Source organism: Embiotoca jacksoni, unplaced genomic scaffold (assembly GCF_022577435.1).
Source record: "Embiotoca jacksoni isolate LCO1_2020_lvr unplaced genomic scaffold, fEmbJac1.0.p SCAF_32, whole genome shotgun sequence".
Classification (NCBI taxonomy): Eukaryota; Metazoa; Chordata; class Actinopteri; family Embiotocidae; genus Embiotoca; species Embiotoca jacksoni.
The window spans coordinates 373,001-629,654 of NW_027185384.1; the positions used below are offsets into that span (position 1 = coordinate 373,001).

Consider the following 256,654-nt stretch of genomic DNA (forward strand, 5'->3'; position numbering starts at 1 on the left):
TTCTCTTTTTGTGTGAAGCATGTTCCACTTTCTTTTCTCTGGTTTATCGTTCGCAGCAGTGATTTGTGAATTCGACAGTCAAATGACCGATGTCTTTATTTATGCATAGCATCATTGTGTGTCATATAATCCCATGAGGAATAAACCACTTCAGAAACATGATTCATACACTGACACAGAGGGAAGCTGCAGCAGGCTTACACATGCCAGCATGTAAAAGTTTTTTTTTTCACATCCTGGCAACGCGAAAGTTGTTCTTTCAAAAGACTGACTACACCGAGCTTCAAAAGCTGTGATAAATGTTTAACTGGTTACAACTCCTATTGGAGTAGAAACCCAATGAACTCCATTTCCTTTAACATGTTTTTTCACTTTTTCAATGGGAAATATCAATTTTCAGCCATTATCTCCACATTTATACAATCAATGTACTTGTTATTAAACTTAGGGTGACATTTCAAAACCTTCAGAAGGCCTTAAAGTGTATTTATTCCCTACACGAAGTCAGTATTTTCTGAGGACCCATTGAAAAAAAACGACGCTTGTTGCAGTGTGACAGCCAAAGTGTTGGATAGAGTTTCACATTCTATATATAAGCCTGTTGACTTGTGTCCCTGCTTCTCTATTTAAATGCCACAGTCCCACTGTGAAAACAGGGAGAGGGGCGCAACAATATGATGGACCTTTTTGAGACCAACACTTATCTTTTCAATGATTTGCGCTATTTGGAGGAAGGGGATCATGGAGCACTGCAGCACTTGGACATGGCGGGGGTGTCTCCTCTCTACAACGGCAACGACAGCCCGCTGTCCCCGTGCCAGGATCATGTTCCGTCCGAGACCGGCGGGGAGAGCAGCGGGGAGGAGCACGTGCTCGCGCCCCCGGGTCTCCGGGCGCACTGCGAGGGTCAGTGCCTCATGTGGGCCTGCAAGATCTGCAAGAGGAAGTCGGCGCCCACGGACCGACGCAAGGCCGCGACGCTCAGGGAGAGGAGGAGGCTCAAGAAGATCAACGAGGCCTTCGAAGCGCTGAAGAGGAAGACCGTGGCCAATCCCAACCAGAGGCTACCCAAGGTGGAGATTTTACGCAGCGCCATTAGCTACATAGAGAGACTACAGGACCTGCTGCAGACGCTGGACGAGCAGGAGAAAACAACGCAAAACGGGTCCTCCTTAAACGCCAAAGAACACAATGTAAGCTACAGAAGAAATTCCCCACCATAGTCTGAATGTCTGTTGGACTCATGACTTTCAAATGACATCACAAGGACTCTGTGATGTTTTACTATTCCCCTCCTGCATCAATAACATCCCTGCATGGACTTTGAATGTGTTTGTGGCGCTTGTAATGATATCATGATGTGTTTACTGAAAGTGTCACGCTGATATTTTTATTACAGCTGGCACTAAGTGTTCATTAAGGAGGGCATCACTTTTCAAGGGCCCTGTGGTCTCCAATTGGTTTCCATCCTTTTCTTATGGGCTTTTAGTGTGCGTGTCATAGATATATCAGATATCAGGCCTGTTTCTGGATTAACATACAAATGGATAAAGATACAGAAAGTACATTTTAACAGCCGGAAAACGTATAATATAACGTGTGTTTCTGCAGGTGGCCAGTGATGAGTACCACTGGAAGAAGTCGTCTGAGACCTGGCCGACCTCTGCTGACCATTCCACTGCAGCAATGAACCAGAGCGAAGGTACACCTGTCCATCCTCCCTTTATAATCCATAATAAAAACTAACAGTCAGGCAGTATTGTGAGTCTGTTTCCTTTTTCCCTTCAGGCACCAGTGAGTCTTCGGCGTCCTCCAGCCTCCTGCGTCTGTCCTCCATCGTGAACAGCATCACCAGCGACGAGAAAATCAAATTCTCCGAGGACATCTCGGGAAACTGAAACCTCAGCGAACACCTTAACCTAGATAACAACTTTAAAAGTTCAAATTTCCATTGTTTATCTCTAAATTATTTCCACTCTATTCAACCATTCTGGCTTCTGCTTGTGAGGAAGTCTTCATTTGTACAGAAAGAGCGAGAAATTTGTACATATTTTATATCAACGCGGTGTTTAGATGTATTTATTTTGTGTTCAAAAAAAGCTAAAAACTTCTTTAAGAAAACTGAGATTTTATTTAAATATTTGTACATAGCCGACCAACAAAATAAATTACACTATTATACTTTTGCAGTTGTTTGGATCGTTGTATTTTTCAGGATTCAAGGGCATGCTGGAGGGATCGTTTTCATCCATCCCACTGGGGTTGTATTGTATATGACAAACAGAGATAATGCAAGCATTGAACCGTATCCAGATTTCACTGAAATGTAAAAAAAAAAAAAATCTTTAAGAAAAACAGACTTTTTAGGTCACAGTGTCCTTCACTGCATCCCATGAAGAAAAAAAACAAAAAAAAAACAACACTGTCAGCTCCAGATCGAGCAGTTCCCCCAACATTCACGGCTATTAGAGGTCCATAAAAAGTGTCTGCGCTGCCCCGGAGTAGTTCGCTTCTCTTTGTTCCAACTGGCATCCAGCAGGCCTGATCCCACTACAGTAACTCGAGTCCCCTCCACACACACACACACACACACACACACACACACACACACACACACACACACACACACACACAGCGTGCCTCAGCTCTGCTATCGTATGTTGGGGACATGGAAACTTGGGCTGCGGGCATGAGTTGCAAAGCCCAGCGGGATGATGAAGTTATTCGAGCCATTAGGGCTTAATTCATCATCACAAGGCCGAGCGTTTACATACGAGCTTTTAAAAATGGGTGACACGACGCCGATGGCACGGGGGAATCCACCGAGTCCTGTGTGCTGTGTGGTGACATGAGGAAGAGGGTGTTTTGTTTGATGATGTCGGGGTGTCCTTCAGATCGCAAAGCCGGTTGACCTTTGGTGGTCTGAGTGTACATGTGTGTGTCCGCAGGCCTGAGAGATGAGGCAAAGTGGGACACATGCTCGCCAGGTTTATCAGGACCTCGAGGAAGCATCTAGAAAAAAGGTAAACAAAGATAAAGATGACAAAGAAAGTGCCTGGATTTAACTTTAGCACAAGTACATTTACTCCGTTGTGTACAACTGAGGTATTTTATGACTTTAGATATAATTTTTTTTAAACTACTTTTTACTACATTTATTAGCTTCACTTTCTTTCAAAACCTTCTATATTTCATCCCAAACGACCAGGAAGACAGTTGAACCCAAACCGAGGTTTGAAGGTCATCTCCTGTTTGGGGTTTTAAGTCGTCTAAAAAGTGTGTTGAGTGACTGGTTAAGGATGCCAAGATGCTCCACGAAGCCAATTAGAAAAGACTTTTGTTCCTACAACTGTGAAACCTTTCAGGTTTTTATGCCTGTTTTCGCTTCTTATTCATGTGCAACACTTGAGAATGTGTTTATATTTTTTGACTGGTCTAATCAACAGCTCATTTCATTGATTTTTTTTTTCCCTGCAGAGATGGAATATCGTCTCAGTTTGTGTTTTTGTCAAACCTGCGGATCTTTTAAACCTCTAAAAGTGACACAAATTAAATGACAACAGAACACAATATATTCTACATCATGTATATTGTTACTTTAGTTACATATTTAAATGAAAATACTTTTATCAGGACTTTAATTTGTCATGAGGCATTTTTACATTGTTGTGTGCTTTTATTTTATTTCAGATATGAAAACTACTTCCGTAACAAAGCAAATTTATAAGCTGAGAAAAGGGTGATGTTATGTCTGTTTTCACCCGAACTCCACTAAATATCCTGTTTTGTGCAGAAAGCAGACAGAAACCCGATCTCTCCGAACAGTAATGTGGTTTTAATGGGCTGCTGCTCACTCACTCACTCTAAAAGCAGTCTTACTTCATTTGCAGCTCTTTTGTGTAATGTCTGTTACAGTGGAGACTCCAAAAAAAAAACCCAATACACACACTTTGTCCTTTAGGTTTTGTCGGCACATAAACCTGTACTGTTGGAGTTGTATTTGCTTAACATCCAGCTGTGTTTTCAACCTCTTTGTCTTGTTTTGTTTCTTTTGCTTCATCAGCTCAGCTCCACCCTGTGAGCCCCGACTTACTCTTGTCTGACTATACAGGGATTTCGGTGTTACTGATGACACCATATAATTCTCATTTGGCTGTGAAGGCAGTGTTTTAAAAGTCAGAGCCGATGAAAGGCGAGCTGTTACAGGAGAGTGTGTGTGTGTGTGTGTGTGTGTGTGTGGGGGGGGGGGGGGTTAAGCCTGGAGGGCTGAATGCTCTGATTTATCCAGACTTTCCCTGAATATCACTGCAAGGAAAAGGATTCAGCACCGGTGGGCAGTGTTGCTGCACCTCTGTCTGCTCACTGCCAAACAAATGCTGTTGCCACTCAAAATGTGTGTGTTTTTTTTTTTTCAATAATTCTTGAGGGGATTGTAAACTGGATTTGGGATTTTATGTCAAGTAAAGCAGCCTCAAACCAAAAATAAAGTTTTTGGTTATTTTAGGATTTTTTTTTTTTTTTTTTTTTTTTTTTTTTTACTGTATTTTCCTCTAACAAAAATCTAAATTTATATGTATTTTTTTTTTTTTTTACATGTAATTAAAGTTACAGACACATTACAACTACAGTTTCACCAAAGGTATTTCTGGCTGTTAAATTGTACAAAAGCATGACAGTAAATTTGAATTTGGGTTTTGCTTCGGACCAAGAGAGAGGATAATGTTCTCTTTATGTGTCAGAGATAAAGTGCCTCTCTGTCTGAGGGATGGTGTGGCACCAAACAAGCAGCGTATTAAGTCAAAGCACGGGGCTCTTCAGAAGAAATAAGGTTTTCAGACGTGAGGGAGGTGGCCATTAAAAGATCACCTCCTGCCCTTCACTTAACTCTGCCTTTGACCCTTGAGAACAACAGAAAAGCAAACTCGGAGAGTTCCCAAGGGACCAGCCACAGCTCACGGACCCTCATCCCCGCGGCTTGTGCGCACTGACTGCGCCACTAAAAAAAAAAAAACTCCCCGTATTCGCAACTCCACCATGTGCTGCGCCAATCTAAAAAAAAAAAAAAAAAAAAACCGTCTCAATTAGCTCTGCCAGGTTTTCTCATTGTCGACGTTGTTTCAGCCTAAACAGCCTTTGATCTTCTCAGCAGCTACAAGCCGATGTCTTCTTCAGCTGTGCCTAATCCAAACTCCGACGGCAATTCAGAGGCAGCAGGTACTGGTGTTTTCTTAGGTGCGCGCGGTTCCCAGAGAAGGGGGCTCGCCAAACGTTTTGACACATTGTGAGAAATATCCGCATTGTATCCTTGTAAGCTGTCACCAACATAATTACCCCGATCGGAGGCTCCTCTGCAGGCTCGAGCTGCAGAAGTTCAGACTTTTGTTAGAACAAGTCTGCAAAAAGAGAGACAATTCAACGTCACTCCTGCAGAGTTTAAAAGTATTTAAAAAAAAATTTAAAAAAAAAATCTTTATTTTCTAGAAACAGACCTCAGCAGCTTGTAATATAACAGAATATGTCAGAATCTGTGTTTTAAAATGAAGAAAATTACATTTGGTAAAAGTCTAAATGTGTAAAAAAAAAAAAAAAAAAAAAAGACTGGTTAGTTTGGACTAAAAAAATATTTTTAGTATTTTATTTTGACTTGTTTTTCATTCTCTTTAAAATAAAGTCACAAATAAAAGCTGTGATTTCTGCAGGGTAAACAACCTCACTTGAATACAACCACACCGCACCTTCATGGCCATCTGCTGCGAGCTGAACCGAAGCGATCGACTTATGTCAATAACCTTTTAACGGTTAAAATTTGGTCCTCGGAGGCAGGACGGTGCAGAGCACCGCGCGCCGGCGTCAGTAGTGTCATTGCTGTTTTTAATGAGCTTTGGCAAACGGGGATCGCCTCATTCGCAGCACCTTAAATGATGAGCTCGGGTGTTTAGAGGCGGCTTACCGCTGCGATGTGAATTCGCAGGGCTTGAAATGTTACACCTTCCTTTGCAGCTGGGCTGCATCTGCAACGCTGTCGTCCGCACCGTAACAATTGGCCTGCATGCTCCTACAAGTGGTCGCCCTCTTTTTCTGCACAGTTTGACCAAAGAAAACAAGGCTCCCGCTGATATTTATGTCTTCATAGCAGAGTGTCACTTTTACCGTGAAGTTATGACGAGGCCCGGAGGCCGGTCACGGATAAATCAAAACCAACGCTTTTTTAAAAACAACTCGTGTTGTGGTTGAAGCTGCAAAATGTTCACCCGCTCTCCTGAAACATTCCCAAACTTTGTGTTCATCGCGGCCTTGCAGGAGCAGAACGTGGTGATGAGTGGGAAAACACCAGTAAGTGCAGATGTGGGAAACTCTGCAGGGTACTGGGGGGTGAGAGGCAGCGCGTTGGGATGGGGCAGGGAGGGAACTCGGTTGACTCCAGCCTGCCTTCTGGCTGGGCCAATGGGCCATGGTAATTAGATCTGGCCAATGTGGGCCCTGGGCTTTGGCCTGGGGGCATATAAGGGGGGCCGGGGCAACAGACCCCTCATATCACTCAGAGGTCTCCTCTCTCTCTCTCTCACCCGACTCCTCCACCCTCCTTCCTTCCGTTGCACTCATCTCTCCATCCATTCCTCTCGTCGACCAGCCATGGACGTCTTCCCACCCTCCCAGGTCTACTACGACCGAGCGTGCGCCTCCTCTCCAGACAGCCTGGACTTCGGCCTCGGCATGGAGCTCGCCGGCTCCGACGAGGACGAGCACGTCCGGGTGCCCGGAGCCCCTCACCAGCCGGGACACTGCCTGCAGTGGGCCTGCAAGGCCTGCAAGCGCAAGTCCAGCTTCGTGGACCGCCGGCGGGCCGCCACCATGAGGGAGCGCCGGCGGCTGAAGAAGGTCAACCACGCTTTCGAGGCTTTGCGGCGCTGCACCTCCGCCAACCCCAGCCAGCGTCTGCCCAAGGTGGAGATCCTGCGCAACGCCATCCAGTACATCGAGAGCCTGCAGGAGCTGCTCCGGGAGCAGGTGGAGAACTTTTACGGCCTACCTGGAGGGAGCAGCTCGGAGCCCGGGAGCCCGCTGTCCAGCTGCTCTGACGGCATGGTAAGACCTCTGTTCCACATGTGCAGACGCTTCATGCAAACATCTGGCTGTTCAGGGTCTTGCAGGTCCTGTCAGTCAGGGAAATTAGGACTACTGCATGGTAGACACCTGAAAAGGCCTTTTATTGTCGACCAATGCATCATCGGTCTTATCCCGAGCGCTACTGCTACTTCTCATTACTTTGTGAAGGATTTCATTTCAAAATAGGATTTCCTATCCAGAAACCTATTCATCAAATAAGCTCGTTTTGCTCCAAGACCTCAATTACATTGCTTCTCCATGCATGTCCCACAGATCCCCGACGCAAACATCTACTCTGTAGTCTTACAAGAATCTCTGTCCTCTGTTTGTGATTCTCATTATTAGAGGTTAAGTCGAATTAGTTTTGCCGTCTGAAGGTGACAGCGTATCAGATAATACAAAAGAACTTCATAACGCTGGATGGACTAATGGCTTTCCCACCGACCGGACACTTTATAGCCCCTAATAAACCAAAGTAAATCCACCTCACTGAAGTCTGGCAGGAAAAACTCGGGCGCTTTTCTGCATTCCATCCTGCCTGCATGTTCTGCACCGCTGCCAGGATTTTCTGCAGATTTACTAGGAGAAAGTGTCATCTTGCACAAACTGGTGTTGCTTCCACTGATACAATCGATTCGCCACACTCGGAGCTGGGGAAGAGGCGGGTGGAGGGAGGGAGGGATGGCGGGAGGAGGGGAGCACACACAGCCACTTTGGCTTTAAGGTGGATGTGAAACAAAGAAGCCAATAACTCAGGAATTCAGGATTTATTAGTCTGTCCACAATATGATGAAGGGCATCGGTTGTTTTTGTACTTTTTTTTTTGTTTTTTCTTCAACCCATCGTAACTGCCTGTTTTTTTTTAAATTTATTTTTATTATTTCCATTTCAATTTTTGCAGTAATTCAAGGGTAAATTTAATTTCTCGTTTCTTTCCAGGTCGACAGCAACAGTCCAGTGTGGCAGCAGCTGAATGCAAACTACAGCAACAGCTATTCATATGCAAAGAATGGTAAGACCTTTTGGACAGCAACATGCTTTGTTGCCTGCAGAGTGCTTTAAAAACTAATAACTGGATGGTAATTATTCAGACTGCATGTTTTATTTTACCCCCTGGGAGTCCTATAGTCACAGGATTTAAGCATAAAAGCATCTTTTTGTGTTTTAATAAACACGGATACGCTGAATATCCAGCGTATCCGTGTTTTGTAATGGAATTTTACACATTTTTACAGTTCCCTCTTCTTTTTTTTTTTTTCAACCTTTCAAGTCATATTTAATAATTCATCATGAAATGATCATCGTGGCACATTTGATCTGACGGTTTCTTCCCATTTAAAAAAACCAAAAACAAATCATTTTTATTCAGGGAGTTTGGAGGACAAAGCCGTCGGAGCCTCCAGTCTGGAGTGCCTGTCCAGCATCGTGGACCGTCTGTCCTCGGTGGAGTCCAGCTGCGGACCGGCCGCTCTGAGGGACGCGGCCACCTTCTCCCCCGGCAGCTCCGACTCGCAGCCCTGCACGCCGGAGAGCCCCGGATCCAGGCCCATCTACCACGTCCTGTGAAGGAGGCCTCGCTTTGATGTGGATATACCGCCGCGGGCTCTCACCGAAACACCAGCTGCATCCTCAACAGGACGAGCGATAAGAACTAGTGGAGGACAGAGACTCAGCACAATCTGAGGACCCGCGGCAACAGGCTTTTATACTGTACATGAGATTGTAAATATGTAATGTAAATGCCCATTTATTCTATACATGCTATTATACCCGATGAGACATATTTAATTATGACATTTGCATTATTCAAATGGTATTTAAGCAGCGTTGTAACTTGATCTTGTTGTGACCATTAAATCTTTGGTTGTTTTGTACAAAAGTTTGAGCTTTTTTTTTTTTTTTTTTTTTTTTTTTTTAAACCCGTGCGTGCAGATGTCTCAACCTTAAATTTGAAGCAGGAGCTACAATGATCTGAAATAGTGACAAAAAAAACCCAACCAAAACAGGACATTCACCAGTAAAGTTAAAAGTCAAAAGTTGCCACCAATGTCACACTGATTAGTCATGATTTAGTCGAGTTGCAACTTTTATTGAAAATACAGCTAGATTATTCCCTTTTTTTTTTTCTAATGAGATTGCAGACTCATTTGATTAATAATGAAGAGGAGTTTAAAAAGGCAGTTTTATCAACATAAAAAGGGCAACTTATTTATTACGAGCCTCACACAGGGACAGTCTAGACGCTCTCCGGCTAACAAGGTGTAGGGATCACATTAGAAGCTGATGGAGGTCAGCTGATACCATTTATCATTTCACACCGCTGTAATCAGTCACGCTGCCGCCTGCATATTGAGTCATGACGGCAACGTAGAAGTAAAAAAAAAAAAAAAGTGTTTTCCTTACTGCGCCACAGACAGGCTTGTTAACATCAGTGTAAATATTAATACATTGTTTTTGTTCATCTTTGATCACATTTCAGTGTCTCTCTGCACGTTTGTTGTCACCAGAAGCGTGTTTCTGGGGGAGGCGGTTAGTGCGTGTACCTGTTTGTTCTTTTCCTACCAAATGTGGGTCATCAGTAACACCCCTGATTAGACCGTCAACACCAGAGTTGAGAACAAATGGCCTCTAATTGTACTTATGTGTGACTGGGGAGGAGGAGGAGGAGGAGGAGAACACATGTGTGCTCATGATGCGTCATGTCTTCGATCATGCTGTGAGCGAGCTGGATTTTTCTTTTTTTTTGTAAACTTTCTCTTTTCTCCACTGGATTTATCCGACAGCTGTGGTTACAGTTTTAGTTTGTAGGTTTGGATTTAAAAAACATATGAGCACAAAAAAAAAAAAAAAAAAAAATGCATTCCTATACTGCACATTAAAAGCAGCTCCAGATGGACCAACTAAAACATTCAAAATGTTGTTTATGTAAATGTATGAGTTATGTTGCCATTTTGTCTGAATAGTCTGTAACTCTCTGTCATACCGATATCAAATCTTCCCTCCATGAATGTTATATAATTCACTTTTTATCCATACTGATTTAATGAGGTGTTAATTCCACTTTAAATAAACTGACAACTGAGAGTATCTTTGTATAAAATCTGCAAAGTAGAAAAGCTTTCATAAATGTGGGGGAGTAAGAAGCCAAATGGTCGCTCCTGAAGTCGCATAACATGGAAACACAAGTACAAGAAGTGGAGGTGGAAGAAATCAAATCTTCCACTGAAGTAAAAGCCAGAATATGGAAAAATAAAAATGGACAATTACCACGAAGAGCCTAAAAGCTACTGCAAAACAGTCCTTTGAAAATATTATCTGATTGTTATTCTGATGTATATTTATGTATATTTATGCTATTTCATAAAAGCCAATTATTTCCAATGCATTAGTGTCATTTTACTGTTGAAGTTGGTTGAGATGGAGCTCATTTTATCCATTTCTTTACTGTTGTGTGATTTCATTTTAACATTTATAAAATGTATGTTTTTTAATGTATAATGTCTTAGTCTGGGAAAAAAAAACCTTACGCTTTAGGCTAAGGAGGAGGAATAAAGTATAAAGTGGCACCAAAGAGAAATACATCCAAATAAAAGTGCAACATCTGAGTAAATGAAGCTTATTTTCCATCAACTAAAATGCCCAAACTGTTCATGAAACTTGACGAGTTGGCAGGTGAGAGCCCAACTTTGGATGATTTCTATTCAAACGTGTAGGTTTTATTTGTCCACATATGCACTCATCTGTCCAGGAATAGTCTTATTCTGCGCCCGCAGAGACACTCGGAGCACAACGTTGAATACAATCAGTTAATCAGCGCTGCTTCGTGGCTCAGAAACATTCCTGCAGCCGTTTTGTGTTTCATTAACCTCCACGTCTGCGCCCGCCACCCCGAATGTCACACATGTAATTTTCCATGGTCGCATTTTACACAGTGATTCATGAATCGCACGCTCATCGAGCCCGGAGTGTCGACACTGAACACACGATGAGGTCACGTGAAGGTTGTTGGGGTCGAGTATGAAAAGTGGGAGTTTGAAAAGTAATATCTTAGTCTTATTTTTTTTTTTTTTAATTTGTTTATCTATTTTAATTTCTTATCTCGACATTGTGAACACAATAAATGGACTCCTCTTTATGAACAGCGTGATGACAGGACTCACTGTCATCGCTGCAGTTCTCAGTGAGTCCACAAGAGGGAGGTGTTTCTTTTGTCTCCTACATTAACACTTGACTAGTCATAATTTATTCAGCTCATGTGTTTGGATTTTTTTTTGATGAATATTAAAGAACTCATTTACACCCCGGGGTTATATTTATAAAGCCTAAATAATCATGTTTTTGTGTCCCACATGTTTGAGGGGAATATTGAGCTCATTATGAATGTTAAACTGGAGAGCAAGAAACTGCACAGACAGACAAGAAGATCAGGAACATCTGGACCGTTAGTAATGCAAAAACATACATTATGTTTCAAGCCTTTTTTTTATTTTTATTTTTTATTTGTTTAGTCACAAACAGCTGCTGTTTTGATGATATCACAGCTTGACAGTGTTGATGCTGTCGCTTTAAGAGATCTGAGAATTTATCCACCATAATATCGTCTGACATACGAATCAATACTGCAGTGAATAGAGGTCAAATGTTTGCCGAATGTCAACTGAATATTATGGAAATTTAACATTTGACATCAAATGTTAATGCTGAAATGTTCCCGGGGTTCAGGGTAAATTATGTATGTGCAAATGTGCTCCATTTTGTATTTAACGAAAACATAAAATGTTATCTAATCATGTGACCAAACATTTATTTCCTTACTGTGGAAAAAGGCAATAAAATATCTTCATTTCCTCCACTGACACCTCGACCTATAAAAAAAAAAAAAAAAGTCACCAAACACGATGTGAGGGGTTTATTATCAACCTGATACTGTTGAAACTAAAATGCAGGACTCATCATAGTAAACAGTCTCGGCCATTTGTTTGACATAATTGACGATAATGGACAACACAGTGCTGAGTCATCAATTAATCCACACACACACACGCACACACACACACACACACACACACACACACACACACATTTAGACAAGTAGTCCAAAAACCTGGACACATCCTCCTCAACAACACAAGTGCACTGCGTAAATACTACGATGTGTGCTGCATCACGCAGAAGCATCGGGACATCTGTAATCTGCACATTTTTTCTTTGATTCCTCGTTTTTCTTTTTTTCTTTTTCTTGTGCATATTTTATCTATTTCCTCCCTTTCATGGCAGCTTTTCCATTTCCATGTCCTTATTTTCTCCTTTTCTTTCTCAGGAAACTGTATTAATATTGAGGTACTGAAGTGAGTGTGATTCATCTGCTTTTATCCAGGGACACATTTTCTCCTGCTGGAAATTGATTCTCTGCGCGCTCGCTCGGCAAAAGGCTTTGATTTGTTGCCGTGTCTATTAAAAAAATACCACGTAAAGGAAAAATAAATAGTGAAATGAAAAAAAAAAAAAAAAGAAAGAATATGCATCCATCTTCCACCTATCAACCTGCGGCCACGGCTGCAGGGTTAAATCGGACTCAGCAGCATCTCGGTTAACAGTGTGACGAATAAGGAGCGTCAACACAGTTTGATCAGTGTGGATGGGAAGTTACAAAAGAAATGATTCGAGTTTTTATGTTTTATCGTGTTTACTTCAACCCCAGTGAATCAGACGGGGAGCCTTTTGTTGTTGCGGTCCCTGCGCACTCCTGAGAAGGCGTCAAAGCTCCTGATTAACAGCCATAAAGATACGGGTGAGCGATCTGCCACCTGCGTTAATGTCACCCTGCACGCTTGACTTTCATCACTTCAGGCTTTCGGTCACCTGTCGGGGAGTTATTTTTGGTCAACGGAGTTAACAGGGGGATTTCTTTCTTTTTTTTTTTGTTGTTGCACAAAACACCGTGTACAACACCACGCGGTGTGCGTGCTGCTACTGTCACCGTTTGAGTCGAGCACCCTCCATTTACAGCGGCCTCTTTATTAGTTTCAGTGTCGGCCCTTCGTACCCAGCTCACAAAAAGGCCAAATGACTTTCTGTTCCAGGGCTGAAAACCCTGGACGAGGCTTCAGAGGGACGGTTCGGCTTTAATTACTTCACCTTCAATGGCTGCACTTAGATCGCTGAGAGGCAATCGGCGACAGGATGCTGTCAAACGGTGGATCAGTGGGGGACCTGACCGGAGTTCAAACCCAGAGATGGAGGTGCCACTGCGGACGGTCCAGTCATGTCCTCAGCCATCGTTGCTCCAGTTTACATTCTGCAATTATAAACTCTTGCACACGAAAGGACTCTTTTCTTGCGCAGTGCGGGGATTTTGGACAGACTAGTGCTGTTTTCAATCTGCACAACTTGAGTGCTGCCCAGCAGTATCCACGCTGCGGTACTATTTAGTAGGCTAGAAAAAGATGGATGTTCCCAGTACATGCGGTCGTATTTTGCAGTTTGCAGGCCAGGGTGCTACTTCTGGCTGTCCTTCATTTGAAAATTCTTTACGTCGTTGGCCCCGCCCCCTTTCCTCTACGCAGCCAAGATGGCGACCGTTTAGTGTGAAACGTGTCCAGCGCTTCACGCTTCTTCTTTTTTTTTTTGGACTGTTTTGAGCGCATCATGCTGGTACTTGTAGCTCACTGCACGTTTCTGTACTCGAACACACTTATGAACTCAGAATAGCGAGCGTCAGTGCACAAGCACAACATCTGGACCTGTCGTAATTATGACGCAATCACCTGCAGTTATTTATAAAATGAACAGAAAAAGACAACAAACGGTAACCGCATCTGTAAATCGACGCTATCGCTGATGTTCGGTGGACGCGTGCAGCATTTGAATTAAATCAGTTTTCTCCTGTTGAAATCAGAAGTTAAGTTGGTGCCTCTTTGTGCCCTGTTTTCTGTCCGAGTAGGTACGTTCACGTGGTTCAGCTTCAGTTCCTTTTGTTCGTTGTTTATCTGTCAACCCGCCCCGAAGCTACGAGATTAAAAGAAACCTTTTAAAAAGAGCTGCTGTTCTTCTGTCGCTGCAGTTTTTTTTAGTTCTTATTTTCATGTTTCCCCTACAGGCTAACACCGACATATAATGGAAGAGGCGACACGGATATAATGGAAGAGGCGACACGGCGATCACTGTACACAAGCACATAGATTTATTTATACAAATATAGTATGTATAACAATTGCATATCAACAGTTTGCAGTCTTTTTCTTCTTTTTTTTAATCTTTACGGTAAGTACAGGACCATCAGCTTCAAAAATGCAAGTCAATTAAGAAAGAGTACCTGTGATTTAAAGATACAAAAAGAGATCTGTCGTGTTGAGAGAGAAGAGATCAGATAAAACCTGAACATCGAGGTCACCTAATGCAAACATTCGGACATTAAGTCGACCTCAGTGCTGACAGGTTATTCAGGAAAAGATCGTATGAATGAATAATACTTCTGCTTTTCTGGACTGTTAATTGTGCAGTTACACGTCAGTAAACTATGAGGTTAAAGATGAAAATCATCACATCATAATGAAGAAATTATCTGCAAAACTTTCTAACATCACCAGGTTTTACATCAGCTGTTCTTCCACTTGGCATCTCATGGAGGGGGAAAAAAAAAAAAAAAAATGAAAAAAATAAATCCCCCGGCATTCAGGAAGTGATGTGTTTTACAGACATGTTGCGGATTTGTTTGGGATCAATAAAAGAAGAAGTGGTAAAGCCTGCGCGCGTGAACAAACAAGAGAAAAGAGCGCCACCTACAGAGAATGAGGGAAAAAAAATAACAGTAAAACACAAGAGATAGGAAGATTTTGTCATCCGTGGGGAGGGCAAAGCAGAAAAACCACAACGAGGAGCGCTTAGCACCAAAAAGATGGAGACGGAAGTAAACGGAGACGCGGCGGATCACCACTTTAAATTCAGGGGAAAAAAACTAAATAAAATAAAATAAAATGTTCCACTCGTCTCAATGATGGTCGAAACTAAAAAGCAGGGCACAGATCTAGTATGCGCTCGCATTCAGCTCTTATACAAATGAATGGATTTGAAATAATTCATATTTGAAAAGGAACAATAAATCTTCGTTAAATCTCTGATCTCATAAACTATAAAATAGGTCAGAAAAATAAACTAGCATATTCTTTTTTTTAATTTCCACTCGGATGACATTCGGTTAATCTGTCGGGAACAGGACGCAGGTTTGAACTGAGCCTCTTCGTAACGTATATTTTCTAGATTAATTTCAGTTGGGAGAAGCTTATAAAGTCTTTTTTTTTTTAAATTTTTTTTATTGATCGCAGTTATTGCACATTAACTGGAACATCAATAATCTCTTTAAGTGGTCACAGAGGACCGATTTGGACTCAGAAGCTGCCTTACAGTGCACCAAGACCCGGTTTGCTTTACAGTGATTTACATCAACTCCGTGTGTGTGTGTGTGTGTGTGTGTGTGTGTGTGTGTGTGTGTGTGTGTGCACCGAGTGTCATGACGTTAGTGTTGAAATGTAAAAACTGAAGAACGTGTGTTATTGCTAAACCTACAAGATACAAAAAATCTTTTTCTTGCTACGGTATAGAAGGTAAAAAAGAGTTCACGTTTATCCAAAACGGGACGAGGTCGACAGAAACGCGCACACCAAAAATAAAAAGAGAGAAATCAAAACGCTCATTCGCACGGAGACACGAGCACCAGCCGAAGGATCGATAGAAACACCACTGTACACATGATATCTATGGCCGAATGGAAATAATGGACGTGAGCGATCGAAGTGGAAAACCGTCGACGAAACAACAAACGCAGGAAAAATGTCAGTAAAAGTCACAACTGGGGAGGAGAACTTAGAAAAAGGGAGTACAAAGTTAAACTGGGTGACTTTCAACGTTTAGCATCCTTCATTAGTTTTTTTTTTTTTTTTTTTTTTTCCTTTTTCTTTTCAAAAGCACCAATTTGAGGACAAACGCTCTCTTCGTTTTGTTTGTTTTTTTGCTCAGTAATCGGTGGTTCGCTGGAAGGGAGAGACAGAGAGAGAGAGAGAGAGCGAGCGGTGTGTGTGAGTAAAAGAGTCTTCTACTTTGTTGGTTTTTTTCCTGCGTGACGAAGAGATTCCTTCCTTTGGGATCCTCGACACGAACGGGTGATCCGGTGAGTATCTTGTCGCTCTCCTTCACGGCTTCTTCTTTTGGAACAACCTGCAGATCATGAAAGAAAAAAAACCAGCTGAGAGCGACGCCTTCGGGATCGCTCGCAGTTTGGACCCACGGGAGCTGCATTTGCTTATAGCGTGGTGCTCCTGTGTAATCGTAATCTGTGTCGTGACAGTGGCGTCACCCGTTGGTTTGTGAACGCTATGAAGCCTTCAGTTCAGGATTTTTGGCCGTCGCCATCTTCGCAAGTTCGGAGCGGGAAGTGACCATATTTGGGCGAGCTGGGGGGAGGAGAGAGCGGTGGATCTGACCGATCTGATTGGACACCCGGCGACACTACGTCCACCGCGCCGCGGGCCTGTCAATCAAACAGACACGCCCCCCCCAAAACAAGTTTTTTTTTCTAAGCTTTTTTTGTAATTAATGACGGGATTATTTTCAGACGGACTTCCAGAAAAACTAATAAGGAGGAGCGACTTTAGCCAACAACACTGAGGATTTTATGAGACCAGTTGAATGGGAGTCAATGGAGTTAGAGGCTTTTTGGGAGCCAACCTCCGGTGGCCCTCGGCGGTACTGCAGCTGAAGGCACTTCATCAGCCTCATTTCTCAGAGCCGGAAGCTACGTCCACTTTTATATACAGTTCATGGTAGGAACCGGGACTAAAACACCCCAAATCAAATCAGGAAGTTAATACACTAGAAACAGAATTAACCTCAACAATAAAGATATACGACAACAAGCAGTAATATTCAAACAGGTGGGACTTGTTAGAAATAAAAAAAAAATGCTGAGCTCATAAAAGAAGCCTTTTATTTAAAGGCTGTGATGAAGCTGCGTTCAGACTCACAGGAGAGCAGCAGCTCAGCTTTGTAGCCGGGAGCTGAACCATGAAGCACTTTAAAGGATCTGAAACATCATTTGAAAGACGACTGGTAACCAGTGAAGTGACGCTACAACAGGAGTGAAGTGATCTTCTGGTATTTGCTAAAAGATGAGCAGAAGGTTTGAGGTCGTTTCTTGGCTTGTAAAACCTCAAACACACTGAGCCAACAGAGAGGAAATGAAAACATGAATGACCTTCTCGAGCCCCCCCCTTAATTCGGAGATAGATTAATAAAAACATGACGAGGCAACATTTGAAATTTGCTTTTCAAATGAAAATATTACACTCGGGTTTTCTGGCTGCACGTTTGATACCGGAAGACTAGATGTTTCTGTTCAGAGGGAAGCAAACAAGGGAAACAAAAAGGATTTTTTTTTTTCTCATTTGTTTTTGGGACATTCAGGGCCGTAGTTAAACAAATGAAAACCCAAGACGCTGGCCAAAAAAACAACAACAACAAAAAAAAAAACCCACAAGAAAATGATCCGACAGGAGAAACAGAACAAACAAAGCTCCACCGGGGAAGAACAAACATGAACTAAAAAAAAAACTTGAGGAGGCAGACTGGGAGTATATTTCTACTGAGTGGGCTGATTGGCTTGAGTGGCTGCAGGTGAGCTGGTGATCGGGGAACTGGGAGCAGGTGAGGTGGGCGGGGCTAAACAGGAGAAACAACAAAAAACAGAAAAACAAAAAAAGGCAAACAAAAGCCAAACTAAGATAAAGACGAAAGAGCAGAAAAAAGAAGTCGAACATAAAGACTGAGAAACAAGAGCTGCACTGATTTTACAAAGACGTTTGATTCTCGCACCGTCTTTAAATTATTGAGACTAAATAACCCCAGATTTATAAACGAGACACCGGACGACAAAACACCTCCATTTCAATCAGAATATGAAATATATTTTTGATATTTCAAACATTTACTCCGAGAAAAAAAAAAAAAGGACTAACTGCAGTATTTGCGGACGCTTCCTACGTATATCGCAAACAAATTATCAGGAGATCGACCGCCGTGATCAAAAATCCCTCCCGCCTTTTTCGCGTTGCGGTCGACCGCACAAATATTGTCCGAAGCGGCAGAGCCTCGATCCTGGACCGACTTCGCCTGCAGAGCGCGAGCCACAGATGAAATCACTTTAAGCTTGAGTGATTCGCAGCCTTTACGACGGAATCGCCGGGCGGGACGCGGAGGGAGCGGTGATATTTGCGCGGCGGATACGCTGGCTGCTCCGTTTGCAAAATACACCACCGAGGTTTTGTGCCGCCGCGCGTACGTCTGCTGTACCTGCACGCGAGCCAGGAAAAGTGCTTGCGCGGCAAAACAGAGCGCAGCTGATTTAAAAACTCCAAAAGAGGAGCTGGACCTGCTTCCGGAATCTTAAAATTCATCCTTTTTTAATGTTTTGTCTCCTTCTTCAGCGACGTACAAGAAAAGTTGTAATCGCACGTTTGATGGCGAAAGGCTTCATAATCAAATCGCAAATTCTGCATTGAAAGCAGGTGAGAAGATTGATGCCACCCTGCTTACCTGTTCGTTAAATATGAAAACGCAGCGTCGGCGTTCTCCTTCTGATCAGTGTTGTGGTGCTCCTTCTGAAAATATCTTCATCATTAATGAGATATAAAGCCTCAAAGAGCGGTGTGTTCGGTGGCTGGTTATCGGTATGGGTGGGCGGGGCATAGTGTCATCGGGTTCTCGGTCGGCTCCACCCGCAGCTCGACCAAATATGGTCATTTCTGGCTCCAAAAAAAAAAAAAAAAAAAAAAAAATCAAAGACGGAGACGGCAAGAATGCAAAAAGTTCGCAAACCCGCGCGTGACGTCATGACGCGCTGCCCCCCCCCCCCCGGTAGGATCACATTCACCGAACGGACGAGAGAGTCGTATCGGGTTTAGCATTTATCCCCCCCCCTCCCCCCCCCCCCCCCGTAAAGCAATGAAGCGCCTCACCTACGACATGTGGTTCTGCTGAGTGGCCAGGTTCTGCTGCTGCTGCTGCTGCATGAGGATCTGCTGCTGCTGACGCCGCCGGGCCGTGCGCAGCTTCTCGAAGCGGGCCTCCATCTCCTCCAGCACTTTGGGCGTGTAGCGGACCACCAGCTTCACGCTGTCCTTGGCCGCCTTCAGCAGCTCCACGGCTTTCTCGTGGTGCTCTCCTTCTACGCTCTGCAGGGTGGGGGAGACGAATGAGTGGACGAATTTGAAAAAAAGGAGCCGATTTTAATACATATTTAAAAATAGTAACCCCCTCCGGAGGAGAAAGAGGAATATCTCCTGCATTTTTAATAGCCTGTGATTACGTGGGACAGGCCCTCTGTGATATTCAGGCCTCACCCGTGGGTGCTTCTGCTCCGTACGTGACACACGTGCGACACTTTGACTCGATAGCTCTCCCGATTGTTGACTCGCAAATTAAAACTCGAAATCAAACGCTTCGCGAGAAGCTGCTGAAACCCCCCCCCTCTCCCCCCTCCACACACACACACACTTCAGTCGAGGCTTAAATAATAAATAGGGGGAAGAGAATCTCATCTCCGCTCTCCCTCCGATGCATTTATCCTCTGGCTGTATCCGAATCGCAAGTTTCGGTTTGACCTACCACGCCGTTGACAGACAGGAGCTGGTCCCCTCGCTTCAGGCCGCCGTGCCTCTCGGCCACGCCTCCGGGGATGATGCGGGAGATGTAGATGGGCGAGTTCTGCTCTTTGCCTCCCATCACGTTGAAGCCCAGACCTTCCTCCGTCTTGGGGAGCTCCACCACCCGCGGGTGGGAGTGACCTTCGCTGGCTGCGAAGGCTGCGACTGTCGCCTGTAGGGAAAGAGAACCCAAAAATAAATCAATCAATCAATCAATCAATGACCTCGCCGGTAAACAAGACCGGCACAAGTACGTTCGTTTACACATTCTGTCGAGGTTGAATGAGGTCTAACATGAAGTGCGGTCTTGTGTGTGTCTGATGATGTTGATGTAACAGCACACACCATCAGAGAGGAAAGCAAACTGCAAATATCCACGGGCAAATCTTGTTGCCTCCAAGCATCGGAAACTCGTTTTATCTTCGCCGCGCATCTGTTTGGAGTACCTCGGAGAGGAGTCGGAAACATGAGATGCGAAAAGCAAGCAAAGCGGGGGAGAAAGGAGCCGACGCACACAAATACAATGACTTCTTATCTGTTTTGTTTTTTTTGTTTTTTGTTTTTTTTATGAAACCAGCCCGTTATGTTATGTACGTTATAAATGATGAGCATCCTGTTTGTTTTCAGCTCGGTGTGAGAGTCTCTGCTGTGTTGCTGTCCTCTGATCTCTGTGCGTCTCACAGGCGAAGGACGGCGAGGGGAGACCATCCGTCCGTCCGTCCGTCCGTCCGCTCGATGAGCGATTGGCGTCGACAGCCTCGTTCTCCCGGACGCTCTCGTTCTACTGGCGGTCGGCGACCTCTGCTTTCAGAAAGTCTCGCCCGTCTGTACCGCTTTTTAAAAATCTTCTTCACGACATTCAAAGTGAATGAAAACGAAGAACGCAATTTAGATTACAGAGCGATCGCGCGAGCCGCCGCCGCCGCCGCCGCACCTTCTCATTTCGGCGAGGACGGCCGTAACAAAGCGCCGGGGTTTAGTCCGGGCCGGGGATTTAAGACTCCACGTGAGAAGTTCTCCGGCTCTCTAAGCACATGGATTAACACATCCAAGTTCACGCTGAAGGAGCAGCCTCGCGACCCCTCTGTATTCCTACCAGCTGGTTGAAGTCGCTCACTGGCTGCGGGTTTCCTTTGAACCCGAAGCCGAGCTCCCTGCTCCTCGTACATTCGGAACAAAGCGCCCGGGATCTTGTTAGCCGAGCTCGGGGAAAGCTAATGGCGGACGAACGGAGGAAGAGACGCCCGGCGCCCACTGATCCACAGATGCACCGCCACAGGTGCTTCGCTGTCGAGTCGGCGTCACTTATAACACGAGAGGTTCGATGGAGAAAAGGGGAGGATCAAATAAAAAGAAGTAAAGCAGAGGCGGGGCGGGGTGGGGTGGGGAGGGAGGAGGGGTGGGGGGGGGGGGAGCTCCGTCTGAAGCTTTTGCAGATGCGTATCAAAATTCCCGACGGCAGACGAGTTGCCTCGCACTTTTGAGGTCTTTGACGCTCGCTCCAGGCAGCGTCTCCATCCCTCCTCTCTCCTCCATATTCATACGCGTCCTCAGATCCACGTTCGTTTCCGCTCAAACGGTTCCGCTCATTTCTCATTTCATTTCCGCTCATTATGACAACTTCGCCGTCTCCTTCCCGTTTTCTCTTTCTGTCCTTCGCCCCCTTTTTTTTTTTTTTTTTTTTTTTTTTCTTCCTCTGCTACTCCCCCCCCCCTTCCCCCCCCCCGCCCCCACCCCCTCCCGCGCCCAAGCTAAAAAGGCAGCTTCTCAGCATGCACGCCGTCGCCTCGCGGCCCCATCGACCTTCACAACTTTATCTGGGTTTCTGCAAACAAAAAAAAAAACAAAAAAACAAAAAAACCAATCTGGCAGATGGCCGGCGCCTCTCGCACACGGGAGGCATTTTAAATGAAAAGCTTGCGAGCAGATACTCGGTAGAAACACTGCACCGGAGAAGTAGAACTTAATGTATACAAAGTCACTTCATCATGAGCTCCTGATCCCCCCCCCCCCTCCCCCTTACCTCTCTGATGGTCCCTGCCTCCATTAAGATCAGTAATAAACGGCCTCGGGACAGGAATTAGAGGCCGAACTGATTAAATTAACGAAGCAATGAAGGAGACTCGATTTGTTCAGGCGAAACACAAATCGAAACTGTCGGGAGATTTAGCGTTTTACAAACTAAAATACTTGAAAGGCACATGAGCTGAAGCGTTGTCAGATATTTCACGTATTTCATCACTGTTGCACGTGCGATTCATTTTCGAAACCCTTTCTAAAGTATGCATTTCTTTTTGTTTCCCTACTGTATGTCTGTGACACTGATTGAATGCAATTGGCACCGCGGCCTCAGTGAAGATCTCCGCAGGGAGTAAAGTACTTTTTTTTAGTTTTAAATATCCAGTGTTCCCGGCTTCACACATCGGCCGTATGCTTAATTGCCCGGTGGATATGCAATTTTAATCCAGATGTAGGAGCCGAAAACTTTTCAAAGTCTGGGGCAAAGAGAGAAGAGCGTGGCAGAGTTTTAAAGCTTTAATCATTTCTTCGCGGTTGAGTCGAAAAAAATAAAAAAAACCTTTTTCCAGCTTAACTGTCACATTTTCTTTGTAAAGTGAAATCTCTCAGTCCTAGACATTATCGAAGAGGTTATTTTTCAGATCAGACAATGGGTCCACTTCAGAAATGACAGGAAGCTCCAAACAGCAGTAGAAGATCATTATTAAGATTATCTTTGTTGACAGTAAAGTCTTCCGCTTTAAAGAAAAACGAACTCTTTTTAAATATGTCATATTTAGAAAAATATATTTTGACAACACTCTTATTCACTCCTGGCAGGAGTCAGATGAGGAGATTATGGAGCCAGACGTCTGCTGGAAGCACAGCTTCAAAAACACAAACTTCCATCAGGTTAGATGTTGTTTGAGGGATCTTGTCTCTTTTTGTTTTTAGACGATAAAATCGCATCACATCTGTGCACGGAGTGTGGGAGTGATGATCCTGGCTTGAATAGCTGATGGAAACCAGCGGGAACCGCCAGGCGAACGCGTCTCTCTCCAAAAGAAAAAAACAACAAACCAAAAAAACAGAAGCGTTAAGAGCTCGAATTTGCGGTTTCATCCGGTTTGACTGTTATTAAAATATCAACCGTCAAATGTTTTCCATCAGTGCGGAATTTAGCTAATAACAACAACAACAACAACAACAAAAGTATAAACTAGCTGTATGTGTAGGCTAAACAAATAAAATATAAACTGTAAAACAGTGAGGGTGCTGGATGGTTTACTTTTGAACTCCTCCTGACTCGAGCGTTATAAATAATACAGACAGAGGACGTGAACTTTTTGGGGGCATTTCTGTTTGTGTATGAAACAAACATCACACACCGTGTTAATGGATGAATTGCAGTGGTGCCGGTAGGTGTGTTTTCGAACGCTGGACAGAGCCCAGCTTCCCGTTTTCCCTCTGTTTTCAGTCATTATGCTAATTTGGGCTCATTACCTCCCGGCTTTGGCTCTGTATTTAACGGTATCTACGAGTGCGGTATCAATCTTCTCCTCCATCTCCCAGCGAGAGAGTGAAAACATGTAATTTCCCCCCAAATTCTTTTTCAGCCAGGTGTTGGATTGCGCGGTGACGGGACTCTGCGGCGTCGCGCTCGAGGTGCAGTTTTAGCCAAACAAAAGAAGAAAACAGGACGCTCGGCGGCCCTCGTGAGCTGAAGCCTCATCCGATCTGTGCTCGAACACAAAGACGCACTTCCCTTTGTTTTTGTCATCCTTTCCAACTCACATCCTCCACCCACTGCGGTGAAGAGGAGTGGACACAGCTGGACACTGAACCAGCGAAGGGCACGTAAGCGCCGTCATCCTCCTCATCCTCCTGTTCACATGAAATCAGACAAGCCCTCTCTCTTTGTTTGCTCTCATGTGGCAGGCGAGGTGGTGACGAAGAGCTCCGCTTAAGTCGGGCGGGTCAAGCTCATCTCTTTGGGAAATTTCAATTTGCCCATTCCACTCACACCGCACCTCGAAATGTTTTGTATTTTGTCCTTCACCTGTGACCTGCGCGTGATGCTTTCAAAACAGCAGCGACGAAATCTGCTCACAATCGTAAACAGACAATGGGAAGAAACAAAAGGTAGAAAAGGGAAGAGTTCTTTTCAACAAATGGCGTCCATGAACAGATACGACCCGTCGTCGAAAGAGATTTGTTACGAGCGCTAATTAAACGACAAAACCCGCGATTAAAAATCATTTTTCTTTGATTTGGCTTCGTAACCAAAGATACAATGAACAACACAGTGAGATGTTAAAGAAACAAATGTGTTTTTATGTTTCCAAAGGAAATTTTTCAACAGGCTGTCTTTGTGAAATAAAAAAAAAAAAGCATGAACATAGTGGCTGCTAATTGGATGGTTCTGGGAGAACATTATGTGGAATTAAAGACAGATTTACAACCCCATTTAATGACATTAAGTGACTGATGATTGTTGAAATAAGGATGAACAGCTGGAGATTGTAATGCAGCCATTAAACATCCAGGCTCATTCAGTGATGTGATGAAAGTCTTTCTTCTGGAGAAAAATGCACTTTGATGCCGGGATTGATTCCAACTTTGTTTGACCTTGTGAGTTTTTTTTTTTCTTCTTCCCCAAAGCACACTGACCAAACAGCAGACTAAAACTTTATGTCGACCTCACTTATTACAACTTTCTTCAAAACACACTCCCGTGTAGCCGACGTCAGTAGCGCTTGCTCGGGGGGGTGGGGGGTGTTTCCGTTCTTTAAAGAAATGTAGATAATGTTTGCATGTTTCTGTTTTGTTCGTTTTTGATTAAGAAGCACAAGAGTTCGGACAGCTGATGGGATTTCTACGCTAGCGTGCCCTTTTTGAGGTAAAACTGAAGTTCATTTGGAGTTATCAGGGTATGAATACGTATTTAGGCAACAACATCCTGTCTGAATACAAACTACAACAAAAAGTCAAATCCTATTCAGTCACTTGTATGTTTTTGGTGCCATAGCTGTTTTAACAATTATAATAAATAATTTAATGAATGTGATATATCAGCAATTTAGTATATAATACTAGGATAATAATAGGATTGCAAATCGGACACCGATATATCTGTCATAGGCCAATATTGTCTGATGCAATTGGCCAACTGATAAATTGTTGGGCTGCAGTACCTTACCATGTGATATTGGTCTTATTCCTAAAAAACTGGCGCCCATGTTATTGCTTAATTTGCACACTTAATGAGGGCCATTAACAAACAATACACTCTGCTAATTTCATTCAGCTTTGGCCAGAAGAAAGAAAAGATGAGAACGATATCACCGGGTAATGTGATTAACAGAGAGCACCCTGCTCATTCGTTACGGTTTTCAGTGATGATAATTAATTTTTTTTTTTTTTAATTGCAAATGAGAAATGTCAAAACTGAATGTCCAACACAGTCCTTACCTTAGCGGTAGCCCTCGCCTGGTACTCCGGACAGCCATTCACTGTAATTGTTTCATGCATGTACTGGTACACCTGAAAGACACCAGGAGAAACAGGTGTTATCTATTTTATCTGAAGTCAAGCAGCTGTATGATGGGAGACGTGTGGCACAAAGTCATCGTACGCGAAGAGAGATATCATTGCAACTAGTAATATGTATATGCAACACTCAAAATTAGATGTGACTCATGCAATTGATATCTAAACAATACATATATGCAAACATGATGGCATTATCACCAGCAAATCACATAAGACACAGTTTTGTTTCTCAGAAAATAATTATTGAAGATGTTTTCGAGGTGCTTCGGAGATGTTGAAGACTGTGATGTTGGTATGAACACAATTCAGCGGCTATATTTGCTTTATTTGTTCACTTAATGAGCGCCATTAACAAAAGTCTGAGTTCGCAAAATGGAGGCGCAATCTGGTCCTAACTTTATCAACGGCACGAATAGTGTCCAGAACATGTGGTAATAAAATGCTGCTGGGACTGAATGGTGTTAAGATGTGGGGAGCTGTGGGTCCAGGTGGACGGAAAACAAGATTGTCTATCGACAGTGGTGCTTAGAAATGTGATTGTTCTACGTCCATACATAAACATGACTTAAAATACGAAGGGATTTTCAAACAAGTCCTAAAAGTAGATAAAAAAGAACCCCCATTCAACAAATGAGACAGACATGTTATACTTATATTCATTGAGGAAAATGATCCGATATGACTTATCCGAGTGGAAAAAGTATGTGAACCTCTCGGATTAGCAGATATTTTGTAGGTTCAATTAGAGTCAGGAGTTTTCATTCATTGGGATGATAGTCAGGTGCGAGTGGGAGCTCTGTTTTATTTTTTTTAAAAGACAGGGATGTCTGAGCTTCACAACACTGAAAATGTACAATGGCACAAACAAGAGTTGTTGTTGTTGTTTTTTTTAAAGAGAACTCAGAAAAAGAGTTGTTGAAGGTCATCAGACCGTAAAAGGCTAGAAAAACATCTTTAAAGTGTTCGGAAAACACAAAATCCACAGGCGGACAGATTGTGTGCAGAAATTCAAGACCACTGTTATCTTCACCAGGGAGTAATTGACCAAAGAAAAATCACTCCACGAGCAAGGTGTGGAATAGTTCACAAGACCACAAAAGAACTCTGGGTAACTTCTGAGCAACCAAAGGTCTCTTGGAAAATGTTAAATGCTCACATGTCCACCACTGAGCGACAACGTGTGCATGGCAGGGATGCAAAGAGGAAGCCGCTGCTCTCCAAAAAAGAACATTGCTGCCTGTCTGCATAAAGAATAAAGTTATAGCTTTAGCATGTGCAAGTTAAAGTCCTGACCTTCATCCAATAGAAATGCTGTGGAAAGACCTTAAGTAAGCAGTTAATGTGATGAAACCCACCCGCTGTGTGAAGTAATGGGTTGAATTTCCTCAGAGCCGATGTGCAGGACTTATTCACGGTTATTTTCTGCCCAAGGGGGATCTCACTAGATACTGAAAGCAGAGGTTCACATACTTTTACCACTCATGAATATGAACCAGTCTGCTGCTACTACCTGCTCTGGAGAGAAACAGGCTGACATGGGAGGTTTGTCAGCTGATGCAACACACCTGCAGGCCTTCAAGGCTTTAAAAGCTGGCCCATGTGCTCAGTCTCTTTTTCTGTCCCCATCTCTTCGGCAGCAGCTTCATTTTGTGTTTACACTTTCAACAACTCGACAGCGCACTCGTTCTTCGTTAGCGTTAAGTTTATTTTTAGTAAATTTGAATTTGTTTGAAGTGAATCTCTTGTGTTGACTTCCCTACTTGTCACGTCCTCTGAGCCACTTTGTGACATTATTTAGGACTTGAGTCAAAGTCTAATGATGCTTTAGATCCCGCTGTACTCGTGCAGAAATATAGGAGAAACCCTATAGGGTTAACAAAATTTGAAGCACTGCTGTAGTTGCTGAAGCAGACGGAACTCGTGTAGACAGCTGACCTTTCCAGTTAAGATGGGGCTTTAAAGGACACCTTTTAAAAGTGCACTTGTTCAAAGAATCAAGGACAGCCGGAGATTGTGTGGAATGATGATGTATGGTTAACACAAAACTACCTTTTTTTTTTTTCCCTTTTCCTGCAAGACTTTTGCAGCAGTCATTCAAATGTATCTGCAGCAGACTAATGTACCGCAGCGTTCAGACTTTAAACACAGTCAGATATGACTTGCATTAGGGAGATTAGTCAGAACGTCATAGCAGGAGGAGGGAGAACGAGGTGTGTCATGACTGAGATGAATGGGATGATGACAAAAAAGTGACTTTTTGACTGAGGACTTTTTACCGAGCAGGTACAACTGACCTGATCAAGCACATAAATTACTGATCAGATGATTTTCAACGAGCAAATTCTCCAAATTTCCAAGTACAACCACGTCTGATTGTTTCAATCTTACACTTATGGCAGCTGCAATTAATTGAGCAAATGAACTGTGACATTTTTATGAGACTAATAACACTACATTTCACAGCAAAAAAAAAAAAAAAAAAAATTATAAAAAAAAACCCCCCTCTCAGTGCAAAACAAACAGAATTTTAATCATCTGTTTCCACTCCCTCGATGATGTCTCTCATCAAAGCAAAGCAGCTCGTTGGAAGCGAACACGGCGGGTAGCTTTGACGTAGCGCGGCACAACGTTACAAAGGGGCCTCGCTTCCTCTGAATCATCAAACAGGGTCTATACTTTAAGGATACAAACTTTGAGATATTTGTATGTCGAGATCTCAGAGATGGGGAGGAAAATATCCCCGAGCCTCTGTCAGCTTGTTTGCTCATGAATCTCAAAGACCAAATGAACGGCTTTAGGAGAGTGCAGCACTACTTTTCAGACTGCAACATGTTATTTATTTTGTTGATTCATGGTGCCGATGCATTTTCAGAGGCTGCAGTCCACACACACACACACACACACACACACACACACACACTCACACACACACACACACACACACACACACACACACACACACACACACACACACACACACACACACACACACACACACACAACTCCCAAATGGTACCATTTCCCGAGGACCTCTTCCACCTTTGCACTTTTTGAGGCTCAGCACAGCTTTATAATATAAGGTTTTTTTCCCTTACTTCCGTCTTCCTGGCTTCCTTTTCCTTTAAATTGTCCTTTTTTCCTCCCCCACTTTTGCAGCTACTAATTACAGCCACTTATTCTGTCTGCAGACGTGGAAGCCGAAACCACCCGGGCCTCATCTATCTGATAAAGAAATGCCTTCAAACACGGGCCTCTGTTATGTAAATGTTTAGTAATGGCTCTTTTCAAACATGACAAGTGTGACAGAGAGCGCTGCAATGCTTATGCAATATTTGGCATCTGCTACGTTTGAATAATAATAAAAAAAAAAAAAGATGCGATAATTATGACCACTGTGAGCACAAGGGAAGCCGTCATTTTCATTCTTTCATCGATTAGATAAAAAAAATACGCAACTCCTCTCCCAATTTTATACCCATATAGCTCATTAAGATAACAAGGTTGACAAATAACTGTCTGACAAACTGTTTGTGTTAAAAAATAGCACAGAGACGAGTCAAAGGGAATAATCAGGCAACCACCAGCTGATGTTTTAGCTTCTTTCAGCATTGTTTTGGGTTTTTCTGGGCTGCATTTTTATTGTGCCGAACACAGCAGATCGTAGATGCACCAGAAAAGTAAGCTAGACCCTCTTTCACACATATTTGATCCATTTTCCATAACTAAATAAAATTGAAAAATGTTTTGTGCCTTTTTTTTATTTTACCATTAACGGTGTTTCCTTGCTTATTAAACATAACATTTCTTTGTGCGTGAGAACTATAAGAAATAGGTATTAAATTAGAATTTGAGTGCATTGCTGTTTCTGAAACCAGACAGTTTGATATCTGTCTTCATATGTAACCTGGATGTCCTAAGGAGAGACATAAACTGGAACAAACAGTTGCGTGTAACTGAATGTCGGTCTCCTCTCGCAGCGGCTGCACTTTGCTCTAAAAAGGCCACGTGTCCCGGGGGCATCTTTTCAATTCCTCTTTTCTTTTGCCACGTCTTCACTGTCCCTTCCTAAAACATAAACACAGTCGCGGTCCGAGGACGTGTTTCCTTGCCGATTAGTTCACTCCGGAGATCCCCCGGTTCTAATGGGGAAACAGACTCTCGCTCGCGCGTAAAGTCTTCCTAAAAATAAAACCAGCGGTGGCACCTACGAGAAAGAACGCCACGAAGCCCGAGACGAGCCGAGAAATGCCTTCGGGGCGAACTGATGCGATGCTGCTTGTGACCATGGCTTCCTGTTTCCTCTACAGAGAGACGGAGACGGGGGAGGGGAGGCCGGGTAAAAGAGAGGCCTTAGCCTGGTTAATGTAGCTGGAAAAGGATGAAAACCGGTGCGGGACTTTGCAGAAAACTCTCAAAAAGGTGCCAACCATGACCACACAGGGGAAATATAGAATGTGCACGGACGAATTTAATGTAGCTTTCATCCTTTAACCTAATGTGATGTGGGAGGCAGCGGCATTGTGATGGAGTCAACACAAATCCGCCCTCGCTTGATTCTGCTTTTATGAAAAAAAGAAAAAGAAACAACACAGTCAATTATTCTGATTGAAAATCTCAGCTGAAGTAGAAAATCAGCCTCAATTTTAAAGCTGATGAAAGGCGAGCCCGCTCCGGCGCTGCTTATCGCACTTCCTGTGCTCCTCAAGTGGGACTCTAACCCAATATACTACAATTTTCACTGCCCCCCCCGTCCCTCCCCCACTCTATAATTTCCAGCTGGTTAGCTCGTCCAGTCATCTCGTCTTGTGTCCTTCCTTTCCCATTTGCAAGGCTGATTGACCCTGACAACTCATTCAGAGTGATGCAGTGAGACTAACGCAGAGCCACACGACCCCCCTCCCGCCCCAACCCTCCTCCTCCCCCCCCACCATTGATGAACACGGCACGGAGAGACAACCAACTCGTCAAATTCTCTGCCTCGTTGTCATTTAGCGCTGCAACACTGCTGAACTGGCTCCCCTCCCTGGCATCCATTCCTCATATTGACAGCTGGCTTGTCGTCCTTAACAAGGCTGATTTATCTTTTGTAGATTCCACCGACGTACAGTAGGGGGATCCGGTTTGGGAAGGTGGACTCTGGTGTTCGTACTCTACAGACAAGATTAGTATGTCCGGCACCCTGCCGGGCTCTGAGCCCGACCCACCAGACTGTGAAATGAGCTATATCACACACATACACACTCGTGTGCGCGTACGGGGGAGGAACCATATCACAGATTAAACAAAACGAAAGGTCACCTGTGATAATGAAATGCCACCGAGGGGAGTGGGGTCAAAATGAACAACAGGAGGTTTGGACTGACGGTTTAACCTGCGTTTTATGGCTCTTTTAACTTAAACACTGATAGATGACGTACGAGAAAAGAGAAGGGACTGCAGTCAAAATTAATTTATCAAATATCAAGGAATATAAAAAAAAACTTTTAAAGTGGAGGAAAGCTGTTTGTGTTAAAGTTTTTTTTCATTTAGCTACAAAGCATGTAATGCCTTTTTTTACACTGATGGATACATTTTTCTTCTTCCAGGCATGTAGTATATTATAATTACTGTCACCAACTTTCAGAGACTTCATAATTGCTTGAGATTGGTGTACAGTCCCAGTGAGCTTTTGTTGTCCAGGTTATGTTATTATTTTGTGGGGATCTTTGTATTGGAAACTGCTGATATATTTCGTCTGGTGTGGTGCATTCATGCGCGAGTGGGAAAATCAGACATCTGAGTTTTTAGAGCCAGAGAAATCAAACAAAAAAAACCAAACAAGCAATACACACAAAGATGGAAAACAAAAACAAAAATCGATTTTGCAGCTTTCTCTGCGCTAATATTGTTGCTGCTGAATGGTGAGCTACCTGAAAGAAAAAAAACATTCACAAATAATAGGAGACGATTTCATAAATGACTGAAGAATATTGTTTGAATATAAAGTGCCGTAAAGAGGCTAAAATGTACAAAACCCCCGCTGTAATTTTCCAAAGTGATGTTGAAGTAGAAAGTATTTCTTTTTGTGCCCATTTCGAGGCTGAAATCAAGGTTTGCTGTGTGTGAGGAAAAACATCATCTTGGTAGCAAAGTGAACCCCCGTGGGTGTAAATTCTTTCTCTCGCCACAAACAAACACATTCAGAAAGACGTGTGAATATCAGACCATTAAATCCAGCCCAACTGCTGCTTCCCCACCGAGATTCCTCTCCACTCGAAGATTGCCTCTCCTAATTGTTTTCGATACGAACGGAGCATCGCAGGACGCAGCTGTCGAGGACTGTGATATTCCACTGCAAGTCCTCCGCTAATGCGCTGCGTAATAACAGTAATAATCTACAGTATGCAACAGCCAGCACTTACAAATGGTCCTCCAGCTGGCTCAGCACCACGCAGTGATGCTGTTGCAGCATCACTTCTCACAAACCTGTAATCGACTATAAACCCTCGTCATCCTTGCCCAGAGCGTCTCGGATTGTTTCCCCCGGGGGGGGGGGGGATGTGTTTAGCCGGCTCTTTCTGGGTGAAGTGGTTTGCATCTTTGCGTCTTGGCAAAGGGCAACCGCTGCTGCTGCCGAGGCCCCTTTTCTTTTTTCTTCCTAAGGTTTGTCAGTCATTGTCATTGCACTCCAGTGACTGGCACGGAGATCAGTCAGCCGGCTGCCAGACGAGTGGTCGGTGCCAGGCCTGGCCGAGCTGGCCGAGCTGGCCGGGGCAGAACAGAGCCGGACCCTGTGAGAGGAGAAGACTGGTCCTTTCTTCCTCTCTGTCTGTGTGCATGATGTCAGGAGCTTTTACGTAACATTATGTCAGGATTGATTTCTCCTAATTTGGGTTATTGGCAGTGTGGGTGAACTTTCCATTATTATGACTAGACACCGGCTGGAAAATGAATGAACTCCCACTATCATGAATTCAAGCTGTAATTACAAATGGGGTTCAAATCAAGCATCACTATTTGTTCCCCCCCCCCCCCCCCCCCCCCCCCCCCCACACACACACACACACACACACTCCCACCCACATAGTCCACACGGCTGTCCTTGTTGATCAGTTTGAAATTCCGGGCACAGTCCACAAACAGGCTGTCATCAATAGGAATAAAAGATAAATCTGCAAAATGTTCACTGTCAATGTTTTTAATTTGTTTTCTCCGCAGCAAATTTTCAAACCATGTCCCAAACCAAATTTCCCAAATTTCCACAGCAGATGCTGACAACACGTAACAAGGTTTAAACATCACAAAATTGTAGTATCCCAATGGCAACAAAAGCATAATTAACATTTACAGTGCGTGCTGCGAGCTGAAGGCACCAGGTCTGAAGGTTGAGGGGCGGATGTGGTCTTGGGTGAATATTAAAAACGTCCGTAATGGTTTAAAGTGCGTCGACTTTATAATTTCTTTATAAAAAAAAAAAAAAAATCAACTTTTTTCTGACTATAACCTTTAGTTTTAACACCTCTCCTCGCCTCTCCTAATCAGTTCTTGTACAACAAAGTTTAAGCCCTCCTTCTGCTCAACCTAATATAAAAGTTTTTTTTTAACGGTGAGAAAGTTAAATCCAATTTTGAGCCTTTTCTCATTATTTTGTTTTCAAGTAAAAAAAAAAAAACTAGGCTTCGAAAGTAAGCCACAGATCCCAGCCGCTGGCCTGGAAATCCTTATTGATAGAGATTGATACTCCAAACATATCGAGTTTATTTTTTCCTCTGCAGCAATAAAATCTTTCCATGTCCCTTTAATTTACAACCACAATTCCCTTCAGCAAATAAAGTGAAGCTCTCCCAAACATACTAATCAAGTCCGCTAATTGTCTTCCATTCCAGGACAAATTACATGTTCCCTTTGTTTACAACTGGCTTGCAGCACAAAGGCCACCGTGGCATCTGGTTTTTCGGCTCCCAAACTGCTGTCTGCTTCACAAATTCATGTCACTGTGTAATGCGACAGTATATCACAACAGACAGGATGCTAAATAAACAAGATCTGTGGTTATCAGGCTGTGTAGCCGCCGTGCCATGTGGAGTGAATGCTCCTCTTTGCTTTCAAACCCCGTTCCTCCTGATGAATGGTCTTGAGATGACGGATCAGTGGGTGGCTGTTTTGTGCGCATGTGAATGAAAGCATTTTAACAAGAGGAGGAAAGAAAATAGAAATTAAACGATTCACACTTTACTTCGTCCCTGTCAAGCGTTATTAAAAAACACTCTCCAGCAGTCATTTGCTTAATTAAAATTCAGCGTAACGAGATTATGTTTTATGTCCCCCCGATCATTCACATGCTCAATGTGAATTTTTCATGCAGTCAGAAACTCCTTTACAGCTTTAATAAGGCAGAGAAATAAGCTCTGACATTTTCATTATGCTGCAGTCATTTGTTGATTGATGTAGTACAACAATGACTTGAAGAAAGACGCTCTGATTCTGTTATTTTAGCTCCGAGCCTACTGTTGAGTTTAGAAGCAACAACAGTGAGCTGTTGACATATTAGCGAGACTGGATAATACAACGCTATCGGGGAGTAACTACAATAACAGCTTTTCTTTGCGGTTTAAAACACCTGCAGTCTGTTAGACCAGCTGACCAAAAGGTTGATTGGAAGTTTGAGTGCATATAATAACAGACTGAAAAGTTAAGCCAATGTGGAAGGGCCTAAAGGTGCAATAGCACTGAGAGCTACTAGGAAATCCAATTCTGGCTCCCATTCAAAAAGCTTTGAATTCATTGACTTTAAAATACAAAGTCAATAATTGTTTTTGCACAAGTTATTAAGGTGTCATGAGTTGAGTTCACTCCTTCTGATCAATGTTCTGGTGCTCTTTCTGAAAATGATTCCAAAATGAATTAGATATTAGACCTCAAAGAGAGGTATGTTTTTCGCTGTGCCCGGTTTGATTGACATGCCTCGGGTGCAGTTAGGTTGCCAAAATATGGTCAATTCTGGTTCCCAAAAAATGGTGACAACCAAAATGCCAGACTGGATGCTTCAAAATGGCATTTCATAATCCATGAGGTGGTTACCACTTGGTGTCAAGTTAGTGGTCAACTTCTTTCGAATAAGACAAGTTGTAATTCAGCTCATTTTAAAGGACTTCAAGTATGAAGGTGTTGAGATGGACAACACAGAAACCCGACTGGACACGTGAAAGAAGAGCATCTTCAACAGCTACTCCACAGAAAACTCATCACAGTAGTGAGCGCTGTGATTGATTGGAGGAGTGGTGCACAAAAAAAAAAAAATAAAAATAAAAAATAATATATATATATATATATATATATATATATATATATATATATATATATATATGAGAAGGTCATGAAAAGAAAGAGTTTCACAGAAAAAAAAAAAAAAAAGAATCAAAAGTCATGTTCACGGACCAGCGCTTCCCTGCCCGACAATGACTCACCTCTCTGATGGCTGTGCAGAACTCACTCTGAAGGACCTTCTTCAGAGACTGGAGCTTGTGACCGGGAACATCGCCTGACTCCTGCAGCTTCTCCAGCAGCTCGATAGCCCTGGCAACATCTGGCAGGGAGAGAGAGAGAGAGAGAGAGAGAGAGAGAGAGAGAGAGAGAGAGAGAGAGACACGGGGTGTGAGTGTGTGTGTTTGTGTGTGTGTTGGGTACTCATGCCAAGGGGAGAGAGTGGAAAAAAAAAAAAAAAATGCACCCATTCAATTACATTAACAGCACAGCCATGACAAAGGCGCTAGAGCGAATCAATGGGTGGGATAATGGAAATAGACTCGGTGAAGGCCAGCAGTTCTAAGGAAGATAGAATAGCAATCCTAGCCATGGATCGTTTGTATTGGCTTAGCTGTATTCATGAGAATAAAGGAGGAATAAGTCAGGGCCTAATTTGTTCAAAGGTAACACTTCCTGAAAAGAGAAGTCACCTTCGGGCATCCTAAAGCATTTACACTAAACCGTAAGCCTTAAGTTAGAGGCTGCGACTCTGCGGTCTTCTGAGCTCTCCACCCCTAATTAGCTTGCGCCGAACGAGTCCGCCAGCCCTGCTGATGAATTTCTTGCCCTCTGAAACAGGCAGGCCGAAATGATGATGCAAAATGGAAGGAGAGGGAGGTGATTTTGTGCTCAGTCACTGGACTTGGATTGTTGGGTCGATAACATGTTTAATTCAGCCTGCGAGACTAGTGACCACGCACAGACGGATGACTGGTGCAATTTTACGCTGCAGTCGATAGGCGGAGTTTCCCAGCAGTTCAAATACATAACCGTGGCTTGTTATTACATGATAATGCCTGCAGCTAAAGATTATTTTTACTACCTTTCAGTCCGTCTATTATTTACTGATTACTCAATTAATTGTTGTGTGTGCGAATGCAAAGATCAGTTAAAAAAAACACTTGGCGTTGAACAGGAAGAATAGAAGGAAAGTCCAAACTCCCTGAAATATTCAGTTTTTCAACGGTATAAAACAGAGACAGCACGACATCCATTTCTGCCCAGACTCAGATATGCAATGGAGATTTTGAAAGAAATTATAACGTTCGTGGTGTTTTTGCTGAACATAACGTCATTTGTGTGAAATTCTGCTAAAAGCAGCATACGAATTCTTGAATTATAGCCACAAATGGTTTCAATGAGATCCCAGTGACGTTTGACCACCAAATTCGAATCGGGGCATCCTTGAGTGCAGGTGGATGTTTGTACCAAATTTTATGAAATTTAGTTCATTTACAGTACGGAGGATATTGATAACAAAATTATAAACAGCTTGCAAACATATACCAAGAGCAAATCTTGTCCCTTTACAACAATGTGCCAACAGTAACACAACCGCTGCACCACATTTGACTAACAGCTGAGCTGCTGGTTTAGATTCAGCATCTTTTTTTTTTCCAGCCTTGCACAGCTCCCAGCATGCTTCCAACCATCCTCAGCAGCGATCGATCAATACACAACAGGTACAAATACCCATGAAGTCATTCTCTAGATTACAGTCCATGTTTTCACTCATACTTGTACCTCGAAATGCAAAAGAAAATGGCATACACAACTAAACACGACTCGTTTACCTCTGGTAACAAACAGCGCTGATTTTAGTTGATTAATCAATTAATATAAGGAATTATTTAACAAATCTGACAAAACAAAAAAAAAAATCCAATATCAGTTCCAGCTTTTAAATATGAGGATTTGTTTTGTGATTGATGGTCAGACATAAAAAAAAAAAAACTGATTTTGTGACACTTTAGACAAACTATCATCGGGTTGATCAGTAATAAATACAAAATAATAAAAAATGAATCACAAGTCAAAGCCCTGAAAACAACTGAAGTTGATCTCAGGGCTCCTACATCTTCACAGTAAAGGAAAATGGACACCTTCAGAAACTCTGGTGACACCGTAACAAGCAGTACATACAGCCTGACTAAGGTCTTTCCACTCTGTTAACTTACTACAAGGGTGAAGCAGTGCCTCTATTCTCTAGAAATGTGATAAGCACAAACTGTGCTCAGAGATATCATACACACAAACACGATTACACACCGTCATGTTTCATGATTCCCATTCATTTCCTGGAGTTTTATCCCAACCGTAACCATGACTTGTCTAATCCTAACCTTCACCGAACCGAACCGCAAACCAAATCTTCGCTTTAAAAGTTCATGATTTATATTATAGTGACTTCACAATTTGGTCCCCACGATGTAACTCTGCAAACAGATTTATGTCCCCGCAACATGAGTGATACGAGCACACACACACACACAAACGTGCTGATATTGAATTCTGGGAATATTGAATAACTCAATAAAACAGACGGCGAACAGAAGAGCTTTTACTGCTTGGAGGCCTGAGGGAGACGAGAGAAAAATCTGCGTCGAGCGCTGACTACTGTAAAGACCGTATAAGGCCATAAAAAAGGAAACACAAACATCCTACAGTACGCTTCACAGAATTTCACCTTTATACTGGAGATGGGCACAATTAGCAGGACCCACAGAAATCCAATACCCGCTTCTATTTCAAGCGGCCCGTAATAAAGCACAGAGGATTATATTGATCTGCTTGGATTTGCAGGTTCAGCTCCCATCGAGACCATACGGCTGGCTGGCTGGAGAAACAGTCCAGTGAGAGTTATACTAGTCGACTCTTCGGGATAATTAATCAAATAACTCAAGTCTCATGTTAAGATGCTCACAGATAAGTGAATAGACACGCTGTAACTAGAACTCTACTTATTTTTGTGCAACTTTTTTCAGGTCTATTTTGCCTGTCAGTCATTATAAATCTCCTCAGTAATATTCTAACCAGCAGCTAGCCTCAGTGAGGCTCCTGCCAATTCCTGTCACCTGATCCCCACCCTCACCTGTGCACCTGCTTCTTATCCCCAGTGGGACTGTTCACGAAGCCCCGCCCACTCGTAGTAACAGTTCCTATGCATGCGAATTGTTTTTTTTTGTTTTTTTTTAAATCACTTGGGACATAATGCAGTTTAAAATGATACCAGTGGCAGGTTTTTATCCTCCAAATGGGTCACTGTTATTACTTTGGTTGCTTTCCTTACGTACTCTATATTCTTAAACACATTTCTTTCCACAAAATAAAAGACTTTTAGGATGGGGAACATCAGATGTGTTTGGAAAATGATTGGCTACGGTTCCCAGAGAGTAAAATTCAATAAAGAGCACGTCAGAGCATTAACCTAAATTATGGCATCATCAAGGAATGGCTTCATCTTCGTGGTGAAATACCACACATAAACTAGATGCGAACAGTGATGTTGTTTTTTTCCCCCCAAAAAATTATATATCCTCACAAATAAATGTAATTAGGTTTGCTCTTTGGCCTACTGCCGCGGGTGGTATAAGCTACTCTGTGGAGCGATTACAGCTTACATGGGAGCAGATAACAGAGAGAAAACTGCTTAATCCATTCTTAACACTTTTTCATTTCTGGTTTTAGAAAAGATTAGAAAAAAAAAGAAAAGAAAACCAACTTTGGCTCTTGATCAGACAATTACGATCGGACAACCAACTACTCTTTGGATTAGAGGTTCAGCGATTCTTCAATTACCTGCCAAGGATACATCTATAGTTGCTGCTCTAGTCTTTGTTCTCAATGCCCTGTTCATCTTTTTGACCCTTGCCTGCCTTTTTGAACAGTATTGAAGCTGGTTTATGACCCTTTACACTTGGTTGACTATTGTGAATGCGAACCTGCACCTGCCTCAGCGTTGGTGTGAGTGTGAGTAATTGAGAAAATGTTCTCTTTTGTGCTCTGGTCTGAGCAAAAGAACCTTACATATGGTTCAATACATGCGGTTATATGTTTTCTGTGATGGCAGCTCGTCGTGTTTTCAGTCAGTCCAACCTCTCTTGGTATTTAGCCATGCAGATAGTTCAGATGAGGTAAATAAGGTTTTGTTTGCGGTGAGAAATGACTTTTTTCCTTTTTTTTAACTAATAGCAACATCAACAGCGTCTTTCTTCTGCAGGAGGGAGTTCAAAAACCGCTCGCATTCAATGTACGTAGCGTCATTTATGTTTCGTACATCGCACAACTTTCATCAACACCCAAATCACGATCTTTCCCTAAACCTTGCCAAGCTGCGATAATATTGTTACCATGACGACGAAAGTCTGGTACGCCTGCAGCTGGTACTCTCCAACTATCAAATTACTGTACCTATTCCGTTTTTTTTAGGTGAGGACATGATGATCTTATTTAAGGTGCTCATAACACACACACACACACACACACACACACACACACACACACACACACACACACACACACACGTCATTTAGAGAGTCAGAAGAAGTCGGTCTCGCGGCCTTTTCGGTATCATGTGTTGAAAGAAACAGAGCTTTGTTCGTGTCCTTAGCGTCCTACTTATCCATTCAGTCTTTTACATACATATTCTAATCTGAAAAAGAAGTCCACCATATGGGATTTTTAAAGCGCCGACCCCTCCTAACGTATGCAGTAATAATATTTTTTTTTTTATCAAGGTGAATGGGTCTTTCTTTTATTTTTACTCAATTGACTGAATATAAAAAAAAACCCCACTGATTCAGAATAGCTCATAATGAGTTGGTACACTTCCAAGCAGCAAGGGCATCTGTCTTGGAGGTTTGTGAGCATTTCTTTCTCATTAAACGAAGGTCAGGGGCCATGCAGATTTCCCCCTCTCTCTTATTTGCGTTCACATCCTCATTAGCACCATATTTTTACACACATCAAGGCTTCTTGGAACTTCAAAAGATTGATATTGCAGACATTTTCGCACGCGCTTTCATCTCGCTGATCACAACTGATGCCTAGCCATTTCCTGATGTGATCTTTCCAACTTGAATTAGGGTCATTTTCAATTTCAGAAGCTTTACATCAAACAGAGGAGCTGCACAGAGTTTAAATTCAATTAAATCTTTCAGTGTTACCTACAGTGACAGGTACCGCAAAAACTGAGACACCTTAAGACTTCTCCAGTCAACACATATCATGTCCTTTTGTAGTTTAATCCCCATTTAAAAGCACGGAGACGCCGAAACAGTCACCACAAGACAATGTAATTGCAAGAGGCCACATGAAACTGAATGATAATAAGTGGTAGTCATATCCCTCGCTGGTTTTCACAGACCGCCTCACAGGTAATGAAATGTCTGCTGGCACTGTACTGACACATTTTCCCTTTCAATGCTCCCAGTGATATCTGATCTCGCACATGGAAAACAGGGCTGTGAAGACACTTTGCTTCGCTGTTGATCACGCAGGAGATACAGCCGTGAGAATATGTGTAAACAAATCAAGGTATGGTCTCAGTGTTGCACGACTACGGGTCTGATAAACTGGCACACTTTGCTGCATTATTTCCTGCCAATCATGAGGTGGGAGAAAGTCCTTTCCCCTTTTGTTCATGTCTTCAGTTCAACCCTCAAATGAGCCGACACAGGTTTAAGCAAAACATGTTCCACAAGAGAACTTCAGCATAAATGTGAAAGTGGGCCATCAGTTGAGCTAATCAGAGGAGTGTAAATGCCCCACAGGGAGGAGGCATTGAAAGGGGAGTTTTTTCCCATGACAAAGCTGCTGAGATGACTGCAGGGGCTCACAGTTAGGTCACATGAACAGGAAATGATTCCCGAGTCAGATGTGCAGCGAAATGACATGAAAGCAGAGAAAGCGTGTGCGCTGTCGTAAACCCGGCAGAAGACCATCTCATGTTGTACCTTCAACTGAGAAAAAGAGGCCGACGGAACAAATGAATCAAAGTTCAAGAAGACACAAAGTGTGCGTCCGACACCCGCACTACACTACGCCTGCTACATGCTCGGTCTATGAATAACTTCAGCTGGAGGGAAATACGGGAAACGGGATCCCGCTCTTGACAAAACACCCCGAATGTGCTACAACAACATGCACCAGAAAGGCCTCCTTAACAGTACTTTAAGACGTGGATACCAAGGATTTCTGTCTTGGAATAAACGCTGCACTTAATTGGAATTCAAGTACTTGCAAATACGACGCTTTGTAATATACAATGCATCAGTAACGGTAAAGTATCACCAGCATATTTGTTGTTTAGTTTTGAGAGCAGGACTTCTTTTTAATTTTAAGGCCATTGTTATTTAATTTATTCTGAATCAAATTCAACTGCAGTCACGTACAAATTCCTGTTGTCCAAATTAGATTTCACTTTATTTTTTTGCTTAACTGCAACTTTGTTAATATTTTTTTTTATAGTGTGATTTACTGTATATAGATTTAAAAACACAAAATATTCCCTCACTTCTTTTCGCTCTATTTGAGCCTCCCCCAACTCCTGAAGAGAATATCTGTCTCTTTAGCCTAAATCAAAAGATTGCGGATCCTAAATAAAAACAGAACATTTTAGATGATGCTTCGGGCAGATGGGAACTTAAAAGTCAGGAGATGAATGTCACAATGAGAGTCACATAGAGTTAGTCAGCTGATTCATCAGTGGCAGAAAATATTGTTCATAGCTTTAACCTCTGTTGTTCGACTATCAGCTACTAGTTTTCACGTCATTCCAGAACCTGCGGTTCCATCGCTGCCCTCTGATTACCACCCCCGACCTTATATACCTGACCCTCTCCTTTCAGTTTCTCACCACGTTGCCTGTTCTGCAGCGCGGCCTTTTTGTTCCTGACAGTTTGTCTTGTTATGTTTCTTTGCTGTCAACAGCCTGCTATTTACCTTCAGCACAGTTAACCCTCGTTTCACCCTCTGAGTTGTGCATCTGAGTCATCAGTAAACATTTGGCCACTTCTGCCACCACTCGACTCCACAGGAATCCTGACCTAATCAGAGTTTAACTGATAATGCAGCGGAAGGGAACTCGACGTTTGATTTTTACTCTCAACCCAGAGAATAGCAGTGTTGTGCTCTGGGGGGAGTCAGCGGCTCCAGATGTGTGCAACATCTGCAAAGGTTTTTACATTCGCCTCAATGAGGATTCCGTGCTCAATCATGTCATTGACAACTGCCAAATTTAGCACATCTCTGGGGCAAACAGACTGTGAGCAATTGAGTCATTCTCACAGTGCAATTTGACAGAAACTTCTCCAACGACAGAGGGAAGGAAGTTGATGCCGTCGTATATAAATTCGTTTTTTAACAGAACAATGACCTGAGAAAAAGTACCTTCCTCTCTCATTATCTGCCAGAAAAGAGAATTTCGAAAAAAAAGAAAAAAAGACAACGGTATCACAAAGTGCCAAGAAGATTCACGAGCTGTAATTAAAGAGTATCACTCGACGTCCATGAGGAGTTATGATACCAGTCAATGTAAATGAGCGCACGCTACATCAAGATACAGTTACAGTGTAATGCACTGCTGCCATATTAAGCAGAGTGATGACACCAGCAGTGATCCTGGCAGTAGTTAATTTCCCTCTGCTATACTTTGGGACGAGGGCATTCTCATTAGTGATACTTTCTGATTAAAAGTTCAGAGCAAGTTTTTAATTATTGGACCGTCAAGACTTCACTAATACTTTCTCAGAACAAATTTCGGTCGTGCGTTGATGACGGTCTTACAATATTTATGGCGGTTCGTCACTGAGCCTTCCAAAAACCAACATTAATTGTGGCGTTATCGTCCATGAAACCTGCAGGACACTTCTCTGTGCCCGACAGATTTTACTGCTGGCTCTTAGCTCTGCTTTTATGCTCTTATACGTCAGTTCAAAGGATGTGAGGGCTTCAGCGTTTAGTGCAATATTTTGTTTTTGCAATCACAAAGTGCTGAATTAATATGCAATCATATACTGATTACAGGGCTTATTGCTTCTTCAAGTGGGATTTACCATGCTTGCAAGAAGACAGATAATTGAAACTTTGATCTGTGAATTGAGAGATTTTGATGGTTAATGAGCGATGATGAATATGTTCTGTTATTCAATTTTTCTCAAAACATGACATTTAAATATTCAAAAAATACCATTAGTCACTTTTAAAAAGGAACAAAGACACGCCAATTTTTTTTTTACGAGCAACACTGATCATAAGAGTTATGTCTGAATGCTGAACGTGATTTCCCATGTCACAAAACAAGATCTCATGACATCAATATGAAGGCAGCAGAAGGGAGCCTGGAGAAGCAGACAAGCTGGCAAAATATTTAACATCTTTGATTTCTTGCTGCGGATTACGAATCATTTTTCACAGCCGGTTGTGGTGTGAATCTCTCAAACAGCAAAAGCAAAAGCCCCATGTCCAAGGCCTTTCTTTTACTTATTAGTAGAGTAGTAGGAGCAAGTTCAAACAAATCAATTCCTGGAAGGAACTAAAAAAATAATGGATGGATGATGATGACGAGATTACGGGGGGAGGATGTTTATAAATACTTGTTGTCACGAGCAATGAATAATACAGACTCAGCGGTGCACTAAATTGGCAGTTTATCGACAATACCCATAATGCACAATACATTATGTAATTCAATCCCACAGAGAGCTACCCTTCACCTCACCACACACTAATTCACTTTACACACACGCAAAAGGTTTTCTGGTTTTGGTTTTTAGTTTGTTTTTTTTGACGTGCACAGGGGTGGGGGGATATCTATTTAATAACAATATTGAGATACAATGTGAAATGTGGAATAAAACGCTTGTACCTGACACTGTCTGTGCAGCATAATACCCTGGAAACGTATTTGCCTGAGCTCCTCTAAACTGGGACTAAAAAAGGTCATCCTCATCATTTAGTGATTAAAGGGAAGCCATAAAGCTGAACAAAGCCACACTGACACGTAACGAAGGCTTCAATGCTTCACGAGGCTCCACAGCATTGTTGCGGGGATGTGTCCACGCCGGGGAGCGCTCCAGTTTTTCCGGTATAATTAGTCCATTTATAACAGTGAGCAGAACTTCGTGTAATTCATTTTCAGTACTTGGAAGCGTCATTTTGACAAACCTGCAGCAATGTAAATAAACACGTCCACAAATCAGGGGCTGAGCCCATTAAACCAGGAAGCTGTGATCAAATCTGTAAAACCTGAGGATCCTTTTCTTTAAAACTCAGATTATTGCAGATCAGGACAGACAGAAAAGGCTTAAATGACCCGTCTCCGACTCCCATCGACCCTGAGAGATGCTATCTGGATGTCATGCATGCGAGAATAAATTGTCCTGAAAAGGCCTTGCCATCTGCCACCTCTCCTCTGACCTGGGTGTCCTTGGTGCCCTTGGCAACTCTGCTGCTAAATCCATCCATAAAAACAGAAGAAGAAGAAAAAAAAAAAATCACCCTCTGAATAAGTAAAATGGGACAACAAGGTATTACCAAGCAAGTCCTGTCCCCGTGCCAAGAGAATGAGGTCTAATTTGCCCCACTGCGATGATCTCCCTCATAGCGACAAATAAATCACTCCTGGAGGGCTAATGGCTCCTGCAGGAGCCTGTGGTGAAAGCAGAGACAGGAAACATCACACTCTTATTGTCTTCTTCTTCCTGGGTAATTACTGGCAGTGTCCCTCCAAGACATTACTCAGAGAACCTTTACTTCTGCATTAACAGGAGGCGTCTTTAAATATCAACAAATGCGTGTGACGTCAGCATGTCAACGCCCCTCTCATCATTCAAATCGCCGGTGTGACTGAGAGCAAGGTGACGCAAATATGGCCTAGATTCAAATCAGTGAACTCGCCGTGATCTCTCGGAGACAAAACAAGGCCAGCAGCAGGCTGCGGTTACTCCTTTCTCTCTGCTGAGAGAAGGAGATGTGGATTTGTCACACAACGAGGAAAAACCACAGTGAGTCATACTCCAAGAGGCAAAAGGCTTCTTTCTAGAGTTGCCATTTTGAACTTGTGTTCAACAAGCCTCACGGGGAGAAATAAAGTGTAGAGAAACCACTTTCTCGATAAACTCAGCGAGATGTTGCATTCTGCGCGAGGAACAAAAACCCTCTTTGAACCGATTGAAAATCGAACGCTCTCATGCCCTTCGTCGGGTATATGTCCTTGATAACGGGCGGTTAAATGCAACAAATTTACAGCTTTTCTCCGAAGGTTCTCCGAGGTCACTGGGAAAAGAAGAGGTGCAGCAGAGAAGCTACGTCTTTCAAAGCCCAACATTTCTGGTAAGCGCTTGAGAGTGCAGCTTTGATTCACTCGCGACACTAAAGTTCTGCAATCATGGAACGTAGACTTGCAGGTTGTGAGCGTTAATGTACCTCAGCTGCAAACACAACATTTTTTATTTTTTTTGATCATGTATTGAATCCACAGGAGGTACAGATCAACTTTAGGTTGGCAGGTTCCAGTTAAATATATTGTTCTAGCCTTGTTATCTGCTTTCAGGCCAGACTGAAATATCCCCAACGGTAATCGCTGCTGGATGTGAAATCTTAGTCCCCTCCCCCCCAAAAAAATTAAGCTTCCTGCGATTGGAGATCCTCTAGCGTTGACATGACGTTGACACTTGTAGCTTTCTGCTTAGTGCTAACATAGTAAAGTGTTTTCGTGGAAACACGCGAACCTCAGAGGGTGAACGTGGTCAATGTTATCCCACTAAACACCAGCATGAGAGCATTTCATGAACAGCATGCAGGATGCTGCTGTTTAACTTTTATCTCAAAGCACAGCTGTGCTGCTGATGTGGACCCCCCGTAGTTTTGTTGTATTCATGTTTACAATGTTCTCTTTGAAGAGATTCACAGTAGAAACTCGTGCTACTCAATCTCGAGAAGTTTCTGTCGCAATGCCGTCTGCGCTCTCTATTTGGCATGGAGAGGTCGTCGTATTCGTGGTTAAATGCCAGCTCTGCAGAGGATGACAGGTTCAAATCCATTGTTCTCGATCGGAGCCTGCTTATCACGATCATTTCCTCTGACAATAACAGGAAGGCCAGTGATGCAAGATCTTTTCATCCTGCTGTGACCCAGCGGGCCGGGTGAGAGCTCTGGAAATGAACATGTTCGTTTGTTTGACAAACTCAGCAACTCAAAGCCTCCACCCAGCCCAGAGACGAGAGCACCTCCTCATTAGCAATTATAGTGTTTTCTCCAAAGTGGCAGCAGCAGCAAGAAGAAAGCCCATAATGTTGTCCCTCACTTGACGGCTCCTGTGTGAAACTATCATTACTGCTGCTCGTGCCATTACAGCTGCCAGCGGGTGACTGGTCGAATTCATGTGAATATGGATCCCCCAACCCCCTCATCCCGCCCCCCTCCTTCCCCCGTGTGCACGCTGAGGTCACATCTGAGTCACTGCCCCAGCAAATGACTACAAACAGATCCAAAGATATTACTCTTAGCCTCTCTGCCTGCTTTTTTTTTTAATACAGCAAAGCCTCTTTCTATAAATCTACAGGAGGAGTGGTGGGTGGGAAAAGCTTAGGTTGCATTGTTTATCTCTTCGCCTGGTGCAATCTTAGGCCCGTTTCATCAACTCTTCATGGTATAGCACCTCTGCACGCAGCAGATTGTGCATCAGTAAAGCCTGACTGCCCACAGGCATTAAACTTCAGACAAGAACAAATTGCAATGGAGCATATGGGCAATCTGATTCTCGAACAGAAAATGCTAATGTCGGTAATTACCTGAATTAGCAATAACATGTGACATCAATCAGATTAATTCCTGCAATATAATTTATGCTCCCAGCAGATAACGTGTATTTATAGTCCCCTCCCGTGGCTTAGAAGTGACTGGGGAGCTGACGCTAGCTTTACTTGGCACAGAGGAGCTAAGGTGTCTCCGTTGTCTATATCTGACAGCATCCGTTTGCCATGTAAGGCCGATGCAATATTACACTCCAGCAGCTCGTATGCATTTTGGTCTGAAATGACTGGGAATTTGTCAGTTGTGACCTAAAAATAGACTCAAACAAGAAAGTAAAGGGATTTAGCACGACTCTCTCTACTTCTTAAGTGTGTATGTTGAACATGTTGTACTTAAAAACCTCCGAGTGTATTTACTATGATATGACTGAAGAGACCTTAAGTTTGTTTTTTTTTATTAATTTTTTACATTTCTACCTGAAATTATTAAATGATTGCAGCTGTTTTCTTTTAGAGGGGAAATAGAACAAATAACAATGGTGCGAAATGTCCCCCTTGGGGGGTGGGGGGGGGGCTTTACTACCACATGAATGACGTCGGGGTTGGTGGGCGACAAATATGTGTTTAAGTCACGTGGTCTACAATTACTACCCAAGCAGCTCTTGGTAAACACTACCTGAGATTCAATAGCGAAACGGTGTCGCCACCAACACATGACATCATTAGTCCTGAATTACAGTTCGCCTGCACACTGTATTCATCCGACAAGTGTAAAAAAAAAAAAAAAGACAAGAAAATACACCTTTGTTCATATTCGCTATCAGGACACCCACCTGCCGGTGTTGCACCTGCCCAGTTCAAACACAAAGTTGCCTCCCGTCTGACAAAGTAGACCTGCGTGCCGAAGCGCTCCGGGAGCTTTTCGTTTGCAGATGAAGATCAAAAAGCGATCTGTAACGGGACATTACTCCCGAGGAGGTTACATAATACGGATGGAATAAACCAAACGCGTCGTAAGCGTGTTCATTTTTTTTTCAGGTGTCTAAAAGACCCCACAGTAGTTTGACGGAGGAAACGAGCGCTTCGTTCTGCAAAAAAAAAAAAAAAAAAAAAAATGTAAATGTAAATGTAAATGCACGCATGCACGCGCACAGAACCGACAAGCTGGACGCTTTTCTTGTATTTAGAATAGCGCGAGCTCAGAGGCTGTTGTCATTGGGATAAGGACCCGTGCAGATAATATGTAGGAAATCCGAGCAGGGCGGAAAAAAAAAACAACAACAACACCTGGATCTAATCCGGGTTGCAAGATCCTGGTTGAAGTTTTTAAAGGGTGAACAAGAAAAATGTCTCGGACGACGAGCATAAAATGAAAAGCTCCGAGCGCCTTACCTCGATCCAGCGTGAGCGGTTGGACCACTGTCGCCATGACTGCTGTTTACTGGAGACTGAAGAGACTACAGGAGCTGCAGCATCACAGAGAGGGAGAGGGAGGGAGGGAGGGAGAGAGAGAGAGAGAGAGAGAGAGAGAGAGAGAGAGAGAGAGAGAGAGAGAGGAGGGGAGATGTTGGGAGAGGATTAATCTACGTCCTCGTTTCATCTCATCACCTGGCACACTCTCATTTTCTTAACAGGAAATACATTTGCAATTAAACTCATTATACAGTAATTACAATATTTGCAAGCTCTTTGCAGGTTCAATTTATTGCTGAAAGTGTTTAGTTAGGTAGTTGAATGGATGTCAGCTACGATCAAGATATAAATAAAAGGCTCCTGTAAAATCTACTCGGGAGACACGGTTTCTGGCTGGAATGTGACCAAAAGTATGTGGACACCTGAGCATTGTACCCACATGATCCACGGTTATCAATCTGGAATGTCTCTCTGTCCTCTATGTAGGAAAGTAACAGCATGGATAAGGCTCCAAATCAGCCACAAAAAAAACATTCTCCACATTTTCCACACCAAATTGGGAAAGCCTTCTCTGTAAAGGATCTCTCTTTTTTTGTGTCTAAAATATTGAATGCTGTTAAAGCATCAGCTTTACCTTTAATTACAACTAAATAGCCAATTCAAAACCATAATAAGCCAGCGTGTGTCCATATAGTGCACATCATAAGGGCAGCATCCAGCATTTTCAATTTAGCTTACAATACGTTGATGCGCGATGATATATATCTGATATACAACGTCAGCCATCCTGTCCCTATTACATATTTGAGCTTCACCATATTCCACAGTCAACCTGTGGCTCTGTGTGTGCACATGGACTTTCACTTATTTTGTCTGCATGTGTGGCTGCTTAGCTATGTATAATCCTTTCATCCATCGCGCTTCGAGAGATCAGTTGATTGCAACCATGCTTGCCATTAAGGTTTATTGTGAACCGCTGAGCCATGCCTCCTCTTATCTCCTCCCTTGGCTTCATGCACCGCATGCAGCCTGATAAGGACTGAATGATGGTAGTGAACCTAAATTGAAGGGCTTAAGAATTAATCCTCGTGTTTATGTGCCACCGCAGAACCGAGCCAAACCACTGACTCTCTTCATTTGCTGTAGATCTGCTGCCTAATGGAGCCTGCTGCCGCGGCATATCTCATACGTGGTCAGTCATTACAGCTGACGGAGGCAGTGTTCAACAAAAACAAGTGGCGAGGATGCAGAGGCCGCGTGACGCGTCGCGTGGCTCACAAACCGGGACTTCACCATGACAAATCCGAGCTGTAAACACGAATACACACCTGAGGCCAAGATGCATGCTCCCGTGTGCGCAGCTATTCGGGGCAACGTCAAATCTATTTAATATAAAAAAAACTAAAAAAAAAAAAAAAAAACCGTATCTAATCTATAACCATTTAGGAAGCAATTACCTCACTTCTAACCTCACTTCATTTTCAAATTGGCAGTTTTGGAGTAAAAAAAAAAAGTAAAAATCAATGCACCTCTGATGATTTCAGTTAGATTCATTTTTCATGTTTAAGTGCGTCGGTGAATGTCGCCTTCATCAGAGCTCGTTCTGTTTCTTGATTTGAAAGCGTTCCTAAAACCCGCACACTTGTAATCACGCGGCCCGCGTGTGCTGGTGAATAGCAGCCACCCCACGGTCCCACCCAGCTGCACGCAGATACAAACTAAGTGGTGGGCTGGAGAGAGAGAGAGAGAGAGAGACCGAGAGGGCTTAGAGAGCACGCAGAAGGAGGGCACGGAGAGATTACGGGCTCACATCCATACGGCCTGGAATACAGTTCTGCTTTTTTTTTTAAAGAGGTGGGATTATACTGCGATGCTCTTAAAACCAAGTGAATTGATTTCCGAAAGGCTTCCGCTCCCACGAGAGAAAGATACGCAAGAGGGCGTGAAGACGGGACAAATACAGACGACCGGACTGCATGTTTGCAGTGGGATTAGAGCTCATAGCACCAGTCAGTGTCAGAGCTCTGCTTGTGGCCTGAATTCCCATCAGTGCTTCATAAAAATGAATTCAACAGGAATAGTTTGAGACTTTAGGGGGCGGGGAAGGGGGTGGGAGGGGGGGGGGGGGGCACACGTATTCCCTTTCCCACCCAAAAAGTTAGACGTGAAGACGGAAGATGTTGATAAATTTAAGGCTACAGGCAGTTTGCTAAGTTTAGCAACATGAGAAACAAGTGAAACAACTCGCCAAGCGACCGTCTGAAGCTCGCTAAACTGGCTGCGCTGGGTTTGCTCAATCAGAACCAAAACAATTCAAAGAAATGGTGGTTTTATGGACTTACATGTCAGATTTGTTCTTTGCGGGACAAAGTCTTTGAGTTTCTTTTGATTGACCTTAAAAGTTATGACATGCCGGATTCCTGCGATCGGTACTGTGAGATTGAAGGAGTACTACTTTACTAACGGATTACAGAGGTGTCATGTCCAGCTAGTGACCGTTCATCTTGTACTTATTACAAAAGTAACATGAATACATTTCACCAACCTGTGCAACACAGACTGTGGAATATGTCACATCAAACTTGGGAGGAAAAACACAACATCTAAAAAAAAAAATAATGCATTCATGTAATAGTTTGTGATTTCCTACTTTTTCCTGCCGCAGCACTGTTGTTTAAAACCGAGCTCCATCAGGCGGCGGCTGACGGATAATGAAAGTACATCATCATGAGAGATGTGGGCGGTAAAAACAGGCAGACATCTTTAAAAACTGGATTTATGTTTTAACAAGACAAGCTGACGCAGCAAAACGTGCAGTTTCCTTTACAGGAACGACTGAGTGAAGTAGCACCGTGGAGATATTGTGGACATATTATTATATTATAAGATATTCACCAACTTCTCAAGGTTGTCCTCGACAGTTGTAAACTTTTCCGAGTGCAACTTAAATAAATGCCTTTCTCGAGGAAGCCTGACGTATTGCTTGTCACCCGTTTTGCCTTTGCCATGGGGCTTTGACCTTTAACACAACTTTCCGTTCGACCGTTTGGCTACTGACGCCCCCTTCAGGGAAACAGCACTTACTTTGTCACTTTCAATCTGGAAAAAACCCCAAATAGGATTATGTGTCTGATTTGTAACATTGTTACGCAACATGAAAACGCCATGCTGCTACTCATTTGACATTTTAATAGCTCCGAGACTGATAGTAAAAATATTAAAACATCTGTGTGTTTACTGAATCCCTCTCACTCATCTCACTGTGTCAAAGCTCATCCTCATCCCTTCCTCTGACTGAGATTCATTAGGAGGATAATTAACAAGGGGTAATGGCTTTCACCTGTATTTACTTGATGAAATAATCGTGCCCCTTGCAGTACCTTTCCAATTCCTAAAAGCAAATGCACTCAGCTGTAATAGGCTGTTATGATGTATCACGTCTTTAAAACTGTGAATAATATTGACTGAAGCCATTATGACAAGCTGCTCTGACAAATGCCGCATCTAAAACCCATTCAAAACGCTATATAGTAGTCATTAGCTTCAAACTAATATGATTATAATTATATATTAAGACCCTTTGTGGAGATTTAAAAAAAAAATCCAGCCTGGAAATGAATCATTTGTAGATAAATGACCTCAAACTGTTTCTAAAGGGCAGTCGGCTGATTTCTGCTTCAAAAAGATTCACACTCATGACATGAAATCAGAGAAGCGGGTAAGATGGAGGGGTCATAATAAGCCACCTTGGACTCCGACTCAGGGCTGATTGGACTGTGCAAGCGGCTAGTGCTCTGTGCGTGTCCGATGCCAGAGACTTACAAGATTTATAAATATTCTGCCAATAGCATCTGCACTGTTCTCAAAAACCGAGCAAATTACAGCACGAGTAAGTAGACGGGAGGCATCGCTTCGCTGTTCATTTTTTGAGGAACATGAATATAAATCGCAACGTATGTGCGCTGTTGAAATGTGATGAAATTTGAATCAATATTAGATCAATAAAAGCACAACAAGCACAGTTTCATCACGTCTAAAAATCCACAGGGTGAGGCTGACAGGTGATGGGTTTAAGAAGGGGTTGGTCAACAATTCAAAATAGGTGGCAAAGTATATATATATAAAAAAAAGATCTGTGGTGTTTATTACTTTGAGGTTTTGCCAATCATTTGAAATCTTTTTTTTTTTAAATGTATTGTTTATCTTTCCAGCAAACCTCTGGAGAAATGCAAGTACGGTGAGAGGTGTAATAAACAACCGCTTCTCTGGAAAGAGTGTGACGCCTCCAGAAGCAACTCATGGGAAACACCCCTCTGCATGTATAAATAGAAACAGATGACCTGAAATATCAGATGGATGAGTTGTTCAACCAGGGGCACCCAGCACAGGGGTCACATCCAGGGGGTCAGATGGATTATGGGTATTTACCAGGGGCTTGAAAGATGGCAGTGACGCGTGGGAGGACGCGGAGCCGCCGTGATGGAGACGACAAACGACGGAACCGTGTTTTTAATTGACTGTACACAGCAATTATTTTCATAAACATCCTCGAGCAAGCCGATGAACGCATTCCCTGATCAGTTTAAACAGATGCGTTTTTTTTTTTTTTTTTCACTAGAGAGGGGAGTGTAAATGCGATGCCAGGCACACTGAAAAATGAATGGTGTTGCTACTGAAAAATACAGATGTGATGGGCAGGAGCACCATGTCAATAAAATGGATTTCTGCTTGTTTTGCACTATAAAAGGCACGTTATGGGCAGAATGGCTATTCTGGACAAGCCTATTGGGGGTTGTGTGATTATGATTTCAAGTTGCATGCAAGACCGCATGACTTTTAAAAAAAATTATTATTCTTTGAAATGCATATTTCACAGGATACATTTTTATTTAACTTTTTTTTTCTAAACAGCAAGTTTTGTGGCAGTCTGCAGTGCTGTTCCAGTGTTGTGTAATATAAGTGGTGAATGGGGCTTAAAGCTCCTCCTGCTTCAACTACATCCAATTCAGAGTCCGCCTTCCTTTAGGGCATTGCAAAGATCTTTGCCCTTCGGACCCCGGAAGAGGGAGAAACTCGCGGAAGAAGAAGTTTACCTTTTTTTTTAAATTTTATTTTTTTAAAACCCAACTACAGCAGCAATGCACTTCCAAGTTAAACTCGCAGTGCGCCTGAATCGCTGCGCTCCTGTCCAGCGCAAGAAGACTCTCGGGAGGCGGCTGTGGTCTCCGTGTGCAGCTGCACAACAACGACACGTGAACGGAGCAGCGAGGTCGCACGTTTTCGCAAGTAACGAGCCGTGTTTCTCCCCGCGGAGCCGCAGAAACTACGCATCGGACTGCGCCCACAGCCGAGCCGTCGCCACGGCGCGGGACAACCCCGATCGATTCTGGGGTGAAGTGGGACGAGACATAAGCTGGTTTGAACCCTGGAGGAAAACTTTGCACGTTGAAGATCCTGTTTTCCCTGACTGGTAGGTATATCAGCGTTACAGGTAAACAATGTTGAAACTGAAATCCCATTTCTTTCAAGTAATTGCATCCCATTTCAGCAATACGTTTTGGACACCTAAGTTAACTATAAGTGCAAAAAAAGAAAAAAACAAAACAACAAAAAAGCCGATGTAAAGTCTTATCTTCACTTCCCTCAGCTTAAAATTTACATTTTAACGAGGTCTTGTGTTTTCAAACGAGTCGAACAATATTATGCCTACTGCTCAGCTTTGCAGTGATATTTGTTTTGTTATGTTGGGAGAAAGATAACAGGCACATTTAAATGTAAATAATCATGCAGTGGTTAAGAGAATTCTCTTTATAGGTTAACATTGATAATAACTGGGCCGACATACATGGAGACCAGCAAAGTCTCCGTTTTCCTAATTCTGTTACACTCATTGTGAAATACTTTAAGTTAATATAGTTAATATATGCAATTGTTGCTGTAGCAGTATAATACTACAGTTAGTACAGCTACTTTCGTTGTGTACTAACGTCGGCAGTGTTTTCTCAAATAGTACCGTGCCGTTGTTTACTCACCGGAAATGACGACTGAGGACTTTAAATGGACCGCGCTACAAAATATCCGACCGTGTTTTCGCGCCCCCCCTTTGTTTCACGCGCACAATAAACTGGTGGCTTCTGTAGAACAACAGTACAGCTGTATGTTGTAAAACAACAACAACAACAACAACAAAAAACACTCTTGTGTGCGACTAAGTCCGAACCGCAACAGCTTTGGCTTCGGCTCGCGAGTTTAATGAGGTTGGAAGAGGCCCCGCCCCTTCCGTTACGGAGCCACGATGGCGCCCGTTGAGGTCGAGAAGTGGCTAATGTTTATGAAAAAGTTTGCAAGAATATTAAAGATCATCAATAAACGCAATGAGAAATGAATAATAATAGCCATTGCCTAAGGGAATATCGGGGTGTTTACAAAATGGATTAAAAGTCAGATAGATAGATAAGAATTTATTTATCCCACAGTGGGGAAATTTAGTCGTCACAGCAGCAATAGAAACACAGTTAGGGGAAAAAAAAAATAATACAAATACATATACAAACATCATTAAAATGCACAACAGCCCGCACACTGAAAAATGAAATGAAAAGGTTTTTGTTTGTTTGTTTGTGTCATTGTCTATTACACCATCGAGCGGGGTAGGCAGAGCTGCAGCTCTATGAATCTGGTGCAGTTACAAAGAAGGACGAGGCCACCGGGTCCCTCAGGCTTCCCAAACAGCAGATCCCAGACACCAATCTGCTCATCCTGTTTGCTTCTCTTTGTCCATATGTACAGCACCAGAATGACTCGAAACTGTTTGCATTATCGAGAACATTGATTTGCTGTGTACTACTTGGTTATGCATATGTTTCAGTCGGAGTCGGTCTCAAGTTGTGTGCAGCTTTTTAAGTCAAAGAAATGGGCCCCGTCAACCAAAATTACACACTTAAAACACAATTTGTTCTTAGAGTTGGTAGAGATGTTGGGATGTGATAATAAGAATAATAAGAATAATAAACTTTATTTGTACAGCACCTTTCATACAAGAAATGCAGCTCAAAGTGCTTTACAGCAAGAGAATTACATGAAGTGTTTAACATAAAAACAGATATAAAAGGAACATTTACATTTATAGAAAAGAAATAAGATGCATAAGAAACAGATAAAATGCATAAAATCAAACAAATAGAGTTCAAATATAAAATAAGAAATATGCATTTTAAAGGCGCGGTAGTTCAAGTGCAAAAGAGCTTCAAGAGTAAGTAGTTAGAGGCTGATGTAAAGAGATATGTTTTCAGCTTTCTTTTAAGTAATTAACTGGGCAGCTTCCCTGATATCTAACAGGTAGTTTGGAGCAGAACTGACAAAAGCTGAATCCATAATTTTCTTTCGGCTATTTGCTGGGAACCTCCAATAATGGTAGTGATACATTTTGCTTACCTAAAATGTACTCGATCGTATATATATATATATATATATTTAGAAACTTTCGGTATGCATGTTTACATTTATTTATGTTGCTTGTTGGTTGAAGATGTGCTTCTCTGTCAGGTTTGTTGGAGGAAAGTTAAACATGTGCTACAACGCTGTGGATCGTCACGTGGAAAGCGGCCGCGGACAGCAACCCGCTATCATTTATGACAGCCCAGTGACTGGAACTAAACAGATCGTCACTTTCAGGCAACTCCAGGACCAGGTAAATAGTATTATTTAAATGAGATGTCACAGAACTGAACAGCATGAAGAGCTGTGTGGACACGGGAGTCACATTGTTAAAGTCTGGACTGCCAGGATGTGTGTGTGTGTGTGTGTGTGTGGGGGGGGGGGGGGGTGTGATTTTGAGGCATGTAAACAAACTTTGTTTGGATTTTGAGTCCGTAATGTAGAGTTTGTCAGTATTGCTATGACAGTAAATACATTTTCCATCTTTCAGCTGAGTGTTTCCCAGCATGGCTACTGGATCGAGCCAACATTAGCATGGAGGGCAGAGAAACACAACAACAGAAAGAATTGGAAAATTAGGAACTTGATTAATATTTTTGGACAGACGCTTCAGCTGAAACAATAATATTTTAATGGACAAAAATATAGCTTTTTTTTGCTGGCTTTCACCCCGAGGCTAAAAAACACTGGATTAATTTTCAATGTACTGAGTTCTGTCATTTGTTAAGTTATGTCCAACTGAAGTCAATGCACAGCATTGACTACACTGACTACATTGCACAGCATTCTTACATTGACAAATACATGTCCAACTGAAGGTAATAAAAACACCTGGAAAAATTCACAATTTTTTTTTTTTATCATTAATAACCCAAAAACCATCCACAGAAAAATCCCAGACTTCCATTATTTTTAACTTTGTTAGTTAATGATGGTATGTTGCTTACAGTAGTGAAATGACCTCAACCAAAATGCATGTTGACACTCACTCTGCGCCGCCTCCTCTGTATCGTGGTCCAGGTGTCCAGGTTAGCAGGAGTCTTGGTGAAGAACGGGGTGCAGAAAGGAGATCTTGTCGTCATCTACATGCCCATGGTGCCCCAAGCCATGTTCACCATGTTGGCCTGTGCCCGGATCGGCGCCCCACACAGCCTCATCTTTGGCGGCTTCGCCTCTAAGGAGCTCTCTGTCCGCGTCAATCATGCCAAGGTTAGGAGCCGCTGCCATTCACCTTGTGGCTGATGTTTATCTTTGTTTTTAAGCCGTGACATCAGGACTACATGATTTGTTATTAAGTAAGTACGTCGTTAAAAACTAAAGGACAGGCTCATGTGTTGAGGCTTTGTGCTTTTTACGTACTGACATGAAGCCGGCTGACAATATGGCTGCGACAAATAATTGTACAATTCTCATTTTCACTTGACGTAAGTAATCTGCGCCACACATCTCGTAAAATATCTGAAATACTTAAAGCCAAAGGTGCCCGAGGCGTCGTTGTTTCATTAAGCTCCAGATGAATCTCTCACAATGGAAAGCACTTTGCTTGCTTTTCCTTTTTGCAACAGCTTGCATACACCAGCAGATGTCAAGGCCATTTGCTCTTAGATAGTTTAACAGAGCAATGGAAGACTTAACATTTTGACGGGAAATGTTCCCGAAGATAATAATTATATTATAGATTTATATAATTATCAATGGAGGAGGAAATACAGCATTTTTAAGTATTGCCAAAATACTTGACCAAGAATTTAAAACTGTAATTGTTGAGATGTTCATGTTTAAGTACTGTCATCTGACTTATATTCAGATGAATAGGTAATCTATTTAGACTCTGAACAAACACACTTCTGTCATAGAAATGTATCCCTTTTTGTAATCTAATGTAAAGCAGTGATTGTTGTTTAGCGTGCTATTAACATTGCAATGCCCTCTAATGGCCACCAGGGGAAATGAGCTAACTGTTAAAGTTTTACTCACTACACTGGCACACCGACTGTGCAGGTGTTTTTTGTACGTACTGCACAGCAAGGATCTTATTGTTTATCTGAATCTCCAATGAAGCTGCTTGTTGATAAACACGCTGTATTTCCTGTAACCCTGGAAATGTTTTAATATGAAACAGCAACAGTAGGAAAGGTTCATGTTGTGTTGCTGGTAATTTAACACCCAGGAACAGGAGTGACACAAAACTGAAAGTAAACTAACCACACAGATACTTTTAAAAGTGACATTTCTCTCTTGTCTCCAACACTGACATGGAGAGACCAGCTTCCAAAGACACAGCTAAGGGATCCACACCGTTACTGTGAAAATCCTCCATGAATGGGTGTGTTCCAGTTAGGGTTCATCTTCCTTGTAGCTTTGGTCTGAAGCTACTTCGTCTGAGAGTTAGAGGAACTGTTTCTGACTCTATAGGAACACCTCAGATTTGTTGCAAGCCTGTAATTTATTCTGGACTCACATGCATGCTAATAAGGCGTATGTGAACTGCATTTAACTTGACAACGGCTCGCTGCTATAGACGCCAGACTCAAACCATTATTACCCTGCTAAATATGCGAGTCGAGTCCAGTTTCTTATCTAGCTGGAGAAAAATGTAATGATGCTGCAAGCTCGTCGACATTTGAACACAGTCAAAACTCTCAAGTTATCGGTCTTTTTCAGCCCAAGATGATGGTGACGGCCTCGTTTGGCATCGAGCCCGGCAGAAGAGTCGAGTACATCCCTCTGGTGAAGAAGGCCTTGGATCTGTGCTCTCACAGGCCCTCCAAAGTCCTCATCTACAACAGGCCGAACATGGTAAGAAGCCCGGAGCACCATGAACCTGAATGTGACACGGTGCTGTTGTTTCTAAGCGTGGTGGTTATGTGGGAGAATGTATGAAAGTTTGGAAGACGTTTATAAAACTGATTAGTTGAGTCACGGTTAGCTGCTTTTGGGAGAAAAGGTTTTCCGTAGGCAAGCAGTTGCATCATTTAACTAAATCAAAAGCATACGGTTTCAAAGGATTTTTGTCTTGGTTTGGCTGAATGTTTGTCAGTGGGAAGATAGTATGACAATTATTTAAAAATTGTAAAGGTAAAATAAGACATTGAAAGATGTGTGTGGTGTGTTTGTAGCTGAAGGATGGAGGTTAGTGCCAGTCTTTGGCAGATCCAGCATACATCCAACAGACAGCTTTTTTTAGAATAATTCTACATATACAGCACACAAATATGCATTAATATGAAGACAGCCATAAATTGTATATAAAGATGGATGAGGTGGGTTTTCATTGGAGAAAGTTTGAACCCCAGAGGTGCAGCTTTGGAGCTTTACTCAGGAAACTCGCCCCGCTACCTCTAGTGCAAATCAATGCCAGCTTACTGGAAACGCCAACTGCTCCACATGTGGGAGAAAATTAGCTACCTTAGCGATATTGTGCTAACAGGGCAGGTGTCGCTGTTACAAACATGAAACTTTGTCAAATATTGTGACAGCATCTGACTCCTTAACCACAAATACACTAGAACTGCGTGTCTGCAGAGAAATCTCAGATTATTCGTTAAACACAAGCTCTAAAAGTCCGATTTTTAAACCGTGGCTCTCAATAGGCATCAGAGCTCCAACAAGCTTTTTTTAATGTTACTCAACAAGCAATACATTTCTAAAATAACCACCGGCACACTTAATTCATTGTTTAAAACGTTTTGAATAGGACTCAATGGGAGCGGGCATCTCCAGGCTGTAGCAGGGCTCAGCTTTGAGCCGTGGTCGTTGCCGCTTGTGGACAGCAAGCTGACATTTGTTGTATGCAGGCATAAATTAAACAAGGCTGAATTTTATGTCGGGAAGAATTATTCTTAAAATTGATTGCAGAGTCTTGTAGTTGTTCTCCGGAAATTAAATCACTGTCTCCCTCAGATCTACCAGCTCTGTGCTGTAACTGAATGAACCTTACATGATTTATCAGATCTGGTTTGGTCCCTCTAGTTTTATCTACCAGTGAAGGATCTGTGAGGAGAAAATTCACAGAAAACGAAACCCAATAAATTAATGTGAAGCAGGACTTTGAATGTGGCTGCAGCTGCTTTATCAAACGCTGCATTCAGTAAGCAGGAGTTTATGGTTCAGTAAGCCTTGCCAAATCAGCCAAGTTTTATTCTGACTCGGCTTTCAGAAAAAAAGTAATGCATTTGAGAAAGCCGGCGGTTCTGTGAGACGTCTGTCTTTGCATCAAGAGTCTGAGTCTGATATTGAAGACGTCTTTACCTTGACACTCTTTAATGGAAACCAAAGAAAAGGGCATTTCTCTTGCCTCCTGGGGTGATTAAATGTTAATGAAATCTAAGTATCAAAGAGGGGTTTATGTTTGAAATGTCAGCCGGAGATGTAAGGGGCATTAATCTATGACCTGCAATGATCTCCGCTCCTCAGAGTTTTATGAAAAATGTATATTTATTGGATGACTTCTGTGAATTTATTTCCCTCCAGTCACATCTAAGGCAGGCAAGCAGAGGGAGTTTGTTTGTCTCTTTTTCCCCAAAGTCAAAGAGAAGTTTTGAAGCTAACTATTTAGGTCAAAAGAATTGATTATTTAAGCATGGATGAAGTCCCAGAGATATTTTATAACCATTTGGAGGTATCAGCAGCAATACTATGTACCGGTTTTAACAGTTTTCTATTTCAAAATGCAAATAAGTTTCCCCTCACTATCATCGCTCTGCGCCCGTGACCGCCTTTTTGTGATGTCCGTCCGTCCATCCGTCCGTCTTGTTCTCGTGAAGGTGCTATCTCAAAAAGGGGGAGGGACTTGGCAAAAACATTCACTTGATACCAAGGATGAACTGATTAGATTTTGGGGGTCAAAGGTCCAAGGTCAAGGTCACTGTGATCCTAATTTGAGACATGAACATAATGTCTCGGGAACGCCTGGATGGAATTTCTTCAAATGTGACACAATCGTTCAGGTGACCTCAAGGATGAACTGATTAGAGATTGGTGGTTGAATGTCAAAGTTCAAGGTCACCGTGACCTCATGTCCCTCTCATTCTCACAAGAATTTATTTTCACTGTCCCATCTGTGCTCGTGAATGCGACATTTCAGAAACATCTAGAGGAAATGTCTTCAAGTTTGTCAAAAATTTTCAATTTAACCCAAAAATGCTCTGACAAAATTTTGGTGGTCAAACGTCAAGGTCACTGTGAGTTCACATCCGTTTCCCTCTATGAACACGATATCTCAGGAACGTCTTGAGAAAATCTATAAAAATGTGGCACCAGCATGTATGTTCATGAACTGCACACTGCAACAGGCGGTAGTTCTAGTTTTAATAGTGGATTTATTAAATTGCAAATAAGTGTACCTTCTTTATTTTTCCATGCGTTCCAGGAGAAAGTATCTCTCGGTCCTGAGCTGAGTCTGGACTGGGACGAAGAGATGGCCACTGCTCGGCCCCATGACTGCGTGTCTCTGCCCTCCAACCATCCTCTCTACGTGCTCTACACATCTGGGACCACCGGAACACCAAAGGTAAATCAGCATGTGATTCACATTGATTTCATGTCGTCATGCGTTCTCCTGCGGATGAGTTCCAGGACTCACCGTTCTCTGCGACTCATCTGATCGTCGACTCTGCAGGAAAAAGAAAGAAATCCAGGCCCAATCTAAACACCATCACCACGACATAAATAAGACAGAACGTTTCCACAGCAGGAGCTGAAGTCTTTGCTGCAGGAAAAATCTTCAGGCACTTTCAAATGAAAAAAAATCTTGACTCCTCTCAAATAATATAATTTTGTCCTTGACCAACAGATATATAAAACATCCTCCTGCTGGCTACTTCCTGAGCTTAATAGCGCTGTTATTGCCACTTTTATTTTTTCTGTGTGATCCGCTGTGAATTCCTGTTATTTGCTGTAGGGACACCATAACTTTGAAAGGAAAAACTCTATACTTGTGGACACCAGGACTTGAGGACACACAATTGTTTTGCTCCAAAATGCTTCGGCAGCACCGCGCTAACCAATAAATGTCAGATAGGGCTATTGGTTTGAGAAGCAGTCAAATGGAAACAAAATGCCGTCCCTCTCCCACTGTGTTTAAATTGATATTGAACCCCTGCTTCTTTACTTAGTGCAATACATGTTACTCGTCTGAAGTTTCTCTTATCTCGTCCCCCAGGGTCTAGTGCGAGACACTGCGGGCTATGCTGTGATGCTGAAATGGACCATGTCAAATATTTATGGACTCAATCCTGGAGACGTAAGGCAATAAAGCACGCTCTTCTCAGTGAATTCTTAAGAACAAAGAGCAGCAAAGGCATTGTTCTTCATGTCAGTACAGATCTGATTTGCATTCAAAGTCTTAAGTAATATGTTTAACATGTTTTGTTTTTTTTATCTTCAGTTACAATTATCATTCTGTACTATGGGTCTTTTTTGTTGTTGTATTTTTAGCATGCAGAGGTAATTGAAGGACATTGTTAACACTGCTCTCTTGTTAGTATGATATGGTTCTGAATGGATATGTTCATTTGTTGCAGGTTTGGTGGGCAGCGTCAGATCTGGGCTGGGTAGTCGGCCATTCATACATCTGCTACGCTCCTTTGCTCCACGGTAACAGCACGATTCTCTATGAGGTACATCCCTGTGGACAAAGCTAAAACATGTCTTTAAAACAAATGGCAGAAATAGTGCAAATAACAAGAAATACCAGAAAATGTGCAAACAGATTAATTATGAATTCAAAATTAATTATAATTATAATATATGTATATAATTATAAATTAAATCTCAGCTTGCGGAATACATTTGCTTAATTCTATCATGTTTCCAAAGCAACTGTATCTTTTGGAGTGGTGCATAAGCAATTTTTCACTGTTATTATTATAGCAACATTAATTGCAGAACCCAATATTATCCTAATAGTGCACCATAATGTCACCACTAGAAATGTTGGAAACAGCCACCATCTTATGGCAAATACAATAAATTCAACCTTCTGGTCATGTTGATCTTTTTTTAAGTTCCTTTAAAATTTTGTAAAACATTGTTTTATTTTTACAGCCCGTATATCTTGGTATAGGCGTGGTGGTGCCAATCTTGTTCCCTATTCTCTCTGATCAGTACACAGACACACATATTTATCCAGGACAAAAACGACAGCCAGAACTCACTGCTGCTGTTTGCCATTCTTCTTCATCTGCAGTTGTCTTCTATCCGCTGGGACCGGTTGGTCGAAGAAACAGAAACAAAGTTAAAATTGTTTTTGGAGGTCTTTGCCTGCGGGGCTTCTTTATTCTATCTTTTCTTCCAGACACACGGTGCTCCTATAGTGCAACTGTGATTTCCAATCCATGGATTTCTGGCCCATCTGTCTGGAAGGCAGCCTTCCAGTGTGCTACTCCATTTTAAACAGCTGCTCAATGAATATTCATGTTGGCTAGTTTGTAATGTGGAGCATTATAGAAATATTGCTGTCAAAGTTTTGGGGCTTTAAGGATAAGATATTTGCTTTTGATGCATAGTATTAACATCTGTATGATTTACATTTAGGACATTACCTTTTGTAGACTAAGCAGAGGCGCTGTGTGATTGCAGGGTAAACCTGTGGGGACTCCAGACCCCGGGGCCTTCTTCCGCGTCCTGTCCGAATATGGAGCCTCCTCCATGTTCACGGCTCCCACTGCTATCCGGGCCATTCGCCAGCAGGACGCCAACGCTGCGATTGGGAAGAAATATCCACTGTCCAGGTACACGGCAATACTAGATGAAGGAATGACTGTTGTATCACTGTGGAGTCCTGAAACGACAAGAATGACAGAAAATTATATAGAAAAAATTCAGATAAGTGAAAAGTGAAACATTTGTTGGTTCCTGCACTTAAAATGTGAAAATGTACTGCATTTATACACCAAATCAAAGGGTTCCCAAACTTGCACCACAATGGAGTTGACCAAATTTCTAAAGGACCACTTAACACTGCAGATACCAACAATTTTCCGACTGTGTCAAGCTCTCATTAGCGTCACTGTGGGGCAAAGCAGAGGCACATATTCATTACTAAAATAATTACATGATTATCAAATAATTTTCAGATCATTGTAATATGCTGTGTATATATATATATATATATATATATATATATATATATATATATATATATATATATATATATATATAATAACTGATGTCTGTAATAATTTGAGCCAGCTGGATTGTTAGTCCTTTCAGCATGACTCACACCACAGTTTGGGAATCACTGCACGAAATGATTGATTCATAGTAAAAAACAATATTTGGAGATTTAAAATCTCAAAAAGTCTTTCACTATCTTCATTTCTTGAAAGATACAGTAATGTTTTAATACCAAGACAAATGACAGCTATATGAGCACCCACTCTGAGGTAATCTCTTTATATCTGGTGAACTTGTCGTGAGATCTGTGAAGACAGAAGATTCACTGCACGAACGGTGAACTGCAGGTTTTCTTTGTGGAGCTTTCAAACACCAGGAATGACGTGTTAAAGCATCTCCTGGCTGCCGGTGGTCTGCACAGCCTGTCCAGCCGCTCGTTAGTCTCCGGCCATCTGTTGATGCTCAGCCCTTTCCCACCTCCGTTGCTCACAACTCAACCCTCTTGGGTGTCAATCAGGATGGATGGGAAACCACGGCAGCTCGCCGTAGCCTCCCCATGCTAAATCACGCTGCGTGAGCCTCGCTGCTCCGGTAAAGGTCGTCTGGAGCTCGGAGCTGAAAACAAACATATTTGGTCGTATTAGTTTGGCCCCGAGACGCAAATGCTCGCCGAGATTACGTTTCTTAATTGTTTCAGTGTGAAGCAAACAAACTCGGACCTGAGGCGTTGTGGTGTGCTCAGCAGTCTGAGAGCTCCTCTTAGCTCACGATCATAAAGCAATCCTGAGTGTGGATGACCTTTGGCCCCGGTGAATCATTTAATAACTCTGCCTTTGTAGCACCTTTTTTTAAATACTGTTATTGCAGAAAGAGATCATTTTTCTTCACGCATTGGTGCCGTTCGTCGTCTTAGTTGTGACCTTGGCACAGTCAGTCATTTGGGCGACGGTTCCTGTGTGCACTCTCTTGTCCTTGATGTGTCTTGTGCCCCTCGGTGGTGGCAGATTTGCGGAAGATTACTGCGTTTCCCTTTCTCTCTGAAACAACGCAGGCCGTCGTGACACAGGCTGCAATACAAAAGGGAACAATGAAAAATGATTTTAGTGCCGGGCACTTCAATGGTCGAGCCTTTCGCTCATTAACTTGATATGTTCTTTCAATTCTACGATTTCAAAAGAAGGTTTTATTCCAGCAAAACGTGGCACTGTGATACTCCAAGTGGCCATGGGCATTATAATGGAATTTAAAAGCTATAATTTATCAGAAGTAGAAAGCAGTCAATTACAATTAATGTGTCAATTTCTTACATCTGTCTTGAATGCTTCATTTGCTCAATGAATAAGAGGAAAGCACAAAGTGACAATCTACATATTAAGAGATTGTTAACTTGGTTTCTTGCTCGTGGTAGCTCTGTATTTGTAATTCGTCCATGCGTATTGTTTGGGATAGTACTGCCTCATGAATGCAGATCCAGTCTGCGCCATCCTATAAAACACGGGAGGATATGTCCATACTACCAGTTCTGGTTTTAATTCAAAGCGTGTTGATGGAGCTTTCAAAAAACCCCGTTAGCTTTATTATCAAACACATAATTTCATGCTAGAGGGACCTCGAACGTTAATTTGACACAGCTCGCACACCCCGTCTGTGGATTATTGACACCGACACATTTACTCCATCTGGAGCCCGTTTACTTATAATAGCCCTTATCACTGTGCTTCAGACAGACCACTTGTTACCGTGGATGTGAAAAATACATCGAGAGTGAGGCTGCAGAGCTGTCTGAAGCCGTGATGGCAGCAGGGCTCTCCGTAAATGTAGCATGAGAAAAGGGGGCAGACACTCTGTCAGCAGTGTTTAAAAGGAGGTACTTCAACTCAATGCGGAGAGCTTCGGCTGCAAACAAGTGACTGCTTTTTTCTGCACAGTAAATGGTCGTGTTTGACAGGAGTGTTTTTCATTTCACCGGTCACCTCATGCAGACATATTTCCATATTGTCTGGCTGCAGTCCTGCACATTAACATTAACACACACGTGACCTTCAGCTGTATGATCCTTTTGCTGCACTCAGCGTTTCTCAAGTATTTCCACATCAGCCTTGCAACACCGACCTCACACACTGAACTTAAGCACATTAGCAATTTGTGGGCTTTAAACTTGACCTTTGACAACAAGAACGGGTTGTTTTTTTTTGTTCTGCTTGATTAGCTTCCTTCAAGGCCATACTGTAGAAACTATTGGAGCTATATCTTTACAAATCAGCTGAGATAGTTCTTGGTAAAGCTGCTATCATTGCACCTTCCCTTCACCAATCACCTGCAGTAGATGTCAGGATGAAGTCAGCATTGTTTGGTTTTTATTTGGGAAAAATACGTTATTTTTGTCCCTAAACTGTAACGTGGAAAAATTTTCTTTAGAAAAAGAAGTTGTTTTATTACGTTTTCTGTTCTGTCCTCGATTCTTGTGGAGTTAATTTTATACCGGAACGATCACATTTCTGAAGATCTTCCTGAAAACAGACGTTTACATGAAGTATAACTGAACAGCTCCTGGTAGAGATATGACGGGAATCGATACTTCGGGACCAAGTGGATGCCAAAATTTTGACAATACTTTGTTTTTCATGGTAATGAAAGTACAGTAGATGTAGTTAGTATTGGAGACATGAGACAGTAACAACATGTGGAGTGGCGGCAGCAGGTGCAGCTGCAGCAACAGGTCCGCTGAGACTTTTGTAAAAAAAACAACAACATACAGACAGTCGTGTATGGAAACATTTTGCATTTGAGTGAGATGATCAAGGATGAGTTAAGACAGTCAAACGCTAGCATCCTGAATGGAAGGAGGAAACACCTCAAACTTATTTAAGCAGATCTGTACACAGAACTAATGGTGAGAACATGTCATCGACATGTTTCTAACCTGTTATTGTGTGTGAATTGGGACAGCTGCATCTGTTGCAGCAATGCTCCACATATGCTCACGTTAACATCTGGAGAAATCTAAAATGAAGAGCTTTTAAAAAAGTTTGTGCGCGTAAACGCCCACACTGGGTCACAAACAATACATTTGGAGATGTTGACTCTCCCTGACCGCTCCCGTGAAGCAGTTAGAAATGTCGTGTTACTTTACGGTGATTGACGGATGTGCTCTGTGACCTTGCAGGTTGCGGTCGTTATTCTTGGCAGGAGAGCGATGTGATGTGGAGACACTGGAGTGGACAAAGAGGAACTTCGGGGTTCCTGTTCTGGATCACTGGTGGCAGACCGGTAGGAAGGCTTTCACTTTCTAAACACATCTGAACTGGAGAATCCTTATTTTTACTCGTCGATTCGGTGTATTTAAAGCCGGGCAGGGAAAGATTTTGACCTAAATTTATAGCACACCCGTCTTTTCCGATTCCCTTTTTGCCCAAAGTTGCATGTTGGACACGCATTAACAAATTGCGACAAAATTCAAGCTGATTCGTCGGTGACTGAGCTGTGTAGTAATTCTTGTTTCTTCAGTATAAATCATCACAGAACGGCCCGCCTGGCATACAGAACTAAACTGTGTGCAGTTCATGATCTTTCCTTCTGTATGCTTTGAGTGAAATGCAGTTTTAATGATGTCAGCCAAATCGGTTAAGAAGCACTTCACCCTTAAACTGAAGGGATTAAGCGCTTGTGGTATAGAAAGCCTTTCAAGCACCTTGAGCACTTTATTAGCATGAACTGTATGTGATGTTTTAATTTAACCTGATCTTTAAGACTCCGTCATGTCTAAACTTTATCAGCGTGGGATGAATGTGGCCTCTAATATATTTTATTAGCCCGTTAACATTAACTTGACCTCGAAAGGAGGCATAAGGCCGGAAAATCACTATTCTCCCAAAAAAGCCTGCCATTATTATGGAGCCCATTTTATCATACTTTCCTCTTTGATTAATCCCCTCTATGTTTAGTATCACAGACTGGAGGACAGGACCCTTTCGGCTGGATTATTATAAGACTTTTAAGTTTGAATTTCTATGCTCGTCTGGATCAAAATCGCATGAGTGAGCAGACATGGTAGACAAAACAATAGATTGGATTGACTTCCCTGTTTATACACGTGTACACATATGACAACACTGACTGACTGGCTGGATGGTTGAGATTTGAGGCCTACATTTTGTGCAGTGCTGAGATAAAAGACAGGAAAAAAAATCATGTCCATAGACTCTGAGATTACTTCCCTACTGACGCATGCTTTGAGTCACACGACTTTACAGATTTTTTTTTTTTTTTTTGGCTCAATTTGCCAAAGGGGAATCTCTTTGCAAAGTAAAAATAAATAAATCAAATGCTCAAAAACAGACAAAACTGATTAATTGGACTTCTCACTTGAACATGATTACATTAATTAGTGGTTAATCTGGCTTGATGGTTCATAGCTTTCATCTGGGACTGTCTGCTCTTTGAAAACTTGAATTATTACAGTCGATATCTCAGTGCTACATTACATCGTTACACTTCAGATTTAGATTGCCGGGTCATGCCCCATGCCAATTTCAGAAGTTCGCAGTTTTTCCAAAATTGGAGCAGCCTCTCCCAATCTCTCTTACAGTTGACTTATTATACGTCATGGCTGCTGCGGCTCCCCTTCACTTCTATTGATTCTTGAATGAATGAGTTTGTACTAGTACGATGATAAATGTGTCAGCCGCAGCCAAAGAGCACAATTGGATGTCTCTTTGTTGAGTCATATCCTGGCTGGACAGATGCAGGATCAATGCCGGACAAGACGACATCTCTGTGTTAAATTGGGAATCAATACTGTTGTTGGGCCGTCGGAAAGCAATCGACCTTGAACGCCTGTTCGGGCAATGCACTCCGATATGAGCGCAGATTAGCTCACTTGGCTGATTGCTCTGCAGCTTCAGTTGGAGTGTGAAGAGTTCAATATTGCAATTTTACAGAAACGTGATTCATCAAACCGGTCTCTTGACTTTGTCGTTGACCGTACAGTATACCTATCACAACAAACCAGTTTCAAAGTCTTCGAATCTAATTCTAATCTTCTGACTGTCTTCTAATGCAGCACATTTGATGCTTCTAGTTCAAGGGCTGAATCCTTGGGAAGTCCACATTTCAGGACCAAATAGTTGGCATAGACCATAAACTGTATATAAAAGTGGACGTAGCTACCGGATATGAAAAATTAGTCCAATGGAGAAGTTCCTTAAGTTTCAATACCACGGACTGCCACTAGGGGTTGGCTCCAAAAAGCCTCCGGCTCCATAAACTCCCATTCAACTTCTCTAATGAAATACAAAGTCAATAATTTTTTCCACAAGTTCTTATGGTGTTATCTAAAGTCATTCCTTCTTATCAGTTTTCTGGTGGTCCATCTGAAAATAATCACAACATTAGTTAGAAGTCCAAAAGCAATGTTTGACATGTGACATGCCTGTGGTCCAGTCAGGTTTCAGCTATAGGTGGGCGGGGCATAGTGTTCTCAGTCAGATCCCCCGTTCGTCCAAATATGGTCACTTCCGGCCCAAAACCGATGCGAACTAGCAAGATGGCGACAGCGAAAATTCTAGCTCGAAGCTTCATAACAACCTTTAAAAAAACAAACAATTGGTGACGGTGCAGGTCTACTGATGGATACCTTCTTGTGTGGTGACCGCCCAACCCTGGAATTGGGACACAGCAATATATATTGACCTCCAGTCTTAGGTTTATAGAAAGGCAAAATCAGTCGGTTTGCAGAAGTGCAATAACAGCAGTGAAGTTCTCTCTCTGGCGTTTCTATTCTCCGTTGAAACACCCGTGCACTGATCTTTTGTTACATAAGGCTATTGGATGAGCATTTGCTGTTCATATCATCGGTGTGGGAGTTGAAGGGGCGAGAATAGGTAGCGGCGCACACAGCCAAACACAGGATTATGACATGTGTAAGCCTTTTACTGCTGTGTGATTGAGCTGTTTACTCCGTTTAGTATAAAGCATCCTATTGCTCGCCACGTGCACCTCCATCTTGGCCTAAAACAAACTTTGAGCAGCCTGTATGTGTTGGAGCAGAGCTGTTGATTCCCATCTTTCTCTCTGCAGCTTCAGTGTTTGTGAGATATCGTTTCATTCAACTTGAACACGGGGTGTTTGTATCACAGTCGAGTTTAAATCTTACTTTCTTTTCTCCCCCTCCAACGCTCACGCACCAAAACAAAATCCTGTCACACTTTGTGGCTCTCTGAGCCAGGTGATTTATTGAGTTTGGATAAAAAAAACTAAAAAAAAAAAACTCTGGCGCCCTCTTGATTTCTGTCTAGATGTGTAAATCCCATTGGATTCTTCACCCCCTGCTAAACTCAATAACTGGCAGCTGGCGGCCGGCGCTGCAATCCAAATGTGCTCTCCACTTTTTCACGGTAGACTGCGTCTCTTCCCGTGTCACTTGTTTTTTTGCTTTGTGCGTCAGATGCTTTCTGACTTCAAGCGTGTGGGTAAGAGACACGTCATACTGTACACATTCACTAAAACAACGCTGGTTTGTTACAGAATATTTTTAGTTCATTTGTCTTCGGCTGTCTGAGCTCAACTTTGTTTTCTGGCAACACCTTTTTTTTCCTCCTCCGTATTGTTGTAGCTGCCACAGTTGGTTAAGCTTTTCACAACAATTTCCCAGAGGAGGTTAAAAGCAATTAATTTTCCATACTCAGAGCTGCGTACTAAACTTCCAAAGTTTTACGGCCCCTTCTGATTGCTTCGATACAGTCTTGTTTCTAGAAATAGCTCGTTATTCGGTACCTAATTTCGATAACATCCATACTAAAACGTTTTCATTTTAAAACGCACGCATTTTGTTATGTTAACACGGGGAGTAAATGTCATTGGCGTCAGCGAGCCGCAGCATTATGTCGCCTCTACTCGATTGGCTCACCGGCGTGTGTAAAATCACTCTGTTTCAACTGAGGAAAACACATTACATTACATTACATTAGAACAGCTGATTTAACTCATCAGACAGATTTTTGGCCACATATCTTTCCGAGTTTGCATTTGCTACAGTGGCATGGAGGCTTTTCTGTGTACAGAAACCAGCTAGCATCCACTGACAGCCTGTGAGAGTAAATTAATTTTTTAGGAAACGTTTAGGGAACACCTGTAAATTGCTGCTTGTAGCAATGGCTTGTTGGGCACTTAGGGAACATCTGTAGATTGTAGTTTGAAAAAAATAATCGTGGTTTCACTGCCACGTCCTCTAGATTCAATTAAAACAAAAACAACTTGTAGTGTAATTTTTAATGTAGTTTTCTCTTTGTTAAAATGGTTTATAGTAAGTGATTTTAAGGAAATGGATTTATAGAATTGACATGGTTCGTAAGTGAAGGTATGAACAATTTTTGAACAACACTCGGCTCCAGTTATACTTCAGTATTGCTGCAGCCTGATATAACTGACGCAGACGTTCCCAGAACTGGAACTAGTCGTGCAAAGATGCATGACACATTCTTTCCTTGGGAACTGTCCTCTGTAAAGAACAAAGTTAATGCCAGTCATACGATGACGTGTCTTGCTCAAGGGCACTTTGACTACTTTGCAGACGTGTGATTCTGTAATACTGTTAACATAAACAGATCGCATCTACCAGTATGTTTACACACGCACACACACACACACACACACACACACACACACACACACACACACACACATGCACACACAAGCACACGTGAGTAAAAGCTAAAAGCTGCACAGACCTGCCAGGAGTAAGTGTTGTCTGCACGGTTTCCTCCTGCCTGCACCGAGTTCATGAGTCTACCTGCTCGCAGTGTCACGGTGCGCCGTTCGACCGTCTCCGCGGCGACAGCACATCCATCAGGCAACTTTTAGCACTGTTTCTGCGTTGACAACTCCCCTTCATCTTCCCCTCCAGCAGAAGAGGAGAAACTTCGTCAATGGAGAGCAGTTTAGCATTCAAGGCTCATTTACTCCAAAATATGCATCGCCGAAGGGAGAGAGAGGGAGACGCCTTGAGAAAGTCATTACAGTCAACAAAGTTTGTTTACATCTTCTGGCTTCCAACTTCAAGTCACTTTTCCAATGTGCGACAGATTTTTCCACTGGCATACTTGCTTTTAATCTATAAATATTGATACTCCTGTCCTTCTGCTTCGTACGACTATTCCGCTTTTTGTAGTCACCTTAAAAAAAAAAAAAAAAGGCAGAAATTGAATAAAATCAATCACCACAGCAGTTGCTCATAAATCTTTCTAGCTGCAAGGCTCTAATCCTGAAATGCAATATTGAGCAGCTGAAAGCTGTAATCGATGGGGAGAAAACAGGTACCATGAGCAGTGATGGGAAGAAGAGCGCACACAACATTTCTAAGCAGAATAATACGTCTCAACTCATAGTCCTGGTCCCAGGTTCACAACATACCTGAATTTTTATTTAATTATATTAAATCCCTGATGATATCCAGGTCTATACTGAACATACTGTAATTTTTTTTTTAACATTAGTGGTGTTTTCTTGTTTTTTTTTAAAAAAGTTTTTAGTTTGTGTTATTATGAACACTTTTGGTTTTGCAGAGACTGAAGCCAGGAACACCTGCAGGGATTGGGAAAGTGTAAATGAAGTTACAAGTTTTGATGAAAATCTGATTCAAAGTTCTTGAGAGCTCTCTGGAGATGTAGTGCGGTACGTCGGGGTTGCTAGTTTCGCTTTCAGAGTTGTGAGCAAACAACCCGCCGTACATCTTTCCGTCAGCCTGAAAATGTGCAGTTTCTGTTCAGCGCACTGTTAGTGGAAAAGCTAAATTAATAATAAAGTGAAATAAAATCTTTGTCACTGGATTTGATTGTTAATAAAATGCTTTTGAGCTGGGACACCAGCCGCCTCCTCTGTGACAGATTTCTGAACTGTATTCTGCAGCTCCTGAGTGTGAACAATTCTCTATTTATCAAACAGAATGTGTTTTCTAACATCTTCCAATTCATTATCTTCGACATCATCTCCCATCGCACTGGAATCAGTTCATCAACCATGCCGGGCACATACAGCTGAAAAGATTAAAAACGGCTCAGACTTGGGTTAATTTTTTCCCATCCATCCCCCGGACCTCCCCCCCCCCAATCCTCCTTAGTTCTCCTTAAATCTGTACCAGTCCCAGTTTTGAAAGAAAAAAAAAATGAATGAAAGGACGGCAGCCTGACACAGAAACAGGCAGTTTGTCAGGACGTAGCAGAGAGGAAGGTCACGGGTTGAAGCTTGTCTCCAGTCCTCAGATCTAAAAACTGCCATCAGGGATCCAAAAGCTTTTTTTCCCCTGTAAACTACATTGCCACAGACTAATGCTTTTCCATCACACAATCTTTTAGGTATCTTACTTTTTAAAATTTTTTTTATTTTACTTGCATGCAACACAAAATTTATTCTCTTTGATGGAAATATTTCACTGCGTGCTCACTGACAAGAATTTGACTAATTCAACCGATTTAGCTTGTGATTACGTTTGACTCTGGAGTCCCTGCCGGTCGCGGGCAGGATTAGTGAGTACCGAGTGGAAGTGATTGGTGTGCTCGTTATTCCCATGTGCAGTGGACTCAATCATTTCTCAGCCTCCCTCTTGTCAGCTGATTCATCCTGTTTCATCAACCCCGGCATGACACCACCCTATTTCCATTAACCTGCATTTTCGCCTCTATATTTACTCTCACTTTGTTTGTGTTGATATGCTGCTGCTTTCACATGCACACAGATCGAGACTAAAATTAACACCCCTTCGCTAACCCTTTACCCACAGGACACATGCACGCACGCACGCACGCACGCACACACACACACACACACACACACACGCACACGCACACGCACACACACACACACACACACACACACGCACGCACGCACGAACAGTGCATCTCTGATCCACCTGACACCGCTGGCAACCCGCCTCGCTTCCCTTTATGTGCATATGAAAAAAGAAATGTCTGCCATTTTGAAGGCTGATAATAATCTCTGCGCTATTTTAAGACCCGAGTGCCATTGGTGGTGGGGGCGGGGGGTTGGTGATGAAGGTTGCTGATGTCACTACTGTTGCCTGGCAACAAATGTGTGTTTCCAGTTGGCAGAATTTGACTGCCTCGCCGGCGAGTGGTGACGAGTGGAGCCTCAGTAGTGTTTTAGGTGTTCCTCGCTCCCTCTCTCTCTCTCTCTGTGTGTGTGTGTGTGTGTGTGTGTGTGTGTGTGTTTCTCAGACAGGACACACACACACACACACACACACACACACACACACACACACACACACACACACACACACAACCTCCAAAAAAAAATAAAAAAGTGAACCGGATCTTCTCAAAGGATATGTCTTGTTAAAAATGGACAAATTTCTCCACTTGGCCTTTGCCAAATGCAGTGCTGGTGCAGGAGTGGTTTCTACTCTGCCTGTTCTTCTCAGCAGGTGACGGACAGTTGAAAACATCGTTCCTCTGCACTGAAGAAAAACAGGCTCAGTGTGTCTGAACTCTAAAGACAGACTGCAGAGGTTAACAAGCAATTTTAACCTGCAACCAAAGAGCTCGACGGGAATACGACACCAATATCAATTAATATTGTGCTATTAACTTTTCAAGATTACGTTTGTCATTTGATTAAATCTCAAATTTATTTCAGATTTAGGTTAAAGGTAAAATGACCTGCGTTACATTTGACGTTAACATGAGTGTAATATTTGGGTGTCCGCATACTTTTAGTGCACAATTCATGTTCTCAATTCATCAATTTTCTGCATTTCCAAGGACATACTGCAAGCCACATTAATTTCTGGAAACATATAATAGCTTTGTGTTCAGTGTTCAACTTTCATTTTTTGGGTTGCCTGGTCCAAAGTTGGGGCATCTCTGCATTTCCATTAAATAGTTAAGCTACATTAGTTTTGGAAATTGTGTATCGTGTGTGTAAAAAAACAACATTAATGAAGGACTGTAGTAATCATATAGCAGTAAAAGGAGATGGGCTTCATGGGTCATTTGCATTATTAAAAAATGCAGTTCTATGTAATGCAGAGTTTTAGCAACTATTTTCCTGTTGGTGAAAATGTTTGGCACCCAATTATTTCCACTTTAGCCCCCATAGTGCATATTTGATGGCTTTAATATATAACTTAGAGCTGCAGCCCGCACCCATTGCTCCCCCTTACATTGTTGATATCCCTTCCCACACCAGCAGCATTTGGACCGATCCCTCAGCTCAGAATACATTTGTGTTCAGTAAATTGTTCCTTCATGCTCTGCTCCACCTTTGGGAAATGCCTTGGCTTTGTACCTGATGCCATTCAACAACAGGCATAACAAAAAAAAAAAAAAAAACCCTGCTGCCGTGCGCTCGGTCTCATTACGGCGCAGCAGAGACAGCAGTGCAGATGTCACGGCTTCTTTAATTACATCTCCGAGAGCCGAGGCGCCACGTTCGTGTTACCTTGTTGTTTGCTGGGGGTGGGGGGCTCTCCAACCTGGGGGATCCGCTTGGCATTCAGTCTGAGCCGTCACTGCATTTGTCTACCGAGGTTTTCAAGGCACAAGACGGGGGTCTTTCATTAGCAAGTAAAGTGGTGAATTTGTATACATAAACTTGGCTCAGAGCGAACGAGCCGCGTGGTCTGGGGAGCAATGAGGGAGGCTGTGTTTTTAAGTTGATGGAATGAAATTGCTCCTTGAAGAGCTGCTGTTGTAAACGAGACGTGTGCATCTTATGTTGGATTTCTTATTCGGGTTACATGCCTGTCTTTGACAGGCAGCATCCCCAAACCTCCTGCAACATACTCTTCTTCTCTACTTGTTATTTTCCATCAGTTCAAAGTCCGTTTCATTCAGAAAGGCTCGGCTAACCAACCCTCTGGTTTCTACCTTTGTTTGACTCCTCAGCAGAATGCCAATGCGAGTCTGATCAGGATAAGCTGTCCAACACACTCCTGACTTAACTTGTCGTCAGATTAGTTTCACACTCTTTCTTGAGTTCAAATTCTGATCGCAGTTTGTGTAGTCTGCGGCAAAAGTATTATTCATGATTCCCTATTTTAAATGTTCATGTTTCTCTTTCTGAACTAGTTTGTACGAGGTAGATGGATCCTAAACTTTATATGAAGCAAGCAAAACCGGCACACGTATTATCAAGAAAGACGTTGGGGGAGGAAAAAAAAAGAAACTTTTTTTCATTGTCTGGCCAAGAAACTTACAATCTGTTCTCTGTTCTCGTCCTCGTCCTCCCACATCATACCGTCCTTTCAAATGACCTTGGGTCGACCATCTTTTTTAGATCCTGACCAAGTTACCGCAGCAACCACACATCACCTGGGCAACCTCGGGCCCTGCTGTGCATAGTGTGGATGATATACAGGGAGCACGCTCGGAGCAATTTTTGACAGGGTTGTTATTTACAGCACACAACACAATAGGTGTTTCTGTGTGATGTAGCAGCTACTGTAGAAGAGAGTTGTCTTCTCTGTTGACAACAGAAATGTCAAAACAACAAAACTAAAGAACTCAATATCTGCTCTAAGTTTGTTTGTGCTTTTCATTTGTGATGTTATCCAGGGTGAACATTATTAAAGCAGAAAGTTAACAGGAGAAGGACGTACATGAAAAGCCTCAAAGGGGAGCTGATGCAGAACTGCATTAAAGTGTGATACCACTGAGGGCCACTAGCAGGCTCCAAAAAACGTCTAGCTTCAATAGACTCGCATTCAATAAGCTTTTTTTTCCCCACGCAAACACAAATTGGAGTGGGAATGTGTTGGGGGAGCGTGTCGGGGAAAATCCACCCCTCGGTCCTCCAAATATGGTCACTTCTGGCTCCAAAAAAACAAGATAGCTACTGCAGAAATACCAGACTGGAGGCTTTAAAACATGCAGCTCACAAAAAAAATCTGTGACGTGCCATTGGCTCGCCACTTGGTACAAACACATCATCAGGAAATGGGTGCAATGAACAACGTACACCTGACACCCAGTTCAAATGTCACCGAGTAGCAGCGACATTCACAAGTCAGACGACCAGTTAAGTGTCTGACGTCCAACTAGACGTTACCACAACAGTAGATCTCAAACATGACATCTTTTACAATTTAATAACGGATGTTTTGGCCACTTTATGACATAAGAAATAAGCTATAAAAACAGCACCAGCATATTATCTCCTAAATTTGGGACAAACATTGTGACCATGTGACGTCGTGTTTTTGACCATTGCTCTGATTTACATTCAACTCTGATTTTCAGATTTCTTTTCATCTTGAATTTGTTAAATCAACATTTCAGCAATTCTTCTTCAGCCCCGTTATTTCCCATCAGTAAATACCGCCTGTCGTTCATCGAAGGCCTGCAGACAGAGTAGAGGGAGCAGGGCGACATTATTTGAAGAGCAGAGTGGCTTTTCTCTTCCAGAAAGCGTCGCAGGTCTCGAGGAGTTGCAGAGCGAAAAGAGAGAGTGCGGGATCAGAGAGCCATCCTTGTTTTTCCTCAACAGCAGTTCCCCTCCAAGCTACGCGGTAACGAGTGCGCCCGTTCAATAGCGCCTCCTCAGCTGAAAAGGTGCCACCGTATCGCCTACACCGCTCTTCCAACGCATCCTCCGACAACTCTCCCCCTCCCCCGGCCCATTCATCACACTCAAAACACCTCTCGCCGGCCGAGCTCATCTCCAACAGGTCGAAGGAAGATTGATTTGTTTGTGTACAGAGGGAAAGAGAGTGCGAGGGAGAAAAAGACAAAGGAAGAGACAGAGGTGGGAGCCCAGAAAGACTGATGCCGAGGTGTGTTTTGTGTGTGTGTGTGTGTGTGTGTGTGTGTGCGTGTGCGTGTGTGTGTGTGTGCGCACGTGCCGAAGACTCAGACGAGCACAGTCACACAGCAACGACCGTTTTCCCTCCTTTTCACTTCCCCGTGACGTCCTCTCACCTGTCGCAGCCCGAGCTGTCTACCTTCCTCATCCGGCATATTTCATCTCCTGCGCACGATGTGACCAGAATAGCAGCAGCAGTGGAAGCTTTCGTCTTGACCCATAAATGGGCACGTTTTCTTTTGGACAGATAATTTTATTTGGATGAGATTTTATTCGTCCCTTCTGGGGAGATTTTTTTTTATTTTTTTTTTATTTTACTGTAGATACTGTTGAGGTATTTGAGTGTTGCAGGAGGGCTGACAGCGTCAACAGTCATATTTCTACATCAATATAGATGATATCTGTTTATTTGCTGCAAAATGTCAGACCGACAGAAACTTTTCCAGGAAAGCAGAACGTTTTAATGTGTCTGTTTAGTGCGAGCCGCGGGGCGCAGGATTGTAAATGGATAATATCTGTTATGCTCTATTAGGGAATCATATTGTGGGAAGGAAACCTCAGAGTTCTTGGTAAACATTCAGTTCTTGTCAAGGTTAAAATTTTTCATGTAAATGTTGAGACAAAATGGTTTCACGAATTATCATTGCAAAATCCTCGCTTTTTGTAAACCTTACATTTCCTGCTTTGTGAGCTGTGCATCCAGTTCTCTTCTTCCTGTATTGGCTTGTATAACCGTCCGAGGTCCAATTATATTGTCTTTTCTCATTTGAGTTTTGAATTTACAGGGTCGGGCCTGAACGGCTGCCAGCGAGCGCCGTCTCCTGATGTAAACAGCCGGGTTTAAACTCTCCATTCAGGCCGACACGGTTCGGCGGTTGCGTGGAGGTCTAATCGACGCGCAGTTCAGGAGAGCTCTTAAAGGACCCTTCAGGGTCGGAGCCAAACACTGCTCTGCCAATACCGGTTTATTTAGCTGTATCTCACGTGGCTTTATTATTATATTTATTTCCTGTAAAATCCTCTTCCTGTTTTCTTTGAGGTTACAGTATTTCCCCTCTCGGCTGTGGTTCCATTCAGACTATATGACGTGTGCAGACGTTGCTGGGCGAAGATCAGAGTGTTAGAAGTGAAGGTGAAAGCAAAGCGAATGATTGGTCCGCGGGAGCGTCTGTCAACACTCTGTCACGACCCTTCTCTCTGATAAGGTGGGCGGGACTAAATGCTCCCCCTTAAGGCATGAAACCATATATATATATTATTTTTTCATATCGTCGGCTGCGGGTGCTGTCGCTGCTGTCAGTGATGAGCTTTGAACCCCGCAGAGAGAAGCTGACGGACGAGGTAGCCGGTTCAGAGGCTGCGGCGGTCGGGTAATCTATTTAATTCAAAATCTGTCTCTTCAGTTGATAACATAATCCACCAACAGCTACCTCCTTGTGTCTTTGAAACCTGCTGTGCTGAAGTTGGAAGCAGATCTGTAACCGTGAGCACTTGTTCGACTAGCAGGAGATGGAAGATTATCATCCATATCCACTGACAGAGATAGACCAGGAGGTTTTCCTCTAAGAGCTACTTGGACAAAAATGAAAGTGTCTGAGAGCTACTCATGTTCAGTAATATTTATTCACATAGCTGAGCTCCATCCAAACCAGCTGAAGAAGCTTCTTTTATGTGAACAATAACAAATTGATACTCAACACAAATTTGTTCAGTTTGGGGGTGGGGGGTTCTGAATGAGGTGTTCCCTAAATGCCAACTGCAGTGCTCACAACTCGTGTGTGGCTAAACTTGTTTAAAAAGTGTCAAATAAATGTAATTCTAATATAAGATTTAATTAGCCAAATATATTGTATTTCTGTTATTTACCTAATTTATGGGCACCTGTTTCTTTTCAGCTCAGTGAGAGTCTCTGCTGCGTTTCTTGTCCTCTGATCTCTGTGTGTTTAATGAGGGGGCGGAGCCTAACCTCTGCTGCACTAACACAGTTGACAATGTTCTAGCTGTTCTATTATTTGTCTTTACCTTCTTAGTCTATATACCACATTAATTATGATTATTATCAAAAATGTCATCATGTAAAGGACCACTGTGTCATCCCCGACAAAATTATTGCATACTTGACATCGTGGTATTTGGTGATGTTTGATTCTGCCCATTTCTACCCCCCAAAATCTCTCATCTAAAGGCTAGAAATGTTCCTCCCTTTTTCAGAGTGAATGAGATGAAATGAGACACTGCACTCATTGCGTTGCAGCTTTGAGGTACTATTTGGACATTTTGACCACTGGTACCAATGTGTTGTTTGTTTTCTGCACAGGATGTGCTCAGCTGCACAGGGGTGATTATTGTTGGTAATCCTGCCGTTGGCTTCACATGGTTCTGTTAATAATCAGGTGGTGGTCATGCTAGAGATGCAGCCAAACCCCAGTAAAGACTGGGAAGGGGACTGTTAGTGAGTAAACACGAATACATATATGTACACTACAGGTTTTTGCATGTTTTATGAGGAAGGAAGTGCCTTTGATGCGTTTTGGTGAAAGACACTGAACAGAAGCTTACTTGTTTGCAAGAAAACTCCACATTGCACCTTTAACTCTGAATAAATCACCGTCTCTCTCTGCTTTCGAGTCATTTTGATGGCGAGGGTTTCCACTGCTGCTCCGTCTGTCCGGTTAGATGACAGATGTGTAACCCCAGCGACGTCCTCTGTTGCTGCAGCTTTGCCTTCAAGCTTTAATGAGCATGTGTGTGTGTGTGTGCTTCCTTTTTTTCCTTTTTTGCACATCACCGCTGCATTAACTGAGCTGTCATTTGCATAGCTGGCCTGCGAGCTTCAATGTTTCCTGTCAGAGGAATACCCGATTGAAGTTCTGTCTTCCTCCTCCTCCTCCTCCTCCTCCCACCTCTGTCCAATAATTGTTTTGGGATTCGGCTGCATACATTTTGCTTGTTAACGGGAGGGGAGAAAATGCCACGGCACCATGGATGCACAACAGAAGCATCGTATTTACACCACCAGGCTCTTCCTATAGTGCAGACTGACTCTGTGGACCAGCGTGTGCATACATTTGCATATTAGTGAAGTATGATGGCAGCATGTGAGGCCTTTCAGCTGCCTCCTATGTAAACACTGTGTGTCGATATTATTAATTCAATGTCACATGTCTAATTTAATGTTAAGGCAAACAGTAAATAGAAATATGTGGGAACAATCGTGCCCCCCCCACCCCCCCGTGCAAATAGCATGAATGAACGAGATAAAGTAAAAAAAAAAAAGAAGGCAAGTTGTGGTAGAAAAAGTCTTCGAAAGGTGTCCGTCCTGTTGTGTAAATGTGAGCTGAAACACGAGATGATTCCTAGCCCGTGAAAACGAAAACACAAAGCCGAGAAACTGATGAACGCCCACCGACTGCAGGAGGAGGAGGAGGACTTCACAGACACTCTGCTTCAAATTCAGGTTCAGCGCAGAAGACAGATGGTGACGTTGGGCCGCTGTGCTGCTGAGTGATTTCTGATATAATCTTCCCCTCTGATCGATTCTGTTATTTCTTATTTCCTCGCCGGCCCACCCGGCGAGCCTCTGCTGCAAATGGAGCGCGGTTGCGTCGGGGAGAGCCCAGAGGAGCTGTCACAGTTTTGTCTAATGTAGGTTAATGTTGCTTTGCCACACAAGCTCCTTTGATCAGCTCATTGTTAAAGGGCTTCATATTTGCTTGTCGGGGAGTGAAAGTATAAAGAAGTGTGGCGTCACACCGCAGATCCACAACTGTTGTGGTTGGAATAAAACTTTAACTCTCCCCCCTCTCGTTTCAAAGAGATATTAATATAATAAATCCATCTCTCTCTCTCTCTCTCTCTCTCTGTGTCTCATCAGAAACTGGCTCAGCTATCACCTCCACTTGTATCGGTCTGGGAAACTCACTGACGCCACCTGCAGGCCAGGCTGGTAAACCAGTGCCAGGTTACAACGGTAAGAGACAAACTTGTTGATTGATATTTCAGCCACAGCACAGGGAACAGAAACAAAGCTCTCCTGTCTGGAAAGTATTTATACATCTTTTTTTTTTTTTTAGTACTTTTCAATTATATTTATTGTGCAAACTGTTGCCCCTCAATCACAGATGGAGATGACTAAACCAAGAATGGATAAAACAATTTTAGAAACTGCTTGTAATTCCCAGCAGAGCGTTTAATCTTTTTACACTTCCACTCTGCCGGTGGCTGATACACCACCTCTGAATATGAATCGCGGGCTCTTCTTCCCCCTTTGCACTAGTCTCGGTGATCGATGATGACATGCAGGAGGTGAAGCCGGGAACCCTGGGGAATATCGTGGTGAGGTAAGTCCAGTAGTGTGTGCATCTCAGTTAATGCTTTAAATTTCTGCTGGGACTCACATTTAAAATGGTACATTAAAACGCAAATTAAATTGAAACACCAATTTATAGTCATTAAATCTAATAATTCGCTGCTGGGCAGCATGTGTTAGACTCTTTATGTGTATCTGTTAATGTGAGAGAGTTGTCAGAGCTAAGTGGACTTAAAAAGCTCCGTCGGTCATCTTTGTGCCGCCTTATCTTCCATCTTATCACTCTCCGACTCTACTTCTCTCGCTTTTGTAACTGCTGGTAATGACTCAGTGTCGAGGGAGGATTTCCAAGGGATCCACATGTACAGCGTATCAATGAGTAATGACGGGCAGAGCTGGAAGCAGACGCTATGTGAGCAGCTGGGCTTTCCTCGTAGCAGCCAGAAAGTCTGTGATTAAAAAAAACAAAAACATCTGCATCCACAGCTTCATAGAGTTGTTATAATATTACATGCGTGAGTGAGCACGCAGTCAGCAGAGAACGTGTGGACTTGGATTGTTTCACAGCTGTTAAACCCACATGTTTCTTAATGCAAAGTCACAAAAATATCAACAAAAAAACATGCTGCCTTTATCACACATCTGTTTGTGTCGTGTAGCTTTTGTGCATCGGACGGTGTAGATCTTTGCAGAAAATCAGCTTTTTTTTTTATTCATCCTCTTATGAACAGAAAATCAGCCTCAGGGGGGAGATTTTCTTTTTTCGGTTTGAATAATTCTCCCTGTCGTGAAATTAATATATGCCGAGTCATGTTTGAGGTTCAAAACGGAACCAATCTCGGTCGAGACGCTGACCAAGAAGTGGGATTACGTGTAGTCTCATGTTAAACAAAGACTGAGTGACTGAGCTCTCCTACCTGCCCGGCGTGTTTGTTTTGGTGCCTCAGTGCCGGTCGACGGGGCGAGGTGACGTCCAGCGGAGCTCCGCTGCGTGTCCACAATAACTGCAGTGAAGTGAAATGAAAACACACCCAAACCTGAAGAGAGACAAGCGGACATGTTATGTGTAGAAATCGTCACCAAACTGATCTCATGACCTTTGATGTACTAAATAAATTGTGTGCTTTCCCCTCCAGACTTCCTTTAGCACCTGGTGCTGCCTTGTCACTGTGGCAGAACCGGGATCTGTTCAAGAAGCTCTACTTCACCAAGTTCACAGTGAGTTGTGTCTTAATTTCCTCATAAAATAATATTTAATGGACATGAAACATCTCTCACAGGACATTATTTAACAGAAAATGATCTTTACGTTGTAATATTACCAACAATTGTAAGTCTTCTTTTATAACACTGGATCAATAATGTAATAGTGTCAGACATGTGGTAAGAGGTCGCCCTCTGGTGTTGAACATCTTACATTGCAGAACTATTTTGCTGAATTTGTGAGACGTTTGAACAAAGAAACTGAATAAATCAGAAAAAATACAGATAATCTATTATATATTATACTGAAGAAATTATTCATTTAAACTTGGAGAGTTTTCTGACCTGCCTCAGATGCCACATCGCGCTTTAATGCAATGCTGCCCTCCTTCCTTCCTTTTTTTATTTTTTTACAATCAGGGTTACTATGACACCATGGATGCCGGCTTTGTGGACGAGGAGGGCTTCCTGTACATCATGTCCCGGTCTGATGATGTCATCAACGTGGCCGGTCACAGGCTGTCAGCTGGAGCGCTGGAGGAGGTACGAGGAGAAGAACAGAGGATGTGATACAAAGATTTTCCCAGCCTTCCCCCCTCCCCTTTTTTTTTTTTTTTTTTTTTTTTTAATTTTGTGATATCGTCATGTACGTGTTTGTGTTTTGCAGTCGGTGCTGCAGCACGCTGCCGTGGGCGACTGCGCTGTGGTGGGTCTGGAGGACACGCTAAAGGGTCACGTCCCCTTGGCCCTGTGTGTACTGAAGACCGGTGAGGAACGGCGGACGGCGTGGTGACGCATTAACCGCGCAGTTTTCTCCATCTTTGTTGTTCGCTGTCACGTTAACCTCCACGGCTGCGATTCAATTTCACTTCCTTGTTTGCTTTGCGTCACAGGTGTGCAGAAAACCGAAGAGGAGGTCACCGGCGAGATGGTGAAGCTCGTGAGAGACACCATCGGCCCCGTGGCCGCCTTCAAGAAAGTGCTTTTTGTCCGGGGGCTGCCGAAGACGCGCTCCGGGAAGATCCCTCGCTCCTCTTTGGCCAACCTGGTCAACAGGAAGCCCTACAAGGTACGACATATTGTCTGCGTTATTCCCACCACTGATGAGCTTTGAAAGTTAAGTGTTGCAGGATAGATTCTGTGAGGTGAAATAATGTGTGTGTGTGTGTGTGTGTGTGTGTGTGTGTGTCCCCAACCTCCTGTATGAAAGATTTACAGCAGCTCAGGACACACATTACGCTCATTTTACGACTCAGAGTTTAAGTGATGATGGTGCATCAGCAGGGCCTGCACTCATTCCCCTCGGAGATTAATAAAGTGTATAAAAATAAAAAAAAAATAATAAAAAAAAATTAAACAGAACCGGGCCGTTGACTCCGTGTTCTGCTGAGCTGAAGCTAAAGTCCTCCTGAGAGAACAGCATTACAAAGGGAGAGAATAGCTCTTAATATAGGTCTCCATGGATACAGCTTTGTGAATATCGGTGCATTATACAAGAGGTTTTTACGGCACAGTTTCAGATCCTGTAAACCCACCTTCTGTTTTTCCTCGCAGATCAGTCCAACCATCGAGGATCCGGAGGTGTTCAAAGACATCGAGAGGCAGATCGAGAAAGCTCTGAGGCGTGGCGCAGCCTGAAGTCGTCGGCGGGACGCCGGAGAAATGTCAGACAACCTTTGGGCAACACAAAGTCGCTCCGTTAACAAGAGTGGTGCTTGAACGCCGCAGTGTGCTGCAAATGGGAACACAAAAAAATCAGAAATAAGATTAGTGTTTATTCTGATTTTTTTTTTTTTTTTAGATGATTGTAGTGTTGGGTGTTGGGGAGTTTGAAACTTCTGGAAAGATTTATCACGTTTTATGTGGACGTTCGCTCGGTGTTGAAGGTAAACGTAGTTCTCGGTGTGCTGCTATACTGACCGAGAAAGCTGAGTTTCCCTGCCGGCGATGTCTTCATGTACCCAAGATGCATTGTGCACCTCGCCGTGTCCTTCCTTTGCAGCATCCACTTAATAACAAAACGGAAAGCAGACGGAGGATGTTGACAGGAAAGAAGGTGGTTATTAATCAGGAAGCCTCCAGTGTTGATCCTGTAATGTTGGAACCCGCTTGATTTCATGTATCACCACCGTCGCTCACTTTGTTGGCCAAAAGAGTTGGAGTTAAATGACAAAAAAAAAATACTCACACAGTGGTCGTCTGTCTTGTCTTTTCCAGTTTCTTCTTCGGTTTCCTGAAAAACATCTCACTTCTGACCAAGTGAAAACTCTCATGCATAATTATGCACAGACGTCTCTCTCGGTCGGCGTCGGTATTTATAAATAGACTATATAAAAATGGACGTAGCCTCGGGGTCTGAAAAATTAGGCCTTAAGATGCAATACCACCGAGTACCACGAGAGGGTGGCTCCAAAAAGCCTCCTGCTCCACCTGTTTTTGGGGGAGCGTGTCTGTTTGATTGACAGGCCTGTGGGTGCAGTCAGGTTTCTGGTATCAGTGGGCGGGACGTAGTATCGTCGGGTTTCACCTCAGATTGAGTCAGATCTACCGTTTTTCGCTGTTGGAAACGTAGCTAGCCGCGGTACAAGCGGATAGGTTTTGTTTTTGAGTGGCGTCTACAGCGCCCCCTGGCTGTGCAGACGGCTCAGTTGACCCGTAGTTCTTCCGGCCACCAGCGTCGTCATTTAACGTGTACAGCGGGAGAAGGGCAACAGCTTTCGCAGGTGCTTCAGAAAAAAATATATTTTTTCAATTGGCTACCTTTAGGATTAACTCTGATTGGACATCCATATAAAGTTAAAAAAAAATTGTATGTAATCTGAATAATGTGTAATCTGAATAATGTGAAACCATAACGCACTGCAGGTTTAGCAGATAATATAATCAACGAGGTTCAGCTACCGTCTCTACACAATGAAGTCACTTTGAATGTAAAATAATGAAGACAACTCCTTCACTGACAGTAGTTTTTTTTTTTTTTTTTTTATTGACAATGAAAATTTGTTTGCTCACCACTTAGTTTTGACCAAAGTACAAGAAGTAATAAATAAAAAAAAATGGACACAAAATAAAATGATTCATTGTTCGTGCAAATTGAAGATGTAAAAACAAAACGAAAAAAAAAGCGTCAGACTTGTTCCGAGTCGTCCATCAGAAATAACTAAAAGACAGAAAACAGGGCTGTACAACGGGTTACCCTGGCAACTCCGACGGAAACAAAGAGTCAACAGTTACATCAAATGTAAGTCACAGCAAGCAACAGGTTTTTTTTTTTTTTTTTTTTTAAGTCATTAGGTCACCTCACTTCAACATGGTCATATACACTCTACACACACGACGAGCTAAAGCGGTCTGTCTTTCAGTTATTTCATCTGTTCTGGTGTCTGAAGGGAGGGAGGGGGGGGAGGGAGGGTGAGAAGGCCAGCGCGGCTGAATGTGTAGTTGTCCTTTGTGTTAATGCATCGCCTGACAAAACATACAGTACAACAAGTGACAGGTTCTACGGACGACGTACTGCCTTATTTTTTGTTGTTGTTGTTGTTGTTGTTCTCTGAGAGGACGTTTTGTGCAACTTCGGAGAGCAAACGGCGTCTCTTGTTTAGTTCCTTGGCTCCTTTTAAATAGTCCGTTGAGTTGATGCGGTTGTGTGAAAGTGCTTGTCACGTCGTTCCGCCCGTTTCTTAAAACGCTCCGTTTGTGACATCGAGTCCATAAGAGAGGAGGATGGAAGTTTCTTGGCGCCAGAATGGGGCTCGGAGTGGGGTTTTTTTTTCTTATTTTTGTTTATTTTTTTTCGTTCACCACTAGAGGGAAGGTTTTTGTCACACAACATCCAGAGTCTCTTCCTCTCTAGGCGGTGCAGCACAGGTTCATCATCATCATCATCATCACAATGAAAAAATAAAACCATATGTACAAAATGATCTAGAGGGGAGGGGGGGGGAGGGGGGTAACGTGGAGAGAGGTTTAAGAGCAGCATATATTAATCTATGGTCCACTAAATGAGGTGGCAGGGAGGTTTTTTTTGCACAAACTCTGAATATCTTTTTTAAATTTTTTTTTACATAGATGTATGTATATATTAAAAATGGCATATTTATATTAATTTACAGATAACCTACACATCTCCTGTAGAAGAAATACACAGTACATTATGCTTTGACAAGTAACTGTACATGTAAAAGGTAGAAATGGTGACAACCTGTGGGACAGTTTAGCACCGGCGTCTGGTGCCCACATTATAGGAGGAGGGCGGAGGAGGTCAGAGAGGAGAGCCGGGCTTCTTGGCAGTGCGTGTCGTCAGAAAGTCTTTTTTTTTTTTTTTTCCTCAGCAGGTCGGCCCCGTCCAGCAGCTCCACCAATTAGCCTCCATTCAGAACTGCACCTGAGGGGGAAACAGAACTAGCAGGTTTTAACGAGCGGCTTCAAATCCTCAAAGTTTACGGGAAAAAAATAAATAAAAAAAAAAAAAAAGGGGGGAGGAAAAAGCTGACTTATAAATGTGCCCAGAATGCAATTTGAAGTCTATTTGGTGCTTTGCTGGCTGCCGCTTTTTAAGATTTATAACAGAGAAAAGGTGACTTTGTAAATAATATTATTAGCAGCCGGCTGCATTGATCAGACATTTTAAGATTTTTTTTTTTTTTTTTTTGTGTGCTTGAGAGCAGTAAACATTTTTGTTCCTCTTTGTGTGCTTGAAACTAGATGGATCAAATATGTTCAGACATATTTAGTTCATATCATATTTTGCTGTGTATTCTTACATCCTATTTTTAACAGAGCTTCGTGGGCTGTCCACACCGGACGCGTTTCAAACACATTTCCCCGTCTGCTTCACATGCGTCTGACACATTCGCTTCAGTGTTAATCAGTGTAGCTGTTGGAAAGCCTTTAGCTTCAAGTCTGTTGTCTTCCAACTTACGTGCTTAACTATAGTAAATTGCATGTTGGGCTTTGAACACTGCTAAAGTTGTTGACAAGTTGTCGTACGGTGCCGATAAGAAGTCCTCTCCCTCCTCTGAGGTTTTCATGCTTTACTTTTTTTTTTTTGCATTGAGAATTAAACGGATTTAATGTGGCTTATTGGAAACAGATCAACAGCAAAACATGAAGAAATAAGAAGTGACAGAACAAAAACCAAAATCAGAGTATGTGATATGCATCTACAACAATTTTACAGACACAAGTCTGTGAAATATTCAAGTTAAAAACTTTGACTGTTTTGAAAGTTTCACTTTCAGCTTCAAATGATGGTTGTGAAATGGAGGAAGGTGAAGACGCTGTAGTTGTGTTTTTTTTGTGCCTCCATGCAAATCTTGCACTGTATGTTTTCTGTTTTGATTGCAACAGCTTGCACCAGTGAAAAAAATATAAATACGAGTCAACAACTGAGGATACCGCACCAGAATTCAACCCATTGCACCGACTGAACTTTGCACTGTATTGTTTTTTTTTTTTTTTGCTGTGTAGGAGTGCTGCTACAATAAGCCAGTGAACGCTTTAGAAACAGCCTGCAGGGAGGAGACAACACTTTGGAAACAGCTAAATTATGGTTATGAAGATGGATCTCGCACATTTTTATCCGGAGCTCTGTTCCCGACTTCCCTTCGCTTCTTACTTACTTTTCGAAACATTCCTCTTTTGTATTATCACCTCATCACAGCATCATTATCTGTCTTCTGTGCCTCCAACATGAGCTCTTATTACATTCACGTAGGCCGGTGGTGATGCTTGAACAGGACTAGTTGTACTCACTGCACCGAGATGCCTGAACACAGATGTACTGATGTCAACGGCATTAACAGTCCTGATTTGTGAGATATTCTGATTTAAGAATTCCAAGACTTCCCCTGTTGCGTGTGAACTGTGCGCAGCACCGTGACGTGCATGAAGCACAGAGAAGTTAAACCCTTTGTGAGTAAGTACTCAAGAGTTTTGTCACTGTTGGCGATTTGCGGGTCTTCGTCGTGACAAATTGCAGATGGTGCTTGACGGGCTCCCCGAATGCGACGTCTCTGAAGAGGTGTATTGGCCAGGTTTAAATCTGCTAAGGCTTTTGTTGTTATAGATACAGTCTCTGAACTTTTTGATCGCACTTCAAAAAGACAGCTTGGGACCAAATTACAGTTAAGTTTTGGTGTTTTCATTGTTTTGGACAAAAGTTCAAATCTAAAGAGAGAGAGAGAGAGAGAGAATTCTCTTCAACTTTGGCATCTGATTGCATTTTAAATCGTGCGTCTCTACAGTGCAGATGCAGAGAGACAGTGTAGTCAGATGGCACATCAAATCAAAGAAAATACTTGAGAGAAGTGACTCTCGTTGCACCTGTCAGTACAAAGAAAACAGTTGGAAAGCAAACTAGGACGAGCTCCCTTTGTAATCTGTGCAGTCTGGATAACGCTCACAAGGCCTATTTTAGGAGCCCTTAACTGTCATAATCATGTAAATGAACCTTGTTAACTAATCTGCGTGTTAGAAACTGAACTCATTCATTTGAAGTGGATTTCTGAAGCTTTGACCAGAACTGACTCATCTTTTTTTTTTTCTTCTTTTGGACGGAGATTAAAGGGGACGAGAGTCCTGCCGCGTCCGCTCACCTCATCGCGGCTACCTGGCAAAAACACAGCCGAGGCTCGCCAAGCCTCGGGCACGAACAATCGGCCCTCTTCTCTTTAATAGCTACTTTAAGTGCCTCTGAGGTAAAACTGTATTTGACAGAACGAGAGACTGTGTTGTGTTACATACAGCGTACAGTTTAAGGTCCCTCTCTTCCTCCTCTCAGCAGGAGTAGGTTCTCACCGTGGAGCTGTCCAGCCGCTGCACCGCAGACGGTCCAACTGTAGGGGGAGACAGCGAGAGGACGATCAGGTCCGAGCATTAAGGCTCCGACCGTGTCAGATGGACCCAGAGGGAGAAAGAAACATTCTTCCACTTGGTTACCACCTCCAGACAAGTGCCACAAGATTAGACATCCTCAACAGTGACAAGCAACACTTTTCCCCCACACAACAGCGAGTGCTTGTGGTGTCGCCCCTCGGAGGAGAAAGCCATGGATCACTCAAAGGATGTTTTAGGTTATTTTTTTTGTTATTTTTTTTGAGTGGACACCACCAACGGATAAGACTTCAGTGTAGTGAGGACGTCACAGACCGGGGAGCACAGAGAGCAGAGACAGAGGAACACAGGAAGGCTGTTTCAGTGTCGTCGGGGGAGCACCGTGTTAGAGGAGAACACTGGCCAAAACAAAATCACGTGGATGATTTCCAGTCGTGTATAACAACCTGCGGGGCACAATTTCTAAAGACACAGTTGTTCCTACACTCTGCATCCTTTTAAAGGAGAATTCTGGATTTATTACTCAACCCTCTACCCTGGAGGTTTATTACAGTATTCAGCAGCAGATTGAGTTGGACTGTAAATGTTCGGACTTTCCTGGATTCTGAGCTCCTCGAGGACTTCTTGTCCATTCTTGTTAGTATAAAAAAAAAAGAAGAAGAAAAAAAAAAAAAGTGAGCTTCACAGTGGAAACAACGTCCAGAGGTGCTCACAATCACAAAAGTTTGAACATCGACTGCTGCGGGACAATTGAGAAACTCAATTTGTCAGTGAAGATTGTGTGCTGTGGTGAAAAACTCCAGAACAAGTGAATAAGAGGAACTTGAGTTGTCTTTTTTTTTTTTAAGTAGTTTGGGCCGTTGCTTCTGTTGATTTTAGTATATTTGAGCTTGAAACAAGGTAATTGCTGAGATCTGGGAATGAACTCTCAACGGTCATGCAGGTTATAACCATAAAAATTAATGGGGGGTAAACAACAATCAGTTAATAGATGACTCCCTTTTTAATTTTTGACTTACGATTCTGATCACGATTTAGCATTTTTCATATTCAGTCAAGAATTACCGGCAATTTGAGTTTGCTGTCTTTGAGTTTTTAGCACGACAGAAGTGGGTTCGATTATCTGTCTGAACTGTTATTTGCTTTTCTTCTTGTCAAACTTTTCAGTCGGTTTTTCTTGATCTATTTTACCCCAATGGACACATGATGACGTGTGTTTCCTAGCTGGGTCCAGCAGGACCGACCACGGCCAGCCGGGAGCCAACCGATCTCTCTTCCTGTCCTCGCTGTGCTGGAGACTCAGGAGGGCGTCTCTGTGTTCAGCTCAGGGCTTTTCACTTTCTCTGCGGTCTGAAGTTTAGTTTCACTCCTGTGCCTCTGTTTGGCCTGCAGACATCGCCCAGGGAAATGCAATGTGTTTCATCAAATTAGCAGACTTCCATTACGTTAACTACTTTAGCATGGCGTGACTGTACAGCTCAGTGCGACTCTTCACTCCATTACATATTTCACATGCACAGGTTTGGAGAGATAATCTCTTCACTCGGAGAACCGAGGTTACAATGTAACCACACGTTCCCAAATCCCAGCAATTTCTCTGGTTAATGTTTTCATAACCTAAAAAAAATAATGGCCCAAGTAGTAAAAAAACAACAACAACAGCATTGTCCTTTAATATAAGCCTGTTTCAGCCAGTGTCCTCTTTTAACAGCAGGGGGATGAGGAATGACACAAACTGTCAGTTTTTAGTTCCTGAAACATCCAAGACGTACTGTTCACCTATGTAAACCTCCTGATTCAGGCCAACTTACATAGCACCGCTCAGCCACCTTTTTTTTGGTTTTGCTGCTTCATGACTGTAACTTCAAGGGTTACATCAGCAAGCATGGGTCCTAATCCATAACTTGACCCCCCCCCCCCCCCCCCCCCCCACAGTTTTTACCACCAGGGTGACAAGACAACTATTTTGCAACTCTGCAAAACAACACCCTTGGAGTTGGATATTAGGGAGACTGAAGAGTAGTAGAGAAAGAGAGAAGAAAGGTGAAGGGTGAGAGACCACAAAGAAAAGGAGAGCTACAGTAGGACAGTGGTTGGAGTGTATGTAGAAGAAGAAGAAGAAGAAGAAGAAGAAGAAGAATACACGCAGGGCCAACAAGCCCAGAACCTGCAGAGGGACATAGCTGACCTTGAAACCAATCCAAATACATGTCGTCAGGACTGTCGTCCAGCGCCTCATAGAGGACTGCAGAACAGCCGTCACAGAGTCGGAGAGAACAAGAGACACAGTCAAAACTCTCCTCACAAACAGCAGGAGCACAAAGTCCTGCTCTTTGATCTGCCTGTGCAACAGGTGGACAAAACCTTTGTGTTGTTGCGTTTGAGAGCCGGCATCCAGCTTCATCATATTTCATTTACAATTTTTTTTTTTTTTTTTTTTTTTTTTTTTTTTTGCGAGTAAATAAAAGTGCAGAGGCGGGCGCTCACCCTCAGGAGGAAGTCTTCGGGAGTGACCAGACGTCGCAGTGAGACGGAATCCAGCGGGGAGCGTTTCTGCTGATCCGGGCATCATACTGATACCGTGGACGTCCCGGGGAGGGAACTGCCTCCGCCACGACGGACCCCGGAAGTCTTTGTCATCACACTGATGGACAGAACAATAGGATGCTTGTTTTTTTTTTTAGACGGGGAAAAAAGTCAAACTAAAATATGTTTGATCAATGTTAATAGAGAATAAAATCAACTTACTCATCAGGTAATGATTACATACTTTAGAAAACAAAATGTGTTGATTGTTGTGTCATTACTTTAAGGGTAAGATGACAATTGGCGATTCAATTTCGTACAATAGGTAAAAAAAAAATGTTACATTAAAATACATTGAGTATGATTTAAATGCATTAATGACATCTTTAAGATGACAATAGGAGCTAAGAAATTATGTTTAACCACCCCATAACATTGGTAAAATGTGTAACTGATATAAATCCTTTAAAATAACTAAAAACCTTCGTCCTGACATTTCCTCTCACGGCGGGTTGATGTCCTCTGTGTGATAGTTGCAGCTCACCTCATCCAGTCTCCTGTCAGTGCCCAGCGCCAGTAGATTATTGTACTCTCGCTCCAGAATCTGACGTGCCTACGGGGTGGAAAAACAGAAAAAAAAAAACAGAAAAAAAAAATGACAACACATTCACATTTTTTACATGCCCGGCTATTTTTAGCTGCCTGGTAACAGAGGCAGCTGGCAACGTTACGTTAGTCGTGCTGCATATCCATTTTACCCGAATATAGATGAGATAAGCAGTGAAAATTCACGTGGGGCATCCTGCCAGGGTGACAGTTGGCAAATCTGCATGTTCTGATTTAGATTCCTCCAGCTTTTGAAGGCTGATACCAGCATTCCTCTATTTTTGGCCTGAAGCTGGTGACAGATGATATTTCTGCACATATCCTGCACCTTTAAATTTGGCAGTGCCAATGCCAATTTTTTTTTAAATTTTGTTATAAAACTTCAGTAGACGTCCCCTTCACAATAAGGTTTTCCTACATTCAGGCTGTCAAAACCCGGTGAGGTGGACCCAGACTATGTAACAGAGCAGGATAATGCCGCAGTTTTTAGACAGTGAAACCTTTATAATGGTCTAAACCTTAGTTCAAACTCTTTCTATTAAAAGTGTAGATTCACCTCATAGGTACCGCTCGCTGCACAAATACTAACCTGAGTGTTTTGGTTGGGGATCTGGAGGAGCAGCGCCAGGCTGCTGTAGTCAAAGTTGTCGTCCAGGGCGACCAGAGCTCCGTGCACGCCGCTCTCCAGCAGGATGTTGGCGTAGTCCCTCAGGCCTATGCTCTGCACCCAGCGGATGACCCGCTCGTTGCTCCACACCAGTACGTCTGCGGAGGCAAGTAGAAACTTACCACGCATCTTTTTACATATCGTTTTAAAGGAGGTGCATCCGTTTCTCTTCGGGGCGTACTTGCCTCTCATTTCATGCAGGCTGTGCTCCCTGCGTCTCTCCAGTTCCTTCCGGTCGTAGTTGAGCTTCTTCAGACACATGATGCCGTACTGTAAACTTGTTCTGATGTCAGACAAGCACACAGTGAAAGAGAAAAACTTTATCCGTTTCGCCGAACATGTGCAGTACCTCCAAAATAAACACCCACGACAGGGAGAACTACCGGCTAATTCCGAAATACTGTAAGTTGTATTTCAAAAGTTATTTTACAGGATTTCTACTGGTGTCAACGAAATCCATGTCAGGTTTTTTTTTTTCTTCTGCTGGCAGTCAGCATGAGGCAGGTGAGGTGAGGTGAGTCCAGTACCTGTGGAAGCTGTCCACCATTTTGAGGTGCACCCTCAGGTCCTTCTTGGTGAGGTGATCCAGCATGCGGGCATCCACGAGGCACTCCATGAAGTAGCTGCGGTACTGAGGTAGTCCGAGACTGGGCAGCCACTCGTTCCCTATCCACTCATGGTTCATGTCGCCATAAGCAAGAGTCTGACAGAAAACACAGGAGTCAGCACACTGTTCATTCATTCAGAAAATCCTCTTAACTGATGCCTGGATATATATTCTCACTGGCTGTATGCGAGAGCAGGTTTTCCTCCTACCTGTGCCCAGCTGCCCTCTTCAGAGTCTGATTTCTGATTCAAACACAAGGAAAAGGAAAATGAGGACCCATTATCACCGTTATAGTTCGAACGATAACAAATCCTTAAAATGCAACCGGTGAGTAATACTAAACCAAACAGACGCACAGTGCATGAACACATCCTGACTGAACAAATTAAATATTAATTCAAGCTGCAGCTTGTTTTTTTATTTTTTACATTTTCGATCGAGTGAAAAAAATAAACAATAAAAAAATAAAAATCACAATATTTTGCACCCGACATTCATGTTGCAACAATACTGTAGAAATTATTATTTTATTGGTCCTTTCACAAAATATTTACAAAGTGAGATTTATTTCCAAATATAAGACAATGTCTTGTCTCATATCACAATACTGATATAACATTGATGTATTACCCAGACTTATCTGTGGTTCACCTTTATCGAAGGGAGATGAAGGAAGAAAGTTTCTGTCTGACTTCTGCTACATTTTTAATAAACCTCGAACTGATTGTTAACATCTTTCACGTACGTTAAAAGTAAAGAAAGCGCAACTTTAAAATTGAATTGTTTTCAAGGTGGACTTTTTTTTTTTTTTTTAACCTCGTGGCCTGACAGTTCGCATTTGGGTTTGAAGTAAATTACTATTAGTAATTTAGTAATTTAGTGCTGAAAAATGTTGTCAAATAGTCTTTTAGCTTTGTAGTTCTGGAGGCCAGATAGAACATAAAGTATATCCTCTTTATACCTAATATATATATGTTGATTTCTTTTTATAAGATGCGATGAAAGTAATGTCATTAAAATAAAGCTTTAGAATTTTTGCATCGAGTATTTCCAACACCTCCCCAGTAGAGTTGAACTGCTTTTGTACTAAAGGTAATGTCAGGAATCCAGTTGTGTATTCTACTAATTAAGACCCAGCATGATAATTATACATAATAATTATCCTCCTAATTACATAAAGAAAAAGATGCCTGCTACAAAACTGCAGATACTCACCCCAGCCTGAAGCTGATGAACAATTCAAATCTCACTGCACATTAGATCTCTACATCTTTGTCTTTTTTTCTGCTTGTGCAGAGTTTTTTTTTTTTTTTTTTTGGGATAAAAAAAAACTGCAGCATTTCAGCTGCATCTCCATCAGTTCGACCCCCTGAAGAACCTGGACGCTAACTGTGTTTTAAATTACTTGGAGATATGTTGTGTGGTGAGAAACAAACAGCCCGGCCGTGATGATTTATGAGCTTCATTATGGAGATGGACTGAACCAAACTACGGCGAAAACCGACTTCGCTGAGCCGTCATCGGCGAGAAAAAAGGCTTCCAGCTGACCATTAGTATCGACAGGAGGTTCACAGACCAGGGAAAGGTTGAACTGCTGCATGCCTCCTCCATCAGTCAGCATCCACGTCTCTCCTCATTCATCCACTCAGACAAAATGACTGACAGAAAGAAAAGGGTGACAGTGAAAGACACAAAGGGACTGACCGTTTTGGAAGGGGCTGCCATGGTCTCCATCTCCTCATGGGTCACCCATACATTGCCTGACGGCTACAAGGGGGCGTAGCCCAAGAGACAGAGCGGCAGCGGGGTTGGTAGTAGAGGTCCGGTAGGAGGGGCAAGCAGTGTTAAAGAAGAAGAGCAGCACCACTGTAAGCCAATAGTGTTATAGCATCACAGTCAGATGATGAACTGGCCCCGAGCCCGCCAGGGGTCAAAGGGCAAAGGACAAAAAAACACAGTACAGCACAGAACATGTACGAGTAACACGAAGAACAAAGACAGTCGCATGCACAACAAAGAAGGCCGAATAAATTAGTACCGTAAACACCAACCGACACATGAAGCCCACATTACTCATCTCCCTCCACCCAGCTTCTACCAGTTAAGGATCAGCTCACTCAAATTACAGAAAAACAAAACACCGGTGTTATGTTATGTCATACCATATCCATCAGCAGCCGCAGTTTAAAATTATTTCTCATTAATATGTTGTTGATTTTCTTTAACAAATTAGAGCCTGGGGTGACGTGTTAAAATTGTTGTTATCTAATTTAACATGAAATGGACCAAGAAAAATTACTTTATATTCAAGGAACTCACTAATTAATTGTCAATTAATCATTTTAGGTCTGCGTCCATCTCCATCTGCAATTTCTGCCTCCATACGAATACATAAACAATATATTAAAAAGTGTGTCCTTCATAAACAATGTTCAAGTTTGATATGAGCCCCACGTCTGTCCAGAACTAGCTGCATGACGACAACACATGAAAATATGTTTTTTTTTTTTGGTCATTTAGGCAAAATAACCCTTTAAATGCTTAATCCTCTGTAACTGTTGTGCATTTGGACGCGTGTACAGTGTCACACCAGCAGCAGCGGTTGTTCTGCAGCCGCAGCATCGGGTCAAAACCCCAGATGGTCTTAGTTGGAGGCACAAACACGGCAGCAGCGGTGGACCTGACGTGCCTGAACGACTCAGGACACTTCCTTCCCTGCATGTTTGTGGGGATCCGGTCGTAACAGCTGTACTGAAATGTCTAAAGTTTCTGCTTGACATAACTGCTTTTACAGGGTCTATTAAGCCCCTCTGTTGAGTGCGGCAGGGTTGGGGGGGTGGGGGGGAGTTTAAGTGCGACATTAAGCCCAACACAGTTGGGGGAGTCTCATGCTTTGTAATGAAAATTTCATGAGGTGTGGAAGTGGAGCTAAAAACTGGGAGGGAGGGGGAAGTAAATGGGAGGGGGGGGGGGGTGTCACTGCAGAGACTACTGGCCCAGTTTCTAACAACAGGACAGGATAGAAGAAGCGCTGCTGAGTTAAGAGAGCAAGCACGAGCGTTGTTGTCTAAAAACACAAACTTTAAATGAATGTCCTCGGCTGCGTTTGTGTAACGCCGCGCTGCTTCTCACGTCCGTGTGATGTACGGGGCCGCATTGTTGCCGTACGTGTACCTTTTGTACACGGCGTATTAGTCTTTGCTCCGCAGCGTGAACAAGTCGCTATCATTAAGAAACAGCAAGAGTCCTCAGAGGCCGGATGCAATTACCATGACAACAGGGAGCTATGAAAAGCAAGCTGCGGTGTGGAATAACTGGAGAGCTTACAGTACACGCTGTGAACAATGTTTCACGGAGCGGGACTCCTCCAGACTCCCAACTGTAATGTTCACTCACTCGTCACAAAAGACTGAAGCTTTAAAAAAACAAAAAAACTTCTCGCGTATGAAACAATATTGCTGACAAATGTGGCGGGTTTGATCCGCTGCGCTTCTTTGTCACCCGCCCACGCGTGTCACCGACGTGCGAAGGCGTGGTTGCATCTAAGAAGAAGTCACGCAAACACTGTCAGAGCTGCTGTGGAGGCAGAAATTGCTAATTTGTCTTTTTGTGAAACGACCATTATTTTCTGGATAAAGTGTGAGAATGATGTTGAGTAAAACAGGTCAGGAGTAAAATGTGCGTCAGTGCTCTTGGTACATACATTTTTTTTTTTTTTATCCAACCATACAAGTTATCTCCTGTTAGCATGAAAGGCTTGTCAGTGTTTCACTTTAGTTTCAAGGCAGGGCGAATCGTTTTTTTTTTTGTGTCGCACTTTTCAACAACAAAATTAATCGAAGTGCTTTTGCAAATGAAGAATTAAATAAGAAATGCCAGGCAATACAAAAATGACTATAAAAAGACACAGATAATTTCTTTGGGTGAAAAATGGTTGATAATACTTCCATATCTTCCTGTTGAAAGTGATGATGAAAGCAGCTGCCTGTTAGCTTAGCATTAAGACTGAAACCAGAGGGGAGATAGCTGGCCTGACTCTACCTAAAGGAAACAAAATATGCCAAAACAGCACCTGTCAAATTCAAGAATTAACATATTAAAAGTAAAACCACAAACCTCCCATGTTTTTCAGTCTGAATTAGCGACTTTTTGAGGTGCTGGCAGATGGACATTGTTACTTTCCGACATCGCGAGGCCAGAAGTTCCCCATGTCCTTATGCTAAGCTAACAGGCTGCTGGTTATTCCAGCTTCATACTGAATGCAGAGATATAACAGTGTTAATGAGCTTATCTTAAAATTTTTGGTAGAAAAGTGAATTTTACAAAATATTCAAATTACTATTTTAGTTCGTCATTTTTGAGTTTTTCCTCCAGATCAACGTTTCCTACAACAAATGCTTGAAGGAGTAAAATTTCCAGCCCGTGTCCACGCGCCCACAATGTTTCCTGTGTAACTCACGGTTCTGGAGGTGGGCGGGGCCGAGGGGCTGGTGAGGGAAACCATTTCCTGGATGGCCAAGCGAAGCTTGAGTCGGTGCAGCGGGTTGCTGATTCCAATCTCTCTCTGGATCTCGGTGTCGGACAGCGCCGACATGATGGCGCCGCTCTTCACGTTGGCACGGCACGCCGCCACGTACCACGCCGGCATCCCCAACCACAGCTTCATCACACGGAGGGAGACGAGAGGAGACAAAGAAAGAATAGAAATATGAGAGTGTGGCAAGACTGAAATTAAAGCCAGTTTTTTTTTTTTTTTTTTTTAAATCATCATCCTGAATTTGGAGAATTGAGAACACACACCGTTTCACAGGATTTTCCATGATGCCGAGAATACTGCTGACAGAAAAGATTGAATACTTGCTATTTGGCATTAAAAATGGTCGGTTCGAAAAAAATTTAATGTTCGCTCAAAATACTTCTTGTCAGCATCTCAAAAATATAACTGTCAAGCCTCAGTAATCCCATTTGACTCTATCTTTAACTGGAACATTGTGGTGGAGGATTGCCGAGGTCATGAACCGGCTGGTGGCTGCGCTTCCTCCACAAACCATTAGGGGGCAGAAGTGTTTCTATATTTTGTCTCCTTCAGCTGTGTCAATTCCAGTGCGTTCAGTTTCTCACCGATTTACTGCCGTGATGCATCACACATGGTGAAACCATGATTTTTAAATCATGAATCAACACTTTTGTTTCTAAATATGAATGCAGATCATCAGAAATTAGGTCACGTTTTAATTAAAGTACACAAAGTCAACAGGAACATGCGCCTTAACAGCCTCTGTGTTGAGTACTATTTACCTCCAGCCAGGCTACAACTGTGGGACCGTCCCATTGGGCGAAAGGTAAACCCTTTCTCCTGGCCTCCTCCAGCAGCTCGTGTCTGAGGGCGGGGACAGAGGAGACCTCCAGTGAACACGTGAACTTGAACATCTCAAACACACATCTGTTCAGTTTGATACGACACCACTCCCTCTTCAACTCTCTCACACCTGCTCGCACGCTTTTCACAAATCCCTGTAGGCACATTATAGTGCTGTTGCGGGTTTGTGTGTGTGTGTGTGTGTGTGTGTGTGTGTGTAGTGCATGACAAGAGAGTACTCATACACTTTTTTATCTCTCAGTCCAGCCTGCACACCAAGAGTGCTGAAAAGGGCACCGTTTTATCATTCATCTCTTTTATGATTCACACAACGACACACACACACACACACACACACACACACACACACACACACACACACACACACACACACACAAACACAGGCTTTGCATCACTCACCCTATAAGCGAACTCGCTGACTAAATTTACACTCTCAGATCTTGGCATTAACCTTTTCCCTGTCGTAGCCGGTTGTTTCCCGTCATATTTACATGAACAGCATAACCTGTTGCTGTAAGCCTGGTTGTTCTTCATGAAATGTGGCACAATTAATCCTTGAACAAGGTCAAAACATCCATCACAGTACATTTATGTTCAGACTGAAGGCAAATCGGATTCTTTTTTTTTTTTTTTTATCTGATTGGAATCACATTTTAGAACTACCTCCAAATGTGGTTTGGATCCAGATTACGAAAATCACATGTTTTTTTTTTTTTTTTTTTTTTTTTCCTGTTCAGTCTTTAAAAAAAAGAAAGAAATCAACCTAGATACAATCTGGATATGACAAAAATTGGATTTTGGCTGGCCGTCTGAACATGAAGGATAAACTTAAGAGGCCTGTGCATCCTTACCAGAGGTACTTAAATACAGCAGTACACACACACACACACACACACACACACACACACACACACACACACACACACACACCTGGAAGGCAGCGTGCTGCAGCACCTCCTCAGGGAAGCTAGACACCAAACTGCTAGTATAAGCACAATTACCTAATTCATCCCAGTTCAGCGTCTCTGACTTTATTCTGCTGAGAGAGATTTTCTTTTTTTGTGAAGTGGTGTTTGAATCATGCAGTCAGGTATTTTTAAGCGTAACTTTTTCTTCCCATTTTCTGGGCTGCGCTCCACGGTTTTGTTTAGCAGGCGCCGACATGCAAACCGAAGAGCGGTGTTTTGTTTCGCTTCGCTTTTGAGAGGAGCGCCGGTGCCGACCTACTCTGAGCGATGTAAATTGCACCTCATCGACGAGTAGCGGCGGACAGACGCTCTTGGTCCGTCGTGCACGCAGCTATTTGTATTGTGCCGAATCCTCCCACACTCAAGCGAGGAGACGGAGAACTGATAAACAGCCCAAAAAACACACTCCCACCCCCACATACACACACACACAGGTCTTATTTTGTGAACACATTTCATAACGAAACAAAAGTCTGAATCAACAACCCAGTCCCTGAGTGTGTTGTCCAAGAGCTTGACAAATGGAAGGAGTGGACCTGGTAATAAACATGATACATGTAGCACTCTCGGCGTTGAAGGCCTCAGTACAGTGAAAGGGCACTTAAACACAGCATACATGGCATACAGATGCCTACATGTGACGGAGGAAATGTGTTCATCCAAAAAAACACAACCAGGTACATTCACTGTCTTATCTATCCAGCACATGGGGGAGAAATAGCTCATGTGTTGTTGTTTTTTTTAATGTATTTTTTTTTTATGTTCAGGTCAGGTCTAATGCATGGAGAAATACATCCACTGAACATAGCTGGGGGAAAAGGGAAGCAAGGAAACAGTTATGACAAAATCATACAAACAAAAAGAACCCTTGACATTCCCATAACCAGATATAGCAGCTGGTTATTTCACACAAATAGATAGAGACACATAAAAGGAGAGGAAGACATTCTGGGTAGTACAAATTGGGCCCCAGCTTTAGCGGCGGCACATTCTCTGTCCAGCCATGGATGCAGCGGCCATTGAACTGTAAGAAGGGGGGAAGAAACGTCTTCACGTGGTAAATGAACGAACAGAACAAAAAAACAGAAAGAAAGCAATGGCGTCATTAACAGCCATGAAGGATAGATATAGATAGATAAGAGACGTCAGCTTTGGCACTGGTCGTTTTCAGGAGAAGGACGGATGTTTTTTTTTGTTTGGCAGACAGACAGGAGAGATGGCAGACAGGGGCGGGTATGGCTGAGACAATGGTCATAATCCAGGAGAGGTCAGTTACACACATCCTCACAACTTACCCGCTTTTGTTAGAGTCAGAGGATGATGAGAGGGAGAGGAAGGGTCAGAGAGGAGAGAGTCAGAGAGCAAAGAAGAAAGAGAGAGAGAGAGAGCCACGGGGAGACAAAAGTACACACATGTTAATGAGTTAATAGGCAATTAAACGGCTCTAAACAAAAACACGTGCACACACACACACGCACACGCACACACACACACACACACACACACACACACACACGTATATCTCACAATGGAGGACATTCGTTTCACAGGAGCATCTGTAGACCGGTCAAAAAAAAAAAAAAAGTCATCTTCTGCAATGCAGTCCTGACCACATCTCGTGCAGCAGAAGAAATGAGGAATGCACTGAAACACAGCAAGACCCCCCCCCCCCCCCCTCCTCCATGGCCTTACATTCAAATGCTCAGTTACATTCTTGTCGTTACCTCTTGAGGAAAAAAACGAAACAAATCAAAACAACACACCAACAATGAGATCACAGCGGTATCGATCGATCAAGATGCTGAAATGGAAATAAGTGCAGGCAGAGCTTGATGGCATGCAGCGTTGAAGGAGGCACCAAGATGCAAAGGTGGTGGGCGTGGCCTTAATCCCGGACCACTGCTATGAAGAAGTCGGTTGCGGTGGAAGGAAAACAACACATTTGTCAACATACGACAAAACGATACTCGCTATCGACCGACTACATGGGAGGCAAAGTTATTTGTCATGACAACTCAATGTGCAACTTCGAGCAAATGACATTCATCATTTGGCAACTGGGGGCATGGCAAATGCACACACACAAAACACGCACACGCACACGCGCGCGCACACACACACACACACACACACACACACACACACACACACACACACACACACACACACACACACACACACACACACACACACACATTCTGCAACACTCCTGCTGGAAGGTTCGATTTGCAAAAGGGGTTTCCCTTTGTATTCCCCTGGAGGGGCAGCACGCACCCAGTCTGAGTGTGCGTGAGTGTGTGTGAGGGTGAAAGCTATGTGTTAGGAGAGCCGTCCACAGCTTCCAATTTGACAAGTTTACCTTTGTGATATTAATTGGCTGCTCAGCCCGGCTCAATAGTCTGACTTTGGCCCCGTGTCTGAATACAGTGAAGCCGATCTGTGCTCCTGGAAACTGATCCAGCTGCTGCTGTCTATCGATCCTGCTCTCTGCGTGGGTTATGGTATTACATGCAGTACAGGAAGAGACTCAAAGGTAAACACAGGAGAGTGTGCGTGTGTGGGTCAAAGGTCAGGTTTGACCGTATACTGTAACGTAGCAGTGAGTATTATCATTTATCTTTGAGATGCGACTATGTGCTTACAGCCTTGCGTGTTAGCAGATATATTGGCTGTGCATGAGAAGACTACCACTATATTGAAGGACTACAGTATGTCCAGCTCAACCTGCTGTCATAGCGACCACTGAGGTGGATTAAAGCTTACTTCTTTTTCAATCTGCGGTCCTTCTCAGCCTGAGTTCCCAGCTTGCCCATCCCCATGTCCTGGCCCGCCATGTCTGCGTCCATCATCGTCGCTGTCGAAGGAGGAGAAACCGATATCAGTGAGCGCAAACTGAAAATGTGCATATTAAATAAATATTGTATTTTGTATTTTTAAGAAGTGTTTAATGATACATGCTTGCAAAAAGATGATGAATTTTATCTCCGATAACCTCCTCTCATGGAAACATTTTGGTACATTCATTAAACTTCTGGGTTGTTTTTAACGTTTTATATAACAATTAGATATATTCACTGAACTATATCCAATTATAATTCAGTCAATTTATATGATGAATCTGATGCATTACTTTTTTCAATGGTGATGAAATAAAATTTAGGGCTGAAAACACAGAGGTAAAGATTTTTTGTTTTTTTTTTAAAGTGAAACCAGTTAAATGATGAGACTGGATCAGCCTTTTACAATCAGTATGAGCTTAAATTAATGTTCCCAAACGTCTCAGAGCAGCACTCACCTTGTGGATCCACCATGACGTGTCGGTGTGCTAGATGTGCCATTCGGCCTTTCTCCTTCTTGCCAAACAGTCGTCCGATGGAGGATTTGATGCCCTTCTTCTTCGGCTGTTTGTGGAGGGAGTCCTGGCTGCTGGCTACACTACTGAGGGCGCTGGCCTCAGCCTCCAGAGAGGCCACGATCCTGAGGACCAAAAACATACACCAGCCACATGATGACAATAAATTAAAAGGTACTACCAATTTTCAGATAATTTTTCAAAAGTCAAACATTTTAGATTTCCATTTAAACTTAAAGAAAATAAAGAAGTATAGTTGCAGCTAAATTGGAAACCTCTCGGTCGGCAGTAAAACCATCACATTTTTTAATCCAAAGCGGGAACGGGCAGCATTAAGATTTAAAACACAGTCCATCATGCAAACAGTTTACGAGACAAAACAGCATCTGCAGCCTTTTTAAAGCCGACTGAACCAACACTTTAATGTAAACTACAAAAAAATCTAACTGATGAGATTACTTCTTCCTTAAAGAAATGTTTGTCAAGCGGACACTACTCACCCTCGTGCATCGTTGTGCGAGGAGGCTGGCAGTGTGTGTGTCATTCGGACGGTGCGCGGCGTCGGAGGGGGGGACGTCTCGCACTTAATGGTGGCCTTGTCCTCGCGGCCATCCTCTTCCACCGCCGCTATCTGAGGGACGAGGGCAGACATTACATGTGACCATAGATACTACTAACTCAACAGTTTATTCATGGTGCAATAACAGCAACCATTAAAGCAGGAATTTATGAGCACCTCTGGTAAAGGAACATCATATTGAAAAGGTGTACCTTTCTCCTGTGTTTCCTCAAATCGCTGGGCTGCACGGTGGAGAGGAAAAAAAAAAGAAAAAAGACAACTGTCAATATCCACGTGTGAAAGCACGGACGAGAACATTACCACTCGCATGTTGGTAATAAAAGAATTGGCTCATTCATATAAATATCGTGCACCATTACACGCTCATGAGCTTCTGCCCGATGCCACAGCATCTAGTCAGAGAGCAACACCGAGGGCCGGAGGAAGAATCGGGGAAACAAGTCATTTGACTGATCAATACAATCAAAGCCTTATTCCTTTCAAAGCCGCAGGGGAAAGAAGACATTTACACACAACATCCCTTCTCCTGTTGTAGACGAGTGGGGGTTGGGGGGAATTAGATGAATATTTTTAGAAGTGCGGTGTTCCTCTTCATAGCCACATCTTTAAGCCTCAGGTCAAGGTGGAGAGAGATGAAGAACGTATTACTGTCGATACGAACAGAAACTGTAAGGCATCCCTTTGACGTCTGGGTTTCACTGCATGTTAATGTAACATGAAAGAAAGTCTTCAAAAATGCAGGTACTCTTTGTCTGTGCAGGTAGAATACTTGAAAGAGAAACAGCTGATAAATGGCAGCAAAATAAATAACTTAAGTTAAAAAAAATATATAGATATATATACTAATCACAGATTGAAACAAACAACAGTTGTAGTCCACTTTTACAAAATGGTCACAATTTATCTTGAAAAAAATCAGTTGATGGCACAAAATTAGCTCAATTATATCTTGGAGGAGACATTTTTGTGTTTGCTGGCATTTCATATTTTACACTTCTACACCCATGAATGGATGCATCAGTTCTTTCATTTGAATCCTGATGAAGTCCGGATCAAAACTGATCATTTTTTGAAATGGCTACAAGAGTTAAACCTTCATAGACTTTTGCTCCTGTGTACACAAGTTTGCTCTTTTGTACGTTCAAAGATTTTAACCCCACAGATGAATATGTGAAAGAAGACGTTCACCGACAGGAAGCGAACTCACCAGTGTCATGACCCCCATGCGCTCCATGTCGCGGGCGGGGCTTCGAGGGTCGAGTTTAGGGGTGGAGTGTCCGCTGGGTGGGGAGGAGGAGGCCAGGGAGGAGGCGGTGGCCGAGGCAGTGATGGAGGCTCCGTGGTGGTGCATTCGAGCCAGGTTCAGGCCCTCGAGGCTGACGCTGGCCACGCGGTTCTCGATCTCCTCCGCTCGCAGCTCCGTGGACTCCTTCTCCTCCTGGATCAGCCTGAGAAGAAGAAGAGGAGGAGGAGGAGGAGGAAGGAGGAAGAAGGAAAAGTTAGTGGAAGACTTGTTTCTTCATCTCATTCACTTGGTTGTGAATGCATTGCAGTGTCAAACTGGAAATAATCACAATTTGTAATTTGACTTAAAGGACCAGTGTGAAGGATTTATGGAGCTCTATTAACAGAAATGTAAAATAATAATCATAATTATGTTTTTATTCATTCATTCATTTTTTAGATGATTCAAAACACAAGCATGATAGCAGTATCATTGCAAGAGAATTTAGCTTTTATCTCTGGAGGTAGTTTTCTGGAGATTTGCATAATAACCCCCTTTAAAAACCTACAGAATGAGGCTAACTAATTAGATGCTAAAGTGAGGAGATAAAAAAGCTAAAAGTCAGGTCATCAGTTTTAACCAGCCACAGCATTAAACTTTATAATTAGCTGAGCGCTCCGCTCCTTGGATTCATGATCACTATATGCCATCAGATCTGAATTAACTGAAAGAAATGTGGCGCCGGGTCTGTTGATGGGGATGTAAATTAGCAGAGACCACAAGGCACATTAACAACCCTTGAAATAAAGAACTAAGTGAAGTTGAGCCGGAGGTTATGAATACTTATCAGCAAGAGATGCTGTAATTACGTCATTAACAAGCAAGAGGCGGCTCACATGTCCTGAAACATGGAGTGCATACCTGAATAGTGTTCGGGTCACAGACAGAGAGCAATCGATACTTTCAAATGAGCTCAACAGATTCTTTTATTGTGTTTTTTGAAATTTATTTAAGCATATACTGGGTAAAATATCTGGGACACTTATTTCTGCTTCTGTAGTTACTGACATGAATAGAAGTGAACCAAATCCAGTAGGGTGTGTATTAATTATTAATAGAAATTTTGATTTTGGGTGATATATCTCTTTAGGGGCCAAGAATGGGGCAAATAAAGTAATGAAACGTTCATGAAAAATTCAAACTTTTCTACAAACAATGGTTACACCAATATCCATTTGGAACAGAATATCACCCAAAAGGAATAATAAAATAAAATTAAAAAAAAAAAAAGACATTTTTAATCATCTGCAAAAAGGAATCCCAAACGGCAAACTTTCCAGTACGTGATCTTAAAACAACATCAAGTGGTAAGTAGGTCTCAAAGAAAACGGATTAAGAATGCAGAAGACAAAGCAAATCAATATGTCTGAGTATCTGGCTTTATGTATCAAATTTCTATCGCTCTCTCTCTCTCTGTGTGTGTGTGTGTGTGTGTGTGTGTGTGTGTGTGTGTGTGTGTGTGTGTGTGTGAGTGTGAGTGTGTGTGTGTGTGAGTGAGTGAGTGAGTGAGTGAGTGTGAGTCTGTCTGCCAGGTACCGAATCTCCTTGTTGATGGCGTCCAGCTGCTCCTGCAGCATCATGGCCAGAGTTTGTGCGTCGGAGTGGCCGCCGGGGGAGAGCATGTCCATGGAGCTGAACAACGTTTCCCTGTCATCGTCATCGATGTCCGACATCTCCGTGTCGCTCTCGAAGTGGTGGCCCCCCAGGACCCCCAACTGCTGGGAGCGCCATTCCTGCTCCCCCAGAGATTTCGCCTGCACGAAGAGACAAAAATAAATAAATAAAACGTCGGCTTCTTTTAAAAGAGATGAGAGGAGCTTATCTCATTACTGAAGCGGGCCAGTGTTTTCCTTTAATATGTTTTCAACCTAAGCCGGACTGTTTGCATTGTAGCTGGGATTGCACCCGTCTCCGGTCCCTCAAAATAGCTGAACTGGGTGTTCTCTTGCTCCTATTTTTACAAAAATAGAGGATACAACTGCGATCTCGTATTAAACTTGACTTTGTCTCTCCCCACAAAGCCCCTCAATACTAAATTAATTAAATGAAAAGTGCCCTAAGAACATATTGCGTAGAGGAAATCTCAAGGGAAACAAGATACAAGATGTTATCCTGGTTTTAGCAGTCTTAATAAATGTTAATTAGAAGGCCACATTGAAGCCTGAAGATTTCTGTTGACTTTCCCAAATTGAGGCTTAAAGAGCTGCTCCAAAATTAAAATTGATCCCAGTATGTTGAAACTGAAAAACACAAAGCTATTGACAACTTGAGTTCTTGAAGTTGTAATAATTAAAACACCAAAAACATGGGCAGATCGAAGAGCAGACGAATTAAACTGTGCGCCTCACCTTGGTTTCTCGCAGGCCCATCCGACCTCTCCTCGGCCGGCGGATGACCTTGGCCGAGCGGTAGTGGTCCGACTGGGTTTCAGCCAGAGATCCCAGAGAGAATCGTAGCTCGGCTGACGTGTCCAGATGAGACCTGAGAAACAGCTTTTATGAGTAATATCGCACGTAAAGTCACCGACACAAAAACAAGCCGTGGGTCTTTTAAACCGAAGATGGATGATATCTGAGCCTGTTATACACTCGTCTTCAGCACAAAGCCTAAACAGGGATTTTACCCGAGCGGTGAGGCAGATTACAAATGATGAGACACAACAGACGTCTTACAGAAATGTTCAGTTCTGCCGACAGTAAGCCAATCAAATCTGGTGTTTGGGTACCTCAGGCGTACCTAATAGTCACAGTGATGCTGGTTTAAAGTGTACTTCTTGGAGGATCACAGCTTGTTGTGCATGCCTCTGTGCCTGCAAATTGTTTGTCTACGGAGGAGATTAAGACTGCTACTGTCAACACGTCAGCACTGTAATATTAGACCTTCATGCGGCATGAAACGGGAGCCAGAAAATATCCGAGAATAGATACCAGAGAGATGAGTGATAACAGTGTTTCTAACAATAGTGCACCAAAGCAAATAGTTTGATCAGTGAAGGATAAAATAACATGGACTGCTCCTGGAGAGCGTGTTTCTGGATTCTCTGCTTTGCTTCCCGTTTCATAAACAAGGTCGGTTACGGTCTTTTATTACACGTCTAGTGGAGCTGATGTCCTCCGGTAACCAAATAATCGAGCCACATAAAGTCTCTGAAAAATCTCAAGCACACAAACCTTTACTCCACTGTCGAGCATCCATGTTTTTTTTATTCTGAATCCAATTATATTTCAACTCCAAATACTGAGTAATGTTTGGACACCGGACCATATTGATTTCACGCAGTGGCTTTATTGTCTGTGTGTGCTCCCAAACTCCAGTGAACTGAACTCAATCTTCTTTTGTCAGTGCATTTCTGAGAAGCACCAGAGTGGCAAGCTTCCTCACCAGTAGAGACAGACTCCTTGTCATTATTCTCCCGATAAAGTATCTGTAAAAACTGTAATAAAGCGTTATTTTCATTACACCAGCCGTTTATAAATTCAACGGTCGAAACATGGCTTTTTATGTATTCCAGATTGTCCTGTGGCAGTAAATAGGTACAAGTGCTAATCCGGTTTAAACAGTTTACTAAACCCCTTCCCCTGAACAAAAGGGAGTCCAATCATACCATAGCAACCGTTACCAGGCACGGCAGGCCTGTCACGATTTGGATTACTCCACATTTTGAGGCAGTGTGTGGGAATATAGCAAGAGAGATGCTTTGTCATGTAACGAGCTTGAAGAGTGGTGATTTTTTTTTTTTTTTTTGTCTTTCCAAAAGCGCAAAAACAAAATGGTAAAGAATTTACTAAACTGCATCAGCAACTTATAACCTGCTAATGTAGCATTTTTTCTGAAGGAGCACACCTTCTCATAACTTTAACTGGAGGTCTAAAGTCATAGGGATTCATTGTAAAAAAAAAAAAAAAAAAAAATATTACTGACTCGCACACAAAGACACACAACCAGCCTACCGTGACAGGGTGGGTTCTGTGAGGGAGCCTGCCCTCAATCTGAACTGGTCGAGCTCCGATCTCAGTTTATCGATCTCATCTGCCAGCTGCGACTGCGCAAAACAATGACAACATCGTTAACGGGGCTCAGTTGAAAGATGATCTCAGTATATCCTACCACCAGTCGTACTGGTAAATGTTGACGATCCCAGTACATCTTACGACTTGTCATACTGGTGACATATCAATGATCCCAGTATATCCTACCACTAGTCGTACTGGTGACATATCAATGATCCCAGTATATCCTACCACTAGTCGTACTGGTGACATATCAATGATCCCAGTATATCCTACCACTAGTCGTACTGGTGACATATCAATGATCCCAGTATATCCTACCACTAGTCGTACTGGTGACATATCAATGATCCCAGTATATCCTACCACTAGTCGTACTGGTGACATATCAATGATCCCAGTATATCCTACCACTAGTCGTACTGGTGACATGTCTGAGAGCCGGTGGCTGACTAAGTGATAATTTGTATTTATTTCCAGACTGTTTATGAAAGTCATCTAATTATCCTCCCCCATGCAGGAGCTCATGAATATTCAACCGCAGGGGTTTATAAAAAAAATTAAACTAATGCCAACAACGAAACTCATTAATTCCCTATTAACAAGTGTTAATAGTGACCTCATGTAAAATGGAGGAAGCTTCAAAATAAAAAGAGGGGAACTTACTTTTTCTTGGATGGACTCCTCGTACTGTTTTCTGTAACCTTCCGAGTCTTGGATTAACAAATTCTGCAAAGAGAAGCAGAAAAATGAAGAAATCCATCTAACCTCCTGACCTTGACTGGACACAATCGATATTGATGTGTTTGCATTGAGACGGCAGCCATCTTCAACCTTCTCTTCCAGGGCTGACATTCTCTCCTTCAGGTGGAGCTGCAGACGCTCGTTGGACTCGGTGAGGAGTCTGTCGACGGTGTCTGAGAGGCGCTTGTTGTGCTCTTCGTTCATCTTTTCCCTCTGTCGAGCCTGGAGGAATAAAACATTATTGATCCACTGAGTCCTTTCTAATGTTTGCTACGAGGCTATTGATTACTTCACATTTTTTTTTTATACAGTAGTAGAATCGTGCTCATAATTGTTTAAGTAAGCTTTTGATGTGATGAAAGTGAAATGAATTAACACGAGCTGGTCTGAAGTAGCTCTTAGCATGAACTAGAATAAATAAGGACATGCCCTATTTATAACTTTTCGAATTCTGGGTGAGAGTCAGGTTTGTGTCCTTATACTTTTGAGAACAGTTACTGCCGACTTATTGGTGTAGTGTATGACTTATTATATTATTGTTAAAATTAACCCTTACCAGGAGATTTTATTCAAGGTTTGTGCCCTTAAAAAGGTCAATAAAGGTCACACAATTCCACCCCTTTGTTCCGACCGCTGCGTTTTGTGTGCCCAAGTAGGGTCGTGTGTCCCGTTTCTTTTAGGGATCGCCCCCAACTGGCCCTCCAAATCAACGGTTTTCAGACGCAGACTTCAAACAGAGTGGTACTGAAGCAATATAACATGAATAATGGTCCATAAAATAAATATTTTTATAATCTTTTTTAAGTATTGCATGATTCCAATCAGGGAAAACAAATCTTTGTGAACCCTTTATGAAGTCAGTATTATGTTTCCATACTGTACGCTATTGTCTCTCAAACCGTAAGGTGTGTCTTGAAGATGCTCACGTAGTCTGAAGTCAGTAGTACACGGCTGCATCGTTTGTGAGCATTTCACAAAACCCTTCTGTCTGCGAGGTGTGCGAAACACTCATTCGGTCAAGCGCCACTGGTGAGGAACCAGACATCGTGCCGTCGGTCACGGCCGCCTCAAGCTGTCATGCTTATGCAGGAGGTGGCTGCCAGGTTAACGTTGCCTGGCATGACGCCTACACAGTGACTCACCCTGAGCAGCTCCTGGTTCTTCTCCTCCAGCTGGCATTCCAAGTGCCTCATTCGCTCTTCGATGCTCCCGTGACGCTCCTCCGCCTACAGTTGGATCACAACATAGACGGGAGAAAAAAAAAAAAAAAAGAGAAAAGGCCCCGTTGGATGATCTGTGTGTTTCCCAACCAAAGGGCCAACAAAGAAAAGCAGTGGCAACGACACAAGCCAAAGCCTCCACCCCAAAACTCAAAGATGGATATCTATTGTTTTAAAGCAGAACTGGAAAGAGCCGGTTGAAACAAAGAGTGACAAGGAAGAGGAGGAGGAGGAGGAGGAGGAAGATGGGAGAACAAGGCCACCAAAAGGACAGAATGACAGAGGAAGAGAGCTGCTCCAGCAGTGCCAAGTATGATCTCCAGCCAGAAGTGCCATGCAGCTGTCCCATGGCGGTAGAACAGCCAGAGCAGAGTCCCAGTGAAACACGCTCGCCACACAAAACACTCATAAGGGAAATGAATGAAATCTGCTCTCTACAGGAGTTGACGGTAGCTGTGACGCCCTGTGGGACTACCTTCCTAAGAATGGAGTTCATGTCTTGGAGTTTAGCTTCCATAACAAAGTGATAATCATCGGGGGAGGAAGAGGAGCTGGAGTCAGACTACGTGGCCGAGGAAGAGGAGAGGGACATGTTGAAACGTCATGACATGACACCAGATGCACACAAAAGGTACAGAAAAAATCTAGAGACGAGGGCATCCGTGGGAATGTGTCAACAGCACCTGTGTTAATACATGAACGTGTGTGTGTGTGTGTGTGTGTGTGTCTGTTGTTACCTTGGTGAGGGCTGCTATCCTCTGGGCCAGTTCGGCCTCGACCTCCGGCAGCGTCTCTGCTTTCCTCATGGTCTGCTGCAGCTTCTGCTCGGCGAGCTCTAACCTCTCCTGTAGCTGCCTGTTCTTCTCCTCCATCTGCACACCAACACCAAACACAGACAGCAACAGCATCAGTTCATAAGACTCCATTCTTCTGTGTTACGCAGCTGGAATTTAAACTCAACACTTCCTGCATGTAGATATATCAAATTAAAAGCCGAACAGGAAAGCAGAAGGACTATAACCACCTTGCACACATTTCATAGTGTATATTTTTGTATTAAAAAAACCCCATTGGCCAACAGGTGTCAGTTGCTAACTGTGACTTTCTGTGCATGTTAAACACATACTCTTTGCAAAGGATTAGTGGCAAAGAAATGGGATTCAGCTTCTAAACTTTGAGCCAGTGGAAGACTTTAAATGTGAAATATTTGCAGGAAGCTTTATGTTGAAAGGTCGATTGGTAAATTTTTATTTTATTTTAATTGAAAAACAAAAGAAGACAAATTGTAGTGATGATGCTTAGTGCTGTGGGAATGCACATTATCCTGAATTTATCAAAACAACAGGTAAACATGGAGGGAGTGTTGTGTTTACAGCTACAAATTAAGGTGGGAGCAGATTAGAAAACAGGGAAGAGGCATCATAATAATGATTAAATTAAAAAGTACTGATAAAAAACCTTTCTCTTTATATTTAAAGGTTTTCAGTGCAGTAAATTAAGGAATTTACAGAATTTGTGTTTTGTCCCCCCTCAGTCTGACACATTAAGGAGCTTAACAGAAAAACGTCTTCTCTGAATGTCCTCCTTCACATTTTAATGTCAGTGGAGCATCACGGCCTGTTAGAAAATAGAACCACAGACATTCGGTCTGTCGTAGGAGGCCTGGCAGCGGACCTCTACTCTTCTTCAAAATAGCAACATAGCGGTGTTAGAATAGCAGCAGCTCTGCACATGCCAAGAATGACAGTGGCAACTTTTACTCAGCAGATACCGGTGACTGACCAGATTCACCGTTCACATACAGTACGTGTCTTTAAAAAGACAGAAATCAAACCTACGAGTGACTTATACGTCCCCGTTGCGTGTCAAGACTCTTCGTCCTGACTTGTTCGGGGCTCTGATCAGTTTTAAGACTCTTATTTTGGAGCCGTCTTGGCAGCCGTTGCCATTAGCGACAGATGCTCTGCTCCCCAAAGCATCGGCCCTGGTAGCTCAATATGCAATAATTAGACTGGAGCGGGCCCGGTGCGGCATTGTGTTGCGTGTGTCGGGGATATTTTCTGTCTGAACCTGCGTCGACGTCCCTTAAGTGTTTGACAAGACACCGGGGAAGCGTGCGAGTTTGTTTATGTTTGTGATATCCTCCCTAGATGCCCTCCTATCCATCTCATCCCTTCATCTCTCTGTACCAATGGCCAACCCCCCCCCCCCCACACACACACACACCGCCCCCACCCGAACGACTCATCTTCAAACGTCCGCGGCCAGATCCCGGAGTTCAGCTGCTGGCACAACAGCAAATAAACTCCCAGTGAAGAGGTGTGTTCGTGTGAGGCGGCAGGAGCTCAAACCTAAAAGCTTTCGTGGTTATTTAGGAGGTTTCTCGATGCGTTGGAACAGAGCAGTTCGATAGTTAATCGGGTTTCAAGTCGAAAGTGAAAAGGTGATACTGAAAATAAATGTGAAGCTGCACCCGAAACAGCGCTCGCGTGTGTCTATGACCACCTCTGCTCATGTTACTTTGATATTCTCTGTATCCTTCCAGAGCTCAGCTGCTGCTTTTAAGCCTCTACTCATGAAAACGTCACTCAAGTCTTCTCTGGCCGGGCAATTTATCTAATTGGCTGAACTGAATCACAAAGAATCATCGAAAGGAGAATGAATCTGTACCATCGTTTGATCCTATTGTACGGCACTATGTCAATTATGAAGCCGACTTTGAGCCGCGTGCGTCTGCCCGAAGTAAACATTTTAAGTAAAAACCATCAAAATTCCTCCTCCAGCTCTAATTTCCTCTGACATTATCTGACACACAATGTCAAGAGGTTTTTTTTTCTTCTCTTTGCCAGACCTCTGTGGAACAGCTCATGTTAACTGACAGGAACTGTCCACCAGCTGCTTAATTCTTCTCTGAATCCAGTCAGATTTGTTTTGAAGATATGACGATGATACAGCCCTGAATGGTCCGTTTCAGCTGCCACCTGGACCCATGACGCAAATTGCGTCGCTTAGATGATAAAAAGTTGCCTGATTGCGAGTCACGTGGAGCCCACGAGCCCCCGTCGGGACTTTTACGGACCTGTCTGAGGAAGGCCTCCTTATTGGCCAGCTCATTCTCCAGTTTGTCGTTGATGTCGTGCACGGAGGTGGACTCTCGTTGGGCGCTCAGGTAGCGTTTCTCCAGCGTGACGATCCGTTCCTCCATGTCCTCCTTCTGACACATGGCCTGTAAGCAGACAGACGAAAGAAAACAAGAAAGTCAGACCAGTCTGAGAGCTGCAAAGTAAAACCACAACTTTTTAGTTAAACTTCTCTGCATGGAAAAGTGTTTCAAAAAGGGGAAATACAGTAAAACTGTCTGCAGCTATAACTCCACGAGAAGCGTAGAAGTCCGCCGTGAGTTATGAAATTTAGTATCTGCACAGGCCTCATTTATATTATGACATAATTTCATTATGGAACATGAAGTGTAATATATTAAGAAATTTCAATTCCAAGTGCACAAAGTGTTCTCATAACAGTTTCCACAGAAATATGAGCACAAGGGAGCTGCAGATTTGAGATCTTTATCGTGGATGCTAAAATTGAAGCAACAACATATTTCAAAATATTACGTTTCTAAGTAAGTGGTGTCACGATTTATTTCCACTTCTGTGAATTAATCCTTCCGAGTCACTTCCCCTTTCCCTCGCTGTCAAATCACGAATTCATAATCATCGTATTTCTGTCATTCTGCCTTTCAGAGCTCCTGCTGCACAACCCTCCTCCTCCCCGTCACCACCTGATCCGACTCTTGGGAATTTTCACAGACGTTCCCATCAGTCATCTCTGATCTGACCAGTCAAAGCAGATGACCGCTCACCTTTGAGCCTGGATCCGTCTGAGGTTTTTCTTTGTTAACAGGGAGTTTTTCCTTCCAGCTGTCACTCACCTGGGATCTGTTGGGCTCCTGTCTTGCCCCGAGATGTGTCATGTTGTGATTTGGCGCGACATAAACACAATTTTTGAAATCCATATACTCCACCGTCAAGTCAAACTTTCATTGCTTTGATAGACTGTATTCAACTCCTAATAATCTCTCTTTATTGAACTAACTTTGAATGTGAACAAAAAGCAGAGCTGCAAGTCATCAAACGAGCTCCATACATGACACCACAGTATAAACTGCACAATAAAGGCTTTATTAAGTACAAACACCGAGCTGCCATCTTCTATCTCACTCTGCTGCCATCAACCAAGTTTCTCCCTCATGATGGGAACTTTATCAGTGTTCATTTCCTGCATGGAGAATTGCTGCAGACATAAGCCCATGCAAAAAAATAAAATAAAAAAAGGGAGCTGAATGAACTGCAACTCTCAGAGGAGGCAGTGCAGAGTAATAACACACCCGATAAGGCCGTGTTCGCCAGGCTACAGTAACTGCCTCTGCCTACATTGTTAGCAATCAATAGTGATTTCAGGCGAGGTGCCACGGGGGCATCAGCATGTATTCATATCCAGAGCGCCTCACTGGCTCACGCTGACATGTATTGGATGGGACTGTGGTTGGACTGTTAATTGCCAGATTAGAACAAAACATCCTCGTTTCTGGAGAGAGAGAGAGAGAGAGAAAAAAAGTGTCTTTTTAACGACGGGTTTTCGTGCTTCACGTGTCGACAGTCCGTCTCGAAGGCGCGTCCAAGAAGCAACAAGTGGCAGATGCAGAAACAGCTGCTTGTTTTGCCTCGAGGCTTTGTCTTTATAACAAATGTGTGCGTGTCCTTGAGAAGTGTTGATATAACCTACCGCGGTCGGTCGAATTGCACGTGGCGATATACAGAATATTGAGAGGAGAGGTTTTTTTTTTTTTTTTTTTGTGCTTTAAAAAAAAAAAGCAGTGCGTCTTGTATCGTTTATGTGAGAGACGCATACAGTCGTAAAGAGGGAGGGAGTGTGAGAGCGTATGCAAATAGGAGCTTCTTTTTAGGCCGCTGCTAGCCTTCTTTGATGTCTCTCTTGCAACTGTTATTCCCTTGTTCATGTGCATCTCTCTGTCGTGTGTGTGCGTGCGTGTGCGCGTGTGTGTGTGCGTGTGTGTGCGTGCGTGCGTGTGTGCGTGCGCGCGCGCGTGTGCCGTAACCTCTTTGATGTCCCTCTGGTACTTGTTGTTCATCTCCTCTGACTTGATGAGATCCTTGCGGGCGGTCTCCAGCTCCTGCTCCACCTCGGACACCCGGGAGGAGAGGGAGGACATGCGCTCCTTCATCTGGGCCAACTCGTAGTTCTGCTTCTCCAGCAGGTCCTGCAGCTCCACCACCTGGCTCGCCTCGTGGGCCGACTCCAGAGAGCCGTTGGACAGACGCTGGGTTGAGAATCGAGGACATCGGAGGTCAAGGTGAACAAAGCGGGGAAAGAAACGTTCATCAACATCGTGCAGAACTAGCATGAGGCACACAATGACATGATTTTTAAGTTTTTGTTACTTCCAGTGTATTTCCAGCAAGGATTTGTTTTTGGATAGGGCATTTTTTTTTTATTTTGAATGGAAACTCTTTTGGACGACTCGGTTGTCAGTGCATAAAAATATCCATTTCAAAAACTATCTTTTGTTTGTTTGTGTTTTGTTTTCTTACTTTTTGTACCAATTTCCAATCATCTTTTAGCGAATAAAACACCCAGATAATTATGAACAAATGACAGACTAGTGAAAAAGATTAAAAGTCGTAAGAGCAGTTATTCAAGTGTGCTTCTTTTTCTTGCAAGTTCGACGAGGAGATTGACAGCACTCTCCTGTCTCGAAGCTACCGCCAGCAGATGATTATAGCTTGGCATAAAGACTGGCGGTAGGGGGGCTTGCTCTGCTTGAACGTAACAGAATCAACTAACCTTTAATCAGTACTGATTATACAAATGAAACACACTATAACATGTTAATTAGTGAGCTTTGGAGGTGCTTGTAGAATTTACACTGATTTGCCTCATTTCCTGTATTTCTGATAAAGCTAAATTATTTGTCTGCTGGCTGTAGCTTCATATTTAGCAAACAGACTTGAGACTGGTGTTGAACTGTTGCAAGAAAGTGAATACAAATATTTCCCTAAATGTAGAATCATGTGATAAATAATAGGACAAAGGGAGGAAGTTATGTGGAGTGAACTAAACTTCAAACAAATGAGGAAGGAGCCATGTTTTATATACTTCACAGAGAAGACAAAGGTCCTTGTGTGTTGAGTTAATACTATAACAAAAACCTGGTGTTGCTGAGGATAGATTTTATATTTAACTGCCCCCACGTACATGTTCCTTGTTTCAAGAACAACTGCAGTATTCTGGTTTTGTTTGGTCAAGTTTGTGGATTTTTAGATCTTAAACTGCTAAATAATCATCTTGTTTGTTGTTTATTGTGTTTCAAGTCCATTCAGGCTGCATCATATCCACCTACAAGAGATAAATCAACAATCTAATGTCTGTAAATTTGTCAATCAAAACACTTTCCTGCAGGTTTTAAAACTGTTTTAACCTCGATGAGACAACAAATTAAAACAAGTCAACCAAATAACTGAAGATGAACTGGGAGGAGAGCGTTTTTTGGGATTTCCTTTCATGCCCTGGCTTCCTGTGTTGAACTGAAGTGGGCCTTGAGAAATCAGTCTTGCTTCCACTTCAGATACCGTGTCTCCTTTTGAGAGTTACACACACATTAGCACTCCAATAAATTCAAGTTCAGGAGCTCCAAGGCTTCGGCTCTTGCTCCCGCTTTGATTTTGAACGGTGACAAAGATTCGGTGGCTGAGAATCACTCCAGTCTCCTTTGGAGATATTGCTCTGACACTTGCATTAGTAATCTGATTAGGTTTCACTGTTTTTTTTTTTTTTTTTTCTCTCTGTACAGCTCCCTCGGTCCCCGCATGAGGTAGATTAATGAGGGGGATACCGGAGAGATTCAGCTTACACAGGCGTTTAGAGCCGAGATTATCGCATCAGAAAACAACTTTATTATCACCACTGAATAAAACACATGAGCCCTGCATGCAGATTTTTTTTTTATCTTTATGCTCAAATAGAGTTGCTGTAAGCTGTAAGTGAACTCTTCATTCTGTCTCTGCAGTATCGTGCACAGCTGCCCATCCATCTGCGACGACAAACCTAATTGGGCCTCTGTGCCAGATGCCTGTGATCAATGATTCACCTGAGCAGGGAACAGGACCCACACTGATTTTAATATGAGCCGCTCTCATAAAAAGGACAGACTTTAAGGATTTAGCTCTACTTTATTGCGAAATGCCTCCGCGGTCTCGCAGACGATACATGACGCAACTGTGCTCGTTTCACCGTCCTGTAGCATTCAGACACCTGTTTTTTTTAGGACGGGGGTAAAGTTTAAGTGTACGATCTTTTATACAACCCGCAAGAGTTACGTGACATTTTTAAGATGTCAACCGAATTACGTTGTACTTTTAACTGCTTTTCTGAGGTATATGCCTCAGAAACATCTGCTGCCACTCCAGTAGAAGAGAGTTGAACAGATTTTGGTGTGTGGTTCTCAGAAAATGACAAATTACACATTAAAAATGTGTTTTTACAGAAACAATTAAATCAGGACTTCTTTCCATCAAACAAATAGTTTCTCTAAAACTGATCACAGTGAAGTTTGTGGGTAAGTAACAACCTAACCTTAAAAAAAAAAAAAAAAAAAAAAAAAAAAATTCCCCTCGGGGATTAATAAAGTAAGTAACTACCTAACCTAACCTATCCAGACAACCAGGGACATTTTGTGTTCCTCTGGGAAGACCCGTTGATTTGCAATTTCTTAATGCTGTGGGCAACAAAATTCCATTGACCTTCATTTTACACACAACAAAAACAAAAAACTAAAACTATGTAGTGAAGTGCCGTGAGGGTTCTTTAACGCTAAGTGTACAAATATGAGAAAAAAAAGAAACATTAAAAATATTAGGAAAATTAAACTAACATTCTGTGCATGCTTGAATGGAAACCGCAGCACAATATATGGGGGTAGTAATCAAAACAAAACAGTTGTTACATTACAAGTCCAAATTAGAGGTGCTACCATTTAAGGCTTAAAAGCTAAAGTTTGATGGATCATTTACTTCTGAAAACTGCAATAGCTAGTTTTTTGCCACACAACAAAAATCTATTGTACCACCAAAAAAGTCTAGTATGTTTATAGGAATTAATAACAAGAGATCTGTATTGTAACCAGGGTGTGATCTGAATAATCTATACGTGTAGCGTGTCTTGAATTATGGAAAATCAGCTGCCAATCCTTCACCCATGTCCAGAATGTTTCGGTAAAGCTGTTACGGGAGTGAAGGGCAGTGGAAATAATGCAGGACCACTGCAGTGCTGCATGATTTCTAAATAAAAAATTAAGGAGGTGAAGCAGCTGGCTTCTTCTGTCAGTGTGCATTAGCTGGAGACGAGGTAGATCCGGGGCTGTGCGAAAGGTCTCAGAGCTGAAAGTGCCAATATTCAGCACTTCACAAGCATTTGTCTTTCTCACTCCGACTCCTTCCCCTCCCACTGACCTCTTTCCACCTGTCACATTCATGTCGACCAGTGCATACGTGCATGTATTTCTTAAATCAGGTGGACAAGATTTGTGCGTTCAAGAAGAAGTGTGTGTCCCGGAGATCAGGTGCTGTCACTGTCCCCTCGATGGCGGCCGCTGCCGTGTCTGTCAGTCGCTCTGACTGCAGCGACACTGAATGACCCTCACCATCACTGCAAGGTGAGTGGTTTTCCTACACAGACATAATCACAACACACATTCGTATTCTTTTATCTGCACAAAACAGAGCAGGTGATAGCTGTCTCTTCATTACCCCATCCCTCAGCACGCACGCTCTTAATCTCTTCACTCCCGACATCCCTCCCCCGAGCAGCTTCCCCCGGCAGACCGGCCAAAGTAATAGCATCTCCATTGATCTACCCAGGTATCCTCCGCTGCTGTCTGCATGTCAAAACTTCCCAATATCGCTTTGGCCTTTGAGGTTGGTCGTTTCAGGCTCTGATGCTCCCGACATAAAACAGCATCAGTTTAATTTAGCAAATGTGGATGCAGGTTATACGTCTGTTTTTAAATTAATAATCAGAAGGTACAAATTTGTATTCAAGCTGCGGACGTCGACGGGTTCTCCTGCATGGTGGGAGAGGCTGAGATCACAGCGAGAGCTCTCATCTGACTGTGGATCACCTTCAGAACACATGCAGAGCCAAATATATGATCAAAACTGTTCGATAAGATGTGAAATATTTAAGTGTTATAATAAAAAAAAAACACCAAAGGGGGAAGTAAATATGAATCATTTTTGTAATAGTCACAAACCAGTGGCACAGACAAAACAATAATTGTGAGGGCTTTGATTTTGAAACTGAAGATATGTGTATGTTTAATCTTGTGTACATTTTGGGAATACATAAAACCATAGTGACATTTGAGCAAACTGTGATAACATCCTGTTTACGAAAAAACCTCATCCATACAGATTGTGAAATATTATGGAGCATCTGAAATGTCATTTTTAAGATGTACTACCTCATTTTAATACTTGTGTAAGTATTAACTCCTCAATTAAGTGTTACAATATAGTTTAATGCACCTTTAACTTGAGTTTCTGGAACTTTTGTGTTCATGTTAAAATTAAATTGGCATTTAAAATAAAAAATAGTTTTAAGCATATATATTGTCTTAGTGGGTAGTTTCAAGAAATACGTGATTTAGACTCACTCTATTTACTGATCTTTTGAGTTTTTTTTGTTTGAAATTAGCAACTTCCACCAGTTTACTTTGTTGCTTTCTAGTAGGAGAGTTGTTGCAGTGTCATGTTTTAAGGCTTTGAAATAGCATTCAGAGCATCATGTAGACACTTTTGAACCATACCGTGATACATTTCGCAAGTTTTGTGCCCAGTCGAATGAATTGAAATACTTGTTGGGGAAGCATTACTTACTGTATGCAACCTTGAGAAAGTTGAACCAAAACATGCTTTTTTTTCTTCATGTTTTATCAAGGCAGCTCACCTTGCCATGGACCTTCTGCTGAGCTTCACTGCCCTCCAGTATGTCCTCTCCTCCGTCTCCAGACGCCACTTTTCTCTGGATGTGAGCATTCTGCTCCCGTAAGGCCACGATCTGCAGGACAAAAACAAAGCGGCACGAGCTGAAATAGACACAATGGAAAGATGCTTACATGCAAATGGAAACACAGAGTAAACAAGATCAGACTTTTGAGCTCATATTGCATTGCATTTCCTTCAATAGGGTTTTACAACATGAGCCAAACCTATTGAAAATTCCATTATTTCCTTCTTATGTAACACCAGTAAATTACAGAATGTCTCTGTGCTCAGGAATTTGTGTGAACTTGTGTTTAACCGACATAAAGCAGGAAGCATGTGAGCCCTAAGACAATCACTGTAATTATCATGTTCTGCGGACCTCATGCCTCGTCTCACCACCTTCAGCAACCGTCCTGGAGTCATAATCCTGTCAGAGGAGTGACCCACAAAAATAATAATTAAGTTTCTTTCTTGGCAGACGCCGTATGATTATAGCTCTCCTCACGACAAGGGAAGAGGAAGGTAGACAGTGTATCTGGCTGCTACGGGTTTCTCATAAACAATTTAAAGCCTCAGACACTCTGTACTTTCCAAAACAAGACTTTGCAGGAGCTAAAACTTGTGGAAACTTCTTGTGAAACGTCCTCCTCATAAAGCTGCACCGTGGTAAATATGCCAGTGCAGCTTTAAAAATACAACAGAATTTAGGACCATCATACAGCCACAGTGTGAGACTCCTACCCTCAGTATTGGACGCTCCTCCTGCAGGAACCTGGAGGGTGGAGCCGAGTTATCAGGGAGATTGAACTCACCTGGACTCACTGCCAGACTACTCCTGCAGGCTTTTAGTTTTGTCTCCATTTAAAACATTCATGTGTGATCTTCCCTTTATGTGAAAACATCTCAGAAACACGACCAGAAAAAAAGCCCAGTAGTATCAAAGGAAAGTTCTGCAACTTATTTGATCAGATTTGGTCACCGTTTCTATCAATGTATTCACCTGTGAACACGACAAAGTCAACACAGGGAAAGAAATACAAGCAATCACATGATCAGAACAATAATAATAATAATAATAATAATAAACTTGATTTGTACAGTACCTTTCATACAAGAAATGCAGCTCTAAGTGCTTTACAGCAACAACAAAAATGACATGCATTTTACATACAGATATAAAAGAACATCAAAACATGTTAAAATAAGAAAAAGAGATAAAATGCTCATGAACAGATCAAATTAAACACAATGCAACATTGATCAAATAAAATAGAGTTTAAATATAGAATAAAGCAAAACGGCTCAGTAGTGCAAGAGATCTTAAGGTGTAACTAGTTAAAGGCTAAAGTAAAAATATGTTTGAAGCTTTCCTTTGAAAGTATTTACTGAGTCAGCTTCCCTGATATCCACAGGCAGTATGTTCCACTGTAAAAGTAAAAAACACTTCAGTGAGTGCAGCAGTGGAAGCAGGCAGTCAGTCTGTAAACTGTGGTGGATGTTAAAAATAGTTTTAGTAATAACCTCTACAGGGAATCCTTGTTTTTATGTTCAATATAAGTGTAAGTGGTGCAATGATGACTGTAATTTTGACAGATAAGAAATGATGTCGGTAAGACCGCTGTGTTTGAAAGTGGAACTTCCCTTAAAAAAAACAACCTAAAAAAACCATCACTACTGAAAGTAGAGCAGTAGGTCTTCTCAGTTATAAAAGTGCGAAAATTATGTCACTCTTATTCCCTCCGTAGGCAAAAAAAAAGCAGCTCCACACCCCCACCAAAAAAAACCAACAACAAACAAACAAACAAACACTGAAATACTACAGTGAATGTGGTGTGCTGTTTGCATGATGTGATTAAAGCTACATCCTGCTGCTTCCACTCCATGAGGACTCAGAAGCTTTGGAAATGCTGTAATCTCTTTGTCATCCAGGACTCTCAAATCTGCATGTTCCTTCTTTTTTTTTTGTAGAGATTTCAATTAGGATTTTCCAGGCAGCCCTGATATGTTATTAGATGCATCACAACTCCAGAGTATTGATACAGTTTGCTTCAAAAATAGCTTATAATACAGTTACTGAAAGGTCATCTTTGTTCAGAACAGATAAATTGGGACACTTCTCTGTATGAGGGGAGAAAATTGTATTTCTCCCACCGACAGATATTTGTCGAGTCCGAGGTGAGCTGGAGGACAATCAATGACGCGACTGTCGATAAAAGAAACAACACTCTCAAGTGAATCGGACATAATCTGGTTTAAACTGAGATCCTAACCTGCTCTCATTGACACCAAAGCATGAGTCATAGTTAATGTCAGGATGTCTTTAAAAGTGGGGAACAGAAGGGCATCTCCCATCTCCAATAAACAAGGCTTAGCTACGACTCAACAGCTTCTTCGTTGGTGCCGCACGCTGCCTACAGAGCGTCTCTGTTCATTATTTTTAACGAGGGCATAATTAGGCCTCCGTATGTTCCCATACCATTGTTCCGAGACCGTCTGTAATTTCTCCAGCTCACAGATCAATCGCCGACACCACCCCTGACGTGAAGCCACAACAAATGATGAACGGAGCGCTACAGACGCATCTCCAGCTCGGAAATTACAGCAAGGAGAACTTCGCCAGATGCAAAACGAACACGGCACCTATTATTTTCTGTTTGATGGCGCCTGATCAACCGCTCATCAAAGGCAGACGGGTGATGGAGAGGAAGAGGAGGGACGAGAAGCAGAGCGACACGACTTCCTCCTTGGATTGAGAGGACCGCCTGAGTTAATGTGATGAAGGAGTTGGACAAATGTTAGGAGGACTGAAGGGTGTGTGTGTGTGTGTGTGTGTGTGTGTGGTCTGTGTGTGTGTGTGTGTGTGTGCTCGCCAGGGGGTGTTCTTAAGAGTATAAAAGATTGATGACGTCAAGGTGAAAGCCGGGGACATGCAAGTTTGGTGCAATGCGCTTAATTTAAAATCAATCAAACACTTTGGAAAAAAATGTATGTGCACGCGCACACACACACACACACACACACACACACACACACACACACACACACACACACACGCAACTGCATGAACAAAATATTCATGAACTGTTGTTTTTAGCCTTTGGTTTATTTTGTACTTTGAAACTTGCCTGTGACACGTTGAATGACTCTCAATAATTTGATCCAAGTCTTTTTCTGTACTGAATGACTTAAAAGTTCTCTTTCCTTTACCGAAATCTGTGTTTTCCAAGCGGAAATTACGACAAAAAAAGAAACATAAAAACCTACTTTTAGTCGGATGTATTGGCTTCTACATAAACAACTTTTTTTTTTTTTTTTTTATTGTTGTTAAGAGTTTTTAGTGTTTTGACATTTTTCTCTGAACTTTGAGTCCCATCGTTGCTTATTTTCTCATGAATAGTTAAAAGTAATGCTCGGTATAAGAAATCTAGCTTAAGGGATCAAAATAGCTAAAAAAAAAAAATACTTAAAAAGATTAGTGTGGACATTTTAAACTCTTTATTTATAATGGGTAAAATGGTTCTTCCTCTTTGAAGGCAGTTCATTTAAAAAAAAAAAAAAAAAGGAAAATGATCAGATGTTAGAAAACAAGGGCAGCTAATAGACGCAGTAAACTCATACTTACAGAAATTCAAATTCAAAGTTCAAAGAGATTTTTTTATAGATTCTTATTTTGTTTGACTGTATATATTTTTTTTAACAGAAATATTCTTTTTTTTCTGTTCTTTATTTACATCAATCTGCTTTGACTATTTCTGTTCTGCAATGGGTGCAAATGATCTATTGAGCTCCACCTGGCACATACAGTATGAAAGCTCTTTGCAAAATGTGCCAGTGTTGATTGATGTTGATTGTACTGTAAAAATAAACAATAAGCCCTCACGTAGACTCCATCACCGTCACGAGTCGTTTGTTCCACGGCAGCAAATTGCAATCACTGGCCGTCATCAGTGTGCGGCCACTTAAACACCTGTGACCAGAGGAGGTCAAAGGTCGCCGATTTCTTCAGGCTCTGCTGAATCCCTGCAGGGGGAAGGGACTCATACCAGACCTCCATCACCAAATCAATTACCAGTTTGCTGGCTGCCGGCTGCCGGCTCTGCCCGCCTCCCTGGAGCATCTGAAGTGAGGACATTTCTATTTGGTGAACTGGTTTAACCGCCTCAAGGTCTAATCACTCATCTGTCCACAGCTCTGACAAGTGTGCTGTTAACCATATATGAGGGACAGCTTCACACATGTACTGTACGCTCTTTTCTAACCTCAGCTGTGTGACGTGAGAAAAAAATTCATCAAAGTGCTACATCCATGCTGAGATGTCTGTCACGGACTTTACAATTCAGATAAAAATTACTTTGTACAAAAGCTGTCAAAGAAAAATGAAGGACAGCTTTATATACCGGTGGTCTGTCACGGTATTCTTTAAGCTCTTCACTCCTTTTTAAAAAAGGATCTTCAGGTCATGCACTTTCGACTCTTGGATTCGAGCATCTCCCTTCTGTCCAAAAATGTAATTACAGTTTGCTTGGTGAGCCTCACTCTCTCCAGTTCCCTCTTGTCTCCACACTTTGGCAGATGTGCTTTGACCAAGTGCACCGCTGCACACTCATTAACACACACACACACACACACACACACACACACACACACACAGGCTACTTCTGCTTCCCACCTGCCGTTTCTATTTCTGTCTTCTGCCTCTCTTTGCTCTTTTTGCTTTCTTCCCCCACCGTCTCTGTGAGTCCTTCCACCCACTCCACTCTCCTCCCAACAGTTTCCCCTCTCTGCTTCTCACTCCCCTCTCTTCTTCCATCTTCTTCCCTCTCCACTCCTTACTGACTTTTATTCTAGGCCTGAGTGTCAGACTGGCTGTGAAGTACCAGCCCGAGGGTGTTTCTCAGCTGGAACAGGACCATCTGCAGCGCGAGAGCTGCTCCAGCTCTGTGAAGCCAGGAGGTTGAGGAGGAGTTAGGCCACCGCAGACGGGCAGAGTGGACACTCTTACTGTCAGTGCCGCGCTTCAGACGCTGATGTGCACTGTGTTATTATGTCCCTGTAAGGATGAGGGTGAGTGAAGCCTGCGGAGGTGCTGTGATTGTTTGTGGGCTGACACACAAACAGGATGCAACTCTGGACACAACACAGTATTGAAAGAGATTTACAACCACACAACCAAGCAGGAAGTACATATGTTTGTTCTGTGAGTTGGAACACATCACTCTGCACAAGTACCAATGAACGGTGTAGTATTCTATCGAATGTAGTAGTTTTAAAGTAATTTGTATCCTATTTGTTAATTGGGCTTACATTTGCATATATGCTCTGTATATATGAAGAACATGTATTTTAAGCACTTACTTTCAACATATAAAAGCTCACATTTTTTGGGGGGCTGGACCGCTGCAGTGAGGCAAACTAATTGAGTGAGTGAGCGCGACTTCCTGTTTCTGTTTCAAATTAAAAGCTCTAAAGCCGACAAGTCCAGACGCCCCTGTTCCCCGTGACCTCCTGCCCTCCCGAGTCGCTCTGCAATCTTATTCTTGCAGTCATTGCCCAGAGCTCACAGGTAGGGATGCAGACCAACTGGTAAAAAGAGAATTTAAGGCTCAGCCCTCTTCATCACTACAGTCCGGTACAAGCGAACGCAGTACAGCTGCTGCTGCTTCTCACAACCGAATAAAACTAAAATGCCCTCGTTTTACCTGAGATTTCAATCCATTCATACGTAGATCTGTACTCACTGAGCATACGTCACCGCACAACGTCAACATAAATATTTACATGTAGTGCAATGTTCAAGATCGTATATATAACTGTGGCAGCTGTTACCTCCTGATTGGCTGCTGTGAGCTCCTCCTCCAAGGCGGACACCCTCTCCAGCGACACTCGTAGTCTCTCTCGTACCTGAAAAAAAAAAAAATAAATAAAAAAAAATATATATATATATATATGTATATACTGTATAAAGAAACGCATCACGATCTCCTCTCTGAAGGACCATATCAATAACAGGACATGCAGTTGAATTACACTCTTTCCCTTTGTTATCCTCACAATAACACTTCGCTCTGGTTTCAAAGTGTCATTACGAGGCTTGTATTGCTTTTTAAGCAGCGGTAGCTGAGAGGAGATTCCCCTCCATCACTCCTCTCTTCGTCTGTGAATCATCGCCAAATCTTCGAGGTTCGTCATTGGCTGTGATGGAACAGTCACTTGCATCACCCAATAGGACGCCAGATCTCAGAAGAGGGTTGATCCTGGATTAAAAATGAGCCCGGGTCCAAATCAGGATTGCCCCCTCCCCCCACCCCTCAACCGAGCAGCTGCTACCCAAGACGGCTTTTTATTACCTTGAACAGCACGCCGTCAGACGTGCTTTATAAATGATGGCTTTTAGAGCAAAAGATGAATGGATTACAGGGGCGGGGGTGATATCACGCAGGGGGCTAAGGTCATAAATCAGCAGGCTGTGAGGGGGAGGAAGAAATGCTGAATGGGACATGGAGAGGCTAAAAGCAGCAGACGACAGCAGGAAAACACACACATGACACAGCAGAGGCAAAGTTTGCAATCCACTAATATAGTAACGTACTAATATCTAACACACACGAGTAAGGCGGAACAAAATGCATTATTTTCTCAATAACTGCATGTGACTGTATATACTTGGATTAGGAAATTAGCTTAAGTGCAAAAATGATCTACATAGAAATCTGTGCTTTGCAAGGGACATAAAAAAATATTTTTTGTGTATTTATTGAGCAAGAAAATGTAAAATAATAAAATGTTCAAATGTAATGCAGTTAAATTATGAAACAATGACAGACATTTGCTGCCTGGGCTGACACCATAACACAGGTAGGTATACGTACCTTCTCATCGAGGGCTTTATGGTGTTCAAACAAGGACTTGAGCGCTTTGAGGACTTCGACCTCGCTGGAGACTCCCGACGGAGACTGAGCCTGCCGCTTGACCACCGTCATACGAAGAGAGCGCTCGTGTCGGGACACCAAACACTCCAGATGTTCCAGCAGCAACTGGAGGAGGACACGGGGGGAATCACTTTTGACGAAAGTATGAACGCTTCGCACAGCAGAATAAACAACAAGCAAAACACTGAGGGATCCAGGATATTAACAAAATTTGCATTTTCTTTTTATAAGTACGGGAAGACAGATTTTATGCGTGTGCTTCACAAGGCTTTTCAACCATCTAATGAGGCTGTCAAAGAATAATGTACACAGCCTGATGGAGAACACACACAAAAAAAGGTTTAGTCTTCCAGTAGTTGGACATTTTTTTTATTAAATTACTGGCAATAAATGTGTTTTTGGTGCGTGGCCAACCCTTTTACAATCATCAATATAAATCACTGCAGTCACCATCCTTCACATAACTGTCAGTTGCATTGATTCATGTTATTACAGTCACAAACCATGCGGTTAGCTGTGCACTAATAGAAGACTCAACAAATGCTTTCCGGTAATGATGTCGTATACATATGTAACACCTCGTCAATGTAACGCTATAAATTATGTAAAAAAAAAAAAAATACAACTTCAATCCTTTCAGAATCAGTGCGCCAAAGGATTACGTTAATCGATGTTGCCAGGTAGCATGTGAAGTCAACTGCGGGCACAAAAAGCTCCACAAGGCCAGAGAAGTCAAGCAGCGCTGGGAGGCTGACTGAGAAGAAAGGCAACGCAACACAACACAACAACAACAACTGAGAGTAAACAAGCGAGACGTGACTGGGAGAGACGATACCAGTTCATGCTGCGGAGATAAAACATGATTTGTTACTGCCGAGATCAGTGCGAGGGATCATCTGCTTTCATTTCCCTTTGCAACTCGTTGGCGCCGCGTCGCGAACACGGCGTGGCAGATTTTGCGCCGATGCAGATCTCCAAAACGCCTCGTTGCGTCTCAGAAGTCGTCCGCGGGAATAATATCATAACCCCTCCGCGATAACGATCTGGGTTAGAGGGCGGAGTTACGAGCTCGAAAGGATCCTCCGCGTTCTTCCCTGGACAAATCTCAGCGGCTTTCATCCCCGTCGTACTTTCACTCTCCTCAGCCGGACATCTGCTGCCGAGGCTGTCTGACACGCTGCAGCTGGGTTAAATGGATTCTGTGGTGAACCGCGGGTTCGGAAATCAAGCTCCCTCTGCTATCTCTGCTGGAGAAGAACTACATCTTTTAATACGGCTCTGAAAAGATCCTCGCTGAGACTCAAATAAAACGATATGTAATTAGCAGGGAGGAAAGATGAAGGTGAGAGCAAAAGGCAGCAAAAGCCTCGTTTAACATTCAGTGTCAACTAACAGCTTTTCATCCAATATAGTCTCTCAGATATTCATCTTGGTTTCAATTAGCGGCAGAAGAAGACAGCAATGACATCATTTCCGGGTCACCTTAATACTGCTAATTGCTGATGCTAAACTTGCCTTTCTCAGTTTAACCATCGAATGAATGATTGCAGACACCTTCTCTAGTGATTATCATGTTACACCAGATCATGTGGCGGCTGATTTCTTAACTTTAAAACCGCAGGTAGGTCAATTTTGTTTCCTTTGGTGAGATCCAGACGAGCTGTTTCCCCGTGTCCAGTCTTCACTTCTCTTGTATTTGCAGGTGAGAAAAAGTGCACAAGCATCGCATACAGTTAGTGTTAAGTTTGCTCTCAATTGGGATGCCATGTTTTATGTCTGTGTATGTATGTATCGGTGATTAATATGAGAAAACTGTGGAGCGAACTAGCTGCACGGCAGTCTTTGTAATTCCATTGTTTCCATGTAACAGAAACACACATTTTATGCTGCGTATTAGGAAATTCCTTTTATTCTATGACAGTTGCAGGCTGTAATCCTTTATGGCAGTCCGGTCATGAAGTGGAAGAGTTAGGAAAGACGTGAGAAAATCCAATGATCTTTCCTTTTTGTTGTATTTGCAGTTGAAGTGTGACTACGTCCTCTGGCAGCAGAATGAAGTTGCTATTCTGCAGAGGGAAACATATTCTGGAAAAGAATGTCTTCCTCTTTTTTTTGTGCACTTCTCCCACTACAAATACACTAAAAAGGCAGCCTCAGTAGCTGCGGCTTCTAAGTGAACTGAACCGAATGGTGGCTGCCGCATTACAGTTCCTGTGCCGACATGACGGCAGTGCTGCTCTTATCTAACTTTTGGCAAGACAGCAATTAAGCCTATTTTCCAAAATGGAACCACCTCCCTCCATTAATGTAAAATTGACCAGCCAGCTCCAAAAATCTTCACCAATAGCGTGAAGTCTGAGCCTCGAGCATCTGGATTTCATCCGTTGCCATGGCAAACAAAACAAAACAAGGACACAATCCATAATATTTGTATCCTCTTTTTGCCTCAAGTAAAATCTAGCTTGTGAAATTTGTCTTGTTTTTCAATAGAAAACAGTTCAACAATGAAAACTGGTCCCTCTTCTTTAGCCTGTCTGGCAAAACTGACTCATCGTGTCTACATACAGTCCATCGTCCCACACAGACAACTTCGTGTCCACTGTAGGACCGATCAGGAAGTCAATGTTTACGCCGCCTTCAGAAGAAGAGCAGCCACAGTCTAATCCTGCTCAGTAAATATCGTTACCCTTTCTGTCTTCATGTCTCCGCACCACTTGAGTCTGCAACTGTACATTCATGTCACTTTAGCTGCGATGCTCATCCCGAACAAACAGAAAAAGTTTACTCGTCCTTCTGCAGTCGTCACAACTGCTGGCTGCTCCTCAGTCCACTGACTGCCTCTACATGCCTTCTCAGATTTAATTATGAACTGTAAAAACCCTACCGGCCACAAAAAAACAAGCTTCACTAGAGTTTGCTTAGTAATTGCCCGTTAGAGGATTTGAGGTGATAATAAAGTGAGAGAGTGAAAATGACTTTTTGTCGGTCCCCGTTTCTTTGCAGCTCACCGCCTTGTTTGTCTGTGATTTTTTTTTTCTTTTTTTTTTTTTCCAGTCAGTGTTCTGCTCAACTTTTCTGCCTCCACCAGAGGAAGATAGTGCAAGACTGAAAAATCCACACTTAATCAGCACTGGGAAGGAAAACAGAGTCTTATCTGTCAACAGCAGGGGCTGTGCTCTGAAAGGGAAATGTTTATTTATTAAAGATACAGGACTTCAGCTGCACAAAATCAAGCTGATCAGCTAATGTCTTTACTTGTTTGTTTTTTTTCCTTCTCCAAACTCTTTGAAGTGGACACTGCAGGGCATCAATGCCATTTGGACTTAGTTTTACTGTTGAGCAGCCATCCATGTAAAGTAAGTGGAAAAATGTTCAGGCAGAATGTGGGGAGCTAATGAGGTATGTCTGGGTATTTGAAATAAGACAGTGCGCATGGCTGCTTCGGTGCCTCTACAGCCTTAAAACCGTACCCACCAGATAGCTAAAGCTACCTCAGGACTCTCTATCGCAGTGTGCAGCAGGCTTTCGCTATTTATTTTATTTTTTGCTGGTTCTGGCATACAAATTTGGGGGAATGTTGTGAAACTTTGGAGAGAGTTGTGGGAATGCAAATAAAGGCGACTTGATGGCAAAAAAAAAAAAAAATCCAGCACCTTCACTACTGGTTCGAAATGTCAAAAGAATAGTAAACAGTGAGTGTTTTAAGATGCGTGTCGGCAGCTCACCCTCGTGTTGTTCCTCTCTGCTTTCAGCTCCGATATCTCCTCCTCCTTCTCCAGCAGCTGCTCCCTGCAGGCGTTCAGCTCCTTGGTCAGTGCAGCGAACTCCTGAGCAGCAACAAAGAGGAAAGGGAAGAGATGGGTCAGCATCACACAACACGCCGCAACGGTACGCTGATGCAATGCAACATAAAGCTGCTGCTTGGATGATGAAAAAGAGACACGAATAAAATCACGTCGCTAAGAGAATACTTCTAAGCGAGGACTAACTTAGCCCGACTGGAGCAAAGACTTTTAAAAGCCAACAACGAGAAAAAGAACCCTGACAATTTATTACGTACATCGTACAAGGAAGAGAGAGGATTGGACGGTCTGGTCTGTGGAGGAAAGAGGATCGCTGCGGGCACAGAGCCAGAAGAAGTGGATTTACTCCTGCAGTGCTCAGTGAGAGTACGAGGGAGGACCGAGAGGACCGAGAGGACCGGTCTTTTGCGCTCAGTGACTGCAGGATAGCACCACAACAGCTGAGGAGGCAGACTGTGTGATGGTGCGATAGAGTGACAGGTGTAGGGGCTGCATCACCATGGCAGCTGGCAGTTTTAGTCACACAAATATATTACAGAAGCAGAAGTGGTCTCAGACACGGTGTTGAACGTCAGCGGTGAAATCAAAACAGAGATCTACTGAGAAACTGAAGAGAGGAGGCGACTGATTGGTAGGCCAATTGCGAAATGTAGCAGAATTAGAACTTCCTGCTCCTCCTCCTCCTCCTACTTCTGTTGAAATAAGAGTGGGAGAGGCAGAAGAGAAAAGAGGAGAAGAAGGTGGGGAAGAAGAACGATGAGGAGTAGGAGGAGAGAGAAGAGGATTAAGAGGAAGGCGGAGGACGAGAAGGAGGAAAAGAAGAGGAGGAGAAGGATGACAATAAGAGGGAGGACAGAGAAAAGGAAGAAGAAAGTGGAGGAAAAGAAGCATAAGAAGAAAGTGAGAAGAACGAGGAGGAGTTAAATAAGAAGACACAGGAGAGTAGGAGAAAAGGAAGAGAAGAGGGAAGAGGAGGATGAGGAGGAAAAAAAAAAGAAAATGGAGAAGGACAAAGTAGGAAAAGACGATGGAGCATTAGAAGAAGGAAGAGAGAAAAGAGAAAGGGGAAGAGGAAGGTGGAGGACGAGAAAGGATGACAATAAGAAGGAGGGCAATAGAAGAACGAAGAGAAGTCAAAGACGAAGGCACTGGAAGAAGAAGAAAAGGAGAACAAAGAAAAAGGAAGAGGAGGATGAGGAGGAAGAAAGAAACAGGAAGAAGATTTCGGAGAAAATCGAGAAGAACAAGAGGGAGAAATACAAGAGGACAAAAGCTCAACTCTGTTGAAGACATTTCTGCACTAAAATTTCAAATCAGCACCAACTATGTTGTCAGAGGTCACGAAGAGCAAACACAGAAGAAAAAAGATGTATTTTTTTTTCCTGTTACAAAAAATAAACCTCAGACAGTAAAATACCGAAAAATATCAAACTGTTGGTTAACACCACCGCATGTCTTGTTCCTCTGCCAGACCAGCAGCGTTGCTCTCCATCGCTCTCCATCCTTTTTTTTTTCTGCAGATAGATATCGACAAAAGATTCTGCGACGCCTGAACTACGTTTATACACCAATTACAGCCCAAACAACCTGCGGGTCCTCTCGCAGCACCCACAACAACCACAGCAACTTCTTCTTCCAGAACTTTTGTTTACTAAACCACACGTTGGATTTCACAATCTCACCGAGGAATTCGGAGCTTCCACGAACAAAAAGCTCCTCGTAAACAGCCATCAGAGGAGGAGAGACGGGCTGCCAAGCCCCCTGTCATCTCAGTCTAAATTAAGCAGTGCCAGAACAAAGACGTCTTCAGTAGCAGGTCGCGTCAGGCAGGAACAAAGGAATCAAACAGAGGCACGACCGTCTCAATGCGACTCCCGTGTTACATTTCAATTTAGAAACGGCTTGATGTGACATGAGAAGCAACATGCTCAGTGTTTGCTTTTACAATCAAACAAGAGAACACATGTCGACATATTCAAGTGTGCGTCGCGTGGAATAATGCGGGATCCGACGCATACGATACGTCTGATTCTCGACAGGAATAGGTCGCTACTTTATATTGATTTTTCCCAGTTAAAATCAAGAAAAATGCTCCAGGGGGCTGCAACGAAAGAAATGATCTCATTTTAAAGCAAAATTTAAGAATAAAAGTCCACTGATTCAGTTAACTATTATGGTTTAGCACTTAAACAGCGAGTCGACTAATTGATGAATTGATTGCACAGAAAATCCATCAAAAATTGAACTCATCGGATCAAGTCATTTCAGAAAATATAGCAGAGATCAGCTGGTTTTGACTTGTTAAACTTCAGAATGAGTTTCAGATTTTCTTCAAACCAAACACGCAATTATATAATATATATATAAATAACTGACCATCTTATAACATTTAAATCATCTAACTTCCAAATAAATGACAGAGTAATCATGTAAACAGTAATAATTAAGTAAATTAGTTGCACAAACTACACTTGATATGTACTTTTCATCATAAAGCAATGAAAAAAAAAAAAATCCCAAAAGCTGTCAGTTAAATACAACAAGTGATGTCTGTCTGAGTACACATTATAATTCAGAATCTGTGCACCATCTGTCCTTCAGGAGTCATGAACAATAACTCAGTGTTACACAAAGACTCCGGGGAGCGGAGCAATATTGTCTCAAAGCTACAGCAGCGCGACAAATCCTCACGGACCTCATACACCACGAGAATTCCCAAAGAGCTAACTAACTCCGGCTTTCTGTTGTGAGGGGAGACTTCCAAAGAGTCGAGTCAATCTGCGATCCGAGTCGAGATTTTAGGGTCTCCGCGTACAACAAGCTGGGTCGGTGAGCGGAGGAAGATCTCAAGTCCATCGGTTCGCGGGATGGACGACGTGAAATCCTCGAATCAGCGGGAAGGAATCTCAAAGATATTCAAGCACGGAGCAAAAGTGCTTCATGTTTCTGGCCTGTTGTGTTGAAAGTGTACCAAAGCATTCACATTATCATTTTGTAGGACTGGTGCACTATTATATCTTTAATCTATTTCAATTACAGACAAGAAAATATCACATTTTTCTGAAGGTTGACAGAACAATAATGCTTCTAATGTTTTGTTCCCCTTTATTCAAAGACATGACGTATACGGAATGTTAAACAGAACTTTAATCACTTTCTGAGATGATTTAATGTTTTTTTTTAAATTTTTATTTATATTAACTTTCTTGCTTAAATAGAAAAAGTCCTTTGAATGTCCTTTCCAGCAGTGTCAGTCAAAATACAACATTAGGTGTTAATTAACTCTTCTTATGATTTGTTTTGGTTCTTTAAGGCAACAGAGGGATAATTAATTTGGAGTCTGGGAGAAATCAAGGATGTGTTGTGGCGAGTGATTATTATAATTTCTTTTGACGATTTGTCTAAAATTTAAAAAGTTACACCAAGTTTTCATCAAAGATAAAATGCTGTCTGTGTCACGATGATGGACAAACATTAGTGGGAAAATGACAAATTACTCTTAAAGTTCAATTTGTCCTTAAGATCTTGAATAGGAACACGGCATTAATGACCATAGACAAATCCAGGCGAAAGTCAAAGCCAAAAAATAAAAATACAAAAGTCAAGAGGTCAAAGGTTAAACTTCCCGGACAAATGTGTCTATTATATGTAAGGGCCTGTGGAGTTCACGTTTAGTGTTTACTATGGAGGAGGAAGCGAAGGTCAACCGTTAGGACCCAGCTGTTACCATGGCAACAGGAGATAGGGGAGGAAAACATTTTTGGCCTGGTAACCAAGTTATCTCTTTAGGGAGTTGACCTACAACAGAAGAAAGAACAATTTTAAGACTATATGAGCAGCATTTTAGCGCAACTTAACCCATATTTATATTTATTGTGACCTCGAATGCATTCGAATTTATGACAGAAGCAAAGGAGGAAGTCAGGTGACGTAGTATAAAGAGGGACCAGGTCTACAAAGGGAGGAGTTTGGGGTGGATGGATGAGTCAAACACAGGATGTACTTTTCCTTAACCTATCCAAGTTGTTCTGGGGCCTAAATCACCAAACTGCGACTGTTTCGTAACGACATGACGACAAAGGAGCACTGAAAACACTCATAAACTTGTAAATGTATGCTTTGGGTCATGCACAAATAAAGAAGCTTAGAGTTCATAAATCTCCCTCCCAAGGGAATGGATCTAATCACGCTCACCTCCTTTGAGGAAAAAGCCCTTCTGCCAATTGCACAATTTGCTTTAATGCTCGTGAGACTCAACGATCCCCACTGTGCTCCAGCAGCGCTGGTAAACTTCCTCAGCAGAGTGCAGTGAACCCTCTCTGCAGCTCATCTTTCAGCCGGCGATCCTTCTTTCCTAGAGCCGAGTTAAAGAAAATGCTGCGACCCCATGGGGTGAGAAAATGTTTCTAAGTCTGCCTCTTCCCCAAAGGCCATTCTGTCAGGATCCTGACAGATTACGGCCTCGACTCAAACAACATTTCACAGTGTTGTGGCTTCTGGAGAGCACAAAATCTTTCTTAAGCAGCACAATTATCTTTTCAGCACAAAGAAAGACGCTCGAAAAAGATGCAAACATCAGACCAGACATTTGCACGAGTGCGTTTTATAAACTTGGTGGTGCGTGTGGCTCATTTTGTAACCGCTATCTCTCACTAAACGCATGCTGACACCCCGTCTTCATGTGCTGCCATCGAGCCGACGTCGGAAACCAAATGTGCTCCGAATAAACGCACAGACATGAACACACAAGCCAGGAGGGAGAGGAGGAATTTAGCAAGTATGAGATAAGATAACGCTTTATTAATCCCGAAGGGAAATAAAAGTGTTTTAGCAAATAACAAATCACAGCAGGTGGCAATGCAACATGTGCAGCATACACAGCAGTGTATACAGATGCACTGTGTATCTTATACAAACTGTAATTACTTTTACAGTCATGTAAAAATGACAATTGCCATTTTTCATTTTAAAGTCAGCCTGTACATTTCTATCACACTGACATATTGCAACGACAACATCCGTAACCCATGTACAAACATCAATAATAAAATAAGGAAACCCATACGAGGTGTAAACATCAACCATATGCTTCACCAGAGTTTCTTAGTGTGTATATACTGTATCTCGACCACGCTGAATTATTGACAGCAACAAAAATGCTGCAAATGGAAGTTTGTTTCGATTCAGTAATATTTATTTTGCTCTCGCTCTCTCAAGGAAAACGCAACCTGGTGAAGTTTTATTCCCAGGAAACACTGCCTCCCGGCTCCGCTCTCATAAATAACACGAAAATGGAGAGGGGCAGGGCAGAAAAATCGCGAGAAACGAACGGGCGAGTGCACCGCGGCGGAAACAGGACTCAGCGAGCAGAGAGACGGAGGGGGAGCAGTCGTATGGCCGCATAAATAGAAAAAGGTGAAGATGCACATGGCGGGGCTTGCGTGACAGAGCACCTTCGACGCATCCGTTAAGTGGACTTTCACCTCGGCTGTGGTTTCAGTAGTCAGGCGGGAGGAGAGGGTGATGGACAGTGCACACACACACACACACACACACACACACACACACACACACACACACACACACACACACAGAGTTTTGGGGCCCTGAGGACAGCGGAGAACTCCTTCAGGGGACGTGATGAGAGCGATGCTGACACTCCTGGATGCTGTCAACTGCTGGCCAGCAGCAGAGCGTCCTAACAAAAGCAGAACAACCGGTTTACGATGATCACGAGGCTTTGATTGTTGAGTCGACTGTTCAATGAGCATCCAGAGAGAGTAAAATACGCTACGTTTGATAGATTTTGTCGTTCAATAATGTCATCCGAGGTCGTCTCAGCGGCGGTCAGTGATGATGAAGTGTTAACACTTTATTTTATAGTCCATTCAAACAGCTGGAAGTAGAAAATTCCACTTGGATGAGCTGAGTTTTTGTTGTTGCTCCGAGCCATTCTCAAGCACTATTTTACCCATGACCTGCTGGACCACAACCACACCCCCCCACCTCCCCACACACACACACACACACACACACACACACACACACACACACACACACACACACACACACACACACACACACACTTCTCATTACCTGGGCAAACTGCCTAGCACTGCAATATGTCAGGCCGCATGTGTGTGTGTGTGTGTGTGTGTGTGTGTGTGTGTGTATAACAGTGTACGAGCATGGAGTCTGCCTAGAAGGTGAACTATAAATGAAATGGTGGACAAGGCTTCCTCCTTGTGTGGGCGACTGTCAGCCCAGATTACAGCAAGACCTCCATTTTTTTTTTTTTTTTTTTTAAATGGAGGTGTGTTTCTGCAGGAAAGTCATGCTTCCAGGATGAAAAAAAACAAAAACAACAAACCCTGGCAGTTGTGCATCACTCTCAGCAGGGGAAGGAGAAGCGGCGGTGTGATTGACGGCATGCTGATTCACCAAGTGAAACGCAGCGAGCAGCTCGTCCGCGTGATCACGTTGCCGTCTCCTGCCTCAGAAATGTTATCTGAAGCCAACAACAAAGCCACAAAAAATGAGGGAAATGAGACTGAAGAGGAGATGAAAGGAATTTAGAGTATCACCTTTAGACTCTGTTCCAAGAAATACATCAAGATGAAATCTGACAACTTTGATGGAAAGAAGCTTTCAAATGGCAAAAGTCAGCTCTCTCTGAATGCATCGTGACTCTAATTTGCTGCACCAAAAATAGTCTGGGAAAGCACCAGGTAATGAGCAGTAAGCTTGTTAAGATTTAACAAAGTGGTATATTTACAGCGTGAGACCAAAGGGAGGGGGACAGGACAGAGCGAGGTTATAAATAAACGATGAGATGAGGCGGCTGAGATCAATACGATCATTACATTTGCCACAGCTAACAGATGTCTACACATGCTGCAGAGGGACGCTGGACTAAACATCATTAGGATCACATTTAAACAATCACATAAATGAAGACCCACAGCTGTTAATAATCCTGCAGGTTATAAAAATCAGGAAAGATCAAGAGCTGCTTCTAATTTCATCTTTTAAACATGTATTATGTTTATTGACTGAGTTGTTTAAACCTCCCCATCGACAGTTGGTCTCAGCTCGTGTCTGACGACAGGCGGCTGAAACGGCCACCGTCGTCACTTTTCCAACACGTCTTGCTGAAGGCGGATGTAACGATGTTGGACTTGTTTCCGGTTTATTTTCTAACTTCCACTTCCCTGTACAGCTTCTGCTTATTGCATCTTGTGCACGCGTCACGTTAATTTCCGAGGACATGAAGAAACTTCACTCCAAACAGTCGCGGGATACACGAGGGAGCCATCATACATACGTGAACGGGTAGTTAAGAGTAACTATATCTCCGGCTTTAGGATTGCAGTTCCTCCAGAAAAAGAAACGAGGACAAAACCTAGTATATGGCCTGACTGTATATGGAACATTAGAGGGCTTTTGATTTAAAAACTCAGTCACGTAGCATTCGGACAACCACTCACTGGTCCCACTGCTGGGGTCCAGGCAAGAAGCTTATTCAGTCGCTGCAGCAGCAGCAGTCCAAGCTGAAATCTTGGCCTACATCTTGCTGATAAAGAGGGCTCGGTCACTGGGACTCTGGATGGGACACCGAGGAGCCACGGAGACCTTGAGGAACAGCCGCTGCACCAGCAGCCTCATTTCCTCCTCTTTAAATATTCAAGAAGGTTATACGTGCTGAGCGAGCACCGCTCCCTCCTCATGGCGACACGCAGGTGAGCCGGAGGTAGGCGACAGGCGTTGCAACAGCATCCAGCATGCTTTTATCAATGATTCCTCGTTGGGAACCGTGTAGCTGCCGTTTCATCTGTGTCTCTGTCACCCTATCACCACGGATTCGGAGCCGCTGCTGTCAAACAGTCCCAACGTACCAGAAGCTGCGCGAGAACCTCAACGGCATTAATATTCCAGCTTTGTGGGCTCACTCCTTCTTTTATTCTCTCTATAAGAGGGACCAACGGGTTGTAAAGCCATCACAGCTTCAAAGAGCCGCTCAATACCAAAGCACATACAGTACAATGAGTCCATATAGATGCAAAGCAGCTGAAGCAATTCTGTGAAATCATCAAGCTTTATTGTATTTTCATTGTTTACCCAACACAAAAAACATATCCAATCTGATAAATCAATATGACTGTCTCTGATTTTACGCATGTCCTCTAAACATCCACTTAAAATCTAACGGCGCTTCCCACAGGAACATCATCTATGAGTGATGAGCCGAGCAGAAATGAATCATTCACAATTAACTTAAAACCAGATGGCCGTGAATGAAGAGAAAACCACTGAATTCTCTCAGTTAAATAATGCATTAATTTTATTCAGCTTGATTGCCTGTGATTTTTTTTTCTATTTTTCTTTTGTTTCTGGGAATTGGACACTCAAAGAGTTTAACAAATGGGCTCAAGGAGACAAAAGAGCAAACGGGAGCCTGAATATGGTTTGTGTGGCACTGTTGAGATGTTATATGAGGACAGCGGCGGACTGGTCACTGCACTGATTCTTTTAATGGGACCAGAGAAAAACAAACAGCCGAATGAAAAAGAGATTCTTGTGGAGAATTATTTCAGGTGCACATGAACAGCAGACCAAAAAAACCAAAAGGAAAAGGGGGGAATGAAAGGTCAGGGAGGGTGTAAATAGATGTGTTTGTGTGTGTGTGTGTGTGTGTGAGAGAGAGAGAGAGAGTGTGATGCTGCTGAGGCTAGGAAAGGTTTGATTTACAATAACCTTTAGCCGACAAGGTAAGAGGGGTCGTGTCTGTGCTGTAAAGGCCCCTTGAGGCCACGGCATAAATCTGAAAGTGCAAATTACATTCTGGTAATTTACTGCCCTTCAAGTGCCTAATAACTAATTTTGATCCCTTTTGAACTCCTGCAGGAGGAGCTGCCACAACTCCGCCGCCTCCCAATCGCGGCATCGACCTCTAACCTCAGAAATACGAAGAGAATGTAACCTGTGTTGGAATTAAATAAATGAAAACGTGTCTCAATGCAAACACCAGGTAACGGAAGAGCTGTCCTTATGCTGACTATAAAGGTGTTGCAGGCACACTGAAAATGCAGATTTCCAGTCTGACGCAAAGAGGACTAGACGTAGTTCTGCGATAGCAATAGTGAATTTTGTGGTTCATTTCATCAGCATAAAAGATGTGCAGCTGAGTCAGAAACTATGTCGTTCTTTGATGACAAGTAAAAGAGAGAAGTTCACTACAGGACTCCTACAGAGTAAAGTAAGAGTAAAAGTCAAGCATTCAACATTATCAAGGTACCCAAACCAAAAATCTGCTGACTCTCGAAGCATTTATCGTCCCATGTAAATCGTAACTTTACTAGTTATCTACACAGATTTTGTTTTGCTCCATCTTTTTTTTTACTTCATATTGACCACTGTTCTCACCTTTTCTGGATAGTTTTGGCCATAAAACTGGTTGAACAGTTCATTTCTTTGGCAAAGTTTTAGAACAAAAACTTCAGTCTGGCAAGAAAATCTCTTCTCGGTCTTTGAGTTTTTATCTCAAAGTAAATGAAGTGTGTCCCAGATGTGAAGGAAAAACCTGAAACAGTGAGCATACCCTTACAGTCTGACATGAGTAATAACTCAAATGCTATCTATGTACATAGCACTTACGCTGACAAGTTTGGATATTCAAGCTCCATCAGTAAAAAGCAAATAACTGCAGCGCACAAATGTAAGCTCCTCTTATGCATAAGAGATCTGCCTGGACTCGTGTGTGTGTGTGTGTGTGTGTGTGTGTGTGTGTGTGTGTGTGTGTGTGTGTGTGTGTGTGCGTGCGTGCGTGCGTGCGTGTGCGTGTATGAGGATTTCCGGCTGCAGAAGGTGCAAGGTCAAAGTTAAGAGACAACGAGCCTCAATCTCGAGGAGGATTATTTGGCTTTCATCGGGGAAATGAGAGCGAGGCTGTGAAAGAAAGTATCGCGGAGACATCTCGTCTCCAAGGCATGCACTCTCTCCTCCCGACACGTCCAGCTCCACTGTATGCTACAGTGATAAATTGATGCCGCTGCAATGCACGGTGATGCTGTGCCCATATTAAAAAAAAAAAGTTCAGGGAGGGGGAGAGCGTTTTATTACCCCGACGAGAATGCCTCCTCTCTGTTTTCCACATGTAACGTTCCGTCACACTCCTCTCGTCTGGGCGCAGCAGCGTCCAGGAAGCAGCAGAGCCGCATATCGCTGCGAAACACCCGAACAAGCATCGGCCCGAAATGTCACGCCATCCATCATTTATCACACATGGACAGAGAAACGCTCAACTCGTCCGTGGTTTTATTTTTTTCCAGGGACGAAAGCAGCAGCGGGCTCCTGGTTGATGTGCTGTGCTTGTTCAGCAGGGGGAGATGATTCACATGGCTGATGACCCCGGCGTCCTCTTACTCCAGCTGAGCTGTGAAACAGGATTACTGTTTTATGTGGAGCTGCAGCTAATAATTATTTTCATTAGCAACTAACCCTTTGGATTTTCAGTTTACGCTTCCTGTATTTACAGTCTTGAAGCACAGTCACGACTCGGTTTTTGAGGAAGTTTGGCAGCTTGAAAATGTCCATTTGGCATGGAAGTGGTATTTAGCCGAAGTTATGAAAGAAAAGCTTCATATACAGTACGAGATCCATGTTATTGGGACATTATGTGCCTCATAACAGTCAAACAGCTCTTAAACAGGATCAATCAATTAAAAAAAAAAGTTTCATGGAGTTTGTCACAGTCCACATTTGTTTTCTTTCATTTTATTTGTAATAAATGGGATGATTTCAGACTTTAGAACTAAACTATATTCTTACCATGAACAGGAACTATAATCTTAAACTGGACTCACTAACTTAGACGAAGACAAAACCTGAGCACTACCAAATTTTAACCAGCTTATATTGTTTATATTTTGTTGAAGTTTTGCCAGTTTTGAATTTTGTCTTCGTACTACTGGACAGCCCCTTCATTAAATGTGTGACGCTTAGCAACCATTCAAAAATGGACGGTTGTGGTTTTATATGGGAAACAAACAACGGTATTATGTCTCAACATTTGAGAAGCTGAAACGAGCTAATGTTTGAGAGTTTTGCTCCATTAGTGAACGAAAAGATCGGCTGTTGATCAGTGTTGTTGTCCACTGAGACACGACCACACTGTAATGAGACGGATCCACCCGACCGAGATCCCATCGCTGCTGCAGTGATACGACAGGTGAATGGACTCTACCGAGGCGAAAGCCGCAGAACACGAGATTCAATGGTGTCTTATAAATCACAGTCCGGTTGCCAGATAAGCGCGGCAATTTTAGTTTAGTCCGATAACCAACTGAGCAACGGAGCAGTTTGATGCGGGCGAGATGCCGCGTTTGGAAAATTCATCAGACAAGTGGTGGGATTTGCAAAGATTACAGCAGGCGGAGAGGGGTGGGCTTTGGAGCATTGATGATTCAATACCTGTCCACGCAGATAACATCCGTGACAGCCGCGACAAACAAACAAAGCAGCCTCTGTGCATCAAAGCAGCGCATCGTTCTGAGGTCTAGTTCGCACTGATATAAATTAGACCGATAAGATCGGGAAAAAACACATTGTTTTAAACATTGCACGGCAAACGCATTGACATTAATTGCATCTTGAGCACAGGTAAAAGAAAAGTGAATCCCTTTGACTCCACTAGTTCAGCCAGCAAATGCAGCGCACACTAAATACGTGATTTCTCTTGACCCCTCTACATTTCCATGCTTTGTTGTCCTGGTTGTTTTTGTGTAAAATGGAGGCTGAAACTCTATATCTCTAATCCCCAAGGACTTCTGAGCCCACTGACCTGAACTTTGGCTTCATTTATAACAGATCCTTGAGAGAAAAGCACTCTGAATCCCCGGGATTAAAGTGAAAAAAAATCCTTGAAAATAAGGTAGAGCAGAGCAGCAATACTGCACAGTTTACTGCCCAGCAGGAAGACGGTTGACAATTTGTCTGAAAAATGACTGAATCACTGGGAAGATGCTAAAATGTTTGAACTGCTCTGGACTTCATGTAGCTCTCAGAGGGGATTTGTTTCTTTATGTATACGAGTTACGACTCGTCCATTCACATTTAGTAGTATTTGAAGAGGTAATCTCTGATGCTCTTCTGTGGTCGACTTTAAAACATTGATTTTGATGGAGTATTTGTACGTATTTAGTGATGGACACATCATTAAAATGAACAACATGAATGAACAGTTACTGTGTCGGCACCGAGGATGGTGTTTCAGAGCGGCAGATTGAACAGTGAGGGGTTACAGTACATGCAGCAGTAGCATTTCACTCTACTGCTAGATGCATTGTAATTGTTTTAAAGGGTCAGTTCACCCAAATACTCAAAAAGCTTCTCACTTACATCTAGTGATGTCCGTGCTGATAGTTTTAAGGTGTATCAGTAGAAGTTTTAATAATTACTTTTCAATTTTAATGTCAACATAGATGGGGATTCTATTAAAGTAGCTTAGAATAATTAACAGTGAGCAGCTACAATACCATAGAAAATGAGCAACTTCAATCTGGCAGCTGCCGTTTTGAAGCCTTAAGTCTGGCATTTTGGCCGTCGGCATCTTTTGGGGCCCAAAGTGACCATATTTGGACGAGCTGGGGAAGAGCGAGGGGTGGATGTGACAGAACCTGAGCACATTATGCCCGCCCACCTGTACCGGCAACCTGACTGCACCTCAGGCATGTCATTAAACCAGGCATGCCCTCAAATATCCCTCCCTTTTTAAGCCTGATATCTAGATAATTATGAAATTATCATCAGAAGGAGCACTGAAACACTGATCGGAAGAAGTGAGTTTAACTAATGACACCATGATGACTTCTGGAAAAAGTGTACTGACTTTGCATTTAGTGAGAGAAGTTGACGCTTTTTGTTGTTTTTTAGCCAGCCCCTAGTGACCCTCAGTGGTGTTGCACTTTAAGACACTTCGACATAGGCTTCACTTTTCAGAGGCAGAGACTACATCCATTTTTATAAATAGTCATTGATTACAACATGTGAGAAAGTTGACTTTGAGTTTTCCATGAGAACTTTTGTGTCGCAGCCACAGAACACACTTTGAATAGTTTCATTGCAACCATTTTCTCCATTATTAGTTCCAATGAAAACTGGTTACAGTGACATCTGTCAAGAGTGGCAGGAACACTGCTGTTGACTTTAATAAAACATGTTTTTTAAAGTGGTAAGCACCACAAATTCAACTCCGTTCACCTCATTTTTCTATTCACTTACAGATATCAAAACATCTGGATGAATAAAAGCAAACCTTAACTGAAAAGAACCAACACTTTAATCACATCTAAAAGGACACTGAGCAGTAGAAGTGGCCAAAACTATTTCTCTACATATCAAACTAAGGTTGCGTGTAAACCCTTCCAGGATCTGCTAAACTACTTATTGAGCTCCACTCATACAGACCTCACAGAAAGAACTCATAGGGTTCAGTATGAGTGAGGATTTGGAGAAGTTACGGTCAGATGTCTTTGAGGTCTAGTGCCTTAAAGGTCATCATTTAAACTATCCGATACAAAACTTCATCTCCTTTCCCCTGCTGCAGTCATCTGAGGCGTCTTTGTGCAGGTGGTGTTATCGCTCTGCTCCAGCCCTTCTCCTGCGCAGCGTTTCGGACACTTCACTACAGATCACAGGGATCCTACATGAATTATATGGACTCCAATGGAATCACAGTCGTGGACGGGAGGCGAGATGGTATCCAAGGCGCCCCGCGGGCCTCTCAATGAGGCGCGGTCTGACAAAGGTAGGTTAAAAAAAAAAAAAATAAAGATTTCAGTAACAGTTATTCGTATCGTGGAACACTCCTGTATCGAGGATGCTGTCTTGAAGCAGCAATGCTGGCTTTTAAAGGTCAAACCACTCTGGATAACAAGGTTTTGTCGTGCAGCTACTCCGTGTTAAACACCACGAACAGAATTTGCAAGCAAAGACAAGTAAATGTATATTTAATCCGAGTTTTACTCGCACCAACAAGTATGTACATATTTGATTGGTAGAAAGATGAGAAGACACGTTTCACACACACACACACACACACGCTCCAACATGAGTATTTCCTCTCCCCCTAGTCTTTGTCTCTCTGCAGGTAAACACTGAAAGTCAAATGGCCTCTGGCACTGTTCAAAATGAATTAATGTTAAAGGCCTGGTGCTGTGAATCTCTGGCATTTTCTAAAAGGTCTGCAGCACGAAGGATACCACCTGAGAGTCAGCCTGCGTTCAGGAAACGGCATTCAGAGCGTGCACGCCGATCAAAACACTTCATTTTTTTTTTTTTTTTCCTCCACGGATGAACATTTGTTTTGTCCATTTAAAGTTCACATAACTGGGAGATTCTGCATGTTTTACAAAACAGACCAAGCTTATTTCTTGCAGTGCAGCAGCAGCAGCAGGAGAGAGAGCGACATTAACTCAGACCAGAGCAGAGTGGGATGATAAAGCTTTCTGCTGGCAGACAGGCACAGGTGCTGAGATAAGGAAACATGGACCTGAGAGCCTCGAAAATACAACACAAACAGCTCGCAGGAGGCGAACATGCAGTCCAGCCCAGACCGACTGAGCAGTGACGCAACTGCGTGATTGCTTCTCTTGCTAGAAACAGCTGTGGTGGGCTCCAGTGGGGTGGGGGGTGGGGGTGATGATAATAGACAATAATAGTTTTTATACTGTGAATTTGAAATGAGGTGTTGATGATGAGGCAGCTTTCCTTTGCCTGGACTGGACTCATTGTGAGTGCTGGTGAGTTGATGAACACACACACACACACACACACACACACACACACACACACACACACACACACACACACACACACACACTGAATAGATGATGTGTTTGGGTGCACACACCGATATGACTGTCCTTGGTAGGCTAATGTCCCTGAGCTCCTTGGGGGCTCGGTGGACAGATGTTTTGCTTCGCCTGCTCGCCGGTTTTCGGCCCAAGTGTCCCGTTACAAGCGGCATCCATCACTCTGCAGCACCAAGCTCACAGCCTGCAGGACACAACAACTCCCCTCACTTGTGCAGGACAGGTTCATGTGGTATGTTTCTGTTTTCCAAAGCAGTTGTACAAAGCAAAACATCCTCAAGTGAACTCTTGAAAGCAGTGAAGGTGCATCGGAAACCTGAGAAACGCATTGAAGTATAAAGAAACACGACAACAATTTGTACATCTCGTCACAGCACAGCCACTGAAAAACCAAGTTACATGACAATGAAAAAAACATTAACACCAACTTCATCAGGTTAAAATCTGGCTTAAAGAGACCTTGAGAGAGAGGATGGGACCTCCACAAGTGTAAACTGTGGCTACAAACTCACTACAAGCGGAATTGAAATCGAAAACTCGTCCAAACATGCTGCGGCCATTGCAGCGACAAAGAGCCCCCCCAGGAGTCTTTGTTTGTTTGCTGCAGCGCTGGCCGGGGTTTGGACGGGGCTGTGTTGGTGCAGAGAGAAGGATTACCTCTCTCTCTCTCTCCACAACATGCCTACAAAGAACAGTCATTCTCAGTTTCGGTTCACCTCACAGAGCATCGCGTGGCTGCCATCCTGCGTCACACGTTCAGACGGCGACGCCAAACAAAGGCAACAGATTCGCTCAGGGGGAAATTCGGAGGCGGCAAATATGCTTTGTTTGTGTGACAAAGGGTTTTGTTAGTCTGTATAAACTTCACAACACGCACGACAGAGCAGAGCAGAACTACTGAAAGTTCGAGTTTTGTTCTAAAACTGTACACATATATGTAACCGTATGTTTGAGAGACTCCAGGCAGGTAAATATGTGACATTGCGCAATATAAATACACTTCTATGCCGGTGCGGCGGGGTATAATCTATAGCTGTGATGCACGAAGCACATATCCCACCGTACTTCCGATATGCGGTGTAACACAAGACCAGAATGCAGAGCGCAAGAAGCACTACAGCGTTTTCCCAAGACACAAACAGAGGCTCCCCTGTGGCATCTTAATGTGGTGAGGGGGTCACATCAAGGGTAAAGGGAGACCGATCAGCTGCAGGATGCACCGTCGTGGAAAATGACGACAGAAAACACTCGGAGCCGCTTTAATAATGCAGTTTATATAAAGAGGGCAACATGGTTTTGTTTTTTTCTGACACAGAAAGCTCTCCATGAAATTATGAGAAGGTGTAGAAGATACGATGATAAGGGGACGCGTCAGTTGACACTCCTTTGAGGAATTTCTGCTTAAAACAATACTTCATGCGTACTCCTGCATTACAGTGCAAAAACAAAGGCACAAAGGAAACCACAAGTCAGCAGGTTGAGTGTATATGCAACCAGCATAATACTACAACTCTTCCCCTATTGTCCCGCTGCCTCATTGTTGTAAGAAGTGCCATTTCGATCCAGCACCGGCTCTGTTCTCTTTAAACAAACCCATCTGACAAACAGGAGTCTTGAAGAACTCCGTCTGTTAAAACAAAGGCGGTTTTCAAGGATACGTCCGTGCAATTACGGCAAAAATTCAAAATCTTGCTCGTTACGCCGGATACTGTAATTACTTACTTGATTATTTGGGAACAATTTCGTTCACATTTTAAGATGTAACCAGCAGAGTGTTTGTAAGCAAACAAAAGTTATGTTTAGGTTCAGCGCCGCTCGTTGTGTACTCATCTTTGTTTGCGAGCAGTCGTCTTTTTCTTTGCCTTTGTTGGCGCGTCGCTACATTTCTTGGCGTGTCACTCTTACCAACTGCTGACTATCTTGTACACGTGCACCGGGACGCACATGCACACGAACAAAACTGGAACTGGACCTGCGGTCCAAAAAGTCCACAGGGTGCCTTTAACATGTTGCTTTGATAACAATCTTCCTCACAGTATTGCTGTTCACCGCGGCCCCACCCCGGATAAGCGGAAGATGATGGATGGATGGACTATTGCTGATATTTCAAAGAAAGGAAACGTTGGGTAAATCCTTTGCGTAACTGCAGTATAAATTGTAAATTACTCCAAGCTTTTGTTGTGAGTCGTATTTTGTAAATTCAAAAAAAAAGGCCACACACACACACACACACACACGCACAAGATGGCAGGGACTGGCCAGTCCTGGTGGCCAGCCAGCTTCATCCTCTGCACCAGTCTGCTTCCTGCAGTTCTTCGAGGCTCTTGCGTTGGCAGATCAAGATACACCATGTGGAGCAAGCCGCGGTGGGACCGAGCGTTGCCAGAGATGCGTCCGAACTCTCAAGGGTGACTGGTGTTGTCGGATGTGTGTCAGAAATCTCCGGGGTCAGCGGGCTGCCAAGTCCGCCTCAAACCTCCACAGTTACTGGGTTTTGAACGCTGCGCTTCATAGTGCAGGCGGTACTTCGGTTGACACGTACACATCAACAGGCTCTCGAGTGCTGTCGGGTTGCCAGATGCCAGATTTAAAGCTTCGACTTTTCCTATGACTTTAGACATAAATGTTTTCAGGATTGATGCTGAATGTTTTTGGCCTGATGAATATTTGTTTAATCGGACAGAGCCTAGAGACATTTGTTTTGTCGAAGCCACCAGCTCGTTGAAAAGCAGTGAAGCATTATTAAACAATGTGGGACGTAACTTCTCTTTGATTACATTACTGCAGTGATTATAAAGAGCATTAAATTCAGGATCGTTGCGTCGAAGTCTTTTAATTAACAAAAATAAATCATTTATGTGTCTGCTTGTTCTGAAAATTTACTCTCATGAATCCTGCCTGCAAGATAGAGACGGATTTTATAGAACCTGCTTACATGCAGAAAAAGGATATTTTTCTGTAAAGAGCCAGCAGCCAAACTTTGATACGATCATGGCATGAAACAAATTGATTCGATACCATCGAGTATCAAAAGATTTCTTGCCACTTGGCACCAAATTTTGATACCGAGGCTACATCCACTGTAGCATGTTATCATTTTAAAAGCCATAACTTTGGCTCCATTTACGACAGAGTAAATCTCATCAGTGTCACTGAGCTCATTCAGCGTTTTACAGCGACGGCCCGCCCATGCAGAGCGCCTTACTGTCTTCTTCTCAGACTAGTCTTTGGGAGCGCGCTGCGGTAATTGGAGGCTTCTTGGTGTGCAGCCGGCTAGCTAGCATCTACTTATAGCCATCATGTGATGGATTTTTTTTTTTTTATATATATATAATTAGTCTTGGAAATAAAATCTATCGAAGTTAAGGTATTATTACTAAAACTTTTAGAAGAATAACATGTCCCATTCAAGAGCAAGGATGGGGAATTAATTTTGAATATTCTAATAGCCATTTTTACCATTATTCCCATGAGAAGGTGTCAGTAATGCACCTAAAAGCTTATCTGCTAGCCTCCGTTAAACAACGAGCGAAGAAAAATCGACTTGTAATCGAAAGGATTTGAGCAAATTTTGAGTAGTACTTTTGCTTGAAACGCCCGACCCCAGTGAAGAACCGATGTCCAGACAGCAACGGGGTATGACATACGCTCATTGCTTTTATGCTATTATTTCCATCATCTTTATCATGACCAGCCAAGCTAAACTTTTATTGAGGGCCAACACACAGGCTGACTTGATGTACATAATATGGTGCTGATGACAGCTACAAATACAGGCAGTAAAATGTCACACTGTGCAGAAGTATTTTTTTTACAAAAGCTGGCTGAGGAGGATGTTTTGAAATGCAAATTGCACTTCATATTGTTTACCAATCTATTAAGGATTCAGAGAGTCAAAGCAATACGTGTCCCCCTTTTATCATTTCCGTCCTCTTATTTGGTGCATGCTTGGTTGTTCCATGTGTAACTTTGCAGAAATAGAAGGTAAAACAATCTCAGAAATTCAAACAGATGGTTTCAGAAAAAAACGCGGTCAGAGGGGAGACAAGATTGCATGTTCTCACACGTCCCAATGGGGCAGCTTTATTCCTTTCTCGTCCCCATTGTTATTTTTAAACACGCAACACCTCCATTCACTGCGTAGACGCACAAAAACACACGGAAACACACAAATATTAGAAACACAAGCGACTACAAAAAGCTGTTGTTGAGCCGAGGGAGGATAAAAAGAAAGAAAAAAAAAATCCATTATTGTGATGATTGACATTGCTGCAGGATGGACTGACCTTGATTTTTCTTTAACTCAAAGAGCGCAATCTGGAGAACCGGGAGGATGTACACACCTCTTTGTTCAGGGCAAAAAATAAAAATAAAAAATAACACGCTGACCTACAAATTACACATCCTGTCAATCTGAAAGACTTCATCTCGTCCTCAGAAAAGAAACCCGCTGATACTTCTAGCTTCTGCTTTCAGAAAGCTCGGCGGTGGGAAGGTGCGCTGTCGGGAGGAAGCAGCCACGACAAACAGTATGCAGCCATCAACAGCTCAACTGCTACGTTCCTAATCCCCCGCTGAATACTATTACACTGTTATATAACACAAATCTGTGAGGTTCAAAGCATTTACGCCTCATCTTCCACACCTGTAGCACCTCAGCTGCTACAGGTGTAGGCGCAGAGTGAATGCCTGGTGGTGTTGCATCCTGTCAAAGCTTAACGTGTGATAACGAAGTGTTCTACCGCAGCAATTAGAGATTCATTTTCTATTACGGATTTATCTTTCATTTATTGTATTCATCATTGTGTCTCTAAAATGTTTTTTTTTTCCTTGAAAAATGCCTACAACAATATATATATATATTTTTTTTGCTTGACTGATTATTGGACTAATCTTTTTGCAGCTTTCGTTCTAAATAACTGGTCTGGAAATAAGTTCTGGTAATGACAATGATGTCCGTGTTTCTCTGATGGCAGGGCTCCCCGATTCGTTGGTATCTTGGTCTTCGAACATGCACGTGTACGGTAACATGGAGGGAGGTGACACAATGCATGTTCCTGCCAACTGTTTCTGCACTGGCTGACAGTGATAGTAACACCAGCACGAAAGAGCAAGAAACCTGCGATACGAGGCGTAAATGTAAAAGTAAACAAATGAGGAATGAAATACATCCAACACGTTTGTTTGGCCTCAAGATGCAAACAGAAGATTTTAAGAAAAGCACTTGATTTCAAGATTACTGTTTGTTTACAATTAAACTACACAGGGGGACCTTTAACCATTCATTGTTTTGTTTGATTCAGAGGGCCCATGGTGCAGAATCACCAACGTCTGAAGGTACTCGTCAACGACAAGCAGTGTCCTCCTGCAGCAGGAAATAGAACTTCTAGATGAACTTTAAATTAATCATCTGCTCCACTGGAAAAATTTGTCTTGGTGAAAATGGATTCCTGTTGAGGCTGCTGCCGCTTGTACAATATAATGCTGAAATTGTGTAAAATGTTGAGTTTAATAAGGTGTCTGACTGCTGAAGGACCGACAGTTCCGCCTTGTGCTACCTGACATCGTTCCTTCACTGCTCTTCACATAAACTGGGCAGAAAATAGCTCAACATGAAGTCTCGTATTCTGTGTTTGGCCCATATTCGACCAACCGCCTTGTATTTTAGGGTGGATTTAAATCTGGCAACCTACCATGGACTGATTTGTTTTTATTTTGCATGTTTGTGCTTGTGCACACGTACTTAAACACACACATATTGCAGATAAGAGCCTTGTAACTGTGTTTGTTTTAGGGTGAAAAAGGGATATTCCTCTGGATATATATATATATATTCTGTCTACGACATCACTGAGGCACATCTGCGTCAACAGCCACGGGAGCGTGTCTATGCTAATCAGCTGGCGTGATCTGCTCCGAGTTTGGCTCCAACCCGACAGGGAATCCTAGCCTACAAAAGCTGCTATTTATATCCCTCCCAAGTTCTCCTACTGCTTGTCCCTTTCATTAATGCTGCTGTTGGCTTCCCCCAGACAAAAGCCCTTAATTAAAACTAGATATCTGGGATGCGGAGCAGTCCAAACGTATTACAGGCTCTCACATTGTGTAATCTGTGAGACCTCAGTATTGAGAAGGTTAAAGAGAAGGAGGCTATCATAAATTACTTTGAATCTATAGCATGTGAGGAGGGCCACCATCAATGATTCATGAGCAGAGGAGTGGCAGCATAATGTAGACCAGTAGGCTTTGAGGTCGGCTCCTTTTTGAATTGTGTGTTCCCGTTTGCACACACGTAATCTTCAGCATCTCAGGATTATAATACTGTACGATTGGGATTAAAACTAGAAAGGGATTGAAGGAAAAAAAAAATACTTCCTGAATATCTGTACTCCAGGGATGATCTTTTGCTATATTTGGATGAATGTTCCTTTAATATTTCAGAGTATTGAAGCAACTGGTGCGGAGAATAAAATTATCTTCTGTTCCTGCTGAGAGAGCCTCCATCACATGATCACTGCAGATTAAAGATGCATGTCTCAATCGGAAACACTCGAATAACAGATTTTCATGAGGAGAATTTCGAGGAACAAAAAAGGAATAATCAGATGAGACGAGCGGCGTTTCCTAATGACACGACTTGATGGAGCATTTTGAAATCAAGCCAGCTTTGAGCTGGAGCATCTCCTCATCTTCTCTACCTACATCTGCGACGGCAACAAACATCACCTTGGAAACAAGCTCTCTTTTTCTCCGAGCATTGTAACCATAGTAAAGCATGTGAACTCTCTCCTCTTGTGCGCTGCAACTGTTTGTGTCTTCGGCACGGTGCAGAAGATATACCTGATTATTCCCTCCACTGAAAGTCAGTTATCATCGGTGCAGCATTCTTTAATTTAGGAAATGCAAAAAAGGTGCCACACTCTGTGGGAGCGTCTTTGAAAATAAACCTTCTCGTGGGTAATCCTGCAAAAACAAATCCTTTAAAACGACACACAGAGATAGGAAAGTCTGCAGGACTCACACCTGTACGAGACATGTGCTACATCATAGTAATTAAACTCGAGCAATGGTTCCTCACTATTTTTGGTTTGCAGTAAATGAAAATTATTTTTTACATTTGGCCTTTTTTTTAGTTGATCTATCTTCCCTGGAGCTTCAAATCCGTTTTCCAAAATGTGTACACATAACTATTGGATCGTTAGAATCAAAAGAGCACAATTCTGAACAAACACGTCACAAAAAAAATGGCAAACAGTGCTCTCAATCCAATTTTGTTCTCCGTGCTCAAAAAAACGTAACTTATTCCATTTAAAACAAATCATTTTAACCCAAGTGGATGACATAAAGCCTACCAATATCGTCGATTAGTCAAGAATAATGCATCCAGGGCTGCAAACAATTATTATTTTCATTATTGATGAATCTGTTGATTATTTTCTCAATTCACGGATGAGCTGTTTGGCTCGGAGAATCTGAGAATTTGAGCATTTCTCTGTTGAAAAAGGACAAAACGATGACAGGAATAGGTGATGATTAACTTTCTGTCAATCAAGTGATCAACTAATCATTACAGCTCTAAATGCTTCAGACACCGCAATGAGTGTCACGGAAAACAATTGTTTCTCTACTGATGCACATTCAATATGAAACAGTGCATTACATTTGCTTGTTCCCTTGGAAACAGAAATTTCATTGTTGTTGTTTTTGCCACCCACATGTGGAGTCACATCCACTATTAGCAAAAAAAACAGTCATCAAGTACATCTGCAAAATCCTTGATTCTGTCCTTGAACTACAACAGTAAGTTAAATATACAGGAGCTCAAAATAACAATTATCACCTGAAAAAACACAGAACATGTCATATGAAAAAAGTCACAAGATGAAGCTCTTAATTTCAAGGTGACACTGAAAAGATGTGTTAAGAAAGGACCTTCAGTTTTGACTAAAAGGTTATCACAAAACTATAATAATACACCAGTTTATTACAGGAAGAAAAAAAATCGGGCTCGTAAGAAGACGGCTGGCTCCTGAGTGAAGGAGGGCGAACATAGATCCTCATCTACTTAAATATTTCATGTCAGTATTATCTCTGAATTATCTGGTTCTAAAACCGGCAACCTTTCTTCCTCCTGGTTCTTTCAGAAGTTGGCTGTTGGTGAGATAATTAGCTATATTTAGAGCTGTGTGCTCCACGGGCAGAACATTATGAATGAGTGTGACAACACAAGTAATTCTTTAAACTCTACATTTCCTAAATAAAAAAGAAAAGAAAAGGATTGTGCAAGTCTTTATGAAAATATGCATTATTTGTCAAATTTTTGATGCCGTCTTACTCATTTTTGTGCAAGATACAAATACTAGTGAACAAATGAAGTTGATTGTGGTTCAAATCTTGTTGGTATGTTTGACTCAGCGGGCAGATTCGTTTCGTTCGTTTGAAGGAAAAAAGGTTTTTATGACAGAAGTGACGTCCTACTTCTTAAAACGTACCGAGTAAAATTTGTCGCGATGAACTCAAAACTGTGTCTGTGCCCTCCCATCTAAATGCATTTTTTTGAACATTTTGATGATGATTAATGCTTTGATTTCCTGACTCACTAACTCATTTTGTAGGTACGTTCTGAGCTTTTGCAGCAGCCGTCAAACTTCAAGTACTCTGAAGTGAAGTGGGATGACTTACACATGTATGACCGCGGTAAAGGTGAGATGAGAGAAACGGTGGGCATGGGGGAACACACTAACGTGGCCTTATTTTCATGGAGGATCAGACCCCTTCAGCTGTTTAAAGGACAGTTCCTCCTTGAGAGCGAAGCGGCACCTAATGATGATCCTGCTGCGAAGTCGGAGCGTTAATGACGGTGCCACTGCTGCTCGCCCAGCATCGCCCACGAACGCCTTGAGCTAATAGAGACACTGAATCGATGTTATGCTAAACACACCGGAATCCATAAACTGGGAGGCACTGGGCATGTAATGGATAGCTGTTGTCTACCCATGCCTGCCTGCTTTGCAGACACCAGACCGTGCAGCAGGGAAATCCTGCGAGGTACAACACTCTCCGTCTGGGCTTCTTCGCTAGCTAAAGGTCATGATCAGCTGCAGGGCTTGTACTAAAGCAGGAGGGGGGGAGAGGAAGTTCAATACTGCAGAGACACAGTGAAGAAGTCATGCATCAACTTGATGTTTAGCTCCACAGGGGCTGAGAAGTTCCTATCGGCTGCTGCTGCTGCTGCTGCTGTGCAGTCACTGAGTCGAGCTCTCTGCGAACACACTACTTCTGGCACCATTTCAGCCTCCACACTTGATTCGGAATTCAACCCTCTGAGCATTTTACATCCTCAAGTCCTGTATTTAAGAACATACTTGAAGTACACGAGTACATTAATCACGTCCCACATCTACCTCACTGTCCTGCACGGAGAAAACTGTCCTCCATGACGCAATAACAGCTTTAAGTTACAAGTTACTTCACAAAATAAAAGTTTAGACGAAAAATTTATGATGATCTTGTAAAATATGCTGCATCATCATAGATTGAACTACCCAACAGTATTTAAAATGGTATTTACACAGTGTTGGTATTATGTAAGTAAAGGATCTGAACGTTTCATGAATTCACACACTACGTGTGCACAGAGAAATTATCTTGAGGGAAGACACATCGGATGGAAAGAGTAATGCCACATTTCTGGCAGCTGTTTCCTCGAATTAATTTCACATTAAAAAGACACAAATCTGCAATTAATTAGACAGCAATGTAAAAGAAAAATATAAATATTTAAAAGTAGTTTAGTCCTGGAAAATCACCAGCAACACTTCCTTCAGGATACAGAAGTAGTTCACTCATGCAGAACCAAGCTGAGCTTGCAAATCCAATATTCCAATAGTTCCCTTTCCAAAAGACAAATCCGTTCAAGCTTCACTGGACCTCGCTGCTGCAGTCAAAGTTAAGAGACAGATAAATTCTGCAAAGCAAACACACAATCAAACTTCTGAGAAACAACAACGAGGTTACAAAGTTAGTTAGCAACTTTATTCACAAAGACACACCGTTGGAAATAATCTCCTGGAGGAGCCTCGGAGAGCAAACAACTCTTTTTCATCTTTGTTCATGAAATGCAGCAGCTCTTTACAGCGAACACAACAAGCAGTGATAACTCACAGATACTGCATTATGGAAATCACATTCACTAATTGAAATTCAGATTCATTTCAATTCTTTTTAGCCTTTTTGGGGTTTTTTTTTCCCCCGTGACACCGCATTTGATCCTAACAAGTGTGTGATGAGTCAGAGGGGCTTTCAGAGCATCTGTATGATGTTGATTATACAAGATCTCATTATGTGGATCAACAACCTGCTCTCATGGGACCAATGTTCACTGAGGAGATTCCCAAATTTAGCCTCATGTAGTTGTGTTAGAGCATCACACAAAACAGCAACAAAGAGACACAAAACAGAATCAAAAAGACACAAAACGGCAACAAAGAGACACAAAACAGAGACACAAAACAGAAAGAAAGAGACACAAAACAGAATCAAAAAGACATAAAACAGCAACAAAGAGACACAAAACAGAAACAAAGAGACACAAAATAGCAACAAAGAGAAACAAAACAACTTCAAAGACATAAAAGAGCAACAAGAACCAAAAAAAACAAAACGTCAAAGAGACACAAAGCTACCAGGAAGATGGACAAGAAAATACAAACTAAACACAAATGGATGCAAAACAACACAACCCATGTCCATTTTGTTTGAAGTAATTTAGTCTTTGTCTGTGAAATAGTGTTGAGGATCTTTGTTGCATTTCTAGGATCAAATGCCCTTCAGCATGAATATAACATGAACAACCAGATAAAATCAAGAACACACATAATGACATTTAAATTTAATTGTGTAATATCTGAAGTTATTGTCGGTTTTTAAACAAGCCGGACTCAGATTGACACGTCTAATTCTACCACTTATGTCTCCTTTTATGGTGTGAAACCACATTATATTTCTCCGTTCAGACACACAACAACAATTACTACAATAGGGCCAACCGGCTCCAGCGTGTGACTCAAGTCACCGCGAGCTAAATGTGGAAAGAAAACCCCGGTGGCCTCGTTTAAACTTTGGATCATGAGTTAATTAATGTACGTGGCAAAACCAAATCCTATCATGTATCGACTGGAATATGGACCTCCACCCTCCTCCACCGAACTCCTCCTATTAATCAACAGGAGCTGAAATATAGATTTTACACAAAATTGCATAATTTTTCTGCCTTTAAATCAGTAACTACTATAACGGCTCAGTGCATGATCGACACGTATGACTGTACTGATACCGCCTCGTTCACACAATCACAGGACTCTTTAGGGTGACAACATTAAGATGCAATAGTATTTTAGTGAACCTGAGTTCACAGAATTAGTTTTTGACTGGTTTAAGTGACAAAAAAACCTTGTTGAGTGATCCCCAACCTGGGGTTCAAGACCCCATAAGTGGTCATAAGATGAACCCTCTGAAACCCCATTAGATGATTGCCAAGAGAGAGAAAAGGAAAAACATTAAAACAATTTTGCTTCCTCCCTCTTTACTGATTGAAACTGTTGAAATCACAATCTTAAAAAAAGCTGGTAGGTGCTGCTGCAGTGACATTTGTTTTATTGTCAATTAAATTGTTTGATGTTATGTTGCTTCTAAACTTTGTCAAAAGTTGAATTTAATCGCGAAACGTGTACGGACATCCATGTGAACTTTTGTGTACTGTCCGTTCGGTGTCGGCTGTTTGTTATACTCTTGGCTTGCAGCATATCGGGATATTTCAGACAATAGTGTGTTTAATAATTTAGTGGCAACAGACTGGAAGTTTGTTTTGTGGACAAAAACAGAACAAAAAAATTCAGTCAATTCCCGGTTGCAAAAGGCAGCGTGATGGCAAGGTAAAGTGGTGGAAATAATCTAAATATAGCGTACACTTAAACCGCTAGATGTTTTCTATCCATATCGCGAAAATACGTTTTGTTGCTGACCTCCTCCGCAGCGGTACGTCGCTCAGCTTCTCCGAACTGCTGACCTCCATCTACTGCAGATAACAGACCCACTTCAAGCAAACGCAGCTCTGTTTATGGCAAACCCAGCCAGTGTCTATTGTGAGCTGTTCAGACTAACACACACACACACACACACACACACACACACACACACACACACACACACACACACACACACACACACACACACACAGTGTCTCCCCGGGTGATTTGCTCTATCTCGATGCCTCTGAGACTGTGTTGCTTATCACAAGTGAACCCCAACATCAAAGTGGGAGAGTGAAACTCGAGCGCTGCGTGACCGACTGCTAACACTGCGCACCGATGCTCCCGTAGATGCCGGCAACTGAACTTTGGCTTTCACGTCATATCTCTACTTAACACCGATAATTAGACGCACGTGAAAGAAAGCCATTCACTCTCGGGGGAACACATGAGAGGAAATATTGACAGATTGATTGACGGCTTAAATCGGAGGACGTTTACAGAACGGCTGATTTACCCTGGAGATCGGCTTCACCGGTGTCACAATGATGTGACTTCAAACACCAAACGATTTTTCTCCACACATCACAAGCAGCGGGATCCAGCGACAACCCACCACTCCTCCTGGCTTTGAAGCGTCACACGTTCATCGAGTTCAAATGAGCGGCGACGGGATGAAATGAAGTCGGAAGGAAGTGAACTGCTGGGAGCAAAGCGACCCAGACAGGAAGCAACAATAAAAAGCCGCTGATGGACAAGACATTGTAATGAGCGGTTGAGGGACATACAGGGAAATAAATCAAATGGCAAATATCGAAACAGAAGCAGAGAGGAGAGACAGACCGCGGAGAAGAGAACCACTTATGGGAAAAATAGTGATGTGTTATTTCCTGCCGGCCGGATAGCATCATAGAGGACAGACAGGAAGTGGATCCGTTTGGGGAATCTGTGAGGAAATGAGTAAAGAGAAAAGGCACTCAGCTGCCACGCAATAACCTGCCATGCATCCAGCTCTTTCATCTACTACTCACGTCATATCTACACCCATCATGCATCTCTTCCAAATGGGATGCATGCACGGCAGCGCTGCTCCGCGTGTGCAGAGCAGCATGCGATATAAAAGGGGGATGATGGTGCCTACGTGAGCAGCGGCTCCCCGGGAGGAACTAGTCGAGCGTAATTAGAGGAGACCGTATGGCACTATAGGCAGGCCTCAACAATTTCCATCCCAGATTAATCAAATTGACTTTCTGGTTCTGGCCAGTCAACAGACTGACTGACCCCCCCCACCCCCATCCCCACCCCCCTCGACCGCCACCCCACCGCCTCCTGATTGATTACGCTGCTGGTGAGTCTGTGTTGGAGAAACATGGAACAGAGAGAATTTTGTTCAAGGCATAAAGAGATGGATGTAAGAAGAAAGATATGAGAAAATATGTCGATTTTATGCCCAGCAGTATATTAAATCAGCTTTTCTGATTGGCTGATAACTCAAACCCTCACAGGAACTGTAAATTCAACAATCCCTGTAATTTCCAGTAAATGTATGGTTTACTATATATGTGTTTTTGTCTTTGTTTGTGAATCTATTCGTTTTTCCGGTCCTGATATGTGCTGCAAAAGTGATATTAGATGTAATCATTTAAAAAGAAATTGTAATTATTTTCACATCTATGCGTTTTTTCTGCAAAAGCCAACCTGGAGGAGTATCTTCCAGTTTAACCAGTCACCACAGCAACCATAATCCTTTTATAAACTAAACTAATAAAGTCAAATAAAATTGAAGTCTGAATCTCATCAAATTAACTTTTTTTTTTTTTTTAACAGGAGAGGATATTACTTTACTAAAACTTGTCTTCTCAGGTTTTGCACAGCTTCGACCAAACTTCCACTTTTTAACTGCCCATTTTTTAAGTTACTAAAACTCAACAACCTGCAAATTAAAACCCGAGTTTGTCGACTTTAGGTTGTTTTTTTTTGTTTTGTTTTTTTTTGGGGTTTTTTTTTTACCTTTATTTAACCAGGTAATATCAATTGAGAACCAATTCTCATTTACAATGATGACCTGTTACATAAATGTGATTAACTACTGTGCACAAGAGCTTCTCTGCTTTACTGAAAAATCCCTGTTCAATGTAAGTCAGCACGAGGTTTCAGTTTTTCATGTCACACTTGTGTTGTTGCATATTAGACCACGACTGGCCTCCAAACCAGTTGTAACCAGTTGTCATTAAATCAAATTCACATGATTTACAACTATGTACACGTGATAAACTCAGATTAAAGCTGCTAAGTACCACAAAACTTTCATCTTTCACCAGATTAATGTGAAAACAGCTTTTAGATGTCAAACTCTGGACTAATTCTGCACAGTGAGGCTCAAATGTACAAGTAACAATAAGAAAAGCAGATTTTTAAAGAGAGTAGGCAGCAAATAAAAAAAATAGACTTGATTTTTCACATATTTTTCACATTTTCTGTCTTTTTGAGCTCTACTAATCCATTGTCAGTGATAGAGATAGACATATAGTATTCCTATATATCCGGGGGGGTTAATGGGTGAACTGTTTTGTTGGACTGCAGGTCGCACAGACGGTGATATTATTTGACCACTCAGTGATATGATTTTCCCGTCACGGATCCCACCGGCTACTGAGAATCATTGAGTTTTCCCATAAATACTTATTCAATCTGTCTTTAAAAAATGAAATTAACCTCGTCGTGTCCAGGGACAGCAGCCGGTAGAAAGTCGCTCACCCAGCTGTGCTCTCCACTCGATCAGGTTATCAAAAGGAACTGCTGCACCTCTCATAAGACCAAACCAAACACAGGCTCGTCTGTGTGTTCAACAGTGACGGGACTGTGCAGGGTGAATGGAGCTTTTGTGCACTTTTCACCTAATACAGTTAACCAATCTGTGCAGGAATCGCCTCATCTGTGCCTTTTTAAAAGGAATAGAGGAGAGATAAAGGATTGTGCTCTTTTAAAATAATTAAACACTCCGGCTTCTAATTATAGTGTTCCAGGAATTTTGCTTGTGGAAGCACAGTAAACATTATTATACGACTGTTTGCTGTCCGGGCTCCTAAATGGTGGAATGAGCTCCCCACCGACATCAGGACAGCGGAAACTCTGTACATCTTCCGCCGCAAACTAAAAACACACCTCTTCCAATTTTACCTTGAATAGTAGAACTTTAGTAGCACTTAAAATGGCACTTACTGATAGAACTTTGTAGTTTGGCTTTCTTGAAGAAATTGTATTTTCTTGATTCCTGTTGTTCTGGGTTTTGTACCCTCATGGTTGAAATGCACTTATTGTAAGTCGCTTTGGATAAAAGCGTCAGCTAAATGTAATGTAATGTGATGTAATGTAATGTTGTCTGTAACTGGTGGAAGAAAAACTTAACTGCTTGTCGAAAAACAAAGCTCAGTAATTTATTACTCTAACAGTACCCACATTTTTCTAGTAAACTTTTCTACAGTTTTATGCACCTTTTCTATTTTTTCTGTGTTGAAACTTTTCCACACAGTAGAGCAGCAGATGGAAATCTATAAAGCAAGCGACCAGTTGGTTAAGGGTGTGACCCCTGTCTGTACACAGACACATGACGTGTCCTGGCTGCGACATTTTCTGGTGGTCACAGCAGGTCCAGACTGAAAGTTATAGAGGCAGAAATGATACAAGGTTGAGTTTGGACCTGAAATTAGGTCAACTTGTGAGAGCTGGTTCTGGTTTATCATTTACACAAAATGCATGCATAGTCAACAGTTACAATTGATCCATATCAGCAGAAATGCACTGAGGTGTAAAAAGTGTAAACATCTTGCACAAAACTCTTGGCAAGTGCAGAAAAGATACTGAGGTTTTGCAGGTTAGAGCCCCTTCAAATTTACTAATGTGCCAAAATGGCATAAAAAAAATGGCTTAATTATACCTAAATGCAACACCACAGGTAGGTTCTTTTCAGTGCTGGGACCATTGAACTTGCTCTCCTTCCCTGAACTAAGAATCAAGTTTGTAGGTAATGGGAAATTAAAAGAAATTCTTTGTGCTGAAATGTCAAGATCCCAGGTATTGTCAAAAAAACACAGAGCGAACGCACACAGCGGTTTAAAAAGCAAAACAATGTTTGAGAAAAACAATAAAAGTTTGATTCAGCAGTGTGTGAAAGCAATATTCTTTCGCCTTCTTCGCGTGCAAATGTATTCCTTCTTGCACCCAAATCTCTTTTCTAACGAGCCATTTGCTCCCAGTGAGCGTTTTAAATGAAGCTTAACAGAGAGCCAAAAGATAACAGCATCACACCGAAGGGCGCCACCAAGAACGGTGGCGAAAAAACTGGGTGCGGCATCTGTGACGAGGTGTATGCCAAGCATGAAATCAGCATTACGGAAGGATAAAGTAATCACTGTTGCCACAAAAGTGTGAAATCTCATCAGGGAGGGAATACACAGAGCAAAACACACACACACACACACACACACACACACACACACACACACACACACACACACACACACACATACACACAGGTGAACGAGGCAAAGGGTTCAATGACGGCAAATTGAAGTATCATTGAGACGCCTTCGACGGACCGTGTTTGGGTGGAGACGGGTGTTTTTTAAAAGAAGAGTGTCAGCCACTTGTACCCAACACATTCAGAATAAGTACCCAGGAGTCTGACATGTTATGATGGAAGAATCTGTCAGTGACTTCAGCACTGAGTCTTTCATACAAACTAATTCACAAACCAGCTAGTTTTGCGACAGAGACACCTTTCACAAAATCAAGTAAATAAATTCGGACTTTCTATACCATCACCAACCTTTCAAAGGTCAGGAACTCTCGTGTACGGCCAAGTCTGAACATGTAATCCTCAACTAAGCCTTAAAATAAAGGCTGGAAAAAGCAAAACAGCCCCATTGGCAAATGAAGATGCTGCTTTAAAGATTACATGACTCACTATTTGTTGAGCCATCAGAAAAACAAACATCAAAAAGTGTGTGTTCACTTTGCAGTGTGATGTTCAGAGATCCTTCATTTGAGAACCAAGAGACTGCAAAAATAAACTGTTATTACTTGTAAAAATGGCAAAAAACAAAGTATGACAAGAATGATTGAAGTGTTGGGAAGAGACAGAGAGAAAGAGGTGATGGCTGGTTGAGGATGGAGCTTTTGGAGACCGTCTGTATTTGGAGCAATTCCCATCTGACTCAGAGAAGCCGTCAATCACCTCTGACATCCCCCACACAACCTACATCAGACTTGTCAGCTGCGACACGCCCATGAACTTCCTCTCTTCACTCACCACCCAGCCCCAGAAAAAAAAACACACAAAAAAAACACTCGGCACAAAGGGATCTCTGAAAACTAAAACATCCACATACACAAAAAAAAAAAAAAACACTTTCCTGCAGCTGTATGGGGTGACAGCAGGGTGAAGCGCCCCTGGATGCACAGATTCGAGGCTATTATATACAGAGAAGACCTTTCAGCTACTTAGCAGGATACCAGCAGGCCTCTGGTGGACAGCACGGTGCCTGCGAACTGAGCTCTTAATTTGGGTGAAAAGAAGCCTTCACGTGACGACGATCTGAAACCGTTGCACCGCAAAAAGTCCTTCTCGAACTCGGTCAAAGTTTACGACTAATCGTCGGGGTTGTGCGTTTGTGCTCCGGTGGGTCCCTGCGGCAGGCGGAGCGTCGCTCCCAAATCAGGCTTCAGCGTTCTCGCCATTGAAAATTAACGGTTTTACGAAGCGTTAAGCACTTTGATGCCGATCATGTGAAAGTAGCTTAAGTTGTCAGACAGGCACACGGTGCAGAAAATCCATTTTATATCTCTTTTTTTTTTTCTTCTTCCAATAGAAGCTTTGTATCAAACATGTACGATAACCTGCCAAAGGTAACTCCATTTTCTTTCTTTTTTTGAAGAAATCAATGTCATTGCAGTGAAATAAAGTAAACCACTGCACCACTTTCATCCTAATCACTCTAATATTACTTGACTTGATAAAACAGATTTGCATAAGTGCTGTTATCTCGCCAGTACCTCCGGATCATTCATTTTATTTGAAAAAAAATACTGTTTAATTTGTTTTTGCAGGGTACGCTCAATCGATACCCCTCAAACACAAACACATTAGGGCACTCATTTGGACACACGACTATCAGAGGTCAGAAACGGAGCACGCAGCTCACTGTTCCCATGACACACTAAAAGCCCGGCCATTAAAGCCTGCACACTGCGCACAACCTACATTTCCAGATTTATGTGCTGAGAGGTATACGGAGGTTGATGTAACAGACGTTGTTTCAGTGCTTTTAAGTGGGGGGCACTCGTGTAAACATGACCATGAATAATCCATTAGACTCTGATAGACAACAACGCGTCAGGGGATCCGGATCGGGTTCCTCGTTAGCAAGAGCCCTAACGGGGAAAAACACACGTCATGTGATTTTAGCAAACTATCTCTTATGCATGCGAACATCTTGAGGTTCATGCAAGTGCAGAGCAACAGATCAATGAAAAGCCCGAGTCCTTATGTTTTTATAGTGTCCTAATATATGGTGCAGCAGTTTGTCAGATATAGCAATGTCTTTTCTTTTAAGATGTTTATCTCAGTTTTGAATTTCTTTGAGCACTCTAACTTCAAAATCTGCTTCACAAATTAAACTCTTTACAACCTAAATTATCTTTCCTCGTGTTTATTTTATTTGCTCAGAATATTTGTTGATTTTTATGCTACATTGCGTTCTGGCAAAAACTAAATGTACTGTAGGTCCCGGGAAGTAATCGATGTGATGAAGTTCCCGGTTTAAAACTAATTTCACACAAGCTGGCAAGTAAACAAGTAAACTCAGAAGTCTACATTAACAACTAATGTCCTCCACAGTCTGACGCTATCGCAGAAATCACAAAAGGTTTTCTTTGCAGTTATGTACAAGCATCATTTAATGCCTAAACTGATCGGCTGGCTGCCAGCCACTCGTTCACAACTGCTCTCGTTAAAGCTGCTCGGCAATAACACCTCTGCTGTGTTTTTTTTCTTTTTTTCAAAGCAGACATCGACTGAGACGAACAGTAAATGGTGTAAAAATTCACTTCAGCGCTGCCAAATCTTTCGTGGTGTTTTCCCAAAATACCAAGAGGGAAAAGCTTGAAGGAAAAATCAATCTCAAAACTTGAAACAATATCAGCATTCTGAGTCTTTCTCCTGGGATAATTAAAATCCAAACACAAAATACTTTTCTCATTAGTAGAGATGAGACGCTGTCATTTTGCTGCCTCGTGTACTTCATCATATGCAACGCGCAACACGGGAACCGACATTTATCCAGAGAAAAGAGCTAAGGTGTACATTTCCAGTGCAGCTGTCAAGCAATTGACAGACCATCTAAAGGTTTTCTTTAAAACATACATTGCATGATCTAATGTTAACGCCGACATACCTGGGCCGACTGCATAAATCATTCACAGCCGTTCTTTAAAATAGCACACTGATCTTATAGTTTGTGTTGAATTATTCAAGGAAGAGAAACAAATATGTACGCTTTGAATCATTGGCCTGTCAGGGTGTGGGTCATGTCAGTGGTTTCTCTTTATCTCTCTCTCTCTCTCTCTCTCTATATATATATATATATATATATATATATACACTGTATATATTCCATCCATCCTGTTCCTCAGCAATTATGTGGTTAAAGCACCACTGCACTCTCCACACCGGAACGGCAGAATATTTATATTTAATCCTCCATTTGTTGTCCTCACAGTCACTATATAATAATTACAAAGTAGGTCCACAGCAAGCCCTAGCATTAGCATATACGCCAGTTTACGCCGATGCTATTCCCAGGCAGGCCATGGCCTCCTGGCTTTGTGAATAATGAACCGTGCTGCTGCAGTCAAATCCCAGCTGTAATAATTCGCAACCTCAGGATCATCCGTGTGTATTCAGGCGCAGCAGGGAATCTGTTAATGTGTATTGCATAATAGGACATAACATAACCGGAGCCTGCAGTGTCAATTTACAAACAATAATTGCTGAGATCAAATCAAACCGTACACATGTATGATGATCTCCAGAAATTGTACGTACTTTACTTGGATACCATGTTATAAAAGATGATAAAAAAAAACAAAAACATAAAATAATTAAATATCAACTTGCCTGCTGAATGTGTAGGAAACCAAACTTTTTCAATTTCCTTACAGCTGACGGAGTTGAATGCATCACCGGCTCTCCAATCTGCAGTTCCTTATACAAGCCTGTCAGTTTGTTTTTAGCTCATGCTTGCTTTGCCGTTTCATGGCAGAAAACACCCACATGTTGAGCAACATCCTGACCCTCCTCCTCCTCTTCTGCTTCTTCTTCTTCTTCATCTCCAAGTAATGTTTGGACTTTCCTCCATAAAAGTCTTTATCAAATCATCTTTATAAAACTAAGGAGGAGGGAAACCGCTTCGGCCCTGCTTCATCTCTCGGTAACATGCAGGATGCATTCGTTTCAGCCGAGACGTTGTCAACTCATTGTAATCAATAGCCACTTTGCACAACTGCCACGGCCCGTAATGGCCCGACGAGCCTTTCAAGACAATGACACACTGACTACTTAATAACAGTTAAAGAAAATAATGTGTTGCACGTGTTAAAGCCCAGATTTGGCAGCGAGCTGCTCCTCCTCTGCACTAATCTCCCACTTTCCCCTCTAAATCTTCCTCCTCCTTCATTCCAGACACCATGGGTGTGGCAAAGCCAATCCGCCAGTTTGAGTCGCAGTCACCGTCTCCACGGCAACCGGGGATGGGATGCTGAGGTCTTTGCAGGGGCAGACAGTGGCTGCGTCGCACGTTAAAGTGATCGTCATGTAGCAGGTGGTGCTCCCTTCTCCTCCAGTGAGGGGCTGAAATGGCCTGCAGGGCCGCGGGGGCCCGGTCAGAGCCCGGCTAGCTGTCAGTTCACATTAGCAGAGATCACAGAGCTAACGCCAGCCAGTGGCCTGCTTTGTGTCGGGATCAGGCTCATTACAGAGACGGACACAGAGGGCATCTCCTGCATGAAAAGGCTCTGGACGTTGGGATCCGGGGAAGAACCCAGAAACATGAGCCACTGTTTGATTTCCTCAACAAAAAGTGCCTCAGACATACGTTCGTAAACCCCAAATCCCTCTGACAACAGATTAAAAATACAGATGGTGAAATTAACCCCTCGATGGAACTTCTCTTTGCTTACTCACAAAATGTCTTTAGTGTTGAGCTTTGCTTTTATCCTGAATCCCCAAACATTCATTCAACAGAGACAACAGTGCAGCTTTAACATTGTTTGGCTGGTGGCGGTACAACAAGAGGTACTTGACTGCGCACTTCACCTTTAGTAAACAACCTCAAGACAGCCAACACAGCCTGTCAGACATTTAAAACAGAGACTCTCGAGCTAAACTGCCAAAACTACTGAAAGAGGAGCTCAAAAGCTGCAACCTGCAGCATGTAATCAACCTCTGAATACAAAGGGGCTTTTGAACGAATGGAAACAGAAGCACTTGAGCCTCACACTCGCTCTCTGTTGCCAGTGGGTCAGTTAGTTATCAGTTCCTCATGTAAATACCTGGAAAATATATCAGTGGAAGTATCAGATGGTCACTGAGCTGTTTAAAGAATGGAATTTTTCCAAACGGATGTGATGAGAAAGACGGCACCGCCAACTCCCAACTGTACCTTGAAGGAAACCAAAAGCTCTCTTCCAATTAATACAGACTGATATAACACTACAATTACCATATTATTTACAGCAGGGAGCCGGACCTAGACTATTAGGAGCTGCCCCATGTGGAAAACGACATGTGGTTTGTGCCACTACAACAGACTTCCCACATCTTGTGATAATATATGCACAAAAGCCGGGAGCCACGCTATAATGACGGAGCAAGTGAACACAACATGTTTTTATTATCATAACGTGGAAGCAACAATCATTTTGGGTGACGGATCGAAAAACTCGAACCAACGTGCAGAACTTCCCAAAACAATTTGATTCTTTCACTGCTATAAAACAGAAAAGTAGCCGATCCAGTCGTCCCTTAGTAACTTTCCATATTAATTGCTGCGCCCCTGGTAAACTGGCTCAGGAACTCCCCGGTGCCCCCGTCTGCAAGTCCTCTTCAGTCCTATTGCCTGCTGTGACATTACACACTTTCATTAAAAATCCTGACTGGCTAGTTGTTCCCAGCTCACCTGCAGGGCTCTTGACACAAATCATCTACTCAGAGAAAAAAAAAAAAAAAAAGAGAGAAAATGTTCTCGATTCCTCAGGTTAGGCCGGAGCAGCTCGACGCCCGAGAAGAGCGAAAGCCACCGCAGCAGGCGGGAGGGTTTCTTCGACCGCACACCGGAGAGGAGAGCTGCGAGGATCTCGGACAATTAACTTCTCTGCTGGCTATAAGCACAGACACTCCCCCGTGAACAAGCCTTTACGGAGAAACATTAGGTGCTGAGGTGGTGTCGTCTCAGCAGGGAGTCTCTGTTCGGCTGCTGGATGAGCTGATGCAGTTGATCCCATGTGAGCCTGCAAGCGGATGGTATTGATTTTGCATGATGGGGTGGTGGTGGGAGCAGCAGCGGAAGGAATACAGACCTATGGGCTACAGAAACTTGCCTCTGTGTCTTTGAAACGCAGCATTTACTAGCAGTTTGATGGCAGCAATTTTGTGTAAACATCATACACACGCGAGAGGGAATGAAAAACCTCGGATATACAGATCCAAACGGACATAAACCATGACTCTCCACAGCCTTGTAAACTTTACAACCAGGCTTTTTATAGACCAGATGGATTTGCTTCTACTGTGACATACACACAAATCAATTGTCATTATTCACTTACAAATACCAGCATTCAAAGCTTGAGGCTAATAAGCTGCATTCCCTTCATTTAGTAGGAATGCAGACAAAAAAAAAAAAGAAAAGCCCATTATCTTGTGTTGACTTTGTTATGGACGCTGAGGGTCAGAGGCCAGGGGACATGTAATAACCACGAATTGACTTCCTTTCGTTGAGTGACATTTCACTTTCTTTGGCATGTCTTGCTAATTAAGTACACTGCCTCTCATTTGTCTATTGACAGCGTGTTTAAATCTATGGCAAAGGTCACCCGACCTAATAGAATCGGGAGAACTACAATGTGACCGGCAAGAAAGAAAGACCATAAAGATGTCAGATGACCCAACAGATGACTTTAAACTACGGCAGCGCTTTTGTTTCGACTTGTAAGAACTACACTTTATAACAGGCCAATCCACTTTTGGAAACGACTGCATTTTAAAAAGGTATCAAATTAGCGTTGTTGCTACTGTAGCCTGCTCTTGCCATAATCAGCATGCACACACTGACAGAGCTACACACAAGCAGCAGTAAAAGAGAACAGCCAAAGCTGGTGTAATTGGACATAGCCGAGATTTTATTGCCACTGCATTATTCACAAAGGCCACTACTGCATACTGTATCGCCTCGTGTGAATGACTGCGGGGGAGACATAATGTCGCAAAGAGACCGTGTGGGTGAAAGGAACACCGAGAGGACTTTAAAGCTGAACATCGCAGGCTTTTGAGAGGCTTTGGGGCAAATTAATTACTTAGAGAGTAAATTGAAAGCATAGAAATCTTGTGTTTGGCCCTTTAATCCAGCCCAGTGCACTGGGCACAGTGATGGGCCACTGAAACAAATTGAAGTGTGCGTTACCATCAGAGAGCAGGAAAAAGGTCGTAAGACAAAGAGATAGATGTGTAGAGTTAATGATAGAATATAGGAAGACCCAAGACCCCCCCCCCTCTTTCCCAACACCCCCTCCCCCCCACTCCCTCCATTACGGAGCCTGTTTGAGCTATAAAGTTAAACAGCCAAGGAGGAGAACCTTGTGGAATGGGTACTCCAGTTTCAGCACCACGGACAGCGAATGTCCGTTCACCCAGAAATCAGGTGAGCCATGAAGAAGCGGCATGTATGGATAAACCATAGACTTTATATAAAAGTGGATGTAGATTGTGGGTCTAAAAAATTAGGCCCGACGTGGAAGTGCCTTAAGATGCAATACCACCGACTGCCACTAGGGGTTGGCTCCAAAAAGCCTCTGGCTCCAAAGACTCCCATTCACCTTCTCTCTGCTATTGATTGGCGGGACGTCCTATCATCAGGTTTCCAATCAGATAGAATCAGATCCACCACTCGCTTCCCCACAGCTAGTCCAAATATGGCCACTTCTGGCTCCAAAACGTTCCGAGGCTTCATAACGGCTGTTTACAAACCAACGGCTGATGTCACTGTTGGTTGCTGCTTGGCTTAAACAAACAAATGGAATAAGACGGTTCTAGAGTCAGAAGTGTGAGCATTAAAACGGCATAGTTCCATCAGATCATCCTTTCAGTTTGATTACAGTAAAAGCCTTAGAAAACCATCAATACAGCTACAGTGATGCCTGCCCTCTGCGTACACTCTCTGAATATCAATGGACCCCATCTACTAGGAAAACAACTATTTTTTTCCCTCTCTATATTTATTATTTTTTATTCAAAATTCACAGCCTATAAGCAGAACATGCTATTTGAATTGCAAAACAATTCAAATGGCCTCAAGCAGGGGGCATTATGATTCATGTTTACCTGATGCCCCTATCAGTAAAGCAGGTTATTTACTGCTCTTTGTAATACAGTAAAATAGAGGAACCCTACTGGGAGTATAGTCATGAAAGAATCTGATGGCAATGTGCCAAAGTATTGGTTTGGCTTTTACATACAGATGGCAAAAACATCAATGAAAGATATCTGTATGTAAGGCAGTCAAACAACAAAATCGATGGCAGCTGCACTCAAATTACAATCAGATTACGTGTTAGTTCACATTAGAGTTTACATTTTCTGCAAGTTTCAGCACAGGTATCACAACCCAAAGCAGGAGCTACATCCTTTTCCCCTACCATAGGGCTTTTAGTTGCTGCCCACATGTCTGATTTTCTAAGAGCTCCAAATAGGTCTCGCATTGGGCCCATTTACCGCTGAGAGTGGAGCTGGAGATGATGGAGAGAGGATGGTGGCAGCTGTCACAATATATGCTGACAATGTGGCTCTCACCAGGGTGAGGAGGCGAGGATGTGACCCTGTTTTAATGTGCAGAGGATGGGGACACTATATGTATGCATCTGTGCAACTGTGAGGATGAAGATAAGATTAAAAGATGGATGAAAATAGTTGTTGTAGTTCCACTGTTGTCCGCTGTGTCATGGTCGCACATATTGGATATCGGGTCACTCGGTAGCCGAGCAGTGAATCTTTGGGCGAAATGACACAATGTCAATGGCTGAATGAGCCTCTAGTGAGGTGATCAGTGCCGAGGTAGGGATGGTTTTATTACCAGCCATGATTCACTCTCTTGTTCTTTTGTTTTTTTTCAATCCCAAACAGACAGTGTGCAGCTATTTTAACTCTGTCACACGGTCAAAATCTTGTGATATTAAGTTCTAAAGTTTTCTTTCTTTGGTCCACCTCGCGGACCATCTTTAACTTCTGGATTATTGTCACTCTCACTGACAAAAAAAAAAAAAAAAAAGCCTCACGGATCAGTCATTTGACCAAACACACAAAAAGTAGAAAGATGCACGTTGGTTTGATTTCACCCCGGAAAGTAAAAAGGACACATTCACTGCTTTGTATCCTCACACTGAAATTCTCTCCCTTTCAAGAGATCACACTGCTGCAGTAAGCCAGGCAAAGGGTTACACCATAATTGCATCAATGACGAGAGGTTGTTGCCACACTAGACTCTATTGAAGTGAGTGCATTGGCCTGTGCGTGCACCCTATCCTCCACTCTAAAACCTCTGTGGGATCCGCGCTGCGCATGTATGCATGTCAGTGAAATAGGGTATGAGGGTACGAGCCGTGTATCAAATATGTTTCGCTGTTCAACATGTGCTAACTGTAGCTGACAATACGGCAGGAGATTAAAGGATCATGTGTGATAAAAGAGAGGAAGAAATATGAGTCTCACATTAAAAGGTCAGGAAGTAGTCAACTTTTTTTTTTTTTTAAGGACATCAAATTTCATGAAAAGACAAACAACAACAACCATTAACTCCTTCATTCAGCAAATTTTAAACTTTCCTACCCTGATTATAGCCTTAAGCCCCGAGCTCTTTCATACTGAAGATATAAAAGATCAAAAAGGGGCCGTAGGTATATATTTCCAGTATTTAAAAAATACCACCACACACACACACACACACACACACACACACACACACACACACACACACACACACACACTTAATTTCAGTCTTTCAGATAAGCCTTGGTTTTTTCTGCCATGTCAGCAAACTCCATAAACCACATGGCTGGTTTTAGGTATTACATTAAATAAAGTTTGTTTTATTAATTTTAAAATGAGACTCCAGGTATTTGCTCTACATAGCCTGGAGCACATACTTAAAAAACAACAACTCCATTTCCAGGTTAATAAAGTCATTTCCACATGGCTACAATTTTATTTGCATTAATTCAGTCGTGATACTTGAAGATTGCCAAGTTTATTTTCACTTCTTTTTGTTGTCTGGTCACAAATTCCAGGGCAACAACACAAAGTACATGAAGACTGTCTGTTTATGAGCTGACACACAGACTGGCAGTCTTCTATTCCTTCTCCCTGTCCCTTGTTCACACACACACACACACACACACACACACACACACACACACACACACACACACACACACACAGGGGCCTCTTGCTTTCGAAAGCTCGCTCATCCTTTTAATCGGTGTGGAATCCATCAAAGTGGGTCAAACTCCCTTCCCCATCTGCCCCGGCCAGATTTTAAATGCACGAGGGCTGATTAAAAAAAGACCAAGAAAAATAGGGCAAACCCCTACAACACACACATGTATACACATCACACAGGAGACCGGCTGCAGGACACGGATACCGAAAGGCAGGACTGTGTGTCTGAGTGTGCGAAAAGGTAACGATGTCGGAGGACATTTGTAAGCAATTACGGCGTGCCAGCGTAACAAATAAAAGGTCAAGCACTTCGACTTCATTCTGTTGGCCGTGCATCAATTTGTCATGTTTGCGCTCATTTGCATACGGCCACCTTTTGTTGTTCCATCAACCATCCCTGAGCACATGACACGGGGAGGGTGGGGCACGCGAAGGGCGGCGGGATGGGTGCGACAGGGTGCTGGGTGAGACAGCTGTGGGGGGGGGGGGGGGGGGGGGGGATAAGCTCACTCTCACAGCTGGGTGTTATTACTGTGCGTGAGCTTTTCTGTGTAGATCACATGCGTCGGAGTGTCTTTTTTTCCCGTTTGTTTGCAGCCGTGTGTGTTTTCACGTACAAATTACGCGTTACCGCGGAAGCGTCTGCACTCGTGTTTCCAGTGCTATTCGAATCGCGATGGAAATCACGCAAACACAGCGCCTGACAGAGTGGAAAAAAGCTGTCCATGTTTCCCTCCGGGTCATCCTGCAGCGCCGTCCTGGAGTCACGTGACGACTAGTCCAGTTTGAAACATGTGCCGAGATCATTGAAAGGGGCAGGACTCTGCATTTAGCTCGTCATCGTGCTTCACAAATGGGGATTTCCAAGATTAAGTGTTCACATGGGGCAGATAAAGAGAGGACATTTGCATTACACAATAAATTAAGCAAAGATGAAGCATTAAAATGTCTCTACAGCTGCAACTCTAGCAGTATTTAATGTCGTGTCACGATATGAGGCTGCGACTAACACTTTTATTCCCCCGCAGATGAATATGATGATTGGTTTCTTCGTAATTCAGCTCAGTTTTTGGTCAATAAAATCATATTAAAATATCCAAGAACATGCAAATTGTTTGTTTTGTTGAGACAGCAATCCAACCTCAAAATGATCAGGTTAATATCACCAAGGATCAAGAAAGTATTTTTTTGTATAGCTTAAAAAAACAGAACAAATAATTGATAATCAGAACAGTTGCTAGTTCACTTTCAACAGGCTGATTAATAATGTATTTGTTTCAGCTCTTACTCTTCAAAAAAAAGTTCAAGGTCTACGAGTCCAAAACCAAAAGGTATTCAAAATCATAAAACTTTCAAATTTCAGATGCTGCAAACAAACAAACTCGGCTTTTTTTTTTTACTTATTCATAAATAACTTCCTGAACTTGACTTTCTGTCAGTTGAATCCATTTTTCACAACAGCTTTCTACAACAGTCCAGGGTCACACAAACAAGAAATAAACTTCCTTACTGGCAATAAAAAAATTTAAAAAAAAGTTCAACTTCAGTCTGTGAGAAAACAAACGCTCAGGTCTTCTGTGTCCACTGGGGAAAAACAGGAAGTTGAGGCATTGCCATGACAAGTCAAGAAAACTAGATGTTTACTTGTCATTCTTGCTGCTGCCTGGTGTCATTCGATGAGTCACCCTGTGCTCCACGGGCCTGATTGTGCCTGCGAGAGTGTGAAGGTGTGAAGGTGCAAGAGTGTGTGCAGTAGTTGCTGCTGATTTTTGCATCTCGAGATGCAACACTGAATAAGAGGCGCCGTGCCATTCCTGCACTCAGCTTAAGTAGTGTACTAGAGAAGTTGTATCTGAGCCTCGATATAAACATCCCTGCGTGGAGGTAAGCGCCGAGCTAAATGAGAAGTAGCACTTTTTAATCAGCGCGTGCAGCCGTGTCATTCGTCTCCTCTGTCAACTCTCAGTCGGTAAAAGGGGGAAAGCCAAAAGGAGGCGCAGCTTTAACGGTATGATTAAGCGGGGTTGGCCTTCGCTGCGGCTGTGCTTACAAACAAAGCAGCGAGGACAGATGCTCATAGACGAACCCGACCCCAAACAGCAGCTCTTCAGCCAAATTCCCCCGGCGGCCGCGGCGCTATAAACCTCCCGAATGCCAGTTCACTGCAGAAGAGAGGATTATTTTGGAGGAGAGAACGAGCTCGTTTCCTTCCTTTCCTCTTTAACAGCCAGCCGGAGGGATACTAATGTACAAGAAAAAACCCAAAACACCAAAGGCATGAGGAAAATGCATCTGACAATCTGTCTGAAAGTTGACTGCCAACTCTAGCACGACTTTGCCTGAGCTCTGATTAGATTCACAAGACAGCGTTACCTCCTTCTTGTTATCCAATTTCTTTCAATTAACTCGACAGTATGAGCCTCTGTCTGTAAGAACATCTTCTCACACTAGAGGTGACTGCGTGGGTCATGTGGAAAAGAATGCATCTTGGACCGAGGGAAACGAGAGAGAGAGAGAGAGAGAGAGAGAGAGAGAGAGAGAGAGAGAGAGGCTTTCAGGACAAAGACATCTCAGCTGAATCACACGCAGCGCTAATTTGAAAAGCAGGGGCAAACACTGGGCAACAATTATGTATCACTTTCAGGTAGCTCAGCTCTGTCTAACTGGCGGGGTGTTGTGGGATAGTAATAATGATATTAAATACAAGGACATGGACAAAGCGACTACTAAGAATTCAGGCTTGGGCTAAACTTTAATTGACTCTTCTTAAATTAACACTTGGTAAAACTGGGAAATAGTATCGGTACTAATGTGAATATGAAGATTTGTGATCCCAGCAGCCTGGATGTGTCTGGAGTCTCACGACACTAGGTGATATTTGTTTTAAACTCAACTTTTAGACTCAGTGAGAGTATTTCATAAAAGCTCAAATCCCTGCCTTCATCTCACAAGAAAAACTGCCAAGGGAGTAGATCCATTGTGCGCAATGTTTCTCCAACTGACTCTTCCCAGAACAGCTCCATAAAGTCTTGTCTGATGATGACATCGCAAGAACACCTCCTGCTTTAATAATGGCTCGCAGCAAACGGTATCTGACACATCTCTCGGACTTTACGAGGCAGAACAACAGTCGCGGTCTCGCTCTGAGTGTAAGAACTCGTGTCACATCAAAGAGACTCGAGGCTGAAGCTCCGCTGTGAACCGACTAATGTGGCCCAGTGGGTTCTGAGCACTGCCAGCGTGGGATTTCACTGAATGTCACTCCAACACCAGGCTACAAATGGCACAGACAGAGGTTTGCCTCATTCCTCCCTGTCACCTTGTGTATAAAAGTGAACGCCGCTTCAACAGCATGAAAAATGAGGCCAATGCAGAAGTGCCTCAAACTGCAATACCACCGAGTGCCACTCGGGGTCGGCTCCAAAAGGCCTCCGGCTCCATAGACTCCCATTCAACTTCTCTCATTAAATACAAAGTCAATCAATTTTTTCCACAGGTTGTTATGGTGTTGTTGGCTAAAGTCGGTCCTTCTCATCAGTTTTCTGGCAGTCCATCCAAAAATAATCCTGTCATTAATTAGAAAATAGGCCTCAAAAAGCTGTGTTTTTGGAGGCGTGTCTGTTTGATTGCCAGGCCTGTGGTGCAGTCAGGTTTCAGATACCGGTGGGCGGGATGTACTGTACTCGGTTTTTCCAATCAGATCCATTGCTCGTCCAAATATGGTCACTTCTGGCTCCAAACTGCTCCGAGCTGGCAAATTGCGACAGCCAAAATCCGAACTCAAGTCCCCAAAGCTGCCGTTCACAACCCAATGGGTGACGTCACTGTTGTTTGCAGACAGATATACTACTGAATGGATGGCCATGTTACTTTATAGATGCATTCCTTGTTTCTCACATAAGCCAAGTGAGCCCCTACATTTTTTCATCATCCCATAATGACGTTGATATTTCTGGTTAACAATGAAAAGTCTCGACAGCTACTGCATGGACTGCAATAAACAAACATTGTAATCGTATTTACCTAAGGATGCACACAATTTATACACCATAATATTATATAGCGCCCCCGCTGAGCCACTGACTGTCTGCAGACTTTTTGTCTGGTTTTTAGTCTATCTAAGTCACCTTTCTCGGCCATTCATCACACTGTGAGCCAAGGTCAACCACAAAACTACAGGTGAGGAAAGAGATAAGTGCTATTTCATTCTCCTCTTATCTGTGCCTCATGATAATGTGTCAGCTGAATTGCCTCCGAATGTCGTTAAGGAAATATCGGTTGAAAGTTGGAGCAACATACGGAGACTGTAGACACAGCTGTGCGGCAGACCAGCGAGCTCCCAAAACTGAGCAAACTCTGACACTTCTGGGTACATGTTTACAGAGCCAGGCGGTGAATACTAAAGAAATTGAATAACTTCATCACCCTGATGGAGCGGATGAGGCTTCAAAAAGGCACCTACTTTGCAATTTAATTCAATTTGCCCCGGCCGTTTTTAAAATTGCAAACTAAGAAGGGCAATCTCGTAAAATGAATATCATTAGTAGCTGGTAAACACTTTGAGTGGAGCTCCGTTTGAATGGCTGCACATGCAAGTTTTTACCTAACCAGGCATTATAGATCTTATCTCTCCTCAAGGGTAGAAGAAAAACAGTGGTGAGCAATAGTGACTTTCCCTATAATTCATTTTTATGGGGATTTCCTGGGACTATAATCTGAGAGCTAGGACGCCTTTGATAATGCGATATCAGAGGAGCTTCTTCCAACAGGTACAAGCCCGCGGGGAGCCTTTCTTCACTAATGATTTGACATGAAAAGGTAAAGCAGAGGTTATGACGCCCCAGACAAACACCGAAGGGAGGGAAATCTTCAAATGTTAAAGTCACGGTGGCTCGGTGGTTAGAGGGCGAACTGGAGGAAATGATTTAAGAGGTAATGACACTGTGCCTTTTTGAGCTTTTGTCGTCTCTTGCCTTTCTTCCTTGCTTACCATAAAAACAAAGAGGTACCAAAAATATCACCACCAACATGAAAACAAATGTGAAAAAAAATAAAACTTGCAAGTAGGAATGAGACACTCGTCTCTCTTTCCGGCCCAGATTGTGATTTGACTGATGAACTGACGAGGCAGGTGTATTTCTACGTAAACATGTCCTCTGAAACTGAGCTCCGATCAGCACTTCAGCTCACTTGAAAGTCAACCCACAAACCACTTTCCATTCGGTTTCAGTGAAGCAGCATCTTATCAAAGCATGCTGACTGCACCTGGATGCAAAAATTTCCACCATCATCACCCTATTTTTTTTTCCTGACTGAAAAGGCGACCAGCAGGCTCTCGAGGAGTGCTGCGAAACAGGATAATTTTTTTTTTTTTTTTTTTTTTAAATCGCACTCACTGAAACGTTTCCTTCCTTTCTTCCTTCCACCCACAGGAAAACAGAAAGTACTGGCGTGGTTACAACAGCAATACACACTCAATCAATATCCACTGACTCCACTTCATTGCCATGCATGCACAGGCTCTGGGCAGAGTACAATTATGCACAGGCAAGGCAGCGTACAGTAATAAGTGTAGGCCACTGTGTCTGCACACATCTGTCCCTATTTCAGGCAGATAGAATTAGAGCACAATTCAAAGACACAACTACATACAGAGGGTGAGATACAGTGGGCTAATCATGAATGATTAAACATCATTATACTGAAGGGAAATGGAGATGAACTCGGATTAGGGTTCCTGATGATTCCAATCTCAGATGTTTTATTTAGCAAGTGGAAGTGTGAAACTAGAAATTGTTTTGCTCTATTCTTTTTGTATCTTGTCTTTTAAGATTTTATAAGCGGGAATATAGTAAAATATCAGCTCCTTATGTTCCTTCTTTGTGCATATTCACTTCTCAGCATACACTTTGATTTCACTTAAGTCAATTCAAAAACATTATTAAAAGAGTATTTCTGACTCCATCTTTCTGTCCAGCTTAAATGCAAAACACAGAGGCTGCAAATTGAAAGTCGTAACAGATCAGGGTTGAGTTATCTCGGGAGTCTGAGGGTCTGCATGCAGGTAGGAAACACCCAACACACGCAGCTCTGCAGAAATTCATATAGTATGCCACAATAAAAGCCTCAAACCATCCCTCTTACAGAAAAACAAAAGTGATGGCAACATATTAAAACAGCACGGAAATAAGATAAGCAGTTGACATGTGAGTAACGAAGCACACACGGGAAAAAGAAGGACTGAAGCCACGCAGTTCACTTGCCTGGAATGTGTAAAACCTTGTCCCATTCGGTGGATGCACCTTCGGGGAGTTGGTCCCCGTACTCATGTCTGAGAAAATCATAATCCCTTTGGTGGGCAAATAATCCAGAAGTGATCCAGTGGGGTGTTTTTTTTTTTTTTTTTTTTTTTTTTTTTAAACCAGCCGAAGGTAGTGTGTTTCACAGAAACTCAGACACGATCCGAGGTGGGGACTCGGATCAGCTCCTGACCCGACTCTGCGGCTGCGCTCCCGGGCATCAGAAGGTGGAGCGGTCCGGTAAAAAAAAGAAAAAAAAAAAAAAAAGAAAAAAAAAAAGGAAAAAGATGTGCGCAACGCTGCGCGATAATAAAAGTGAAAACAAGGCAACTCTCTCGTCTTCTTTGCAAGTTCCGACACGCATGCAGATGAATATTCTCTGTGTCCTTTTTTTTTTTTAGCGATTTGAATGGAGAGTGAAAGCCAGCGGCTCCATGGTGTCCCCACGCCCGCTGCAAGCAGCTCTGCTCGCGGCTCAGATGGTTCCGTCTGTGCGCGGATTATCGCCTCCCTCCTCCTCTGGTTTCACCAATAATCAGGCAGAGCATCACAGCCCGGCCCTGCCAACAACATACTGGGTGCCTAAACTGGCAGCAGAGACACACGTTCGCTCTGTTTGTACACTGTAAAAATCTCATTTTGTCATGAAATCATTTCATGTTCTTCATTGAAACGGGTGAAAATAAAATATGTCTCAGTAAAGTCTGATTCTCCGGCTCTTTATTTGTTTGTTCACGTTCAAAGAGAAGTCAAAATAAGAAAAGGTGAAAACATATTTTACATTTAATTGTTTTTAGAAAAAAGATCATATTTGCATTGGAAACGTGTCAGTGATGTTTCATAATGGATACAAAAAAATGTATGATTTCAAATATGAGTACCGGATTAACAAATCACTGCAATATTGTTAACAATGGGCAGTTTTGCAGTGTAGTCGGTATTGATTGGAGGAGGAGATGGATGCTTGGGTTCCTTAAATGTGGCAGTTTTCTCTGCGGGACAATATGAGAAGCCATCACTGTCTAAAACATACAATGAAAGATGGCCCCCCTGCGTTTGCTGGGAGGTAGGAAGATTATATTATTTTGGCATTTCACATAATCCCTTTGATCTGCACACTGTAAGAGGTTGAGCAAAGGTTTTTTTAAGGTTAGATGTCAGAGTGAGCAGCTGGTTTAAAGTTGGTGTTCACATGGTGGATATGAGGCAGTCTGAGCGACTGAATCTGTGTTGTGGTTGTGAGAACAAACAGAAGTCCATCAGCTTCACTAAAGGATGCAGTGAAGTTGTTTGTGTTGGGATGAAACTGATTTAAATCAATCTTGTCATCAGTATTGTTTGTATTTTTTTTAAAAATCTTTTCATGTTATCTTCTCTCACAAATGCACCGAAAAGAAAGCCTGTCAAGCCCTCTCTCCACCAGCGAATCTCTGACTACCGTCCATTATCTCTGAAACATTTTCACTCCTTTCATTTGCTCTTGCTTCAGAAATATTTCTACAGACCCGTTCCCATTTCATGCAACAGGCCTCTATTGATTTGTCTTTCTACCTTTAAGGTTTCTATGGAAAACAGTGGCTTCAATCAGTTCAAGACGTGCTTATTGAGTACAGGCAGCTTTAATCTGTAATTTTAAAGAAAGAAAAGCACTTTTAACTTTAATAGACTTTCATCCAATTTTCATCCAAGTTGAGTAATCAACATTTACTGAATGTTTTAATCCCATTCTGGTTCCAAAGTACCATAAGCCATCAGTAAAAAAAAGAAAAGAAAATTCTAAAGAAATACAAAAAATGAAATGACTGTATTTGTTCTATTGAACTGCAGCATTCAAGGTAAAATTGTGTACCTTAACTGGACTGTGATAGTTGGATCTAAAAGTTATCTAATTGATCTATTATTGGGATATCAAACCGAGTTTAGTCACTAATAGCCCGAGCAGGTTTACGCTCTGGTCTGACTTTGTGTTGTTAGACAGTTCAGTGAGCCTGATGAAGTTGAATGGGTTGAACTCTGTGTTTTCCCCCGTTCTCTTTGGAGGGATTTGGTTTTAGGAGACTTCAAAGTATTTGCTCTTGACATAGCAGGTTAACCGCATTTCCAGCTGTGGACCAGCAGATCTCATTAACCAGACTGAGCTAAGGTTGCATCCCTGACCTGAAAGAATGAATAAAAAAAAAATACATCCAGACTGTTACACTCTACTATAATACCACATATTCACTGTGGGACTGACCTTATATGGGACATATGAAGGTCAAATCAAATACTTTTATAAGACAGCTGAGACCACAAGAGTCCTGATGAGCAGTGATTCAAGAAAAACACTGCAGCGGTGTCAAAAATGGAAACTGAAATTCTCCCCCCTGGTTTGCTTATAACGGTGCCAGGAGAGAGACTCCAGATGGGTCTGGACCGGAGGCATTTGATTGGCTGATAAGACTTACGGCCAGCCTGATGATGATCCACAGACCTCACAAACCTTTTAGTCTACAAATCCGTTTGGTTTGTCAACAATCCTACTGCATAGTACAAGTTAATATTTACATTTAGACATAATGAGGGGCGCATGGTTTTGCTCTCTTTAGAAGAATTAGTATGTATACATACTTAACTTTACCATTTTGGGAGCAAAGATTAACTGTAGATTGATTTGGATTCTCTGATAATTTAGGATTCAGTGTTCACCCAACAGATAGTCAATTTTAGATTATTTTGCTTACTTACTTACTTTCCGACAATGAACAATGCATTTTCTGTTCCAGGTACAGCTAAAGCCATAAGTAGTTCCATTAGTGATGCACAAGTGTCAGAAGTACAAAATAAAAGTCAGTTGTGATGAGCTCAAATTCAACACTTTGAAAAACAGAGATGATAAAACATGAGGAATTAAAGACCCCACATTAAAGGACACACGTGTTTCCCTTTCTACTCTGAACAGGAAAGTTTGCTTCAAACTGAAACCTCCTGTTTTACTCCGTTTCTGCTTTGCGACGTTTTCCTACTGCTGACGAGCTGTGCATTACAACAGAGTCGGACTCTGGACGTGCAGGATCTTTGCCATCAGGGGCTACTAAGCCCTCCTGCACATCGGTCACATAAAGGGGCTTGTCTGTGTGCTGCAGTGCAACCGGACTCTGACGTCACTGTACAGATGTGCAGTGGGCAGGGCTTAGTGCTCCTGACTGCTCATTGGATGGAGCCTCTCAATCCTCTCTTGGTTTCTCTGATCGGCACCACTCTTTTGTCTTTCAGCGTTTCCAAAGCTGCCGCAGATGGAAAATGCTGTTTGAGACGAGGGTTCGGTACTCTCATTAGTAGTATTAAATTAATTTAAACAGGTTATTGTTGTACAAATTGAACAGCTAATGGATCTTTTTGAACAAAGTGGGGTATTTGAAAAATAATTTTTCGAATCAATTTTTCATCAAAGTGCTTATTTACATGGTCCCATTGAGGCAATTTGCGCAAACACAGAGACTGCGCTCATTAAACCTGAGAGTGTGTGTGCCTATATTAATGTGCATTCGTGCGTGCCTGTATGTCTCCTCAAATGCATCGCATCCCTCTTTCCATCTAAATCCTAATAAAGAAGAAAAACACACAGTTTTCCTTCCTCAATCGATGGGCTCAAACAAATTGATTTTTGGTTTGAAAGCCCGTGTTTGAGCAGCCTGCCATCCTGATCTATCAGCCCAGCTATAGCATTGGACATATATAACATATCTGATAGTAGGAGTGACAATAAATTGGCAAATATGTGTATTTTTCTGCACAGCAAAGATAATATGCAGTAAAGTAGGAATGTGTGATTCTGTTTGAAGAGGTCTTGATGAAGACAGATAAGAGGTCATCATTAAATCTTGAGCTCGTGAGCAAACATACAAAAAATACTTAACAATGACCCATAGTAATAATGGTGGGAGTATGAGACTGGTAATAGCAGGGCTGTGGTAACCTGAGGATATATCTGAAATCACACAATTTAATTCCTTCTACATATATGTGTGTGTATTGTATGTCTCGAACACACAGTGTAGCTGCTAACAGAGCATTTTGCTGCAATCCTGTTTGGTCAAACAACCACTTAAACTGTAAATGAGCTGCAAACAAGGAAGAGAAAAGACTGACACTTTGTGCATACATAATGAGGATTTGGCTGTTGCAACTTCATCTTGCAAGACGCTGGAAGGAGACAGAGCAGCATTAACAAAAGAGGTTGAGTTTTGTGGCTTTGAATAAATTCTTCTGTGTCTAAAAAATGCTAATCACACCGCAGCAACTTAATATCATTGGCAGCAGGTTTTCAGAAAGCGAACACAACAGAAAAGTCAAATTTATTGGTCACATAAAATACTCGCAACTTCCCAAAGGGGACAAGTGAGATGACAGAAAGGAATTATTCTGAGAACGAGAGTCATGAATTTCCTTCCTGCCATACGGTGCAAAAAAATTGAATGTGAAACCTAAACTGCCCAAAGGAATGAAGCTGCAGGGAAATGTGCCAATTTGTTAAAAACAAAACTTGCACAAGACAAGAATTAAGCAAATATGAGCAGTTATGCTCGTCAAAAGGCTAAAATTCATGGAACTAGTTGGAAATAATGACAGAATTTTCTGTCAAGAATTCCTTCTTGTCAGAAGATAGTAAAACTTTTTAATTTCAAGTCCTCAAAGGCCACATCACCACCTCAAATTGTTTATCTTTTCCCGGCAAACAGATTTACGTTGCTATACGGATATGGAAGACGTAGGAAAGATATCGGAAAGCCACAAAGCCTTACGTTTAAGGAGAACGTAAACAATTATTTTTTGTCAATAAACTGCAAAGTTAATCATTTCAGTGCTCCGTGGATCTACAAATACAGACAACAATATTGACTGACAGTCAACAGAGTCTACGGCCATGTTAGCAGCTCTGTACGATTGTATTTAGGCCCAGCGGGGCTTTGATTTGATTTTGTTATGTTTATTTCTTTCATTCTGCCTTGCAGATATTGAGACACTGCCCGGCGTTGCCATCCCTGGAGCCGTGCTGCCAACATGACTAGAAAAAGCCAATTGAAAGCTCAAAGATGTTTGATTTACAAAAATGAAAAATAGATAAACGATGCATGTAACAACCGCTCACGTAAACAAAGAACAGGTAATAACGCTAATTGCTGTTTTTTCGATTATGAAATGCCGTAAAAGTCAAAAAGATCAAGTGCAGGCAGGCAGTGATGCAAAGCTATGATGACACACTACTGTCATTTCAAGCTATCACAAGTTGACGTTGCTTTAAATAGCACAGCTCCAGTACAACTCCCTCCTCGTTTTTAACTACTCGTCGAGGTGCACATTGATGAATCTCTGTGGGACTGCAGGTTTGGAAACACTCAGAGGAGATAGTGGCATGTTAGAATTAGCATGCTCTGTTGTCATGCCTGGCACACGGTGTCAAAAAACACACGGTCGTAACAAGCTGACTGGAGACGAGGCCCCTTTAACGGCGCTGAAGCTGTGTTGTCATGTACCTGCTGTATTGTAAAGCTCCCCAAAGAGCTCAACTGTCAGCTGAAGCAAATGGCATATCTGCACTCATCCTCTGGGTGTGGAGTCGGATTACAAAGCGAGACAAGTATATATGAGCATGGAGAGTGGGCTTCACCGCAGCCCGGTGACAAACTAGGACATTTTAAAGGACAATGTGGGGAAGAAAAAGAAGTTTTCACTGTTCACATTTTCCTGAAAGTTTTGCAAAGGAAGCTTATGGTTTTCTCTCCAAGCAACTTCCTGTATGATGGCTCGGTCTCTTGCTGCAGGGCCCCTCCAGGCTCCACAACACTGTCACCCTTCATTAACAGACATGTCACTAATTGGGTGTTTCCCTGCTACCATACCCTGCACCAAACTCCACTGGCTGTTTATTTCCATCATGAATATAATAATATAATTTGTGGGTTTTTTTAGACCCACAAATTCTCTAACTGCTCCTTTCTGTGCTGCTAAAATATGATTTTCTTTTCTTTTTATTTCGCTTTATGACCATTTATGGACTGCACATTTTGTCCAAACAACAAATGTCTTGCCAGCAAAAAGGTCTTGCAACATTACCGAGTAAAACTCCCACTAGGTCTGTAGGTGTCAGCAAAGGTCGTGGGTCCCTCCCCGCATCGAGGCTTCTTGGAAGGAAGGTCTGAAGCGGAGCGGCAGATGCATATTGATCGTGCCGACAGTCATGTGTGGGCAGACAGGCCGTAATGGACGTTACCCTGAACCTGTCACTGCTGAAACATTAGGGAGGTATTGTCGAGGGTACAATGCGAGTGAATATTTGTGTGCGTGTGTGTGTGTGTGTGTGTGTGTGTGTGTGTGTGTGTGTGTGACGGGAACGTCAAACTGTCAATAAGATATGGCCCAAGGAACAAAATGCTCGTGCACCGGTGAAAAGAGGAGAACAACGGGTTCGGTATTTTAAGCTGCTTGGACCAAATACAAATATTCATATTTTTTTGTACTTTAATATGACAAATGTTTTAGAAATGCCATATGCAGTATTTTACTGGCTTTGACTATACAGTTTTCTGAAAGCATTGGCGTTATTAAATAAACTTTTCCAAGAATTTTAACCCAAAGGAAAAGCACTAATAACAACATATAAAAATGTGCTATTGTAGATGTATGTTTAGTGAAAGAGCTCGTGATATCTGTATTTACTGGAGGTACAAGCTTTATTTAAGCGTGATTGAGTAGCTGAATTATACATTTTATGCGATTTTCATTGAAAACACAATCGGGCTCACGAGGACGTTGGGTTGTGTTCCCAACGTCATTTTGGATGTTACTAATGCTACCAGCTAGCTATGGCTAATGCTAATGGCCAAGCTCATCGGCAAATGATAAAGTCTTACTGACCGTTATTTCTCCCATTTTTGACGAGCAAGGTTTTAAAGCAGGATGTGTACAGACGTCCAGTGCCACAAAGAAAGGAGGAGATGTATGAAATCTTAGCTACCGAGGCACCGAGGCAGACTGTAACTTACGGTATTGCTTACCGCCCCGCTGGGAGATTCCCAGTTCTCTTCACAGTTGAGTTGTTTTTCACCAAAGCTGTACAGGAAACTGAGACAGCCTTTGACATTTTTTCCCTTGGAAGTTCGTTTCAAAGAGGAGATTTTTGTCAGTCGGTTGTCATTTGAAAACTCCCATGTAGCTTCGATGAAGAGAGCCTTTTGACAGGGCTAAAAACCGTGCAAATGGGCGATGGGAAATGGAGCCGGCGGCTATTCCCAGCCCTCGAGGTTAGTGAGGACCCGAGGTATCGTCCCTGTGGTTGACTGACCTCTCGACCCAACTTTCATTCTTTCCTGACAACAGGTACCAAAGAAGAAGAGCCTTCTTTCTCGACCGTGGATCCCTTTAGCCTGCAGGAAGATACTGTATTTTTGTTGTTGTTGTTGGCGTCCCACAACTGAACAGCTGATATTAATAACGCAGTGCCCAAAAACAAGCTCGGTGTTAAAGATTTGAAATGACAGTAACAAAAACCTCACAGGTAAAAATATTACAAAAAACTGCCTTTGCTTAATAACCAAATATGGCCATTTTTGAGTCGGCCCCCCCCAACAAACCTCACGCTGTACATTTATCTATTCCAACGCTTACCCGTGGCGACAGTTATTTGTTTACTCATACATAAAATAGCACAGGCGGGGCCGCTTCCAAGACGCGCTCGGCGAGTCCATCGGGAAAGTAATCAAGCTCTGAGCGAGCGGAGAGCGTCGGAGCAGCTTTTCAATCACCGCCGAGCGAACTGGCGCCGCATTACAAACACGCAGCTTTTGACCGCACCAATCGAGGGTGCCGTTGTGCTCGGCGCTTCTAAAGAAACACGCTGATTCGGGTACATGAACTGTCAATCATTATTTTCAGTGTAGTCATTCATGTGCGCGGGCCGACTGGAGCAATATCCGGAGGATGTCGTGTTACTTACGGCGCGGAAAATAGAATCTGACAAAAGAAGGAGAGGAAGTCACAGCTCTGAATCGACACGCTTATTTCTCCTCCGCTGCAGGGTGCATAGATTTAATCTGCTCATTACATCATTAACTAACAGTTTTCCAACTTACAAAGCCATATTGTGTCTGTATGGCTTATTAAATGACTTCTTCATTATATTATGTTACAACGGGAGTCTGAAGGCGCTGTGGCTAACTGTTAGCATCTTTATCACAGCCAAAATACAAAGGTCCAAGCTCTTTTGTTAAACGTTGCTATCATTGTATTTGCATTGTGAAATACATGACAATAAACTATATGTATATATACGTGATCAAACCTATAGAAGTGTCTGAGACTTCTTAAAGTATGTTTAAGCACTACATGGTTCTCATAAAGCAGTGAAATAAACACTCCTTCTTGAAGCTGCTACTTGTGTTACCGCTACTGAAATTTCTGGATGATTAAAAAAAAAAAAAAAAAAAAAAAAAAAAAAAATGCTCCATAATGGCTGAGTCATAAAACATAAGGCGTTGACATGAAGCCGCCCACAGTTCATTCTTGCTCGTTGTCTTGAAATGTCATGAGGCTTTTTCTGGACGCACGAATCGCCCGGTGACCACACATTATAAGAGAATTTAAAAACCACCTATTTTCTCCACAGTTAAACTTAGACACAATGCTATCAGTTTAATTTGTTAAACTTCTGTATTATTCAGTGTGCGTGGGTCGATGTTAAAAGTTTAAAACATTCATGAAAAAAAAATGCTGATCTTGAGGAGAATGTGTGTCGGCAAACAGCTTCACCAGTTCAGGAATATAAAACGGATAACGTCAAATATTGCATCATTCATGTTGCATCCAGTCATGCTGAGAATCGTCGCTTTGAGCTCTCAAACCTGCTGTTATGTCGGTGCTTGTCAGAAGGATATGTGGCCTGGTTTATTACGGAGCGAACTATTGCAGGGCTCCTGCTGAGACTTACGGGGAGCTCGACTGCGGCTTCACTCCTGCTTTCAAAGCATCACGTTCACTCCTCGGGTCAAACAGCCAATTTTGTGCACAAAATACAACCAAACCATTTCACACAAGGGGATAAAGCCTCAGATCTAAGTCAGAGGAACATTTGAGGTATTGCACTAACTATTCCACAGTTTGCATATCAAATTATATTTGATCTTCTTTTTTTCCTGCAAAACATCTTGGCAACCACTTGTTTGGAGCTGCGGTCGACTTTCAGAATCAATACAAAGAAATTAGAGGAGAGAAAGAATAACACACAACAGGAACACAGCAGAAGAAGAGAGACTGTTGTTCTTTTAAACTGGCCTCATTTCGTGCCTCTTTTTTTTTTTTTTTTTTAGAAATTTTGATACATTTGCAATGCAGAAATAAAGTTACCCAAAAGAAAATCTGTGAAAATAGATGACGCCTTTTAGCAAACAACATGTTTACCTAGGTTAATGGAAACAGGTGAAAACACCAGTCAGTCAGACCGCCACTAAACTATCTTCATAAATTTGTATTGACAGCCATTTGATCGCTGACTTTTCATCTCTTGTCACCAGCAGGTTTATGTTTTCACGTATTCAGTGAAACATGGATCTACTAGTTGAAGTGGCACAAAATGTTCAGGAATGGAGGTGAGTCTTGAGAAACAGGCCCCGATTTCATTCCACCTCACCCCTGAGGAAAGAAAAAGCAGCGCAAACTCTAATGTCGTTGTGCTTCTGACACAGATTAAAATAAACGATTTTCATTTTTACTCTGCAAGAAATTACATTTTGATTTCTCAGGTTTCCTCAAATCGAAGCACATTGACCCAAACATCACAAGATATTTCACTGTTAAATGAAAAATTACATTAAAATACACGTCCACCAAAAACTATTACCAAAAAAAACGATTAAGGTCTAAAAGGGCTATGAATATCCAAAATACTCGATCTGTTGCAGTTCTGGGAATATCCATAGCGATGTGGGTTGGCTGTCAGGTCAACAGGAATCATTTTGAAGGTTTAATCAGCACTTACACATGCACCAACACACACATGCAGATTACTGTCAGTCCGCAGAGAGAGTGGGCGGCTTCAATGGAGTGCAGAGCAAACTCATGTGGAGCAACCGTGCGCGGCATCTTAAAACAGTAACACAGATGTATTCATGATTGTTAATCTCAAAATCGAGCCTTTGTCAAAGCTGCGATTGTAATTTATTGTTGTCAAGAAACGCGTTCTAAACTCCAAATATTACATACAAGAGCAGAAACGAGTGTCACAACGTTCATAATTTGGGATAAAAGCACATGCAGTTGCCTGACTGCAGAATTTTCATTAATTGTCAAAAGGGAATTTATCAGCGAGGTAATTTTATGACATCTCACTTTGAAGCTTTTGCTGTTTTTGTTTTCCTGAGAGCAAAGGTTTTTGTATGTGCAGCCACTGAACTACTTCAAATGTGACCTCTGCTGCGGAGTGAAGGTGTAATCGGAGGATTTTTCTTCCAATCAAAAAGCATTTTATTACAGTAAATCTTAAATACTGCCATTACTATCACACACGGACAACCGTTTAACTGAAGGAAGTGGAAAACTTTCAATCACCAGCAGAATTTCTGTCCTGTTGCTGAAAGCTGAGTGAGAAGGAAGGAATCTAACAGGAGACAACAGAGATATGACCTAGTTATTGACACAATCAATCTTCCAGGAGCATACGAGCGCATCTCTTTTTATTCCGTATATGTGTATGTGTGTGCCTTCCTCCTACCCACCCTTTCCTCTTGATTGTTTTTACTTTATTTGCAAGTTCAGGCTCATCAGTCTTCACCAGCAGCGCAGGGGGGGGAAGCAACAATCTCATAACTCTCTCATTACCGCCCTCAGCCTCATGAAGAATACTGCTGCTGCTCACAGATAACAACAAACCTTGCTTTTGGGACACGAAATGCCGTTTCTGCAGCAGTTTCGCTTCGCGACTCTGAAACTCATTAAGTAATCCAATGAAGGGGCAAAGAAAATAAGGTTAAAGTTCTCATGATAATAAAAAATGGGGTTTAAATTGAGCACATGTGATATTTAGGCTGAGTCAAAAATTTTATGACTGCAGGATGATAAGAAAATCCCACCATGCGCCCACATATTATTACTCATCTGGTTCAATTAAAGCTGAAAAATGACAGAATTTAGGGAACAATTATGTGCCGTTTGCTGCAGAGAAACAAAACAAAACTCCTGCTTCGACTTTCAACAAGTTTGTGTGCATCCGAATCCCTCAAAGAGTCTTTAACCAGGCGGATGTTTCTCTAAAGTCATCACGTCACAGAGGTGGTGGATGGAAATGAAAGCTGTCCTGACTGTTTTACTGAGAGGGCACACACTGTCCCCAAACACACCATCCATCCCGCGTGACGTGGACAGAGAGCACTACGTCTTCTGGCCTGTCGCCTGCGGCCGGCAGAGGCCTGCAGTTGATCACACGCCCTAATTGGCCTTCCTGACAGTGCAGACACACTCGTACGCAAACACAGAGCAGATGCAAACAAATGGAGCCTCAGCACACAAGATGAAATGTCAAGAATTAGAGACATCATCGAAGAAGAACGGGTTAAACCTGAGCCGCCGAGGTTAAAACAGAAGCTTTTGTCTGACAACACCGTTTTTTATGAAACTTGTCTCCTTCTTCTCGGCAGAAAATAATTTGTTTCCATCTATATTGACACTGGCTGTTGCCTTTAACCTGATAAAGAGCATTATGAAGTCCGGGAGAGTGCGCTGACAGAAATGACTTGTGATTTATGGCTTTGATTCGCCCTTCGCTGGAGAGCCAATTCATATTCTGCTGGTGGAAGTATCAAGAGAAATATTCTCCGAAATTATCACAGCTTCAACTTTGCTTTACCAAGATCAAGGGATTTGTTTAATGGATGCTTGAGTCGTGCTGGAGGAAATGTACAAGTGCTGGTCTCAGTGCAGTGAATTAAGGCTAAATCAAAGTTTGTTTTGCACAAGTTGATAATAATGAGTTTAGAGTGAGATAGACTTATTGTTATATAGCACCATCTACTGGACAGATAGAGTTGCAACAGTGTAAGTGTTCTACCTGCTTGGAAGACCTTCAGATGTGTTTGTCTCATCAAAGACATTGAAAAACTGTTTCAAATTCATTAAAAAAAATTTAAAAAAAACAAAAAACATTTTATTGAAGGAAAAGCTTTGGAAAAATAACAGAAAAACGTTTTACACATCCTGGGGATATAAACTTATCTAGTTGAATGTATATTATCATCAAATATTCACTTTAAATTGTGCTTTTCTTCAATTATTTTGGACAACATAGTCAACACCGGAAATTTCAGACAGCCATCAGCCTGCATTATGAATCAAAGAAATGTACAACTCACCCAGTTTAGTCAACTAAAGTTAACTTTTCTTTTAGGCATTACATACAAATGAATTCTGTGACACAGGGCTTAAAACGATATGAGAAAATGTGTTTGTGAAACTACCAGTGCCAAATGTACTCTATAACATTAAAGTACTCACAGTATGTACAGTAAATTATTTAATTGGGTGGATTTTTCCTTTTATTTAAACTTGAGACCGCTGTTGACTGTGCTACCTGATCTGGCCACAAGATGGCAGAATCCTACAACAAGAAACAGTGACGTGACAGCGGCGGGTATAAAGCAGATGTTAAAGAGACTGACATCCTAAATGGTCCCGCCAAAATTGAGACAGACACCAAACTGAGCTTCTCACAGGCATTCGATCAGGTTTTAGGGTTTGTATATATCATAAAGTTTAATGTATTAATGTTAAATTCTGCAGCAAAACTGTTCCCGAAACTAAACTTGGTGCTGAAAAAAAAGAAGAAAAAAGTATATTTTTAAGAACAACAGCTACCATTCAGCTACCCTGTGATCAACTTTTTTACATGCACTTTAGAAAGCATAGCACTCATTTACTTTACATTTCTGATTGTTATATACAATACAAAATGATTCAGTCAAATGTTTATTTCAGACCTACACCTTGTCACCTTTTAGGATATATTCTCACCCGCTTTTTTTTTCTTTTTTTTTTTACCCACACATTTCTTTTCATTTTTTTTATTAAACTTTTTAATAACAGAAACTCTGAGGTGGCTGCGGACCTTTTCACCACTTCATGAAAAGGTGTCCCTGACATTTCCTACTTTCAGTGCCACTATCTATCATGTCTCGTGGCAGAAGTGAGGAATGAGCATTGCACTTTCATTCAGGAAACACAGCCGTGTGCACGCATCTACTGTACATCCTCTCCGATCGATAAGACACTCTCATCATCACGAGGCCTCGTGTCAGCCATCAGAATGAAGCATCCTCCCACACTCAAGCAGACAATTTATATGAGCTGCTCTGGAGGAAGCAGCAGGCTATCAGAGCAGCAAATTACAGCAGCTACTGTAATCCCTCACAACAGGGCCGCTCGGAGCCGCCTGCAGCCGGTGCCTCCAGTCATGAATGTTCAACCCATGGTCCCAAAAAACATGAGCTCTGTAATAACGGGTCATTGTCTGAGTGAGCGGGGTGTATGATGCACTGCTTGGGAATGTGTGTGTAGCTGTGTATGCATGTCAATACAATTGATTCAACTTTTGGTACTGACAAATATTTGGAATAATTTAGCGAGATGAACATGAAGGAAAAACTTATTTTTTCATTAAACATAATATGCTAAATTTGTGCATCACCGGGAGCTTTAAAATAATTTGATTAAACCACAGTGTAATATTAAGAATATAAATTTTTTTTTCCTGATTTATAGAATAGCTGACAGTTAATTGGTCAGTAAGTAAAAAAAAAGAGGTACATATGGTTTGTACATTTTTCTAGGTGATCTTTGCAAAAATATTTCACAAAAAAGGAGAGACTTTGTTCAAAATAAGGATTTTTCTGTGCAGGTTTCTCTAAAAACGAACCTGTTGAAAACTCACTTGTATAATTTAGTATGCAATCCAAACCATGAATAAAAACTCCGGTGGCAGAACTTTTTCTTCTTTCCTGCCGAGTTAATCATTTTAGGAAGCTTTAAATCACTGCACCAGATCAACTACTGTATATTGTTGATAAAAGTAGCTCTACGTTATCCTTTTACTTCAAAAGTAAAGTGCTATACATGAATGCATCCGTAAACAATCTACCTATTGTCATATAATATATATTTAAGTAGATATTGCTGAGAAAACATCTGTACTTCCATTTAAGTAAGATTTTACTTTGACTTCACTAATGGACTATTTTTGACAAGTCGTATTTAGAAATCGTTCTTAAGTATCTGGATATGCACGTGTGTAAATGTTCCTCCTCACTACAGCTCCATTTCCTCCACTTCACTTTAAACGCTACAAACTGCTGTAATCAAAGTCCAACACTGAGCATCCCTCTCGCCTCGTCTCCGTCGAACACCGTCCTTGGCCCACTGACCACTGGAACTTGCTCAGTCAGAACTCGGCCACCGCTGTTTTTCCACCGCGCATTAATGAAGTAGAAAATAACCTTTAGCCGTGTGACATTTCACAGCTCCTGCTATTGTACAGCAGGGGCGAAATGTTCTGGGGAGAGGTGCGGGTGCTGCTCCCGTGGTCCCCCCGGCTGATACTAAATGTCGTCCAGCTGCATTCGCACAGTCACATGTCTGCTTCAGACCGAACTAAAGTGTAAATCCTAATGCGTCCCTTGCTCAAGAAAATGTGTGATTTAGTCACAACGGCTGGTTGGAATCACACTTTACAGTGTTAGCTATGTTAGTTTCAAGCCGAGACCTGGATTCAGCTGTCAGCTTTGACGGTATAACACACTAAAATTACAATAAAATCAGAGACTTGGAAAAACAGCATCTCGATTTGCAGCCTTAACTGATGGTTTGCCCTCTAAGATTTCCCCTCTCCGACTTGGAGCTCTGGGAAATGGCACAGCCTGCTTTCCTTCGCTGCACTTGCCAGTTCCTCTTCATCCTTTTGAGATATTAGCTGCTCTTACAGCCCAGTTTTATTTACCGCTGAGCATCCTTTACAGTTAAAACAGGCCAGTTACTCCACAGTAGTAGCTCGTCTTGACTGTGGTCTTAAAAACTGAACTCGATGTTGGATGAGGAAGCGAAGCCCCCGCCCCCGTTCCCACCTGTCTTCGACAGTAATGAGATGGCGATCCTGCTGCACTCAATTTCTGAAATTAAAGTGTCTCCACGGGGCTTCTAGGATCGCGGAAGGAGTGGCTGAGTAACTTCCAACAGCTGAAGCTTTGGCTTCTGTGAGCTTTCAAAGCGTTTGCTTGTTATAGATCACTTTCAAGACATTCACAAGGTACTTTTACAAGATTATTATGTGGAAAACAATTACAAGACATAAAGGTGTGGCTGCATCAACCTGTGGAGAGGTAACAGAGGAAAAACTGAGATGCTGGGGACCGATTAAGACCCCATCCCTCTGTGAGATTTGTTTAGTTTACCGTTTACAGCTTGTCTAGGCATGCCAGCCGAGTTTCTTGCACCAGATTTGTCGTGTGATAATTTGATTAAACATTAGTTTTGCAACATAAAAGCACAAAGCTGAAGAAGTTGACCACTGTTTCAATATTAGATTTTGTCACATGGACTTTCTTCCAGGCAGGAGTTCCACATCAGGTAATAAAGCCGGCCTCATCTTGAGACCCTAATCACATTAGCTGATATTCCACTTTAGTGCCCCGTGTTCCCAAACGAATCTTCAAGTCACTCGGCACAAACCAGATGTTTTCCCAGTTTGTAACCGACAGCGGCCTCGCACAAAGCCATGCACGGTTTGAAGAAGAGTCACAGAACAGGACAACACCGCACACAAAGCTCCACCTGCAGCGTCGTATCTCCACGCTCTACAGGAGTGAATGAAAGTGGAAAGTTATTTACCTTTGATGCAAGAGAGGAAGCGAGCGAAGAGGCCGTGATCCGACGAAAAGAGGCAGCAAACAGAGAGAGAGAGAGACAGAGAGAAAAGACACAACACATTAGATCAGGGAGAATACGAAGGCTTGCTGACGTCGGCACAAAGTAAATTAACTCAATGAACGTTAAGGGAATTCATTGTAATGTTTGTGTGATTGTAGCGGCGCAAACAAAACCAATCGCACGGCTTCCACTCAGACGACCGAACTGAGGATGATCCACTGATCTGTTTTGAATGACAGCGTGTTTCACAGGTTATGGGATAAACCAGCTGTTGTTGCTCACAAAAATGTCCCGACGGATTTTAACTCCACACGCACAAAGGGACACACACGTAGAGACGCACACGCACACGCGCACACGCACACGCACACGCACAAACACACAGACACGAATGAGGGAAATGACTCGTACACGAAATGCACATGTAGAGCTGCCAGTGTTTGTACGCGTCAAACAAACACTTCAAAGCGCGCTCTGCTCTCGTTGTAGCTCCTCCAGCCTTTGATTGAGCGATATCTTTATTTCCCTCACACATCTACCCCTCTGCCTCTTTCCTTCCCTTCCCATCTTCTCCTTCTGTTCTTTGAAGCCGGGCACGTGAATAAATCTCACGAAGATCCGTTTTGCCACGGAATTTCTTTTTTTTATGATACCCCTGAAGGCGAGGGGATGGGAAGGGGAGGGGGGGGGAGGGAGGGGATCAGCTGAGCGGTTGCTATGGATTCTCAAAATAACTCAGGGTAAGGCTTCAGTGATGTTAGACAGAGAGGACACTTTGTTGTTTTATTTTTCGAAAACCAAATTGCTGCAGCGTCTTCTGTTGCAGTAAACTTTGCACTCTGCTCTCCTAAGCACACACTCCTCCTCCTCCTCCTCTTCCTCCTCTTCCTCCTCCTCATCTTCAGTAAATTTGTGTCTCGTAAGTGCTTGTATGTGACGGTGGACAAGAGCAGCTCGTCCACAGGGGACGAGAGAGGAGAAATGGAAGGGGATGGAGAGGACAGAGTCAGCCAGCGGAAGAAGAGCACAAACGCGATTCACCTCTGCGGGCAGAAACACGGGCATGTGGTTTTGTTTGTCACGCAACACCCCCCGGTCTCCTCCTTGCCCCCCCCCCCCACCCCCACCCCTTACTCTTCTTGTTTTGGGAATTTGGGAAATCACAAGGACAGTGACCAAATACACTGTATACAGTTATAGAGAAACTGTAACATAGCATGTCAGAAGCTGCTCATTAATTAAATGGGAGAGGAAGCAACAAAACACGCTGGAAAATAAATTTATACTTGATATGAGAAAATGTTTTCTGGCACAAAATCTGCCTCTAATTTGAAATATTTTAACTCAATCCTGTGCTGCATCCAAATTCTCACTTCCTGCCGTCATCTCTACTGTCAGTTAATAAAGTTGGATCAATTCGGGCATTTGTCAATAATATTTTGGTTTGAGGGTACTCATGCTGCTATGTGGCATCTATGTTTAATATCTTTGATTTAAATGAACTGTAAGGTGAAATTTTATAGACATGCATATTTGGTTAGAAAGTGACGAACGTACAGTTCTGGGCGAACGTTTTAGCCCCTTTAAATTGTTGCGCAACACACAATATAATCGGGGAGATCTTCCTGCAGCATGACAACGCCAATAAACATGCAGCCGGGATCATAAAGAACTGCAGTCAGCGACGAGTCGAACAAGGAGTCCTGTGGGTGTCTGTTCTTGGCCTTGTTCGGACTACAAGCCCAGATAAAACATTTTTTTTTTTTTTATCACATCTAGATTGATTCTTAAAAGTCTAGACAGCAAATGCAAATGCAAATGAAATGCAATTTTTTTTTTGCAATCTGGATCCAAAAAAACATTTGGAGGTGGATTGATATGCTATTCCAATTGGATTTCTGTAGATACATCTCGGTCCGGATGCTCTGCTGACTCCGATTGGATTTCTTGCATCCCGACACACATTAATGAGGAAATTTTCAGAAAGAGCGAGGAGAATCTTTTTACCGCTAGCGGAGCGTATAAGAGTGCGGAGGTCTTTGGCTCTATGGAGGACAACTCGAACGGCAGTCCACGGACAGATGCCCAAATAAACCGTCTCCTGCCGCTTCCGTGTTGGAAAGCTGAGTCACCAAAACAGCTGCGCGTACGTCGTCACCATAGCAACCCACGCCGATAGGCTGGTGATGCCTGGAAACATCAAATCCCAAAATCCGTTCACTTGCAAATAACAGCGCGGACAGTCTGTCCTAAAGATCTGATTTGAGAAAAAAAAAGAAAAAAAAAAAAAGATTTGCCCCTGCAGTGTGAACAGAACCTTCTCTTCTCAGTGTGTTGGCCCTGTGATGGACTGGGTGTGCCACACCTTCACCTAAAATCAGCTGGGATGAGCTCTAGCTCATTATGACGTGGGTGTATTTATGGATGGCTACACGCTGCATGAAATTAACTGATGAATCCAAACTATTCATAAAATACTTTACTTTAGAGGCTCAAACATTTGCACTGTAGTGCATTTGATTTAGTTCAGGGTTCCCATCTTGGCTCTCACAAGTCATCAGTATGTTATTATATAGTGGATTTTTTTGTTTTGTTTTTGTGTACTTTTGTTTGGTGTATTCACTTTTCCTCAGCTTCTACTCTAGTTACTAAAATCTTTCATTTCCCGCATGGCTTTCAACAAACTCCGGGGAGGAAAAGAAAAAGTGTTTCATAAACTGTAGATTAGTGAGGCTAAAAAACGGAACATTTTCTTTCAACTCTCAAAGAAGAAATATTTTCTCTACCTTGGATTTCTGTGAGTGATGTTGGGGCAGATTTTTTTAAATTATTTTTATTGGCATTAAACACAACTGTAGGTGCTTTTAAAAATATCCTCTTCAGAACAAAATTGGCCCATTGATTCAACAGACCTGACATGTTTTAGAATACAATTTTCCTTTACAAGCTCTCCAAGAACTCTGATCAGTGATACAATAAAAAAAAAAAGAAAAAAAGAAAAGGCAATCACACAAACTGTGTGATGAGCAGCGTTTAAAGGGGAGTCTTTGCCTTAATGAAGCATGATTTTGCACAGAAGGCAGCAAAAACGCCAGCTCTGTATTCATGAGAATTTCTCCGTCACTCAGGCATGACATGCATGACTTCCATAACTGATGACCTCTGTTTCTACTGCTCTGTCTGTCACATGACGAGCCCCCTTAGTCACTTACACAAAAATACACTCACACATGGGCACGCATTCACATTCGTTCACAGGCAAAGATACAAAGCGTAGTTGCTCACACAAAACTCAAGAAAACATACATTCTGCACGTCCACGCAAATGTCAGTCCGCCTCCTCGCTGCAGCACGTCAGCTTCCTCCTCCTTCCTCCCCATTTCTCTTCCTCTCATTACCCCCCCCCCCCCCTCTCCTCCTTGGAAATGTCAGCCTTCTCACTGATACATCGCCTCACATATGCTGCACCGTTTGGCATTTAAATATCAACGTTGAAGCACACACCTGAGCCTTGGCTTCCAGGTACTTAAGATGCAGAGTTCATCTGAAAGATTTAAGGGTCGAGTACGGTTGTAGCAACCTGCGGCGGGTCACGGGTTAGCATGCATAAAGTATATAAGATAGAGAAGTGAGCTCAGAGAATGACCAAGGTGATCACAGAGGTCACTTTGATCCTTTGTTACGTACAAAATGGGCTGCAAGCTAGTTGACCCTTTTAAAGTGTCTTAAGTGGAGCTACAGAAACTGATTCAGGTGTTTATATTTCTATTTATTTATTCAGGCAGAGTTGAGCTCTGCCCTTTGTGAAACACAGAGATCAGAGGACAGAAACGCAGCAGAGACTCTGACACTGAGCTGAAAAGAAACGGCCGTTCGCAAATTAGGTAAATAACAAGAATACGATACTTTTGACTGGACCGCAACAGCGGGGCCAGAAATATAAAGCCAGATTCTGTCGCTGCTGGTTGGCTTATAGCAGCGACTTTTCAGGTCAAAAGCATACAGATAAAAAGCATGCACGTGCTGTTGAATTTAAGCTGTTGTTGTACAAATGTGTGCGTTGGGCATCAACTTGTTATTGTTCACATAAAAGAAGCTAATATAATAGCGAACTTTTGGCCTTGGCTGTCTGTGCGCTGAGTACCCTTCTGGTATCTAGTTAATTCTGCTTTTTCATTATTTATTACTTCATAAATGCCTCTTCCCTCCAACCTAAAGAGCACGTCGATACAGTGTGATACTACCAGTAAAAAGATAAAAGCAGAGAATTATGATTGTGTAGTTGACAGACTATTATCTGATCCAGACAGTCTGAGCTGTCTTTGAAGATTCCGCAAAATGCTGTTAAACAAACTTGCAGCTTCGCAAAGGAAACGCTTGGGATTTAAGGCACAAGGTTTAACACTGGTAGACTATATTTGCTCTCTTGGCAAACTGCTGCACAAGCGTAGACTGTGATGAAGTACATATCAGCCGAGCCGAGCAGGTGGAGCTGTGTGTAAACAGCAAAACTCCTACGACAGCACAGAAGCGGCAGGAGAAGCGCTGGTGTCACAGACGCTGAGCATCAGAGTCTACTTCTGGCTTTTGAACACGTTCACCGGCGCAGTTGGGGTTTTTCGGGATTTTTGCCCGCTCACATTGTGCCATTTGGTTAAAACCAGCAACCCTTCAGTCACAAGGTCACATGTCTGACCTCTACAATCCCACAGCTCCCTCAGACTTGTGTTAGCAGCAGCTCGAGTGGTTCGCTGTTAGCTGGAGGCCATAACCGGAGAGTGATAAATCGAGCTTGGAGAGGAAATGCATGGCTTTGAATTGCTTGTGTAATTAAGGACATGAAGCAGAACGGATGCACACTAGTGAAAAAAAAAAACATTCCTGCAAAGACCACACATGCACACGAGAAAAGGACGCACTCCAGTGTTCTCACACACACACACACACACACACACACACACACACACACACACACACACACACCAATGCCCAGACAGCTACATCAGTGTGTGAATGCATGTGTGCATGTACTGTAGAGACAAAGACAGCCGAGTGTTTTGTGCTGTGCCCTTGTTGAAGGGAGAGTTGAGATGTGTCTAAACAGAGATGGTGACATCACTTCTTGGCAGGCAGCTCCAGGGAGACCATGGTGCCTGGACCAGGGACACACACTCATCCAATCACAACATGAGCCACTGTATCTGTGTATGTGTGTGTGTGTGTGTGTGTGTGTGGCCTGCTGTGACCAGTTCAGTCAGCACATGCCTCCCACAGCTAGTCCTTAATCAAACAGAGGGAGGTCAACCCACAAGAAGAAACAGGAGTACAGTGTGTGTACCTGTGTGGGCTGACATGTGTTTCCACTCCGTGCTACTTGTTCCATGCGTGTATGTTTTGCAGGAGTGTGACTTTAAACGCGTCAGATAAAACAGAAAGTATAACGGCAAAAAAAGAAAAGAGTGACAAATTGTGTTTTTGCTGGTGTATGTCAGCGAGAGAAAATGATTTATACGTGCGTTTGCAGCTCTGTGTATTTGCATTACACGTGTAAGAGAGAAAAGAAATGTGTGTGTGTGTGTGTGTGTGTGTGTGTGTGTGTGTGTGTGTGTGTGTGTGTGTGTGTGTGTGTGTGTGTGTGTGTGTGTGTACAAGACAGAAACGGACCAGTGGGAAAAAAGCCAACTGGGAAAGATTTTAAGAAGTGCAAGCAAAAGAGAGAGACAGTAAAGGTCTGAGAGGGAGGGAGTTGTGTGTGAGTGTGTGTGGAAGTGAAAGCAACAGAGAGAGAGTGCCTGATGTGTACATATGAGAGAGAAAGAGAGAGAGAGAGAGAGAGAGAGAGAGAGAGAGAGAGAGAGAGAGAAAGAGAGAGAGAGAGTGCTGGCGGTAAGGTGAAAAGGATAAAGACAAAGCAGAGTAAGGGAAGAGTAAAAGCAGGGGGAAGCTGGGTCATGTACGCCTTATGTAATTTACAGGTCAGCGTAAACTCCTTTGGGATTTTTTTGAAAGAAACGCTGGATTAAAAATGTTCATCCTCCACCTGATATGTTGTGCAGACTTTGGCCAAATTTGGCCATATTCAAGCCTTCAAAGTAATAATATATGTTATAAGAAATTACACTGAATGACACAATTCTCGCTATTGGAGGGAAGTAATGTGCCATCTTTTCCTGTTGCGGCTTCGTACCATAAAAAATAAAAAATTTGAACTGCACAATTTAAAAAGAAATTACAATAATCTCGAGCTGCGTCTCAATTTGTCTCAACTCGAACACTGCCATTCTGCACTTAGTGGAAATAATTGTAACATTTGAATGCATCACCAACTAAATGATCTGCCTTTGTTTGGTTAATTTATCTAAAATTGAATGTGTTTTTGTGCACACTATGACGACTTCTATCTGACAGCAGTACGGTGGTACTTTGTGAAAAACGTTCAAATGGAACTCGTGAGTTTGTGGTTACAACATGGGAAGTCATGTGCACCATGTGCTTGGCGTTAATTTGGTTAAGTTGTAGAAACGCCGTTGCTGAGCAACGCCAACACGGGCAGCGTCTAGAAGCAACAGAGGCTAACAATTTAGCAAGGTAACAGGGAGATGACATAATGCAGGAAATGCAAAGGCACAGAGGGAAAAGATGAGGCCGTTGGAAAGATAAACATTGTCCTCAGACGAAGGCTTTTAGCCAAGTTATGAAGATAAACTCTACATGACTAAAATTACAATACACTAGTTTAACATCCAACGAAAAATGTATTTTCATGGCCTCTGCCATTTCCGTAAACGTTAGCAAACACGTCACAACTCGTGAACTCTAGGCTAATGGAAGATTTCGGGTTCAGACATCGTGAGTATTACAAGAGGGCGTCGTCTCCTCTGGACTCGTCTCGCGTAGGCGGTAATAACGACCCCACTGGAACGCAGAAAGTGTTTTTCAACCCGGGTTTTACTTTCCTCCATCACACCTGACTGAAACGAATGGCTCGACATTAAGCTCTGCAGATAATGGACCCATTCATTTGAATCAGGTGTGCTGGAGCATCTCAAACATGCAGGGCAGTGGGTCCCCAACACAAAGGGTTGAGAAACAGTGATCTGGATGGTAACTCGTGGATACGTCGCCAGATTAGAAAGCTGTGGGAAACACCTGCATTAGTTCTCAGAGACAAACCAGAGATTCATATAATGGCCTCTGATGAAAGGAGATGTGATCAGAATTGCTATGAGATCCGTTTCCAGCAAACTCTTTGTACAATTATTTGGTTTTCAGGCCCCGGTGACCCTTATTCCATTATAAATGTCAGCTGGAGTCCGTGTACATTTCCCCTCAGTCCTTGCGGTTTTATTTAAAAAAAAAAAAAAAAAAAAAAGATTAAAGGAGTCTTTGATGTTCTGTTAGAAAATCAGAATTTATAATTTTAAATTGATTAAATTTTACAATCAAATCTTTTTTTTTTTTTTTTTTTTAAACAATTTTTTTCTTTAATGTTGAAGGATTTTTGACTCCACAAGGCGCAAAGGACCTATACGGCATCTGAAGCTCGGTTGTGGAGACTGGACTAAAATCAAACAATAAGTCTCACTCAAGAAAAACATGCGATGGTAAATTTTAGGATTCGTGTTTCCCCAGTTTTGCCAGTTCGTCCTCTTGATCTGACTTCTGGCATCTACATTGCTAAAGACGCAAAGCATCGGGTCGATGTTCCTTTTAGCTCATCGAGACGACAACTCTTCACAAAGTCACATTTGCCATTAGGTCCTATGGCTCAACGTGGCATCAGAGATATAAAAGACACAGTGGATTACAGAAACTCATTAGCCTTTCATTATGACTCATCTCTTTACAGCACAGTATTTAAACAGAGAATATGTACAGTATCTCTCTGACTTCGATCGCACCTACTACATCATGTCTTTGTACAACAGACATCTGCTGGTTTTAAATTGGATAATAACGGCCTCTTCGGCCAAATTAACCAGATTGGACGCGGTATTAAAGGTAGCTACATTAGCTGTCGCCATTTTTCCGTGCTTCATTTGGACAAAGGAAGCCTTAAACAAGCACGCATGATTTTCTCCTCCGCTGATTCCACCCCGCAGAAGCAGAGATTAGATACGCATAGATATGAAACCAGGTGTGGTTGTGAGCTCACTGCACCGGGAAGCAGCAAATGAAATAAATACTGTAAACAGAGGAGATTTATGTGGCATGAGATTGATCGGATTACACTGGCATACCGGGCATTTGTATAAATAAATGTCAGTGTGTGTTTGCGTGTGTGTGTGTGTGTGTGTGTGTGTGTGTGTGTGTGTGTGTGTGTGTTGAGACGAGCGTTTAGAGTGCCTCCTTATGGTGTGTACGCCGCGGCGAGTCAGCGTGTGAAGGTCAAGGACGCAGTGTCTGCCGCTCCTCCTCTCTCTCTCTCTGTCTCTCATCAGTTACCCACTGGCCATCTGTGCCCCGGCGTCGCTCTGCTTTTTCTGCGCTGACCGAGTAAAACTCGCAACGTAGGGAAACACAAAACCACATCTTGAAAGTGTGACGAGGGGATGATCCAGCCAGAGAAAGGACGTAAGACGCGGAAGAGGACAGGAGTATAACGCGTAGTCGGAAGTGGAAGCACACGAATAACGGTCTCGTTCAGACCCACTGTAGTTCGCGTTAGTGAACTGAGAAATATCAGCCTGTTTTATTAAAAAGCCACAGTCATTTGCATCAAGCGTGAAGGATAAAATGTTGTATGTTTGTTTGTAATTATTTTTTTTTTAATTGATCAGTACAGTCGTGTGGGAAAACAATAAACAATAAATACTTGATACAGTCCCTCCAGGATTTCGATCGAGATGCAATTTTATGTGTTTTTTATTTGCTATGTCACAAAAAAAAATCACAGGGGCAAAGTTATAAAAAAAAAAATCCGGAGTCATAAGCTTTACAAAACACCAACTGCAATATAACATACATACACTACATCTTCTGTAAAAACAAATGCTTTTTAAGGCTTTTTGAATGTCAATTTAACGCTGTATGAAGAAGAGCAGAGAAGTGCATCGATTGGTAGCCCAATTTTCAAGACTACTTTTCCCGTAAACCCCGTTACTTCCTGTTTTGCAGTTTGTTTTGATGATGAGAGGTGAAGTTGAAGAAGCTTGTGAAGTGTAAATGAGGAGTAATTTTTGTCGACGAAGGAAGTCTCTATTGGAAAGGCTGACTTTTAGCCATTATGTCTTAAGCAGAGCTTCTATTGAGTATTTTGAATGTAGAGAAATTACAAGAATTTTGCTAAATTGCACGCCCACACATTTCACAGAGACTGAATGTGCATTAATTTCTGCAAATTGCAGGATCACAATTTCCTGGAGAGATTGTTAACAGTACATGTGAGAAACAATGGAACCATTAGTTTCGAGGTATATCATCTTACTTTCAAAATTTTGCTATAAATTGTTTATTGGCACGTCCAGTAGACATGGAACAATAGCATACATCGGGTGTTGCGGTTCTGTCCACTCATCCACTCAAATATTCACTCTGTGTTTGGCTCCGTTTTCATCTTCACCAACTACCAACTCCTGCAGTTATCTGGCTGTTTAGCTGCTAAATGCTTTGCTATATTCTGGACAAGTAGCATATCTATCAGTTTTAACTGCCTAGCAAGGCTGATTAAAATAAAACCATTAAACTAAAACGGTGGGCTTAAACATGGAGCTAAAGGAAAATGTCCACATAGTTAAGGGAAACAGCAGAGATTGTTTTTTTTAAGTGTCTGTGGGTTCATTAATGCGAGTAACCCCTTTCACTTAATACGTTGTAATTTTAATCCATTGTTAATATAAAAAATATTGATTAGTGCAGCTCTAAAGACTTCAACGAGACACTTGAACAAGTCCATTCAACAGCTCCACAGAGCTCGACACACATCCTTCATCAAAAAAGACAGGCAAACTATTTATTATTTTCTTTTCTGCCTGGCTTGTCAGGGCATCCATCACAAATCCAGCCATCTGTACACAGCGTGTTTTTTTTTTTGTGTGTGCGTGTGATCTGTAGCCAAGTTTGAACTTCTTTGGACGCTCGATCAGTTGACACAGTAGCTAACGATTTCTCATTATGATGATTAGTACAGGGCTCTTAACATTTAAGCCCAGGGTAAAATCAATGTTTGTGATGTAGTGCAGAAGAATAACCTGGAATATTCTGTTTCTTGCAGCTCTGCACTTTAAAAAGTAAAAAAAAATGTCATCAACACCGCGGCTCGTTTTAGGAGTAATTTACTGTTAGTTCCTGACACAACTTCGACTGAACAACAGGGACACTTTTACACAACTCTTTTGAGTTTCCCAATGAGCCCAGTTTCCCAGCCCCTATCCTCAATTATCCCCCTTCCATCGTCACCATGGAAACCCAGACTCTCTCCACCGCCACCTCCACCCATGCGTCCTCCTGACTATATCGTGTCTCTGCGGTAACCTTTAGGTGCTCTCGGGGATCCAATGCGGGTCTCAAAAGGTGACTAAGTGCAAGCAGAGTGTGGAAACAAACACGTTGTGGAGGTGAAGACATCATATTTTAGGAAACAAACCCTGAACTCCACTTCAGAACTTTGTATGTGGCACACCTTACGCTTACGTGATCTCGCTTCTAAAAGTAGTGAGAAACTGCAGAGACAGTGTGAAAACAGCACGTTGATTCTCAATGAAGCCCAGAGAAGAACTGACCAAGCATACAAAATCAGAGCTCAGCTAAACCAAGAACCATAACAATGACCGCAAAACAACATCTGTCAAGTCCGCCTTCAAAATAAAACGTGTGAAACAGAAGTGTCTCTGACAGATAACAAATAAAAGACTTTCAAGCTCCAAGAGATGAAGTCAGTTCAAAGCAGTTTTTGAGTGGGATGCAACTATTTTTAGACAAATGACTCAAGACATGTTGGATGACAAGCGTTATGAAAGAACACGAGCTATTATCGGAATGATAATTTCATGCCACACTGGGCAGGGTTATGTGTATATATAAACACCTGAAAAACAATGATTCCCTCTAAAAAAAATATTCCTATTCTTCATTTAAATAGCTATGCATATCTAATTTGAAACAATCAGTATAACCCTGACAAAGAAACAGAAAGAATTCTGCTTTTTATATGCAAATATTTTAGTGTTAAGTTTTCTCCAGTGTTTGTGAAAGTTGTGAATTCTGCAGCCTGTTTGTCGTGCAGCATTTACAAATGTGCTGTGTACTTTGCGAGACATTTTTAGCATAACTGAGTCTCCCACACTCATACTAATAAATTACGGGAACAAAATTGGCTCATCTCCTGTATTTAGGATGCAGACTGGTTCAATTAAAAATATTTCCAGTGGTGTGGGTTTGGAAATGTGAACAGTGATACTGTCAACAATGAATTTGGAAGATTTACGCTTAAGATGACATAATATTTTCTCCTTATTTACATTTTTGGTGAAATTAGCTGTGAAGAAATTAAAGATAATTATGAAGTTGAAAATGACTTGTATTCCTTTAGGCTTAAAATTGATGAAATATTTTTGTTTATGCGTCAGACTCCTGCATCACCAGCCGGCAGTGCACCAGTCAATTATGATCAATTACCAATTTCACTGTGTCTGAGCCGTTGTAAAAACTATCCATCCCAGACACTCTCCCCTTTGGGTCTGTTTTGTACAATTGTAAGAACTAGTATGTCATGAAACAACTTTTGACTGAAGTCCATGGATGGAGGAGGTCAGGGGTTGTTGGATGGAAAAAAAAAACAAAGACTTTCACTCTGGAGACCAGTGATCGAGTCCATAACAAAGCAATGGGTGATAACACTGTTGGTTGCCGCTTGGTGTTGAGACATTTCACTGGATACTAATTCGACCTCACTGTGTCACAGGAATCCCAAAGTACGCTAAATATCTGCCACAGATTACAATTCAATAGTCGCCACTAAGGAAATGTCAAACTCATGGTGGTGTTGGAGGAAATGACAACGTATCACCAGATTCATCCTCTGGAAACTATAAATGTCTATAAATGTCTGTTTGCATTTCAGTCATAATCCACTCAGCAGTTGTTAAGATATGTGACAAACAAACATTTTTAGCCACACTCCTAACTGTAGCATGAGTTGCTGTGGTGTTAGCTTCAGAACTGATTGTTCCGTCTCCACTCCTCTCATCTTTCTGTCTTTGTTCTTCCCTCGCTTTATTATCCATCTCAAAATATCTCTCTTTTTTGTCTTTTAAGCCTGGAGGAGGGTGGCGATCACATGGTGTGTGCGGTGTGTAGAGGTGAGGAGGGAACAAAATGAGTCATTGCTCTGCTTCAAATGTAGGTTCATCACAAGTGAACACATGAAAGCAGAGTCACAGACACTTTTACATCTAAAGCCTGTCTTATAACAGGACTGTTCAGTCACAGGGCCCAGCCATGACCAACAAAAATCTATTTACAGAGAGAAAACCCACCGTCACTATATTTTAGGAAGTCAGTCGGATATGTGCTGTGAACTCGTCTGCCGTCATCGGTACACCTCCTCTGGTCTCCATCTCCTTCCCCGTGTCTGTCTATCTGCCAGCGTCTCCCCAGAGGGGGCAGTTGGCTGCGACCTACTTTGCGGAGTAGAACTGGAGCTGTCAGTCATGCAGCTGTGCGTCACATTGCCTCACCAGCCGCTGTATACTGCTGCCTCACTCTGGCCTGCTTTTCTCGCCATCACCCTCGAAGCCTCCTCCCTGGATGATGTTTTTAAGCTCTTCGCTCTCCCCTTTGGGGTCTGTTTGCCGTAAACAAGACGCAGGAAGTGGAACTCTTCTCTGAAAAGCAAGCAGATGTTTGCGTAACGCTACAAGCAGGAGGCCTGGTGGTTTTCAAGTGGCACCTCGTAGGTAAAATGATCATTAAGGCCTCTATCATGTCCTGCGGCTCCATCAGTTCAGGGAGGTGGCGTGTGCATCCATTAGCTCAACGGCAGCTGAACTATTGAGACCATAACTTGGTGAGCAACTGCCAATCCATTATCTGAACAGGATGTGTGCGGGCAGGATCTGGCTTTGACTCAACCTTCTTTTTTTTATACCTACAGCTGAGTTCATGTCGATGGCCTCATTAATGTCATTATCGAGCTGAAGCAGATGCTGTGATCGCTTAATTTTCAAATTGTGCCCTCCTCCTCTTCTACCACTACCAGGATAAAGCAGAGTAGTCAAGTTTCTGCATGTTAAGATTATTTGCAAAGTTAAAACTCCATGTTGTCACGTCCAGCTGGAATATTAAAGTAATCTTTAAATGATGCAGTAGTTGATGAAGTCACCACAGAGCACAATGAGAACAGTTCAGGCGGGACACTACGTTTTAGGATGACACACATTTGTGTTTGCCGGTGACTCTGCTCGAGGAAAAATCTGACAAAACTCGACACAGACCGTTTCCGAGATCACAAAAAGCTCCCAGGAAAACATGGGAAAAAAAATGTTTCGCCAATGAAGGAGAAGTCTGTTGATGGGAAGGAGATCTGTTGCAGATCTGGAGCAGACCGATGTGGAAGTGATGCACAGAGCAAGCAGAATGAATGAACTCCGCCTCAGCGGGAGAATTGGGAGGGACTGAGAGAAGTCGAGAACAACTGGACAGAAAGGACCTCATGATTATAACTGACTGCCTGTCTGCCTGAACTCCTGCATTTTTTTTGGTCAAGAGATAACAAGTAGTGTTTATGTGGTAACTGAGGAAGGCTGTGAGATATACTCACAAACTCTGGGAAAAGCTACTAAATTCACCTCGAGGGTAAAATTGAGATATTAAAAGATGTTTTCAAGTTCAAGAATTAACTTCCACTAAAAGCTCATTACATATAACTGTAACATTGCCAGTTTAAATCCAGATAAAATTCACAATACTCTCTTCCTGTTTGTTTTACACTATCCATTATCCAATAATATGAAAACTTTATTATAACTGTTGCTATTAACTTAAGTCAATAAAACTCTTTCTTTGATTCTTTCGGAGGCCTCAAAACATAAATACCATCCAGCAATCAACAACAAAGTGCAAGAAAATAAATCAGTACAACTGAATACAACGCAAGCACACAAAATGAACTCTTGTTGAGGGATGAGAACATGACACACGTCGAAACATTTTCCTCTCTTGATAACTTTCTCAGTCTGAAGTTTATACCTCCACACATACCTCTTTAATTCCCACTTTTACTTGACATAACTCTTAATTGTTATGGATCGAATACAAAAAACTCGCACCGAAGTGACCTAATTTTATTCTGCAGCACTGAAAATGTAAAAAAAAAAAAAAGTCGATACCGTTTTTATGCCTTTTGCATCTCGCAGCCGCAAGCCAGGAAGCTGTCCACCTCTGAGCGGTAAAACTCCGGCGAGAAACAAATATCCATTCATTTCTCAACAACCTTGGATGAGGATTGTATCTGTGGCAGCAAGTAACTACAGTATGTGGGAGTATGTGCATGAATGCTGGCCACTTTCTTTGACTGAGCGAAGTCAAGTGTGAACGTGAGATGGAGAGGTGCACTTGGGAGGAGGGTAGAGGGTGAGTTACAGCCTGGATTAGCCCGTGTCTGAACACAGGGTGATAAAAGTCTGACCCCTGTGTCATTCGCAGCGCATCACTCTCATGCAGCTTTATGCTCATTCATCGCCATCATCTCTCTCCGTCTCACGCGCATCCCTCTTCTCTCTCGTCTTCATCTCCACTCTTCCTCGTTCCCCGGGTTAAGTTCCCCTGCTCGGGTCTTTTCTCACTTTCTGCTCCTTCTTCTCTGACGTGGAAGTGAATCACGTAACCGTCCCGCAACAAGCAGAAAGTGTTAATTAGCGCCGTCATATCGATGGCCAAATATAGACAAGCCTCATCGCCGCAGAGATGTGTGTCATAACAACTGCACATCATGCTGAATGACAAAATCAGAACACAATTAGTCATCTCAGGGGCTAATTGCATTCTTAGACAACTGCTTCTGTGAATGCATTGTGGTTGAAGAAAATACTATTTTATTTGCACTGCAAGGATTGAAAGCAAGGGTGGATTTTTACCGCAGCCAAAGAGACAGAGTGTGTGTTTTACTCAGGGCATCATCACATGATTATTTCATAAAGTTAAAGATGCATTTTAATACTGCAGCAGTTTAATATTGCAGGCTTAGCTGTAATTTAAACTCAGTTTTCAGAGGGTCGAAAACTCCCACCTAACATTAATGTATTCTTTTATGGGTTCATTAGTATGCTTTTCATTATTCTGTTATATATTTCTGCTTTAATTTGTATTATTTTTTTTATGTACTTTATCATCCAATAATACAAGTTCAAAGACAAAACATCCCCCCACCGTTTATTTACTCACCCCCACACGCATGCATTCACCCACCAGCTTCCTGATCACCCTTCAATATGGATTTCATTTGACTTCTATGTGCAAATTTTTTTTAACTAAATAATAAAAAAAACTCAGCCTTTTGAGGATTCATGAAGGAAATCTTCGTGACAAATAAGCTGCACTTGTGCACAGGTTAGCGGTGAATTTATATTTAATCTCCATAAAGAGCTGAAGTGAATGAGTAAGGCGTTGAGTTTTGAGGTCGAGGAGAATCCAAAGGAGTCACTTCAGACTGAATGTTATGTGTGTCTGACGGTTGCATCATTGCAGAGCTACACTTAAAGAAAACAGGGTTTTTTGTTCAGTCTGTCAGTAAACAGAGACTGACTCTGCACCACAAAATCAATGAAATGGTGAAACTTCCAACTTATCAAATCATCTGGAAACTCGGAAGAGATAAAGTCATGATCAGATAAACCAGGCAGTACAGTGAGGGCAACCAGAAATGTGCCCATAAATACAGCTCGTAATATGGACCGAAGGACTGACTAATCCAAACTCCAGGGGATCTGTGTTCAGCCGTGCATTTGTCTGCATTTTACATGACTAATGCTGTCAGAGATGGGGGGAGATTGCCTCAGATTGGCCAATCAAGATGGTAATTAGCTGCATTAGGCATTTCAGCGGCAAGTCAGAGTCGGAGTCAGAAGATTAAAATGAGCTGCGGCTGATCTATATTCAGTGCGCATTTTAAGAGGAGGGAATAATAAAGCGCAGAGTTATAAACTCTCAAAAGAAAAGGTTCGCTAAAAAAAAAAAAAAAAAATCCAGTTTACTGTCCCCTGAAACCATCAGTGCTTTAAAAGGAATCCATAAAGGATGAGACCTTTGATGTTCACATGCTACAGCAGTACAACGATGGTCTCCCAGTCACTCGGGGGCCTAATGACCTCAGTCAAATGCATCTTTGTGAGAAACAATGGAAACATCTTTTCTATACACAGACACATTGTGAGTAATTCAGTCGGGATGAATAGCTTCAGTTTTTTCGCAGCATTGCAGCGCTATCTCAACACACTACTTCCCCACTGTAATATGGACACATCTGCAGAGAGCTGTTTGATGATGAGGCAGTTTAGAGGACACCGTGCGACTGCAATTTTCATGAATTTTTCTAAAAAGAGGCACGAATGTGAAATTCATCCGCAAGAACTAACAGGGGTAAAATTAGCTTTGATTGGGTGCGCATCTGCTCTTCCATGTCGCCGTGAAGCAGGAGATAATGTGAGCAGCGCAGCAACTGTTGGCATTTTGGTGCACGGACCAACAAACAGTTTAGTTCATCGACGTTTGAAGCTTTGAACTTGGAATAAAACAAGTATAATCTGAGACAAGATATTCCTAACAGTGGTCCTAGAGCTGAGGGGCTGAGAGAGAATATAATTTTAAACATCATTCACAATATGATGTGTGTCATTTAGATTTACAAGAACTCAACAGGGTTTGTGTCTTTGTTCAACGTCTTTAAATAACACCAAAAGTTCAACTGAGCCTAATTAGAAATATACATCAGTAAAAAAAAGGCCCCTTTCTTGTGGTGGGAGGGTAAATTAAAGAGCTGATTACAATAGTTGCCACTCAACAATAGTTATCATACAAAAATATGACCTACAGACATTTTCAAAACTCTTAATGCCAAAGACAAATAAGTACATTTTGTCATATTTGGAGGTAGAGACAAATACAATTTAATTGGAAAGAAAATGCACGGTTCTTTAATTAAACATCGAATTTGGTGGAAGTGCTTTTAGCTCACTAACATCTGTGACGGTACGTTGCCTGCTATATTCCTGTTTTGCTGTTTCTTGGTTTTAAATCCAAATTGCGCGCCTTCCTGAGCATTAAGAAAACTATCCTTTAACAATGCCTTCTGTGCCTCAAATTGGGTTCAAGCTCCTGTTAACACTGACAAGACGCTCCTGGTGAGGTGATACTTTTAGTCAGCTGCTGGTTAGACCAAAAACAATGACTCAACACAGCAAATTAAACACACGCTTCACACCTATTTCACTACTGTAATGTTTTGGTTTTTTTTACTTTATGTATCTGGGGAAAGTTGAAATGGGAGGCTCTTTTTTTTTTTTTTTTCAACAGAAGCATGAATTACATTCACACCTTTCTGGCTTTCAAGGGTAAGAGCTCTCTTTTACTGTTAACTAGTTTATTTGACAGCGACAATCCCCATTAATCAACAGTAAAACTGTAAATGAGCTACTGATGGTTTTTCCATCTGTTGTGCAGATGTTAAAAATCGGCTTTCTTACAAAGCGCTACAACCGAGAATACAACTGACATTTTAACAGACATGTCTGAACACAAGACCTTCTTGACCCATAAATGCCTTGCTTGAGGGCATTTCCCAGCCACGTAGACGTATGTATTTATCATTCTGTGACCAAAGATGAGTGCAACAAAGAGAACAATACCTCTTAGTTTCATCTGGTTGATCATTTAGATCACGAGAATTTGGCAACTCCAGCGCCGTGCCGCAGTGGAGCGGACCTGGCCGTGCTACAGTACACGATGTGCCCCATTGGATACCTGCGATAGAAGCTGGCCGGGCAACAGCTGGCAACAAGAGGCAGGCACCAAACGACTGCTCTCATCGCCGGGAACAAAACAAGCAGCTGTTGGAGCGGTGGGTGGGTTGGCCCTGTCTTTGAAGGAAGCCAGGCTATGATTATCACAGTGCAAAGCCGGGCCACAGAAATGCTGTCAACATAACCACGCCGGCTAGCTAACACTTGATGCTGATTAACCACGGCCACCTGCAGTGGTAGCTTCCTACCAATTCCAACGACATGTGAAACGACCTATTTTTATAATGCAACGTTCCTATCTTAAATAAACAGGACACCGTTCTAGATTCAACTTCAAAAATCTGGAACAAACCTTTTGAGATAAAGCACATTATTCTCAAAGTACATGTGAAATAAAGACCACGAAAGTAACAGCGAATTTAGGGCAAAAACAAATAATAGCAATAACAAATAAAAGAAAGCAAATACAGTCCATATACTGTCCATGCACAGCTCTGCATCTAAACACACCTCTAAAAAAAATCTAAAGAAAGAAGTTGACTTGTGTACTTTTTATTTGAAGCCGCTGTGTAGTCGTAAATGTAAAAACTGTCAAATTACGCCGACAGTGAACTAAAAGTTCTTGGAATGTGTTATTAGCATCTCTGTAGCTTGGAAATAAACTGAATACTACAAAAACAAATCCAGAATCAACATTCGCACAACAGCTATAATAACTACGATAAAGCCACTCGGGGAAGTTCATACTTGTTGATCACAAATACGACATGAAAACTCGATGTAATGTCGGTTTAGCTGTAAAAATATGTGGAAAAATGCTGTTTCCAGGAGGAAGTAAACGAGCTACTATTACAGCAGCGGCAGCTCACTGGCAAATATCACTATAATGTTTCACTTTATAAGCAGTACTCTTGCTGAGAAAGCTGTCAAAGAAACCCAGCAGAACTTGCTGAGATATAGTCATCAAATACCATTTGGAAAAAACAGTTAGTTTAAACAGACAGAGCAGCAGATAACAGCACGGTTCAGAAAAGACGTCTCGCCGACAATCAACTTCCACTTTGGCGAAATAAAAGATAAGTAAAATGCACAAGCACCTCCTTCATGGACTCATTTGGACTTACATTTTCACTGAGATGTTTTTTTCTGAGCTTCATGCAAACCACAGCTGACAAGAAGCTGCCACACCACATATCTCTTGCCAGCTTTATACTCTATTAGTTTTCCTGTTCAAAATTTCACTTTTCCATGTTCATGAATTTTACCACATGATGCATTTCTTCTCTGATTATAACTGAGCAAACTTGCTTTATGGAATTGTACAAAGTAATTCCTGCGGGGATTAATTACACCACAGCACTTTAAAAATGTCAGAAAAAAATGTGTTTTAATTGAGTTCTGTCACCCAATAATTGCAGTGTCACTAAAAACATGTGGTGAATTTTTCTCTGTGTGTATGTATTTTTCCCTTATGCTTGCCTTCGTGTACTTTTTGACCACCATGTAACTTCCTACAAGTCCCAGAATCCCTTTCACCAGGCTAAAAACCTGCTGCATTCAGGTGTAACTTATACACACTGACAGCAACGGTAAATCAGGCAGGACCGGACACTTACAGGCGAGAAAAACCTCAAAACGCAACATGTCACAGCTTCAGTGTGTTCTTGTGTACTGAGGTAGCTGTCGGCTGAGAAACTGATATCTCTGCTGCCTTTCTGATTTATTCTACACGCTGAATATTAATGCAAAACGGTGCAACAAGGGGGGCGCTGTGGCGGTTTGATTCTGGAGAGGCTGACACCAGAATGCAATTGACAGTTATCGCAAAAAGACATCCGCAGTTTTGTTTTACATAGCTGGAAGATTTCACTGCCATCACGCCAGAGAGAATATCTGGATGTGATGTCACACTGTCCACATATGAACAGTTACGAGTGGAGTTTTGCTTATGCTGCCTCTTCTTCAGGAGGTCTGCCGTGTTAACAGGTGAAACTCGACATATTTCAAGCGCCAAAGAGACACCAGATCACGTGATAGTGACTTAAACTTGCAACATACCAAGCCGTGACTTAATTATATCAAGCATCTCTAGTTCATTGACTTCACTATGCACCCTAAAGCGCTGCCTGGGCATCTCTTGGCCATCACACTATATTACCTAATGCTGGACATGAGATTAGGAGTGACATTATAAAGTGCGATGCCCGCTGTTAGCAGGGGGAGGCATACGGTCCAGCAGGTCACCTGTGTCACATCAGTGTGCTGGATGTGGGCTCTCTGCAGTGGGGGGTGGGAAGCGTTGGCGAGGCGATGGAGAGGCAGTATGGTGATGAAAAGTTTGCGAAGATGCCGTTATAGAGAGACACAGGGGAAGAAATCCTCAGAGAGTCATTATATTTCACCTTGAAAACAGAGGATTTCATTCGTGTCCTTGTCACACAGCACGTTTACTGTACAAAAAAAAAATCATACATAGGTCGTTTGTTGATGCTATAAAAAAAAAAAAACTCTGCTGTTGAAGCTGAAGCTCATTTAAGTGAGTGCATATGTGGCCTCAGAGGTAGCTGGGAGCAGACAGGGACATCTGCTTTCAGAGACTCACTCATCGGCTTGTTCCACTGACATGATAACGCTGGCAGGATTGGAAATCAAAATGAAACAAGTCTCATAACTCGATTTGCCAGTAAAATATATTTTATTGACTTTTTTTTTGCTGTCTTGCACTCATCAGGTCATTAAAGGCTGCTTACCGTTTCTTTATATACCATCTAGCAATAAGTCATGTAACTTTACAACAGAAATATAAATCACATTTTTAAAAACACACTACAGCAAATAAAATTCACTATTATTTTCATTATTGAATTAATCTGTTCAAAGAAAAATGTGTACATATCTAGCCTAAGATCACATCTTGTTTATTTCTTAGAGGCAGCCGTCGTTTGGCATTTCGGCCGTCGCCTTCTTGGTTTTCTGACGCCAGAAGTGACACAATTTGGACAAGCGAGGGATCCGACTGAGAACACGAGGATGCTACGCCCACCCACCTATACCAGAAACCTGACTGCCCTGACCGCCCCCAAACATACTTCTCTTTGAAGCCTAATATCTAATTAATTATGTAATTAATTTCAGAAGCATCACCAGAACAATTATCAGAAGGAGTGAATTTAGCTGATGACACCATAATGACTTGTGGAAAACATTTATAGATTTTGTCTTTCATGAGAGGAGTTGATTCTTTTCAAATGGGAGTCTATTGGAGCCAGAGGTTATTTTTGGAGACAGCCCCGAGTGGTCCTTAGGGTTATTGCACTTTACGACACTTCCACATTGGCTTCACTTTTCAGACCCGGAGACTGCGTCCATTTTTACACATAGTCAATGGTTAAGTCCAACCAACAGTCTACACATGACAAAACTAAAATTACTTGAATAATTCATAATTAACCATATAGACGGCCCTAAAACTGAACAATTGATATAGCTAGATTCTCAGAAAATTTTGAAGCACTTGGACTCAAGCTAACACTGGTCTGACCAACACTAAAGGTGTATTTCCAAGAGCAGAATCAGCATTATTATAAATAACACTAAAAATACAATATATAAGCAATAAACAGCCCTTGTTATGAGATGTAAAGTTAATGTGCTGCTTTAAAGAGCTGTGGTCACATATTAATCTCAGCTGAGATATTTATAAGTTGTGAGTGAAATAACTACAATCATTCTGTCTGCAGATGTGCAACACTGAAGACGCTTTAAAGAAATGCTACACAGTTCATCACACCATATTACAAGTGGGAGCTGTGAGGCAGTGAGGCAAGCACATCATCATGGGATTGGCTCTCATAGGAGTCCTTGAACAAGATTCTTAGTCGGTGCCAAGAGCCGGTGACATAATGCTCTATTTCTGGCTGTCAAGTGGAGCATTCAGAAGCTAAAAGGTATCCATTAATGAGGACCAGCTGCATGGTCCAAAAACACCAGCCCGCACTATGAGACCTGTTCTTAGGAGTCGACTGCAGCTGCCAAGTACCCCGAAATCAAATTACTGCTCATCTTTTCCAGCGTGTCTTTAGGATATTATGTCAGAAATGAACGTTGGCCTGGTTCCTCCTCAGCCAGCCTGCATTTGCTCCAGTGTGTGTGATGTGTTTGGGTTGTAGTTAAATAATCACGTGTCAGGGAAAACCAGCAGATTCTCATTTTTCGGCGGCTGCAAAGGGCAACTGGTAAATATTTTTCAATGGGGGAATTAAAATAAACAGATTTAGTGGCTTTTGGAGGGAGGATTACATTTCCAGGTCGGCACAGAGCGGAGCACTAAGTATTGGTCATAACCTCATTTCACTCTGCTCACTTAAGTGGCTCTCAAGGGACCAGTACTCTAATTCATTCAGGCAAAGCCAGCAAGAAGAACTAGTGTGTGTGTGTGTGTGTGTGTGTGTGTGTGTGTGTGTGTGTGTGTGTGTGTGTGTGTGTGTGTGTGTGTGTGTGTGTGTGTGCGTGCGTGTGTGTGTTCTTGAGAATGGGACTGTGCATATGTGTATTTGAGAATTTCTTGCTGCGGGGTCTGAGTCATGCCCAAGTTCTCCCCACAGTGATGCAACCTCTCACATTACTGCCCTCAGACTTCCCACCTACACAAATACACACTCACACACGTGCACTATTTCTCACTGCAGATGATGACATCAAAGTGTTCAGAGCATGTCTGCCTACGCATAGTCACTTCCAACATGCAAATGATTCATTTTGGGGACATTTGATGAAAGAAATAGTAATAATCAATAAATCTCACCGCTTACTTAAGTGAAAAAGGGACTTATGAATGTAAATCAATACATCTACTAAAGCAGGAGGCTCGGTTTGATCACCTAACACAAGGACTGTTGATCAGACTTGGTGCAGACATTGATTTTATTAACTGTGTTAAACCACTGACTAACAGCTCGACTGGTTAACTGGGATTTCGTTTCCAGCCTTTCCATGGGGAGAAACAGCCGGCGGAGGCCCTCAACTTCACTCATGCTAATGAATTTGGCTGAAAATAACAGAGGACATCAACAAAATATGAAACCCGTCCTAAAATGAAAACAACTTCTTTCAGATATTTCCTAGGTAATAGTAACTCCAAATCTCCTCTAAATCAATCCTGAGCTGAACGGCTCGATCATTACTTCACATTAAAAATGTTCTGATTTCAAACCTTTTGTATCCGCTGCAGATCGTCCCACTCTTCATTTTGTTCGTACAAAATACGTTGGAATTGCGGGAAGGAGCCTAATTTTTTTAATTGACGTGGCGAGAGAAGAAACCTCGATTAAAAATGAATACCTCACAATTGGCAGCTAAAAGCAGTAGTTTAGCAGCACCAAATATTTCATCCTACAACTGGGTCGACCATGCTTGAGTGATTACTCCCCTTCTGTAGAGTCATTTCCACAATGCTGCAGACAGCGTGAATGACTGGTGCTGCGATTCTGCCCTTTTCAGCCATAAGTGCATTTACAGTTTATATTAAACAGCTAACGTGATGATTCATCTCCATCTAAGAACAAGCCCGCAGCACCGGTGGCATTTTTGATCTATGACAAAATACGTGACTCAGGGATCATTTGGAAACAACAAGCTCTTACTGTTCACAGTCATCTGAGCTAAATTCATGCTCCTCTTTAAGTATTTTATCCCAAATGTTTCAAGTCTAATATTACAGTAGTTCAACAGGTAGGACTGGAAGTGAGTCTGAAAAGTTGGACTTTATTCTTAAAATGCAAAATAACAAAAATCATCTTCCTGCTCTCATTTGTTTACCGTCATGTTGCCATAATACTCCCTCATCGCGGTGACTTTGTTGATTAAATTTGAGCATTTTGAGATGACAGAAGAACTAGCCATCAATTTCCAAAATGTTTTCAACATATTAACAAATTAAGTCTCTTGAGTGACATACAAGTGCTAAGAAAAATGAAATGAAATCCGGCCTTGTAGCGGGGTGGTGATTAAAATTTTCAGTCACAACATTTTTAAGACATCAAATTCAAAATGAGGACATATTTTACACTAAAATATCTCGGTTTCAACATGATTGATATGTTGTCTTTGATCTACGAACCAACCTCTGGGGAAATGTTTGTATTTTGCATTTTGCAATCTCAGCTTTGTTATTTCTTTAGAGACAGATGTGATCAGTACACTGGTTTTTAGTGAACCAAAGTTAAAAGCAGTTTGTCTGTGGGGACTGTGAGGCCAGTGCAGGCGACATAGGATCAACCTCTCTGTGTAAAAATAAATGTACTCCCTTAGGTGTGGCTTTACATCTACCTGACCTCTCCAATTTAAATTCTCAGTGGGATTTTGGAATAAACTGACTCGATAACCCAGAGGAAGCAGCTGCTGTCGCCTTGTTAGGCTGATCTACTGTTCCTGCAACTTCCTGACTTTACAGCACTCTGGGATCCCACTGTGTTGTTCATTAGAGAGATAATTACATCTGCAGGAGATCCTTCTGCTCCGTCTTGTCACCTTGGCGTGTCTGATCGGAACCCCTGCCTCATCCCTTTTCCCTCCGCTTCCCCTGCCAGCCCACAGTCAGGAAACGATCAACCTGAATCCAGCGCTTGCCGTTGGCGCTAGCAGTGATGATTCATCCAAAGGGCTAGATCTGTCTCCTTAATCAGACCCTAACCTTTCAAGGGTATTGATCAAGCATCTCTGTCAGAGCCATTACGGACATTCGATGTATGCGGTGCAGCGAGTGCGGGCCAAGGGCCCATCCCTGCCTCTGTCAATCAGGAGAAGATTAAAGGGAGAGAAGAATTAAGGGAAGAGAGGAAAAACAGAGGCTTTGGGGTAAATTGAGCAGAAAAAAAAGAAAGGCTTTAGTTTGCAAATCAACACTTGCGAGGCGGGAAGATCGGAATACACTCCACTGCTGTCTATCATAGTGTGAGTATATTAGACAAGAGATGGCTGACCCAAAGACATCAAAGTAAATGATCTACCACATTTCCCAACATTACTATATCAAATTCACATGTGTACAAGTCTACAGACATAATTATCCTATTTATGATGTATTATTATGTATTCTGAAGCTTGTCAACTTAAGGAAGGCCTTCGTTACAGCTCGATTCCTGTGCAGGGCCCTTCTTTGCACAGTTTCCTGCCCTCTCCCTGCCACACATCAACCGCACATCTAGCCTGCAGGCGGCATGAACTGGGGCACAAACAATAACAGTAATCATGGAAAATCATGTGCTGCTCTGGTGGAGGAGACCAGCTGACTGGCGAACTGCTGGAGCCCCCAGGGCTTCCTGTACAAGCAACAGAGAAGACAGGGAGGGGGGTAGAGAGAAGGAAGGTGGGTGATGGGGGGGGGGGGGGAATCGAAAGCAAAGAGGAGAAGGATTCACCTCTCATCCCCTCTCTTCGACAAGCTTAGTCATCTTCGTTTCCACACTCTGCCCCTGTCAGGGAGCTTCACCATCTCCGCTTCCTCCTCCTTGCATCCCACTGCATCCCACTGCCCCCCCAATCCCCCCCACACACACACACACACACGCACACACACACACACACACACACACACACACACACACACACACCTCCCTCCCCCCCGAACATCCAGTGGTACATTCCATGATTACAAGCACTGTTTTGGCGATATCAGCTGAACTTTGAAGACGGATGGAAGGACTCAGACATGCTGTTATGGCCTGACTCCGTGATGGATGGCGGTCATGTATGATTAATAAACAGCAGGGTATCATTGACTTAAAGCAGGGTGCCAATGACACCAGAGATGTAAACACTACTTACCCTTTACATATTCATAATTCCTACTAAATTAAAGTGTAATTTTGCGTACAAGATGCTGCAAGAAAGAAACGTGTAATTTCTCTTGGAGCCAGCATGGCAGTCGTTAATGAGCAGACCACAGATCAATTGGCTGCTCTGTACTGTAATTTAGTTCAGTCTTGGCTTTCATTACAACATCGGTGTCTGAGTGATCAATTGGCTGGTATCTCATTACCGTCTGGCCGGGCAGAAAGAGCACTCGGACCAACATCTGGGGATCTGTGGCCGTGCTGTTGGTCCAGAGAGTCCGATAGACAAGATTTACACACCCACAGTGACTGACGTATAAATAAATATAATGCAATAATGATATTTTGAACAAAATCTGAAGAAAAACACCAACACTGAAATGCGTGACGTGTACAGATTTTTTCCATTAACATCCACCGACCATTTATGATCACCGGTGGTGATAGTGAAAGGAAAACAGCACTCAGTTTGCTCTTCGTTGCTGACCTTTATCAGATACTTACGCTCAACTACACAGATGGAATTATTCTGTCTCCAGAGCATCTCCAACCGTGAGGAACATCTGTACTACATGAGTAAAACTCAAATTTGTATTCGTGGAGGAGGATTAGCAGGAGAGGGAGCTGATGCGGAGAACATCAGCAACAGCCTTCATGAGGACGTGTTTGGCAACAGTAAATAAACAGCATGAGAAGAAGGCTCCCGCAGCCCCTCGGGGCCCTTCTAGTACAGTAATGCACAGCTGAGTGCTCCGGAGAACGCTGCCTGTCTGCCAGCTTGCCTGCCTGTGTCACGATAGGGGCTGTTTGCGGGGGTGGGGGTGGGGCGGTGGGTGGAGGTGGGTGGAGGAGGGTCACATGTGCGCGGTGCTGCAGGCTTTGAGTTGTCTACAACGGTCTCCGTGTCTTTCCCCATCTCTTTCTCTGAACCGAGTCCATCGAGTGCTGGCGGGGAGTCGTTTTGTTCGCAGAGCGACTCCAGATTCAGGGTAGCAGAGGAAACACGGCTGATTAATGCAAGACATGGAAACACACCAGGCTTTCAGATGACAGTGGTGCTCCTCATTTCCCAGAGAGGCTTACAGTTAGAGGCAAGAACAAATTGCTCACCCGTGTTCAACGCAAACGCACGTCACATCAGCAGTGGAGACGTGGTGGAGGGTAAACCCTTTGTTTTATTTGCTGAAGAGAGATTGCCCACCTGTTAAATATTTAAGGATGCATTACACAAATATATGAATACGAGGGATCTGGACTCAAAGTCACTTGGTCGCCATCTTTTGATAGTAATCCACATTTTTATTTGGATACTGAAAATAAAATGGCTGTTAAACAATATTAATAATAATGGAAGATAAATAAACTGTTAAAAAATGTCTTTGGGGACAATTAAGTTGATGTACTTCAAAATAACACAATACAAAAATCTAAATATTTGACCCATGTACGCTTGAAACTAGCTTTAAAATGTGTTTATATCAGTGTATATTCAGTGTGTTCCAAACCAGTGTCCTCTTATTTAATGAATGGTTTAACACACCACATCCTGTGGAGCTTTGGTCCTATGAGGAGGTATGAACTATTCCTTTAAAGAAGACATCTAAGTCAGAGGCCTAATGTATACAAGGCATCTCATGCAGCCGTGAATATCTGACACAGCTAATGGTTGCCGCCGCCATTCCTCCCCGCTGTAACAAAACTGGCCTGATGAGATGTAGACGGGGAAGACAAGGGACAGTGGGTGAGGACGGGAGGCATATCAGGGAAGGAACAGGGGGTACTGTGGGATTGTTATGCATGTAAGGAGGGGGAAGTGTTGCTGGAAGCGTCGAGTGGGGACGGCAAACGTCACTCCGATCAGTCGAAAGTGTCATGACGAGTAGCGGAGCCTTGACCTCTGATGGAAAGAGGAGGGGGGAGGGGGGAAGGGGGCAGAAGAGGAGGAGGAGGAGGAGGAGGAGGAGGAGGAGAGGGAGACACAAGGCAAAGTGCAAAAGAACAGAAAAGGCAGTGAGAGCAGAAACAGAGAGTGAAGGAAAAGACGGGGGGGGGGGGGGGGGGGGAGTTTGTGGTGGGCCAACATCTAATCCTGCCAGCGCTCTGGGCTTCGGGAACAGGAGGAGTGATATCAGTAAAGACACATTCACAGCCTGCCTATCGCTTAAACGAGGCCACTTCTCTCTTTAAAAAAAAATAAAGAATAACAAAAAAAAGAAAAAGCTCTGCTGCTTCTCTTCTCATTCATCACCTCCTCTGCAATCACACACAGAGAATGGAGGGAGACCTGCAAGCTATCTATTGCCCCCTTTAACAATCCCACTACAGCCTTATCTGAGCATTGTTCCACACTGCTGGTTCCCCTAAAACTGCTGCAAAATGGCATATTTATTAAAGAAGTCCCATTATAAAAGAAGTGTCAGATGCAGTAAAACCATTACAGCCTAATCAGGGGCAAAGACGTTCACAGCACACCAGCACAAAGGTGACGGCTGCTTCGGTGAAATAAGCACATTTCTTACTGTTACGAAAAGGCAGAAGCTGCAAAACACAACACTTATCTGCTGCATATTAAACAGAGACACAACAGGGCCACTTTTCCCTCAGCCAAACGCCTGTGTATAATTACCAGGGTCTAACAAACCACTTCATAAACCATTAGAGTGATGTTGATATCATACGGGCCAATAAGATGCCATCAGATTAATTAATAGAATCATTTGTACCGGCACGTCGCTGGGAGGATCCCGATGACATTTAATTTATGCCAGATGCCGGGAAAAGCACCAGAACAGTATGTCAGCTCTGTCATTACACAATGACAACCCATACATCACCGCGGAGCTTTATACTGCCAGTGGACACGAGCGAAATTGTCTGATAATGGAAATGTTATTTCACTTTGGCAGCCTTCTCTTAAAAAAAAGTGGTGGGAACATTTTTACGGGAGAGGAATATAGACCCCCAATTTGCTATTCCAACAATAAACGAGAAAAGACGTGCATTCAAAGGTGAGAAAAGAGTGGGAGGGTTGATGTCTTTTTACGTTCTCCAACTCAATGTGAGGAGCTTCTGAGTATTTGAAAGCATCGATGAGCAGCATTTTATAGCGCTTCAATTTTCCCTTTTTATTTTGTCTTGTTCTCTCCACTGTATTTTATGTCCACTTGTCTAACTTCTGAAGACCATAAAAGCCTTGAGGCTAAACTATGAGCTTGAAGAGCACATAACCCCGAGTTCAAACCTGCAGTCTGAGATGAATCCGAGATTACACACAGCAAAGGCGGTCTCTGGTAAAAGGAAAAGCATATTTAAAACATCTCGAGACACAGACTCGGAGGATCCCTTTCACACGGCAGATTGAGGAGGTGTAAGTGTGTTAATTTAAATTATTCTAAAGGCCATGGGGCAAGAAGTAAAAAAAACATATTTAAAAAAGGATACTGAAATGATTTTGTGGTTGGTTTATTTAAAAGAAAGGAAGTATCATTTTAACACTTCAAACCCCCTTTCAATTTTAATGTGCGATCACACCAAAGCTAATACAGATGCACTTTACGCCTTCGCCTGTGTCTCTGAAACCACGCGGATTACTGTGCTATCAGCGGGCACCGCCTGCGAACAAAGTCCTCCTCTCTCCACCAGCAAACCTCCAGAGTCTCTTGGAAACACAGTGGGGAAAAGCGTGTGACTGGAATTACTGACACAGTTTTAGAAAGTGCTAATCTCCATTTACTGTAGAAATTATTACGTAAGACCTTCATTTCTCCAAATACTGCTGAAAGATCAACTAACCACACACCAAAATTTTAACCAAACTGTTTAATTGATTTGACTTCAGACGACGGCGAGTTTGCTGTGTCATCCAGCCAACATGGCTGAATGCACTCTCAATGTCTGATTACTCCTGCTATTTTAAATAGCAACTTGTTTTGGACACGGAAACGTGGCTCATTTGATGCATACTTTATCGAAAGTGCTTTACAAAATCATCTGCATGTAATGGAAATCCAACCGCTTATTGAATATTTAAAGGAGTGCAACAAGTACTCCAAATTCATTCTCCCAAACAATAAACTCGGTTGCATGATTTCATTCGGACTTTCAAATTTCATCTGGAGTTAGTGAGAGTCGCTGAGTTGGAAAATTCTCCAAAGTGATGCCACTGGAAGACACACAATGTTTGTGCCATGTTCACTTAAGCGTAGTCAAGTGATGTGCTGTAAATTAAAAGATAATTACCCTCTTTAAATTAACACCACGGCTGGGGAAGAATATATCGCGCGTTGCTCGTATCGCAAGTTGTGAAAGAGAACAAAGCAATGCAACCCCATACTGTATGAAACAGGATCTAAACAGGAGGAAGATCACAGAGTTCAGATGCCTTCATTGCACGTCTCCCCACGTTTCCTGTCCGCATCAGAAACGATTAAAAAGAGTCAACAAAGGCCAAAAGTCAAAAGAGGCATTGGTGTTGCTCACCTGTGGCAGGGCGGAGCTGAGCTGGCGCTGCAGCGAGTCTCGGTCGTAGATGACATCCTGGAGATGCTGCTGGGCCAGTCCGAGGCTCTCCTGGGTTTCCCTCAGCGTGTCCAGCAGCCGGTCCCTCTCGTCCAGCATATTGACCATCAGCTGCTCAAAGTGGGAGTCCGGGTCCGAGCCGCTGCTCTGAGAGCCGCGCTGGCTCAGCGCCGTGTCCTCGCTGATGGTGGGCATCACCTCGCACATCATCTTGGCTCTGCTGAGGAGGATGCAGATCGGACGTCAGTTTTTTTTTTTTAAATTAACGCAGAGCGTGTGGTGGTCCTCACCGTTTATCACACAGTCGCCGCCACTTATATTACACACAACTCACTCGCTTAACTGCTGATCTTGATGGCATTTCATATATCAAGATGTTAACCTATTATTTGCTCAAATTTGACTGGTAAAATATAATTTTATCTCCTTTTTCTTCTTCTGTTGACCCCGAAGAGAAAATTAGCCTCCTTTATGTAACAAAAAGTACAGTTTGTCATTTAAAAAAGCAAGAGGCTGCATATTCCCTTTTAGGGCCACCACACCACCGTATATTAGTACATTTGAAAGTCAAAAGGTTAAATTAATTCTCAGCTTTACAAGAATAATCACAACATAAGTGGCCAATACTAAAGGCAGCTGAACGTGATTCTGAGTTCGTCAGTGAGTGACCTGAGATGACCTTTGAGCGTGAACAAAACATTTTTTTATCAGCCAATAGATGACATAGAAAAAGATCTTATTGGCTCAGTGTTCTTTTTACATTTAAGCAATAATAAAAAAAAATAAAAAAAAAATGGGTCTGTGCATATAAGACAAGCAAAACAATTCATGTGAGGAAGATGAGTAACTAGTACAAAGCAAAACAAACGTGTCTCTCTCCGTCTCTGTCTACTGCCGACTTCACATGCCTGTGTGTGAATACACACACACACACACACACACACCACCGTTTGTATGGCTGTGTCTAAGTGGCTGGGCCTGACACAGTTGGAGCTTGGCTCCGCGTCACCCCGGCGTTTCAAAGCTGCAGAGACGTCTTGGGATGCTGGGCGTTCTGCCCCAGATTTCACGCTTGTGCTGTTTAATGGGCCAGCCCAGATCGGGTTGCATAATACATCGTATCTATGCTATAGTGGATATATGAAGCCGTATTCCAGCTTCCCTCAGGGGCTTTCAAAAGCGTCAGGAGTCATTGTAACCGATGGGCCGGTTCATGGGCTGAAAGTACGTCGGCATCATCATCCGAGTCAGACATGATGAAGCAAAAAAAAAAAAAAAGCCACCGGTTATTAAAAATGTAAGTAATTCAACATAAAGCACGAGAGAAAATGAGAGTATACTCCATTTACAGAAACTTAGATTGGAAAATATGATACACCGTTTAACAGCAATTAAATACCGTATTTATCGCACCAAGCTTTCAACCTTCAGGACCTCAGGAGGACATTGAGCATTCATGGTCTCAGCTGTTTTGGTGTAATGACAGACGAGCTAACTGCTCATTACAGTATTTCCATGTAGCGTATAAGGTGAATATAACAGTTTTTAAGTCGTTCGAAGGCGCACAGCTAATTTCCTGTCCCGCTTTAAGCGAGCTACCGTTAGGCTAATGTTAACTATGTCACGTTGGCTCATGTTTACTGAAATTACGGAGACTATGGCTTCGTTGAACATGACATGCAAATATGGCATGACGACATCACAAACATGCTACTAACGTGATAACAATGACTTTTCAAGCATGCTTTTGCTACTTTCAGTTCAAGGTAGTTGCGACACTGCTCTTAACTGAATGCACAGATATTGTGGCTATTCGAAGTCGTCCAGAGCAATACTGACAGAAATCGTGACTGAGATACCTTCAAAAGTAAAACCAAACATATTTCAACTCTCCTTTTTCAATCATCTACCAAATATTAAACGTGTCAATCAGTTGCTGCACAGGCAACAGTACCCTACTTGCAAGTTCGTGATCAATTTGTCTTAAACGGAAGGCCACAGCCACTCAGTGTCTTGACCTAGGCCAGGTTAATTTAGTGAGGTTTCAATATCCCATTGCTGAGACTTGGTCCCCTCTGGATTACAATGCCAGGTCTGTGTCCCAGCATGTCCTGGCAGTGAGACGGGGTCTCCCATATCTTCTGCGGGCACCCGGCCAGGCTCCCACCGGTTCACCATTCAGCCACCATCCGCTGCCATTTAGACTGCAGGGACCGAGCCCGCATGCTGCTTGGCTGGACGCACCGCACATGCCAGTCTTCTCTTGGAGAGCTGGGGCCGGCTGGCGGAAGGACTGCGGCATCGGGTGTGCATTTTAAGTGGAGGGTAGTGATTTATTCCTCACTGTGGCCCAAAACATGATAGTTGTGCAAACGGAGGAAGATGCTAGATTTATTATAGATGCAGGTTTTATTGTTTTTTTAGTTGTGACAATCTTTTAAAAGGAACAGTCCACTCTTGAATCTTCAACTAGTAAGAAAAAGTCTGTTTTTCTTAGTAATCCGTGCTCATTTTCTATGAAGCTAATTTATAAGTCTACTTTAGTTGAGAATTTCAATTAGATTTCCAAATGCGTGAACAATTGCACCTGATTCTGAGGGTTTAACCACAATACACCAACAAACATGCCCTGAAATACCAGGCCCATTTTTGTTGTTTAACAGTGTTTTATTTCTCCTTTAAGCTGTGCAGAAAGTGTATTGAGGATGTTTTTTCTTTCTGCTTCATGGCACATAGAGTCCCCTTTTGTACCGTTCCTGCACCTTATGCTTTGATCTCACCGTGGCAGCCCTTTAAATCATTTCTACTGTCTATGAAAAATCAATAGATACGGAGCGAAAGTGCACTGACTGATCTGCTTTTGTCTGCGCTTTTCAGCCTTCATGAAAACTGAAAACATGCGCCATCGCTCTATGAAACATTTATCTGCTTAATTGTGCCATTTGAAAGGCATCAGTTAAAGTTGTAATTCAGAAAAAAAAAAAAAAAGACTGAGCAATAGCTCTTGTCTGTAAAGCCCGGAGGCAAAATGCAGCGATAAACACCCACCACTTTCCCTAAAATTCCCTTTTTTTTTTTTTTTTTTTGCTCCTCAGCGGCTCAGTATTTGTTCTACGCCGTTATCGGAGGGCATGTTTGTGCAGCCAGACATTAGTTTCTCTCCAGTGTGGAGCAGTGTTGCTGACAGGTAAGAGTTAGTGTGATCCTCTTGAATAGATATACTCTCATGACCCACAGTGGGCAGTGTGAGGAATGTGCGGGCTGAGAGCTCTTTTTGCCAGCCGGGATGCAGATGCCGGCCAGATTGCTCTCGCTAGCAGCAACAATAGTATTTTCCTGCAAAGCCAATTTGACCACCATTAAAATAGATACTCGGTCGACAGATAATCCAAGGGCCTGAAACAGAACGCCTACTGATAGTCTTTCTGTGCTCATTTCCTCTGCAGTGCAAACTCACAGCACATTATGATAATGTACATCAGGAAAAAGCTGCCCTCAAATTCCACTAGCATGTCAGACTATGCGGCATAAATGCACATCAAATGATGAATATGTAAGATTTTATCTGTCAGAGTGATACTCAGTGAGAGAACTGGATTTCTGAAGGAATAGACTGAGAGTGTTGTAAAAAAACAGATGAGAGTTAAGTGGCTGAGTTTAGTGCAGCTGGTTAAAGATGTTAAATGTGAGGCTTGAAGTATTCAGGAATCACGGGAGGCAGGAACTGCAGCACGCTCAATTGAACACATTGTGGGCCACAGATGTAATAAGAAGTGCACACAGACAGACATGCAGGGATCATTGGGCTTTTCTCTCCATGCCATATGCCAATCAATGAATTATTCAAGGGGATAGGAGTGAGGTTTTTCTTCCCAATCAGTGCACCAAATCCAGAGCCCCGTTTTCCGCCTCATCCGAGCTCAAACACCAAGCTCACGGCTCGCTGGCGACAGAAAGTTGTATCATGAAACCATGAAAAGATCCAGATCTATAACAGCAAAACCTTCATGAACAATTTGGATTTTTATTTTGAAAGAGTTCAGGGCTGTAGGCTTGTGAAAATCAAAGGTAGACTGAAAGGTATGTTGAAAAGACAGTCAACCTGGAAAAAGGTGAGACGAGCTAATTGTTCAAAAGGGTATAAGAGTGTAGTTTTGAAAAGTCTGTCCCTGAAGGCCTTCATTAGTTTCACTCGGTTGTAGACAACAAAAACTGAGCTGGACAGGGAAGTTAAAACCTTCTCAACTTCTCACCTCTGCACCAGGTCGATCGTCAAAGTGTAAAGGGTGTGCGTTCAGACGCTGTTCTGCCAATGAAGAGACACTTCATCCGAAGCATACCGACAGTGTAGTTGCCAGTGCCTGTGCCCAATCTGTGCTGCACATGCATTGAATTTATCATCTTTTGCAACACTGCCTGATTCATTGCCCAATCCAGACAGTTGGGGGAAAGAAAAAAAACACGACCATTGGACAACATCGTGCTAAAGAGCGATCCTCTATGCGTCCTCGTGTCTTCATATTCCTTTCATTTCTGTACTGATCACAACACTTACAACCAACGTTAATAATAAAAGAGCGGTCGCAAGCTGTATGTGCTTCAGTGTTGGCTGATATCGGCCACGTCGCATTCACAAATAAAAACAAGCGTGAACAGGCGTCGTCGCATATTGTTGGGTTTTGTTCATATTCAGATGACTTGGGACAAACTGAACAGATTTCTTGCTTTCATAGTAAAGGAGGAATGTCTGTCTCCGTGTCCGCCATTTTGTCTGCAGCTCGGTACACTTAGCTGGCAACTGTGAAGTGTTTCAACGCGCCACGCTGTTTGGACATTTGTGGTAGAAATCGGGCAGGAATATGTAGCGTTTCAGAGTTCGTAGGCGTGCGCACGTGCGGCCTGCATGGATCAACGACTGCACAAATATTGGAGGAGGATAGGTTTTAAAAAAAAATGGGAAAGGGATGTAAAAATTGGTGGTTTTGGAATCGTCTCATTTTAAGACACAAGAGTGCTAATATTGTAGAAACTGATTTAGTTTGTACTGACTTGAACCTGAACTACTACAGTTTAACTTTGGGCAGCCTCTGTAAACAAACAATATATTTCGCATTATCATCTTTAAAAATAGTGAAACGGAAAAACAGCGGGACGAAGACAAAATCGTACAAACAAACCTCTGGAAGAATGAAGCAGGCGGTGAACTATTGTATCTATAAGGGACAGATGTAAATTTTGCCACATAATGTAGAGCCACTCCATTTTTTTTGCCAGCGAACAAATCAGCGAGCTGCAGCTAATTTCCTGAATGTCTTCAGTTAATCTCATTAATGGGAACAATTGTGCGAGATAGATAAGGAGCAGCACACAAAACAAGCAGCATGTTCCTGAGCTGTACGTGGCCAAGTGAGGCAAATTCAGCCCTATTCACCACCTGGGAAACATCAAACGGCATGCGGAGCGCGAGCGCGTGCAGAACAGGCGGCGGACTGAACACGACACTCTGTGGCTTTGGAGATAAGCCGTACCACTGAATGCTTGTTGAGCTGACTTTGGAGAGACTAAAATAAAAACCAGCGTTATTTAATAGTGTGTTTAAAGCCTCGTTATCGTCAAGCATGGAATTAATAATGCTTTAACTCATTAGGCGAGGAGATGGTCATTTAGAAATGTGTGCAAAAAAAAAAAAAAGTTGGTCCAAAAAGCTCATTATACACCTAATTTTTGCTGAACTGCGAGGTCAACTTTTCACATATTTGTAACAATCCATTAGACTCATTCAAGCTCATTTCCTCACAACACGAATCAGAGAGCGCGACCAAATTGTTTTGATGATAATGCACTTCACTTGCATCAAGACCAGAAGCAGCAAGCTGATTACACGCGTCCGTCTGTGGCTGCCAGGGGAGCTGACTAGTGGGAAATTCCACTTTTAAATAATGTCTGTGTTTGATTTCTTGGCATGCAGCTGAGCACAAAGTGCATCTTACAGACCGCATTGATGAACTCAAAAGGGTAATGGGAAAGCTGTTGTGCGCCGCTCTCTCCCGCTTTGGCATCCATATCAGGCCAACAGGTGGGGGAGAAGGAGCGACGCAGCGTTTTTGTGAATGGAACTGGCCAGATTGCACGGTACACTCATAGTGCTGAAAAAAAAATAATCTCATTCATATGGCACCCTCCACCACAGAGACTTCTGACAACCAGGAGACAGCCTGCCAAGAAAAACAACAATTAAAGTCTATTGAATATATTCATGGCCACAGGAACGTACGATTGCAAGCAGGATGGAGAATACTATCAACTGGTCTTCAGCGCTGAATGCTGATCTGTAACCTGTGACTCTGTGGGGTGACGCAGCAGTTATGCATGATGAAAAAAGAAAAAAGAAAAATCCATTCATGCTAATTTATTTGTTTTAGTGGAGAACTGTGATCACTTCAAGTTACTGAAAAAAAACATTGGGCTGATGGGGGAGAAATAAAAAAAATGTACTTCATCTTCTCACATGAAAACTATCACAAGGTTTTCAAAAGACAAAATGTCATATGACTGTTTTTAGACAGAGCCACCACTGAAGACACTGCAATCATCTCGTGCCATTGTTTTCATGCTTGTTGTTGGGTTTGAGCAGCATGAGGTGTACAATCCACTTTTTAAAAAGAATTGTAGACTTGGTATTAAAATGTTAACTTCACTATGAGTGATGTAATTTTAAGTTTAACATTAGATACTATTCTTTGTTATAATAAGCCACTGCACATGCCAAAGTAAATGTGACTGTAGTGTAAAACTGAAACATTTTCCTTTTTCTGCGTTAGTAATTTTAAGCTTGAAAAAAAACGCTTTTCCTCCACGGATTTGGCGTCTCAGCTTTGCTCCGGCTCTTCACTGAAGCTGCATGATCTTTACCCTAAGTGAAATATTCATATACCCGAGATGTGTGATAGGTGCGGTGTGAGCCCACCGGTGGGTCAGAGAGCTGTTAAGATGGTTAATTGATGGACAGAGAGCGAACTGGCATCTTTTCAGACAATCAATGATTCATTGAAGTCTTTGTTTTCAAGCTGCTTTTGATGCTTTTCTTTAGGTTTTGTGCTTTGGATTCTTATTTATATTAGTTGCATTGCTGAATTCAACATTTCACAAGAGGGAGAATATGCCACATACTGTTTTAAAAGTTACATAATCCCTCTTTAAGATGTTTTCGACTACATCCTGCAGTTTATGAAAGGCTTAGTTCTAGAAGAAGGGAGAGTGCAGTCCTCCAACTGACCGGAAACCCCTTGCAAAAACAGGATTTACTGGACAGCAATAGATTTTTTTTGTTGGACTTATAAAGGCAGAAGGCTGTATATATTTTTAGATGTTTTATACAATAATGTAATACTTAGCTTTTATGAGGCAGAGAAAAAAAAAATTCAATACAGCCTCTCCCTCCAACAATGTTACTCCTGCAATGTGTAAAAGACTCCAAGAAACAGAATTTAAACATCCTGATCACACGTATGTAAAATCATTTTTGGTAAATTATGAATTAGTCTCATTGTAAAGTGTTATTTGTACACCAGTATACTGACAGTCATGTTGAAGAATAAGTAGGAATGAAAAATCATCTTATGCACACTATGAACACTTAGATTCTATAGTTGTTCACGTTTTAGTGCTTTAAATAGTTCATCTGGATACAAGAAAAGGAACAAAGACACCAGATTCAGGTTAACACCTGGTAACACAATCAGAACCCATAATAATGTCCATAAAGAAAAGGAGAAATACTACAATCAATCATACAAGAGAGAGAAAACACTGTGAAGAAAACAGAGGTTTAAATTCAAAGTGATTGCAAGTGTTAACGGTGTACAAAAGAGCGACAATTAAATTCAAAATTTAAATGAATATTTTAAAGTTGAGCTGGTCTTTTCCCACCATGAGCTATTTCATCTGTAGTGGAGCCACAAGCGTGCTGGTTCTCATCCTCGTCATCCACAACAGTCTGGGAACACACCACATATGTCACTGGTAGCACAACTCCAATCTATTTTATTTTTTATTTTTTATTTTTTTATTTCCCCTCGGGGATTAATAAAGTAACTACCTAACCTAACCTAACCTAACCTAACCTACACATTTTATCGTATAGTTTTTAAATCTCTGCAAGTCGAATCCCATTTGTCCGACTCATGACATTTACAGTCACCTTCATGGACCTAAAATCTTCTACCAACTGTCGCTTTGTGTCCGTGAATGCTCCGAATCACAATCTGCAGAAAATAAAAGGAGATCCGTCCATGAAAGTGCTTTAAAAACCTGCTTGTGCATCTGTAAATTATTACATCACCAAAATACTACCGTCCTGTTTTACACACTCATTGACATTCTCATGTGAACACTGATACGCCGAGCAGCAAAAAGTGAATGAGACAGAGATGGGATGAAGAGGATGGCACGGGTGTAGAGTTACACCCAGCCTGCTGCCATTAGGGAGGCGGGAAAAAGGGTGAGGAGGAGGGCCGTGCATCAAGTGTGTCCATTTGTCTTTGAGTGCACTTTACCTCCACCTGTGTGTGAGCATCTGCGAGGGCGAGGAAGGGGGTGGGGGGGATTTGTGTGTCTGTGTTCACTGGTTGTGTGCTCAACTGAAAACAAGTCTGCATGCACATGAAAGGATGAAAGGACAACGTCTAGCCTTTACCATCACCCACAATCCCCTGCAGCAAGGTCATGCAAACCCTGAATCGATACAGATTGAATAAGAGCACAGATCGAGGTGAGGGAAAAAAAAAAAAAAAGCAATAAAGTTGAAACCGATTTGAAACTATGCCGCCCGTCACCGCCGCCATCATGTCAACCTCTCTCATTATGGAAGGTTAAGCAGCAGGCTGTAAAAGATGCCCTTAAAACATAATTTCATAGATATAAAAAGCTGCTGCCACAGGTAGCCACTTCTCTGCATGACACCTCCGGGCAACAAAAGCTTTGTCTGCACACCAGACATATTAAGCAGTGTAGCGTATTTTGCATGGTCGAGGTGCATCACCGAAAAGTCACACTCCTTTTTTTTTTCTTTTTTTTTTTTTAAAAATTAAGCATCCTTGCTTTGGCATAATGTAGACTATCTGTGTCACGCTTGGGGGAAAAAAAATAGCGTGAGCCACAGTTTCAGCAAAGATGTCATCCAAATGTTGTCATGTTCCTTTACTCTCCTGGTTGCACATGTTAATATGAATTTGCAAGATCAGAGGTAGATGGCAGCTTTGCCTCCAGCCATTAACCTCCTAACAGCTAAGCCTGCCTTTTCACTCATTCCTTCATTCCTTCATTCATTCATTCATTCAGTCACAACACAAAACAAGTGTGAGGCAGATAAATTGATTCATCCCTGAGAGTCTGTTTCATGCTCTCTCTCCCTTCCTTGCATCTCTGTAATAGCCTGGTAATAATATTGTTTATAGGAGGGGCAGCTGTTCCTCATATGACAGCTCCTGCTTTTACTGTCATTAACAGCGCGCACACGCGCGCGCGCGCGCGCACACACACACACACACACACACACACACACACACACACACGGCGAGACGGCCTGACTGCGGCGCTGATCGCGTCTTTACGCCACCGTAACAACTCCTCCTCATCCTCTGAAATGATAATTGGGGAGAATCCTTGGCTATTGTCTCAAGTGCATTACATCATGCCAGCCTCTGTCTGCATCCCGCCCCCCCTTTAACTCTCTCCTCTGTCTCTCTCCACTGTGACAGCCCGGCCGAATTTTTGCTCTCCTGCAGAGCCTGACAATGTCAACCCCCCCCCCCCCCCCCCTCCCGCCACACACACACACACACACACACACACACACACACACACACACACACATACACGAAATGTATATACCCATCCACACCAGGAGCCTGCTCTTCCTCCAACACCCCCCCCCCCCCTCCCTCCCTCACCCTATCAGTCCAGAGTTGAGGGATGTAGCTCACATGAGGGCACCGCAGAAAATCACCTTGAGCCCGCAGGAACAAGGGGGGGGGGGGGGGGGGGGCAATGTAGGTCACCGCAATACCGGCGGCAACAGTGTGCATATACTCACAATTTATTCCTTTACTATGAGCGGACGCTCTGCCAGCGGATCAATGACAACTGCAGTCTCTGGGAGCTCTACCATGAAGCGGTCAATCCTGGGAGGCTTCTTCAGTGCAAACAGGCAGCGACGCCGAGGATCGGATCGTAAAGGTGCGGCTGGTCCCCGGCATCGTCCAAAAACAAAGGAGCAGCAACGATCGCCAAATTAGCCGCATCGGGGAATGACATTTGATTTCCGGGGATACACACACACACACACACACACACACACACACACCGGTCGGGAAATTATGGCATGTTACAAATTCTGCTGTGATAAGCGGAGCTGGAAAAGACCATTGTTGGAGCTGGCGGAGGGGAGGCGTGTGGAGTCTTAAAGTTGCAGCTGTGCAATTCCTTCTCTCCTGTACAAAACCTATAACAAGCCTAATAATAATATTTAATATAAAGAATTTGCAGCATTTCTCCAAATTTCACTGACTGCAATAAATTGATTTAAAAATTAAAAACCAAATGAACGAAATAAAACGCGTAAAAAAAAAAATTAAAAAAAAAAAAAAAAAAAGAAGAGGAAACGACCTACGATGTGGGCTTAAAAACAGTGATAAAATATTTCACAATCCTGCAAGCATTTTCTACAAAATGTAAAACAACTTTCCGACCACCAACCACGAAGATCGTTCAGCATTCAGAAGAAACTGTCCTTTTTCCCCAGAGTCAGTGAAGCAGCCGCCACCTGCAGCTCTGCTCACCTTCTCCTGCCAAACAGATGGTCTCTGCCGGGTTCCAGATGTTGGATTTAGGAATGCTTTTGCGTTTATTCTTGTATTTGTCCAGAACATGTGGAAAATAGTGGGTGTCTAATGCAGTGAATCATTTCTATTATTCCATGAAGGATCCTCAAACAGAATCTCTTCTTTAAATTTAGATTTGTGCTCAAGAGGTTATGATAGTAACCTCCTAACCTTAAAATACACAGCTTGATCATATACACGGACAAAACTATGTGAGCTTTCCTGCCTTCAAAAGTTAAACGCACCGATGCATGTTTTACCGGAAGTAAACTTGAATTCATTGTGGTTGTTTTGATCAGTAGAGTGACATTAAGACGGCCAGAAGAACATGGTGGAGAAAAGTATTGCTACACTCACCCACACAGGGTCATTTTTTATGTTTTTTTTCTAGTTCTGTTTTAATGGTTTGGGTGATGTTTCCTAGATCCATTTAATGTTAAAGCAACAAAATGTGACATCTGCTGCTGCCATTACCAAATTCAGGTTCAGGTCATTTGTGCCAACGCTCAAATACGGCCCACAGGAATGTGCCCTGATCTAGCACCCCTGTTTAGAAATTAAAATGATTACTTCTTTAAAGTGAAGCAACTTTCGATGTCACGGCAACAGCAAAGGTGGTTTTAAAGAAAAACTGTTCCAATTCGTGGTCGGAAGATTGGTTGAGATTGGTGGTCATTTCGCGTCAGGTCAAAGGTCATTTGATGTCAATAAGCTGCCCGCACAAAAGACCCTACAGGGTCGTGTTTTTTGGTGGAGGACAGTCTCTCCCTCACACGTGGGTGTAATGTGTTGGTGTCCATGTGCTTTTGGCCAACTGCTTGGAATTGATTTATGTATTTCAGTACATTTATTTTGAATAGATTGTATTATTCTAATTCTAAGGAACTCTTAAGAACCACCCTTTCTGAGCATGCTCAGAGAAGCGCTAGTCTGATGGAGTGAGCTCAAAGGATGAATGAAACAGTAATACATTCAAACTTCTAGCGCCCAAGGCCACTTTCTCTGTGAAAATTTGAAGGAGCCACTGAAAGACACAATATGTATCCTTAGAAAAGGAATAACTGGAACTTTTAATTTGTGTTTCATGTCCTGGTGCTCAGCAGTCTGCTCTGTGGTGAAAGCTGGTGATGATGACAAACAAACAAAAATAACTGAGACAGTTCTGGCCCACAGGCAATAAAACATCGAAACTGACGAGTCCATACTTAATCCAGAATCAATTTCCTCCCCCGAAGTTTGGTGGATTTTCTTTAGACTGAAACTATACAAGTCAGTTTGAATGCTGAGAAGTGATAACAGGCCTTCAAATAATCAATACTGTGAAATCTAAAATGATTGAAGGAGCAAATGCTCAGGTCTCCGTCTTCCTGTAGCGTTTTATTTTCAGTGGATTCATAAAGGTCATATCAGAAGCAGTTAATCAACTGTCTAATGGTCACTGTGGGCGAAATTACACACCGCAATAACGTAATCCTGAACAGTTGTATTGACCCAGAGTGACACGTTACCTTATGACTCTGTAAGAGTGTGATCACTAAAAGAATAACACCCCTTTTTCTGCTCATCAAATATTAAAGGTCTCGAGTAAATTGTGACTGAGTATCACTGAGGCCGGTATTATTATACCTCCACACCGCTGTGGACGGAGACTTTATGTTTTAGGGTTGTCCGTCCGTCCATCCGTCTTACTGTCTGTCTGTCCCAGGCTCATGAACGCAATACCTCAAAACCGCCTCGGGGGAATTTCTTGTGAAAGGTCAAGATCAGAGTGACCTCACATAATCACATTCTTGTTAACGCAACACCTCTAGAACGCCTTGAGGGAATTTCTTTCAAACTTGGCACAAACGCTCACTTGGACTCAAAGATGAACTGATTAGGTTTTATCAATCAGAGGTCACTGTCACCTCACGTCCATCCCAGCCATCCATCCCATTCTCCTGCACCCGATATGCCAGGACCGCTTCGAGAGAATTTCTTAAAATTTGGCACAAACATTCAATTGGAATTTTAGAAGGAACTTAAGAGCATCATTTCTTCAGCTTGCTGGGCCTGATTCTGGCAGCTTGAGCAGCTGACTGTCATTCAGAGCTCATGTTCGCTCTGTAGTAAGTTCAGTAAACAAATCACTGAACACGCACCGTTCCCAAGCAGTGAGCGCTTCACTCTGAGAGATCAACCGAACTGAGAACGGATTGTTCACTGCAGCTCGTTCACCCAAAAAGAGATTCATTCTTTTGAACTAATTGTTGTGTATAGACACAACACTTGTTTTGATTCCAAATAAAGTCTGAACTAAAACGTATCTAACAAAAACGCCAAACAGATCAGCTTCTCACAAGTCAGTATTTTGTTTGAATTTATTCATGAATGTGTCTTTAGTTCTTCTGTTTGCCTCGACATTGCATCTATTTTTGTTTTAAAGCCTCTCTTTTCTGAATATTTCTTCATTACTCATTGTGTTGTTAACACGATGAGATAATAGATTAATGGCACCAACATTTCCTTGCCGTGAAAAGGCTACACCCCTAAACAAAACAAAAACACAACGCTTAAAAGAGGGAGAATCTGATGGCATGCGGAACAAAGTATACAGAGACAAAGACACAAAACATCCACCCACATAATGAAAAGTAGGAAAAGATTTCAACGAATTATCAATTATATCTATTGATACAGCATGGGATGTAAGACAGTCAACAAAACATAATTATATACATCACTGAATGCAAATATATAACAAATGAAAAAGACAAAATGACACTTATTCTGTTCGCAAAATGTACAATAATGTCAGTTATTTTATTTATCCAAATAACATTTTAAATAATAAAATGTTTGACAGCTCTCTTTCCTTCTCCTGAGCACTTCCTCCATCTTCCTCCAGCAGCAGCAGCTGTGTGGGCTCGTGACAAATCGCTGCCTGTAGACTGTCCAGAGATTGATGCCACTGTCCATGGTGCTGAATCCCGTCTGCTTTGTGTATGTGGCGCACGGCACTGCAGCCCTCTGGGAAAAGGTGTGTTGAAAATGTTTACATTTCTCTACATCGCAGTCGTTTTTATTTTTTTTATTTTTTTATCCTCACCAAGATAATTACATTAGATCTTTAATCTTGTTTGTTGAAAAACAATTACCGTCTAAGATCTGTTGACGAGTGTTTCTATTCAGGGGAATCTGTGGTGCCTGGATTCTGGGAAAACATCCATTCTGGAGGATTTATCTGCCGGCTGCCTGTCACTGGCTTGGATATTTAATTAGCATACGTTATGCACTACTTTGGTGTTTCCTGTCTCATTTTTTCTCTTTAGCGGCCATTGAATCCCACCTGGGGAAAGGCTTTCAGATGCCTCTCGTCTCTGTTGCAGCCCCAACTCGCTGTTCTCCCCCTTCTCTTCCTCTTGTCTGACAAATTAGCGAAACAAACGCAGAGCTAAGTGAGGGAGTGCAGCGCTGGCTCTCTCCTCAAGTGAAAAAAAACCCACCCTTGCCAGTATGGAGACACTGCATAAGCTCTGACACAACCACTGACACAACCACAACTTAATGCTCAAGGCGACGGGACGGTGCTCATTTTCCAGCATTTGCTTTGTTTTATGTTGATATTATTCCCCTTATCACTCATGCCTATTTGAATCACAACAGTATCATCCAATTATAATGCAGCTGACTGCTCATATAGGACCCCACCCTCTATATTGACCCTCCGTGGGCCTGCTCTGCCACCACAGTGTCATATCACTCAGTCGTTCCATATTAATTTCCCCAGAGGAGTCAGCTGAAGCTTCTGCATTTGAATGATAGTAAAGCAGCCAGGTGATGGAAATGAAAACCTGTCTCATATCTGAACACCTCGAAGCTGAAAAGTCACATTTAATGTCGGGTTTGTCTCAGAGACAGTCGCACAGGTTAAAGCTTAAACCTGGGATTTTGTACTGTCGTTCTTTTTGACTCTGCTATCACTACAAATGATGCTAAATTGGGCGCCGGTTATGAGGCAATGATCAAAGTGATAAAGGAATCAAGAGGAGGCTATAAAAAGAGACCTATAAAAAGAAAAGAGACCTGCGACGCTCCTCAAATCTAATCCTCCTCCTCCTCCTCATAGCTTGACACGTTCAGTGTGTGAATGTAATTAAGCGTCATGCAAATGGTCTTCTTTATTTATCCGCAGGGTTAGCACATGCAGATCTCACGTCAAAATCTCAATGATCTCAAAGGCTAAGCAGTTGAGGTCTTCAGCCAATTAAAAAGACACACACACACACACACACACACACACACACACACACACACACACACACACACACACACACAGGCTACAAAAAGGCTGATGCAAATATTTGCACAGGATGATGGAGGGACTTTGTGCTCCGGTTAATATTAATGAATAAATGTTAACTCAAACAACCGCCTGTGCGATGTGACAGCTGAGAAAATGCTCTCATAAACCTGAGGGAGGGATGCCGGTGGGATGTTTTGCAAGACGATCTGCTTCTCCAGGTTGCTTCACAGAAGATCAAAGCAAACAACACAACTCTAAACGTGTTTTTTTTCATGCTTTTTCTTTTTGCTGTTTATGCTTTTGGAAAGTCCATCATCTATTCCTCCTTTTTTTCCTCCTTCGGGGGCTGAAACTGCATTTTAAGATTTACTCCCCCCCCCAAAAAAAAAAAAAAAAAAAAAAATCACATATCAACATATATCAGCTGCAGTTTATACAAAGCTGGCAGATGGCTGCTCTCTTTATGACATTCTTGAACCTCCTTTTTTTCGGGATCATAAATGAAGCGGGTTTCCAACCTCTCGCTGCTCGATACACTGATAAAGGAGATGAGCTCGGGCCGGGCTGTGAGACGCATTAGAGACACTGAGCTGAGGGGGGATTACAGGTGGCTGAAATCCTGTAAATCTTTCTATCTGCGGGGCCGACCCCCTGAGAGAGCAGCGCCGTACTGCACCTTAACACACATCTTTTCTGTCTTGTCAGCATGAAAGCACCGAACTCAAAAAGCCATATCCCCACATTGAACAGAGCTGATGCTCTTCTTTTTCTGAAGCTCGGTGTAGTTAAAGGCTGAACGGGTTACGCCTCTTCCCTGTTGAACACAGGTCGCCTTATCCTTAAAGCAGCCAAACAGTGAAGTCTTCGAACTGCTTGTCTGACTGAGATTCTGAAACACAAGGATGCTATAAAACAGAGGAAAGCAGCAAATCCAGATAAACATCTTTGCATGATAAATGATTAACCTGCATGATTACTCATTAAAATTGTTGCCAGTTGGCATTTGTTTTTGCCAATTAATCAATTAACTGACTAATATTTTGTACAAACATACAGTAAAGACAAACAACAGAAAATGAGTCAGGAGACATGCTCATTTAGGCGTGTGTCAGATTAAATGCAAATATTTTCTAAGTTCTCAGAAAACTTTTGACTAGAATTTGGATTGATTTATTCGGTAAAGGTTTGTGATGTTTATTTAAGGAATACAGTGTACCAGTTCAACAAGAAGCAGAAAACTGAGCCGACATGTAGCTCGAAGCCACCTCTTGAATTTGTTTTAAACAGTTTATATATGCCCTCCTACAATCAGACTCAAAGTTATGGCTGTATAGAATAGTTGTAATGCTGTGTAAGAATCATCAGAATTGTATCTATTCACAGTACCTCTCTACCTGCAGTCTACTTCTTTGTTTTATGCCATTTTTGCATTTTGGTTTTTAATGCATATGGCTAAATGCAGAACTTGTGAAAGACAGTTTTACGTTAAGTTATCCTGGCTTAAATTCTCTGATTTGGGTCAAAACTCTTGGATCCTAAATGTCTTTTAACGCAGCCTGACAGCAGCTTTTGTTAGTTCCACGCTGCCTGATCAACGCTCACGTCTGTCAAACTCGATGTTCCCGAGTTTGAGTTTTCTGCGGACTGCCCCTTTAAATCTGTTATTTTGATATGTGTACTGTAAAATCACAGCACTGGCAGGTTTACACATGACCGCATAAACATGGAATATTTCATCTTCCGCACGCAAACAAATGACGCCTCGCGGCCACCAATGATTCATGCAGCAATAAGACTTGACCTCTGCTCCGCGCTGTATAACGACGCGTACCATAACAATTATAACGCCACCGTGATTCATCTCATTAGCATTCACTGTGAGTGGAAATGGGAGACGGCGAAGTTATGGCCATGTATGTTCACATTTACAACCCTCACGAGCGGCCTTTCGGGGTTTTTTTTCGGACAAACACTCTTCCTGCCGGTGACAGTACAGAAATTGTTACGGTAGAATGTAGTAGATGGAGCGGATGGAAGCAGGTTTCGTGCAACTCAAATATTCAGTGAACACGTCTCGTCCAGCGAGCAATGACCACTCAACTTTGAAATGTAATATGCTTTAGGTTCTGCATATATTTATACGTGCGAGAATACTTGATGAAGTAAGTTAACTGAAATAATCTGTGCGAGAACAAGCTGAATGATTTGGATGCAGGAAAAACGATGAAAGCAAACCTCACACCGACGGTGAAGACAGAGAGCTGGCAGCGTGAGTTGATTAAAGTGACACCTCGGTCAACAGTAGTGTTAGATAAAGCCTGGTGATAGAGCTGACGGAGCGCATTTTATGTAAACTGATCGGGCACTTAGAAAGATAACCTTTGGTGTTTCTTTATTTACCTCCATCGCTCACCACATTAACACTGAAAGATCTGTTTCCTCATGAAAAAGCCTTTTCACATGGAAAATGTTACTTCCACGAACAAATTTTTTGCTGCAGTTTGAAAAAAAAAAAAAAAGGACGTTTTGTGATGGTGTGAGCGAATGTGAGTTTAATCTTGTGCAGCCATGTATGAGTCACTGCTATTGATAAATCACCGTATTAAATATGTAAAAAAAAAAAAAAAAAAAAAATAGGTCATAGTTATGTTTTATAAATATGCACACTGCACTTTGAAAGCTGCACTCCTAAAAAGAGCCCAGAGATGATTGGAGCTCTGTGAGACTTTGTGCAGCTACTGTAACACAGCTTTTGAGCTCACAATGACAAAGGTAACATGCTGAAGTTCAGCTGGTGAAATGTTTGACATTCACCATCTTATAGTTAGCTTAGCAGACAGCTAACATTTGTGTCTGCATGTCAAACCTTCTCAACCATCTTTCACTGCCTTACTTACTGTGCCAAAAGTGTCACAGAGTTAAAGAAGAAGAGGAAAATAGAAATAGAAGTTACAGTTTACATACATGTTTGTCCAGAATCTCAACACTCATGACTCCTTTATGGGATTCACACGCCTGGCCAATAAAGCTGATTCTGACAGAGCACAAAGAATGGGACGGACTTGAGGTAGCAGTGACCTTGACCTTTGACCTTTGACCATAAAAAAATAAAAAAAATCTAAAATTGTGCATCTTTGAGTCCAAGTGAAAGTTTGTGCTAAATTTAAAGAAATTTCCTGAAGGAATACCTTAAAATATCGTAATCTCAAGAATTGGACAGATGGATGTGACCTTGACTTTTGACCCTGCCAAAAATCAAATCACTTCAATCCTTGAGAACAAGTGAGCATTTTTGGCGCATTTGGAAAAGTTCCCTCGAGCGCTGGTCGGACATAACGTTCATACGGAGCGACGACCGGAGAACATAATGCGTCAGGTCTCGGCTCTCACGGAGGAATTAAGATGTTTGCACGGAGGCTGTGTGAGAAGAAAAAAAAATGCGAAACTCCGACTGCCAAGTCTTTCTAAAACTTTCTGGCTACTTTTGCACCCTTTCATCGTCACATACGATTCCTTCTTTGCTTTTGACATCTACTTCATCTCGCCTCTGTCCTTCACGAGACGCGGGTTTAATCCTCCCGAGCTGACGGCTCCAGGGAAACGATAGCATCAGGATATTCATCTCCGGTCCCACTGAGGCCGCGTGTCAGAGGTCAGAGGTCAGTGTCAGTCCTCGGAGGCCACGTGTGACGCTCTCATTACACCGCGCACGGACAGAAAAGACAAGCGCGGCCGCTGTAGCCATTAAGTATTAATCGAGTGTGCTCCTTCACAATTTGAAATCCAATTGACTTTTTGTATCAGGGTGGCAGGAAGAGGGGGGGAGGGTGTGGGGGGTGGGGGGTGGGGAGAGGGATGTCTCACTGTGAGGACAGACAGCTCTGCCTTGAAGTGCCGCACATATCAGCGGAGCTTTGAGATGACAGCAACCCCTGGCATGATGCAGTGTTCGCCGGGAGCAATTACAGTCTTATATGCCACCGCATTTCTGTTCAAACTCTCATCTATTTTTAATGCTGCCGGGCTGTCGATGTTGATACGTCGAGTCGATGCGACAAAAGCTACTGTTCATATCTCAAACGCAGAAAAGAAGACGCTGTGAAGCATGCTGGGACTAGTTAAAGAAAAAGAGTTCCTCAGTGTAGCTTTGAATAATCTTAGAAAAATAATAAAGTGTAAAGAAAAGTACTACAGGGGAATCAGTGCCAAATAAATCAAGGAAGGATAGTTTTATCAGAAGTCAAACTTCAGCATACAGAAAGACACTACTCTTATTTTTATTATGGATGTTAGAGTTCGGGGTGGATCTGACTAGAAGGAGTAAATTGACCGATTGAATCCGTAATGACTTGTGGAAAACGTTTATTGACTTTGTATTTCATGAGAAAAGTAGATGCTTTTTGAATCTATTGGAGACAGAGTTTTTTTGGAGCCAGCCCCTGGTGGCCCTCAGAGGTATTGCACTTTAAGGCATTTCCGCATTGGTTTCACTTTAAGAACCTGCAGGCCACGATCATTTTCATCTGCAGTTTATGGTCTAAAATCAATCTCAAGCTGTTATGTTGTTTGTTCTATGCTTCATAACAGCAAGCATATACAACATATATTTACTTCTAAACCCTCAACTAACGGTGGTTCTGTTCACTTGCTAAATCATTCTGCAAGACAAAATAAATTTAAAAAAAAGAAGAAGCAACGTTCAAACAAAGAAAGCATTTCAGTCATGCAGGTAGATACACTGGAAAACCTGACAGTCTCTTAGCAACATCAGTGCAGGTAGACCTTTAAAAAAAATGAAGATCCGTGGGTCTACTCTATAAGTATTTGCAGTAGATCATAGCGTGCACTATATCTGCTGTCGCTGTGGTTAAGCACATCATGACAGATAGGGGAACAACACAACAGAGAGGAGGATATGTTCAATCAATGAACTGATGACTGAGCCTTAAGAAGGCTGAAAAAAGAAAAATGTGCCATGATATCAGTCCTCGGAACAATGATGCATTACTTGTGCTCCTCCAACTGGGCCATTAGTTGGTCGCCGTGGTTAGAAATGATTCACAGAGCGCAGGGACAGTTTCCCTAATGGTTGCCTTTACCGTCTTATCTACAGGTGCATTATCTGGAGCAAATGGCCTCAGGTGCTTATTTATTACCACAAGCCACTGATGAATACATCAGGGATGTTTCGCCCTCTGCCTCGCACATCGCCCGATGAAGAGGAGGGCTGCCCATGTGTGTGCCTCACATCTGTGTGGTGAGAAGCAGCAGCAGTGGGATTTGCAGCTTTTCCTCGCTGCCTTTTAGGACATGGCAGGGCTGCTTCTTGAAGATTTGATCATGAAGGTTACAGGAACGCTTGTGACAGAGCTGACTCGGGAAAATTCCCCACCCCGCCCTACCCCCAAAACGGCCCCAGTTAACACAACTTATACCAGCTGACTCACTCTCTCGGCGGTGGGAGCGCCCCTGCGTCTGGTCTGCCCTTGAAGGGAATGACACTGAAGCAAAATCAATCGAATTGGAGGACAACTCGGTCTCTCTCTCGCTCGCTCTCTCTTTTATGTGTCAAGGAGAGAACTCCTGTTGCATCCGGTCCTGATTGGCCAAGCGAGGTCCCAGTTGCCAGGCAACCATCCAGCGGTGTATGGGGCCTAGCTGACAGACAGCTGCTAATGAAGCCGGGGCGGCGGGTAGAGGGAGCATGCTGCAGAAAAAGGGCCATCCAACCCTCCTTTCTAATGCTTCACGTCCCCGGGTCCCACTACGACGGAGGTGCACCCCCAACCCACCACCACAAGCAACAATGCTCATACAGTATACACTCAATTACTCCCTTCCTGCAGTGAAGGGTTCCCCGACAGGGGCCAGAGTCAGTCACACAGACAACCCCCCCACCTCTCACACCATCAGCCACCCCACCCCCCCACCCCTTCCCCTCCTTACCTCTCACATACAAATAATATTTACACAGCAAAAGAAAGAGCTGGCATCCGTAACCACTCTGCAGGTTCAGAAGGTTTCAGAGAGATCAAGTGAAGTCTCTTTTATTCTGGAAGTGTAAAGACACAGATGGCAGACACGGCAACCACGGAGCAGAGTGTTGATTGCTTGCGCATGAGTCACGCTCAGGTCACACATACAGATCCCGCGCAACGAGCGTCTCACCCGATCTGTTAGGACACACTGGAAATACAATAGGAGTAGAAGCCACAGCATCACAGTATTTGGCCAATTGATGTTTCCATTGTGATTTTACGCATAATTGTGCTTGTAAAGACAAACCTTCCGCCCCAAAGTGTTTTCTTAGTGTTTTTAAGCCTCGTGACACTTCATGCATGTAGCGTTCCCGTAATGATGCAGTGTTGTACTTTCCCGCCTCTTTATTGTCTGTCTCGATGTTCTCTGAATGTCGCTGTCAAACATTTTGGGGACGCCTGATAAAACACACCCATTCGTGCGCTCTTAATGGAGCCTCACTATGTCCCTCCGCAGAGCACTTTGGCAGCCACTCTGTGCTGCCACTGGAACAGCAGCGCCGAGCCGCCAGGCCCCCCTGTGACTCGCTGCCTCGCCTGCTCATGGTGCAAATGGAGCAAAGCTCAGATCTCACTTTACCATAGAGATTTTTTTTTTTCTGGATAGATGGCATATTTCTAAATACTGGAAACACTGGGAGGATGTCTGGCAGTTTATCAAGAATAAAAAAATTTTTGGAAAACAAACACTTGTAACCCATGAGAATGAAAACGTATCTACAATTTGTCACCAACAACCATTTGTGAGTCTAAGATTTGTAATCAGTCTTTTTGCAGCGCTCAGAAATTGAATTTGTTATAAAGACAGACCGACTGTTACAATTTCACTAATGCAACTGTCATCCTCAATAGTTTTAGTGGCAGTGTGCTGAGTTGTCCTTGCAAAATCAACATCATGAACAGAACAGTGACACAAACAATGAAGCTCTGCACCACATGACCGTGATCATAAAGTAAATGTTATGGGAAGAATTTCTGTCACAGAATTTGCACCAATTTTCTGCTAAATGTAGTTTTTTGGACGGTTAACAATCGTATTGTCAGGATGCTGCTTTTATTCTGAAAAATGTGGATCAGGACTCTTGTTGCCACTGGTGGAATTTTTAAGGGAAAACAAAAGCGTCTTTATTTGCGCCCATATAAAATGTTTTCCTCCTCCTCTGTGGCGCCTTTGATTATAAATAAAATAAATGCTACTAATACATTAACAAGCGCAACATGAAATAATTAGAACACATGAATAAATGTGACTCATCCGCTTTAATCTTTACGGGGGAGCTCCACAGATTTAACACCTCAAAGTCTGTGTGCAGGTCTTGGTGAGTTTTACTACAAATGTGAGCAAAGTGGTGTCGATTCATTTGGGGCTCCAGAGAGAGTGATGTCACTTTAGGCAGCATCATTTAAATGTGAAAAATCTGGAGGTGTGGATTCAGAAAAAAGCGAGCCACTTCTTGAATCTGCTTGAAGCTAGGTGCTCGAGGCTACCCCGATCTCAGACTGAACTCGTTGTGGTCAAGTTGCATTCAGGTCATCTCTCTAGGTCCTTAGTGGTTATCTTTTTTCTTAATAAAAGCAAAATATCTTCAAAAAATAGATGAAAAAACACCACTCTTTGGTGTTTTTATACACTACAGTATGTCTATATGTCCATTTGACCAGTCCCCTTCCTCGTTTTGAAACCTGCACCTGCAGACGTCCAGCTCGTCGCATCATGTCTGACATCGTCCATATGCAGTGAATCTTGTTATGTGGGATAAACAAGATTCTCGTGTCTCTAGATAGATCGGGGCCTCCCCTCAAGGTCTTTGAGCCGTCTCTCCGGGCGACGGCTGATTGATGGCGCTCCACAAAGGTTTCATGAGGCCAATGTCAAAGGGCCTTGTACTCTCACCTGCAGCGATTCCTGTGTTTCGTGGAGAATGATGTACCACCTGTCACCACCTGGTCTATCATGGGAGTATGCAGCAATAGTTACTCACTCACGTCACATCATATTTTTGAGTAACAGGTATTTCTTTTATCAGAAATCCATGCAATGTCTTACAGCAAAAATGAGCCCCCTGATTGCCTTAAAGTGACAGGAACGTTTCAAAGTGTATAAAATAGCCCCCGTCCTGCTGTCTTCCAAACAATGCATTATTTCCTCCTGAATGTTGTGTGCTCTCTGTTTCATAGGCAAAGTGTCTCGGCCCTGCAGAGAGGCCAAATAGGCAGCGTGCATGAATAATTCAAGGTAGCGGTAGCGAAGGCAGGATACACATCGAGTCCTGGGAGACTGAAAAACCAGCAAAATCTCACCAGTGCTAGACTGGTTATTCAGCCTGATGCGGGGAGGCGGGGAAGACACTTCAGCCTTCTTCCTCTGAGCCTTTTGGGAGGTCTCGACGGAGGACAGTTTTCTGGTTGGAAATAATACAGAGGAAAATCCCAGGAGCGTCAGCGGAATAAGAGCTATGGCTGCATTTGAGGTAGTAATTGGCTGAGGTTAAAGACCTGGATGGAGTATACTGTAGTTTACCACAAACAGAAAAAAAAAGTAGCAGCCTGCAGCAGGGTTATTACTTATGTGAGTGAGAGTGCTGTTTGAGTGGAAATAGGTGCAATGTTTTGATGTGAAGCGTGTCATTCACGAACCCCCTGAAATTAACTGCCTCTTTTTGTTCCCGAGGGACGGATGAAAATGGTTTTAAATGAAGGTGGGTCAAGACATCAAAACATTTCAATGAGCTCTGGGCAAAAAGCATGAAAAAAGAAGAATTGGCGAACATAAAAAAAAAAAAAAAAAAAAAAAACCTGATGGAGCAATGAATGAATCACTGGATTAATTAATGAGTGGATAATTAGGACTCATCTATAATGCCAGGGAAGCATTCCTTGAATCCGCTGCCAAGGAACCTCCATTCCCCTCCAACGGACCTCTAAAAAGTACATCCCTCCTACAGCATGAGCAGCGCTGGACGCTCTATTTTTGTACTCGCAGCAGAAGTATAAATAACACGCCCAGGCAGACTGATTAAGTTTTCTGGGGACTGGAAAAGTTTCGAATTAAACAGAAATGCTAATTAGCCAAAGCCTTCGGGCATGAAATGAGAGCGAAGCCCTGTACAATCTGTGACTCCGCACATGCCTGCATACGAAACTGCTGTCGACATGTAATCAAGAGATATCGGCGCAGACGGTGATCAGCACTGGCAGTGAGCAAACAAGCAAGTCACTGCTTATTGATGTTTAATCCGTAGAGTCCTGTCGACTTCCAGGTGAATATCAGAGCCATTTTTCAATTTTTATTGGTTAAATTTGTTTCAAATGTGTCAACATTTGACCTTTGTAGATGGAGAAAGTGGGATAAGTGATCTGAATTTTGTTTGTGGTGAACGATTACAGCCATCAGATCCCACTGTGAACAGTTTTCATTGACCACCGTTGACAAAAAAAAAGGTGCTACACTGCACTTTCCAAGCTCAAGAGAAAGCTGACATGACTCAGAGACAGTCAGCTGAAAGTCCATATGGTTTAAGTGAAACAAGTACACTACAAGGCAAAAGCAATCAGGCAAAAATCAAGTTCCAGATTCGCAGGCCGAGGTCAGAAACTGGCCTGAACGAATGAGGACAACGAAGGACTGGGAAGCACAGTGTGCTTGAGATTTCAAGGATAAGGACTTTTATCAAGGATGGTCTGAATAATGATCATCGAAGGAGTGTCAGCATGATAGTTTTGAGGCAAATTTGTGGAGGGGATTTAAGACTTTTCAGGTAAACATAGCACATGTATATGCTTTAGATTAGTATGTTTGTTTTCATAAAAGATTGACTGAGACAGCAGATGTGCAGATATGAAAATGGGCTTCACAAAAAGTAATTACCGGTCAAGTTGTGCATTACCAGAAAAACAGAAAAGGTTTTTTTTTGTTAAATATCAGTTCTAAATTTGCGAATATTTCTTTCGGTTAAAAATGTAAAATTATGCTTATGAAGTTGCCACTTCCTGAAAACAGATGTTACAAAAAAAACCTCTTGGTAAATCTGATTATAAATGAATCAACAACAATGTAAAATGGTGTTTATCTGCAAACAGGCAGTACCTGTATATTTTGTTTTATTTCCCCAAACCTCATCATGCACCAAAGCCGTCTGGCTGACAACTGTGATTCTCTTTTTCCAGCTGTCTCTGGAGCTCTCCTTGCTGTCTGTGCCAAGAATCTGACAGATACCCTGGGTTTAGATTACTGCCGAGGACTCCATGCTATCAGTCACTTCCCAGTCTAAACCCCCAGTGTCCCTCTGCCATCAGCCTCGTCTGGCTCTGCGGAAAATTTTTGACGTTTGATTCAATAAGGGAAATCGACTTTGAGCTGCTGTTCTCAACACAGTCACAACCGTGTGATTTCAAAACCCTTTTAAAACAGATAAATCCCCCCAAAATAGATCATTTGAATATGTCTCAGCCCATGTTTATTGATGCTGAACATATTCAACAGCGTTACAGAAGACCGAATCACAAACCAAGTGTCCCCGTGGGGGGAAATGATTCAGAGGGAAGATCCGGGTTAAAGCAGAGAGTGACAGTCCAATAAAAGGTTATGACACACATATATGTAGTTGTGAGACTGTAACTGTATGTTTCCTCACCCAGTCACAAAGCTGCATCACATTTTTCTAACCTCGTCCGTGAGCTTCGTCTCACCTTCCTCACACACCAGGCAATTCAAGTCTCTACTTTTCATGTAGTGCCCCTGGAGGACAAGTCTTCTCCTTCCCCTTCCTTTTCTCTCACTTGTGTGATCAAACAGGGAGGTGGGTATATGTGCCAGGATGTGGAAACGGCCGGAGGCTACGTTTACGCTTTTGTTGAACTATAGGAACCAAAGATGCTACAGCAGGCTACCAGCTGACGGTATTACATGGCTTTAAACGCACCAAAAACAGACAGTTTCATCAACAAATGAGTAATATTTTTTCTTCAAGGAATGTTTTCGTAATCCACCTTTTTCACTTGGATGAAAGTTAATGGAGGCAGCTGGCGAGGCAGCGAGGCAGTGAGACAGCTAGCTGACTGTGCAAAGGAAAATCTGCCTACCAGCATGTCTTATACTTAGTAAATAATACATATCTCATTTGTTTTATTTATTTATTTAAAAACATTTTTTTGAAAATGAGTTAGGTCAGACTATGTTCCTCGTCTCTGTGATGAAATAAGCTAAGCTAAGCGGTCTTTGGTGGTAGCTTCATATTTAGAATCCAGACATGAGAACAGGAAATTGAAAAAAGCATTTAATAATGACTGAATATGCATTTAGCACCCAGTAAATGCCGAGCTAATCCGCAGAGGGGCAAGAAAAAGCAAATGTGAATCAATGGATCAATCAGGAATGCTGTGATTTCCAATGATGGACTCGCGAGGTTTATATAGCGCCGAATCCTCAGGACGACACTGAAGGCTGCAAAGACTTCTCCAGAGGTGGAAGGTCGTTCAGTGGTGCCTCCCTCGAGAGCGTCCAGGAACACAGCAGGCAGGAAGCTAAATGCATTTTAAATTCTTCAACATTTTCCCTTAATCATGGCAGGTCAGACCCCATCGACCCGTGGTGGCATTTCACCAGGGTCAAGCTCATTCCAGTGCATTTACAAGCTGAGCTATTGGCTTGTAACTCCCAGTCAGTCCGCCTTGACCGGACCATATATTACATGATCAAGGTGGTATTGACAAAGCAGTTGTATTCATAGCTTAATCACATATCTTATTGTCATGATACACAGAAACGCATTTGAGCACCTATATGGAATTGGTAGAAAAAAAAAAAAAAAAGTCACCAAAGCATTTAGTTTCCAGTGCACACATTAAATTATCCACCTCTTGATCTCCTGGCCGACACACTTCCCTGACTGTGCGCTGATCCAAACGGCTGGCTGCAGCTGCGGTCCGTGCTTTCAGGCCAACATTGTGCCGAGATCGCAGCTCGCCGAGTGAAAACACGTAGCTCTGGGAGTGGGATGAAATCAACTTCCTTCCTCATTAACAGCAGAATAACGTATGGAGAAGCAAAGGTCAGCTGCAGTGGCCAAGCTGAATGTCAATAATCCGCCAGCGTACTCCAGCGCCACATCGACACTCCCGGTGAAGCCTGTTGAACAGAACTGTACAGCACGCCCGGTGAGTTTGCCTCAAACGGCAAGAGCAAACCTTTAAAGGCAACTGTTTCAGTCAGCCCCTCACAGTCAGATCAGAGGTGACTCCATTGAAACTGTGCAACCTTCTGGGACGTCCATGCTCTCAGTGTGTACAGTAGAAAAAGATAAAGCCAGATCTTGTGCTATCTCTTCACCTGTAGATATTTGAGTCCTCATTTCAATTTTTCTTTCATGCTTTGCTGCAGCATGATTTATTCATGACTACTTTCTGGTCGAGCCATCCTCACAGGAAGGCCTAAAGGAGAATCAATAGAGGCTGGCATGAAGAAAAGCTCTCTTTTTTCTCTCCAAATGTATTCTTCCTCTCTTTCCTGTGGATGACTTATTCTATTATGATGGCTTATCAGAATCAGAAAGGTATCCCCTGCAGGTGAGGGCTATTTAGCCGGTTTCATGAAAAACTTGTAAGTGTCAAGTGAAAAAAATCCCATGACTGAACATTGGATGTAATTTTTAGCTTTAAGGTAACATACATTGAGCTTTAGGTTGGTTTAAGATAGTTGTGTCTGCTATTTGAGATTATTTGATGCACAATTCTGAGTCAAGACTGACTTCCGAAACTCCTTACCTCCACCTTACCCTGAAATGCATTTACACTACAGCTTTATTTCAGGATATTTTTTTGTTTTCAAAATAAATAGATACATTTCCAATTTGAAAAAATGGGAACAAGAAATAATGAATGTATTTATCTCATAAAAGTCTGTGATGCAGCAGATTCTTTGTGGAAAAAAGCAGGACACTCCTGATTTTTTTTGGGTCTCCCCAGTGCAACTCTTTCAGAATTACTGACTGTCAACGTGCATTCATACTCATAATTTTATAATTTGTCAATAAGGCGATCAAACCAGTTCATTTTACCTCCACCTCACGTTAAGTATTGATTGTGGATATGTCTCACCGTCCGCCTTTAAGCCTATGTTCTGCTGTATTTCCCCAGACTGAGTACGGACAGGTAGGCCGAGACAGAGCAGACAGAGATGGAGTTCAAACAGCTGTGTTATTGATCTGAGATTGTGGAGGTCGGTGACAGGTTGTCAACTTGTGAGACTATATCTGAGATGGACAGCAAGGACAATGTATTTTCAATGTGTTGTTAAAGGATGCTTGTCACAATAAAAAAAAACTTCCCATTTACTCATATTTTTTCCTCTTACATGACTATTTTAGTGGCATTTTTTTAATTTTTTTATGTTATCCCATGTATCTTGCAATGGGATGATTTAGGATATGAACCACATTCACAGAGATTTTGCAGAATGAGTCCATTTGACTTGCTGGACTGTCTCGTCTGGGTGAAAAAGGATACCTTGGCACCTTTTATTTGACTGGGCGTTCTGCCAGTAACCTAGAACATATTTTATTTTTTGCAGCCCAACACCAAACACCAGCAGCACACCCTCACAATATCACATGCCAGTTTGTAATGCACAGTGCTTGCAATAGTTTTAGAGTCTTCACATGCATAAATTAGACTATTTTTGTTAAATAAGGAGAGTTTTCAGTTTATAGTCCCATTTTCTGTGTGCAGAACGTGGCGATTCTGTAATAAAGAGGCTCTGTGAAAGAGTGAGTCAGCACACTGGGTCAGGGTAAGAAAGCAGGCTTTAATCTGCGTAGGCTGAGGGGCAGGCTGAAAGAATTGGAGACACGACAAAACTAGAATTAGCAATGAGCTTTTGTCTACATCACACCGAAACTTGGTGCAGAGCGAGGGTCAATTTTTCATCTCTTTAAGGCTGCTACAGAGGAACGAATGCACAGAAATCATGTTTTTCAAGAAATATTGCATTATTCAGTCACTCTGAAAAAAATCACCCTGTCAGAAATTATCATCTTTCTTTTGAACAACCACAACCCGCTCAAATTTTATTTACGTAATCCATCTTTACGATTTTATTACATCTATCAGTCTGTATGGGAAAAAAAAAAGTATTGATTACTATGATTAGCAAAAATTTATCAATTTATTTAAAAAAATTAGGCTCAAAATGTTCCTACTTTTCAGAAATATCCTGTACTAAAACTTGGTCTTCACAAAGATATAATACCTCCAACACATTTGGCCCTATTTTCTGTACTAATGTATTGTAACTAAATATAAATAATGTTCTCACCAATTTATACTTGTGTTCTTTTCCTTTCACACGTTCCTATCCTCCTTTCATGGAAACCAAAGATCACAAACAAAATGTTAACACCTTTGATTCATGAGAACAAACACAATATGCACTCAACATGCCTCATTACGACACTAATCAGCTCCTGAAGCTTTCTTCTGTAATTGAGGTTTCTATAGTCATTCTAGCTGCAGAAAAACATAGTCGTTTATTTCTAATTTTGTATTATTTGGATGATGACATCGTCTGCCTGGACCCATGCAGCGGTGGTGACTTTGAGTTTGAAGATAGTTCACAAAATAAATGTTTATGTGAAAAAAGTTGGATAAAAATCACATTTGCCCAGGGATTTGATATCAATCTGTGTTTATTATGGTTTATGGATGTATCAGGCTCTAATTTTGTGGATTAACACAAAGGCTGTAAACGTGGGTCAAACACAGCAGAAAGGCTAAATACTGTTCTCCTGTTGATGAATTGATTTCTGGGCTTTATTGAAGGTGATGTGGACGACTGCAATTTACGTGAAGTCATTGTTTTCTTGCTGTGGGCTTCAATACAGCGACGGTGATTTAATCTCTGTTATGAAGCGTGTGTTTGATAAAGGTGCTCCGTGGCTTTTATGAACCGAGTCCTCCACACCGCCAACATATTTCATAAACAATATCTGAGGTG

The 256,654-nt window shown here is 42.5% G+C and overlaps 5 protein-coding genes across 13 annotated transcripts; 3 read left to right on the top strand and 2 right to left on the bottom strand.

Moving 5' to 3' along the window:
- Window positions 1-644: 644 nt before the first annotated feature.
- myf6 (myogenic factor 6) lies at window positions 645-2,486 on the top strand. The gene is made up of 3 exons (XM_069164824.1): window positions 645-1,193; window positions 1,612-1,702; window positions 1,789-2,486. Exons 1-3 carry the CDS (start codon window positions 675-677, stop codon window positions 1,896-1,898), a joined length of 720 nt encoding a protein of 239 aa, XP_069020925.1. The 5' UTR covers window positions 645-674; the 3' UTR covers window positions 1,899-2,486.
- Window positions 2,487-6,556: 4,070 nt separating this feature from the next.
- myf5 (myogenic factor 5) lies at window positions 6,557-8,902 on the top strand. The gene is made up of 3 exons (XM_069164868.1): window positions 6,557-7,086; window positions 8,047-8,119; window positions 8,477-8,902. Exons 1-3 carry the CDS (start codon window positions 6,634-6,636, stop codon window positions 8,671-8,673), a joined length of 723 nt encoding a protein of 240 aa, XP_069020969.1. The 5' UTR covers window positions 6,557-6,633; the 3' UTR covers window positions 8,674-8,902.
- Window positions 8,903-14,267: 5,365 nt separating this feature from the next.
- lin7a (lin-7 homolog A (C. elegans)) lies at window positions 14,268-47,856 on the bottom strand. Of its 2 annotated transcripts, none has more exons than XM_069164857.1 (6): window positions 47,783-47,856; window positions 34,799-34,917; window positions 25,272-25,343; window positions 19,765-19,974; window positions 19,120-19,331; window positions 14,268-16,320 (listed from the first exon to the last, which is right to left on the bottom strand). In XM_069164857.1, the coding sequence occupies exons 1-6, from the start codon at window positions 47,817-47,819 to the stop codon at window positions 16,296-16,298; spliced, it is 675 nt and encodes a 224-aa protein (XP_069020958.1). In that variant the 5' UTR covers window positions 47,820-47,856; the 3' UTR covers window positions 14,268-16,295. The 2 variants fall into 2 exon arrangements, with proteins under 2 accessions (XP_069020958.1, XP_069020959.1); XM_069164858.1 differs by having other exon boundaries at window positions 19,116-19,331.
- A 4,984-nt stretch (window positions 47,857-52,840) lies between these two features.
- Window positions 52,841-85,596, top strand: acss3 (acyl-CoA synthetase short chain family member 3). The gene is made up of 16 exons (XM_069164856.1): window positions 52,841-53,273; window positions 55,349-55,493; window positions 56,261-56,449; window positions 57,905-58,039; window positions 60,612-60,752; window positions 61,404-61,484; window positions 61,765-61,860; window positions 62,822-62,973; window positions 66,525-66,628; window positions 81,048-81,143; window positions 81,450-81,513; window positions 82,619-82,700; window positions 83,106-83,228; window positions 83,353-83,452; window positions 83,579-83,754; window positions 84,240-85,596. Exons 1-16 carry the CDS (start codon window positions 52,942-52,944, stop codon window positions 84,321-84,323), a joined length of 2,100 nt encoding a protein of 699 aa, XP_069020957.1. The 5' UTR covers window positions 52,841-52,941; the 3' UTR covers window positions 84,324-85,596.
- Window positions 85,597-85,663: 67 nt separating this feature from the next.
- Window positions 85,664-236,837, bottom strand: ppfia2 (PTPRF interacting protein alpha 2). 8 transcript variants are annotated; one of them, XM_069164848.1, is made up of 32 exons: window positions 236,556-236,837; window positions 226,424-226,679; window positions 132,180-132,281; window positions 128,395-128,559; window positions 127,352-127,426; window positions 121,488-121,598; window positions 116,584-116,805; window positions 114,544-114,690; window positions 112,202-112,336; window positions 111,387-111,470; window positions 110,335-110,466; window positions 110,167-110,229; window positions 109,441-109,532; window positions 107,839-107,971; window positions 107,027-107,244; window positions 105,413-105,653; window positions 104,397-104,426; window positions 104,126-104,256; window positions 103,569-103,750; window positions 103,037-103,127; window positions 99,224-99,305; window positions 98,385-98,585; window positions 95,630-95,692; window positions 94,135-94,167; window positions 93,846-94,021; window positions 93,504-93,601; window positions 93,241-93,416; window positions 92,590-92,658; window positions 92,007-92,163; window positions 91,708-91,764; window positions 89,430-89,521; window positions 85,664-87,069 (listed from the first exon to the last, which is right to left on the bottom strand). In XM_069164848.1, the coding sequence occupies exons 2-31, from the start codon at window positions 226,670-226,672 to the stop codon at window positions 89,463-89,465; spliced, it is 3,774 nt and encodes a 1,257-aa protein (XP_069020949.1). In that variant the 5' UTR covers window positions 226,673-226,679; window positions 236,556-236,837; the 3' UTR covers window positions 85,664-87,069; window positions 89,430-89,462. The 8 variants fall into 8 exon arrangements, with proteins under 8 accessions (XP_069020949.1, XP_069020950.1, XP_069020948.1 ...); XM_069164849.1 differs by having other exon boundaries at window positions 89,484-89,521; window positions 226,424-226,682; XM_069164847.1 differs by having other exon boundaries at window positions 226,424-226,682.
- Window positions 236,838-256,654: the final 19,817 nt, after the last annotated feature.

Excerpts from the sequence above, each read along its gene's own strand:
- myf6 (XM_069164824.1), top strand. The coding sequence starts at position 675 with ATGATGGACCTTTTTGAGACCAACACTTATCTTTTCAATGATTTGCGC. Across the intron at positions 1,194-1,611 it reads TAAACGCCAAAGAACACAAT|GTGGCCAGTGATGAGTACCA; the intron begins GTAAGCTACAGA and ends GTGTTTCTGCAG. Across the intron at positions 1,703-1,788 it reads AGCAATGAACCAGAGCGAAG|GCACCAGTGAGTCTTCGGCG; the intron begins GTACACCTGTCC and ends TTTTCCCTTCAG.
- myf5 (XM_069164868.1), top strand. The coding sequence starts at position 6,634 with ATGGACGTCTTCCCACCCTCCCAGGTCTACTACGACCGAGCGTGCGCC. Across the intron at positions 7,087-8,046 it reads CCAGCTGCTCTGACGGCATG|GTCGACAGCAACAGTCCAGT; the intron begins GTAAGACCTCTG and ends GTTTCTTTCCAG. Across the intron at positions 8,120-8,476 it reads CTATTCATATGCAAAGAATG|GGAGTTTGGAGGACAAAGCC; the intron begins GTAAGACCTTTT and ends ATTTTTATTCAG.
- lin7a (XM_069164857.1), bottom strand. The coding sequence starts at position 47,819 with ATGGCGACAGTGGTCCAACCGCTCACGCTGGATCGAG. Across the intron at positions 19,975-25,271 it reads AGGCGAGGGCTACCGCTAAG|GCGACAGTCGCAGCCTTCGC; the intron begins GTAAGGACTGTG and ends CTTTCCCTACAG. Across the intron at positions 16,321-19,119 it reads ACTCAGCAGAACCACATGTC|GTTGTTCCAAAAGAAGAAGC; the intron begins GTAGGTGAGGCG and ends CATGATCTGCAG.
- acss3 (XM_069164856.1), top strand. The coding sequence starts at position 52,942 with ATGCACTTCCAAGTTAAACTCGCAGTGCGCCTGAATCGCTGCGCTCCT. Across the intron at positions 61,861-62,821 it reads ACAGCACGATTCTCTATGAG|GGTAAACCTGTGGGGACTCC; the intron begins GTACATCCCTGT and ends GTGTGATTGCAG. Across the intron at positions 81,144-81,449 it reads ACCAGTGCCAGGTTACAACG|TCTCGGTGATCGATGATGAC; the intron begins GTAAGAGACAAA and ends CCTTTGCACTAG.
- ppfia2 (XM_069164848.1), bottom strand. The coding sequence starts at position 226,672 with ATGATGTGCGAGGTGATGCCCACCATCAGCGAGGACACGGCGCTGAGC. Across the intron at positions 109,533-110,166 it reads AGGAGTCCATCCAAGAAAAA|TCGCAGCTGGCAGATGAGAT; the intron begins GTAAGTTCCCCT and ends TGTTTTGCGCAG. Across the intron at positions 107,972-109,440 it reads ACAGAACCCACCCTGTCACG|GTCTCATCTGGACACGTCAG; the intron begins GTAGGCTGGTTG and ends GCTGTTTCTCAG.